This window comes from Schistocerca piceifrons, chromosome 7, assembly GCF_021461385.2.
Source record: "Schistocerca piceifrons isolate TAMUIC-IGC-003096 chromosome 7, iqSchPice1.1, whole genome shotgun sequence".
Lineage (NCBI taxonomy): Eukaryota > Metazoa > Arthropoda > Insecta > Orthoptera > Acrididae > Schistocerca > Schistocerca piceifrons.
In genome coordinates this window covers 283,830,243-284,118,600 of record NC_060144.1, presented here as the reverse complement: position 1 = coordinate 284,118,600, position 288,358 = coordinate 283,830,243, and the positions used below count along the sequence as shown (strand labels likewise).

The following is a 288,358-nucleotide window of genomic DNA, read 5'->3' as shown; positions in this document are numbered from 1 at the left end:
TGGAAACTTTCTTTTCTTTTTCTGTTACTATTATATTACAGTTTTAATGCATTTCTTCATTGTGTGGTATACTTGTTGTTGGGGTTGTGTGGTAATTCTGTAATGCCATTGTCTTTGAAGAAGGTTATAACTTTGTTAATATATCTGTTGTAATGTACATATAATATCTATACTGCTACATCTATCAGATTTTTCTGTTATGCATTTTCTGTTTTTAATACCTGATTTATGTTGTTGAAAGCATTTCATTCAATTTTTGTTTGTTTCTTGTACGTTTTTCTGTTTTGTAATTCTCTTTCAGAAATTTTTGCGACTTTTACTGTCTTTCTTTACTGATTTTCATTTACTTTGCTTCTCAGAATTTTTGCCGTATCGATGACGTCTTTTGTCGTTGTTGTGACATATTGGAACTTCTTTATTAAGATTTTAATTAAGCTTAAATAACTGGGAAGGTGATACTTTTATGTTTTTACTTAAATTGCTAAATGCAACTGGACCTTCTATAACTGCAGAGTGAAATTGCTTCATGCAAGAGGACCTGCTTAAACTGCTGAGCGAAACTGAATGTACTGTCACTCTGCTTGTCTTTATCATTTCGTATTTGACCTACAGAATCATTACTGACAAATACAACTCAAACTTATTCATTTATTGCCCACAATATACAAGCGCAACGAAATCTGACTATTACCTAACACAAAAGCATGGCCCTGAATTAGAAGAAATCCTAGCAGTAGCCCATATATTTCATAAGTCGCTTACCTTACAGAAAATCTTCATTACACGAACTACAGTGATACTGGAAGCACCAATACAGCCAGCTAAATAAAAGATTCTAACTACTGTAGGCTCTAACTGCTAATGGACATGTGGTTAGCAAAGGAAAGATTTTGTTGCAAAGCAAACAATGTATTTAGCAAATTTTACCTTAATAATGTGACATCCAGTTCAAAAAAATTATATAATAATCTGTGACATCCAGTTCCAAAAAAAATATGTAATCATCAACAATCTTACATTTCCATGACAGACACACGTTGAGACCATCCACTCGTGCTAAAACTTCAAACCTCTAACCTCCATCATTGCTAACTGTTAACTTCCAACCTTCATCACTGCTGCCTATACAATCCCAACTGCAAGTCTGACCTGCCACAGAGTCTCTTACAGAGGGCGCACAGCGCTGTCAGTGATATTAATGCAAAGCGCTGCATAGTGCTGCCAATGTACGAACACATAAACAGGCTACATACAATATTTCATGGCTGTGTTGTGAAGTTTTGGTTCCATGTTATACTTAACACCTTCGTTGTGCAGATTTAATTCTTCACCACTAAATTTCATATTTGCTTCATTCTTTATGTGCAAATAGAATTGGAAAGGTGACATAATTTCTTGAGGTTGTTCCTCTTTGTGAGGATGGGGATGCTTTCACTTAATAAATTTCTTTTATAAGATGTATGAATATATTGGCTGGTATACTATATATCTATCTATATATTTAGCTATATAATAGTGTATCAATGGTGTTACAGTATTACTTAGACAGAAATGCTCTAATACAGTTCTTGGTCCAATTCTTTTTATGATGTAATTTGCTCTTAATTTCTTGTTTTATCCATATTGCAACTCCAATAATCTTGATGTGTGTCACTAAATCAGTTTCGTATTGCCCTATTTACGGTGGGGCATCAACACTATAATGCATTATTTTCTCGTTAGAGATCAATCCGTTCGAGATTTTGTGATGATGAATAAAAACTCAACAAATATGAACAAGTATGAACTCAGAATAAATTATGTTCTGAATTTCACATGGCGAAATTCGAATCCCTACTCGTTTTGCACTTTGATATTTGCTGGAGAGACTATTAACAGGAAAGTTCTTTAATAGTGGAATATCTGTGAAAAACCGTTTCTGCTCGACATAAGATAAATGTTTAATAAGTAAATGTATAAGACCAATTCACAGAACAAATGAATTGCAACTGTCAGCAAGTTAACTGATGGTTTGTTGTCAGAATCATTCGCTCTTAAAGAGCCACAGAGACCTTCCAGTTCTCAATTCTATCCTTCTGGCACTGATGCAGTGAATAAGAAGGAGGTTGAAAGATGTGAAGGAAATGGTTGAATATACATCACAGTATCTCTTAAGATTGTATGAAAATCTATTTCAGTGGTCTAGTACCAATACATAGGACAATAGTACTACAGATGATGTTGTTATCGTAACTTATCACACTCATAAAATCTTTTTTTTATAATTTGTTTTTTGATCAGTTCAGATCTCGAAGTACACACACATAAACAGAGCAAAAACGAGAAACCAACAAGGAACATTATTTTTCTTCTGCAGTGTGCGAAATAGTTAACCTAAAAATGAAAATGAACCGAATGAATATTGTTGTATTAGGAATTTCAGAAATGAGAAGACCGAGCTATAATGACTTCTGGACAGATTATCCTCGTGTCACGCAGAGTGTAACAGCACAATACAGGCTGGACTGTAGGAGTGTGACTTATTCTCAACAAATAACTATGAAAGAGAGTGAAAAAATACATTCAGTTCAATGAGAGACTCACTCGTGTTAAGCTGGAGACAAAATCAAAGGACGCAGTTATAATCCAGGTATACAGTACATTCCAGTGACTCGATACGACGAATTCTGACGAAATATGATGAATTAGGGAATATTATTAGAAGAATTCTGAAGAAGAGAAACCTGTTAATATCGAGCACAGCTAAGTGTCAGGAAGCCTTTTCTGAAAGTATTTGTATGGAGTGTAGCTACGTATGGAAGTGAAACATGGATGATAAACAGTTTAGACTAGAAGAGAATGGAAGCCTTTGAAATGTGGTTGCAATAGTTAGTCGGAGATATAAAGGCTTGCACGGTATAGAGTAGTATGGAGAGCTGTATCAAATCAGTCTTTGGACTGAAGGCCACAACAACAACATTACAAAAATCAAGGGAGCTGGAAACCTTATCTTATTCGGTGACATGAATGTCACAGTCGGGAATGGAGAGGAAGAAGAGGTGGTTGGAAAATTTGTACTGGGATCAACGAATAGGAGTGGAGACAATCTTGTGGAATTTTGGCAAAAAAACAAATCCTGCATCATAAAAACATATCACAATCATTAACCATAGAGGAAACTTGTCTGGGAAATATCTATAGATGGTAACAGACATCATACTGAATACTTAATTGATAAACGAGCAAAGGTTACAGATAGAAGATCCTATGCAGCATGTGACGTGGGAAGTGACCATATACTGGTAATGATAAGTATGCTTAAACTTGAAAAAATCATGAGTGGAAAGATATATATATAAATAGAGTTTATATAAATATATATATATATATAAATAGAGTTTAAATAAACTTGAAAACAAGTACACACTGGAACTGCATTGGCTGTAACAGTCCAGAGGGTTGGAGTTCAGTCAAGCTGATATCTTAGAAACGGCAAATGAAACGGTAGTCAAGAAATAGAAAAAATACTAAATTATAGGTTTTCACTGAACTTTTAAGTATGATGGAACGCTGAAGGAAATTAAAGATGTAGGATAAAGAGTAAGACAAAAAGCAGAACAAAAACCCAAGAAAGAGGAATAATAGAGCGGCTAGAGAAGCAAGAGAACAACGTTCTTGATGTCTGCATTATAGTGGACGATAATTTAGAAAACAGAGTCTTAGACGAAGCTCGTGAACTTGTAAAATCCTTTATGTAGACAAAAGAAGCAGAAGTACAGCAACACGATGTTATGTTGGATGAAAATGCAAGAATATGGAAACAGTACGCAGAGAACACGAACAATGAAGGAAAATTACCTGAAAGTATCACTAAAACAGGATCTGATGAGGACGCGGATTGTATGGATGAATTTATCTTAGGAGATTCGAGCTAACTCTAAAAACGATGAAAAATAACAAAGAACCTAGTGTCGACAGCGTTCCCGTCGAACTTTTTAAACGAACAAACGACTATGTAGTCTTGTATGAAACATAAATGAACAATAAAAGCTACTATCTTATAATTCTCATCTCTAAAATTAATAATGTCTTACAATAGTAAAAATTACCGAAATCATAGCATAATTGTAAATGCACCAAAAATAACAACCACAATCGTCCTTAACTGAATGCGACAAAAACTTGACGCTGCATTCTCAAAAGACATTTTCGGCTTCTTCAGACATTAAACAAGGGCTAGAGATAGAATTTTAACTTATAGATTATTTATAGCGAAAAGGGTGAAAATAAATTAACAGCACAAACAGCTTCTGTAGATAAGCAGGAATCGTTTCATAATGTAAAAATACTACTGGAGATAGGAAGAGCCTGCAAAAACCGACAACTGGTATGGGACCTTTACAAAAGCGAGATGGCTGTTATTGGTGGACGAACGACACAAGAAGAGGCATAGACTCGTAAGGAGTCCGGAAAGGATGTGCACTATTGCCAATTACTTTAATCTATACAAGGTGAAGGCACTTTAAAAATCAAATACTAGACAAAGATAGATATAATAAGAAATGGCAAAACAATGGACAGCTGATATATGCTGATGAAATAACTGTTTTAGCTAAGTTGGCCGATGTATTTGTTTAAGATTCATGGTTACTAAAGGTGGAAGTTAGAAGCGTAAATGCCCATATAAACGAGTCTGCACTATAAAGAAGAAGATATTAGCCTCAAAATACAGACTGAATGACATTTTGAATTCCATCTACTGCAATGATGAAATATCTGCTTTGTCTGATTGTCTGAATAATACGATTATGTATTTCTTCTCTGAGAGCGTTATTCATTTATTGTTGAGACAACGTAAGTTCTTTCGAATTTTTGTTCTGGAAAAAAGTCATTGAAACCTAGTTAAGAAGTTAATCACACCAATGTGTTTTTCTCGTATCTTTCTTGTCCCTAACATTTACCCGTCTAATAATGGGTCCGCTTTTTCAAGATCTTGCACATTTCATTTTATTTTCTATCTCTATTGCCAGATGCCGTTTCTGACTCCACAGTCAAGAAGCCGACATAAGAGAGGGTATTAGTGTCCTCCATTTTTCTGTGAACTGTGTAAACTTTGTTCCATGTGTTACCTATGTCAACTGTTTGTGTATGGAATGTTCTGAAGAAGTTGGGAACAGCCCAGTATTTGCCTAAACAAGCATGAAGGGAAACCGCCTAAAAACCACATTCAAGCTGACCAGTGCACCAGCGCATGGACATTAATCCGCTGCATGGAACCGATGGGGTTCAGGCCCACTTACCTGTCTCGCAAGATAGCGGGCCGCGATTGACACCATTCGAGCTTGTACATTGTGTTGCTATATATAAGCATGTGGTTATACTTAAAAGGAAAGGGTTGGATTTTGTTCTCGATTTCGCTCTCCTGTAAAGCATATAGAAAGAGACTTCCGTCATTTCCGCAATCATGTACTCAATTATTGGTCTGATACGTTCGAAACATCTTCAGTTTCAAATATCAGGAACAGAAAATCTCCGTGCTGCATGTAGTATCTGCGAGGCTTGACGGCGCTGGGGACTGTGTGACACTGTGGAGCCATCTGGTGACTACTGCTAGCAATATTAAAGACAGAAACGGCCGCGCGGAGCGCTGCTGTCACCGCCCAGCAGTAAATAGCTCTCGCAAACAACACTTCCACGTTATCCATCGCCTATGATGCTTGTGTCTTAACCACTCCCTTATTTCCTCGTTTTTTTAATAACGAATCCAATCACTGAATATGAAGCACAGCTGAAGACGCTACATTAACTAAGACTAACATGTCAGACTATACTATTTATTTTCTTGTTTGAGCAGAGCGGAAATGCGGCTTCCTAGATATTACACAATGGATTTTTGTTCAAACATTCATAGCTAAAAGAAGAATGGGAAATGGACAAACGAAATAGCATATTGATCAGCGTGAGGTCTAGTCGTGCAAACACAAAAATTTAATTACTTAGAAGTATTATGGGTGATTAAGAAAAATTTGTTATTTGTGGTAAAATTATACAATGGATTATTGTCTGAAGGTTCATAGACGTAGGAAGACAGAGCAACGGAGAAATAGGGTATTAAATTGATCAGAGTGAGGTCTGGTTTTGTAAAATTGGTTTAATTGCTTGAAAGTAATCAAGGAAATTAAGAAAAAATAATTAGATATTTAAGGAAAAACTATTGTCAGAATTTACATAGTCAAACGAAGAGTGGGAAGTGGAAAATTACGTTTACATCTAGCAGATTTCAATTTCATTTCCATCTATTTTACTGCTGAATCAGTTTTAAATCGCCTCCTATTGCGCACACAGCTGCATGTGAAATAAAATGAACATTTGGAATTATTGACTAGACGACCCCATCTAGGGCTGTTCGGCCTGATCAGTAATGTATTCTCTACAGTGACCTACCATTACAGTACTCACCTTGTCATGGAATTTGAAACATTAATTTATACTCCTTTATTTCAGAAACTGTGTATGGCATGGATCGAATTATATACTGAACAGTCAATTTATCAGCATCATTTAACACACATTCTCGGTAACCATCAGTGCTCAGTTTGGTAGCTGATAAGAGTTTCACGCCTTTCACTCTACACGTTTCTGAATCGAGAGCGTTTTTGCTCTCAGTCCTATGAATTTTGTAAAATGTCCCCTGATACTTTGACTTTGATTAAACTCACTTTCTCTTTGTTAATGCACGGTATATTGTAGCTGTCATTACCTGATAATCCGAAGTGTTAGATCACCTAAGCATGTCAGTTTTAATAACGTATTAAATATTTTAATTAGTTACATGATGTATTCAGCCATCTGTATCTGTGTAATATATTTGGCTTCTCTTGGCTAGGAATGCCCCTTTTGCCATTAGTCGTATGCTTCTTTATGTCCTCCTTGTTCTGTCCGTCATTGGTAGCAGAATTCTTTAGCTTCATCTACCGTCTTCGGAACTGTGTGGATGATATTTTTCCGAAAGTCAGATAATATGTCGCCGGACTCATATATTCTACATACCGACGCGAATAGTCGTTTTGTTGCCAAGTCCCCTAATGATTTTAGAAACTGCGATGGAATGTTATCTATCCCTTGAGCCTTATTTGATCTTAAGCCCTCCAAAGCTCTCTTAAATTCTGATTCTAATACTGGATCCCCTATCTCTTTTAAATCGACTCCTGTTCCTTCTTCTATCACATCAGGCAAACCTTCCCCCTCATAGAGGTTTTCATTACATTCTTTCCACCTATACGCTCTCTCCTCTGCATTTAACAGTGGAATTCCCGTTGCACTCTTAATGTTACCACCCCTGCTTTTAATGTCACCGAAGGCTGTTTTGACTTTCCTATATGCTGAGTCTATCCTTCCGACAATCGTTTTTATTTTTTTCAATTTCATCACATTTTTCATGCAGCTATTTCGTTTTAGCTTCCCTGCACTTCCTATTTATTTCATTCCTCAGCGACTTGTATTTCTGTATTCCAATCCTCCTTTCATCGATCAATTTATGTGTTTCTTTTGTTACCCATGGTTTCTTCGCAGTCGTCCATTCCTCTTCATTGCCTACTGAGCTATTCCTTATTGCTATAGCTATGACCGTAGAGAATTTCAAGCGTATGTCGTCATTGCTTAGTACTTCCAATCCCAATTCTTTGCGTAGTGATTGTTCCTGACTAATGTCTTAAACTTCAGCCTACTCTTCATCACTACTATATTGTGATCTGATTCTATACACGCTCCTGCGTGCACATACAATCCAATGAGTATTCGATATTTCTAGCTGAAATTTAGTACAGAACTCAATTAGTCTTTCTCCTCTCTCATTCCATGTCCCAAGCCCATATTATCCTGTAACCTTTTCTTCTACTCCTTCCCCTACAACTGCATTCCAGTCTCCAACGACTAATAGATTTTCATCTCCCTTTATGCTTTATTACCCTTTCAATATCCTCATATACTTTCTGTATCTCTTCATCTTCAGCTTGCGACGTCGGCATGTATACCTGAACTACCGTGGTTGGTGTTGGTTTGCTGTGAATTCTGATAAGAACAACCCTGTATCTGAACTGCTCACAGTAACACACTTCTGCCCTACCTTCCTATTCATAACGAATCCTGTTCTGGTTATACCAGTTTCTCCTCCTGTTGATATTACCCTATACACATATGTCTACTTTCTATTTCACTTCACTGACCCCTACTGTATCCAGATTCAGGCATTTCCTTTCCCTTCTTAGATTTTCCAGTTTCTCTGCCATGTTCACGCTTCTGACATCCCACGCCCCAACTCATAGGACGCTATCCTTTCGTTGATTATTGAATCTTTTTCACATGGTCACCTCCCCTTTGACAGTTCCCTCCCAAAGATCCGAAGGGGGACTATTCCGGAATCTTTTGCCAATGGAGAGATTATCGTGACACTTTTTTTCAATTACAGGCCGCATGTCCTGTGGATGCACGTCACGTGTCTTTAATACAGTGGTTTCCCTTGCCTTCTGCATCTTCATGCCGTTGCTGATTCTTCCGTCTTTAGGGGCAGTTTCCCAGCGCTAGGACAAGAGAGTGCCCTGAACCTCAATCACTCCTCCGCCCTCTTTGACAAAGCCGTTGGTAGAATGAGAGTGACTTCAATGCTGATTATTAATCAAAATTTGAATGGAGGCAGGAATCGAACTCGGGATCGAAAATAGCAAGTAGCGCATTTACATTCATGAATCATGCCTAGTGTGTGCTGTGAGTATGTCTACGGTACTTCATCAAACTTGAGGTAATTTTATTTCCATAACAAAGCCATTTTCAAGTCACAGAATCCTTAATCATCAATATACAGCGTAGGTCTAAAGTCTCTGTAGATTTATCAATATTTGTGTTCCAAATTTGTGGTTTGTGACAAATGAAATAAAAATCACCAAATCTGTGTGCAGGTAGAGAGCATTAAAATTGTCTTCGTACAGTGGTGCAGTGTGTGTTCCATGGTATCACGAGACAATACGGAAGAGAAACAGCGTTCTGAGGCTTGGCACATGAAGTTCAAGCAGACTGGCAGTACGTCGGATCATCGGTCAGTGAAGAAAGTGTCAGAGCTGTGTAACAAGTGTCCTTCCAAATCTACTCAACCTACAGCGCCACAGTGTGAACAATTCTACTTGTAAGGTCCAGATGATGGAACGTGTCGAGCTGGGGTATTGGTACCAGCAATGAGTACCCTTAACTACTTTGCTTTTTTAGGTGAGCCTACATTCTGTAACTTGTCATATAATTCAGCTAACCTGGTGGCATCTATGTTAATCTGTTGCAAGTTGTTTTCGTCGAACAAGAGTATCTCTCATCTATGGGAGAACGTAAATCCGATCATGTAAAATGTAATATATGATCAAAACATTAATATGACCTCCGTCGACAGAAAAGCGTTTCTCGGACATTCGAACATTTAATGTAATGCTTAGGGGACCACATGTGAGTAGATAGGGATCAACTTTATGAGGTCTTCCACTCATCCGTCATTCGACGGGATTTTCCTCATTTAAATTCTATAACGCAGATAATATCAGTGATTTATATTACAATAGCAAAAAATATGCATGTTTTGATATTTCATGGAAGAAATTAAAAGTCATTTTCGCAATAACTCTTCCCTAAACATCATGTATCTCACAGGAACACTACTCCACTGCCACATATATTGCACAATACACTATACACAGAAAGATCTGCAGCACTTGACGTACAATATTTTGACAACAGATCCGTGGAGGAAAGTCCTAAATCCAAACAAAAACCTCTTAGGCTGCTGTTCTGCCTTCTTCTAGACAACCGAGAATCTATGAATCAAATATCGATGGTAGATACAATGCACACACACACACACACACACACACACACACACACACACACACACGCTATACTAATTTGGAGTTACAGCTCTTACTACAATATTAATTTTTTATTTAATTTCGTATACAGAAAACATTCACGAAGAACGATCTTACGTGTGTACATACTCGTATCAGCCTGCCTAGTTGTTAGCGTGATGCTGCTCGTGAGAATGCTGCATTTGACCGAGTGCAATTAGCAACTTGTCAATGTCGGCATCTCAATTATCATTAAGTTTAGCAGGTGGTAGCTGAAATAGAGGATGTGGTGCGTCATAGGAAGGTTCAGCTCACGCAGATATAACGGCATTGCTTGTATAATATACTACTATACACTGAGAATCAATTAACCGACGAGCTCTAGCCAGACAACATCGATATCAACATCAATCTTTTCACGTGCAGTGGTTATCTTAGTGCCTCAGGAGTAAGTGTCTTTAACGGCTCAGAGAGGAAAGTAATGTGTCGTGTGACGATGTACACTGTATTATTAAAACGGCAAAGTGCTGCAAACTTCTGAGGGTTAAGTAAAGCAATAAGTCTCGGTGTCGATCAGATATATTCATTAAGTGACGATGTGATGTCATCGTACGATGTATTCTGGGTGCTGATTCCAAGGTGAGCGATACTGTAGCAACGCGCACGTTGGAGTACATGTACAGGGTGTATCAACAAGAATAATCCGATTTTTAAAAATATCATAACTATTGTGTTATTTGATATATGTGCGTAAACAGCATACAGCAAACTCTCGAGTTTTACATGGTTCCTGTTAGGTAGCAGCAGTGTGCGCTACTTCAGTTCTAGTAAAAATGTGGTCAGGACAACAGATAGTGGTTTGTGTTCTATGTTTAGCGCAGTGTGGCTCAGTAACAACAGTTCAGCGTGACTTTCGTACTAGGTATGGTGTGGATCCTCTTACAGCACAGACAATTAGACCATGGCATGAACAGTTCCAAGAAACAGGTTGTTTGTGTAAAGGCAAATCGTCGGGCCGTCCCCCAGTGTCTGACACAGACGTCCAACGCATCCTCCTTAATTTCACAAGGAGTCGACAGAAATCCGTTGGTCGTGCAGTTCGATAGCTCAACATGCCCACGATGAGCGTCTGGCGTGCGTTGCGTCGACGTTTACACATGAAACCAAACAAAATTCAGCTACTGCAAGTTCTTCGTGAAGGTGACAAACAACAACGTATGGAGTCCTATAATTTCGTTATTGGCAAGTTGGAGGATGACAATTTTCTTCCATGCTTAGTGTTCAGTGACGAGGCAACATTCCATTTAAATTGAAAGGTAAACCGTCATAATGTTAGAATATGGAGTACGGAACAACCACATGAAGTTGTACAACATAAGAGGAACTCGCCAAAATGTAATGTGTTTTGTGCAGTTTCACAGGAGAATGTGTGTGGTCCATTTTTCTTTGCCGAGAACACTGTTACAGGAAGCATATATCTTGATAAGCTCGAGAACTTTCTTCTCCAACAGTTGTAGATTTTTTCGAACGACTTCATTTACCAACAGGATGGGGCACCGCCACCCTGGCTTCTGGAAGTGTGAGAATTTTTAAATCAAAGGATTCCTGAACGATGGATCGGTCGCACTGGAGCAGATGATTCAGCCTTACATTACTAGCTTCCAAGGTCCCCAGACCTGATTGTATGTGATTATTTCTTGTGGAAGTTTATGAAAAACTCTATGTGCCTCCGTTACGAACGACAATGAATGAACTGAGACAGCGCACAACAGCAGCTATGGAAGCTATAACGCAAAACGTGCTCGCTGCGGTGTGGGAGCAGTTTAAATATCGCATTGGCATATGCCGTGCATCTCAAGGGGGGTACTGAACTCCTATGAAAAGATATGAAAAACTTTTTAGTTTCTCGTTAATCAAAAAACAAAATTCATTGTATACGTTTATTAGGTTCATAAATATAGACGTGCCAAATCGGATGATTCTTTTCGATACATCCTGTATCATGAATTTGGCGTGAAAAATAATATCTGGCAAAAACTGTTGTATGGCAGGTGGTTTTGACGGAGCAGAAATGGTATGTATGGATGATTGTGTATATGAAATGAAGCTTTTTTGTACCACTTTTTCTAATCGTGTTTAATTCCTCTATACATTTAATAGTCACAATACATGAATAATTTCCTTCGCTAAAAAAGAACATGGTTCTAGCTGTGATTTATAACTACGGAATGGATGCCGCGCGGGATTAGCCGAGCGGTCTTAAGGCGCTGCAGTCATGGACTGTGCAGCTGGTCCGGCGGAGGTTCGAGTCCTCCCTCGGGCATGGGTGTGTGTGTTTGTTCTTAGGATAATTTAGGTTAAGTAGTGTGTAAGCTTAGGGACTGATGACCTTAGAAGCTAAGTCCCATAAGATTTCATACACATTTGAACATTTTTTTTAAGCTGTAATAAATCAATATTTGTAGGGTTCCGTGCCTCAGTGTGTACAAACAGAACTCTTATAGGATCGCTTTGTTGTCGGTCTGTCTCTCTGTAAAACTGTTGATTATAACTACGGAATGGATTTTCAAAGTTTGAGAGTGGACGGATCAAGTTAAAATTTATGACAACGTCTACGGTCCGTTCGTGGTGAAAAGCTCTTAAGATTCTACATGAAGTTTCCTTTAATTTACGTCTATGGTCACAAACTTTTTGTTCACAAATTAACGGTTTCATCCTATAATGACCATCATCAGATCTGTTTTATAAAAACAAAGTTCTAATGTACTGCAGCCATAGTGGCATCGTCAAATTTTAACAAATTTAAAAAAAATTGTTTCCCTCGTAACTTTTTGGAAACTAATATTCCATTCAAGCATCTGCTTTCTCTTGCTCGCATGAATATTTCTTCACACAATAAATTGCATTGAGATATTACTTAGCGATTGAAAAAATTATAATGTACTCACTTCTTCTTGTATTGTCGTTATTGCTTCGTTGATGTATGGATTGCGAAAGACTGTCTCACACCAAGCACTTAGTTCTTGGCCTTCCACCCTTACTGTATATCCTCAAGCTTACTTCTTTTTCTTCTAAACCAAAAAAAAAATCTACGAGCATATACTATTCCCACACCCATCTCTTCCACGGTTCCTTTTAAATGTCATCTTCCGCACTACTATTTATTTCATTCAAAAATAAATCATACTTTCTGTATAGTCAACATATATTCCAGGAATATTAGTAATACTCACGCATATTACAGGTATTTCAGTCAATGAATTGCTGGCAATTATGGATGAGAATATAGATGAGTTGATGGAAGTGCTTAAGGAGGGTGGGGCATCATGCCCTCCTGTGGTTAGGGACATCTTCTATTGACCATACAGCCATAGAGTACCTAAAAGTCGAAGTCAGTGACATTTGTAATTTCTGATCATGAACCCTTATTTGATTTAAAACCAACAAGTTTGTCATTATCATTATTACCATCATTATACGAGGTTTGTTCAAAATATTCCGGAACTTTGTCCACAAAATTTTTCAGCGCTTGCCTTTTACTTGTTGTGCATGGTCTCTTTCGAAATACGATCGTCCAGAATTCATATACACCTCCCAAACGCCGTTTCTACTTCCGGAAGCAGATTTGGTTCGCCTTTTGCTGGATCGCGAGAAGTGCCGTCTACGAATTTAATTTTATCTCGCCTATAGTTGCAAATCTTCGTCCTTTCAATTGGGTTTTCAACTTTGGAGATGAAAAGAAGTCCGCATGGGCCACGTCTGGAGACTACGAAGGATGAGGCAGCACAGTGATTTCGTTCTTTGTGCAGTAGCCACGCACCAATAGGGATGAATGTGCGGGTGCATTATCATGATGCAAGAGTCATGAATTGTGTAGCTAAATTGTAGTCCGTTTCTTTCTCACATTTTCTCGCAGGCGTCGCAGCACGTCCCTATAGTACCACTCACTAATAGTTTGTCACTGTGGCACGAATTCATGATGAACTAACCCTTCAAAGTCAAAGAAAACTATCAGCATAACTTTTTTTTTTGGTCTTGAAGAACCTTCCACAACCCACTGTGAAGACTGAACCTCGGTCTCAACATCATAACCGAAGACCCACGTCTCATCACCAGTTCTGATTCTCTTAAGGAACATCTCGTTCTCAATTGCGTGATCAAAAAGCACTTTGCAGACTGCGAGTCGAAGGTCTTTCTTCTCTTGACTAATGAGCCGTGGGACGAACTTGGCGGCAACGCTGTGCATTGCAAGATGCCGTGTCAGGATTTCATGACAGTCGGTCTTTGATTGGCATGCACAATTTCGTTGACGTTCCTGACTTGAGTGTTGTAGGTAGACGTCGGAGGACGTCCTGAACGAGGGGCATATTTAATTTCCGTCCTGCTATTTTTAAACTGAGTAAAACTTTCGTAACACAGAGTACGCCTTAATCACTCGTCACCGCTGGCTTCCTACATCATTTTGTGTGCCTCTATAAAGGTTTCCTTGAGTTTCAGGCGAAATTTGTTGCACACATGATGCTCCTCTAACTCTGCAATCACGAAACTCGTGAACTGTACGCCGCAACGTTCTACTCAATATAGCACTGAACAATAACTAGCAGACATACAATAATGGAACTTCTGGCAGTTACAGACTAAACACATGCGTGTGCGAGGATGCCAACCGCGTTTCGCCCCAACTCACCATTGCCGCAAAATTATGAATGTTCCGGAATTTTTTGAACCGACTTCGTATTACAGATATAGGAAAAAGAGAAAGTACAATGGCTTTTTCCTAATTTCTCTTCCCTCCACATAGAGCTGTATATTCAGTAGAGGATATAACCAGCGTAGATGTCCACACTGAATTTGACGTACACGTGTAGAGATTTTTTTTCTGCAAACATATGGTCATGCAATGGCTCTCTGAAACGCCACCGTGTCATATGAGCGCTCGCTGAAATGACGTCTGACAGCAGGCAGCGTCGTATCATGCATTTTCTGACAAAACGGCTAGTTTAAAAAAAAATCCTCCCATGTGGAGGATTTATGAGACGTGTGTAGTACTTCTGAACATGGATGACAACTAAAAAAAATATAGAATACTTCCAGTGATGCCTTTCTCCATCGTAGAGCATCACACACAAACTGATAAGGGCAGAGAACGTTATGGAAAACAGGTATACGTAAACAGCATTTCAGGCTTACATCTGTTACATATTGTAAGTACTGATTATTGAGCTAGGCGAGTCAAGCTCTCCTCCCCCCTCTCCACCTCCCTCCATGGTATATATGTTCTACCTAATAAAGGTTAAAAAATAATGTATGGATAGATATAAATATATAAACTGTCCCTGCATTAATTACTTTAATTACAAGTATATTATGAGAAAAGGAAGTGTCATACTGTGATACCACACATGAGCTCAGGGAGAAATATAAAAGAAGTTGATGTGAGAGCTAGCTGCACTACATACTTTTTCACATGTATCATGGCTGACGCATTACCGGTATCTAGTGATGTCCACATTCATCCCCTCAGTCAGTAGCGCAGTGTAGTGACGTGCAACGTATGTAGTGCACCCTAAGTATGATATATGATGCTAGGTTGTCATCTTTTGATGGTTGGCCGTTAGTTATTAAGTAACGCCCTTGAAAACTAAGTCAGAGTGAGTTCTTATGCTTGATCTCCAACAGAGATCAAGTTCCATGCTTCCACTGTGGAGTAGGATTAAGATGTTGGAAAGAAACATACGATCCGTATGTTGAACAGGTTGTATGGTTTTCCATGTACATGTTCGTTATTGCTCCAAAGGGTATAGATTTTGTGCATAATATTTGTCGGAACAGAGATGCGAAAGTTACCGCAAGTAATGAGGCTAATATTAAACTTTATCTGTTCGTAAATGCTGCAAAGGGTATAGATTTTGTAGGTAACAGTTGTCGGAGCAGAGATGCGAACATTAACACATGAGGCTAATATCAAACGTCCATCATATCCTTCAAGTCCTCTAAAGCAGCATCCGAATTTCATGTGACTACTAGAGCCTTCAGCACTATTCACCTGCGCAAGATATGCTTCCAGGAAGAAGTGGAAACTATGTTCATCCCGTGCGGGAATATCATTGTTTGTGTTAAAAGCGGACTTCGCTTTCGTCGTGTGCTATTTGCCAGAGACCTGTTTCAGCTACAATAACAGCATGTCTGAAGGAATTACTGTTATTTTATTACATGTATTATGAAGAAACCTGCATCTATTCCCACAGAAACATAGTTATAAACATATCAATGTTAGACAATAAGCTCACATTGACGCGCTGCAAACCGCAGTCGGTCAAATACAGCAATCTTGCAAGCAGCGGCGCGATAACGACTAGTTGGTTTTATATGTATGCACGTAACCTCTTTCTCCATGAATGTTTTTTATATCAAACTAAATAAAAACAATTAGTATGAATGTGATCCAACGTTGTTACTACAGTGTGTGTATGTGTGTGGTCCTCCCCAACATTAATTAAATATTTGAATGTCTTAAGTGAAGCTTTCTGTTCGAAAACAGCTTCTCTTAATTGATATGGCATTGCTAGGGAACTAGTACATCATCTCTTTTTGTGATAAGTGTTAATATTTAATGCGTTCTCACAAGTTCACACTGCTGTCGTTAATCGAATGGGTACTTTTCTTCTAGCATTCAAATCAGTTAGTCGTAAGACATTGTGAACTAACGTAGCACAACTACAAAAATCTGTAGTTAGAAGACTCTAAAGTTTTTTACTTCAAGACAACTGTGTATCACATCTTAATTTAATTAGCATGCATAGATCAATTGCCACAACAACAATAACAACATCAACAGTGACAACGAAGCACGGATTTTTTTTCTATCCGTTTTACCTCAGAAAGTTATTGAGGGATCGAAACAAACTCTCATGTCTAGCTGTGCGTGGAATATACAGGGTGAAGCGAAAGTCGCGCACTCGGGCTTCGCTACGCGACTTCTCACATGCCAGAGAGAAAAAAATATCTCTCACAAAATTTTGTCCTGCAAGTACATATGACAGAAAAAGCCCGTTGAAGAGTGGCACTCTGGCAACACTGTATGGCAACTACCTCTTTTAGAAACCAGAAGTTGCGCTGTGCATTCGGTGCAGTGAATAGAGTTTTGGGTTAGCATGCAGGAGGTCGAGGGTTAGATCCTGGCTTGCGCCGCATTTTTTTTATTTGGTAATTTAATTCTCACATTTCACACTGTAATTTATACCCTTTCTTAGGTCACATGTATCGTATATTTACAACATTTTGTAACGCTGAACGTAACAAATGCGTGGTTAGGCAAATAAGAAATAGACCTGTCATAGGACAGAACAACTACAAAAACATTCTGGTAACTACAAAAACGGTACCAGTTTCGAGATGCTTAAGATTATAACACCGTAAAATAACACAACATCAACTTGTCATTTATACTACGTGTAAAATGAGCGCTCAGATGTCGCATATTAGCAACCAGTGACAAGAATAATGTCCATATTAATGACCGCATGATCTTCGCAACAGTATACGTTGTCCTCAGAACAACAGCGCAATCCACCGGATCATACAGCTCTGGACCCTACGCAGCAAAGCTGCGTCCATAGTAACAAGAGCAGCGTGGACACGCGCTACCAATTCTTCCACACTTGTCGGCAGAGTAGAGTAGACGTGCTCATTCAGGTGTCCCCACAGGAAGAAATCCAGGAGATTTAGGTCAGGTGAACGCTTGGCCATACAACAGGATCTCAACATCCGAGCCATTTCCCTGGAAATGTTCTGTCCAAATACTGTCGCGCATTAATTCCAGAGTGTGGAGGTGCACCATCATGTTGGAACCATATCCTCTGCCGAACATGTAGTGGAACATCTTCCAGCGCATCAGGCAGGTAGTTTGAGAGAAATGCATGGTACCTTTGTGCAGTCAAGCCGTCAGGCAACATATGGGCCCAAACACGTCTCGCCCAATATTCCGGCCCAGACGTTGATACCACAGCGAACTTGACATCCACGGTCGCGGGTGACGTTCGGGTTAACCTCACACCAATAGTGGGCACTGTGCATGTTGAAGATACCCTCACGAATGAATGTTGCTTCATCCGACCATATTACGGTGTTGACGAAGTCATCGTTTGCTTCTTGTTGTTGTTGGAACCATTCACAGAATTGCATCCGCTGATGGCGGTCTGCAGGATGCATGTGTTGCGTGAAATCATAATGATAGGGGTGCAGCCCATGCTCGTGCAGCACGTTGACAACCGTACGTTCGGAGACACGTAGCTGCCTTGCTACGCTACGTGTAATTCGCTGAGGTTCTTGGTATATGACTTCTGGAATAGCTTCCTCAGTATCTGGAGTATGGCGGGTCCGTGGACGACCTCTGTCACGCGATGGTGGAAGAAGAGATCCTGACTCACGAAGGCGCAGCTCCAAATGACGAAGCACGTTTTTATCTGGATGGCGTTGATGATGATATCTAACAGCATATTCACGAGCGGCAGCACCAGCCCGGTTATCAGATGCACCAAGGACCAGAAGCATATCCACATATTCATCGTTTAATGTATGCCATACGTCTGCCACACTGGTTTAGAGATTTACAATGAGAAAATTTGATACGTGTACGCATGTACACTGGAGTCTATCACGTGCGCGTGACTCCGCTCGCAACTAGTTCCTGTCTGGTGGACGGTGCATACCGTATAAACACGCCGTCAGTCCTGCACGCTGTTCCATCTGACGCGAATTACCTCGCTGACAGATATTGTTCTGCATGATTCATCCCGACACCGCTAGTTGTGAAACGTTCAGTTTCGAATTACACTGTTCCCCAAAAGGTAAAACACGTGATGTTTCCACAATCCCATCAATAGAACAACAATGATAATAATAATAATAATAATAATAATAATAATAATAATGCATTGAGATACATGCTAAACAGCATGCAATTACCAGACTCATGCTGATGACACATACAAATAGTAACAGATTTTGGACATCATTAACAAAGCACATTGCTAGTCCTACTGGTAATGTAAGACCCAAATGAAATGTAATGGACCTGAACGAGGCAAGAATAATAATACTAATCTATGGGACCACTGGAGGAGGGTACAAAGAAAACAGGTTTCGCATCTAGTAGATGAAGTGGTGCGAATAAATTCACGCACACGACGTGGAAACGGCTTCTTTCAAAGCTGCCCAATCTTCCATTCCTACGATTGTAGTATGTAAGTGTAAATGTTTTCTAGAGGACCAGCTGCAATCGCTGTTGACGATTAAAATGCCAGATACCGTACCACCTGGACTACCTTTATCATACAACAAAACATATGCCTCTACCTGAAATCGAACCATCGATCTCCTACATGCTAACCCAAAACTCTATCCACTGTACCAACTATGCAGCACTTCTAATACGCACTGATAGATGTAGTTACCATACATTTGGTTACAGTGTTGCCAGATTGCCTCTCTTTAACGTCCTTTTCCTGCCGGATGTACTCGCCGGACAAAATTTTGTTAAAGACATTTTTTTATTGCTGGAATGAGAGGAGTCGCGCTGCGAAGACCGAGTGCGCGAATTTCGCTTCATCCTGTAAAATAACAACAATAATGAGAGAGATGAGCGGATATTTTACCAAAAGATATTGCAACACATTAACTTTGAGGACTAACTCCCCATCTAGACTCATTTGGTTGATACATGTAAAACCATCGTTAATAAAGCATTAGTTATTATACCTCACCCGCAGAGCTATTGTCTACAGGATAGGGTTGAGTGGAATAAGTCACTTGTATAAGAAACTATTATTTGTTATTACTATTGTTTATACATCGGTAAAGCCATACATCAGGCGCAGTAATTCATCATCTTTACAAAAAAGGCAGTGATGGTGGGAACAGTCGTTGTGAACGTCGTAAGTTCACTGTGGGTAGGAGCAGTTGTCAGGGCTGCACCCCCACAAACATACTTCTGTCGATTTCAAAGTAATCCAAGTAAACTATCACTCTCATGTCTTTCCGTTCTCTATGTGCTTACTACTCCATCTTGCATTGCGGGAGAGGAAAAGTGGGTAGCGTCTTCAAAAGAGCTGTGCAATTCCAGCAAACGCAGTCTATTCACTCGGGAACCTAAGTGGTAATGCGTCTTCATACCTTGCTGCTGCATTGCGGTTACTTGCTGAAGAAGATTCCTGTGTATCCGTATTATGATAGTCATACATTCGTCCGTTATCATGTCTTTCAAGTCCTGATGACGACGGCTGTGTGTATATTCTTCTACTGGATACTTGTGTAAAATACACTTGTTAAAATCTTCCCTACTCGAGATAAGTTCTTCATCAATGGAACGCATGAGATTTTGACACGTGTACAAACAATGAACGAATGATGAACTTATTTTCATTGTTGTATATATAAACCCTCTTTCTATAATCAAAAACTATGTACAGACACTATGCGATCAAAGGTATCCGGACGCCTGGCTGAAAATGACTTACTAGTTCCTGGCGCCCTCCATGGGTAATGCTAGAATTTAATGTGGTGTTGGCCCACCTTAGCCTGCCACTCTCGCATGCATACATTCAGTCAGGTGCTGGAAGGTTTCTTGGTGAATGCCAGCCCATTCTTCACGGAGTGCTGCTCTGAGGAGAGGTATCGATGTCGGTCGGTGCGGCCTGGCACGAAGTAGGCGTTCCAGAATATCCCAAAGGTGTCCTGAAGGATTCAGGTCAGGACTCTGTGCAGACCAGTCCATTAAAGGGATGTTACCGTCGTGTAACGACTCCGCCACGAGTCGTGCATTATGAACAGGTGCTCGATCGTGTTGAAAGATGCAGTCGCCACCCCGAATTACTCTTCAACAGTGGGAAGCTAGAAGGTGCTTATAACATCAATGTAGGCCCTTTCTGTAATAGACCCATGTAAAACAACAATGGGTGCAAGCCACCTCCATGAAAAACACGACCACACCATAACACCACAGCCTCCGAATTTTACTATTGGCACTACACACGCTGGCAGCTGGCGTTCGCCGGGCATTCGCCATACCCACACGCTGCCATCGGATCGCCACATTGAGTACCGTGATTCATCACCCCACACAACGTTTTCCCACTGTTTAGTCGTCCTGTGTTTACTCTCCTTACATCAAGCGAGGCGTCGTTTGACATTTACCAGCGCTATTTGTGGCTTATGAGCAGCCGCTCGAGCGTCAAATCCAAGTTTTCTCAACTCCCGCCTAACTGTAATAGTACTTGCAGTGGATCCTGATGCAGATTGGAGTTCCTGTGTGATGGTCTGGATAGATGTCTGCCTATTACACATTACGACTCTCCTCAACTGCCGTCGGGCTCTGTCAGTCAACAGACGTGGTCGTCCTGTACGCTTTTGTGCAGTACGTGTCCCTTCAAGTTTCCACTTGACTATCACATCGGAAACAGTGGACCTAGGGATGTTTAGGGGTGTGGAAATCTCGCGTACAGACGTATGTCACAAGTGACACCCAGTTACCTGACCACATTCTAAGTCAGTGAGTTCCGCAGAGCGCCCAATTCTGCTCTCTGATGGTGTCTAATGGCTACTGAGGTCGCTGACATGAAGTACCTGGCAGAAGGTGGTAGCACAATGCACCTAATATGAAGAACGTATGTTTTTCGGTGTGTCCAGATATTTTTGATCACATAGTGTACCTGGAATCTGAGGAAACTTTCGAACGCCAAGATTGCTGGTAAAGCAATTATTAGATTTAGATAACCGGTTTTGGCTAGGCTATGTTGCCACCTTCGGATCCTATGCTTTATAACGTTATATCGTCTTTTTGATCAGTGTTGTAGGTGCTGTTACACACATGCACATGCCCGTGTCGTGAAATTCACTAGAAACTGTCACTACTTACAGCACTCACAAAATTAATAATGTAACGTTATAAAGCATAAGATCCGAAGATGACTACGAAGCCTTGCCGAAACCAGATATCAAAATCTAACAAATGCTTTACCAATGATCTTGGTGTTTCAAAGATCTTCAGAGTAGACGCTATTGCAGATCATCCCCACTACAATACAAAGTCAGGAACGTATGTGTACATACATCTTTCAACTGCTGAAACGTCCCCTTAGAAAAATTATACATGACTGTGTTTAAACTGACACACAATGTTTTTAGCGCAACGGAATCAGACTTTCAATAATCCCTACAAAAGAATGGCCCTGACTAACATTAACCTATACCTTTCACAAATCACTTACCTCACAAAAATCTTCGTTACTCGAACTACTGCAATACAGCGAGCGCCACTACTGCCAGCTAAATAAAAGATTCAAACTACTGAAGGCACTAACTACTGATAGGCATAGTTAGCAAATGAAAAACTTTGATAGAGAACAAACAATGTATTTACCTTACTAGTGTTCAAAAGTCATAATATATATAGCCGTTCATGACATCCATTCTTACAAATGTACTGTTTCTGATGGACACACGTCCAGATCATCCGCTCTCAAAAATCCGCCATCTCACTTCCACACATCCACCACTGCTGGCGGCTCGCCTCCAACTGCGCAACGCTACAGCCAACAGCCCAACACTACAATAGCAAACAACAATGCAACCCAGCCACAGACTGCACACAGCACAGCCAGTGATTTTCATACAGAGCGCTACTTGGCGTTACCAATACAAAAACCTAAACAGCCTACTTACACTGCATAAATAAAGAAAAATTATTGTCAATGAAAAACAATTAGTTTCATCCCTGTTATTATTTGCAAAAGAAGGTAGTAATTGCAATTATTCACAGTATGTGTTTTACGACTGTACATCGCCGCCATTAGAACGCAAAGAGTGGTGGAGGGGGCTCCTTACCCGTCAGCCCAACTGATAGCTATTCTCCGCCTCTGTGAGTTATTTGTCCACCTCCCAATCACTCAGTGCAGGTTGCCGTTTCATATGCGTTTGAATCATAGGGTGGAGAACACGGGCAATTTATTTTCGTCTTATTCTTTCTTTATTCTCATACACACACACATACAATCATTCAGATACTTTTTTCTTTCTTTTGTTTTTAATATTGTCCAAATCCTTTCAGGATTCATGGCACGTCTGAGGAATCATGGACCCACGCTTTCTGCTTACCTGGAGAGTCGTTAGTTGCAACATTTATTCCTAGAAAAGGAATGTTCGGTTCACTTGATGCTACATATCTAATCTGAACCGTTAACCATTAAACTGAGGACCACAGTCCACCAAAAGTGCCATAAATACAGCAGACTGCGATGCTGCACATGCAGGGAGAGATTAATAAGGTAAGTACTCACACCACAGTTAACCAGTTCTGTTAGTTACGTTTGTTCCAACACACTCTGGCTTCTTAGGCTGGATCTTCCATACTTATCGATTAATCCTGTACTCCCTGTGTCCCCCGATCCCTCTGTATCACTGCCTGAATCAACGTTCTTGCTATTCAGCGGACTAAACCAGTCGTGAGACCCAGTTTCACGAAGTTGCAGCTCGCATTCGTCACGCTCATCGGTAGAGCTTTCCTTGCTATCACCCATGTTCTCCCGAGTAACAATCTCATTATATTCTGCCGTTGTCTTGGCTGTTCCCTTCGTTATCATTTGCACTTTTATGTTACACGAAAACTCAAAACACAGGTACCTCTTACACTCAATAATTAGATAACTCAAGACATATATCGGGACACAAATTGATACACTAGGTGTGTGTAATCGGATGCACTCCCATTGATTTTCCTGTTTAATGGATTCTACTTCCAATGCGTTGGCATGCGCTATTCTCCGCACGCGCACAGTCCCACTATACGCGCCGAAGAATTTGTGGCACAACTGCCTTTGCTTGTTTGACAGCCGGCGTGTCTTAATGAGTACCTTTTCCCCAACCATAAATTGTCGTACTCGCGCCCCTTTATCCGCTCGTGTTTGCGCTTCTCGCGCCCCTTTATCCGCTCGTGCTTTGCGCTTCTCGCCTGCACGTCGGATATTTTGTACGGCTTACTCCACGACGGTCCCATGTCGCTGACGTGTTCTTGGAGGAAACTCCACTAACTGACGGAGCCTGTCCGGCGGGTCCCGGTTCTTTAGTACCGTAATTGGAGCTAACAGTGTGTTGCTGTGGAGTATCTCATTAATTACTTCCTGGAAATCTTTGATGAAGATGTCCCATGTGGCGTGCTTCTTACTGCAGTACAATCTGCAAAGGTTTCGTAAATCCTTCATTGTTCTTTCAAAGGGGTTAGAACTGGGGTGGAAGCGGGATATGAAAACTGGTTTAATTCTATGACTTTCAAGTGTTCTCTTCCATACCTCCGACCTGTTCTGTGGCCAATTGTCTGACAAAATATACCCTACTGGCCCTAACTGTTCCAGGAAATCTCTGCGTAGCGCCCTGCTCACCGTTGTCCCGATTGCTCTTTTCAATGGTGTCAGGGTGAGGTACTTAAACGTTAATTCTAAGACCACTATGATGTATCTATAACCCCTTTGTGTGGTTGGTAACGGACCCATCAAGTCCGTCGCCGCTGTTTGTCTTAATTTCTCCGGAATAATGGGGTACAAAGGCGGCTGCATGGCTACAGTACTTGTTTTAGCCTTCTGACACTTCTTACATACCGCGAGAACCTTGCGTATTCGTCTCTCCATGTTTTTGAAGTGACAGACGCTTATTAGTTTCAAGAAGCACTTCCTGGGTCCGAAGTGAGCATAACTGAGATGTGTATACCAGATGAGCTTGTTTATTACTTCCTCTGGCACACACACGACCCACAATGTCTCACCCGGATTTCTTCTGTAAAACAGGACCCCCTTTCTTAACAGATAAAGCTGCCTAAGCCTGGCTTGCGTTCCATCTTTCCACTTTCCTTTTATTCCTCTCAGCACAGGATCTTTGTCTTGTTCTCGCCCAATATCACGTATTGTCACTGTGATATAATTTTCAAATGCCACTTTTCGTGGATAGAACAAGGAGAAATGTTCTTGTTCCAGTTCTACAGCCTGATAATCGCTTATCCCCAGAGGGGAACGGGATAGTGCATCCGCTATTACACTTGTGGGTCCCGGTACGTAGACTATTGTGAAATTGAATTCCTGGAGGACAGCAACCCATCTCGCAAGCCTCCCATGCGTTAATTTGGCCGTAAGTAAGAACTCCAGAGCTCGATGGTCGGTATAGTTATGTGTCTTAAGTCCGAATAAAAAGTACTTGAACTTCTGGAACCCCCACACTATCGCGAGGGCCTCCAGTTCGATTACTGAGTAATTCCTTTGCTTTTACTCAGCACCCGACTCCCAAACGCGATCTTTTTGTGTATCTTTATTCCATCTTCTTCATATTCTTGGAAGACCATTACGCCTAGCCCGGTTTTCGCGCTATCCGTGGGCATACAGAAGTCATGCGCCAGATCAGGATGTGACAGAATCGGAGCCTTTACCAGAGCTGACTTTAGCATACTGAATTCGCTTTCTGCGTCATTGTCCCATACCCACGGCGCATTCTTTCCGATTAATTGACACAGTCGTGGTGTCGCCAATGCCTCTATATATATGAGTTTTTTGTAAAAATTCACGACACCGAGAAAGCCTCTCAGCTGTTTCCTTGTGGTAGGCGTTGCAAATTCTGCGATTGCCCTCATCTGCTCTGGGTATGGCATAATGCCTTCCCCTGAGATGACATGACCAAAAAATGTACTTGTCTTCCCTCAAAACAGAACTTTTTTATATTTACCCTCACCCCGTGTTTTCTTAATTCACTTCTCCTAGAAGATTGTTGTGAGATTCCCATGTCTTTTCTGCAATGATGATATCATCAACGTAACATGTTATGCTATCCCTTAACCCCTCATCCAAAATTGTTCTTAATCCTCTTATAAATTCTGCAGACGAAATATTCAGGCCAAAGGAGAGTCTCTTAAATTGATAGTATCTACCAAATGCGATGAACGCCGTGTATCTTCTACATTCTGGATCCAACTCGTTTTGCCAGAAGCTGGATTTCAAATCCAGAGAGGAAAACACCGAAACTCCATGGAATTTCTGCAGCAACTCATCGAGCGTCTCGGGTCTGTCCGTTTCCGGAATTATGATTGTATTGATCTGCCGGGAATCTAACACAAGTCGAATTTCCCCGTTCCTTTTGTCTAAGATCCTGAGGGGGCCGTTATATTGTGACTTTGCTGGCTCTATCACATCCTCCCACTGCATCCGCTGGAGTTCGATAAAAACACGATCTCGGTACGACCACGGAATCGGGTACGGCGGTACTCGAAACGGTTTGTGCCTCTTTACGTCAAATTTATATTGATAGCCCTTTATGGAGCCCGTCTTGAGGAGAAAAACTTCAATATTCCTTCTTAGCACATTGTCTAACCCTTCTTTGTCTGCGTCTCTTATGACCTTTATGCCGTGCAATTTCTCGCTTATTTCCTTATGTATTTCTGCTAACTGTGCTTCTTTCGAAGTACTATCTCGATTGTCCTGTCCGCCGTTGGTTTCACCTGTTGACTCCTCCTGGTTTGGAAACTATAGTCTGAGACAGCTCTTTTGTACCTGCCCCGGGATTGCCTGTTCATCGAAACGAAGATGGATTTTCTCACCCTCTCCTAATGTGACTTCTCCTCGACCCAAATCGATTATGGCTTTGTTCGTTGATAGGAAATCCATACCAATGATAATATCAGTGGACAGTTTCGGAATGACAAACAGATTAGCAGTCAACTGATTTCCATGTCATTCGAATTCTAAACGTGTCTGTTGAAATACTTCTATACTCTTTCCAAGTAATGCACCCCTGACCTTCGTCTTTTGTGTGGCAAGAATTGGTGGGTTCAGCACATTCTTACATGTCTTAAATACCTCTTCTGAGATAACTGAAAGCTGGCTTCTACTATCAATTATAGTGGCCACCGTTACGTCGCCTATTTTGATTTTGACTACTGGGTATATTTCTTTATTTTGTTGCCCTTCCTTTTTTCGAGGAGTAACTCGGTGACGTCCTCGTATTCGATAATGTTTATGTTACTGACTAGTTCCGAGGTTACGGACGTTTGGCAACTCCTGTCCGCGCTCTGGTCTAGTCATTCGTAATCCTGCCCGTTAAGGTGAGATGGACCAGGCTTCGGACGGCGGACTTCGACCTCTTCCTGGTTGTTATTTTGGTAACCATTATTCCTGTTCCTTCCCGACTGCTGATTACCGCCCCAGGTCCTTTGTGATTTACTATGTTGCACCGGAGAGTGTCGCTCTTCTTCCGTGTACCTTCTTTTCGAGTTGCCATTACTCTTATTTTGATTGTGGCCATTGTAGTTCGGTGCTGGCCTGCTATCTCACTGGGGCCCATTATTGCGACGGTTGTTATTTTGTTCACGCTGTCGACGTTTCTCCCGCGCCTTTTCCTTTTGAAATGCGAATTCCGGTTCGCGCAAAATGCCCTTAAATACCTCAGTATCGCTACCACAACGACCGGCAAGTGATTGTTGATACGAGATGGGAAGTTTCATGTAGCACAATCTGATGATTTCCGCACCGTTACATGGGTTGTCTAGGTACTGGCTCCTTTTTGTCATATTTTCAAAAAATTTGACCAGACTCCGGTACCCTGCCCCTTCCATATCTCTGGACATCATAATTTCTTGTTCGATCCTTCCTTGGGTTTCTTTAGACCATTACTTGCCCAATAAGGTATTTCTGAATTCTTCGAACGAGACGCTCGTCTTCGCTACATTTCTCATGTACTCTGCGGTAGCGCCCTCCATATGGGAGCACACAAAATCCAGCTGGTACATCAATGGCCAGTGTAGGGGCAAAGATAACTCGAATTGTCCCATAAAAGTTCTTGGATGCAAGCTATTACCTTCGTCCTTGTAGTGATGGAACTTTCGGACTGATACAAAATGCTTGTAGTCAAACCGACATCATACCAGTTATCATATCGGCCGTTCTTACGATTCGTATGAACTTCGGGACGTGGACTAATTCGTTCCGACACGCTATCATCATCTCTCCCCCTCTGTATGTTCGACAATTGTTCGATACATCTGATCAGCCGACAGCAATTGTGCTCACTGGACTGCTGCGCGCTGTCCGTGTTTACCTCGATCGTTGCCTCAGAGCTGTGAATGAAGGCGTGGCACCCGTTGCTTATAACGTCAACTCGGTCACACCGTGAATCGGTTATCTGTGTTCCGGCAAGTGACGGTTCAGTCGAAGCAGTAATTACACCCTTCTCCTTTCCTGATGCCTCTGTAATGAGACGTTTTACCTCGTCTTCTAAATATCTTTTTAATATCGCCACCTCCTCTTTCAACATCTCATTAGGCCCTATGTCCGGTTGCTCTTGTTGCTTTTCTTCGACACGTTTTATCCGGCTTTGTAGCCTTGATAACATGACCCTTCCTACTTTTGCCGTGCTTTGCGTGGAGTCCCGAGTTTCTCTCGCTATTTTCCTTGCACCTTTCGCAATTAATTTGGCTTCAATTGCCGTTCGTTTGATGATGACAGTCTCTTCCTGTATTTTGAAGCCAATATTATTTAGCTCCTCTTTTACTTGCTCTTTCAACTCCGAATTCGCCTTTTTAATTTCGGCATTAAGGTTGGCGCTCTGCTCTAAGTTCACCGTTTGCATCTGTTGCAACAGGTCCGTAATATTTTTGAGAGGTGCCGCATTTTGATCCTAGTTCTATTGTGGTTGAAAATATGACTCTTCTCCACTGTTCTGAGGAACCCTTCGATACCTATACAAGTACCATCTCCGCGCCCCCGTCAGATAACTTGTGAATGAATTGTTTGATAATGGTCGGACACCATTTTGTTCCAACACACTCCGGCTTCTTAGGCTGGATCTCCATACTTATGGATTAATCCTGTACTCCCTGCGTCCCCCGATCCCTCTGTATCACTGCCTGAATCAACGTCCTTGCTATTCAGCGGACTAAACCAGTCGTGAGACCCAGTTTCACGAAGTTGTAGCTCGCGTTCGTCAGGCTTATCGGAAGAGCTTTCCCTACAATCACCCATGTTCTCCCGAGTAACAATGTGATTATATTCTGCCGTTGTCTCGGCTTTTACCCTCATTATCATTTGCACTTTTATGTTTTTGTTGTTGTTGTTGTGGTCTTCAGTCCTGAGACTGGTTTGATGCAGCTCTCCACGCTACTCTATCCAGTGCAAGCTTCTTCATCTCCCAGTACCTACTGCAACCTACATACTTCTGAATCTGATTGGTGTATCCATCTCTTGGTCTGCCTCTACGATTTTTACCCTCCACGCTGCCCTCCAATATTAATTTGGTGATCCCTTGGTGCCTCAGAACATGTCCCACCAACCGATCCCTTCTTCTAGTCAAGTTGTGACACAAACTTCTCTTCTCCCCAATACTCTTCAACACCTCCTCATTAGTTATGTGATCTACCCACCTAATCTTCAGCATTCTTCTGCAGCACCACATTTCGAAAGCTTCTATTCTCTTCTCGTCTAAACTATTTATCGTCCATGTTTCACTTCCATACATGGCTACACTCCATACAAATACTTTCAGAAACGACTTCCTGACACTTAAATCTATACTCGATGTTAACAAATTTCTCTTCTTCAGAAACGCTTTCCTTCCCGTTGCCAGTCTACATTTTATATCCTCTCTACTTCGACCATCTTCAGTTATTTTGCTCCCCAAATAGCAAAACTCCTTTACTCCTTTAAGCGTCTCATTTCCTAATCTAATACCCTCAGCATCACCCGACTTAATTCTACTACATTCCATTATCCTCGTTTCGCTTTTGATGATATTCATCTTATATCCTCCTTTCAAGACACTATCCATTCCATTCAACTGCTCTTCCAAGTCCTTTGCTGTCTCTGACAGAATTACAATGTCATCGGCGAACCTCAAAGTTTTTATTACTTCTCCATGGATTTTAATGCCTACTCCGAATTTTTCTTTTGTTTCCTTCACTGCTTGCTCAATATACAGATTGAATAACATCGGGGAGAGGCTACAACCCTGTCTCACTCCCTTCCCGACCACTGCTTCCCTTTCATGCCCCTCGACTCTTATAACTGCCATTTGGTTTCTATACAAATTGTAAATAGCCTTTCGCTCCCTATATTTTACCCCTGCCACCTTCAGAATTTGAAAGAGAGTATTCCAGTCAACATTGTCAAAAGCTTTCTCTAAGTCTACAAATGCTGGAAACGTAGGTTCGCCTTTCCTTAGTCTAGTTTCTAAGATAAGTCGTAGGGTCGGTATTGCCTCAGGTGTTCCAATATTTCTACAGAATCCAAACTGATCTTCCCCTAGGTCGGCTTATAGTAGTTTTTCCATTCGTCTGTAAAGAATTCGCGTTAGTATTTTGCAGCCGTGACTTATTAAACTGATAGTTTGGTAATTTTCACACCTGTCAACACCTGCTTTCTTTGGGATTAGAATTATTATATTCTTCTTGAAGTCTGAGGGTATTTCGCCTGTCTCATACATCTTGCTCACCAGATGGTAGAGTTTTGTCAGGACTGGCTCTCCCAAGGCCGTCAGCAGTTTTAATGGAATGTTGTCTACCCCCGGGGCCTTGTTTCGACTCAGGTCTTTCAGTGCACTGTCAAACTCTTCACGCAGTATCATATCTCCCATTTCATCTTCATCTACCTCCTCTTCCATTTCCATAATATTGTCCTCAAGTACATCGCCCTTGTATAGACCCTCTATATACTCCCTCCACCTTTCTGCTTTCCCTTCTTTGCTTAGAACTGGGTTTCCATCTGAGCTCTTAATATTCATACAAGTGGTTCTCTTTTCTCCAAAGGTCTCTTTAATTTTCCTATAGGCAGTATCTATATTACCCCTAGTGAGATAAGCCTCTGCATCCTTATATTTATCCTCTAGCCATCCCTGCTTAGCCATTTTGCACTTCCTGTCGGTCTCATTTTTGAGACGTTTGTATTCCTTTTTGCCTGCTTCATTTACTACATTTTTATATTTTCTCCTTTCATCAATTAAATTCAATATTTCTTCTGTTACCCAAGGATTTCTACTAGCCCTCGTCTTTTTACCTACTTGACCCTCTGCTGCCTTCACTACTTCTTCCCTCAAAGCTACCCATTCTTCTTCTACTGTATTTCTTTTCCCCATTCCTGTCAATTGTTCTCTTATGCTCTCCCTGAAACTCTGTACAACCTCTGGTTTAGTCAGTTTATCCAGATCCCATCTTCTTAAATTCCCACCTTTTTCTTCAGTTTTAATCTACAGTTCATAACCAATAGATTGTGGTCAGAGTCCACATCTGCCCCTGGAAATGTCTTACAATTTAAAACCTGGTTCCTAAATCTCTGTCTTACCATTATATAATCTATCTGAAATCTGTCAGTATCTCCAGGCTTCTTCCATGTATTCTTGAACCGAGTGTTAGCTATGATTAAGTTGTGCTCTGTGCAAAATTCTACCAGGCGGCTTCCTCTTTCATTTCTTACCCCCAATCCATATTCACCTACTACGTTACCTTCTCTCTCTTTTCTTACTACCGAATTCCAGTCACCCATGACTATTTAATTTTCGTCTCCCTTCACTATCTGAATAATTTCTTTTATTTCGTCATACATTTCTTCAATTTCTTCGTCATCTGCAGAGCTAGTTGGCATATAAACTTGTACTACTGTAGTAGGAGTGGGCTTCGTGTCTATCTTGGCCACAATAATGCGTTCACTATGCTGTTTGTAGTAGCTTACCCGCATTCCTATATTTTATTCATTATTAAACCTACTCTTGCATTACCCCTACTTGACTTTGTATTTATAACCCTGTATTCGCCTGACCAAAAGTCTTGTTCCTCCTGCCACCGAACTTCACTAATTCCCACTATATCTAACTTTAACCTATCCATTTCCCTTTTTAAATTTCCTAACCTACCTGCCCGATTAAGGGATCTGACATTCCACGCTCCGATCTGTAGAACGCCAGGTTTCCTTCTCCTGATAACGACATCCTCTTGAGTAGTCCCCACCCGGAGATCCGAATGGTGGACTATTTTACCTCCAGAATATTTTACCCAAGAGGACGCCATCATCATTAACCATACAGTAAAGCTGCATGCCCTCGGGAAAAATTACGGCTGTAGTTTCCCCTTGCTTTCAACCGTTCGCAGTACCAGCACAGCAAGGCTGTTTTGGTTAGTGTTACAAGACCAGATCAGTCAATCATCCAGACTGTTGCCCCTGCAACTACTGAAAAAGCTGCTGCCCTCTTCAGGAACCACACATTTGTCTGGCCTCTCAACAGATACCCCTCTGTTGTGGTTGCACCTACGGTACGGCAATCTGTATCGCTGAGGCATGCAAGCCTCCCCACCAATGGCAAGGTCCATTGTTCATTGGGGGGTGGCACTTCTATATTACACGAAAACTCAAAACCCAGTTATCTCTTACACTCAATAATTAGATAACTCAAAACATATATCAGGACACAAATTGATACACTGGGTGTGAGCAGTGACCTGACAAACAGTTCGTGAAGAATTCCCCCAAAAAGGCTAGTACCAATGATTGTGTTCTGTGTGCTCAGCATAGGCTGATTACGGCACTGCACATCGTAAGTACTCCAACAAATCACAAATACAATGCATAGGCGCCTATAAATGTCAATTTGAAAGGACAGCACATGAAGAAGACAATGTAACTTATTGTAACTAATGCCACCCGTTTTTCAATTAAAATGGCTAAGCAATGGATCACGTGGAAAAATTTCCTTTTTCAAGACTACTTCCTAGTAAACCCCGAAGTAGCGTGTCCTGGCATGGGTCAGCCATATGTAACTCCCCACCTGTCACTTATATGGTTTTGGCGTGTGTTCACCCCAGATAATTGACTAACAAATCAACAGAGAGTGCAAAACTGCCGCAATGTCGGATAACGCAAAGAAAGTAATAACGCCCTGTGACTCCTGATTGAACTGCGGTGGCAGTGTTGACATTAATTGATTCAGAATTGATCCCTTTTAATTAAAAAGGGGTGCACATTGATGCTATAATTAGCTATTGAACACCGGATGCAAATGTAGAACATAAAATTTATTAAGAAAGTGACTTGGGATTTCAACTACTTGATTGAAAACAGATGGAGTCGATTAGCACAAATTTATTTTAACTCACGACCTTCAATCATCAGAAATGGCTCTGAGCACTATGGGACTTAACTTCTAAGGTCATCAGTCCCCTAGAACTTAGAATTACTTAAACCTAACTAACCTAAGAACATCACACACATCCATGCTCAAGGCAGGATTCGAACCTGCGACCGTAGCGGTCGCGCGGTTCCAGACTGTAGCGCCTAGAACCGCTCGGCCACCATGGCTGGCTTCAATCATCACTTTCTGTGACTCTCCTAACAGGCAGTGGTAATAAATTGCGTTGGCGTGGAGTAAAGCGTGATAAATCAAAAGTAATTCCTATCGACTGACCCAGGTGTAATGTGAAGTGCGAGAAGAATTCTACAATACACGGCCCATGAAACCCTCGTGGAAACTTTTCTGACATGATCCAACAAATTAATCAGTGGCCTAACTCAAGCTGGAGTGGGTGCAATATCACTGAATTCAGCGTGGCGGGGCGGCTTCGTTGTGCAAACGATGGCCGACCTCGTGGTGCTGCAAGGCTGTGCTCATCTATTCACTCCTAGCTATCTTGCTCGGTACATAGCTGAACGAAAACTTTCTATCTCTAAGCTCATTCGTTCCGTTTGCTAAGTCCTAAACTGCAGAGATGCTCACTCTCTCTCAGGCAAGCTAAGTAAAGAACGCCATGTCTGCACTCTAGGCAAGCTGGGAACAGAAGACCACTACGGAGACTTCTGCCAGTCCACTCTCCTCCTCGGTTTCTCCTCCAGCAAAATCACTTACGCCAATTGCAGTGCAAGTCGGGTTAATTATGCATCACTTCCCAATGCCGAAAAATGCATGCTCTGGGAAGTGAGCAAATTCCCACAAAATTTCCCGTCTTCTCAATTTCTGATATTTGTCTGCTCCCAGACCACACATCAAGGTTAGTGTCTGCACAAAACACCAATTTTTCCGGAATTCCGACTCCCAGGAGAGTACTTCAAATTCCTTGGTCCTATGTTCCCATCGGAGGATGGTGTATTTCATTCTGTCGCTCTTCACCTGATTTACTTCAGACTCTGTGGACCGTGAATTCAGCGTGAAGTTGCTATAGACACGAACACGCATATTTTGGCCCCTGTTGACCTCTCCACTGCAGCTTTGCGCGGCTTTCTCGCATGTTTCACTGAAAACGGGATGACGGACATTTATTAACAGGCATACAAGTTCTCCGTCTGCTTCCCAGTACACCAGCATGGGGTCAACCACCACCCCTCACTGTCACTCATCTTAAGGCAGCTGGAGGCCACGCCCCGTTACCGCTTTCTCAGAGTTTGAGCCATCCTAAGCTGCCTATTGTCGCTTCCGTTCGCCGCTCCCCAGCCCAGCTGCGGTCAACTCTGAATACTTCCTTGGGATAAACTAGCCTCCAGCAAACCGACACATTTCCACGAAGTTTTCATGTCACGTGAATTACTTTAAAACCATCACCCAACATGAATTATTCCAATATGTCCACATTATACCCTCTACAAGATGCATTGTGCCTTGTCAGTCATTTTTGTTCAGCCCTACTATTCACTCAACGTGAGTTCGGTGATCTTTAATGACTTCATGTAAGGGGCATAGTTCTTGCTATCTCACAACTTCAAGTAAACAGATGTCTGAAAATGCTTCATTGTGGAGTTATTAATGGATGTTTACATTAGGTGACTGGAGCTCATCATTGATTTAATTAACATGTACCTAATGCACACGTCGAAGACAGACGAATTACGCATATAAACAAGTCTCCCTTGTAACACAAAGCCCTCTAGAACACAACGAGTCAAACGAATGCATATATAAGCAAAGTTGTTGGGTTCTGCCTGAAAGCCGCTGGATGCCAACTGTCAGTAATAAACCGAAAGTGAAGGATTTTGAGACATATGATGACATGAACTTGTTTTCTTGTTTTGGTGTAAGGAACCAGTCCCCAAAGTTTGTAAGAGTATTTTTGCAACAAGTGGTATAATCTACCATGGCTGGTGTGACGCAGAGACTTCTTGAAGTCACACAATGCCCTGTACGCTGCCACATCGGATGTTGTATTGGACAGTTCCCAACACAAAGAAAGAATGCATAACAAAGTTAATTTATAATTCCAACCAAAGATTCGGGTTGCCTACAAAATTTAAAAGTAATTAATAATAATCTAAGACTAGACGGACCTATAATTAACAAGGGATGATTTTGTGCCGTTAGATTAGTTTTTCCCGCGAAAGAGTATCATCGAAGGATTTCTTACATGGAGAGGGCAGAACAATTTTCACAATATTCATTAGGTTAATGTACATTCAAACTAGCGAATTCCCTTAACAGTTACTGGCCGTTACGTTTGAATGTAAGGTGAAGCCATGTGGTGGCATAGGCATACCAGTTTTCCCTTGGTCGGAATATTCGCTCCCAAACAGGTATCCCAACTTGAGAGGCAAAGAGATCGAACAGCCCTCTGGGATAAAGATGCGCCAACGGTTCGTACCCTCCCGCTGTCATGCTGATCGCTTGGACCTATGTGTGAACTGCGGACGCACACTGCATTGCAATGCCCAAGCTTACAGACAGCACCGAGAGCCGCGCTCGATGGTCATTCGTTGCCGATCTCGAACAACTTCACTCTGCCAGACAGCAATACTGTAGAAGATACCGCTGTTTTGTTATTCAGCTGTTGTTACTTTGCATCTTGGGATCAGCCATGTGTTAGGCTCATCCGCGCAGATCAGCATGATTCACGTTTGGGAGGTTGCGGCAGCCATGTTAGTTGCTACTGAGCAATTACACAGCTCGCACAGCGAGTACTCGGTACAGAGGCCTCACAAATCCTAACAGGTAAGCTTTGTAGTTCGACCCCTGCTACTGTTTCCGTTGTACAAATCTCGTGGCTAGTGTCTTATCATTCTCTTGTTCAACTATTCCTCGCTCTTTAGGGACTTAACTTCAATGTGTTTTTATGCATTTTCTTGGATTAATTCTTTGTTCTACAGCGAGGTGGCTTTACGCCAAGTTCATCACATTTGTGAGTGCACGCTAGAAGGCATGTGACAGGACTACCTCAAATCCTTGTGTTTTGCAGTAATATACAGGGTGATGCAGCTGCCCTTCCTACCTACGGGTTTTATGCAACCCGCAACACTTTTAGATACCAAGTGAAAGATTTTCATATTCTCTCGCTCACTATGCGAAAGCTATTAGTCCTACAGAAAAAAATCAACAGAACCTTTTTTAGGAAATTTAATGTAGTTAATTTTGTACTAGGATACGTTTTCGTCAGAGGCCGTGATTTTCAAATTATTCATAAAAAACCTACAGAAGTGACCTCAAACGCGTTTTTCCCATAACTCGAAAACGTGACCTCCAGCGAAAATATATTGCAATATAAAATGTCACAATAATAAATTTCATAAAAAGGGTTCTGTTCATTTTTATGTAGAATTAATAGTTTGCTTGCAGCAAGCAAGAGACTATGAAAATCTTACTCATCGTTTTTAAAGGAATTGCAGTTTCCATAACTCCTTATATGCCAATTATTTTTACTGCTTATCACGTTCTGTAAGTTTCCGACTGTCCCTTTATCTTAAAATGAAGCTATCACTTAGGTAACGAGACAGCTGCTGAGATAAGGACCACAGACTAGGAGATAGGTGTAACTTCCTGTGCGAGAGAGGCGATAGGCAGAACAACAGCGTACTGCATCAGTCACCCAGCTCAAACAAAAGACCAGCATTTACGCTGTTAACGATACTAAATACCTACAACACTAATGCCCTCCAGTGGCCATTATACCCGTCACAGAGAACCACAGCTCTTATCATTTACATACCCACCAATGGTTTGTACCTGTATGCAGTGGCATTGATATCCAACTATGTGTTCCAGGTGCTTCATTTTTTTGTCTGACATTATACATTTGTTACCGTGTACTTCAGCAGGTGTCGCATATGATGGTCGAACCATCTACCGTATCTCTATGGAGCACTGAACTGTCCAGTTACATTAAAGTGAACACCCATCAAGAGCCTGAATAACCACGTTTTGCAGCGCGATCGCTGCGAGAAGTGCCGGAAGAGAGTCAGTGAGGATTTGCAAGATACCGACAGGCTGTGGAACCACGTCAACTACAGTACCATAGTCAGATGTGTCAGGTTTCTCGGTTTAGAATTCACGGCCCTTAAAATCAGATCTAGGTGGTCATAAGGATTCTTGGTTGGGTTTAAATCCGAGGAGCTTTGTGGCCAGGGGAATAGGGTAAACTCGTCCTGGTGCTCTTTGAACCACACATGTACCCTGAGAGCTGAGTGACGCGTTGTATTGCCCTGGTGGTAGATGTTATCGTGCCGAGGAAAACAAACTGCATCTAGGGGTGCACGTCGTGTAGATACATACTTGTGTTGATCCATTGTGCCTTTCAGAATGACAAGATCAGTCAAGGAATGGCAGGAAAACATTTACCCAGACCATAAAGCGCCAGCCTTCGGCATGGATTCTTCTGACGATTGTTAGAGAATATTTGCATTCAGACGTGGCATATACGTCAATGGCCATCTGTCCGATGGAACATTAAACGTGATTCATCTGAAAAGGTTACCTGAGCCATCTAGTGGACGCGCTGTTGTGGCACTGCCGTGCAAATTCCAGCCTTTGTCGCTGATGCACAAAACAGGCGTTTGCTGCAACATTTGATGAGCGGACGTTGAGGAGACACTGTTGGTAGTGCACTGGTTCACCTGAGCATTTGGGTGCTCCACAGTCGCAAGTCTATTCGCCCATACACATCTCTGCAGCTGTTATTCACCCTTATCATCTAAAGTCCTTGATGCAACATAGTTTTCTCGGTGCCGGTTTTGGATAGCGCCTTTTTGCCATGTACGATATGCAGGGTGGCTCACGAAATGTGTTACCATTTTGTTTTCGGATATAAACTTTATTGTCAATACAATCTGAAAGAAACATATACTACAATGAAGAGACGTCCATGGAGATTTGTTCTAATTCAGCACATGCTCAATATATCCACCATTTCGTTTCCTAACTTCCTTCAAACGAACACTGAAGTTAGTGATTACCCTACGGCATATGTCTACCGTAATTTCACTGCACGCTTGAAGAATAAGTCTTCTGAGCTCCATTAAATTCCACAGCTTCTTGCTACTGCCTTGCCCTTCAACACGCAGTGGTTCATGCGAGATGGAGCAAGGCCACATACTGCAAACACTTTGTTGGAGTTTTTACACGAGCATTTCGGCATGCTGATCATTTCACTCAGGTTTCCAAAAAAATGGCTCTGAGCACTATGGGACTTAACTTCTGAGGTCATCAGTCCCCTAGAACTTAGAACTACTTAAACCTATCACACACATCCATGCCCGAGGCAGGATTCGAACCTGCGACCGTAGCGGCAGGTTTCCAGGTCGCTTCAATGACGGACAAAATTGGCCCCCCAATAGTCCAGACGTGAATCCATGTGACTTTTTTCTTTGGGGGTACCTAAAGGAAAAAATTTTCCCGAAACGTCCATGTGATTTAATGGAGCTCAGAAGACTTATTCTTCAAGCTTGCAGTGAAATTACGGAAGACATGTGCCGTAGGGTAATCACTAACTTCAGTGTTCGATTGAAGGAAGTTAGGAAACGAAATGGTGGACGTATTGAGCATGTGTTGAGTTAGAACAAATCTCCATGGACGGCTCTTCATTGTAGTATATGTTCCTTTCAGATTGTACTGACAATAAAGTTTATATTCAAAAACAAAATGGTAACACATTTCGTGCGCCACCCTGCATTTTAAGCATAGCGACACGCCAACTGTTTAATAACATATCCGTTTCATAGGTGCTTCTATCTCTGGCCCGAAATTCAACGCTTATGTCCTTTTGAACGTTAGATAGATCGCTCCGTTTCGGCGTTACGACAATGACTGCACTGTTTTTCGAACCCCCTCCAGATACACGCTTTATGTATCACCACAGCTAGTGTGCTTATTGCACGGTGACGTCGAACGTGGGCGGTGGTCACATCAGTGTGACTGGACCATGTAGTAAAACGTGAAGAGAGTGGCGTAGCCCCTTCGGCCGCAGCACCGTAAGAGCGTTACGCAGGCTCGCTGGCTGGCAGAGGAGAAATGCTGACAAATCGCGGCCGGCTCAGGTCGACTCGCTGCCCGCACGGCTGCCTTTAAAATTCGCGGCGGGTGCGCGCTGCACTTAATATGCGGCACGAGCCAGCGGCGGCGGCTGTCTGGCGCGGCGTTTAGCACGTCTTCCCCACACCCGCCCCACCCCGCAGCAACCCTCCACTCGAATTCCCTCCCCCTACCCCCCACCCCCCGCCGTTCTCCCAGGCAATTTCCTGCGCCGTTCACCGTCTGGCGAGTACCGCCAAACTGGTTAACACTTCGCGCCGTACCTGCCGCGTGAGCACTTACTGTCTCCCGCGAGCGCAATTGGCTCACATTCCTGTTCTCCTTGTCCTCATTTTCCACTTATTCTTTGCTCAGTCTTCCCTCTGCCAGTTGTAAAATCGCTCTAGCAACGTCGCACCCGAATACTGAGAAGATCAAAATCGTAGTCTACTCGTTGCTGGAGACGACTGCCGATCGTTTCATATTTCCCTGCTACTCGTAAGTATTTAGTCGTCTGTTCCCCAACTTTTCATGAAAATCAGCTCTCTAGCTCCCTTAATGTGACAAGAACGTTTCGTTGCGTTCTTGGAATACGGCGAAATAGTCAGTGCTCTGTATTAAATTTCACTATGCACGGTGTCAATGACTGGTGAGTGCTTGTGCAATTTAATGTTATCTGTCTGTAGTTGGGGAATAGCATGGGGTGAAACAAACTGAGCAGGTGATGCAAATGCTAGAACATTTGTGAGACTACCCAACATCTGTGATCGACATAGTGTAACTTCTGGTAGGTTTGTCGTATTTCTGAGATACCAGCCAACAAATACGCGTGTGATTGGTGTTTCGCTTCTGCTCATACCACAAAGAGATTACCTATTTCGACCTTAGACAGATGGACTTGCTATATTTTATTCGTATTTAACTACTAAAGGGCTAGCGCCCAAATTAGTGCTTCTCTAGTAATTTGAAATTCAATTTCACCACCTTATATTATCTGAATATTCAGAGAATTTTTCTTTCATATGGGACCTTTTTTCTACTAATGAAAAACTGTCTGACTGCAATCCACAGTAAAGTGAGCTGATAACTCAGAGGTATCTGCTTAGGAAACGTACATTAATTTCCTGACGGATTTTCTTTAAAATTTTTACCCTCCCCGACAGGTGAGATTTGGTGAGATGTGGTGGGACCTCTTCTCACCCTCACGCGAGATTTAACCCGTAGTCGGTTAAAAATTTAATTTTTTTTAAATTTTGTCTATAATACTTTAATAAAACCATGTTTCATTTATGAAGTGTATTAAACAGTGTTTCTAACAATACTTTATTTTAAGCATCCCAACATCGGGTAGTATTTGGACAGACAGAGAGACAGACACACAGAGACAGACGTACAAAAAGGCTTCATGTATATTCTATTAAGCTTTTTGGTGGATCCCTAAAAAATTGACCTTTCATTCATAAATTATACAGGTCCGGAAATGCATACTTTCTGCAATTAAAACGTGCTTACATTCTCTTCCCTCCGGCCTAAGGAATGACGCACCGTTTTGAAGTATACCCATTAGTTTTTGTACCTGCTGATACGCATTGAAGACGTGACCCTGTTGTGTCCACACATCGTCGATTGGCGTGGCGTAGACCAGTTCCCTCAAGCGTCCCCATAACCAAACGTCTAGGGGATTGAGGTGTGTGGGGAACGAGCAAGCCAAGGTGTACCCCCTCTCCCCCCCCCCCCCTCCTTCCCCTCCCCCCGACCAATTCAGCGGTCCTGGAATGTCTGCATCAGATGTTTGCGAACATTATCACGAAAGTGTGCTGGTGCACCATAATGCATGAGCCACATTTACATTCGTTTCTGCAATTGCACAGCCTCCGGCAATGTAGGAAATACATTGATGAGAAAGTCCAGATAACACACTTTGTGGTAGCACATATGGCCCTATTAATCTACTGCCATCTGCCCATACCTTGGCTGAGAATCGGTGTTGATGCTCTCTTTCCTGAATTGTTTGAGGAATTACATCTGCCCATACATTATGTAAATTCACACCATGTCTTGTGAACCCTGCTTCATCGGTAAACAAAATCTTGGATGTCAACAGCGGATCTGCGACATACTTCTGCAACGGCTATTGACAGAACCACCATCTGCCATGATAACCCTGTGGCCTTAGGGCCTGAACGCGCTGTAGTTGATATGGGTACCGACATGGTTCACGAAGCACCCCCATCCCACGCCCACCCCCAGATAAGAGAAGGAGACACGCCTTCTGCTGATGCTAATCATCGCATACTGGTGCCAGGGGTTTCTTCCACCGAACATTGCGCTCGCTCCTCCATGTCAGGCTTGCGAAAGTGCGGGGTCTTCCACTGACAATCTTCCGAGGTGCAGGGTATCTGTGTCCCTCAGACGCTACAAAGTCTGCTGAACAGTTTATCAGAGGCCACTCTACGCTATGGATATTTTCAGCGTAATGGGCACGGGCTCGCGGACTATATCCATTTGCTAAACCAAAGCAGAATATCAAATCCGCCATTTAACTTGTCGAGTAGTAGGCTTCCACTGCTACTAAGTGGCTATTAGTGGGATAATAGGTATGTAGAGAGTGAGTTGCAAAAATAAACGAGGGGAAACTAGCCAATGTGGAATTCTGCAGTCTGCTGTAAGTTTAGTGTGCTACAAAATGTTTCTGGGTTACCACATAATTTGATTAAAATTGGGAAAATTTAATATAAGTACTGAATTAATTACTGATTTGGTAAGCATAACTGACATGTTAATACTTATAAAATGAGCCATGTTAATACATGGAATGAGCATATGAATCAATTTAAGTACAAATGGTACATCAAATAATTGGGAACAAGCAGGAGCTTAAGCCTCAACAAAAAGAATAAGATAATCAGACAAAAGTCTGCAAGTACAAGGTCTGCCTTATACGATTCAGAAACGGCATGTGGCATGTATTATAAATAATCTTACAAATAGGGACGGATTTGTGTGAGAAACAGTCATCACAGTTTAACATGGTTTGTTAAAATTAAACTTCATATTAAAAATTCACAAAGTAATTCTAACCTATGATCTGTCGTTTCCTGTAATTTAATTAACTCATTTATATTATTATTATATTGGGTGCTGAGGTATATTGCGGTGATAAATGAAATATTAGGCGCGCATGAGGAAAGTTCGTACAAACATACGTGACTCACACATACAAGAATGGAGATAAACAGAATTTTGCCCATCACAATGAGTCAAAGTCTCAGAGGTTCATCCCTATAGCTGTGATTCAATTACTGTGAATAATAATACTACGGAAACTTTCCGACAAAGACATTTACCTGCATCACCTTGCACAGGAGACTAAGATTCTCTGGCGTGAGACACCTGCAAATGCCGTGAATACTTATGAACAAAGCAAAATTACTAAGACTCGCGAAAACTTCAAGAACACATATGAAAACCCTATAGACAGAAGAACCAATAAAATATCACCGCGGAATTAAGAACAAAACTTATTGAAGGTGGTATTGAAATTACACACAGTGAAATCACCACCATGTGGTATAAAAAAAAGCTATGTAAAAATTGAAACGAAATTAAAAGTAGAAGAAATGAAACACATACACGCGAGAAAAGTTTTCACACACGTACCGGTTAAAAGGGAAGTCAGACAACAGAATTTTAAACCTGTGCTGGAGTAACGAACTTCCTATACCACGTGTTCTGCTTACACAAAAAGAGGACCTGAAAAACGTACTACTTACAGAAAAATATGGGCTGAAAAATGTAAGAATTCGACTTCCTAACTTGAAAATGAAATTGCAGATCAAACGTGAACATCAGTTGCAATAGCTACACATAATCACGCATTAACACCCTCTATAATCAGGTTTCGCAGGATAGAGCGAGTCAGGTTATGGTTGTGGAAAGGGGCCAAAATGAGTTACTGTTAGTTACTCAAACACACAAACTTTATTTTCCTAAAAACACTTAATCACACATACCCTTAAAGGGATTCAAACTATACGGCTAAAAGCCCGAACACAAGTTATCACAATTGCTTTCAGAAATACCTTCGGCTGAAGGCCTTACTTAAAATATTTCACGTAAAAGTTCGGCTGAAGGTCACATACTGAACATAGAACAACTCAAGACTTAAGACCGCGATAATAAGGATTTCCAATAGAGCAAAAACCCTCTTTATTAAAAAAAATTAATTTAAGCAAGAATCTTCAAAGTTTTAATTTAAACTGGCTGAAGGCTTTATTTTAAAATTGAAACAAAGTAAATTAATAGAGATCTGAAGGCCTCGCACAGTACTTGGGACTAAAATGAAAATCACAATCTAAAACCTACAGAACAGTGGTGCTCAGAAGTGTTCCAAGGGTCGGCCTGAGAAGGTAGCTCTAATGTAAGGAGAGGTGAGACAGGCAACCAAGAACTGAAGTTAAATAATCGAATGGCACCCAAACTGGGGACGGCCCAAGGACCGACCAACAATTTAACCAATTCCCTTCCGTCCGACCAACGGCACAACGAAGGAAAATATCGGCTGACAGCACTACGTCTTCAGAAATTGGCGTCTAAAAACAGCCCATGAAGCAATAACCCGCAAATGAACCAAGAGATGTCACAATAGTCGGGGTTTCATAACTCAACTTCAGCGTCCAGGTTCGGTGGGCAACGAACTTTGTCACTCTCGCAGCTATCGCCCCACGATCCGACAGTGCGTGCACGCCGCCAGCGGTCCGGGCCTGGGCCCGCACCGCGGAGACTTTCTCGCTGCTCCGTCCCAACCGACTGACCGCCTGCAGCACGCAGACAGCATTAAAATAGCTGCTCAGTCAAACCACACAAGCTACACACGGTTCCACGAAACACTTCCACAAACAACTCGAACAATACTAAAACGGTCACTTTGGAACAACAAGGACGAATCACAAGTCGACACAGAAAGAACCCAGAAGCAGTCGGCGACCAAATACACGTCGTCCGATGAGACGAGCGACCGAACGACCAACCAATGTCGTCCCAACTAAAGTCATGTGTGTCGGCAACGATTGGCCAAGTCATGGCTTTCCGGACCTCACTGCTTCTCCGTCCCCGACTCTCTGGATGTCCGTTCGCAACTCGGACACACGACCCGGAGACACTGTCTCGGGCCCAACCATGCAGAGGGAACACCGGCCCATTAGCCACACGACATCTCTGCACAAGGAAGGAACCGACCCACGTCCCGCAAGATGACCAATTCAAGGGACCTAGAAGCTGTCAGAAGACCAAATACACGTCGTCCGATGAGACGACCGACCGAACGACCAACCAACGGTCGTCCCCGCTCAAGTCTCCTTCCGCCGGACAGTGCATGTGTGTCGCCAGCGGTCGGCGAGTACTGGCTGTGCAGACCTTACTGGAGCTCCATCCCGACTCAACACCCGATACACGACGACCCGGAAATACTAGCGGTCGCTCCAAAGAGAGTACGGAAGTGTTCTTATCGATAAATGCTGCTGCTGCCACTCACGGGCAGGCAAGCGAGCAACTTAGTGGCGCCAGTAAATCGAATAAGAAACGAGGCGGCAGTACCGTAAACATAAGATGACGCCATGAACACGAGCCGCGCGAGGCTCACCCTAATCAGCCACAAGTCGCTCTTTAGAGTACCTCACCGAAGGTCCAGTTGCGAGTGCCGAGAGCACGCTCTCACTGCAACGAACTTCCCCAGGTAGTCAGGTAGCCGAAATTGAGGAGAGGGGTCCTTTCCGCCATCAACCAACTACTGTCAAATGACTGCCGAAAGCCGTCCGTGGTGGCCGAGCGGTTCTAGGAGCTACAGTCTGCAACCGCAAAGACCGCTACGGTCGCAGGTTCGAATCCTGCCTCGGGCATGGATGTGTGTGATGTCCTTAGATTAGTTAGGTTTAAGTAGTTCTAAGTTCTAGGGGACTGATGACCTCAGAAGTTAAGTCCCATAGTGCTCAGAGCCATTTGAACCATTTTTGACTGCCGAAAGGGTACAAATTTCTTTGCTTTGATTGAGAAAGCTACGTTGGCTGCACTGTTGCTACCACAGCAGGCAGCCTGATGCTGTATTATTACCATAAATAAGGCAAATTCAACATACACACTCACTGACTCATTCAATTAAAATGGTTCAAATGGCTCTGAGCACTAAGGGACTTAACATCTGAGGTCATCTGTCCCCTAGAACTTAGAACTACTTAAACCTAACTAACCTAAGGACATTACACACATCCATGCCCGAGGCAGGATTCGAGCCTGTGACCGTAGCGGTCTTTGCGGTTTCAGACTGAAGCGCCTAGAGCCGCTCGGCCACAACGGCCGGCCTCGTTCAATCGTTGATGTGGTTTTCCCCATACTGATGACCGAATGTGCTCTGGTTTTCTGAGCTTGTCAGCGCTCTTGGATAGTCTAATGTTTGACTTTAGGGCTTCAGAGTATTCCTTTACGTAAATTTTGCAGCCTGTGAGGCGTTCTTGCGTGATCGCTAGTTGAAGTTACAACATGTAGTCCCGTTACAGAAGAGCATAGTGTCTGCTTTGCACTGTAATGTAAGTGCTGAATCAGATGTTTCTGACGCTCTCTCTTGTCCACTCTGTAGATATGAGCTCACTGCTTGTTTGTACTTCAGTTCTTCCGAGTGCTGATATCGGTTACGCCGTCAGTGCATATCCGATGAGCATGCTTTACTTAAAATTGTCCTTGTCGGGCTCCAACAAAATTTTATTTCATTCACTTAATATAATAAAATAATATTATATATACTTAAATAATAAAAAATAATGTAATGATACATTGGTACGGGAAATTGAAGCAAACTGGAATTCAAGCCGACAACTGGAAAACGTACTGACAACATGTTCTCACGCTCCATCTTCCCTTTGACTAACGGCATGTGGTAAAACAATCCCAAACTGCCCTCAGTTGGTCTGGTATATTCCGCAACGCATTTATAAGATCCTACTGTGCTTCTCGTCGTCCAACTAAGAACTCCTGCAGTCACAATAGCGTAGGATTTAGGTGTTAGATGCCGATGAGTGGCATGGAACCCTGGTTCCTGTAATGTTAACGTTTCCAGTCTTGCACCGGTGTTGCTGTCTGTCAAAATCTGTAACAGTCTAGGTGCAGCTGTCTGCCCATCTATCACATTTCATCGATTCTGCACCCTTTTAAGATCATCATTATGGTTCACTTAGTGCTTTGCATATTCTGCATCAATCTCGTCGCTAATTCTCGTACCGTCCTTGTGTTAATCAATACAGCCTGCTACAAGTTCACCAATTGCGTGATATACCATTCTACATTAGCCTGTGTAGCTGCTTGTACCTGGCCTATGGTGCTGTTTAAATTCTGAAATCTTCATCTGCTGTCCCTAACACTGTCTTCAAAAGTTTTCTGCCTTCGTTTATCCATCCTCTCTTTCTCCGAAACAGTTTTCTTCTATGCTCCCTTCTGTAACTATACTTTCACAAAATATTAAAGTTCAATAACAATGCATTATTTATAAATTTGGGCAAAATCACATCTTTATGTATTCACTGTTTCACGCTACAATTCAGTGGTGTGCTTCTTCGTTCACAAAGCATCCTAAGCCTCAGTAGCTCCAGGGAGATTCAGTTTGTCACCAACAATACAAACGATTACTGAAGGACAATTAATCACAGCTGTAGTCGCCGCTCAGTGTGGTTAGTTTCAAAGTAAGCTGTTTTATTTATCCTTTACGTGACGATAAATTCTCGTAATCACTGTTAGACAGCACCGCACTAATTCAGTGCAGGTCTATTTCTCTACTTCAAAAATAGCAACTGGTCCTTCTCTTCAGTCTTTCGATGTGTGTCTACAAGCCACTGTTTTGCGCCAAGCTCTAATTAACCGATTTTAAATACGATTGTAAACATTTTAGAAATTCTGCAATGAATCATCCTAACAAGGACCGGACCGTTTACTGGGGATGGGACGAATGCTATCTACTAATGACACTCCATTTTTTGCAGTTGCACATTTGGGAGATCACATCTTTTCGAACTGTAGCGCTAACACTGTTTGCTGAATGAGTACTCGTATCAAAGTGGCATATGCAAACATCAGTAATAATAGTCTACGCCAACATGTCGTTCCCTTTGCCAGATTAATTCTGGCTATTAAACTTTCTCCCTCTTCATCCACACTACACAGGACATCTCACGGTGTATTAGGAAAGGTATCTCGGGCATTGCGCATGTTTCTCGAATTTTTCGCGAATTGTGTGTGGGAAGAACAACTGTACCGTGGACTTACATGGTCTCTAATTTCTCTGATTTTTCTTGTTACGTTCGTCTCGCAAGATACATGCTGAGATTTAATATGGTCCAACATGTCACTAAACATATGCTCTGAGAATAGCGACAGTAAATATTCCAGTGTTGCACATCACCTCTCTTGTAGGGAACGTCACTAGCATATAATGTGCATATTCATCACATGCCAGTGCTTAGAACACGAACCTATGGAAAGCGTGCTGCTCTTCTTTGGATCTTCTCTGTCATCTCTATTAATACTGCCTGCTAGGGTCCTAATCCGATGAAAAATATTTAAGGCTCAGTCGAACGAGATATCTGTAAGCCAGCTGTTTTGTGACTGATCTACGTTTCCTTCGGATTTTGCTTGGCTCTCTTTTGACGACAAACGCTCCAGACGTAGACTATTCGACATTTTATGGTTGTAATTGTTTTCCAATAACAGCCTGCCAATTATGTGATTGAAGAATAGTGATTATTATTGACTGTTCTATGCAATACACTAACTTTATTTATGCCTTGAGGTCAACTCCCAGTAGCGACACCCAGTATCAATGTTCTATAAGTTCGTTACTTATTCCTGTTGTTCCGATCTTCCTATATACAACATCAAACGTGAACAACATTACAGACACTCCGACGCTACTCACGAGATCATTCAGCTATCTTGATGTAAAGGGCACACTACACACTACACTTCACTGTGGCACGAACAGCGTTTCATTCAACTCTGTATCTGAAAGACGAACATAGTGACCTGCGTCTCATAAGACCGTTTGTATTTGAAATCTATGCTGTTTCCTACAAAAAAAGATTTTCGTTCTTAAGTAAGGTCACAACTGATGTGACTCCGAAGGCTTTCCCGGCCTAATAATTGATAATATTCTTCTCGGGTGTGCAGCCATTTCATAACGTCAGCTTGATACAATATTTCAGTGGTCCAACTGGCCGTCATCTTCAGATCTCGCCGGAGATTGTGTACCAGCACTCTCACCTGAAGATAGCGGCCAGTTGGACCACTGAAATATTGTATCAAGCTGACGTTATGAAATGGCTGCACACCCGAGAAGAATATTATCAAGGTCACAACTGACGGTCATGATACGTGTTTCATTTTATTTAGCAAACCATATCGGCATATATTTATGCACATCTGCCTGATAACCTCTCTTAAAAATAAGAATGGCCCCCACCTGCACCTTTTTCATGTAGCTTGGATCGCTTTGTTGTTCCAGCGAGTTCTAATAAACTAGTATCAATATGACAGCACACACTTTCGAGTGAGCTATGCAGAATCGTACGGATATCCCATAATGTTTAGTTGCCTTTCCTTTCTCAAGCAATTTTAGTTCATCTTCTGTTTCACGTTGATGTAATTCACTGTCTGTAACTCGTGCTATGACCTGAAAGGAGATGATGTATTACGACCTTCTGTAGAGTAAGATTTCTAAATCATTTCTGTGTCATCATCCGCTATCGATGCCATTCCTGACTAACTTTATAAATGATTTTGATCAATTTATCGTTTTTGTCTGAAACTAAAAACTCTTAGCATTTTCAGTTAGGTCTGTAGGATAATTCTATGTTAGAATCCATGAAATGCTTCTCGCTTTGTTACCTTGACTCTCATTTTGGCTTGGTGTTACTTTAGTTTTTCAACAATGCTTTGCATCTGTTTCAGTCTGTGACGAACCTCTTTATGCATTCATGCAACTCCCCACCATGGCTATTGATCAGGGAGAGTCTTTTCCATTCCCTGTAAGCTCTCTCAGCAAATACATGTCTAAGTCGGATTTTACAATCCCCTTGTACACTGATAATTTACAGTTTTGTCTCCAGAGATGAATGTGTGATTTTTGACTGGCTAACAACAAATAATTGCACCATACTGCACGTGAAAAAGGTAGTAGAGATTTAAAATACCAGTTCAGTTGTAAGAGTTGCTTTTTTTTTATACTTAGACCGCGACCGGATTCAGGATTTACATGCTATCATCATGTGTTAAACTGAAGATAAACAAGAGACAGAAGCTAATAATAATTTTTGCATGCAGTATACGCGTGAAAAAAACAGAAAAGAAGATTTTTAGAAAACAGCGGTCAAGCTAGGTTCGGTAAAACATAAATACAGAATGGAATGAACACCAGGGCACTTACACTTTATACCGCGAGTCTGAGTGCCGCAATAGACGAATATATGATGCGGTGTACCACCAGCGAGCGTAGAGCACGAAGTGGCGCACACGAAGGAAGAAGCAAACTGATAAACTAGATTGGCAAAAGTGCTGCCACCAGTTACATGGAAGAATAAAGCGGGACCAACCAGCCTGGGCGTTCACAATGTGAATTAGTGATTTACATGCAAAAAGGGAAAAACACTGAAAAAAGTTACACGAAAAGCGTTAAGAGTACAGTATGATTGGTAAAGGAACACAGTGAAACAGGGACAGTACAGAACGGTGGTGGAGATCCTAACTGGAAATCGGTGACTTAAAGCTTATGAAAAAAACCGTAAAACACAGCGAATTTTTTTCTTTTCCAAGAGTGGCATGCAAATTTCAATTTAGTGTGGACGTATATGATGACCTGGAATAACGTACAGTAGTCATGAGTTAAGGAACTTACGCATGCGCAATTTCTATTAAAAAAACATTTTGCTGCTATACAAAATACCTCAGTCCTCACTGTCAAAATCCCCTATCAAAATCCCCTATACGGTTTAATACACAGCAGCAAATGCAATAAAGGGACACATTGAAAATAGGAGCAATACAACACCATGATAAAACTGCTAACTAAAAGCCGGCCGCGGTGGTCTAGCGGTTCTAGGCGCTCAGTCCGGAACCGCGCGACTGCTACGGTCGCAGGTTCGAATCCTGCCTCGGGCATGAATGTGTGTGATGTCCTTAGGTTAGTTAGGTTCAAGTAGTTCTAGGTTCTAGGGGACTGATGACCACAGATGTTAAGTCCCATAGTGCTCAGAGCCATTTTTTGCTAGCTAAAAGCCGGCGACTCAATAATATTTATGTAAAATAAGATGTGAGAAAACTTCCAATGTTTTCCTTTAGTGCTATTGCTGCTAGCTTTAAATTTTACACGGGTTTTTGACAGTGGGGACTTCAAGGTTTAGCTACCTTCCATCTTTTTTTGTAGCAAGATGTTTTTTAGTAGACATGGCACATGGCAGATGCCAGACAGGGCGATTACAAGAAACCTCAGTAAGTGAAGTCCACTCACTAAGATATCTCGCGACTCAATCGTTCGACAAATACTTCAGCGTCGCACCTTAATAAAGGATCCTTACCAGGTATACTGACAGTAAGGTGGATCGTATGAAGAGCATGGGCTATTTTAGTAAGAGCGAGGATGTAGGGGAAATACCCTCCAACTTTGATAGTAGACGCTACAAAAGACGTGTGCATCGGGATGTAGTTTACCGTTAAAATTTCAGGAGCATTCCTAGCAGAGTACACGAGTCTACCATTATGTATATACATAATTTTACATGTTGTTAATTGGAAACTGTGTGTGCCAAACCCCCTCTCTAGTAGTGTGAAAGCAAGTACTTTTACATTCCGATTACAGTATCGCCCACGTATTTCGATCTATAATAGCCTTTGCCACGCTATTTTTGAATACGAACTCTATTTTGGAATACGAACATTGACTGTGTAAATTCCATTCTATGAGCGTAATAACAATTAATCTAAACTGAAACTGACTATTTGTAAATAAAATTAAATATAAAGAACGATCGTCAATAATCTAAACTGAAACTATTTGTAAATAAAATTAAATATAAAGAATGATCGTCAATAATACGCACAAATGAAGTTAAAATTAGAATTATTTGAGTTATTGCGGTGGCGTCTTACTTCACGTGCACCATTCATTTAGGTGGAAGTACACTCCCTCACACACAGGTAGGTGGGTTCTGGATTATAGAGGTAGGTGTAGAAGATAATCTGCTGTCAGGTCGGCCTTGGGAGCAGAAATATGTTCCAACACCACTAGCCACTGAATAACGTTTCCTTTTCAGATTCTTCACGTTTCAATGAGAAGAAACTGAAAAGAAATTAGTCGTCAGAAGGACATAGTCAGCATATCGAGAAAACAAATTATGTTTAACCGAAATTAAAAATACAGCCGTCAAGTTTAGTAGCGCAAGATCAATTCGACTGTTAGTCGGAGAAGATAGAGAGTACAGATATAAGTAGAAAGAGTCCATTAAAGGTCTGAATGATGGAGAGGAACTGTCTGTTGACGTGATTGTAAAAAGTAGAGATCCATTTAGAAGACAAAGAAAGTACGGTACTATAGACAGAGTTTGACAGAACTTTGGAAGTCTACGTTCATATAAGGCAAAAGGCATAGATAACATTTATTCGTAATTTCTAAAATCATTATAAGAAGTGAGAACGAAATTAGTACTCATGTTTGTTTGAGGAATTCATGACTCTGGAGACATATCAGCAAACTTTCAGCTGAGAGTGGAACAGAAATATTCCAGGTGCATCATAAAGAACTTCAAGTGGTGACACATCCGGTGCTACTGGTGATAAAAGAATTCTGTACAGTTTTAATATAACTTTCTGTGTTAAGCGAACTTCGCACACAAGTCGATGCTCATACTGTTGCTTGAAAGTGGTACTGAACACTCATTGTAGATATTTTAGAAATACATTGTAGTGAGTATAGTTGGTGATGATACTGATGATGGCATCAGTCGTAGTCTATTTGACCGGAGCTTTTGAAAACTTTTCCTAACCCTCTCCCTTCTTGCAGTTAGTAGATACCTACTGTCACCCAAGGTTGTGCGGTTGTTCTGTGAACTTGTACAAAGATGATGTGAGAATATCGTCTCCTGGCGCCGCTACCGCTGTTATTCTCGGGGCTCTTTTCGTAAACGTGGAGCTGCTGTTGCAGACCTGCAGCAAGAAGCAGCCATACTAAGAGCGGTAGTTTGTGGATGGCTTTTCATTCGAGCAAGTTAGTTCAAGAACTTGAAGAAAGAGCCATTTGGCTGTTTAGTATCTTACTGAGAGATGTTACTGAAGGATACTAATGATTAGATTGGTAGAACAGAAAACTAACGAAGAGGTTCCCCGTGGGCAGAAATGACCTGTATGACACAACCTCACTAAAAGATGAGCTGGTTGATAAAGCGTATACTGAAGCATCATTGAATAGTTAATTTCGTAATCGAGGGAGCTGTCTGAGAAAATAATACAGATAATTGAATAGAGTAAGCAGGTTAAAGGTGACGTAGATTGCAGTAACAAAACAGAGATGAGGAGACTTATACGGGGTAGACAAAAATATGGAAACACGAACAACAAAGCTTATTACCATACCTCAAACGGTGTAGAAAAATCACATGGTCACTAAAATACCTTCAAGTCGTCTCATAATGGATAAATTCGGGTCGTGTATAGTTTTCAAGGGAATATATACCATTCTTGCTGCAAAATAATTGCAAGTTCAGGTAACCATGAGGTGGACAGCGATCACGCAGTGTTCTAAGTAGATCGTGTAAGCTCAGTAATATTATCTGGTGAGTGATGGCCATAGGAGATGCGGCAATTCATCCTCGTGTTCACAAAACCCGTCCTTGACGATGCAAGCTGTGTGAACAGGGATTCTGTCGCCCTGGAACACAGCATGACCATTGGGGATGAAATACTGTACCATGCGATGGACGTCTCAGCCAAAATGGTCACACAATACTTGACAGCCCTGAGATCTTATACAATAACAGTGAAGCGTATTTGATAACCCCCTCCCTTCTTGCAGTTCAAGAATCACATACTTGTAAAAGGTTCGGTGATACCTGAAGATTACGTCGTGGTCAACAATGGATTCCTAAATCAGGTACTGAATTGTAAGACGTACCCAGGAGCAGATACAGACTCAGATCACAATGTAATAGTGATGAAGAGTAGGCTGAGGAAGAATCAAAATGCAAGTAAGTGGGTTACGGAACTTCTAACAAATGACAAGGTACGATTGCAGTTCTCTAAGCCTATAAATATAGCAATAAGAAATAGCTCAGTAGAGAGCACAGTTTAAGAGGAATGGACATCTTTAAAAAGGGCATTCACAAAAGTTGGAAAGGAAAACATAGGAACAAAGAACGCAAATGCCAAGAAAATATGAAAACAGATGGACCGAGGAAGTACACAAAAGTTCAGGGAAAATCAGGAATACAAAAACACAATTCACTGAGGAATGAAACAAATAGGAAGTGCAGGGGAGCTAAAACGAAATGGCTGCATGAAAACTGTGAAGAAATCGAAAATGAAGTGATTGTCGGAAGGATTGACTCAGTATATAAGAAATTCAAAACAACTTTCTGTGAAATCAAAAGCAAAATTGGTAACATTAAGGTGGCAACTGGAATTCCAATGTTAAATGCATAGGAGACAGCAGATTGGTAGAAAGAGTATAATGAAATCTTATATGAGGGGGAAGATTTGTCTGATGTGATAGAAGAAGAAACAGGAGTCGATTTAGAAGAGATAGGGGATCCAGTATTGGAAACAAAATTTAAGAGAGCTTTGGAGGACTTAAGATCAAATAAGGCAGAAGGGATAGATAACATTCCATCAGAATTTCTGAAGTCATAGGGGAAAGTGGCAACGAAACGACTATTCACTTTGGTGTGTAAAATGTATTTGTCTAGTGATACACTATCTGATTCTCGGAAAAATATCATCCGTACAACTTCGAAGACTGCAAGAGCTAACCTGTGCGAGAATTATCGCACAATCAGTTTAACAACTCACGCATCCAAGCTGCTGACAAGGGTAATATACAGAGGAATGGAGTAGAAAATTAAGCATGTGTTAGATGACGATCAGTTTAGCTTCACGAACAAGAAAGGCATCAGAGAGGCAATTCTGACATTGCGGTTGATAATGGAAGCAAAACTAAAAAAAAATCAAAACACCTTCACAGGATTTTTCGATCTGTAAAAGCGTTCAACAACGTAAAATGGAGCAAGATGTTCGAAATTCTGAGAAGAATAGGGGTAAACCATAGAGAGAGACGGGTAAGCCGGGTACTATGCAATACGTACAAGAGCCAGGAAGGAATAATAAAAGTGGACGACCAAGAGCAAACTGCTCGGATTAAAAAGGGTGTAAAACAGGTATGTAGTCTTTCACACCTACTGTTCAATCTGTACATCGAAGAAGCAATGATGGAAACAAAAGTAAGCTGGAGTGGAATTAATATTCAAGGTGAAAGGATATCAGTGACACGATTCGCTGATGACATTGCTATCTTGAGCGAAAGTGAAAAAGAATTACTTGATCTGCTGAATGGAATGAACAGTTTAATGAGGACAGAATATGGATTGAGAGTAAATCGAAGAAAGACTCAAGTAACGAGGAGTAGCAGTAATGAGAACAGCAAGAAACTTAACATCAGCATTGATGGTCACGAAGTGGATGAAGTTAAGGAATTCTCATACCTAGGCAGTCAAATAACCAACGACGGACGAAGCAAGGAGGACATTAGACCAGACTAGCACTAGCAAAAAGCACATTCCTGGCCAACAGAAGTCTACTAGTATCAAACATGGACCTTAATTTGAGGAGGGAATTTCTGAGAATATCAGTTTGGAGCACAGCACTGTGTGGTAGTGAAACATGGGTTGTAGGAAGACTGGAAAACAAGAGAAGCATTTGAGATGTGGTGCTATAGACGAATATTGGAAAATTAGGTGGACTGATTCGGTAAGAAATGGAAAGGTTCTAGGCAGAATAGGAGAGGAAAAGAACATGTGGAAAACACTGACAAGGAGAAGGGATCGGATGAGAGGACATCTGTTAAGACATCAAGGAATGAATTCGTGATAACAGAGGGAGCTGCAGAGGGCAAAAACTGTAAAGGAGGACAGATATTGGAATACATCCAGCAAATACTTGAGGATGTTGGTTCCAAGTGCTACTCTGAGATGAAGAGGCTGACACAGGAGAGGAATTCGAGGCTGGCCGCATCAAACCAGTCAGAAAAATGATGAGTCAAAAAAAAAAAAAAAAAAAAAGGAAAAGAAAAGAAAAGAAAAAAGAAAAAGACGGGAGAAGGAGGGGAAGGGGAGGGGCTGCCGCAACCCTTCCCCCTCTCCAAACTGTCTACATCTACGTCTATATGGACACTCTGCAAATCACCTTTAAGTGCCTGGCAGAGGGTTCATCGAACCACCTTCACAATTCTCTATTATTCCAATCTCGTACAGAGCATGGAAAGAACGAACACCTACATCCTTCCGTACGTGCTCTGATTTCACTTATTTTATCGTGGTGATCGCTTCTCTTTATGTAGGTCGGTGTCAACAAAATATTTTCGCATTCGGAGGAGAAAGTTGATGATTGGAATTTTGTCAGGAGATTCCGTCGCAACGAAAAACGCCTTTCTTTTAATGATGTCCAGCCGAAATGCTGTATCATTTCAGTGACACTCTCTCCCATATTTCGTGATAATACAAAGCGCGCTGCCCTTCTTTGAACTTTTTCGATGTACTCCGTCAGTCCTATCTGGTAAGGATCCAACACCGCGCAGTGGTGTTCTAAAAGAAGACTGACAAGCGTAGTGTAGGCAGTCTCCTTAGTAGATCTGTTACATTTTCTAAGTATCCTGCCAATAAAACGCAGTCTTTGGTTAGCCTTCCCCACATTTTCTGTGTGTTCCTTCCAATTTAATTTGTTCTTAATTGTAATTCCTAGGTATTTAGTTGAATGTACGGCATTTAGATTTGACTGATTTATCGTGTAACCCAAGATTAAGGAATTCCTTTTAGCACTCACATGGATGACTTCACACTTTTCGTTATTTAGGGTCAACTGCCAATTTTCACACCATTCAGACATCTTTTCTAAATTATTTTGCAATTTGTTTTGATCTTCTGATGACTTTATTAGTCAATAAACGACAGGTCATCTGCAAAAAACCTAAGTCGGCTGCTCAGATTGTCTCCCAAATCGTTTATTAGACTAGGAACAGCAAAGAGCCTGTAACACTACCTTGGGGAATGCCATAAATCACTTCTGTTTTACTCGATGACTTTCCTTCAGTTACTATGAACTGTGACCTCTCTGACAGGAAATCAGAAATCCAGTCACATAACTGAGATGATATTCCATAAGCAAGCAGTTTCACTACGAGCCGCTTGTGTGGTACAGTGTCAAAAGCCTTCCGGATATCCAGAAATACGGAGTCGATCTGAAATCCGGGTATCCGTGTATTTGCTTTTTGAGAACTAAATAAGGATCATCGCAGTATACTTCGTCCATGGCCACCTCTAACACAGGCAATCATGGGCTGCTCTGTCGATTTGTGAGCCCCATGGATAAGCTCGATAGATATCGAGAGAAGTCAATTGTGTGCGTGATTTCGACTGCTGCCAACTGCAGCAACCTAACATTAATTGTGTTACACCAGGTTTAATTGAATTTCATACACTGTACCAAATTACGACTAGTCACTGAGTTTAATGCTTCACTTACGATACTTTCTTTATTTCAAATATCCGTGTACACTTTCGTTTAAAAGTTCGCTGAGCAGCTGCTAGTACTGACAATGAGTTGTCTAATTTAACTTAATTGCTGGAAATAAACATCAACTTTGGCACCTGTGCTGAAATGTCCATGTGAATTATATTTACGACCTGCAGTGTAGTTTGTTAACGCACGTTTCGTTGAAGTGACTAATCACGAAAACATATCGAAATATGGGACAACAGTTAGCAATGAACGGATTGGAGACATATTGGAAGTGGAACAAATAATGGAAGCACTACTTTAGACTTGGCAGCTCATATTACGGAATACGCATCAACTAATATGAATGGTTGTTCTGATATGCATTATTTTAAGTGTTATTAAAACGGCTAATTTCATGTAACCTCTATCAGAAAGTGTATAGATCAGTATTTTAAATGTTCAGATATTTCGAGTAGTCAGTGCTCGTTCCTTGAGCCTTAAAAAGGACAGATTTTTGGTGTGTAGTTCCCTTTAGTTTTAAATGTCAAAAATGATTAGTTTTTACTATAGAGATGTAGGTTATTTTGCAATACAACGGTCGCGAATTGTAGCTCAAAACATGCGCGTGTCATAGTATTTTCATTTCAAGGAAAAAAAGAAAAAGACAGTAAAATGCTGCACAGAATTGTTAGAACGAAAACAGTGTGAGAAACAAATTTGAATTTTGATTGTTTGATACATATATTACACAGTACAGCTCCGTTCATTGTATAATAGTTGGCACATATTCCGTAAGTGGGGCTACAAGGTGTAACACGGTTCCATCATTAGCTCCACGTTCACGGCTCAGTTGGTTACAAATTGCTGTATCACATTTCATTATACTAATTTTACTTTTTCTAATATCTAGCTAAATTCAGTTTTTAATGTCACAGTATTCTGCTGTAATGCCACTGTATTTTGCTGTCTGATACCATATTTTGTTGTAACACTCAAACATTTCGTACAGATTTCAAAATCTATCTTCCAGTCTTTCAAACCTCATTTGGATTTTTTCACTTGCCTTAAGCACTTTCGATAACGGATGAACCTTCTGAATGTCAGGTAACTATCACGAGCCCACCGCCCACTTGCTGATTTCTTGGTATGCTGTTTATCTCATTTACGTTTTAAAATCTGCCACTACGTAGTGTGAGCATGCTGAGTAGTTATACTCAATACTTCAATCTGCTTGTACGTGGGTAGTGATTGAATTTTCAGTGTCATTCCAGTGAAATATTGACGATCGAGAATTTAGCTGCTACGTTTACGTGTGCTGTCCTCGAGCTCCGTAATATTTGTTTAAATGCTGTTGTTTCATATTTTTCTGTGGTGTTGCTATTTAACATTGTTTTCGTTTATTTTTTCTTTAAGTTAGTGTTTGCAATGTGTTTATTTTTTAAAAAATGAGTCCAACTTAGACGATAAAATTCATGAGCTATTGAAAAATAGAAGTAATAATTTTAAACATGTAGCAACAGCCCAGGAAGTTACAACGATATTCTTGCCGATATTTTAAATGAGTCAAGGTGTTCTTAAGCACAAACGTTATGGAACACCGAAGTACATACTTGGGACAGTCTGTAATCCTGTCTCCACACATGTTTATTATCTTTATAAAAAGTAATAATAATTATATTTCTCTTACGTCATTTTAATCAGACATTTATGTAGATTTTATGGACTTTAGTGATATTCCTTAAAATTAAATATAATGTTAGGTAAAGAGAAAAAAATCCACTTCATATTTTTTAAAAGAAAGTTTTTACTTGGTATGACATAAACGATTTAAAGTGAAAAAGTACTAAGATCTGCTGAGACTATATAATAAACTAGATACTTTTGCGTGTAAGTTGTATTTTTTCAGATTTTTTAACTGCATACAGTCTGATATACAGAGTGTTCGGAAATTCCTGTTAAAAGGTGAGTATATGATATATCCAACAAGAATCCATGTCCGGAAACGTACCGTTTCTGTTCTACGATGGTTTCAATTCAGATCTTTAACGTTTTCACGTCTGCTGAGGGAAATAGAAAAGTCTCAGAGGTGCTTCTCCCGGTATACAGTAGGGTAGACAAGATGGCTGTCACCAGACGCCACTTAACATCTGTATTGCAAAGTTTAATTTACGAGACTGCTGTAGAGATAGAGGAAGACCTGCTTGCACCAGTTGTGGCAGCTGCACTAGAAATTGAACAGACACCAGGTGGGATGGTACCAGGACATGCATCAGCACTGTTGTGTACGTACTGTGTGCTGGGTTCTTTTTTATTTTGAAGTAACGTAAATATGTAATGTTTTAGGTGTGCTTAAGTGGGTACTGGATGTTTAGTTATGTTTCCTTTTGAATTTTTACCTAATAACTGTACTGCATTACGCCAAATTCAGTTCCTCAAGCAGAAGTGGATGAGCTGAACATCTGAACTGAAATGTCGTAGAACGGAGACGGGACCTTTCCAGACATGGTTTCCTATTCTAAATGTTTTGTACTCACTCCCCTCTACAAGTCCTAGAAGTTTGTGACGGGAGTTTCGGAATAATTTGTACAGAATTTTAGAGAGAATGATGCATGGCGGTATAAAAATATGTTACTTTTAGCACTCACCATTAGAAAATGACAGACAGTAAGAGGGTTAAGAAAATAACGTTTTTCACTCAAGAAAATTTTGATGGTGTTCTATGATACAGTGTTTTTATGACTTAACCTCCTTTGCCCTCCAGGCCAAAACCCTGCATTCACCCCTGCCTTTTATTGCTGCTCAACCCTTGATTACCACTAAGCACGAATCTGTTTCTGCCATCATTATCCTGTTACGACCTGATGCAGCACAGTAACACACACATTATTGGAGAAAGAACCTCAATTTCTGCAGCCCTGCTCAGTGGCCCAATCATCCATCTCTACTGAAATCTAGTTAATAGCTTTCAAAGCATAAACTGAATCATGGACGTTTGGCTCCAGGTGAATTCATTAAGACAGGCGCAGCAAAGCAGGTGGAGCGAAAGCGTTTCCTTGCTCGGACGTAAAGAGGGTTGGAGCCTCAGAGTCCACTAGAGGAGGGAGCCTGCCTGTCACAGCAAATGGGATTACCGCCGCGGGCTCCTTCGCTCTCCTCCACCTCCCCCCCTACCCTGTCTGTCCCCCTTCCACTGCACCCTTGCAGCCAGATTTGCTAACGAGCGCCAGCTAGCCTGCGGCGCCGGCAAACGTCCCTTTGCTCATAACTAGGGTACTCAAAGAGCGGCCTTCTGCCGTGGAACCATCACTCTGTCCTCCCACTGCGAGGTCACTCATCGGCGCTGTGTAACGGGCGCTCCGTTCTCTGCCGGAAACACCCTGCTTGCATGTACCGAGCGCTTGTTTCCGAATAACACATTCATTGTTCGTATTGTATCACAAGCTACATGTGACTGGTCTTTAATAGACGCTAATGTTTCTGACATTGGCTCTAATTATTTTTTGTTCACTGTAGTCCACTTTTGCTTGTTACGTCATTTTGAAGCGGTTCTTGCAGCGAACAGACCGTAATGACTCAGAACGTTGGCAAAAAACTGATAAAATTACAAGTTTACCGATACATTGAACATGTAAAAAGCTTCACTGAGCAGCCAGCCTATAATCGATATAAATCCGTCCTGGCGATAGAGCGTCACTTGGCGAGGAATGACTGCTTGTCAGACACACGCATGTAGCGTGCTGCCCGTGTGTGGAAGGGCGATCTATCGGAGCTTGACCAGAGGCAGATTGTGATGGCCCGGAGGCTCGACACGAGCATTTCAGAAACTGCACGACTTGTCGAGCGTTTGAGGAGTGCTGTGGTGAGTGTCTTCAACACGTGGCGAAACCAAGGTGAAACCATGTCCAGCCGCCGTGGTGCTGGGCGGCCACCCTTCGTTACAGACGTCAGACGTCGTAGGCTGGACAGACTGGTAAAACAGGACAGGCGATGAACTGTGGCGGAATTTACAGCACACTTTAATGCTGGGCAGAGTACAAGCGTGTCTCAACACAGAATGCCGCGAACACTGCTAACGATGGGCCACCACAGCTGACGACCCATGCATATGCCAATGTTAACACCACGACACCAGTAACTACGGCTGAATTAGGCATGTGACAACTGGACGTTGGCGCAGTGTTGGAGCTTTGCATGGTCTGATGAATCCCGATACCTTCTTCATCAAGCCGATGGGACGGCGCGAATCCATCGACTTCCAGGGAACAGGTCCTTTACACCTGTAGTGTGGGACGGAGACAAGCTGGCGGCGGCTCCATAATGCTCATTCACGTGGGCATCCAGAGATCAAGTGGAACTCGTTCAAGGCAAGAAGACGGTCAAGGAGTATTAATCAGGGTGGCAGTCCACGTACACCCCTTCATGACGGTCATGTTTGCCGACGACAGTGACATTTTTCAACAAGATAATGAGCCATGTCATAAGGCCAGGAGTGTGATGAAGTGGTTCGAGAAACAAAATGGCTTGTTTCAATCGTGTTTCTGGCCCTCCAGCTCATCATATATGAACCCGATCGAACACTTTTGGGATGTAATTGATCGTGACGTCAGATCTCATCGGCCCCCTCCCCTGATTTTGCGGAAAGAAGGTGACTTGTGTATGCAGGTCGTGGAGCCAGCTCCCTCTAGTGACCTACCAAACCCTCATTGCTTCCACGCCAGGACGCGTCGCTGCTGTTATCCATGCCAAAGGTGGACATACTGGCTGTTAGGTAGCTGATCATAATGTTCTGGCTGGTCAGTAATTTTACGCGCTTGAGGACAAGCCGTCGACCGTTGCGGAGGCAAACAGGCGCTGAAAGGCCGATGAAGCGCAGATTTTTCCTCGGCGCACGGCCAAGGTCGAGACAACAGAGGGTACCGATTGACATTTTTAGACATCAGGGGGTACCAGTTTTTGCTTCGTGCCAACCGAGAAATGTGAGAAGCGCAAGTAATAATTTTTCGTGGAAGTCTTAAGGTTATGGACATATTGAGGTTGAGGACCCCCATAAAAACAAGAAAAATTTAAATTGTTTCAAGACATTTTTAGAGTCGCAGGCAGTAATAGAGACTCACCATTTGCGTGACTGTTCCTTCTTTTGCAGTTCTAAAACTCGCCTTCGTAAAGTTACCATTAGTGTTAACAAAATTTGTCATGTATTTCGATTCCTTTTTAAAAAACGCAGATTTCTTTTGAGAAAAGTCAGTAGGTTTACTAACATATTTATTTCAGTACGTGTTTTCTTTACTTGTACGCCTACCACCTGAAATGTTCATGTGTATCACTGTCTCGGGACTCCTGGCCTATCTTATGCCTTGAGCCGCTAACAAACAGAGTGCACAATATACTTATGTAAAATTAAACGTTTAAATATTGTTTCAAGGGAATGAAAACATGGCCCAGGTAGGCTGTATTCTTTTTATTATGTGTACGATTGATCAGTTTCAACCGAGAGTCATTTTCAAGCACATATCTTAAGCTTCCACATTCGTTTTACATTGTAATTCACCGCTGGTACATGCGGACAGGAATACATACGCCACATATGCACAGAAAGAAGATGTATTCCTGTCCACATGAAATATTGATATATTATAATGCGAAATGAAGTTGGAAGCTTAAGATATCAGCTTGAAAATAGCCCACGGTTGAAATTGGCCGATTGTACAGATAATGAAAAGAATACATGTCTCGAATGAAAAACACCCCACAGTTGCACTAAATTCTGTTTATTTTAAACCCTGACCATGGTTTCTGCTATAATAATACAGCCTTCTTCAGAAGGCTGTAAAGAATACAGCCTACTTGAACCAACTTTTCGTTCTCAGAACACGTTAGGGCTATGGATCGCCACAAAAACTAAAAAAATTGAAATTGTTTCAAGACTGGGTCACATTATTTAAGAGGTTAAATGAGGTTAAATGTTGTGAATTATGATTCAGTAATTAGTTACTTCAAAAATCTACCTTTTGTAAAATTTTTAAGAGCCGTGAAATATTAAAGCTAGAATGTTCTGCTTTTGGAATTAGATGCAGTTTACCATTAAAAAATCCCATTGGAAGTTTTCAGGAAGATACCTCAGTTACTTTGTGAATTATTGCGTAAGAACCAATTTTTGTATCCAAAATCTATAGAAACGAATTAGATTAACCTACTTTATTACAAAGTTAAAATGAGAGAGATATATTTGATGTAAGTAATAATGGAACTGTAGAAAGTTTCAAGATAATACTATCGCTTAACAAAGGTAGGGAAATAGAAACAGTCAGTTCAGAGGCCTTTGTCTCTCATCGGTTCCGCGTGGAAAATTCTGAAAATTATAGTTTAAAATTTATCGGGCTGAGAATCTTATACAATATAAACCAATCATAGATTTCTTTAGAGAAAACTTAAAATCGATGTAGGTCTTCCACGACCAACGACGTAAATAATTTTGCAGGGCGCTGCTGCCAAACCTGTAAGTGATTTTGGAGCGAGTGCTTCGCTCGCCATCCGCAGCGAGTACACAGGGTGTAAATTTTAAGATGACAAATCAGAACAACTCGAAAAATAAGCTCCACGCGAAAAAATGTGTAAAATCCAAAGTTGATTATTTTCGAGGGGGACATCTACTAGTGCTAAAATTAGCCCGCTACCCCAGTCCCCTGGGGTGGGGCCGGTGGCAACTTTAAATGCAAATGGGAGCCCCCATTTTTTTATTGCAGAATCAGATACTACATAAAAAACTACGTACATTTTGTCTTAAACATTTGTGTTGATTCTTGGTAGTTGGCGCTGTAATTCAGGAAAATCCATGTTCTCATTTTTTCGTGGAAATGGTTACGGATAAGCAGAAAATACTTATGTACTCGTAAATTTTGATTCAATAAAACTAATATTCGTCCTCTCTCCCAATAGAGTGGGGTTTGAGAGAGAGGAATTTGAGTTTTACAGATGTTGACCCAAATATTAATTTTTTCAGCAGATTCGGATAAGTTTTGTTTGTTTCGTGGTCAACATTGGTAAAACTCTTAATTCCTCTCTCTCATACCCAACCCTGTGGGGAGAGAGGGAGAGTTTTAGTTTTACCGACTCAAAATTTGCGAAGTAAAAAAGTATTTGTTATTTATCCGTAACCATTTTCACGCAAAAATGAGAACATGAATTTTCTTGAATTACAGCACCAACTACCAAGAATCAAAACAAATATTTAATACAAAATGTACGTAGTTTTTTATGTAGAATCTGATTCTGCAATAGGAAATGGGGGTTCCCATTTGAAATTTTAAAGTTACCTCCAGCCCTACCGCAGGGGTCTGGGGTGAAGGGCTAATTTTAGCACCAGCAGATGTCCCCCTCGAAAATAATCAACTTTGGATTCCACACATTTTTTCGTGTGAAGCCTTTTTTCGAGTTATTCTGGTTTGTCAACCTAAAATTTACACTCTGTACATAAAGAACGAGGTGTCCACCCCTGGGAATACGATCGCTGTCAGTCGTACAGGTAGGTGCTACACCCATAACAGAATTCGCCGTGATTTTGTCCGTTTAACCCTCGAATAGCTTTTATGATGACTCATATAAGTGTGTTTCGATCGAATGGTGTATTGCTTATAGCTTGTGAAATAGTGTAATAGTGAACTTACTTGGATTAATAATCTATCTCGGAAGTCCGTGTTTCGTTCTCGGTGTTCTGTCTTATGTGCAACCCTCTATATTACAGAAAACTGTGTGACAAGTGTCCGAGATTATTCTGCACTTTTAAGGCGATCAGTTAACCTTTCATGAATGACGCAAATAGTAGAAACTGTCTCTGAACTGTATTGAATGCTGAGTACGATGAGACAAACCTTAATGCTTTTCAAAACTAGTACGTGTGCATGTGAAATTTTTGATACATAACGCTGATTAGTTAAACGACAGTAGAATTTTATGTTTCGCCATGGTTCCTGACTCCTTTGCGTTATTCACAGAGTACTAAGACATTTTACTTCACTTTCGGCGAACTGAGTAGTGCACCTATGGACTGAAGACAATCAACAGCACTTTCTCCAATGTTTTTCTGATTAATAGCACAAGTAGCTTTTAGGCTGTTGTAAAAGGCCAAGGTATCCAAAACTCGCATAAGACTATCAAACATTTCAACTTATAAAATAAATAACAAAGGGCATAATTATACCCGCTGCACACAAATCCACCGGCATACAGCGGAAATATGTAAAATTTATTGTGCAAATAACTTGCGTGAATGCACCTGGGTGATGCCTTCGCCAACAGCGGATATTTCGATAGGTGCATACCCTGTCATTTTAAAGGCACAAATGTCGCAAGAAAGTGCCGTGAAACGGAATTTAAAACCTCAGTATGCAGAGCAGGCTGACAGTTCTCACCACACGGCTCAGCATGGAGGAACACTTCGTATTTTGGTTCACAGGGTCTACAACATTCTGGAAGGTTATCAGCTGGGTTAGCCCATCTCCAAGTCACCTATTGTCAGAATGGTTGTATGGGAAGGCAGATCAGATGAATGTTGCACTATCGACCAACCGTGCGTTGGGTGGTTGGTGATAACATAGAGGTAGCACGAAAGTCTACGGCAGGGCTGGCCAAGATTTCGGCTTGCTGGCCACGCCCAGGCGGGAGCGCCAAAGCGCTCAGCCTTGCACCACCGTGCGGTTCTAAGCGCTACAGTCTGGAACCGCGAGACCGCTACAGTCGCAGGTTCGAATCCTGCCTCGGGCATGGATGCGTGTGATGTCCTTAGGTTAGTTACGTTTAAGTAGTTCTAAGTTCTAGGGACTGATGACCTCAGAAGTTGGGTCCCATAGTGCTCAGAGCCATTTGATCCATTGGAACCTTGCATCACATTTCCCCCAGCTCCACTGCACTCTGAGCACGAGGAGGGGGAAGGAGACAAAACTGCAAATGCGACGCATTTTATATTTCACATTTCTCAATAACACAGATCACAAACGAAACAAGTTTACAATATTAATTAATTATATCAGGGCAATTAAAAACCGATTTTTCCCAACCGATGTGATATGAAGTTGCCGTGTTGGATGGGCTCACGTAACTAACACTATCACACCTGTACACCGACGCACACTCAGTAGTAGAGTTTGTTTAACGTCAAACGTACACCATTGGCATTGTTGTATGATTCATTTGTAATTTGTAGTCGACCAATATTAAATTATAATGCTTACAGCGGCATCTATTGCTACATTTTGTAACTATTTATTTTTCTTCTGCCAAACGTTTTCCCCCTTCTCCAATAATATTCCGTTGCAATTTGACGTCATTCTGACCAGTGGTGTTATTTCTAAAGCGGTTTTAAAGTTTAACATTAATTATAGTTACCCTGTATATTCACAGTGGCTCCTCTTTCTGCTAAAAGTAATCTTTTCAGATTGCTTTCAATGTTTGTCACTGAATGCTTTGCTTCTGCAGTGCGGGCTACAAATGTAGATTTATTAAAGTTTCCGGTCCTTAAGGCATCGAGCTGTTCTCTGTACCTAATGTCAATAGTTCTGCCTCTGTGACCAGTGTAGAATTTTTTGTATGAAACACATTGGAGCTGGTATATTCCTGATTTACTGTACACGGACCTTAGAAAGATTTACATTGTGGATAACCTTTTGCTGTAATGTATTGTTAGTAGAGAAACTGATATTAATATTCTTCTTTATAAATAAGTCTGCAATTTGGTATGAGATTGGGTCTCTTTATGGAATAACAGTATATTTAGGTAATAGTCAGTGTTATTTATGACACTAAATACTTACAAATTCCAACGTATTATCATCATCGTTGTTCAAATAGCACATATGGATTTCATACACTTCTTGCCCACACCTGTATCTCTGTCGTTGTATCAAATTAGGTTGTAGTGCTAAACTTCAAAAAATCCCGTGTATTTATCGTTTCTGTCTGCATTTAATGCTCTACAGCTAATCGGTCATATATTGTTTTATGGTTGCACTAGTGTGTGTGTGTGTGTGTGTGTGTGTGTGTGTGTGGTGGGTGGGTGGGTGGGTGGGTGTGGGTGTGTGGTGTATGTTAAACTCTTTTGCACAATACTTCTTCGCTGCATTTGTGTCTTCAACCCTAGATTACTTAACGCTCATAAAATTTACGGTTGCAGTCGGTACGAATTCGCGATTCCAGCTAACTTGGCACTGTCAGTACAGGGTGCAAAACAGGACATTTTGTATGTGATATACCGTTGGAGATCTTATAATTGTAATTAACTAGTGCATAAATTATAAATTATGACTTACTTTGAATAAATACGGAGCAGAAAAATTTACGACGGTTTATACTGTATTTAAAATTAGTGGCGACTTTTGATAGCGTGGTTGCCAGTGTGTGCTGAAAGCGGAATCTATCAAGCTCGCTTGACTGCCTGAACAGCAAGCCGTGCAAGCTGACCTATTTGTGATTTTTCTCAAATGATTTTAAAGAAACTATTCGGGAATAAACTATGATTCCTGCACACCTTGTAGCTTTATTCGTCAGCTTCATGGTGAACTGCCTATCATTTCGTTAATGGTCACAGGTAATGCGATATTTGGGTATTATGGAAACTACTGCGCGAAATTCTTAGAGATTGTAGTAAAAATGGGTAGCGATGAATTTGCGTTTGGTGCATGTTAATATGTATCTGAGTATGAAATTTAGATAACATATTGAATTAATCTTTAAACTACGAAGGATATCGCTACCTGTCTCCAGTGTCGAGAAAATAGAATTTATGTAAAGGGCTGTGTCACGAACACACGCGCCACTGAAAAAGCCAGAATAAAATATTAATAAATCCGTTATATCTCGTAAAGGGTCTGAGATACCTAAAAAGGTTTTTGCCAAATGATACAACGCAAAGAGGAGAGTGTTTTGCCATATGAGTGGTACGCGGAACTTCCATATCTAACGCGATATTCGATATTCAAGCAACTACAGTTCTTTAGATGAAATACTGTAACATTTAAGAACCATCAATAGCTAGTGAAACGAGATTTGCTGTGGACTTGGCCACAATACAAGTGAAGAAATTAGAAGTTTATTTTATTACTGAGAATGGGCTTTGTCATAACTATTGACCTGTCTTGTCGTCAGTAGTTAGTTTACTAACACACTATTTTAGGATTCAGTCAGAATTTCAACTGCATTACAATGGTAGTGAGTTGAAAATTTGGCACAAGAGAAGTTACGTATTACTCAACACTTGCCATAATCCTTCATTAATACATGTCACCTCAGCCACATTACTTTTCAACTAGGCTCATATAGTCTCAGTCGGATTTAAATGAGCATGATATGGAGGAATCCTTATTAAACTAGACCCTTTGGCGTCAGCCAGTTCGTCGACCTGGCAGCGTAGAATTTTTAGCTTGTACAAAAGTTCCTTTAACTCCGCTTTACACAAGTTACGTTCATCGAGCGGAACATTTCTTTGTACCCAGAGCAATATATTCGCTTTCCTCCATGCATTGTTGAAGCTTTATCCATCACATCGGAGTGGTATGGCGCGTTGTCCATTACTATTGTCGAATTCGGAGGAATATTATTCAGCACAACATTATCTTCACACCCGGTGAACGTGTTCTTGGACGACCACTTTCATTGCGAATATCGTGATCAGATGTGCTGCACTGTTTTTGTTAATGCGACACCAACACAAAACACTAGTTCAATAAGTGAGTACAGCAGAACACTTCACCACCAGAAAATATCACTTTACAACGAGAGCTAATGCAAACAGGTGCACTTAATGCACAGCACTACGTTGTAGTGTTCATCCACGCTTTACTAACCAACGTCTGGCGACGTGGTAGGGAAAGCCGGCTCGCCATTGGTATTACCTGGACAACAGCGTCATGTGCCCTCCGGTGTGCCAAACGTCAAAAGTCGCAACTAATTTTAATCGCACTATAGTAACTTTTTCCTACTGTTGCATTTTACCGTTAAAGTGACGGTGTTGGCCCATCGAAATAACGGCTGTTGTTGAAGATGGTCACCCGGCTGCACTCCCGTAAGTTATTCGAACATTTTATACGCCGGAAGAAATTCAGGCCCCACATGAAACTTAGTCGTCCTCTGCAGCATGTCTTTGGCTTAGCAACTTGGTGGCTTGTCCTCAAGCGCATTAAGTACGTTTTTATTTATTCACTGTACTGGTAAACCCTCATTTCTTATAATTTTGTCATCTTTTGTTAACGCTGTATGTAAATACTGTCCGTTTGCTACAGCTACCGCTTCACTATGGCGTAACAAGAGAAATTGGACTACAGTATGAAACAAATAATAATAAGAAATATTAACATTACGTGTTCTTTTAGGACTCTGCTACATTCCAGAGGGAATGTAAATAACGAGATGAATTTTTTCGATACGCGACAGGCCAGACTGAAAATGCCTCATCACGACTATAGACCCCAAGCTTTGTTTTAAAAATATTATAATCAAGGCTATAGACAATAATATCAAGTAACTGAGTAAAATTAAAGAACTTTAGGCATCCAATTTAAATTAAGGTATGTTAATTAATTTAGATACAATTAAAGTTTGTAGTTGAATCTAACCTATTTAATCTCTTTCAATTGAGCAAGGAGGACTGCCAATAACACCCCCAGGAACAGGACTTGGTGTACCCAAAGTTTCGGATCGCGCCGTTGGTCGTTGATTAATTAATTAATATCCGCTAGATATACGCAAGTTGGAGACTAATTAGAAACAACCGTTCACAGTTTAAACACGGCTGCATCGTTGAACTTCTCTCCCCCAGTCACAAAGTGTGTCCACAGGAGGCGGCTACAACGGTTCCCCGCCGGTCCAGGTTTTAACTGGAGGGATGGACGCTGTCGGCGTTGCAGGATTGCTAACGTGTAGACTTTGGCAGTCTCTCGCTTTTTTAGAGAGCGGACTTACAAACTGCGGGCCCACCTTGCCTCGTGCTCCATCAAGACTGACCGTGGTGGAGTCGAGACGTCGTGGACCAGCAGTAGAGTAACCTTCAGCTCAGGACGTCCATCTTCGTCTGTTTGGTGATACAGACAGGTGCGCAGGTGTAGTAAGTGTTTACCAGCACAGACAATCGTGCAATCCTCTGCACGTTTGGCCTCTAATTTCGGAACTTTAACTGTAACAAACGCGTCGCTGAAGCTACCGCAGCTGGACGGATAGTACCATCTGCATTCTGGACACTGCGGCCAATCCAGATGATGACCTGATAACAGGAGTTCTCTCTTCATGCAAATTCTCTTCCTTGTTACGTTCACCCCTGCTATTTTCACAACTTCGAAGATTTTCCGCTTTTGTGAAAGCAGAACCCAGTGTATCCAAGTTTCTTTCTCCTTTTTTAGGTTGTCAATGATAAAAAATGATAACTCTACAACTGGTTATATTGCTTGCTGTGCGGACAAATTCTAATGTGTTTCGGGATTATTTTATTTTTGGTTAGTGGTCCGCAGGCACCAGTAGACTGGAAAACCTTTTTGCTCAGTGAACTGTCTGTAATATTTCCCTTGCATATTTTCAAATGCTTGTTACTAAAGAACATACCAGTATGTATACCATATGTCTCGCTAATTATTACGCTGGTTTGTAAAACCTCCTAACCATGTGCTCCCTTTTTTCCGCTGGAAATTGTTCGCCAGCCACTATAAAATTTTTTGGGAAGGAAAACCCCATGCCTGATACTACGTAAATATATTGCCAGTTACAAGCATTTTGGTTCCTATTGCCGAGTTTCAGTCCGCGAGAAGAAACGAATCTGTAGAAAGAAAGTACTACGGCAAGCTGTGACAATAAGAGAGGCTGCCTGCTTGTATTTAGTACGATCAGCCCCGGTGGATGTGGAGATAAGGTCTATTCACATCACCACCCTACCACGCCAGACATACACGTTCACGGAGTATCCATTTTTACAAGACGTTTCTAAGAAGTCTTCCACTCTGTTATTCTCATTATTCTACATTACCTGTGATTATGCAAGACGGTGAATAACTTGTTTAGCATTACCTTTGCGAGATACATAGCTTTGTCTGCGTCATTAACAGACAGTGGTCTATATTAATTCGAAATGTCATAATAACAATTAGAAGTCAATAAACCTAATGGAGGGGTAACCAAATGTTTTCTATATATCCTGACTTTAAAAACGATTCCGATTCCATTCTTTCGAAAGCATACTTTTTTTTATCTGATCTGATTCTGGATGCAGCAAACATGCTTTGTCTGACTACATTCTTTCTATGATCGGTCTGTGGATATGTGTCAGATTACGTATCCAAAGCTCAGGGGTTCTGCCAAGTATCAATTCTTTCACATCCAGCAACGATTTGTATTACTACATCTGTATTTGTAATCCACAAACAACTATGACGGGTATTGCAGAAGGTACCTCCCATTTTACCAATTGTCAGGGCTTTTCCCAATCCATCCGGGTGTGAAGTGCGAGAAAAATAAATGCTTAAATCACTCGGTGCGTGCTGTATTTAGTCTAACCTTGCCTTCGGCATCACTATGGGGACAATACGTAGAGGGTTGCAGTATAACCCTAGATTCATCGTTTAAAGTTGGTTCTTGAAACTATGCTAAGTAGGGTTTCATGGGATCTTTTCCATTTATTTTCTTCAGCTTCTTCGTGGCACTCTATCATGTGCCAAAGAAATCTGTGGCCTTCGTCCTGACCTTAGTAGGATGGTAATGACAACTCCGGACACAAAATAACCTTGAATGCGATCAGTGATCTTGAAGGTGGTCACATGATCATCTAGCTTCGCCCCCTTTTCCTCTCTCTGTTTCCAGCCATTCACAGTGTAGTACTGAAAACGAATCAGCCAATCAAAATCCAAGACGGCAGAATTAACTAAACTGCTCTTTATACCCCACCTGCACTTCAACCCGTATCCAGCTAGTAACAATGAAGCACTGAAGCGATCTATAAAAACGGCCTCAAGCTGTATTATTTCCGTAACATTTACGTAAAATTTTGCTTACGTAATATTTAAATGATGTGTAAAAATGACTTCAAAAAACTGTGTCATGTGTTTGATGTTTACGTAAAACTGCATAGTCATACATACCTCTGGCGTAATATGAAAATGATGCGAAAACTGGCGGCTCATTCAATGATATGTATTATTTATGCTAAATAGTGTACACAAACACACACACACACACACACACACACACACATACACACACACACACGTATCTGCATTTCATACGTCAAATATTGCACTCCTAACAGATGCCACCTCTCTCCCTCCCTCTCTCTCTCTCCCTCTCTCTCTCTCTCTCTCTCTCTCTCTCTCTCTCTCTCTCTCTCTCTCTCAATCTCTCTCTCTGTACCCAATAATAAAGGGGAAAAAATTAAAAAAGTATTATAATATATTTTCTTACTGAACTTTGGCAATTTATACTGTCACACGCTGTAAGAATTACGAACTTAACGTCCATTGTATAAATAATATTTCCTTAAAGTAACAGTCAAACAGTTTGTTATACTAATACAGAAACAGTTCAGTGCATAAATACAATCATACCTACCGTAAACTTCAAAAGCAGCAAAGTGTTCAGAATCTGTAAAGCACTCTTTCTGAAGCAAGTGTATTATTTTCTCATTCACTTCTCAGAAAGCTTTTAGATCGCCAATGACTTCATATGTGAGGACTAAGCACACTTGCGAATTAGACAAGGAGCCACATCAGATGTCTTTTAGTGATCTAATATTAATATGTCTCATGGAACCACTGCGTGATAGTTTGTGAAGGAAACTAGCATTTTTCACAAAAAATCTGTTATCAATAATTTCGAAATCAACTGAGCCCATATTACTCACTCTTCAGCGATATATCACGCACCAGCTGCCGCTGTTAAGAAAATCAAGTTAAACTGGACTGGTGGTCGATAATATTTGCAGTACATACATCCTTCACTAATAATTCAAATGAATCAGCACTGCCACTCCAAATTTGTTTTTGACGTGACTCGCGCTCAATATCGGACGACGCTACCCCTTCACCGATAGCTACAGTCTCACAATGCATACTGTGTTCCCAGATTCTTCCAGTTTTGTAACACTGAATCCCAAATTTCATATACTGCAGCAAGTAATTGATAAGCAAAATATATATAATCCTAGTAATAGTACTACGCTACTGTATCGAGTCTTCTAGCTCTTATAGTACACCACCATGATGAGTCAGCAGGCAAAATATCATTACTAATAATTAGTCAGCAAATTTTCTATCTTTTTGTTTCCCACATTTGAAAGGAATACGAGCTCCGAAGTCTGAGCTATACCCTGGAAATTCAATATCGCAGATTTGTGTGTTGAATCTCTTGCAATAGGGAGAATAGATAAATAGACCTCGCGTCTCTGCCCCACAATTTTTCTGTTATTTTTTTTAAATTCCTTATTGCAAGTGTAATAACGTTATACGTGTCTTACAAAGGTACAACACTAGGCCGACAGTCGCCTGCTGCCTCTTGCAATAGGGTAGCGTGGTCCACCTGGTCGCTACCTTGAGACGCTGATCCTGCAGTATACACCCAGACGATGCCGTTTCGTGAAGTGCTTCCACACATTTTGCGAGATGTCTCCTTCAACCAGTAGAATGTTCTGCAATTGAGTGATTATGCAGTAACTGAATCTAACTCTTCTAAATGCTTAGCCGCAATGAACAAGCGGACAGTTCACTGCCATTTGCTTGTAAAAAGAAGAGAAAAGAACAAGATCGTAGCTTATAAAAACTGTATTACTGGTTTCTTTTATGCAAATAATTGGAGCACTATCTAGTGAGACCCACGATACAAAACTTTGATAGATTATTTTACGTGGCACCCTTGAACGAAGTAAATAAAACAACGAAGAATTTAGGTGTCTCAATTTGTACGTAGACGTGAAATGCGTAGAAAAAACTCAGTTAACAGTGAATCGCAGTACAAGTTTTTCTAAGTATTAGTCCAAAGCTTTGAACGTACATCTGTTGAGGCATCTCACTACAATTTAGTGTTAGACCTTACACTATGGTAGGGTTCATTTACGTAATTTTCAAGGATTTTACCGTAAAGGAAGATAATGTTGACAAAATGAAATGTGAAATAATACATACGACCTGTCACATTTGCTACTTGAAAAAAATCTGTTGTATAGTTCATTTATCCCAAAAAATCTCAGCCGCGTAATTACATCTGGTATGAACATAAGAATGTTCATGTAGAAAAGACAACATATGGAAGTATTTTGTACTGGTAGCGACGTGAAATTACACTCGACTTATCTAGCCTGCATTTCAGGGTCGAATATATGCTGGCGTAATAGAAAATAGACTTGGATTTGAGGAGCCTAGAGATTTATTGAATGCCTATTTTCGCATTTTCGCGAATCGAATTTGTCCAATCAAGCAACCACTTACAAACAGATCTTCGTCAGCTTGCAACTTTCCCTTGCCGCAGTAAGGCAAGGTAAAACACATGTACCTCAATACAAACACTTCAAATTTAATGCTGCCTGAAACTGATGATTGGTACTGGACTAATGTCACACACTGACTGTTCAAATATAGGGAAATTTACCAGTTTCGCAATTCCAGATGGTCTTTAAAATAAATCATGATAATTAAGGGTAATATAAATAAAAGACGGGACGCACAGAAAGTTACCAAAATTGACTGAAGACAAACAGCTGCCATAAATTTTAATTCACACAACGATAATTATTGCTTCAAGTGATCAATTCCAGCAGGTTTGTAACCAGAAAACAACAGTGTGAGCCACATCTGTAAATATTTTCTTATTCAGATGTATTAAACTACGCAAATGTATCATTCCGTACTAAACTGAATTATAAATCATTGTTTGAGAATTTTTTTTTAATTTATCTGTTAACGTGTGTGACGTTCACGGAAGTTCTGTGAAGTTTGGAAGATATGAAATGAGGTACTGGTGGAATTAAAGATGCGAGGAAGGATCCAGAAGGGAACTCAGTCGGTAGAACACTTCCCCGAAAAAGGCAAACGTCCCGGGTTCGAGTCCCAATGCGGCAAACACTTTTCATCTGCCCGAAAGTTCCATATTAGCACACACTCGCTGCAGAGCGAAAAATTCATTTCGGAAACATACCCCACGCTGTGGCTAATCCATGTCTCCTCAATGTCCATTATTCTATGACTGTTAGTCCAGTAAGTTTCGTGGGAGAAGCTCTGTGAAATCTGGAAGGTAGAAGATGAAGTTCTGGCGGAATTACTGCTCTGAGGACAGATCGTAAGTCGTGCTTGGGTAGCTCAGGCGGTAGAGCACTTGCCTGCAAAAGGCAAACGTCCTGTATGCAAGTCCCACTCCGGCACTCAACTTTAATCTGCCAGTAAGTTTCATTTCAGCTGTGTCCGCCGTGAAAAAATGGAAATGACACTGAATTGTATTTCTTTGGCAAACAGTATACAGTATGAATTGTAGGAGGGCTATTCGTTTATTAAGGTTAGACTGGTTGTGAAATGGAAACGGCAGTGAAAATCAAAAACGTGTTATTTGCAACAATTAGCTACGCTTCCCAGCTACTTTTCTTCATAGTCGCTGCTCCGACATAGAAATTTGTCGCAGCGTTGCACCAAATTTCCAACACCCTCTTCATAGAACGAAGCCGCCTGTACTTTCCGCCAACTCTCTGTGTTGGTCTGTGCTAGAATGTTGTCTTCATAGTCAGCGAACCGTGTGAACAAAGGTGAAAAGCAGAGAGGGACGAGTGTGTATGATGCATAATCAAACATTTCCCACCGAAAATGCTAGAGGAGCGTCTTCATAGCCCCTGCAGTGATTAGCCGCGAATTGTGAAGAATGAAATATGACAGTTACTGCATGAAATCAGGCGAAATCTCTTAGAAGTCAGTCATACTTGGCGAGGGACATTATTTCTAGGCAACTTTATGTGCTTACTGTGTGCTCAGAACTGAAAAAAGCGAAGTGAATGTGCATACTAGACACACTGCCTACAAATCTGTGCAAACCTTCCTCGGATTCGCACTGTGGTTTCCACTTCGTGACCGATCGGACCTCAGTTAACGAATATCCTTCATATCCCCTTAATGTAAGTACGGAACAGTTTATTTCCCTGTAGCAGACACAGGACGAAATCTCCAGAGAAGTGGAAGTGAAGAAGGGACTAAGACAGGGTGACAATATGTCCTCGCTGCTATTCAACCTCTACGTAGAAAAAGTCATAAGTCAAATAGAGATAAATAGAGGAGGAACCATTTTTAATCGTTCACAGCAGTACATAGCCTACGCAGACGATGTGGGATTACTCGCACGAAACCCTGCTGTACTGCCACATGCTTATCAACAACTAGAGAGGGGTGCAAGGGAACTTGGCCTGGTAGACAATGTCGAAGAGACCAAATATATGGCAATGACCAACCAGCGAAACCTACCAAATCTCAGGATAGCCGACAAGGAGTTTGAAAGCGTGAGAGACTTCAAGTACCTCGGATCGACTATCACAGAGACAAATGACGTCAGCAGCGAGATGAAAGCTAGAATAGCAGCAGGCAACAGATGCTACTTTGCCACACTACCCATACTTAGGAGCTCACTTCTATCACGAAAATCTAAAATCCTCATTTACAAAAGAATTATAAGACCAGTTGTTATGTATGGTGCCGAGACATTGGCCATGACAGCAAATGAGGAAAGGACCCATAGCGCTTGCGAGAGAAAGGTTCTGCGTAAAGTATACGGCCCAGTATACGATCAAGAAGATTGGGGAGTCCGTAAGAATGCAGAATTAGGACAACTTTTTGAAGAACCTGCGATTGTCACTACCATTAAAATAAGAATATTGCGATGGGCGGGACACATGATCAGAATGGAGGAAGACAGAACATGTAAGAAGATTTTTGATGGCAAATCTGGAGGCAGATGACGGAAGGGACGTCCCAGAAAGAGATGGGTGGACGGAATTGAAGAAGACATGAAGAAGCTGAGTGTCAGAGGATGGAGACGGAAAGCCATGGACCGGACAGAATGGCGTGTAGAAGGGCTGTAGAGCCGAGTAGTAGTAGTAGTAGAAGCAGACACAGTTCAGTGTAATAAGTACATTTATATTCATCATAAATTTGAAAGGCAACCAAAATTTCGGAATGTGTAAAGTACACTTTCTTATGTAACAATATTATTTCACATTTACTTCTGAAAAGACCTTTAGATTATGACTTTGTACGTGAGAACTAAACTCTCTTGCGAATTAACAGAACCACTAAAGTCGTACTTCATAGGGTAACATTTTCTCCTAATGTACCATTGTTGGATACTCTATGAACAATAATTGACTTTTATATGATTATAATGTGATCTAGCATGTTCACAGTTATCATTAGACACATGTATGAAAAGAAAATGTGACAATTTATATGACTATTCTCGACATTATTTGTGCCATGCTATTTATTATATCGAGATAAATCAAACTGCCGCTGTTGGAAAAGTCAAGTTCCTCATCACTAACAGATGAGAATTTTTATGGTGGATGTATTTTATAGTTCTTCCAATAAAACAGCACTGCCACTCTAAATATCGTATTGTGTCCTGCAGTCAAGTACATTTGGCTTCTTACCTTTTGTACAGCTGGCAGTCTGTTGGTGCACTTTTCGTTGCCTCTACCGCCCAGATGCTTAAAAACGTGCGACATGGAAGCAGAAGAATCCCTATTTTCTTGAATTACAAAAAATAATAGATAGGTAAAGTACAAAATTTTATTAGTGATTGTAGTATGTAGTACATATTATACTCACAGTTTTCTAATTCAGTGGCACATGTGAAGAGGACAGCAGCAGTAGCTGCAATGACTTACTTCTGCTAGCAACTGTCTCGCTTTTATAACTATTTTACGTGCTGAGTCAGAAAGTCAGTAGCCGGCCGAAGTGGCCGTGCGGTTAAAGGCGCTGCAGTCTGGAACCGCAAGACCGCTACGGTCGCAGGTTCGAATCCTGCCTCGGGCATGGATTTTTGTGATGTCCTTAGGTTAGTTAGGTTTAACTAGTTCTAAGTTCTAGGGGACTAATGACCTCAGCAGTTGAGTCCCATAGTGCTCAGAGCCAACCAGAAAATCAGTACTTTTGCAATCTGCTGGCATGTCATATTTCGCAGACTCGAAAAATACACATGGGTGGTATTGCATCGGCTACTGTGGGAGTCAGTGCAGACACAAACAAGGAAGGAGAGAAGTTGCGATGGAAGGTGGCAGGAATCCAAAATGATCTGTACATAACACTTGAAGATTAATTGAACACTTTATTTCTAAAAAGAAAAGAAACATAACTTCTTGTGTCTCCTATGTTTAATTACTTTTCTCTATTATTACTACTTGCAGAACGAAGGCTAAGTAACGTCTTACTAGTACTCACTGCTGATCCTCTAGAGGTCTGCGACCGAACTGAGGCCGACGAGCGATGGGCGACTGGTTAAGTCAGCGTTGACAGGGGGCGCTGAACTCTGATGACATTTCGCGGCGCTGCGCTGGTCGGTACGCAGTCGATACTTTAGGACTGCGCAGTTGGTATCGCGTACAAGTCAGGACTAGAACATGACCATAAGACAGAAGGCAGCCCGCTACAGGTTCCTCTTCGATTTTCCCTCCACCTCTTTCGGTTTATAAATCTTGCCATAACTCTCTTTGGCGCGTTCGAGGTTCTCATGGATTTGCTGATGTTGTGGCCTGAAGGTCCTCCTTGCCCTCAACCTGGCTTTTGTGTTTCATATTCAAACAGTGGGTGTATTAGATAGATTTCTTGTTTCTTCTTCTCCATTTCTGCGAATGATCTCCAGACATCAGGTGGCGCTAAACATTTTTACGTCGTTGGTCTGTGAAGTGATACATTAAATCAAAAATGTAGGTGTGTAAAGATGTTGACAATACTGCACTATTTCCGTGTCTAAAACGCACGTCAAAATATGTAGAAATATTGACAATAGTGTATGTCTGTGTCTCTATTATACACGACTGTTTAACATGAACGGTTTACAGTAAAGATTTATATACCATGAGTGAATCGATATTATGAGAAGGCCTCGAGAATTGTTTTTTTTTTTTTTGTCTCTCAATATGTCGACAGCACACATGCTGTACGTGAAAAACTGTAGAAGATACATGTCCCAACTGTTGCAAATGGAGCCAACAGGGTCAATTCAAATGATGTGCACCCTGAGGTGAGTTAAAGACTCAAAAGGCGACCACCGTAGGGAAGCCTACAAGGAGTAACTCAGTCTAAATCAAAAACTGTACAAACCCGCACTACTTATGGTGCAGGTTATGCAAGTCACGATGCTTGATGAACTGTAATTAAATCAAATCTTTAACAGTTTTGATAGACGTTTTCAAGTGGAACATTTTCGTCTGACAATGATGATCATTGCAGTTCGATGTTTTAATAACACCATATTATGCATCATAATTAATAATTATGCTGCTTAATTATGGATGTAGGTTATGTGTATCACTAATGTTTAATGAACAGCAATTACATTCAGCTGAGAATCAAATAATGTTTATAAACGTAGTGGAACATTTCGGCAGTCAGATATTATGTTTTAAGAACGCTACGTTATTTATCATAATCAACAATAATACTACAAACAGTATGTTGTGAATGTAGCTTAGTGATATGACTGATGCTTGATGAAATAATACTTGATCTTTTCGTTACAGAGTAGTTGATACAGAAGTCACACACCTCCCCAGTGGAATTGAGTTATCTCAGTGAAATATAACAGTTTCCTGGCAGACATCACAAGTCTGAACTTAGCGACTGTGCATTTTTCTTGTTGGTACAGATCTTGACTTGTTGGCATTGGCAAGTCTGCACTCGCCTAATAATCTCTTTTTGATTGCTGGAAAAAGTCGCAACTTGCCAGAACAAGTGCTGGCTGTCAGAGACACGTGCTTGGAGATTTCATCACGACCAGATAATAAAAGCGGGATAGTCGTTTCGTGTACCATGTGCCATCACAGTCCTCATCATTCAATGTTTTCTTCAGACACACGCACACAACACTCCAAAAATGTAAGTCTGGCTTATTTTATTGGTAATAACTTTGTGTCGTTCGCCTCCTGATAGCTTGCTGTAACTCGGAGATGTTTGTCATTCACTGTTGCAAAATCATAAGCAGCTCCAGGAAAAAAATTCTGATTGTAATGAAATTCAAAGCAGCTATCGAACTGCAAAAGACCAAAGACCAACTAGAGTTTTTCTGAAATCTGGACGAGTCTCGGAAGGCTGAACAATGTGAACATCGTAAGTCTTAATGCAAACATAGCAACATGTATTGTTGCGCCCCAGAATGATATGTGAAAAGTTTTTAAAGTTCTCCCTGGCCGGCATCATCGCTGAAGCCAGAACAGGGTAGCACAGAATATCTAGATTAGAATGCCAACGATGAAGAACAGCCGATTTAGCGTGTACCATGGGCACACCACCGAATTCATTACCACACACCATCTGAGCTGAATGACCAAGTTGTCGATGCAGCACATTCACCTATGGAGAAGGGAGCATAACGTCATTCTGTTCACCAAGAACAGTGAAGTAACAATGAGTAAGTTGTACGCAAAAATAGCTTTACATCAAACAGATGCTGCAGGAATAATCAAACAGAGAGGGGAGAGTTGCGACATCACGCTGCAATACAGAGCACTAACGGGTTCTGAAAACTAAGTTTATCATTCTTGAGGTATGATAGCATCATTGACATAGACCAAACAGTTCAAATACTCAGATTTCGAGAGCCTAGTTCTCAGTTTGCAGCTAACTAGTCGCAGGGTGCGGTCTGTGATGATACATCGACAGTCTGACTAGGTGGCTTCAGTCTACGATGTAACAGCCATCGCCGGCCGCTGTGGCTGCGCGGTTCTAGGTGCTTCAAGTTGGAATCGCGCTGCTGCTACGGTCGCAGGTTCGAAAAAAAAAATGGTTCAAATGGCTCTGAGCACTATGCGACTTAACTTCTGAGGTCATCAGTCGCCTAGAACTTAGAACTAATTAAACCTAACTAATCTAAGGACATCACACGCATCCATGCCCGAGGAAGGATTCGAACCTGCGACCGTAGCGGAAGCTCGGTTCCGGATTGTAGCGCCTAGAACCGCACGGCCACTCCGGCCGGCGCAGGTTCGAATCCTGCTTCGGGCGTAGACGTATGTGATGTCCTTAGGTTACTTAGGTTTAAGTAGTTCTAAGACTAGAGGACTGATGACATCAGATGTTAAGTCACATAGTGGTGAGAGCCATTTGAACCATTTAACAGCCAGCGCAAGCTGGAAGACCTCAACGCTATGGGCTGCTGCCGCCTCGTCTTCGCCTCCACTGATGAGAACAGTTGGGTCCTCCTACCACTAGGCCCTCTGGAGGCAAAACTGATGATAACTCGTGATCTGCCAAACTACCATCATCCCAGGAGGACTGCCACCTCCTGACCTGCGTCTACAAGACTCATCGGCGTCCCTCGCTAAGAGGCCATGACGTAACTCTCCACGATTACAGCCACATCATGCAAAGCTGTTGGGTCCCTTTATGGGGCGCCGTCTACGACATCAATGAGGGAGCCCTCACACCCAGCTGGATGCACTGCTAGCCTGTGGAGGAAGTGGGCAATGTCCACAGCGCGTCCGGCCAGCAACGTTCTGTGACGCAGCAGCCCCATCACTTTGGAGACTGTGACTGTGAGACATGTACGCATCAGCACATACCAGTCTCGCACGAGCTCTACGTGTGTACCCGTGAATAATAAATGTGTGTTCCGTTAACAATGTCTTACGAGCGCCTGCAGGGATTCAACGGATCCTCACCACCACACTCAACTCCACGTCCCCTTTGCAGTTGTAGTGGCCACAGCTCCACAGTTTAGGCTCCCTGTCTATCGTGTCAGAAGTCTAAATTTGGTAGCTGGGGTGGCCGCCATCTGTGGAGACATTTACACCTGTTACCAAATACACACATCTGCAGCACCAGGAGCCAGTGTCGCCTGTCCTGCTTCTCCTCTAGCTGTTACAGTTTGCTGTTGGCCACTATGTGTCGTGGCAAGCGTCTTTTGTCCACTTTTCTTTCTCTTTTGCTTGTAGTCATGATGGGTCATAGGGACACCCATAGGAATTTGATAGTTACATTTGTTTATCTGCAATAGCCTGTGGATCTCTCCCAGTGTAGTGGCAATTGTAGAGAAGTCTACCTACGGCAAGTGAGGCGTCACTTTTGTAATTTGTGTGGGTACCTGTTGCCACATACTAAGGCAGTAGCAGTTACTTGTGATACTTGAAGAAGGTTTGGCCTTGAGGAACAGTAGTGCATGGAATCTCATTGGGCCATGATGCAGGGCAAGCATTAATGTATGAGTTTGTTACTTGTTTGAGCGCTGTGGGTACAGCTTCCTGATTTTTAGGATTCCGTACCTCAATCTGTAAAAAAATAACCCTTATGCTGCTGGTCATCGATACCCGCGGGCAACGTCCGCAGTGCATCCAGTCAGCAACCTATTGTAATGTAACTGCCCACTACGTGTGCAGCCACTGCAGCAGCCAAGACTGGGAGGTGCGTAGATGGCAGTGAATACTGGCATTACGTGAGCTATATCTGCTTCCTTAGCTATTGGCAGCCGTGAAAGAGGACTACCGTTTATCCATGAATAATAAATGAGAGTGTGGCCTGAGCTCCCAGTTGGTGCACATCGAAAGCGCAGAAGGATACGTATATAGCTTCTTTTCTGTGTTTACTTCGTAGATTCTCATTTACATGGCGTCTGAGTTTCGTATAGGAGGTGTAATTTCGAGTTTTAGTTACTGTAATCTTAAATTCAGGCAGATTGTAGCGCAGTCGTTAGGCATTTGTGCAGGTTACTTCATACATTCTTTGCGTGTTTCCCTTGCGTTATCTAGGCACGGACTCGTCTTTCAGTAACTGTTGTTCAACATCGATTAGAATGGACAGGGACTGTGATTGCTCTGTTCGGCTGAGGGCTGAGTTGGCAACCCTTCGCTCACAGCTACAGGCGGCGCTGACTTCGGTCGCACAGCTTGAGTCTGTTGCCAATGGGCACCACTGTGGGGAGCCGGACTTCGGTATCACGGGGATGTCAACCTCGCCCCGTCTGTCCCCAGATCGGTCTGCCGCTGTGGTTGCCCCGGTTGCTGCCCGCAGTGGGGCTGAGCCCTCGCCTGTGGTTGATTGGGAGGTCGTTCCAAGGCGTGGCAAGGCAACAAAAGACGTCCCCGGAGGCTGATCAGAAAGCCTCCCCGGTGCGTCTGACAAACAGGTTTCAGGTACTGTCTCTGGCTGAGCCAGATGCAGCTGTCTGCCCTGTTTCAGAGGATGATTCTCAGCCTTCAAGGTCCGGGCAATCGCAGAGAGTGGGCTTATTGGTAGTTGGGAGCTCCAATGTTAGGCGCGTAATGGGGAACCTTAGAGATATGGCGGCTAAGGAGGGGAAGAAATCCAGTGTGCACTCCGTGTGCATTCTGGGTGGAATCATTCCTGATGTGGAAAGGGTCCTTCCGGATGCCATGAAGAGCACAAGGTGCAGCCAGCTGCAGGTGGTGGCACATGTCGGCACTAATGACGTGTGTCGCTTTCGATCTGAAGAAATTCTTTCTGGATTCCAGTGGCTACCTGATTTGGTGAAGGCTGCCGGTCTTGCTTACGAGATGAAGGCAGAGCTCACCATCTGCAGCATCGTTGACAGAACCAACTGCGGACCTTTGGGACAGAGCCGGGTGGAGGGTCTGAATCAGAGGATCAGACGGTTTTGCGATCGTGTTGGCTGCAGATTCCTTGACTTGCGCCACAGGAGTTCACTACACTCAGCTGGCGGCTACACAGGTAGCGGAGGCTGTGTGGCGTGGACTGGGCGGTTTTTTAGATTAGAAGGCCTCGGGAAAGTACTAGGTGGGCTGCAATCTCAAAAGGTGCATGGCAAATACTGGACGTGCTTGGATCAAGGAACAGTCGGAATTGTAGTTGTAAATTGTTGTAGTTGTGCTGGGAAAGTCCCTGAGCTTCAAGCGCTAACAGAAAGCACAGAAGCTGAAATCGTTATAGGTACAGAAAGCTGGCTACAGCCTGAAATAAGTTCTGCAGAAATTTTTACGAAGTCTCAGACGGTGTTCAGTAAAGATAGGGTAGGCAGAATTGGTGGTGGAGTGTTTGTGCCTGTCAGTAGTGGTTTATCTTGTTGTGGAGTCGAAGTAGATACTCCGTGCAAATTGGTATGGGTGGAGGTTATACTTAACAGCCGAACTAAGTTAATAATTGGCTCCTTCTACCGACCCCCAGACTCCGATTATATAGTTGCTGAACAGAAAATTTGAGTTTCGTAACAAATAAATACCCCACTCATACGGTTATAGTTGGTGGGGACTTCAACCTTCCCTCGATATGTTGGCAAAAATACTTGTTCAAAACCGGTGGTAGGCAGAAAACGTCTTCCGAGATTGTGCTAAATGCTTTCTCCGAAAATTATTTGGAGCAGTTAGTCCACGAACCCACGCGAATTGTAAATGGTTGCGAAAACACACTTCACCTCTTAGCCACAAACAATCCAGAGCTAATAGAGAGCATCGTGACTGATACAGGGATTAGTGGTCACAAGGTCAATACCGTTTCTTCCTAATCCACCAGTAACAAACGCAAAATAATTTTATTTAAAAAATCGGATAAAGTGTCACTATAGGCCTTCCTAAGAGACAATCTCCATTCCTTCCGAACTGACTATGCAAATGTAGACGAGATGTGGCTCAAATTCAAAGATATAGTAGCAACAGCAATTGAGAGATTCATACCTCATAAATTGGTAAGAGATGGAACTGATCTCCCAGAATTTGAAACACGAACAACTGCTAGCATGAGTTTCTTAGAAGTAGATACCTTAGGGGTTGCCGGCCGCGGTGGTCTAGCGGTTCAGGCACTCAGTCCGGAACTGCGGGACTGCTACGGTCGCAGGTTCGAATCCTGCCTAGGGCATGGATGTGTGTGATGTCCTTAGGTTAGTTAGGTTTAAGTAGTTCTAAGTTCTAGGGGACTGATGACCACAGATGTTAAGTCCCATAGTGCTCAGAGCCAATTGAACCATTGAATTGAACCTTAGGGGTTTCGAAGCAACTCAAATCGCTTGATACGGGCAAGTCTTCAGGTCCAGATTGTATACCGATTAGGTTCCTTTCAGATTACTGTGATACAATAGCTCCCTACTTAGCAATCATATACAACCTCTCGCTCACTGATAGATCTGTACCTACAGATTGGAAAATTGCGCAGATCGCACCAGTGTTTAAGAAGGGTAGTAGGAGTAATCCATCGAACAACAGACCTATATCATTGACGTCGGTTTGCAGTAGGGTTTTGGGGCATATACTGTATTCAAACATTATGAATCACCTCGAAGGGAACGATCTATTGATACGTAATCAGCATAGTTTCAGAAAATATCGTTCTTGTGCAACGCAGCTAGCTCTTTATTCGCCCGAAGTAATGGCCGCCATCGACAGGTGATCTCAAGTTGATTCCGTATTTCTAGATTTCCGGAAATCTTTTGACACCGTTCCTCACAAGCGACTTCTAATCAAGCTGCGGGCCTATGGGGTATCATCTCAGTTGTGCGACTGGATTCGTGATTTCCTGTCAGGAAGGTCGCAGTTCGTAGTAATAGACGGCAAATCATCGAGTAAAACTGAAGTGATATCAGGTGTTCCCCAGCGAAGCGTCCTGGGACCTCTGCTGTTCCTGATCTATATAAATGACCTGGGTGACAATCTGAGTATTTCTCGTAGGTTGTTCGCAGATGATGCTGTAATTTACCGTCTAGTAAGTTCATCCGAAGACCAGTATCAGTTGCAAAGCGATTTAGAAAAGATTGCTGTATGGTGTGGCAGGTGGCAGTTGACGCTAAATAACGAAAAGTGTGAGGTGAGCCACATGAGTTCCAAAAGAAATCCGTTGGAATTCGATTACTCGATAAATAGTACAATCCTCAAGGCTGTCAATTCAACTAAGTACCTGGGTGCTAAAATTACAAACAACTTCAGTTGGAAAGACCACATAGATAATATTGTGGGGAAGGCGAGCCAAAGGTTGCGTTTCATTGGCAGGACACTTAGAAGATGCAACAAGTCCACTAAAGAGACAGCTTACACTAGACTCGTTCGTCCTCTGTTAGACTATCGCTGCGCGGTGTGGGATCCTTACCAGGTGGGACTGACGGAGGACATCGAAAGGGTGCAAAAAAGGGCAGCTCGTTTTGTATTATCACGTAATAGGGGAGAGAGTGTGGCAGATATGATACGAGAATTGGGATGGAATTCATTAAAGCAAACACGCTTTTCGTCGCTGTGAGATCTATTTACGAAATTTCAGTCACCAACTTTCTCTTCCGAATGCGAAAATATTTTGTTGAGCCCAACCTACATAGGTAGGAATGATCATCAAAATAAAATAAGAGAAATCAGAGCTCGAACAGAAAGGTTTAGGTGTTCGTTTTTCCCGCGCGCTGTTCGGAAGTGGAATGGTAGAGAGATAGTATCATTGTGGTTCGATGAACCCTGTGCTAAGCACTTAAATGTGAATTGCAGAGTAATCACGTAGATGTAGATGTTTTGTTAACAGTGTGTTACTAGCATTTCCGGGCATTCAACAGATGTTTATCGCCATACTCTGCTACATGCCATACTGGCAACCGTAGAGGCCACACTTTCAGTCCTCTATAGTATACAGCTCAGAACTTTACTAGCGGAATGTCTTTCAAAAACAGTGAAATGGCACTGAATTTGTATTAGCGATGTCTCTTGTAAAAGTACTTGGAGAATATTTTAAGAGTAAGTTTAATTGTTCTGTTTGTACTCTACATTTTGTCAGTTTTTAGAAGTAATGAGCCAAAAACGATCTTCAAAAAGCATTGGGAATGTATTTCTGCTGAATGTACCTTTAGAAATAGAATGTGTATAGCGACACCAGATATAACTGTAGCAAAAAGCGTTCGCTCATAGGACAATGCCTGTCTCAGCTGGTCAAATCTAGCTTGTTTGTATCCTGTAAATCAGAATGCTCAACATTTGTCTGCATATTGGCCATATGAAAACAAATTAAACTTTGCTAACATACGGTTTCCTACTTAACTGAAACATGTACTCATTTAGACTGTTAACGTCTTTAGATCCAATATTTTGATTACGAGTGGATGGCGATGGAAGACAAGGAGGGTCAGAAAGAGTTTCTAGTTATATGCCAAAAAGCACCATCGAGAGAAATATGTAAATCTATTAATTTTACAAGTTCCTGATACAGATGATAACCATTTCTATTGCATAGAAAACTTTTCAAGACTAGCGCTTGGTAGCATAGCTGTTTATCAACATCCGCTTGAAGTATGTGAAAACTCTTTGTATTATTTTTTAATTCCAAAGAAAAATTAGTTCTTCACTTAGTTCACTTCACTGTGCACAGTTTAAGCCACTCAACGTGCCTAGTGTTAGGAATGAGTATATAAAATTTACCAAGTTTAGCAACATGTTAATGTGGTACTTTATACTTTACACTGCAGTTGATTGGATGCTAGAAACAGTTACTACTTGTAGTCATAGTACCAGCTGTGGTTCATATTCTGATCAACAGCATTCACATACATCATTCAAATTAGTCTATTAAATACCCTGAAGCTGTGACAAAGGATTTGCTTTGTACAGAGGCCGCAGTGTCATGAAATGGTTCACTGAACAGTTGCATGTAACTGCTGAGAGTGTGAATGGGTTTTTATTGCAAAATGAAGAGGTTGACGCAAACTTCGAAGAAGAATTAGCGTTTCACTCAGCAGAAGCATGTCATAGTCGCTTAGAAACATTTAAGGAAAACGGTGTTAAACGTACAGATCACTGACATTTTACTGGTACATATCAGGGTGCTGCATAGACCAGATGTAAGTTGAAATACAGGCCTCACATTTGCGTCTGAGGCGTAAAATTTACGATGGCCTTGTCTTGATCACGAACACTGTGAACAGTTGATACAGATGACGATGAAGTTAAAATTAATATGACCACCTTTCTCTGTTACCGTCGAATATGGAGAAATATAAATCATTTACGAAGAATATTGCGGTAATGCACTGCGAGAGGAGAGGCAACATAAATTTTCGATTTGTAGGGTCGCTAATTTTTTTGAGATATCCCCTCGAAAAGTTTTCATTAAACTTGATATCAGACAAACTCAAGATAATGAGCAAACATTTTTCTGATGACTGTGAATTTAATTTACTAAGTTAGAAGGGTATGTTTCGGTATGAGGATGTGAGTAATGAACCGCTTTTAATAGAAGACCATTTGCCACCAATTGAGAAATTTAGAATGTTATTAAGAGATGAAACTATAGCTGAAGGTGAGTACCAAAGAATTTGCAGCGTCTGGAATTTATTCAAGTGTAAAACAGTAGCAGAGTATTCTGATCTATATTTGAAAATTGACATGTTAATGTTTTCAGATGTTGCCTGTGAACAAAATATAAGAACTGGGTACTATTCATTACATTACTTCACATAGCTTGACATGTGATGCTCTACTCAAAATTACTAGCACAGAATTGCAGCTTACTACTGACGCTGAACAACTTCAGTTTAGTGAAAGAGCCGTTAGTAGCAATATTGTTCATTGCTCATGCAGACATGCCATTGCAAACTATAGAGCCTTACATTGTAATGTCTTGCTATGAATAGTCGTTGTGGCTGTGCAATAATACAATAGCTCCTAGTGTCGCGTTATGTATGGATCTCTCCAGAGACTGTTGGAAATTTTGATGTGAGAAATATACCAGATGATTCTGACATACTAATGATTAATGAAAGCTGCCACAGATTGTATTATGTACGGTTTCTTTTCTTAGAACATCTTCTGGTTGTCAAGTTGCGATGAAGTCAACACATAGATTGTCTGGTTGCCATGTGTAATGTTAAAGACAATAGAAAAGAACACTGACTGTAAACATTCTGCCAACCCCTTGGCTGAAGTATGGCAACTGGATGTTTGTGATCAGTTTTCTTGGGCATTGTCTTTAACATTACATACGACAACGAGACCATTTACATCTTGACTTCAGCACGACATGGTAATCTGAAATGTTCAAAGAAACGAAACCAGTCGTAACGCAATAAATATGTAATAGTGCAGTTGAGGTTGTTCTCACTAATCATTAACATTAATGTCAGCTGTGGGCTCGATATTCTCAAGATTCTGACACGGGGTACATTTCAGGAATACATCAAGAATATCCTGAACGATTCACTGTTTTCATTAAATGTTTTCGTTACTGCCTGTGGAACCGTTATCTGATAGAAACAAACTAAAGAATTTAATTTCGAATTTGTATGATATGAAAAGCAACGTTTACTCACTACAAAAACCTAAAACTATTTTATCATGATTTGGTACTAAAAATATGAAGAGAATTTTAGCAGTTAGACAACCTAACTGAAGGCTTACATTGAGATAATGCACGGAAACGCACGAGCGCAAGGAATGATTCTGAAAAAAAATTCAAAATTTTGATTAATAAAGTGTCTAAGGAAAAACTGTGATAAATGAGCTAAAGATGAAAACCAGCGACATTTTGTGAATGTAGATACAGAGCAGCTGCATTCATTATATGAATTAATTTTCAAAGGAACGTTATTTCTAACGATAATTTCGTTGCTATTGTATTAAACAGACCTAATGCAGTGTTTGACAACCCTGTAGCAGTGGAAATGTCTGTTTTAGATATTTCACACCCCCATGTTGCAGACTTACATTATGATTACACAGGTACAATAAGCAAGTGTTCAGAAAAACACGAAAAACTGTGTTACACAAATACTGGTAGCTTAATTTATCATATTACAACTTCAAATATTTATGAGGATATTAGGAATGATGTCTACAAATGGTCTGATAGATCAGCTTTCGTTGTAAATGACATTTAGACCCTTCTACCTGAAAATAAAAGGTAGGTTGGATTAATAAATTTAAATCCTGAAAATATTACTCAATTTGTCAGTCTTTAACCTAAAATAAATGCACTTGACACTGGATCAGGAGACATAATGTGTAGAGTAAAGGGTATGAAACAGTCTTCTGCTAGAGAGTTAACCATTGATTATTACCAGCAACACATGTTGAACTCTAAAGCTAAAACAACTGTACAACATGTAATTTACTCAAAGTGCCAAGTACTACTGTTAAACAGCACAAACTAGAATTGTCAGCACAAGGTGTTAAACACTTTATACTTCCAGGTATACTGTATACTTTACCTCAGATCACTGCTGTCTGAAAAATTATGGTGGTGATCAATTTAATTGTGTGTGTCTGAAAATGTAAAACATGATTTGCAAATGATTTTAGTGTATCTGTGAACAATGGTGGCGGTGACGATGATGATGAGGATCATCATCACAGTAAATTTTATTGTGAGTGTATAAAAGTCTAAACATAAAATTAAATGTGATTTGTAACTGTATCACTACCGCCTGAGAGATGGCTGATTTTATTGTGAACATGTGAAAATGTAAGAAGTACATTAAATGTGACTTAAAAATGATTTAATGTATGTGCGAAAATATGAAATGTGATTTGTATCTGATTTCAGTGTATGTCCGAAAATGTGAAAACATTAAATCAGATTTGTAACTGTTTTACTGTGTGAAAATAGAATTCCATAATACATTGTGTCTATTATACCATATTAAAGTTCCTTCTGCTTAAGAGGAGACAGACCATTAATCTGGCACTTTATAAGGTTTGTAACGCTTGAGCTGTGAAATGATATTATATGCACTTAACAGTTACTTATGTTATGGCATTATCTGATAAGGCTGTCAATGTCTGTTTCTTGTACATGGAACTGTAGGTGTGTGATTCCATTTTCATAAATTAAACTGTTCATTACAAAGAGAGATTAAATTTACTAATAAAGCAGTGTAGTATTTGACATAAACAATTTTAGTATAAAACAGAGAAAGAAGTCATTTATTGACGACATAGTACTGTATTTCTGCAGTTTAAATATGTTGTTGATGTAGAACCACCAAACCCTCTTATCTCGTGAATATTTTGTTACACGTCTGTCGCAGTTGCAGTACGTACATTTTGGCAACTAGTTTCAAACCTACTAGTTCATTCTCAAGCTTAATGTAGTGAGACTGAAGTAAAATTGCTGATTTTGTTAACAACCATCTGAAATTGGCAACACATGCAACATATAATGACAGTAGATAAATGGCACAATATACATATGATCTCTATACAAGTCAGAATGAAATTATTCTGACTTGTATAGTGGAAATGTATATTGTTACATTTATCTACAGTCACTATGTGATGCATGTAATGCCAATTGCAGGTCGTTGTCATTAAGATCAGCCACTTTCAATGTAGGTAGGTTTGAGAATGAACAGTCGGTTCAAAACTAGTCACCAAAATATATCTACTGCAACTGTAATATATTTGTAATAAACTCTTCACAAAGCTTCATTATTTGAAATAAACATTTTTTAGTGATGTGTGAAACAGAGAGAGAGAAAGACGAAATGTACTGATGAGACAGAATTTTAATGGTTATGCATTCTTGATGACTAACAAAGATAAGGAAACCCTGTAAGTTACACCCATTAGATATTTTATGGGGCTGTGTGCACATATATAAGAAGGAATTTACTGGCGAGACAGTATAGTATTGGCAATGAATATCTTCTTAAACAAGTAAAAAACATAAAGAGAGGCTGAGGAGAAATTTACTGACAGAGCAATGCAGCACCTGACATAAACGTTTTTAGTGAGTGAGTGAGTGAGTATGTGTGTGTGTGTGTGTGTGTGTGTGTGTGTGTCTGTGAGTGTGTGTGTGTGTGTGTGTGTGTGTGTGTGTGTGTGTGTTTGTGTGTGTGTGTGTGTGTTCGTGGCAGCGGCTACATGGGCGTGGATGGGTTGGTGAGACAGGTGTGTATGATGCTGTATGCCCACATTTTAGATGAAATTTACTGATTTGGACAGAATTTTTGCTGATAGTGAGCCAGAATTTTCTTACGAAACAGTGTATCAGGTTGTTGCAGACACAGCATCTCACCCATGCATCTAGCCTACCTGCACGTGTGATGTCATGTGTACAGTTCAGAGGTGTGTATGTTTGTGTGTACTGCCACCAGGGTTGAAGGTCAGCCTAAATGTGCTGGAGTCGTCTTAGGCATTCTACTCACCTCCATTACAACGGTGTCTCCCAAAACACTATAGTGCTCAAATCAACCTTCGGATTGACGACAACATTACTTTCTTTGTAATCAGTATCTTTAGATGTTTCTCTGTGGAGAGTTTATGTGGCGGCTCAGTGCCTTTATTGTGCCATGTAATGTCATATGTGTGCAAACAGGGATAACACAAAGCAGTGTCATTATTTATTTCGTTTTGCAAGGTATTTCAGAAGGAAAGTAAGTTATTAGAAGACGGTAGTACAGACTAACAGACTAATTCGAATAAAGCATTCCATATAACAAGTGTCCAATTTTTACTGTTTACAGATGGTTGTTAAATGTAACCCAAAGTGCTCAGTAAAGACAAATGATTAAGTTCTGAGTTTATTTTCATAAATTCCACCTCCAACTTCATGTCACTTGATACCACTATATGTAGCTCATCTGTGCTCATATCAATGTTCTTGTATGAGGGCAGCAATAACCATAATTGGAATGATGAATTTGTCACTTTTGTTTTGGGGTATCACATATCAATACCACCCCATAGGCGTTCCACAGTTGGTTCTGTTCAACACCGATAACGGCCATGTTGGATGCAGCAGACCCAATGGAACATACCCACTGAGCCACACCTCCAGTAGCTTTGTACTACAAGTGTCCTCTGCCACAGCAGTATAGGATGGCCGGCGGCAGCTCAGCCTACTCGTGCTTGGAGCCTCCTCCTTATAACACGAAGGAAGTGGGACTCTGTTTCTTGCCGCATTATTTGTAATGAGACTTGCGGAAATATAAGTAAATCTTTCGTCTGTTGTTTAACAAGGTAATGACAAGCTTTCTGTTTTATTTGCCATGTTGGGAGTGATTGTTAATCAACTGTGTGCAAAATTGTTTTCCACGTCATTCCCTACAGCAGGCACTTACTAATTATTATGGGGATAAGGTTCATGTGGTGGTTGCCCGTTAGAAATTCTTTAGGTTGCAAAAGCAACAAGGACAGACATACCATCAATGGGTGACAATTGCAAGGCTTTACTAGTGTAGGTTCAGATGAAACTTTGGCAAGTAGTGAAGTAATGATTTAGTTCATGAGGCCATCATGTACAGTGTACCTCAGGTCCCTCTGTACTCATTGCGATGCCTCCACCTTCATCTGCTGCTCCACCTCTGTATGTGGGTGCACACCCGCTGCCCAGTTTTTCGGTTGATGTTCCCAGGTAGGCTCTAGGCGCATACCAGGGCGCAGGCAGGAGCTCAGCATCAGCCTCAGTTTCGGCTCCCTCCTCCTCATTACCACCTGCATTCAGCCCTCCCCTCCCATCAACGTTCGCTTATTTGCCCTACAAGAAGATGTTGAGGAGGTTTGAAGGGGGATTGGGAAGGTATGTGTGTTAATCATATATCGACGCCACCCTGTGTGCGTTCAACAGTTAGTAATGGAATGGCAAGATTCCATCCAACAGGATGTGCAGGATCCGGCTGAACCAGTGGAGCAACGCCACTCGGCAACACCTCCAGCAGCATTGTAATATGATCCCTCTCTCCCGACGTCATGTAGGACAACTGGCTGCAGACACTCACACCACTCGCACTTGGAGCTTCTTTCTTGTAACATTGAGATAGCTGGACCTGTTTCTTCCTGCATTATTTGTACGCTTGGAGGAATACAAGTAAATCTTTGTTGTGTTACCTTCTTCGCTAATCATTTCTGCTGCTGTCCAGCTTTCCTACGATGACAGTTGCCGCATCGCTCTGTAGCCCATCTCTCCTAACTGTTATGTCGGAAACTTCACACAAGGGTGTGTATATGTTGTCCATGGAGACTTCGCCAATCAATCATCTTCACAGTCAAAAATTTGAAAGAGTATGGCCTGGTAATCATGGTGGCCAAGGAATATTATCATTCCTGTCAATACTTCTTCCAGGGAACGTTAGGTTTAGATGGTTTGTCATCTCATGACTAGAATATGCAGAGGGCTTTTCATGCTGATAGAACGTACCCATCTCTGTCATCAGATAAACTTCTTCTAGTAATGCTGAAACTTCGTGTCTTCAGTCTAATGTAAATGATGGAGATACGGGCCATACATACCTAATGTCAGCGATATTGTTCTTTGTGGAACAGCAGTATGGATAGAAATTGTGCATGTGCTTCTTGAAGTATTATGTTCTACCACTAAGTAATTTTTTTCAGATATGCGCTCTGTTCAATTGCAAATTCATATGACATTTGACTGTTGGACACTGCAAAAAATGGCTCTGAGCACTATGGGACTTAACTTCTGAGGTCATCAGTCCTCTAAAACTCAGAGCTACTTAAACCTAACGACCCTAGGGACATCACACACATCCATGCCCGTGGCAGGATTCGAACCTGCGACCGTAGCGGACGCGCGCTTCCAGACTGTAGCGCCTAGAACCACTCGGCCACCCCGGCCGGCTGGGCACTGCACCAGGGTCACATGCTTTAGAGGAAACATGAGAAAACCCTCTTGAAACTGATGCCATGCAATATGGAAGTCTTCTGCCGTATTCTCTAGAGGTAGTAGTAGCAGTTACATTACAAAACACTTTACACAAATACCACATCGACATACACAGCATCTGTAAATATGATTGCTGTGCTTGAACGATAGGTCGATAATAGAACTGGCCAAAAAATTACAATAATAATCACAGTTTGAAAATGGAATGATGTAAATTCAAGCAAAACTTCACAACATGAGCTTAAAACAAAAACAACCTTTGATAAATAAATCCATGGCGAGATGAGTATCAACATGATGAAATGAAACTACATAACTGCAACGAATAAAAAATGGATATGTGTTACATAAAGTGGTTTTTTTTTTTAGAATTTGTCTATTTTACCATCTCCCAAACACTTACTGTTCATCCTTATATACCCATTCTGGCCTGTAGCACAGTCCAAGGTCTAAGTTTCGTTGGTGGGTGACAATTTTGTTTTGCGTTGGTGACGCCAAAAACTGTGAATACGAATTGTTTGTTGTACTGGCATACTCTCTACACAGCACGAGGTCTACATTACATTAAAGGTGACTGTATGATGGTGCCCAAAGAATGTTACGTTCTGAAAAACTCTAATAAACTAGAATAATTGTAATAAATAAATGTCATAAAATAAATCAGTTGGAAGAATTGGAGTGACATCTAATTTTTAAAAAAACATGAAAACAAAATAGTAAATAAAAAACAGGAAAGTGTTTCAGACAATTTCTCCAGATGCTTTGATGATATCCTTAAACAAGCAAATAAAATTGTGATATATTATAGATACTGTAATATAGAAACAAATAATTATTCACGTTACAAAACAAAAATACCCTCTATATGAATGAATAGTATATCATGCTTCCTGGACGGTCAATAATGTTTTTCTCTATTGACTAATATGTAAAAATGTATTTGTGTCTTTTTTGGTTGCTGTTTTTGTCGTACTTCTCTTGTTTTTAAAGGGGACTGTGCACTGTCAGTTGTATGATTGATGTGTAATATATGTCAGTTTCTGCATTACTGTACGACAGAAAAACTTTAAGTATTTTTTTTCTAAATTCGTCATTAACTCTGCAAGTACACAAAGATATATCACCGATTACAAAATTGTGCGTGTCTGTATATTGTATTCCAGTACAATGTAGCACCATATATATAAAAAAAATCACGCATAAACGACATAACACACGAAATACGTACATGAAAGTTTGAAAATGTGGCTCATTTCCCAAAATGCATCATGGCAGACATAAATAAACAAGAAAAACGTGCTCAGAAGCAGAAAACTTTATTTTGTATTTAAATCATTGTTTCTAGAGTCACTACCTTTGACTTCACGTTCCCAACAGATAAAATTTTTAAAAATCTGAAATATTCGATTAAATGTTTTGAGAATGATTTGTCGAAAAGTAAGAAATAAAACAGATAAGAGAAACGCAAGACCCACCTCATTTGGATTACATGAATTCGAGCATCTTTCAAAGGTGCTTCAAATGTTTACCACAAATACTTTGATTCTTACTTTTAGGCAAATCAGTGCACAAAATATCTGACCGATTATTTTTAATTTTATTAACTTGCAAATTTTTCTCAGAAACCATGATCTTAATGACACTTCATTTGCTTTCCTAACGCCTTCTAATCTTTAAATGAACTGAATTTAGTAACTGACTCAAAGGGAACGATATTAAAGTTAAAAATCACACCATTGTAAGTTTTTATGAGAAAAATAGCTAGGCCTTGACAAGACAAATTTTTTGACACCACATTTGACTTCGTAGTGTCTGCTGTTCTCCAGATGTGCTAAATTTATCACCGTTTCTAAGGAAAGCATTTAAAAATAGAAATATCACCTCAATGCCACATTTTTTACACAAAACAGCTACGACTTGGAGAGATGAACCTTGTGACTCCTCATTTGACTCCCTAGCGTCTTCTTTTCTAGAAAAGTTATAAATTTAGAATTTGATGAGAATGAAGTCCTTTTGGCAGCTAAATATCATACCAACATACCATTTATGTGTTAAATAGCTAGGCCCTGAACAGATGAACCTTTTGATACGTCATTTACATAGCTAGCAGTAGCTATTCGTGAAATATTTCACTTTTCCCTCAAATCAGAAATTAAGTTTTCCTAATTACCTGACAAGTCTTAAGAATTTTTTTTTCAGAACTAGTCCTCATGTTAGACGATTTGGTACTCTGTCCATTTTCTATTCTTCGTTTACCTATGAAAAATCGGACAAAACTTATTGTGTAGTTTATAGGGAGTTTTGCTTTCCCTTTGCTCAAACATTTGGCGAGTAAAAATGTAACTCTGGTTACAGCGCTTATTGTACGCACATTGTATTTATGACAGCCAGTTGGCTCACTTACTAATAAAGGAAATGAATTTCCTATATGAGTCTACGATCATTGTGGCGATCTTCTTCTGTACCTGCACTAATGATGAAACTGTAAACTCTCGTGTCCGAAGACACTTCTCGAAAACTACAGACGATTTTTCATGGGGTATTCGCAGGTAACTTGAGCGTAGGTTGGTCACCGTATAGGATTTATTTCACCAAATCGGAAAAAACGATAAACATGCATATTATATAAATATATGTTTGTATGTTCCACGTCTCCCAAGAAACCACTAGACTGATTTCAACGGAACTGGGTACACGTATCACGTACTGTGTGGAAAGGAACCCTATGAAAGGGTTAACTGCGGTGGTGAGGAAGAAGTGTAGCCCACGACGCGTGAATACTCAGATTTAATTCAACCAGTATTGGAGGATGTAGTTTGCAGTAGGTACTGGGAGATGAAGAAGCTTGCACACAGGATAGAGAAGCATGGAGAACTGCATCAAACCAGTCTCAGGACTGAAGACCACAACAACAACATTTGAGAATGAGAGCACGTATTTTCAAACCTTTGCGAAACCTTTTCTCACACTTGAAAGGAGAAAAGTTCATAGCTTACTACGTTTTCATTGTTTATGTCGTAAAACTGTCGCATCAGGCATGACTTTTTAATTTAATTTATTGCCGGCTGAAGTGGCCGAGCGGTTCTAGGCGCTACAGTCTGGAACCGCGCGACCGCTACGGTCGCAGGTTCGAATCCTGCCTCGCGGCATGGATGTGTGTGTTGTCCTTAGGTTAGTTAGGTTTAAGTAGTTCTAAGTTACTTTGGTAATACCATGATTCAATGCAGACGGATGGTGTCAACAGCCGTTATGCAGGGTGTAATTAATGGTGTAAAAGGGTACAGCTGAAAGTGCACGATACTACAAACGAAAAAGTCTCAGCAATCATCGGCCTTAAAACGCGTATCTTAAGAGCTATGAGCACTAGTTCAGTAGAAGAGATATGGTTCACAGTAGCTCAGATGAAGAAGTGCTAATAGCTCTTAAAGTATGCACTTTACAGGCCACATGTACTGGACGTTATTTTCTTTTTTATCGATACTGCTTCGTTCCACAAAATGGAAAGCGAAGAGTTTGCGGCAGAAGAAATTTGTTTCGCAGTATCGGAGATGAACAAGTGCTCATACGTTTTAGAGCCCGTGTTTGCTTATACTTATCTGCTTTTAGTATCATGGAGTATGATGGGTCTTAAACGGTACCCGTTTACGCCATTATGACACACACGGCAATTGGGTTACTAAATGAAACACCTTGCTTCACCATTCATTTATTTGTTCCACTTTTTTGCTTCTATTAGCAGCCCAGGGCCCAGGCGAAGACCGGAACTGTATTTCTGCCCTCCGAAGGCTTCCAGCGCACGTAGCAGAGCAAGACGACCAGTTGACGGCTGGCCCTGCAGCCGAAAGACACAGACGGTCCGAGCGAGCCTGCAGCGGGGGCAGCTCCTCCTCGGCGCTCGCCGTCTTCGTGTTCATTAGCAGGCGACGTGCCGCCGACCGGGTTACTCGGATCCCGCTGCCAACTTCGCTAAGCCCTCCAATTTGTAGCGAGTGCCGCTTTCTTGAGCGAACTTGTGTTTGGCTTCGGCCTACGTAAGCCCCGCCGAAACGCCGACAGCTTACCAACTGTAATGCTCTTATGAATATGAAACGGGCGCGCAGGTAGCCGCGATCTGCGCACCCAGCACCCGGCGCGACTCCGCGGGCTCACACGGCCGCGGAATTACAGCGAAGCGAGGCGATAAATAAGCCGGGGGCGTCGCACGGACCAGCCAGTCACGTAAAGTCTACTCCACACGTAGCGATGGATCTGCAGACAAGCTGTCCCTGTTCAAAGTTTCTGGCTCCCCTTCAACTGGGATTTTTCACATATTGTCAGCAGGATATGTCTGCTAGCAGTAGCTACGGTTCATGTGAATGGAAACGTGTGATAATCATGCGTACAGACGCACGGATTTGCAAGGATTTTGGGAAGCGCTATATCTGCATTTATGTCTACATTTGTACTCCGCAATAGCAGGTGTGACCTGAAGTCACATAAAGGATACGCACCCACTTTTATATACTCGAGGGTTGTTCAGTGCTATTATGGATCCTGTAAAAATACAGGGAAGTCACAGATTCTGTGGTGACTACTTTCTTTACTTACGCGTTTCGGTTAATACATCATTATCAGATTAACCTGAAAAATCCATAAAGAATCTCAATAATAAATGGTGCATAATAGTAGTTACTGAATACTAAAAGCGAACAGGAAATACACTGAAGGGCCAAGGAAGATGGTATAGGCATGCGTATTCAAATACAAAGATACGTAAACAGGCAGAATACGGCACTGCGGTCGGTAACACCTACATAAGACAAGTGTCTGGCGCAATTGTTAGAGCAGTTACTGCTGCTACAATGGCATATTAGCAAGATTTGGCCGGCCAGTGTGGCCGAGCGGTTCTAGGCGCTACAGTCTGGAACCTCGCGACCGCTACGGTCGCAGGTTCGAATCCTGCCTCGGGCATGGATGTGTGTGATGTCCTTAGGTTAGTTAGGTTTAAGTAGTTCTAAGTTCTAGGGGACTAATGACCTCAGCAGTTAAGTCCCATAGTGCTCAGAGCCATTTTTGAACCAAGATTTGAGTGAGTATGAATGTGGTGCTATAGTCGGCGCACGAGGAATAGGACACAGCATCTCCGAGGTAGCGATAAAGTGGGGAATTTTCACGTACGACTATTTCACGAGTGAATATCAGGAATCCGCTGAAACATCAGATCTCTGACATCGCTTCGGCTGGAAAAAGGTCCTGTACGAACGGGACCAACGGCGGCTGAAGAGAATCGATCAACGTGACAGAACTGCAACCCTTCCGAAAATTGCTGCAGATTTCAATACTGGGCCATGAACAAGTTTCAGCATGCCAACCTTTCAAAGAAACATCTTCGATATGGGCTTTGGAGCCGAAGGCCCACTCATATACCCTTGATTACTGCACGACACAAAGCTTGACGCCTCGCCTGGGCCCGTCAACACCGACATTGGGCAGTTGATGACTGGGATCATGTTGCCCGGTCGGACGAGTCTCATTTCAAATTGTATCGAGCGGATGGGCGTGTACGGGTATGGAGACAACCACATGACTCCATGGACCCTGCATGTCAGCAGGGCACTGTTCAAGCTGGTGGAGGCTCTGTAAGGGTGTGGGGTGTGTGCAGCTGGAGTGGTATGAGACCCCTGATACGTCTAGATACGACTCTCACAGGTGACACGTACGTAAGCATTCTGTCTGATAACCTGCATCCATTCATGTCCATTGTGCATTCCGGCGGACTTGGGCAATTCAAGCAGGACAATGCGACGCTCCAGGATCACTCTTCTGAATTTAAACACGTCCGCTGGCCACCAAATTTCCCAGACGTGAACATAAGTCAGCATATCTGGCATGCCTTGCAAGGCGCTGTTCAGAAGAGAGCTCCACCCCTTCGTACCGTTACGTACTTATGCACAGCCCTGCAGGATTCATGGTGTCAGTTCCCTCTAGCACTTCAGACATTGGTCGAGTTCATGCCACGTCTCTGTTGCGGCACTTACGCCTGCTCGCGGGGGCCTTGCACGATATTAGGCAGGTGTACCAGTTTCTTTAGCTCTTCGGTGTATATAACAGTCCAGTGTGAAAAAATACCAAGGTTTGGGTGATAGAGTTATACAAAGATATGAAGTCATCTATGTTATCCGTAAGAGAATGTGAAAGTGAATCATTAAGGCAGTTGCATCGTTCAGGAAGATTATTAGGCCGCCAGGTGGCAGTAGTGTTAAACATTAAAACTTACGACTTAAATACACTTATTATAATCCCATGAAAGTAACGAAGATATGTCCTTGAGGTCATGTGTAATTACAAAACAGATATGCATCATATTAAAAACCATAAAATGACGGCTGCATTAGACACAAAATCAAATCTCATGTTGTACGTGAGAGAAGCCACTAGTGGAGACCCAGGTAAATGCGGAAGATACCAATCCATAGTTCGGCTGGGTGAAAACATATGTTGTTATTATTATTATTATTATTTATTCTTCCCGCCCACCCATCGATTGGTTCTTTCTGGCTTTACCTGGCGGCCACCTGTTAACTTCCCTCACTAATGACATGATACTTGATTTTATGTCTAATATAGTAATCAGTTTATGGGATTGATATGACGTATATTTGTTTTGTAATTATGCCCGACCTCCAGGTCGTATCTTCCTTTCTTTCATGGGATTACGATAATCGTATTTAAGTGTTAAGCATTAATGCTCACCAGTCGTGCCACATGGTGGCCTAATTGTTTTCCTGAACGCCCCAACTGCCGTAATGATTCATTATCACATTGTCTTAAGGAATACACAGATGATTCTATACCTACATGTCACGTGTTCTCTCAAACGTTGGTATGTTTTTACATTATATTGTTATATACCTTCTATTTGCTTTTAATGCCCAGTAACTACTATTATGCACTATGTCTTTCTTGAGATTTCTCACGGATTTTTTCATGTTAATGTAATGATGATGTATAAACCGAAACGCGTAATTAAGGAAAGTAGTCACCACACAATCTTTGACTTCCATGTATTTTGTTCAGCGTCCACAAAAGCACTGATCACAACCTTCAAATATGCTCCGCAAGTCACTTTACTTTGTCTGACGCTGTGCAATAGTGTAGCCTACGCAAAGCAGACGAGCCGTGTGACCTAAACGACATTTCCTTGCCGTGGTAGTTTGGTCTTTCCTTCTAGTTTAGAGGAGCGTCACACGTCATCTGACTGGTTTGATGCAGCCTTCAAAGACTTCCTCTACTGTGCAAACCCCCTCATCTCAGAATAGCACTTACAACCAATGTCCTTAATTATTTATTGGATGTATTCCAATCTCGGTCTTCCGCTAAAGGTCTTAGCCCATGCAGTTCTCTCTAGTACCATGGAAGCTATTTCGTGATGTTTACACGTGTGTCTTATCATCCTATCCATTTTTCTTGTCAATATTTTCCGCACATTTCTGTCTTCGCCGATTCCACAGAAAACCTCTCCTCATTTCTCATGTTACCAGCTCACCTAATTTTCAGCACCTTGTGTAACACCACATCTCATGCCCGGCTGGTATGATGGCTCGAGTCTCGCAAGTTACTAACCACTGCACAGTGTCGATTTCGAGTGCGCCGTTCTGCAGATGACCATCACGTCACATTGTCCACCCATGCCATGAATGGTTTTTTTGCGGAAGTCCCAGGCTATGGCCCTGTTTCGCGATTTGGAAAAAGCCTACGACACCTGCTGGAGGATTGGTATCCTCCGTACCAATCCGTGGGCCTCCGTGGCCGCCTGCCCCGTTTCCTTGAGCAATTCTGAAAATACCGGGTTTTCAAGGTACGTGTGGGTTCTGCCTTGTCCGATACCTTTATCCAGGAAAACGGTGTGCCTCAGTATTCGGTCCCGAGTGTCGTCTTCTTTTCTATCGTAAAGGGCATAGGGCATCTCTGGCTCCCTTTTGTTGACGATTTTGCTATCTATTGCAGTTCTCCACAGACCTGTCTTATTGAGCGGCGTCTTGAACCATGTCTCGATCGTCTTTATTCATGGAGCATCGATAATGGCTTTCGTTTTTCCGCTGACAATACCGATTGTATGAATTTCTGGCGGCGCAGTTGGTTTCTCCCACCATCTTTACGTCTTGGGCCTGTTGCTCTTCCGTTCGTTGAAACTACGAAATTCCCGCGGCTCCTGCTCTGTAGGAAACTCTCTTGGTCCTCCCACGTGCCTTACCTGCCAGCCCGCTGTACGCGGTCCCTCATTATCCTATGTGCCCTCAATGATACTTCCTGTAAACTATGGGTGTTTCGTATATGCATCTGCACGTCTGTCCCTCTTACGCCGATTCAGTACTATCCACCATCGTGGTGTTAGTTTGGCCACTGGCACTTTTACGCCAGCCTGGTTGAGAGTCTGTGTGCAGAAGCTGCCGAACTAGCTCTGTCCTACCGCCGTGACTTTCTCCTCAGCAGATATGCATGTTATTTGTTTGTCATGCGTGGTCATCCATCCTATGCCTGCTTTTTCGATGCCTCCTTTGATCACCAGTATGGGGCACGCACCTCAAGGAGTTCGCTTTCGGCTTTTTCTCCGGCAGATTAACTTGACGCTCACTGCAACTTTCCCGAAGGGTGTGGACCGTTCGTCAATTTGGCTTCACCCGGCGACCCGTGTACACCTTGGCCTTTATTCGCTTCCAAAGGACACTACTCCACCCTCGCCTACAGTTTCAGGAGCTTCGCATGGAACTTCGCGATAGTACCTTCGAGTACAGTGATGGCTCTCGGACTGACCGTGGTGTCGGGTGTGCCTTCGTCATTGTCGCCGCTGTCTTTCAATAACGGCTTCGGACACACTGTTCAGTATTTACAGCAGAGCTCTTCGCCCAGTACCAGGCCAATAAATACGTGTGGCTGCACAGGCTTTTCAATTGTCCCGTCTAGTCAGACTCTTTCAGCGCCCTTCAAAGCCTATGTGCGCTGTACACCATCCATCCCTTAGTGCAAAGGATCCAGTAAAACTGTCATTTGCTCACTCTTGATGGAGCCACTGTGATGTTTATGTGGATTCCTGGTCACGTTCGTCTGACACTAAATAAGGCTGCTGACACTGCTGCCAAGGCTGCAGTCCTCATACCTCAGCCCATTAGTTCTTACATTCCCTCCGATGATCTCTGTGTTGCCGTCTGTCAAGAGGGGGCGCCACTTTGGTATCGCCACTGGACCTCCCTTCATGGGAATAAGCTGCGGTTTATAGAGGCCTCTCCCACCGGCTTGGACGACCTCCTCTCGGCCCTCCCGCCGCGAGGAGGTCATGTTAACTAGGTTGTGTATTGGACACTTCCTTTTTAGCCATCGCCATTTGTTAAGTGGTGCTTCCCTTCAACTTTGTGCACATTGCTCCCAACTTTTAACTGTCTGCCATTTCCTAACGGAATGCCCCTTTTTTAACCATTTAAGTCCTCGCTTGGGTTTGCGGTCAGAGTTATCGGTTGTTTTAGCGAACGACACGTGGGCTGTCAACCAAGTTTTACTAGTTTTACTAGTAATAAGGTGAAGGCCATTTAATTTTTAGTTCTGACAGTTGTTTGACAGTTTTGTCATGGGCGCGTATAACCCTAGTTGTTTTTGCGCCCTAAAATAAACAAACGCCGGCCGGAGTGGCCGAGCGGTTCTAGGCGCTACAGCCTGGAACCGCGCGACCGCTACGGTCGCAGGTTCGAATCCTGCCTCGGGCATGGATGTGTGTGATGTCCTTAGGTTAGTTAGGTTTAAGTAGTTCTAAGTTCTAGGCGACTGATGACCACTGCAGTTAAGTCCCATAGTGCTCAGAGCCATTTCATTTCAATAAACAAACAAACAAACAACATCTCAAATTATTCGATTCCCTTCTTCTCAGCTTGCCCCACAGTGCATCATTCACTTCAACACAATGCTGTGCTCCAGACGTACATTCGCCAAAAAATTTTCCTCATATTAAAGCCAATGTTTGATATTAACAGCCAACGGTCTTGCCGCAGTGATCACACCGGTTCCCGTCAGATCATGGAAGTTAAGCCTGTCGGGCTTGGCTAGCAGTTGGATGGTTCACCACCCGGGTCTGCTGTTGGCAAGCGGGGTGCACTCAGCCTTTCTGAGTCCAATTGAGGAGCTGCTTGATTGAGAAGTAGCGACACCGGTCACGGAAGCTGACAACGACCGGGAGAGCGGTGCACTGACAGCGACGTCTCTGGGTTGAGGATGACACGGTGGTCGGTAGGTACCGTTGTGCCTTCAAAGCCTGTTCGGACGGTCTTTCTTTGTTTGACATTAGCAGCCTTCTTTTGGCCGTGAATGTCCTCTTTGCTTTGTTAGTCTGTTTGTTATGTTGTTCCTTCTTCTTTCTTCATATGCTAGTTTGCTTTCAAGGTAGCAGAAGTCCTTCATATCATCTACTTCGTGGTCCCCAATTTTTATGTTAATAATATAACTATCTCATTTCTAGTACTTCTTATTACTTCCATAATTCTTTCATTAATTCTGAGTCCAAGTTCTGTTCTCAATAGATGGTTCAACTTGTTCATTATATTCTGTAGCTCTTTCTTGCTTTCGCTGAGGGTAAACAGTGTCGCCATCAAAGCTTATCGTTGACATTTTTTCATCTTGATTTTAATCCCACTCTTGAACCTCCCTTTTATTTTGGCCAGTGGTTGTTAGTAGAAGAGCAACCTACTTCCTGGAGCAAATCACTGTGCCTAGTTCCCGAAGAGCTAAGAATCACCATCTGATGTCACAGTCCAAGATGGCGGAAGAAGCACAGTTGTCCTAAATTTAAAATGGCGGGAAATTAACAAAACGCTTCTGGTAGGGGAACGGTATTTTACCAGCCATTAAAACAAAACAGCCAATCAGTGTATACACCATAACAATCTTCACGGGTCTACAGTCGGATCATGAAGTCATCTTGACACAGTATTTCCGCGATCCACCTGGCCGCCGTCTTCAGGTGAGTCAGCTGTTGCACCAGCTCACCGGCGACAGCCTACCCACCTGAACATGGCGGCCAGGTGGACCACGGAAATACTGTGTCAAGATGACTTCATGATCCGACTGTAGACCCGGGAAGAATATTATCAGTTATTACATCGGCAAAGTCTACGTAGTCAGTATAAGCCCATTTTTAAACTCCATCTTAAGCCACACTAATTGAACAATCGGAGAATTTCTGAGTCAACACACGTATTTAGATCTAGCAAGCATAGATCAGTTTCATGAGCCATTGCAACACAAATATCAATCGGCATATAGCCCTAGAACAATCATCTTGGTAATGTTTAAAATTACCCAAATGGGCTCCATTACATAACAAAACAGCCAATCAGTTCCTCACCCCAGAGCCACCGTCTTTTCAAAAGTATCAGAACGACCTGATTGCATAAATGAAACAACCAACCATTATATAGCCTCAGAGAAGCAATCCTGGACATGGACAAATCATAACGACCTGAACTGTGTAAACAAAGCAGCCAATTAGTACACACCTCATTATCAAAAGCTAATTGTGGCAAGTGAAGACGAGGAGGGCAGTGGCATGGTTTGTCTACAGAAGGACAGCTTTGTCGAGTCTCGACTTGTCTGACTTCACAGAAACCCAACAAATCTTCGCCAGCAGAACATCAGTTTCCCAAGTCTCGGTTTTCCTGAACTGCTAGGACACACACACACACACGCGCGCGCGCGCGCGCGCGCGCGCACACACACACACACACACACACACTTACACACATTTACGAGGGTTGGAACTTTAATAGTGGCACTATTTATTTACAGCTCGTATAAAATAGATACGTGTTTCAAATTTTTACTGACCTTCAGAGTAGTCACCAGCATTGTGTATAACCTGTAGCCAGCGATGTGGAAGTCGTAGGATACTCTTAGCAGTGCCACTTGTGCTGACAGTTTGAGCAGCGCGGTCTATTACATAACGAATTTTAGCAGTTCTGGAGCGAATGCCGTGAAGTGTTTCCTTCAGTATGGAAATCGAGTTGAACTCACGAGGACATAAGTCAGGAGAGTGCAGTAGGTGGTATGTCACTTACCAGCCCCATCAGTCAAACAAATCAGTAACAGCTTGCACTGTACGCGAGCCGTGTGGCTCGATCAGCGATATTCCCGCCGACGGTAAGGGTCATCTTTCCGGTGGTGTGCGCAGAGCGCGCGGCGGCGCCACCTACCGGACCGAACGGGGAGCAAGGGGAAGCTCCAGCAAGCAGCGAGGATTTTCCTTGGCGACGCCTAGCAGTAACGTCGTTTGGTAAGTCTGCCGGATAGCACAGGCGCCGTGCGAGGCAGCAGGAAGAGCACATCTGAAAGGGGATGTTTGCCCGGGTAACGGGGCCGTGGCAAATATCACCGGCGTGGAAGCAGTCACCTGACTGGGAAGCCGTTGGTGTATTTCGCTTCCTGCATGTCTCCTGGCACCAGGATCTGCGGCGGCTGGTTTCGTCGAACAAGCGAGAGGGTAAGAGGCCTTGCTTGTGCTGTAAATTGTGGCCGGAATCGACTACTGGGTTCAGTGCTGTTGACTTCATTTTCTTGGCCGGCCGTTGCTACTCATACTGAATCTGTCCTCGAATGTGTTGATTTCAACTCGCTTAGTATGCAAGATTCTAGTGAGAGCTGTATGTGATGTGATGATTAACATTCACTAGAGCCTGGAGTGCTGATACATTCTGTTGTGCCGGCCGGAGTGGCCGAGCGGTTCTAGGCGCTACAGTCTGGAACCGCGCGACCGCTACGGTCGCAGGTTCGAATCCTGCCTCGGGCATGGATGTGTGTGATGTTCTTAGGTTAGTTAGGTTTAAGTAGTTCTAAGTTCTAGGGGACTGATGACCTCAGAGCCATTCTGTTGTAGATTGCTACTGTCATTGTTAACCGCCACTGAAAACGGTTTGGCTGGTCTTTGTCTAAGTGCCGCCTGGTTATTGTATTTATATCACACGACGGAGTTAAGCTGGCAGTTGCTATATATACATCGATAAAGTTTTCACTAAATATAATTTGCTGCGAACTGCAATAACATTACTGTTACGTTTCTACATGATATTTTGTATTTTATATCCTACATTGTCGGGTGCTTACCATTCAAGTAAAGTGGTTGTGTGCCATGGTATCTGATTTGTTATTGCCTGTACTCTGAATTACCTTGGTAATACCAATCACTGCAGTAACCAAAGACTACATTTTCTCGTTAAATTTTAGCAAATTGTTCTTCAGGTTGTTCATAGTTTTTGAGTAAATAATTTTAACTCATTTCACTAAATCTGTAATAGGCCATAAGTGCCGTGGTTTATTAATGTTTAAATTTTGAAGTAAGTTGCTCTCATCTAAATGGTAAATTTAAAGATGTGTGGTAATTTTAAAAATGTGTTGGTGGTTTTATTTGTTATTTGTCTTGTTTAAATATGCCAAATAAATGTTCAGTGCAACTGTCGATGGTGATTGCCTGATGTGTCACTTGGTCCAGTCCTACCACCCCACAGCCTATTGTGCTGAGGTTGTGTCGTTGTGTAACAGGTTGAATTCCATGCTGTACTGACGCATCAGTACGTGCTTGAGCATTGTCCTGCAAAATGATGGTCAGGTCCTGCAGAAAGTGCCATCACTTCTGTCTCTAGGCTTGTCGTAGGTTGTGTTCCAAAAATGAACAGCATGGAGACGGAAGTGATGACACTTTCTGCAGGACCTGACCATCATTTTGCAGGACAATGCTCAAGCACGTACAGTTCAAGCTCATACTGATTTGTTTGACTGATTGGGCTGCTAAGTGCTATACCACCTACTGCACTCCCCTGACTTAAGTCTTCGTGAGTTCAACTCGATTTCTAAACTGAAGGAAAAACTTCACGGCATTCGCTTCAGAACTCCTACAAATTCGTCGGGCAATAGTCGGCGCCGCTCGAGCTGTCAAGACAACTGTCACTGCTAAGAGTATCCTACGACTTCCACATCTCTGGCAACGGGTTATACACAGTGCTGGTGACTACTTTGAAAGTCAGTAAATTTTGGAACACGTATCTATTTTCTATGAGCTGAAATAAATAGTTGCCACTATCAACGTTCGAACCCTCGTACATCTTCCATTCATAGCTCAGCACTTTATCAGGCATTAAAACGAAACAGACAGTCAAAACCCAGCATTTTACCAGTCATCAAAACAAGTTGATAATGGACCCGTAGTTGATAATGGACCCGTAGTCTAGGGGTAGCGTCTTTGGCTAGTAATCGAAGTATCCTACGGTCTGGTTCTGAATTTAGCCTCTGCTTAAAATTTGAGTAAAAATCATCTGCAGTGGCGGCCAAAGACTTACGTCCTAAGAGATCATCATCGCTCCGCCAACATCTTTGTCAAAGAAGATGGGGGATCTGACAGAGGTTCAGGGCACGCTTTTTCTCTTGTTGTGGTAAACTATACCCAAAAAGCGAATGAATCAGCAATTATCAAAGGTTTGAGGATGCAGAAAGCAATGAAAACTACTTCATTAAAAACACGTGGCGCAGGAGATGTTGTTTGACGTTGAACATGTGTCATGATCTCTCCCTCGGCAAATATCTGGATTAGTTCCCCATTCGGACCTCTGGGCCCAAGGGATAGGTGACCATGAGAAAAACATGCAATAAACGAAAGAGTAATATTCTAAAAGTCGGGACGTGGATTGTCAGAGAAGTGAACGTGGTAGAGACGATAATCCGAAAAGGGATATACTAAGGCTAAATCTAGATACAGTGGGGGTAACTGAAGTGAAATGGAAAGAATAGGATTTCTGGTCAGACAAATATAGGGTAATACCAACAGCAGTAGGAAATAGTGTAGCAGGAGTATGATTCGATATAAACAGAAATGCAGGGCAGAGAGTCAGTTACTGTGAACAGTTCAGTGATAGGGATGTTCTCATCAGAATCGATAGCACATCAACGCCGACAGTAACAGTTCGGGTGTACATGGCGACATCGCAAGCAGAAGAATAGATAGGGAAAGCATATGAGGATATTTAAGAGGTAATTAAGTACGGAAAGGGAGATGAAAATCTAATAATCATGGGAATTAGGAATGTGATTGTAGGGGAAGGTGTGGAAGAAGGGTTACGGGAGAATATGGACTTGGTAATAGGAATGGGAGAGGAGAAAGGTAACTCAGTTCTGCAATAAATTTCAGCTAGTAATAGCGAATAATCAGTTCAAAACGTGGAAAAGACCCGGAGACACTTAAGGTTCCAACTGGATTACATCGTGATCAGACGAAGACACCGAAATCAGGTATGTTATTGTCGGGCGTCCTCGGGAGAAAATCTAGACGCAGTCATAGTTTAGTAATGACAAAGAGTAGTATGAAATCTAAGAGAATCGTACGGAATAATCGGTGTGGAAGGAAATGGGATACGGAAGTACTCAGGGAGGACGTGATATGCTTTAAATTTGCTTCAGTTAAAGAGCAATGGGCATGTCGAAAAAAGAGCAATCACAGTTGCTCGACAGTCAAACATACGCACAAGCAAGATAACTACGAAGATATCTTAAAGAACAGAGGAAATACTTCAACTGAACGACGAAACAAGCAAGTGCAAAAATCTTCAGGGAAAGAAGGGAATGCGGTAACAGAAATCTGTTAGGAATGAAATAAATAGGAAGTGCAGGGCAGACAAGGCGAAATTACTGCAGGAAACATGTGAAGAAATCGAAAGAAAATTATCGTCGAAAGGACTGATTCAGAATGCAGAAACGTCATAACTACCTCTGATGAAAGTAAAAGCCAGGGCGGTAATATTAAGAGTGCAGTGGGAATCCCACTAGTAAATGAAGAGGAGAGAGAGCTTATAAGTGGAAAGAGTAATCTGAAGGCTTCTGTGAGGGAGAGGACTTGGCTGATGACAAGATGGAAGAAGAAACACGAGTCTACACCGAATAATATTAGAATCAGGATGTAAAAGAGCTTGCAAAGACTTAAGGTCAAATAAGACCAGGGGCAAGTTTCAACAAAACGACTTTCCGCTTTGGTGTGTAGAATGTATGATACTGGCGACAAACCAACAGTCTTTCGGTAAAAACGTCATCCATTCAAATAACAGATTGGAAGAGTCGATAAGTGTGATGATTATCGCACAATCAACTTAACAGCTCATGAATCCAAGTTGTGGCAAAACTAATATGCAGAATAATGGAATAAAATGGAGTAATTGTTAGGTAACTATCAGTTTGGCTTCAGGTAAGGTAAACGCGTGAGGGAGGCAGTTCAGACATTCCGTGATAATGGAAGCAGGACTGAAGAAAAATCTAAATACACTTGTACGATTTGTCAGCCTAAAAAGCTTTCAACAATGTAAGATGGTGCAAGATATTCGAAATTCCTAGATTAATAAGATTAAGCGGTAGGGAAGGACTGGTGACTCACAATACACACAAGAGCGAAGAGGGAAAAATAAGAACGAAGGGCATGGATTAAAAAAGTTGAAAGATAAAGCTGATGATTTTTTTCTCTCCTGTTGAATCTACACATCGAAGCGGCAATGACGAAAAAAAAAAAAGGTTCAAGAGTGGGATTAAAATTCAGGTTTAGTGGACATCAGTGATATCAATGATAACATTTGTTGATGACACTGATAATTTCACTGAAGGTCATGAAGAATTACAGGATCTGCTGAATGGAATGAACAGTGTAATGATTATGTTATGCGGACTGAGAGTAAACCGAAGATAGACGACAGCAATTAGAAACAGCAGAAATCAGAACAGCGAGAAACATAACATAAAAACTGGTGGTCACGAAGTAGATTAAGTTAAGTAATTCTGCAATACTGTAAGGAAAATTGCCCAGGACGGACTCAGCAAGGAGAACATAAAAAGCAGGGTAGCAGAGGCTAAAAGGGCGTATCTGGCTAAGAGAAGTCTACTAGCATCAAACCTAGGCCTTAATTTAAGGAAGGAATTTCTGAGAAAGTACGTTTGCAGCACAGCATCGTATGTTGGTAACTCTTGGATTGTGGGAAAACCGGCCGGCATCTGTGGACGAGCGGCTCTCGGCGCTTCAGTCTGGTACCGCGCGACTGCTACGGCCGCAGGTTCGAATCTTGCCTCGGGCATGGATGCGTGTGATGTCCTTAGGTTAGTTAGGTTTAAGTAGTTCTAAGTTCCAGGGGACTGATGACCTCAAAAGTTAAGTCCCATAGTGTTCAGTCGTTTGAACCATTATTTTGGGAAAACCGGAACAGAAGAGAATCGAAGCATTTGAAATGTTGTGCTACAGAAGAATGCCGAAAATTAGGTGGACTTACAAGGTAAGGAATGAGGGAGCTCCGCGGAGAATCGGCGAGGAAAGGAACATATGGATAACACTGACAAGAAGAAGGCACAGGATGGTGGGACGTATTAAGACATCACAGAGTAACTTCTACAGTGCTAGAGGGAGCTATAGAGAATGAAACCGTAGAGGAAGACAGAGATTGGAACACGTACAACAAATAGGTGAGGACGTAGGTTGCAAGTGCTATTCTGAGATGAAGAGCCACAGGAAAGGAGTTCCTGGCGACATACCTATGGTTATGTCAAGTGTCACAATGTTATTTCAGCGTCTAAAATGTCTGTCAAAAATACTGGTGTAACTTAATAGCGTTTTTTGTCAATCTAGAGAGTGTGGTCTGGCGTTACCGTGGAGTATCATCATTTCACGCAGTCTTCCTGGTCGTTGTTCGTGGACTTCGTCAGCGAGACCTCTCAGCTGTTGACAACAAATGTCAGCAGTGACGGTTACACGGCGGGCGAGCAATTCCTAGTACACCACACCGCCGCTGTTCCACCAGATGCGTAACAGGTCTTCCGTGGATGCACTTAGGTCTTTCTACGGGGAGTTTTAGCTTTGTTTGGCCTCAACTATGCTTTTCTTTTCATTATGTTGGCATAAAGACACCATTTCTTCTCACCAGTAACGGTACAGAATAGGAATGGTCGGTGTTGCTCACGAGCCAATTGATGACGAACAAAAATGGCTACCCGGTGATCTTTGGGATTTCGACTTAGAGCGTGCAGTACCCATACGTCTGATTTCTGAATCTTTCGCTTTCCATGAAAATGTCGCACGATCGTGGAATGATCACAGTTTATTACATTTGCCAGTTCTCGCGTACACTGACATGGAGGGTCTAGTGAAGCAGGGGATGCAACCCGTCGGCTTTGACCAATGACGTCATACCTTAGTCATAGATAGTAATGTCTTCACTTCGAGGCATAGATAATAAAACAGTTCTGTTTTCCAATAAGCGCTATCATTAAAATAATTGAATGTGAATCTAAAAGCGATCGCTTGGTATTCGTTAAATTATTCATCGTGTGATTTAATTAAGTTAATTGTTTGTTTCTTATTCAAACCATACTTAATATTTTTCGTAACGATGTTGAGGTAATTTGGAGTAGTAGTTTTTTATTGTAGAACAATTTTTAGAGTCTTATTTTCGCTTATAGGAATGGATTTGTCTATCCCAATGAATCTTGACGATTTAAGAGAAGCCATGAGCGAAGACATGTTGGCCACAATTTGCTTCTTGCAAATGTGTGGTCTCATTGCTGAATACGTCCGATGTCGTGAGTGCGGCGAACATATGCGCCTCACCAGTGTATCAAGTTGCCGTACTCATGACTTATTTGTATGGGGGTTGTAAGGAGTATGCTTCGCCGGCGATGGGCGAAGCATGACAGAATCTCTGACCAGAGAGTAGTTTATTGTTAGTTGTTGCTTGTCGCGAGTCTGCGCTAGTCTGCGCGAGTCGACTGTAGTAGTCGGTCGGATACAGTAGCGAGTGGACAGTAGTAGTCTGCGGCAGTCGGCATGCATCGGCTGTGTGCTCTGCTCGCGACTCTGGTCAGGATTCTGGACGATGAGTATTGTTGTAGAAGGTAAAGAAGCAGCCTTGCGCATAATTAATAATGTATGTTAATTGTAATTTAATTTGTTCAGAAAAATGCCCCAATAATATTTTTTATAATATAAAGTAACTCTTTTAAAGAAAAGCATTCATTTCAATCTCCAATGCATTATCATTACTTCCAAGAATCAAAAAATATATATACGCCAGCACTGTACGAAACTGTGTCGAAGAATGTATAATTAAGAGCAGATATATTTGCAGTCTTTTATTGAGGTAAGAATTTTTGCTTTTTTATTCAGAATACAGGGCCGAAGGTCAGCGCTGCTGTCATAAAATTTACCAGATATTATTATTTCTGTTAGGAGGTTACATTTGATTCATGGTTCATTATTTAATCAATATTATTGCGAGGTTTATGGTCAATTATCATTTTTTTTACATTTTTGTGGGGAGGTTACTCTTGGCTCCCTTTTTGATTATCATTCATTAATTTTTCTGTGGGGAGTTTACATTTGGCTCCATTCCCATTCCACATTTTTCATTTAATAATGTTTGCGGAGAGGTTACACTTGGCGACATCCGGCCAGGATCGTTTTTCTTTGTGAATTTTCTGAGACGTAGTCATATATCTGCTCTTAATTACTTAAATGTAGTTTGCATCTGGCGCAACGCATTTACTAATTTGTCACTCTTTCTTCCACAGATCATCGGCAATTTGTTGCTCTTTGTTGTATTTGTGTTTGTTGGATTTTGTATTGTCTTTGTTTTATTTGTGAATAATTTTGATTTGTGAGAAATGCCGCGAAAAACTGTTAACAGTACATCGCGATGTGTAATGAGTGAAATAGCCGATTCTGATAATTTGACCGATAGTACTTGCGACACGCAGTGTAATGATGACAATCCTTCATTTACAGACAATCAGTGCGTACCGACCACTAATAATGATTTTTATCCTAATGATGAACAAATGAATTCAATTGTGTCCTCTGTTAATTTGACGACAACTGATGACGCGGGACGTTCTATTACAATGAACGCTGCCCAGCTTGACACACCCGGTTTGCAAAATTTACGTAATGAACAGACAAATTTTTTAACGAAAATGAACAGTTTAATCAGAGTACGACAGATTTATTTGTTTCCGGTGTAGTGACTAACAGCGCACATCCGATTGGCAAACATTTTCAAAAATTACAGAATGACCAAATGGTTACAGAAAACGTGACAAATGCTTATACACCGTCACACAGCACAGAGAATGCAGCAGCTATTTTTGGCTTGGATCAAATTATGGCAGTATTGCTACAGTTTAAGAAGGAACAAAACGAGAATCTCAAACAACAATTTAGTGAAAATTTCAAACAACTTTGTGAACAGAACAAACAACTTAGTGAAAAACAAGACAACCTTAATGAAAAGCTAGACAGCAATTCCAAACAGTTGAATGAAAAATTAGACAACAATTCCAGACAGCTTAGTGAACAAATTACAGCTGTTGCCGCGCAATGTCATGATACTAAAGAACAATTACGTGAGGAAATTGAGGCTTGTGCTAGGAAAAGTAGCGAAGAAATTAATTTGTTGCGCAAGAATTAAGGGATATGCAAACAGCTGCAACAGAATCACTTAGAGACGAAATTAGTGCAGTCGGTAAACAATGCTCTGAAAAAGCAACACAGTTACGCGACGAGTTTAAATTAATGACAGCAGAACTTTCGCGCACACTGGATGCAAAAGCAGACGCGAAATTCGACCAACAGAACAGTCAAATTGACGAACATTTTAATCACCACCTACAAAACAGTGAAACGCGTTTTCGTAAATTTATACAGGAACAAAATAAAGTAAAACGACAAGTCATGGCAACAATTACTGCACAGAGACAGGAAGATAAACGTAAATTGTTTGCGAAAGCAAAAACATACGTAGACAACAATATTGCTACAGTATCGGACGAAATTAATACCATCAAACAGTTGAACACCGAATTGCGTGGTGAAATTTCCGATCTTAAATCAAAAACAGATACACACACAGTAGATTTTCAAACAGTGACCGACAGACTCGAACAATTAGAACTAACACAGGATTCCGATGTCATCAAAGCTGACGTTAAAAAATTGAACGAAACCACATGTAAAATACAAAAACAAATTAATGCTTCTGACACTAAAAACGATGATCAGGTAAAAATACTGACTGAAAAATATGATGAATTGGCCAGTCGTATTGACGTTATTGAATGTAATAATGACAGCAAATCAGACGATACTTCACCGATTTCGTTTAATCAAACACCTGAATTCCAAAATTTACAGCAGACGATCAGTGAGATAGATTCGTCTAATAATACATTACGTAGAAAATTGTCAACTTTATAGCAAGAGGTGACAGAGATAAAAAATATTTCAGTCAATAACACGCACAGCATACGGCATATTCCGAACATTTGTCACATTCACACAGCCAGTGTAACTTAGGCAATTTACAAAGACTACACGACTTAAAATCCGATAAGACACAGACAAACAGATTCTTATGCAATCGTGAACCTGTTCACACATTCAGAGACGATAACGTTGATTACGAGCAATTTTTATCTGTAAGAAAATCTAAGGAATTTAAAAATGACAGAGCACAGGTATACGCTTTGAACTGGATACGTCGATTTATTTTTGTACTTTCACCAGCTTGGCATGTAATGCAGAAACTAGAATTAGCATCGATACAGCGATTTGCTTTTGAGTTTTCACCGACATTGCCTGTAACGCAATAGCTGAAATTTATTTGCAGCGCGTAATAGACCTCAGGGGATTCATTACGCTTTAATGAATATGTGCCGTAGCGTGCACAGGGCCTCGAGCCGTAGTAGTGCTGTTTCATCTTCAGTTTTCTGCACTGCTGCCGTCTCTTCTACTATCCTTTATATCTATCAAAACAGCTCTTCAACTATCGCTCTATGTAGGATTAAGAAATGAGTAAAGAAAACCCGATATGACAAGTTTTACCGAAAGTGACAATTCTTCATTAGACACTCCAGAAATGACAACTATCGCCGTAATTTTAATAACAGATAAAATTGTAATCATCAGTATGTGTAAAATTATCAGCAACAGCAAACGCATTTTGGTAACAGCAGACGTTTTTCACCGCAATAGCAACAAAACCAGCCAGTTAGCATACCTAACCAACAATGCAGTCTACAAGGTCAACCAAGCTTTAATGTTTCGCCGCGTACGCATATAGCATCAGCCCCAACAAATAGTAACGCACAGCAACAAGGAAATAACTACGTACAGAAAACACGCTATTTCAATTCCTATCGCAATGCACCGTATAGAAATGACTATCATGACAGACGTAAAAATAATGAGCACAATTTTCAGCGTACATTTTAATAACAGTCGATCTCATCAGCAGCAAGAACATCAGCAACAACATATTATCATGAATGAACCAGACAGTAGGTATCATCCAGAACGTAAGACGTCAGGAAGAAATAACAGAACAGTACAAATAGTGGAAATGCCACAGAATCCTCCCGAAAATAATAACACGTCAGATAAAATTTGACCAGATACAGTACAGGTTGCATCTTCCAGTAACGCAAGCAATACTTTTGACACGCAGAATCTTGTTCACGAGAATGTTATTTGAAACATGCCTTGTTGAATGCACCACTTTTATCGCACCCAAATCTTACTAGAAATTTTTCTATTGCCACCGACAGTTCTAACACCACTTTAGGTGTACATATTTTTCAGGAAATTAAAGAAGATGGTTGTGCAGTAATTAAAAACATCGCTTTTGCAAGTCGCATTCTGTCACCTGCGGAACGAAATTATTCTGTTACAGAACTTGAAACATTATGTGTTGTATGGGCTTTTACCAGATTTAGGCATTTTCTTTATGGAAGACATACCACCGTTTACGCAGATCATAGAGCGATACAATTTTTACTTTCGGCTAAATTTACACACGACAGATTAAGTAGATGGAAACTTTATTTACAGGAATTTAATTTTACAATTGTTCACATTCCCGGTACACAAAATATTGTAGCAGACGCACTATCCCGTTCCCTTAACAACAATCAGCAAGACATCGCAACCAACTTCTGCAAAGCAAATTTCAGCGTCATGTACATTCAACAAGTTGCATTTGAAAACTTCATTTCGTCGTCATTACAAGACATAGCACAAGAGCAGAGTAAAGACAACGTGTAGAAAGAAGTTAAACACCTTTGGCAAGATAGGAATAATGTAACCATTAGAAACCATTACACCGTACGCAATAATATTCTGTTTCGCCGCTCTCACCCTGACAGCAACAATTGGTTATTATGCATTCCTGACGAACTAGTTAACAAATTAATCTGGTACACTCATTTAAGTTACGCACATTACGGAGCGAGAAAATGTTTTCTTATACTGAGACAGAACTGTTATTTTACCAACACGTATTCGACGAGTTTTAGCGTCATGTAAAATCTGCCAGAAAGCTAAATCAGATGCGACTTCACATATTCCTCCATTACATCCCATTGTACCCGTTAAAGTAAGACACATGGCCGCTGTAGACATTTTTGGTCCAATTCCCAGAACTAATAGAGGTTTTTGCTACATCTTTGTCGCTGTTGAACTCACTTCAAAATTTGTTACCTTCACTCCGTTACGCAAAGCTACTGCTAAAACTGTTTCGAAAGCACTTGTAAAACATTTTCTATTTCATGTAGGGCATGTGTTGAAAGTAATTTCCGACAATGGACCACAGTTTCGATCTGCTATATGGACACGTATGTTACGAGCTAGAAACATTTCTCCGGTCTGTATACCCAGGTACCATGCTTCTTCGAACCCCTGTGAACGATTAATGAAAGAAATTGGTAAACTGTGTAGAATTTACTGCCATAAAAAACATATTGATTGGGACACACACATACTCTCATTCCAAGATGTAATTAATTCCATACCAAATGAATCTACTATGCTATCTCCGTCTGTTATACTAAAAAATGTTGAACCACCTAACAAAATTAAAGAATTAGTAACATTTCCTACATCTCGTCGACTACGACACCATGAAATAATTGACATTGCGCTGAACAACATCAAACGTGCCGCAGAGCACCGGAGAAGACAGCAAAAACAGGTTTGTACACGCCGTGACTTTCACACTGGACAGAAGATATTAGTACGTACACACTATTTATCCAACAAAGGAAAGAGTAGATGCAGTAAATTTGAGCTTCTATACGCAGGTCCATATCGGATTCGCAGCATTCCTCACCCCAATGTAGTACACGTCGAAACTTTGAGAACCAGAAAAACCAAAGGGAACCACCACATATCCAACATCAAACCTTTTATTGAATGAAGATACTTTATGATTTATCACACTGTAATGCCATTTCCTAATTTTTTTTATGACGGCTTATGCAATTATATTCACATGAACACCTACTGATGATTATCGTAATTTTTTCGTGGCAAGTGCCCGGCAAGGAAAGGTTAGCAGGTCGCTCTTCTTGTCGTTACACATCAGACCGTGCATATTTTTGCAGATGAACTTATACATTTTATGACCACTTATGGAATTATATTTATGTGACTACTTACTGATGATTGTCGTATTTTTTCTTGGCAAGTGCCCGGCAAGGTAAGGTTAGCAGGTCGCTTTTCTTGTCGTTACACATCAGACAGTGCACATTTTCCTGATAAAATTACGGATCTTACGAATAATTATGCAATTCTATCTAGTGATATATTAATTTTATCAAATTTTCTCTCCATTAAAGTCTTCAATTCTCGCCTCTATTAACTACACAACATACAAGCTGTACATAAAGAAGATCACATTTATTGTCGTTATACACCCTAGACCGTGCATATTTTCCATTTTTTATGTATGTATGATTGTTTTCCTGTTTTGTTTGTATGCACTATGAAATATTTAAGATATAACAAATACTAGTTGACTTTAACATTTTGCCTTATGATATCTCAACATCGTGACTACTTTACGTTTTTTTTTTTTTTACACTGTGTACATTTTTGCATCTGAACACTGTCGATGTTTTTGACATATTACGTTTTCTGTCCTGCTATGCTGTATGCTCAATTATGTTACTATAAACCAGTTTTTATCTAATGGGTATATGAATTAAATGCAAGACATTAATCCTTGTTCATCATTTTCAGAAAGAAATAACGTGTAAACGAAATAAACTAAACAGAAATGGGAATTTCACCTTCGGAATGAACGAAAGAGGATGCAATACCTCGTGATGAAGAGTAAATGGATCAGAATTAACAAGCATTAACAAGAATATACTATACACATCGTATGATAGCAGTCTTAACTAATTTTTTCTTTCAGAATACGAGACGATTGATGCAGGCTGTCAGACAGAACTATACATCTTAGTTTTAGTGATGAAATATGCTAGAAATAAGGAATAGTTGTATAATGAATAATGAAGTGATTTTTTTTGCAGATGATAATAAATGGTGATGAATAATGATGAAGAATATGCAACTATGGATAATGAAGTTTTTCTTTACAGGTGATGATAATAATGGAGTTATGGTATTATGGATAATGAAGTTTTTTTCTTTGCAGATGAAAATAATGATGAAGTTTATATATTTGCTGTTAGTTAAGAGATGCTATGTAGTTATTTAAGTATTTGTTGCAGTTCGTTTTGACAGTACGTCTAATATCACATGGTATGAAGACTGAAGGTTTTGAAAAGGACAGCTAGAGAACATATATATTTTTAAACACATTTCACTACCTGTTAATTCGAAGTTCACTACTTTTCAGCATAATATGCGTTTCTTCTTTCAGTTTCATAATCCGTCTTGTATATGTTGCAGGAGAAATTATTCATGAAATTAATGTGGTATAAATAGTTGTTTATTAAACCTATGTCGTTTATGAATGTGATCACATATACTCTACTTGTTTCATAACCTTGCTACAGCTGACTCATGACGAATGACGTTACACATCTTCATTTGCAGCAATAACTCAAAAACAAACAAAGGAATTACCAGTCCCAAATAATGCTACTAGTTTAAGAGAGTTCTGAGTAATACTGATCAGCTCTGAATAGTATGTCATTCTGAATAATGACTTCTGAAGAATAAAAAAAATGCTTTGTAACTGGCCAATGAATGCCACTGTTTATTGTAATAAGATGACCTATAATGCCAATGATTACTATAATTAGATTAATTATGTATAAATGGTATGCCAATAATTAACTCATTTTGAATAATGACTTCCGAAGAATACAAAAAAAATGCTTTGTCACTGGCCAATGAATGTCACCAATTATTGTAATAAGATGACCTATGATGCCAATGATTACTATAAGTAGATTAATTATGTATAAATGGTATGCCAATAATTAACTCATTTTGAATACAAAAAAATGCTTTGTAACTGGCCAATGAATGCCACTGTTTATTGTAATAAGATGACCTATGATGCCAATGATTACTATAATTAGATTAATTATGTATAAATGGTATGCCAATAATTAACTCATTTTGAATAATGACTTCTGAATAATACAAAAAAAATGCTTTGTAGATGGCCAATGAATGCCACTGATTATTGTAATAAGATGAACTATGATGCCAATGATTACTATAATTAAGTGAATTATGTTAATACTATGCCATTCATTAGCTTCTGTTTTGAATGATGATGCTTTGTAGGTGGCCAATGAATGCCACTGATTACTGTAATAAGATGACTAATGATTACTATAATTAAGTGAATTATGTTAATACTATGCCATTCATTAGCTTCTGTTTTGAATGATGACTTCTGATGGTTTATAACTGGGCAATGAGTGCCAATAATTACTATATTCAGATAATTTATGAACATTATTCTGTAATACTATATACATGGTACAGAAATGTTCAGTAACTGCGCGATTAGTGCCACCAATTACTCAAATCAGTTGTTAGACTAGTGTAATTCTCAATGAAGACTACTATGTGACCTAATGTCCTTCACCTTCTGACCCAATTACCAGAAATTACTGCAACATCCATTTGTCCTGTCTATCCTCATGATCATGGAGCACTATATTTGGTTTTTGCACTAATTCTACGTTGGTCTACTTTACAAGAACATGGTGTTGACACGACATGCTGACCACCACCTTGAGCGATGGAGATGTTATTATGGTCCCACTGTTTGGTGTACCTAGTGTACTACCAAAATGATAGCATGGAATATTATTACGACATTTCAATGTCTTGGCTACACTGATTAATACTTCAAGGAAAAGAGCTTCAGATTGTCTTACTTGGTGTTGTGCTTCTGTAGAAAGATGTGGACTTTCAGTGCAGCTACGTGCAACCTTAAGTTCTACAACCATGACGCAATCCTTCCCATTCCTTTCCTAATTCTTGTAAAATGATAAAGACATATACAGTGCGTGTGCACTTCCTTTCATTTGTTAACAAGATCAGTTGTCCTAAAAATACTAAAGACTTCTATAGTGCATGTGCACATTATTTCACTCCTTGATATGTTTATTTGTTGTAAAAAAATGCTAGAGAGTTTTAGAGTGCGTGTGCACTCTATGCCATTTGTTAATATGATTTGTACTCATTACGTATACATTTGTGATTTCCTGATATGTTCTGTACCACAGTGCGTGTGCACTTTCGTCAGTTTTAGCATGATTTGTATTCATTGCATATACATTATTGTGATTTGCTGATATGTTCTAAACTTCAGTGCGTGTGCACTTTTGTCATTTGTCAATATGATTTGCACTCATGGCATATACATTTTGTGATTTGCGGATATGTTATGAACTACAGTGCGTGTGCACTTTATGCCATTTGTACTCATTATGTATACATTTTTTTTGTGATTCCCAGATACGTTCTGTATTACAGTGCGTGTGCACTTTCGTCATTTTGTTAACATGATTTGTATTCATTGCATTTTATGATTTGCTGATATGTTCTGAACTACAGTGCATGTGCACTTTTGCCATTTGTTAGTATGTTTTGTACTCATTGTGTATACATTTTATCATTGCCTGATATGTTCTGTACTCAGTGCGTGTGCACTATATTTTATTTCATGTTCTGCACTTATATATATGTATATATTCTGTGATTGTAAAGTTAATTAATTATGAAAAATTTGTTGCTCATGGCAAGTCCAATTGACTCACCATCGCTGCCAAATTTTTGTCCCCCCGCCCCTACCCCCAGTGGAGGGTTATGTAAGGAGTATTATGCTTCGCCGGCGATGGGCGAAGCATGACAGAATCTCTGACCAGAGAGTAGTTTATTGTTAGTTGTTGTTTGTCGCGAGTCTGCGCTAGTCTGCGCGAGTCGACTGTAGTAGTCGGTCGGATACAGTAGCGAGTGGACAGTAGTAGTCTGCGGCAGTCGGCATGCATCAGCTGTGTGCTCTGCTCGTGACTCAGGTCAGGATTCTGGAGGATGAGTATTGTTGTAGAAGGTAAAGAAGCAGCCTTGCGCATAATTAATAATGTATGTTAATTATAATTTAATTTGTTAAGAAAAAATGCCCCAATAATATTTTTTTATAATATAAAGTAACTCTTTTAAAGAAAAGCATTCATTTTAATCTCCAATGCATTATCATTACTTCCAAGAATCAAAAAATATATATACGCCAGCACTGCACGAAGCTGTGTCGAAGAATGTATAATTAAGAGCAGATATATTTGCAGTCTTTTATTGAGGTAAGAATTTTTGCTTTTTTATTCAGAATACAGGGCCGAAGGTCAGCGCTGCTGTCATAAAATTTACCAGATATTATTATTTCTGTTAGGAGGTTACATTTGATTCATGGTTCATTATTTAATCAATATTATTGCGAGTTTTATGGTCAATTATCATTTTTTTTAATTTTTGTGGGGAGGTTACGCTTGGCTCCCTTTTTGATTATCATTCATTAATTTTTGTGTGGGGAGTTTACATTTGGCTCCATTCCCATTCCACATTTTTCATTTAATAATTTTTGCGGAGTGGTTACAAGGTGCAGCAGACACCGGTTATGGCGATCTATTTGGGGGGGTGGGGGGGGGGGGGGGGGGGGAACGTGGTTCGAGAGATCTAAGCTCGCCCTGAGAGACATAATGAAAATCACATACTGTTGGTGTTAAAGATATCCTGTGTGGCTCTGTGTGCATGAATGTCGTGAGAGTAAGTGTACGGTAGTAGACTGGTACTCGTTTTGTAGGGAAGTTTGTGGGGAATATATGAAATATAGGGGGACGTTGGAGGGGGGGGGGGGTGTGTTATGGTCGAAATTGACGAATCGCATTTTGAGAAAAGGAATTACAATAGGGGGGAACCTCCGGTGGGATTATGGGTGTAGGGGGCAGTAGTTTCAGGTCAGCATTGTGACGATGCAGTGTTCAGAGTAGTACCAAATAGAAGTAAGGAAGTTTTGGTTAGGTTAATTGAAGATCAGGTTGCAGAGGGTTCTATTGTTATTTCAGACGGGTTATCTTTATATAGGGATTTAGGGGATGGGGTTATCAACACCTAGTAGTAAACCACAACATTGAATTTAGATCTCAATTTCATTGTTTTATTCCATCAATATGTGTATTTTCGTGTTGTGAAGTACGTAACAGAAATTTGACAGCTGTCGATCTTGTTTCGTTTTCCAGCTCTATGAATGTGTGCTTGCGAAAGCCCCGACACAACTAAAATTCGTATCCCGTGTTTCATTTAGGATTTACTGAAGCGGAGGATACATCGTTCAAGTAAAAGAACACAACAGTAATGATAGTGAAAACGAAGAAATCGACTTACGACACACTCGTATACCGTACTGTACTTAGGCAACACACTTCGTATTAGCTTTTAATTCGTATCGAGTGTTTCATTTACGGTTTAGTGAAACAGGCGATACATAGTTCAAGTGAACAACAGGACAGCAATGCTACTTAAAACTAAGAAATCGACGTACGCTAAACTTGTAACCCGTACTGCACTTAAGCAATATAGTTCGAAAGAGTTTCGAGATGCAACTGACATACATGTAACGTGATGTATTCTTTGCTAGTAATATATTTCATTCATTCCTTTCCATGTATTTTGTGAAGAAATACTAAGATATAAATACCCGATATCGTTAACGTGAAAATACTACTGGCCCTATATGTGAAGTACAGTTTTTCTCTCTCGCATTCCTTTGTTTCTGAACATTCTTCTCAGCTCTTTCATCTTTGTAATACATGCTCTCTGACGAATTCTGACGTCATTGGTCAAAGCCTATGGGTTGTATCTCCTGCTAAACTAGACCCGACATGGATCATTGTTCATTAATATGTTCAATCAATCGTCATCAAACCGCAAATGTCTTCCTGAACGTAGAGAGTCACTAATGTCAAAACGATCCTCCTTAAATGGAGAAAACCATTTTCTTGTCGTGCTCTGTCCAATGGCATATCCCATACACGGCTCAAATGTTCTTGGCTGCCTCCTCTGCTTTCAATCCTCTATTGAACTCAGACAGAAGTATATGGTGGAAATGTTCCGATTTCTCCACCTGGCACTCGATTTTCTAGCGTCCACTGCTCCACTTACTGTCTCCAAATGACAAAATGACAATATGTAAACTCAAATAGCAACAGTATACTACAAATAAAAATGGCAATCGTTAAATAAAGCCATAGTAACCGGAATACCAACAAACGAAACAAGAAAGCTGCGATCTTATACACCAACCTAATACTTTCTCTATCTCTTCTTCTTTTGCCTGTGGTGCTGGCAGGTATACTTGAACTGTTAATTTGTTTGTAACGGCTTTTCATTGAACGGTAATGAGTCAATGAAATTCGAATCGTGTTATAATTATAAGCAATCTGGCTCTGAACTGTGTGTTGTTTCGAATTGAGGTTTGTAACTTTTATTTCATCGTCAGTTTGTGTTGATTTCAATGTACGAATGAACAGGTGAGCCAGCGGCAAGGATTAAACAAAAACCTGGGAGGTATCGGCGGAAGGGAGGAGGAAGCAACGTCACAGTTTGCCCTGAGTGAACGTTGCCATAGTTACACCGCCGTGGCATTCACAGGTGGTACGCAGATTGAATGGCTTTATCAGAGTTCCTGTTGCTCTGATTTTAAGGTCAAGTTCATTTCTTGAGAAGTACGTTGGAGGAAGCAAGTTATTATGTTTACTTACGCTGCCTGCATCTTGTGTTCTGTTAACATTCCCTGTACACGTCTTCGTGATTCAGAATGCTTTTTATGCAGCTTCTGCTACTGCATCTCGCGACTCGGAAAAGTTAATTAAATGAAGAGAGTGTATGATTGAATACAATTTTTTCACGTGACTTTGAACAAAATGAAATAATTTTCTCCGAGTATGATAACACTGATCTTTTTACTTACGTTGCCGCTTAGCACCGTCTCCTGTGAACATGCAACTGAGGGAGAGTAGCATAGACAGGAAGACGCCATTTTCTTCACCTTGTGTTCTATTCTCAGCACTACGTTCAACGTTTGTCAGCGTGTGAGATGCCCCATCCCGATACCAGCTCTGATGCCGTCTTCCACCGGTTGCATACTCTCTTGCTTGATGTAACATGGATAATTTAATGCCTCTCTCGTCTTCGATAACCCACAGAGTCCAGCCGGTGTGTTCTGCATAAAGACGTTGTAGTCTTTCTTCAAATGTATTAAAAAGTAATTAATATTCTTCAAAGACGTCTTTCGTTAATGTAAATGACCCTGTTAATCGGAGATACCAAGCCTCATACGAAAATTTCTTCATAATTAATTTATATCTCCCTTAACCGGAAATGGGGTCCAATTTCTGTTATTTGTTTCGCTTTAAAATTCCTATATCTACTTTCCTCTCAAGATACCTCTAATCTGAAACTGTTAGTAAGTAAGGTTCACAAGTTCGCGTAGGCGTATTGTTCAGTGATTACATTTGATTGACCATCAGGATCAAATTTACACTTAATAAATAAAATGAAACTAATTAGCTGTATTGCTCAAAGTTTGTCACTTTAAAAGAAATTAAGTTTTTCTTTTCTCTAATTTTCCAAAACTTTAATTCTGATGCTTCACAAATCGATTAGACTTTAAATATAGATTCCTCTGTACATAATATTTTAAAATTTTCTTGCTCACTAACAATTTCGGAATAGTGTTCATTCTGGGCTAAAGATTAAAATAGAGGATCCATTCTTTCATCAATGCATGAGTTCTTGACTTCTAAATGTTATCTCAAATTAGGTCCAGTTTTAATCATTTCTGTATAGATCGTTGGTACAATTACTACGCTACTTAGTTAACACACATTCATATAAAACTCTTTTTTTATTGACAAGATGTTGACATGATGTACAGTGGTCATACAGGCTCGAGAAGAATCAACTTTACAGTAATACACAGAGCGGATGCTGATAATGATGACGCCGGCCGGAGTGGCCGAGCGGTTAAAGGCGATACAGTCTGGAACCGCACGACCGCTACGGTCGCAGGTTCGAATCCTGCCTCAGGCATGGATGTGTGTGATGTCCTTAGGTTAGTTAGGTTTAAGTAGTTCTAAGTTCTAGGGGACTTATGACCACAGCAGTTGAGTCCCATAGTGCTCAGAGCCATTTGAACCATTTGATAATGATGACTCATTGCTCTCCCGTTGCGGACCGTCAGCGCTCTTATGTTCAGTGACCTGCACTGCCTATTTGCTGCTTCGATGGAACACCGATTAATCGCCTGCTAGGACCTCCTCCGTGCGACGTGAAGCAGACAGAAAAACAACCACTTTTTATTAAACACATCACATTAAAAAAGTACACTACTAAACCATATAGTTTTGTGGCCTACCTGACGCGCTCAAGTGTAATGTAAGGATAGTGCTGCTCACTGAAATCGGGAGCAGCATGCATCCTTTCAATAACCTTCTAAATATGCTTGAACTGCCTTTTAATCTGCAGTAACAATATGTTGAATTATACTTTTTTTAAATGGTAGCTAATGAGACGAAGCTTTACTGAGAGGCGTCTATATTAATGACTCGATAAACGAAAACCGATTTTTGGCAATATCCAGACCTCCGCAGAGAGGCAAAGAACTGAAACTCCAGAGAGTAAAAAAGATATAGCGCTGTCTTGTTACAGTTTGCAGAGGATAACTTTTTAATTTACTTCATTAGGAGAAGAATTTTCTATATTGGAGGCGCAAAAAACGAAACAGAGATGCCCCCTAAGCGGGTCGAAATTATACCACACAGTCAGAACAGTACAATACACTAGATAATCAGTGTTTCCACGTCGCTAACGACTGTTGCTGGACATAACTTAAAATGTTTTTCAACGTGTTTTTCTGGATACACTAGTACAATCTTATTTTTCAAGGTACGCAGCAGTAACTACGGTTACTGCTCCCGACTTGCTCTTCTAAACAGCATCCTATACGACCAAACTAGTTGTGTGTTCACCTACTCTTTCTGATACATTAGACGCTTGGAATGTGCACGGCACTGTTGAAAAAGAATTCTTCATTGGAATTATGGGGTCGCGCCAAGAACGTCAGCTTTCATGTCCCACAGCTAATTTGCTGCAAATGGTAACCTGTAGCTGTGATCCTGTAGTCAAATAGTCTATGCCTTGGCAAGAATTGCGAGTTATTTACAGAAATACAAAATAAAAGTTAAATGAATAATTTAATAACAAGGGCTCTAATCTAACGTCTGGAATTGATGTAGAGAACAAAAAAATTCGTTAAATAATGTTTCACAAAGAAAGGGCAATTCAAATGAAATGGAAAGTGATACTACGGTATTCACTTAAAATACAGAAAAAAATGCCGCTATCAAATGCAGTAAAGTTACGTTGAGAGCGTTATGAGAAAGGTAGCAAAATTCCAAAGCTAAATATTCATCAAAGATACACGAAAACCTAGTCCATTCCGTCATCACAATACGCGAAGTATTCACCAGCACAAAACAGTTCAGAGTTCAACATGGTGATTTACAAATTAACACACACGATACAAAGAACAGTAACTCATATTCTGTCTATCCTTAGCTCCGTAATAAAAGCGGAAAAATTAGAATCCTACTTTGGAGCATGTTCAGACCTCAAGAAATATAAAGTACCTCCAAAAGCTAGAGTAATCTAGCGGTCGTTCACCGCCCAGAGTCTATCATTGACATACTGAATATCACACGTTGTCACAGGCGTGTCTGCCTTTTCCCAAAACCGGCCGGAGTGGCCGTGCGGTTCTAGGCGCTACAGTCTGGAACCGCGAGACCACTACAGTCGCAGGTTCGAATCCTGCCTCGGGCATGGATGTGTGTGATGTCCTTAGGTTAGTTAGGTTTAAGTAGTTCTAAGTTCTAGGGGACTGATGACCTCAGAAGTTGAGTCCCACAGTGCTCAAAGCCATTTAAACCATTTGAACCTTTTCCCAAAACAAACATCCAAGTGTCCTTCTTCGAGATGTAATGTAAAAGTTAACGTCTCGTAGTGGCCGTTCACGCATAAAATCTATCAGCATCATGACCGAATAAAGCACTATCTCACAAGCAGATCTGCCTTCTTCGAGAACACACGTAGAAGTGCCCAGGATCCCTCCCTTGAGATCTTCACTCGAAAAAGTTCCAGTCTACACTTCACTCCCATATTTTTCTGCTACTGTCAGCTTTTCCAATGGTTGAAGGCTGTCAATACCAACAAAATACGTCGTTCTTTAGCTCTAAAGACATTACTTGACTTAACTTGAGCACTTCCTGACCAAACAATTATATTACAACAATATTTAAATAAAGAAATGTTATAAACATTCAGTCACATTCCGACCATTCACAACAAATATGAATATAGCTTTGTTCATATATAAATAGGCCAGTATTCTTGAGCATGTGCGCTTACGGTAAATGACAACAGATTGTCGTTAAATACTGTTTAAGCAACTATTTAGTCCTGCTGGTCAGAGGTGCTTTTTCACACACTTTTACAAAGGCGGTGTCAGCTAATACTTGCGACTGACCACTTCTTAAATTGCTATGATTTTGTATTATCAGTTGTGATTGATATTTAAAAAATAGTTACTGGCAAAATAGTAAAGTGTTAATTAAAAAGCCACACAATTACATTAAGATACGAGGCATCCACGCTGTATTCATTCACTGTGTAACTGTGCCGAATGCCATGTTCTGATAAACAGTTTCTGACACTCCACTCCTTTTCTCTTTCGTCAGACATCAGCAGAAACGCCTGTGAGTGCGTAAGCGTCTATAGAATAAATGACTGGGGTGAGGAGTGAACCCTTGCTCTACGTCAGAGCACAACGCTGTTTAAGCTGTACATAAATTAGTTTTAATCCAGAATTATTGCCAAGGAAATACATGAATTTACGTAGGATGTAATGTGAGAATGTTAGTACAGTTGTTAAGATAACGCATTTCGACCTTTGTAATCGAAATAACTCTAAACACAACAATATCAAATTTCTTAACAGACGTTTCTTTACAAAATTATTCTTACTACTACATCGTGAAGTTGGCCAACATTACGATAAATGATCCGATTCTGGTTCTAAGTTCGGTACTATTTAGGATGACAATCAAGTCTATGGAGGATGGTTAGTTTTTTGTGACAAGCTGAGCAAAAGATTACTCAAGGTTGCTCGAGTTCACAGTGGACACAAACTGGAGAACCAACAAGTTTACATCTCTGCTCGCAGTATTTACCTTACTGCAATGAGCTGTCGGCTGCATGTCTGCTCTCGTCCTCTGAAATTCCTATGAAAACTAATCGAAACCTTTGCTGATTTTATCAGCAGAAACTCTCCTATGTTTCTCCTTAGGCCAGAAAAAAGGCACTCATCCCTAGTCTTGAAATATGGCGATACGCACGTGCATGGCTGCAGCAGCATGCATATTACAATGCCTTCTGAGTTATTGCAAGAACAATTAACTATGTGGCTGGTTTGTTTCTCTGCTGTTGGAGCTCAATGATGATACACCTAAAATCTAGCTGAGTGTCAGCTGCAGCGAACACAGTGTTCACAAAAAATTCCTCCTCTGTGTCATACAGAGCGTTATGCACCCCGTTCTGCACTTGACGCCAGTTCGGAGGAGAGTCCCTGAAATTATCGGTCTTGTTTCTCTCGTAGCAAAACTCTCCCCTACCTGGGTGCTTTCGTGCTCCACGTCACAGCTTTTTTCTGACCAATAGGAGCATTCCCCTTATTTTGTGCAAACTCTTTCTGCCAGTCGCAAAGGGTCCACATTAAACTGCATCAAAATTTCAGCACTTTACTCCTTCCTAGTTTGTGTCAGCCAGTCGGACATTTTGTGCCTGCTCCAGATGTCTAAAAGTTACTTGATTACATCACAAGCGTACCATGCACAGTTCACGTGATCGACTGCATCACTGGTTTGTTCATATCCATCTGGAAATTCCCCAACACAGTTTTGTAAAGCTTCTTTCCGTACCACTTCAGTGGCCCGCTACTTGCCCTTCTGGAAGAGTCACCTGGCCCATTCGTTGTCTCTCGCCGCAGGTCGCTTTTAATAGCTTTCCGTTGTACTCCGCCCGTGACGCACTCAGGACGTCACCTCTCAAATTTGCTTCCCAAACGAAATGTTTCCTCCAGCAGCTTGTTTCACCTGTTGCTCATTGCTAAGCAGGATATGGGTTCGGTGTGTTAATACTGTTAATCTCTTTGCATTGCATACTGTACATTTTTATAGGAAAATCTGTTCACTTTCGCCGAAGTGTGTCAGGTGACATACTCACCTTCCAGTTACAATGTATAAAAACTCTCATGCAAGGTACGGAATTGACCTTCATTTAATCTGCCACCTTACAAGTTGTGTAATAAAACAGATATAAAAGACATCTTAAATCAATAAATCAAACAGATACAGATGAATGGCTTTCAGGGATGATAGCAATTGTGCAATGCTACCATACGAGATATCGGATGTTGAAACTGTGTGAAGCATTTAATTCTGATGTTCATTGTGAAAATGTTTATTCTCGGTCACATATTAAGTTTCGTAATTTCAAAGATACTGAAATATTATGTGTCTATAGATGTGTGTCGTTTTTGTGAGATAGCAAATATATTCAGACTGCCTTTAATACTTGACTGTCAATTAATACAGATTCTTGATGAGCTCAAGAAGCCATCTGCCAGATTGTCTGACAATCCGCCACTTCTGGTGCATCTCTTGCAGAAAAGCCATGCTAGTAACAGCCACCCAAATTCCCAGCTTTGGGATTTACCCATTTCTGGCGACTCTGCACGTATTTGTACCTGGACCCACCGATACCGGTCACTTAGCTGAACCTGCTGCAGTACGTCCTTAGGCCTTGGTCCACTAGTGTCCAGCCATACAACAAAATACATGTTACCCCGTTCCAATACTGAGCGGCCGATTATTTCACCTAAATAGGCGTAACATTACCGGTAGCATAGTGTTTCTTAATAACAAAATTTTCAAAATGACATATAGAATAATATACATGTTACATGAGAGTATAGATATATTGGCATTGGAATGGATGCTCGTTTGGAGAGGCATTCAGCTACTACTTTTTTATGTTTTCTTGGTACAAATTTAGCTTTACATTGCTATCACTTACAGATGCTTTTGTTTTGCACTACAGGAATATCAATCAATGTGTTTGTTTTGACAATAGCTTTTTTCTCTACAGCAGGTACATTTCGGCTCAAGTAACTTTTTGTGGAGGGACTGGATGTTCTTTGCCCTGGTATTAGCCCTGGCAGTTGTGAGAAAACTAACCTCGAAAACCCACAAAAAAGCAGGTTCTGGCATCGTAATATCATCTGGATACATAGCTTGCCATATACAGTTTGACATTTCGAAGGCCACTTAGGTCGCCAACGGCAATGTGGAGTGGCAGGAAGCGTTTTCGGCAGCAAAATGAGTCTTCTTTAACAGATTGGTCTCACTGTGATGCACATGCAAAAGATCGTACAGTAAAACATTACCATTTACATCATAATAAATACATTAGAACACTTTATGGAAGTTTATGGAACGCATCTGCTTGTCTGCCATATTTACATAAAAAACAATGGCACAAAAGATAGCGGTACAAATAAAATTATAACGGCATAAAAACATGACTAGCCTAAAGGTGCAGTTCATACTTTTAACTTCGGAGTAACATGGATAAGTATCGACAAGGCTTATCTAGTTCATTAACAAATGAGTCTCTTCCATACTGCTAACAGGCTGATATTATATAGAGATTTGACTGTCGCCAGTAACACACACAGTTCAAGGCATCTCAATGACAGTTTATTTTTACAGCATGGGACGTGAATCAACAGTTCAATTCTCGAATCATTATCTGCTTAATTTCAACAATGACTGGGCAGTCACAGCGTAGCCAGTTCGCCGAAACAGCGAACACTCAGCGCTTTTATTTACATCGTTATAGTTTAAGCGCCTCTGCGGAAGCTGTAACGACTCGCAGAAATTACGTAGCAACTGCTTAAAAACGTCTCATTTGAGAGCGTTCGCAATTTCACAGCCAAGTATGTTTTCAATCCACAAACTTTACGCGGCAAACCAATTCGAACAAATAAGGTAATCTTCATTCACTTTAAACTGGTAGTGCAGTTAAATATGTACGTTTGTAACGTGAGACGCAATGAGTGAGTAATTCAGAGTAAACGCTACGACCCACACACACACATCTATCTATAGAAAGGTTCTGCTCGTAATAACTATCCTGTTACATGTTTGCAAGGTGGGCCCAGACAACCATGGCTTTCTCAGTATTAATGCTATCAGTCCTTCACAGGCAAACTCTGAGTTCATTCTCAATAATTCGAGAAGAAACACAGGGGAGAAGCACGTCCGATCAGGGCAAGATAGCGTACCATCGAGAAATAGACTATAACTGCATCAGAACGCACAGCACGCACATAAAACGTACAAATTATGAAAATATCTTGTCCCCCAGCATCCTAATTTTACAAGACAGGTTACCTACGGAATATACAGTACAGCTAAATAATACATCCATAAAACGGTTCTTACGCTAACAAGAACAAAAATAAAAAATATCTTACTTGCTAACACGCATATGAACTGTAAGGCTAAACCATACAACAAATCACTCAATTTCATGTTGGAAAAACTATATACAAATGAAAGACACAACTACTGTCCTATGTGTTTGTTTATTTATAAAGCAGTTTTAGACCCTGATACAGACATAAATCTCATACTCTTCCTGCAGCAGTAACGCTCAGTAGATATGACCCAGGATAATGGATTCATAATAATCTCGATGATCCTATCACTAAAAATTCCCACTTCTTTATCATTTTTGCAATAAGAAACGTGGACTAGGTCATCAACATTATCGTCATAAATTTGCCAGTATTGGATTTCCTCTGGTTCACTCTAACGGATAAGTTTATTAAATTTTGTTGGACTTCATCTGCACGAGATTGTCTACTCCTTACTATCTTAGAAATCGGTTTACACCGTTCATCATTCTCTGAGTAGTCAAACAATAACTCAAGGGATGTGTATCCCACAGTCGAGTTAGGAAAATCACTCACTATCCACTCGCAGCGCTCCAGATAATCTATGCATTATGCATTTAGGTTTTATGGATTGTTGCACCATGTAGGTGTGCATGAACTGTGACAGCTCACGTAAACATCGTTCCGTGGCATTTCCTTCGGGTTGGTACCTCGAAATAAGTATCTCTCTAACTCCATTGTTCTGGAGAAATTCTCTCCACTTTTTAGTTTTAAAAATTATGCCATTATTAGAGAATACTGTCTCAAGTTTGGCAGCTCCCACAAAGCAGTCAGTCTGTGTGCTTCGAGTAACTGACGTGCTAGTTGCTTTCCGGACAACATACAGCCAAAAATATTCATTGAAGGTGTACGTCACTACCATGTAGCGTACAACGGCTTTTGGACGTGGAATAAATCTGTAAACGTTGGTGGCGATGAGTTGCGCAAGGTGGTCCGCAACAATAGGTTTGTCAAGTGAACAATTTATTCCCCAAAATAATATCTAGTGCAACTTTTTGGAGACGCAGGTCGTTTTGCCCAGGGGATGGAATAATACAACAGATTAAGCTGTTTGTGAGGTATGATACCAAATCTACACTCATAAAAATAAACTACGATAGGCTTTTCTTTACAAATGTCGCTGTTCTCACTCAAAACACTTTGTAGATCTGCTCGCTAATGATCGTCAATTTGGTTTGACTCAGCTACGTTTCCCTCGTGGGTTCTTTTTGCATCATCAGACATGCAAAGTTTTAAAGCATCGTGGTGAGCGGGTCTGGTTTTGGTACGCATGATCTGCATGCATACTTGTGAACAGAGCCGGTCCTAACGTTCAGCTGAAGCTAACAAATTAACGACACGTAAAACAAAAGTTCCGGCAGAGAAGTCTATGATAGCGTTCCTTTTCAAAAGGAAACTAACGCCAGTGATACAGTCATGAGGCTATCGACAATGAGGAATGTGTGAAATACTGCCTGTTCCTCCAGTTTCACTCTATGGTGGGCTTGTAGCTTAAAAGCTTTACTACATGTGCCAGTGGCACTTAGGATTTGGCGTGCGTTAACTGCCAACATTGGCACCTCCTTGTGATCACAGAATGGTCTGAACAATGTAGTTAATATTAGTATCATCTCGGCATCCAAATCAATAATGTCTACAGTATCAATTGTATCTCTTTTCTGTGTGCTCGACTCTAGGCCAGGTTTCATGGATAGCTTGCAAGCCATCTTGCATCAACTCCATCGTTATAATGCAACACGCTGACAGCAATATCTGCGATCCTCACATCCTCCTCAGCCGGAATATTGGGGCCAATTTGTCTGGTCAGAACTAGTTTTCCGGCGGTTGACGAAGAGAGCGTTCATTCGGTCCTTAATTCTGATCGCGATTCCCGTTCTACATCTACATCTACATCTATACTCCGCGAGCCACCTTACGGTGTGTGGCGGAGGGTACTTATTGTACCACTATCTGATCCCCCCTTCCCTGTTCCATTCACGAATTGTGCGTGGGAAGAACGACTGCTTGTAAGTCTCCGTATTTGCTCTAATTTCTCGGATCTTTTCGTTGTGATCATTACGCGAGATATATGTGGGCGGTAGTAATATGTTGCCCATCTCTTCCCGGAATGTGCTCTCTCGTAATTTCGATAATAAACCTCTCCGTATTGCGTAACGCCTTTCTTGAAGTGTCCGCCACTGGAGCTTGTTCAGCATCTCCGTAACGCTCTCGCGCTGACTAAATGTCCCCATGACGAATCGCGCTGCTTTTCGCTGTATCATGTCTATCTCTTCTATTAATCCAACCTGGTAAGGGTCCCATACTGATGAGCAATACTCAAGAATCGGACGAACAAGCGTTTTGTAAGCTACTTCTTTCGTCGATGAGTCACATTTTCTTAGAATTCTTCCTATGAATCTCAACCTGGCGCCTGCTTTTCCCACTATTTGTTTTATGTGATCATTCCACTTCAGATCGCTCCGGATAGTAACTCCTAAGTATTTTACGGTCGTTACCGCTTCCAATGATTTACCACCTATGGCATAATCGTACTGGAATGGATTTCTGCCCCTATGTATGCGCATTATATTACATTTATCTACGTTTAGGGAAAGCTGCCAGCTGTCGCACCATGCATTAATCCTCTGCAGGTCCTCCTGGAGTACGTACGAGTCTTCTGATGTTGCTACTTTCTTGTAGACAACCGTGTCATCTGCAAATAGCCTCACGGAGCTACCGATGTTGTCAACTAAGTCATTTATGTATATTGTAAACAATAAAGGTCCTATCACGCTTCCCTGCGGTACTCCCGAAATTACCTCTACATCTGCAGATTTTGAACCGTTAAGAATGACATGTTGTGTTCTTTCTTCTAGGAAATCCTGTTAATATAGCCAGGGGGTAACGCCCATTGCGTTTATTGTTTCACAAACTCCCATTGTTTTATGTACTGGAGTTCTGTTCATGTTTATGGCCATCTCGGCGCTCACCGCTCGAGTTTTCTGGCGGCGGTAGTGTTTATCGAACCCCAAATTATCATGCGAGCGTCCATCATTGTGCCTGTCATGCGCCCATGATTTGTATTGTGTGACTAACAATTATTGCTTTTGGCTTTGCACTGATCATCTTCCAGCAAACTGATTATGTCGATTACTGACAGATTTTCGTGAAATCGTGATTGGGAATGCTGACTAGCTTTTTCCTGTTTCGAACGGTAGTTTGCCCTTCAGAATTTTTGAGACTTTGGTGGGTTCAATTTCCTGTTCCCAATATTTGATCTTATTTTGGTAATTTTCAAAATAAACACGAAGAATGTCTCGCTTACTTTGATAAGTGGCAGAATTAAACAGTTCTTTCTTAATCGTCCTTGAAGGCCCTTCAACCATCATTTGGTCAAGAAGTCATCAGAGGTTAAATACTTTTCCAATGCTTCAGTTGCCCATCAAGCAGATCTCCATGCATAAGTACTACAATGAATTTGAATTTTTGCGTTTCATTCTCTAAATAACTTTGTGAATACAGCTACATGTGTATCACGACTTACTACTGAAAATGTTGATTGAGTCGGAGTACGTTTTCCTCCATAACATAACATGAAAACGGGTTTATCAGACTTGAGTGTGTTCAGTACCAGCGCAGGCACTGACGTTGTTATTGTGTGTGACGTGGCTACCTATGCAAAGGTCGTCACCTATATCAAACATGGACCCGTCAGCTTCCAGTGTTTTAAGTATTTTTTGTTTGCTTTGGTGAGCGGTCCAATTGAAGATCTGTTTCTGCGTTAAAGGAACTTGCCACCCAAGCTTCCCTTTGATATGTTGGTCGACCCAAAAACCATTTCAGTGAGCTGAAGCTTTAACAGTTTCGTTGATTTTGATCTGTGGGTTAGTTAAGTGGTTCTTATCAGCTATGAGCTGATAATTCTTTTGTTTTCATCTTCGGGTCTTATCATGTTCACCCTTCCAGCGACAGACTCTATTGAAGGAATCTTCGTAATGAAGTGAGTCTGTTCTTATGCAACAGAATCTATTGGATTGACTTTATCCGTTACTTTCAGTGGCAGAATCTACTGCGTTCACTTTTTCCGTTATGCAGGCGTCTTCTTGACTATTATGAATTACAACACCCTAATTTTACTATGATATCGGTCATCTTTTATTCAGTAACTTCTATAGTTGCGCTTTCTGGTGCAGCTTCAGGTCCGGAAGCCGGTGCACCCACATCATACTACCTAGGCCCAGAGCTACTACGTAAATCCAAAACAAAAATTGATATATTTCTTAAATCAATAATTATTTTCGGTTAAATCAAGCACTTAATGAGCCTAAATGCAGCAAGACTAGTTCTCAACTCTAGCTGCATTTAACAATGGATAATCATTTCAATTAAACAATGTCATAGCGCCACTGGCAACACTGCAGTAAATAGCCTACCTAAGCTTACAAAAAGATGAAAGTTACTACTGATGCAGAAATACTGCACGCTGCAGCTGTTTCTATATGTTAACATACTTAAAGGAAAATTTCTATTGTTAGTAGTTAAATACGTTTTGCTACCGTAAAGTTTATAATAGAGGTAAAAATTCTGTCAACTTTCATGTCGAATTGTGAATTTGGTTATTTCATTTTAGGTTTTTGTATCCCAAGTCCTCATTCAGACCGTCGTCGCACATGTAACAAAATTCACAAAACAGGTTAGTTATTTCCTGCACTATAAAATATATGAGTCGCCCTGCTAAACCCACAGCTCAGGACAGGCAGTTTAAGTTGTGGAAAGGGACCAAAATAAGCGGCTGTCAGTTACACTCGAACATACAACCTTTTATTTTATCAAACATTACAAGAGCCGAGAAAAGTTTTTTTTTAAAAAAAAAAGAAAGGACAGCTTTAGTTTTGGAACTTAACTAACTGCTGAATGCGCCGTACAATCTCATGCCTTAAGGGCAAGATCACTTTAATTTAAAAACGGCTGAAAGCAAATAACTTAAAGCTCAACCAAAGTCAGAAATTTAAAAGGTAAAGCCTTATCTTAAAACAGTTTCTTAATTAGGCTGAAGACCCAAAGAATCTGACACTTTAAGAGCAAAACAACTTAAATTCAAAATCGGCTGAAGGCCCAACATTTAAGACTCAATAACATTAATTTTAAAAATGCCAGAGTTTTTATGTAAAACAGTTCTTTAAGAACTGAAGGCCCAAACCATCTGACGCCTTAAGGGCAAAACAACCATAATCTAAAAATCGGCTAGAAGCCATACAAGTACAAACAACAAGAACAAACAAGAAAAGGCAGTCCACCCAAGGGCTCTCAGAAGTTCCGAGGGTCGGCCTGGAATTCAAACACTAACGCTCGCTTAGGTGAGACAGGCAGTTGGTCCAACCATTGTCGATCCGACGACAACCCAACCGACAGACAGTCAATGGACTCACCGACAAGATAATCTCCACTTCACCCGACCAAGCCGGCCGCGGTGGCCGTGCGGTTCTAGGCGCTGCAGTCCGGAACCGCGGGACTGCTACGGTCGCAGGTTCGAATCCTGCCTCGGGCGTGGATGTGTGTGATGTCCTTAGGTTAGTTAGGTTTAAGTAGTTCTAAGTTCAAGGGGACTGATGATCTAAGATGTTAAGTCCCATAGTGCTCAGAGCCATTTGAACCATTTTTTTACCCGACCAGCACACAGCAGGGAGGTCAATGGAAAAACGTAGAAGGTATTGGCGCGAACAACCAATTATACATTGAGCTGTCAAACTACACACCATGCTGGACAGCGACAACACAATGAGGAAAATTCACTTGCTGAATTTACGTCAACGGCCAGGGCAGGTAACCGGAACGTTAACGGGCACAAGGCAAAAGATTCGCTGGTGCACTTCAACTCAAATAACCAAGTACAGTTAAACTCCACTGGAAGGTGGCTAAAATTTACCATCTTTAAAACACACGTTGATGCTCGCGGGAATACCCCAACAGCCAACAACGAACTCCAAACGACACAATGTCAACAGTCTTGTCTTGCTGGTAGATTAAGTCAAAACTCAACTTTCATGTCCTGGATCGGTGACCCACGAACCTCGTAGCAATGGAAACAGCACCACACACTCCGACACCGCATAGAGCCTGCCAGTGGACCCTGCCAAACTACGCGCTGTGGAGATTTACTCGCTGTTCCTAGCCAACCAACCAACTGCCTAGTCCCGGAAACAGTGAAAGGACCAAGCATACGTCGGCCGATGAGACGACCAACCGAACGACCAACCAACCGTCGTCCCGCTCCAATCTCCCTCTGCTGGACAGTTCATGTGTGTGTCGCCAGCGGTCGGTGAGCACTGGCTGTCCGCGCCTCACCGGCGCTCCGTCCGCGGCTCCACTGCTGCTGCGTCCCGACTGCACTGCTGGTCCGTCTCCAACTGACTGGCAGACAAACGACGACCCGGAAATACTGTCGGTCGCTCCAGAGATGGTACGACAGTGCACTTATTGATATGCGCTGCTGCTGCCGCTCACGGGCAAGTAAGGCAAGAAGTTATTGACGCCAGTAAATGGAATAAGAAAACGAGGCGGCAGTACCGTAATGGAAGGTTGCAAACAATAAATGGGATAAACGGCTCAATATACGTAATAAACATAACTAAATTTTAAAATAACGTTTTAATTTTAGATTCTGGGCCCTTTGGAAACGGTGTTCCGGTGTCCTTTGCATGACGTCCCACTTCTTAAGACTCAGAGAAGGTTAATTAAATAAGGAGGACGTATGAATGTATATTATTTTTGCATCTGATTTAATAAAATTAAATATTGTTTCCGAGCGTGATAGCATCGATCTATTTTAACTTCCGTTGCTGCATAGCAGTGTCTTCTGTGAACACACAACTGAGGGAGATTGGCTGGGCGCATAAGAATAAATCATTTCTACCTTGTGTTTTATTCTGATTAATCCATTTATCGTTCGTCCAGCATGCGCTCAACAAAATTCTGGATATGTTTTGTAAACCTTCCCTGCCAATTTTGTAAAGGCTTCGTCGCTACTGCTGTGGAGGCCGAGTTGCCAATGTTGTTACGATAGGCCGAGTTTGTGAGTTCGTGAAACGGCTTCTGGTACAGTACACCTCTAAGACAATTGCTCTCTCCACTATTACACAGCTATGCCTCAGAGTCAGGTAACAGGAAAGGAGAGCGAAGGTTCTAAACAATCCAACAAATTAGTAAAGAAGTCACACAAATGATTCAAAAGGTTTACTTATCTTTGTGAGTAGTTGAATATTGAAGTCTGCAACACTGCTTGTAATATAACACAAAAAAGGCCCTCAATGGCTATGTGCAAATAATCGTAGGCAAACTTCACAGTATATAGCAAATACAATTACAAAAACTGTTCACTTCTAAGAGTTCACTAAACGACGTTCCCTGTCTAAGTCAGCCGTGGACGATTATCTATAACCAAGTGAGCTAAAGTTGCTCTTCTGTCTTCCGAGTACGCTTCTGAGCGTTGTCGTCCGGTCATTGGTGGATTGTACTCTTCCGGCAGTTGGTCAAGGCGAAGTCGATATCTTCATCCTCAGCGCCGCCCGTGGCGCTGCTAGAACTCGAGCAAGTAGCTAGTCTCTATGGCACTGTCACCAGCTCACAGCTTTGCGCCTCTGGTGCTTTTGCCTGGCTGTGTTTTGTTCGGACGACGCAGCAATAGGTTTTCATTTTCTTTTACCAGCAGTAATAATACATTAAAAGACACTTCTTCAAAATGCCGGCTAAATACATGAGACGGAGCTTCAATAAGAAGCATGCTGATTAATGACTCGATGATCCAAAACTGATCTTGGGTTATGTCCCCATAGGGAAGAAAACAACTAAAAGTCCAGAGGGTAAAGCAATGTACGGTATATCGCTATCATGCTATAAATTTTTCTATACTGTACTAGCAAAAAATTAAACCGAGATACCACACGGAATTTTTACTGTTTCTCCTAGGTGGACATGAATGTGAAATGTATAGATTACATGTTTTTACGATAAGTATGGTATGAGTAACTTGCGAGTTTTACCAAGGAACAATATATTATGCTACAATGTATGCCTATTCCATGGAATTGAGATTCTGTGTTTGAGCTCTGACCTCTTGCGTCATTACTATTCTTTTTCTTGCTTTATGATCTGGACGCGAACCGTAAGGAGCGTTTAACGAAGGTTCATCTTGCTGTAACAGCCAATGTAAGTTATTAACAAAACTGAAAATAGAGTTGTTTGTGACGTAAAAATTGTGTCCGTGTTGAAGTCATATGTAACCTAAATCTTGCTTGTTTATAGTAGACATGGGCCTTAGGAGAAATTCTTCATTGTTAGGCGCCATCTTAAAAAAATTATTAAGAACTTTCTTTTAGCTCATCGTCGAGACGTGCCGCCGGTTAGAAAACTAAACCTTTCTTTCAGATTCTACGAGCCTGGCGGTCGCTGCAAATAATTTAATAAGATTCACTTTCAGATTTTCTCAAAGTTGCGAGAAACATCCCAAGCAGGAAGGCCTTGTCACAGGAATCTAGTTCTGGTATAAGATTTTATTTGCAAAAGCTACGCTTGTTATCTTATATTGGGAATCGAGACGAAACCACGATTTTGAGTTACGGAATTTATTGTTTTACAGTGAACGGACTGGTGAAATATTCTCTGGTGCCAGAAGCACACGAATTTTAATTTGACGTCGACTAGACATATATTGAGGAATATCCGTGATGTTACAATAGCTAAACAAATGAGTATTTACAATTCCGTAGCCCCTGAGAACTGTGCTAGTTTACTGAGTGCTTATACACGTCGGGCTAAATCAAATAATATATTACACCGTTAATAATATTCCTACATTAGTTATTTATCTTTCATGCTTAGCCATTGCATTAATGTGTGTTTCTTTTTTATGTAAGTCACGGTTCATATTCATTCTATTACATTACACTGATAGTAAAGTAAAAGAGTCACAACTACTTTTATTTTATTACATTACAATTTGGGTGAGCGACACCTTGATAATTTCATGCTAATGTGCGACAAAACGTCCCACCCTCATTTGGGTATTCTCTATTAACCCTCCTCGGTAAGGATACTTGAACGACGATCAGTACTCAGTAATTGGTTGAACGAGGGCCTTAGTCACATGAAACTTAACTTCAAAGAGAAAAACAAAAAAGAAGAATAATGAACAATGTATTAAATATTTACTTCATAAAATCATCGCTGGGAATAACAATCTCATCCTCACAATTTGGTTCTGTCTTTATCGTATAGATGGAAACAAAACTTTAAAACTTATCCATTTTTGCAGATAGCGCAGCCTCCCATAAACTGTGTTTCTGAATATTAATAAAAAAGAAGTTTAGCAACCAAGTTAGTTTCCTTTAGCGTAACTTCCTGCTTCAGCATGCGCAAAGTTGAACTGGAAAATGCGTTGTGTGGCTCGGCCTTTGAGCTACGATTGGCGGACAGTAACATAACAATATTTCCCTTCCTCCTGCCTGGACGCTTTAATGCCCTTCCATCGAAGCTGATAATCGTCGCAAACTATGGAAGAACACGGAGCCGATAGGGGATTATCAAACAAACAGCGATGCCATTGTCTTTGTGGGTCTGTGCAAAGTCCTGTAATACTCCCCATCCCCCAATTATTCCCGCGCTGTTAATCGTATTTTCTATTGAATTCAGTTTTTCATTATTCCTGCTCTGATCATGTCATTTCGAGAGACAACGGTCGTTCACGATATCAGATTTTAATTTTTGCGAATGAGATTTGCTTTAAATATTTCAGCGGATTAGTATCCAGTTTTTTACTGGCAAAAGAACTGCGAGTTATCATCTGGACAACACTCCTGTGTTTCTTTTTTTCACTCTTTATTTAGTGCGTGATATTCCAAATTTCAGGCAGTTATTTGTGAAGCCTATTCATCGCCATTTATAGCAGAAAAAATTATAGTATTTCCAGATTGTGAGTGATTAAGCGAACTGAGCGTCCCAATAGCACATTATTTAGACCATAGAAAAATTCTGTAATGCAACTGACAGGATGAACTATCATACCGATCGGCTTAAAAATAATGACCACCCATGTTACTATAAGCAAGTCCAGGTCATACGATAACACGCGCTGCACTGGAAGAGTGTTATTACCGACGTCTGTAGCTACATCTACACCTAGAAACATATAAATATACTCCGCAAGCCACCATTTAGTGCGTGACGGAGGGAGTTCGTAGCTACATTGTCGATTTTCTGTCCGACTGCATTCGCGCGTAACCGAGCGAAAAATGATTATCTACGTTCATGTGTACGCAAACATTACTTTTCGCTGTTCCTTTGAGTGACACACTATTACAGCACATTTTAGTACACGATCTGATAATGTAATACTACAAATCTGACAGGATGGTGACACTGCTCTAATGGATAACGAATTCCGGAACTGATTTAAGAACCGTTTTAGTTCTTATATTATCATGAACCAACTGGCCTCATAATCAGGTCCTAGCTGCACTGATCTGAGCACAACTTCCGTCCTAAATAGGCACTCATTGAGTCTCTTGTCCGTATGAAAATAGAATATTAATTAGGGGTTAGACAGGAGTTCTGATTTAAAGTTCCACCGCAAATGGACTGAAAGGTACAGGGTGCGGCAGCGTTCATAGTAGGATATTAAAAACACACCCTCAGGCAGTAGCTGTAATTTATTAATTGCCTCTTGTGTCAATTAATAATTAAAGGTATGCCATTTACTAATGTGTAAGTCGTTGTCCATTGCGTAGATTACTTTTTGAATATGACTACTGTCAAATAATGCGCCCTGTGCACAACACATTAATCTAAGCGGCTTTGGAAGCTTTCCATAACTCGGCGTAACGTATTCCCTGGGACATTGCCGACGGCAGTTCTGAGGCGATCCTTCAACTCAGGAATGGTGGCACAAAGTGTTCGGAACACTTCTTGCTTCAGGTAGCCCCAAAGGAAAAAGTCTGCACATGAAAGGTCAGGTGAGCTAGGCGGCCAGAAAATGTCACCAAAACGGGAAATTACTCTACCTGGAAATGTCTGTCGCAAGAAATCCATGCAAATTCTGGCTGTATGCGACGTCGCTCCGTCTTGTTAAAACCATAATTGTTCCACAGCCACATCGACGATACCTAACTGGGGAAGAACGAAGTCTTGCAGCATCTTTAGGTAGCGTTCACTGGTGACAGTTACAGCCACACCGCTGTCATCCTCAAAGAAGTAAGGGCCAATAATCCCAAAGGAAGCATCTCCACACTGCACTGTGGCACGAGAACTGCTCAAGGGCTTTATGTGCAGTTCATGCGGGTTTGCATCACTCTAATAACGCAAATTCTGTTTATTCATTGAACCAAAAACTCGAAATGAGCCTCATCTGACATCAGGATGGCGAGCAACCTTTGTGGATTTTGGTGAAGGAGACCACGCATGGCTAAGCACAATGTTTCGCGTGAAACCCAATCGCGAGGCCTAATTTCCTGAACAATTTGCAGCTTATATGGGTGAAAATGGAGATCTTCGTGCAATATTCTCCTGAATGAGCGATCGGACATAAACATAGTTTGCACATGACGACGAGCAGATCTTTTTGCGCTACGCAATAGTGCAGCGCGAACGTTTCCCACGGCTTCAGGTGTCCGCACAGTTCTTTCACTTCTTCCCGTTTTGCCATTGCAAACAGAACCTGTTCTTCAAAGTAAACGTACCTACCTCACAATTGTCCGTCCATCTGGAACTTTCCCACGACGTCCCTAGTTGAAATGTTGCCGAAATAGATGCTGAGTAGCAATAACAGAGTCGTTACTCTTAAGATAACTTTCAACAGCAAAGGCACGATGCTGTGCACTCCACCGCTCCATATCACTGTCACACTCGAAATTACAGCACATTAGTTGACGAATGCGGAACGAGCTGGCGCGCATTCCTGCAATACGTCATTCTCAAATTACACTATGAACGCTGCCGCACCCTGTATATGCAAATGAAAGCAGCAGTTTGCGGAGAGATGGTGCAATATTACCTAATTCCACATTGATCTCCAGAAACCAGCTCTCATCAACTCCACGGGAGCGAGACGAGTGCCCCTCCATGCCACTCTTCGTAACGGAAATTAGGCCTCGCGATTGGGTTTCACGAAAGCGGATTGAACGAATACCATTCCATGAAAATTTCGGTTCAAATGGTTCTGAGCACTATGGGACTTAACATCTGAGGTCATCAGTCCGCTAGAACTTAGAACTACTTAAACGTAACTAACCCAAGGACATCACACACATCCATGCCCGAGGCAGGATTCGAACCTGCGACCGTAGCAGTCGCGCGGTTCCAGACTGAGCGCCTAGAACAGCTCGGCCACCGCGGCCGGAGAAAATTTCGGCCCAAAGGCGAGCTTGCTGAGGGTGGCAACTAAAGAGATGGTTACGTCGCTGGCCTCAGCTCACCGGATGTGCGAACATTGATTATATCGCTGATCATAGCGCACCAGCGCCATCTTGTTGAAATATAGCGGTCTGGCATGCGAAATTAAAATACTGAGTTAATAGGGCAAACAAATCTCAATACATTCCAGTAAAATACGATGAGACGTCCCCTTCGGACGCCTCTCAGTCATTTCGCGAGGTATTTTGTGGTATTACCGGCACCTCTCACAGTCTCTCTATAGCTCCGATTTTGTTTCACAACAACGACGTCTTCTATCTTCCAGTGATTCCCATGTAAGTTCCTTGCGCATTTATGTTACATTTCTGTATGGGCTATACCGAGCTATAACGATACCAGTAGTAAGACTGAATTCGCTCGATTTCTACCATCAAACTCACATGGAAGGAACTCCAAACGATGGTTCAGTGCCCCAAAATTGATGGTACAGGTACTAGTGCCTTGTATGTGAGTTCTTTTACGGACGCACTGCATTGTCCACAAACCATTCTAACATATCTATGTCTTGCGTTTGCCTTTCCTACTTGTGTGTTGTAACCTTTCATGCCGCTTCTTCTCATAATAGAGAGCAGGAAAAAGGATTAATACACCTGAAAGACGATGTCGATTTTGATCCGATGAGGGCATACGCCACCTGGGGGATAGTAGATCTACTGGTAATGGTTTCAACGTCGTTCGCTAACAGATACAGCAGCGGTATAGCTACCAGAGCGCTATCTGCGTCTGCCCTTTAATAGGGGCTGCTCACTGCCAGAAGTCTCAATGTCGTGCAAAAGTATGAAACAAGTAGGCAACCATGCCACAGGGACTCACTCGTGCTTCGTACAGCCAACTGAACGAGTTTGAAAGGGATCAGACTGAGGTCTTCCGAATGACGGAATGGTCCCTTCGGAGAAATACCACACAAGCAGGACGAGCTGCGTCAGTTGTGCAGCGATGCTGGTAACTGTGGTCACGTGAACATTCTCACACCCGTCGACGAGGTCCTGGACGTCCACATAGCACAGAGCCCGCCAGGATCGCAGTATTGTACGGGCAGCAGCGGCAGATCGTACAGCTTCCTCAGCGCAGATGAGAGAGCTTGTGAGCCCAGACGTGTCATCATGAACTGTTACAAACCGGTTATTAGCACTGGAACTCCGGGCACACACACTCTTAGCCCGTCTTCCACTCATGCCACAGTATCGACGTGCACGGCTATACTGGTGCCAGCAGAGGACCACTTCGAAGATGGAATGATGCGCTGTAATCTTCAGCGATGAAAGCAGATTCAGCCTGCGCGCAAGTGATGGTTGTGTGCGCGTACGACGTAGACCTGCTAAGTGCTGTCTCGTAGAGTGCATTTGCCGAAGACACAGTGGCCCCCCTCATTTCTTATGGTCTATGGTGCGATAGACTACAACTCTCGTTCACCTTTGGTGTTTCTGAGGGGGGCACTAACCAGTGATCGGTACATGCAGAATGTTGTTAGACCTGTTCTTTTTAAATGTGTTCTTCCAACAGGATAATGCTCAGCCGCACACTGCTTGTGAAGTTCAACGTGCTGAGCAAGACGTGCAGCAACTTCCCTGCTCAGCACTTGTCTCCAATCTAGCACTTGTGGAATATATGCGACTCTTAAAGAACTACGTGAACACGTCGAGGAGGCCTGATATAACGTATCCCAGGACAATATTCGCCATCTGTACGATCAGCTGTATGCCGGAGTCAGCGCTTGCATTGCTGCCCATGGAGGCTTCATAACGTACTGGTATGGTTGTCTCAGCCCTGGTCGGTACAGGGTACCTCAGAACCGCTTATACTATTGATCTGTAAATGTAATCATTTCATGTACTCCATATGCTCTGTTGAAACACTCAGTCTTGAGCGATTTTTAAACCTCTAAAAGCGTGTATTAATCTTTTTCCGGCTGTGTACCTATATCTAATGGGCATTCAAAAACTTTCCTTTTGAATGCGTTGCTCCAGCCTATCTGCAACCCAGTGTGACACCGTCCTAATATCGTGTAGGGTCCCCGCGAGCACGCAGAAGTCCCGCAACACAACGTGGCATGGACTCGACTAATGTCTGAAGTAGTGCTGGAGGGAACTCACACCCAACCCTGCAGGGCTGTCCATATATCCGTAGGAGTAGGAAGGGGTGGAGATCTCTTCTGAACAGAACCTTGCAAGGCATCCCAGATATGCTCAGTAATGTTCATGTCTGGGGAGTTTGGTGGCCAACGGAAGCGTTTAATCTGAGAAGAGTGTACCTGAAGCCACTCTGTAGCAATTATGAACATCTCGGGTGTCGCATTGTCCTGCTGGAATTGCCCAAATCCGTCGGAATGCACAATGGACATGAGTCTATGCAGGTGATCGGACGGGATGCTTACGTATATGTTACTGCTCAGAGTCGTATCTAGACGTATCAGGGTCCCTTATCACTGCAACTGCACATGCCCCACATCATTATATAGCCTCCGCCAGCTTGAACACTCCCTTGCTGACGTGAAGGGTCCACGGATTCACGAGGTTGTCTCCGTACATCCGCTCGATACAATTTGAAGCGAGACTTGTGTGACCAGGTAACACATTACCAGTCATCAACCGTCCAATGTCGGTGTTGGCGGGTCCAGGCGAGGCATAAAACTTTGTGTTGTGTAGTCGTCAAGGGTACACGAGTGGGCCTTGGTCTCCGAAAGCCCATATCGATAATGCTTCGTTGAATGGTTCGCAAGCTGATGCTTGTTGATGGCCCAGCATTGAAATCTGCAACAGTTTACGGAAGGGTTGCACTTCTGTCACGCTGAACGATTCTCTTCAATCGCTGCTGGTCCCGTTCTTGCAGGATCTTCTTCCAGCCGCAGCGATGTCGGAGATTTGAGGTTTTACCGGATTCCTGATATTCACGGTACACTCGTTAAATGGTCGTACGGGGAAATCTCCACTTCATCGCTACCTTGGAGATGCTGTGTCCCATCCCTCGTAGTCCGACTATAGCGTCTCGTTCAAACTCACTTAGATCTTGATAACCTGCCATTGTAGCAGCAGTAACGGATCTAACAATTGCGACAGACGCTTGTTGTGTTATATAGGCGTTGCCGACCGCAGCACCGCATTCAGCCTCTTTACACATCTCTGTATTTGAATACGCATGTCTATACAAGTTTCTTTGGAGCTTCAGTGTACGTAGGCAAGAGGCCTTCGAAAGGAAAATTTTTGATCGCCTCTTGTATTTATATTTCATCCACATTTAAAAAGAACTGCCATTCTTTACACGAATTAGAAAGTATATTCAAGTGTTTCTGCATTTTTATGACACTTTAACTCTCCCTTTTTGTCACTCAATTGCCAGCTACGTGGGTTGTTCAATAAGTAATGCCCCACTTTCTTTTTAAAGCCATTAACATACATAGAGCAACGTGCTTGTTGGTGCTTCACATTTGATGTTTTTTCTGTGCGCCGGTGAAGTTTCGAAACGTTCTGACAGATGGCAGAGCCGTAGTGAAGAGTCAAAATGGTGTCTACATGAGACTCACGTTACAAGAATTGTGCTGTTATTGCATTCTTATGTGCAGACAAAGAAACCGTGGTGAACATTCATAAACGTTTGTGTGCAGTGTACGGCGATGCTGCAACTGATAGGAATACAGATGGACGATGAGCAAAAAAAGTTACAGCCTCAGGACATGCAGAAACAGAGCTCCATGATCAGCCACGCTCAGGACGTCCTGTCACAGCCACTGCACCAACCACATGCTGAATCGTGCGGGTGCCATTATTCGTGACGACTGGCGCATCACAACCTGACAATTGGCTCTACAGTTGTCGGTCAGCATTGAAAGTGCGTCTGCAATGATCGCGACTCTCGGATATTCAAAGAGGTGCTCACGATGGGTTCCACGAATGCTCACAGCGGACCACAAGGTTCCAAGAAATGCCATTTCATCTGAATTGTTGGAACGGTTTGAGATCGACGGAGAGGCCTTTGTGTCATGAAACGTTACGGTGGACGAAAGCTGGGTGCACCACTTAGCACCGGAAACGTGGCTACGCCTACAGGACAAGAGCTTTTAGCAGCAGTAGAATGTGATGGAGACTACGTAGAAAAATAGGACGTGGACAAGACATGTTGATGTATGTTGTCACCATATTCTGACTCTTAACAATAAACATGTTCTGAGAAAGAAAAACGAGGGGCATTACTTATTGAACGACCCTCGTAGTATAACGTGATGAAATGTGTTATTCGTCGCCGTTGAGCTCTTACAAACCACAAAGGACACACACACACACACACACACACACACACACACACACACACACACACACACACACACATACATACAAACTTCTCTTATTCAGACATTCTTCTACGCAATCGCACATACCATAAGAAACTACATGCGATATTATCTTGTTTACAAATGTGTCGAACACATTTAGTAAATCTAGAAAGATGGGATCAACTTGCTCACTTGCATCCAGCCATTTGTAAGATATCGTGAGTAAATAAAGCAAGCTGTATTTTTACAAAAATGGCTCTCCCTACATCCGCGGTGATTCTGGTGCGTGTGACAGTTTCCATTTTGTTTTATTTTGTGGATTTCGATTTTAATTAATCCTCATACACCACCCTTCAGCGGGATACAGTGTGTCGAAGTTTACATGATTTCCTGGATAAAATATGCAGAAACCCCAGCACGTTAAAAGACACTGGCTGAATTGATGCCTAAAGGAAGAGCTGTTATTAGTAATGGAAGATAAGCTGCTACTTAGACCAGCTACGGACTATCAAGAATACAGGCCTTTCGATCAAACCATATCTGAGGCTAATAACCTCTTGATGCCGTTATCTCTGACACTAACTTACATGACAAAGTAGATTTTTTCATGGGTATTTGTAGCAACAACGCTTCTGCTTGCAAAATAGAATTTACGTACAGGAGATTAAAGAAGAGGCATTCGTGAAAGAGCACCAAGGGCACAATGAATCTGCTTAAAAACGAACGCCTTTCACAGTTATTCAATAGACGTTCCTAATATTTAGCCGCTAGTAACGCGACATGAATATAATAGAAAAACTGTGCGTGCAAGTGTGTGTGTGTGTGTGTGTGTGTGTGTGTGTGTGTGTGTGTGTGTTTGCGAACACACTAAGCGGATTTGTATATATTAAACAATTAATATCTGACGAAGATCAGCGACGGATCCCGTATGGTACAAACTGAGGACAGATATAGTAAATAATAACAGGTGTTGTGAGTGCAGTAAATGTCATGTTACTCGGATTTAACTTTTATCCTTCAGTAACGTCAGGGCAGTAAAACAGATATTTGGTCGCTGACCGAAGGGCAGCTTTGTTGACGCAATGCTATTTGGTCATTGACCGAAGGGCAGCTTTGTTGACGCCATGCAATTATTAAAGTCCTCTGTTGGTTTAGAGCTTCACTATGCAAGTCTCAGAGCATTTTTACGTAGTTTCGTAGATCTAGCGCTCACTCAGTGGATCATTCCGTATTTTCAGTCGTACACTGGCAGTAGCAAGATGAGACCAGGTCACCACAAACAGTTTCAATGAGATAAATTGCATAGGGCATTTTGTCGCCTCGCTGGGGGCTGATGACTGTTGCAAGGAAATAAAAAATAGTATTCACTTTCACAGTAGGTAACATATTCCAATATAATCCATGACAAACTTTTCGCTTTTCGTCAAGAGCGTACAAACCTGATCAGCAAAGACAGAATGAGGTGGCGCAGCAGTAAGACACTGGACCCATATTCGGCATTACGGTGGTCCAAATCCTCGCCCAGTCATCTATATTTAGGATTTCCGTAATTTTTCTAAATCATGAAAACCGGAATGGTTTTCTGCCATATCCTCCATCAGTTTAAATGAAATGTAATGTTGTTCATTTTTGTACTAATTTTTTTAATTATGGACATCGTTGTCCGTACTGAGCGCCAGTGGAATCGTAGAGTACTATTTAATGAGAGTATGTATGTGATGCTGACAAAGTACTTAACAATTTAGTCAGCTATCTACAAGATGAATGAACGTTATACAGTCGACAATTTAGTGGCACATCATGAAAATTTTTTTAACAATGACTTACCCAAAATATCACACAGTATGGCATTACTGGATGAATGTACATTAACTGATTAATTTCTCTATAATTATAGCAATGAAATGAAGTTCATAACTGGCTAAACTGACTTGACAATTATTGTTGTTGTTTCATTCTCTGATTTGGTGATTTTAATATACTGTGTTGTTTGCAACTAGTAGAGCCACAAAGTTTTTGATTTTCTGCAGATAATCTCCAGTTGTTGATAGTGCTGAATAATTCAATTTCTTCTCAAAAATGGTTACTGGTAATGAACTTCAAGTGGCCTAATTCCCGTTACGAAGTGGCACAAAAAGTGGTTCAAATGGCTCTGAGCACTAGGGGACTCAACTTCTGAGGTCATTAGTCCCCTAGAACTTAGAACTAGTTAAACCTAAATAACCCAAGGACATCACACAGATCCATGCCCGAGGCAGGATTCGAACCTGCGACCGTAGCGGTCTCGCGGTCCCAGACTGCAGCGCCTAGAACCGCACGGTCACTTCGGCCGGCCAAGTGGCACACCCTGTCTAATAACAGCCATCAACAACTGATACACAGACAAATGCGACCTTTATAAGTAGGCAGGTATGTACAGCTCAAGGACAGGGTACTCAGTGTAGCCGGGATAAGAAGCAAATCTTCGATATATATATATTTTTTTTTCTTACAAATACATTCGTAGCACACGCATTTGTATTTTACATTGGGAACCAAATATGTACTACTATATGCCTGCAGGCATGTGTTATGAACTCTTAAAAATGTTTTTTCGACCACAGAAAAATTAAATACATTTATACATATTACAAAATATGCTACATTTTTTGGACAGCTCTACAGATCGTTCACTAAAAGAAATAATAACAGGGTTAACCATATCAGTAATACAATTCATCTGTGGAGGAAATTATGTAGCTTTCATAGACTTTAACTTGGTTCTTCATATACTGTATCAAAAACTTAAAACACAACACGCTGCCAACCACAAAAAATATTGAGACGGCATGGCAAACCAAGTGTAAACCATATTAATAAATTTTGATAACACTGAGAAATGAGACATGGAAATAACTATCATTATCGGATAGTAGAACAGTTATGCAAAAGAAGATTGAATCCACAAAAGAAATAAATTACGATACAGGATTCTCAGTCTCAGCTTATTCGTAAAAGAAGCATACTGACAAAACGATCGATTCGATTACATTACGTTTATGTCAAAAAAGAGTATTTATATCGATTTTCATACGTTTCTTCCTATGTTGTCGAAAATATTTTTTGACCGTGAGAAACGTTGTGGACGTAGAAAATAATTTACAAAATTTCCGAATTTACAAATCATGTCGCGGTATTTATAAAACTGTCCAGCATGTAGAACAGTTCTATAACACGCCTTATTGTAAGTCCATTTTAAATTCCATGTAGTAACACACAAAATACAAGTTGTATTCCTATTCCGTTCTCGAGGAAAATGTCCCATTGTAAATATTCCTTTATACTGAAAACGTAATTTCCTCTTATGGCACATCAAATACCACAATGCTGGCATTAAGATGAATGTGGAGCATATTTATAGAACGCAAACTTTCGTAGTAACAGATTAATACAGAAAGACTTCTCCTCTATTAATAGCAGTTCTTACAGAAGAGAACAGAATATAATGTTATTGATATAACCAGTTTATTTCCTTCATTTTTATCATAAATAGTTGCTACTACTAACGTTATTCACGAAAATCTTGTATTTTGTACCACAGGTTCCTCACAAATAACACGATCCTTGAAGATCGTATCGACTGCCAAGAATATTTGGTATATGTGATCTTTTTCTATTGATGTCGATGTCAGCACATCAGAGAATTTACAAATGTAATCGCACAACTGAAGCAGTAATATATTCATCTCACTTTCACGTACTTTTCCGGTTGATTACCATTACTGAGTATTACGTCTTCCAATAAGCTGAAGATAAAATTCGTGTTTCTGGAAAAGCCATTTGACTCAAATATTCGTTCCCAAGACATGTGTCTTGTCGCTATTTCATTGGATTTACACATTTTATAGAGGAACTATGTTCTAGCTTGGGAACTTAATGTGTAAGACACCCGGTTAGACTGGCTGAGAGGGATGGAAAAGTGTTTGGGGTCCCAAAAAACGAAGACTCTGATTCTGCTGAATAAATTTTCTTCAGATACTCTCTCGGATGAAGCTTACGCTGCTGCTAGTACTCGCATTGCTAAGAACAGGTCATATGCCCTTTGATCACTAACAGTTGTAACACAGAGAGAGTGCTTATTAAAGTTTTTGGAGTTTAGCGTTGTAGTACTGTTGTTGCACATTCAATCTTCATACGCTACTGTAACTTCTGGGTCTCCTTGCAGGCTAACAAAGTTTTGGTGTCGCTGTAGAAGAGGAGAATACTGAAATGCCTACAGTCGTGGGAAACTAGCATTAGCATAAGCAAGTTGCTGTAATATCGAATAGAACTACGACAAATAAGCAACCTGTTACCAAAACTTTTAGCTTGGATGCGGCGTGCATTGTCCATCCTTCCAAGAAGGTTAAAGGTACAGTAATAATTATCGGAACACGAAGGTAGAATGACGAGTCGTATGAAATTCACAACTTGGAAATTTTTCCTGATATCAAACATACCTCTAGCAATAAAGACTCACGAGAATCGTCAGGCACTGTTAGCTATGAGTCCGAGAAGCTATGTCCACCCGTCTCGTTGAATGATGTTTACTTTTGCTCATACCGGCACCTTTCTCACACGGTGTAAGAGAACTGTATCTGAGGCTTTGTTATAGAGTTTTCATTCACGCCAAACACTTGCGCATGACTTACGTGTACCATTCGGCGCCCATGAGGCATAAGGACAGACTGTCGGTATTTGTAAATTTACTAACAGCGCGCCATCCGTACTAGCAGACCCCAATTGTTTTCTCCAACAGACCAAGAAGTCGGTTTTGTAAATCAATATTAACATATGGCAATGGCACTAGTCTTGGGAGTCATTTGTCACCAAACCTCTGAACAACATGTTAATGATTCTGTATTTGGATGTTGCAGAGCCCGATATGCCATTGATTAAACTGAACCAGTACTGAATACAGCTTGCTATGTAGCACTTCTTATGGAGTACTAAGCGAGGGAATTTGCCGTGATGACAACGCATGTTGTCAGGTCTTCAGACAGCGACTGAAGAATATAGTCGAATGTCTCGATCAAAGATCAGTCATTTCGAAATACACTGTCACCCTAGATGATATATGTTTCTGCATGTATCTACGCAACCATACAACTTCTCGCGTCGAGAAGGAGCGAGAGGAAAGAGGAGGGTGATGAATGCTACAGCTCCTCTGTTGGGGGAAGGATAGCAAAGAGCGAGATGAGGAGGAGGGCGGGGGGGGGGGGAGTGGAACTCCTGTAAAGTGACACTGCGAAGTGGAGTATTTAAGGGCAGAACAAAGCCATCAGAGTGGTAAATCCTTCAGATTGTAATCTTGAATAATCGAGAAGTTTGAATGTTACATACCACCAGATTTCAAAACATAGTTTACAAATAATGATATTTATTGTTGTTATTGACATTCAGATTACTTGCTATATGTGAGATGAATGGGAAGTTGTACGAAGTAGTTCAGCATCCAACAATGGGTTAACAGAAGCAGTGGGACTAACGTGGCTAATTGTTTAATTAATGTTGCACTAAATGTCTATCAATGACTCTCAGACATTACTTTGTGAATCCAGTGAAGAGCCACAACGCGATTACGGCAGAAAACCTTGGACGAGTTGTGCAGTGATCAACAGAGGCCTGCAGTTGACGGCTTACAGATGGCAAAAACAGCATCTTTGCCCTACGATTCATGGACTTCTCTATACTATAGATGGAGTCATGTAGAGTAGAATATTCTAATGTGATCATTGCTCATAAAACTCCAAGCAAACATTATCCATGCCCAAAACCCTCCATCTGCAACACCAATGCTGTTTCGGGCTGCTGAGGAAGGAAGGAAGGATGATTAGAGTTTAACGTCCCATTGACAGTGTGGTTACTAGAGACAGTGGCTGCCTAGGAGACATCTGTTGACTAGATCCCATATGTCATAGATATTATGAATGTATGTGGAGTGAGGAATGTCCCAAGTATATTCGATAGATTCCCACAACTTTAGGCACTTCAGTGTACACTGAAACACTAAATCAGAATTAGCAATGATGTGAAATGCTGACATACTTGCTGGTGGTTGAAGCGTAAAGCATATGAAATAAAACTGAGATAGTAATTGTGAGCAATTAATGTGGGAACTGAAAAACGCACACTCAAGTATTTCAGTCTTTCAACAAGCCTTCCTGTTACATCACTAGTCGAAGCACATCGAGGGAAAGCTGTTCCATACTCAAAAAGCTGTTGAAATCTGGTGATGGTTGCCGCCACTGGAACGTACCGAAGCCCAGTGTAGACGAGTATTGCTGGAAGCACTGCCAGCGAGGATGGAGGCAGGCCTGGCGCAGATGGGTAGCCCGCTATCTGCGGGTGCGCTACCTGCTCTTGCGGGCGGACAGGGGAGGCACATCCTTGCCGTAACGGGCCAGCACCTCGCGCTTGAACGCCTCGAACTGGCGGCCGTTGTGCGAGTTTTGTCGCTCGCGCCACGAGGGACGCCCCTTCTTGGTCTGCAGGCCCCAGTGGATCGTGAACACCGGCGACAGCACCTTGAACTGGTAGCCGGCCACGTACATCTCGTAGACCTGTTGAGCAGAGAGTTTGGTCTAAATCAAAGAGCACTTGGTACTTTTCTGTGTACATAGACGAAGGAAGCTCGCAGGACAAAGAATTAGTCATTCCCTCAAAATAGCACACTGGTCTGGTCTCTCTGGAGCACGGCAGATAATGTAGAACTATCCTTCTACTGCAGATGAGGGTTATGACAGTCAAGTGATGAGCATATGGCAGTCGTTGTTGGAAGAATGGTCGATGTGGAGATGTGACAGAATTAAAGACAGTAGCTATAGTGTTTGGACGTATCCTGACCACACTAGGAATGAAGTTCTCCAGTTTGTTAGTGTACAAATGCCTACTGTCTCTACAAGAAAAGGTGTATTGCATGTACCCATGTAGCACCATGTAAGAAGAGTGCTCATAAAAATATCCTAGCTGAAACCGACTGCAGATGAATGGCACGTCTTGTCAATGACAACTGGTTTCAAACCCGATAGCAGCTGATGCTGTCAGTGAATGCAACTCCATCTCAACCAGCTACCCAGCGAACATTATAAGGGGAACCGTTTGCAATAGGCGTTTGAAGCCGTGTACGTCGTACGTAGTAGGCATAAAGCTGCACCAAATAGCCTGTTAAATCTCCCGATCGTTATCCCACAGAAAATGAGTGAGACTATTTGGAACAGTGGGTCAAACGTGGCACTCAAATTCCATGCAGTTTTGTTGCTCTCAACTATCTAATCATCAATGTTTGGCTTCAGCTGGGTATGGAATACCTAAAGGAACTTGTTGTCTCACTACCTCGCCGAACTGGTTCCATTATCATGGCTGAGGCAGAGTTACACGGTATTAGTGGGATCTCTCCAGGGAGTGATTAATTTTTAGCGAGATGTGCTTGTTTGGAAATTGGAAATGAAGCTCATCTTAACTTTTTATTATTAATTATTTAGCACACTTTAAATCTCTATTTCCTGTGTTGAAAAACCATTAACCTGACAGAAAAATGAGCAAAACTGTTACAGTAGTACATTGGTGAAACTCCCCTGCAGATGGTATATCCGTCCAATCAGTTGTATCCAGAAGTGATTAGTATCAGTTTCGAATTACGTAACTCAACTATTCCGAATATATAATTTAGAAGTGTGTAGCTGGAGCCCGCCTCCCCATCCCCTTCGCCCTGGCACGGCAGTTCCGTAGGGTAACGTGAAATTGCACAGCAAGACAACGAGCGAGGTGGCGCAGTTGTTAGGACACTGGACATGCATTCGGCAGGACTACGGTTCAATTCCGCGTCCGGCCATCCTGATTAAAGTTTTCCGTGATTTCTCTAAATCGCTTCAGGCAAATACTGGGATGGTTCCTTTGAAAGGGCACAGCCGATTTCCTACCCCATCCTTCCCCAATCTGATGGGACCGATGACCTAGCTGTTTGGTCCCCTATCCCAAATCACTCACTCACATTAAGACAGCAATCGGTTTCATTTTCAGAACACACGGGTCATAACTCTAAATATTGTATTTTCTCCACATCTTTAGAATTTCCCTTTGAGACCTGTTATATTCAGAGCAGTAATTGTACATTTTATTCGAAAAAGCGATATTGATATCGATACGTCTATAATTGTAGTTTATAGTCATGACGGGAGGTTACACATCCTTTTGTGAGAACGTTCTTTCAGCTCATTAACGTAGACGCAAAATTACGATACCTTAGGAGTGTTACGAAAATATCTTATGTACAGTGTTGTCATAGTCTGAAAAACTGATTTGTTGAAGGATATGTTTTGCTGATAGATAATAGTTAAGAAAAAAATCGATATGTGGCGCCATCTCCGAGTTAATTAGCATTGAGGTTAGCCAATCAGGCCGTTGCACCTGAAAATTCAAGCGGCCCACCAGATTCGGTGTCGCCAAATGTTTTCGCCGTTTGGACATCGGATGGTAATAATGGTGGAACCAGAGCCAAAGGCTGAGCAGTCTCGTGCACTATCATCTGCGCTAAGGGAACATCTGACACTAAAAGTATCTGGCGGGTCGAGTGAATTGCAGCGCAACGGCCTGATTGGCTATTTCGATGCTAATTGACTCGGAAAAGGAGCAAAATACAGAATTATTTTTCTTCACATTTAAATGGCTAACACATCGACTTTTTTTTCTTCAGTAATTTCTCAGCACACTCTATCCTGCAACACACATACAAGCTTTCAAGCTTTTTCAGACAGTTTCTAGTCACCCCCTATATACATATAAATCTACGTGATTACTCTGCTATTCAAAATAAAGTGCCTGGCAGAGGGTTCAATGAACCACCTTGAAGCTCTCTCTCTACCGTTCCACTTTCGAACGGAGCGCGGGAAAAACGAGCACCTAATTTTTTTCTGTGGGAGCCCTTATTTCTCTTATTTCATCGTGATGATAATTTCTCCCTATGTAGGTGGGTGGCAACAGAATGTTTTCGCAATCGGAGGAGAAAATTGGTGAGTGAAATTTCATGAGAAGATCCCGTCGCAACGAAAAACGCCTTTGTTTCAATAATTGCCACTCCAATTCACGTATCATGTCCGTGGTACTATCTCCCCTATTTCGCGATAAAACAAAACGAGTTGCCCTTCTTTGTACTTTTTCGATTTCATCCGTCAGTCCCACCTGATGCAGATCCGACACTGCGCAGCAATACTCCAGAATAGGGCGGATAAGCTTGGTGTAAGCGGTCTCTTTAGTGGACCTGTTACACCTTCTAAGTGTTCTGCCAATGAATCGCATTCTTTGGTTTGCTCTACCCACAATATTATTTATGTGATCGTTCCAATTTAGGTTATTTGTAATTGTAATCCCTAAGTATTTGGTTGAATTTACAGCCATCAGATTTGTGTGACTTACCGCGTAATCGAAATTTAGCTGATTTCTTTCAGTACTCATGTGAATAACTTCACACTTTTCTTTATTCAGGGTCAATTGCCACTTTTCGCACCATACAGATATCTTACCTAAATCATTTTGCAAGTCGTTTTGATCAACTGATGACTTTACTAGGCGGTAAATGACAGCATCATCTGCAAATAATCTAAGACGGCTACTCAGATTGTCTCCTATGTTGTTAATATAGAGCAGGAACAATAGAGGGCCTATAACACTTTCTTGGGGAACGCCGGATATTACTTCTGTTTTACTGGATGACTTTCCGTCTATTACTACGAACTGTGACCTTTATGACAGGAACTCATGAATCAAGTCGCACAACTGAGGCGATACTCCATAGGCACGCTGTTTGGTTAGAAGACGCTTGTGAGGAACGGTGTCGAAAGCTTTCTGGAAATCTAAAAATGTGGAATCAATTTGACATCCCCTGTCGATATCACTCATTACTTCACGGGTGTTTCACAAGAGCGATATTTTCTGAATCCGTGCTATGTGTCAATAAATCGTTTTCTTCGAGGTACTTCATAATGTTCGAGTACAGTATACGTTCCAAAACCCTACTGCAAATCGACGTTATAGATTACTCCTATTTCCCTTTTTGAGAATTGGTGTGACTTGAGAATATATATATATATATATATATATATATATATATATATATATATATATATATATATAGGTTTAGGTTTGTGTGTGTGTGTGTATGTGTGTGTGTGTGTGTGTGTGTGCACGCCAGAGCTTATAAACACTGGTAAGGCAAGATATTACGGGCACCTGCTTAATAGTTTATTTGTCCACCTTTGGAGAGCAACACAACGGCAGTTTTGCGTGGCACGAATTCTACAAGTTCTTAGTAGCTTTCTGGCGTTACATAGCACCACAAGATTACGCACAGGCCATGCAGTTAATTATGAGCCGGTGGTTTGCAGCTGCGGAGCTGGCGACCGGTATCATTCGAGGTATGATCGCTCGGGTTCACATAAGGCGAATTCGGGGCCAAGTCGTTTACGTGAGTTCACTACCCGTTCCTCAAACCACTGCATCATGATTATGGCTTTCTGACACGAATTGTCATCCTCATGGAAGATACAATGCCTTCCGGGGTGGCCGAGCGGTTCTAGGCGCTATAGTCTGGAGCCGCGCGACCGCTACGGTCGCAGGTTCGAATCCTGCCACGCGCATGGATGTGTGTGATGTCCTTAGGTTAGTTAGGTTTAAGTAGTTCTAAGTTCTAGGGGACTGATGGCCTCAGAAGTTAAGTCCAATTGCGCTCAGAGCCATTTTTTTTTAAGATACAATCGTTTTTTGGGAAGAAATCGGCCATGAAGGGATGCAGGTGACCCACAATAATATTCACATTGTCCACAGCTGTCATGATCACTTCAGTTATTACCGCATGTCCCATGGAAGCCCAGGTGAATATCCTCTACAAGCACAATATTACACCCACCGGCCTGCGACCGTACATTCATTCTTTGCAGCGGGAGGCCGAAGGATTGCTTGAGTTTCTTCCCCTTGCGCAACGTTCGCGAAGATGCTGCATGCACATTTCGCTACTGATACAAGACCTCCAAAGAACCCCTGACTGCATTCCCCTGGATTTTTCTGGTTATGGTCTTTTCGAAAATGAAATGCACAACACGTTCGTCAATAAAGTTGAAGAACTGGGGTATGAAACTGAAAGTTATAGTTTATATACGATTATCTTGTAACCTCTAGATATTTCCTTTAAGAAGAAAAAGTTGGCTAGTGTTATGTCCTAGCCAGTAATGCCACCCGAGCCCGCTGCCAAAAGGTTGGCAGCATCAAAGTCCGGACGCCGTCCGCGTAAGCAGCGCCAGCGAGACAGCAAATCGCCGCAAGTCTGCGCGCACCACCGCTGGCTTCTGGCTTCTTAAGCGCTGGAGTCGCGAGCGCTAGGACAGTTCTGTATTCGCCGCTCAGTTGTATACTCGCCACCGAATTGTGTACTTGCTATTCAGTTGTGTGTTCATCGCAGCAGAGTTGTTGTTTGTCGTCAGCCGACGCTGACCTAGCCGCTCCGACTCAAACTAGACAGATCTCTGTAGACACGGAGTTCACTATTGTGTTTCTGTATCTTCATCAATAAAGATAAGTACCGACTTTTATTTAATCCGAGTGTTTGGGTTTTCATCTTTCCGTTCACTGTTCCAGCGGACCGGTCGGCCCGCTAATAAAAGTGTGGCGGTGACTTCGTAAGCCGATTCTACAGCGAATTGTTTTGTCGCTACGAACACCGCCACAAAACTGGCGACGAGGTCTTCCGAACTCGTGTGCAGGGCTGGTTCAACTTGTTCTTGTTATACTAATTATAGCGATAAAATTTTGGGGGCTGGTTTAATTTGTGTTCACTATGTCTGCCGAATTACAACAGTTGATCTTGTTACAGAGTCAGCAAATACAAAGTCTGGTGGAAGCAATCGCCAAACAAGCGGCTAATCCTCCAACACAAAAGGAACAAGCACAGGCAGCACCACAGTTCCGGGCTTTTGATGCATCAAGAGAAGAATGGCGAGAATATTTCGCGCAGTTGCAGGCGCACATGACAGTCTACAAAATCACAGGTACTGAGCGGCAGCTTTATTTCATTTCCACTGCAGGCGTGGAAGTCTATCGACTACTTTGTAAGTTGTTCCCGGAATCCAAGCCAGAAGCTTTAGACTATGACTTTGTTGTTAACAAGCTTGCTGAGTATTTTGAGTCGCGTGTTCATGTGGCAGCAGCCAGATTCAAGTTCTTCAGATTAAAGAAACTGCCACATCAATCTAATAAATAGTGGTTAACAGATTTACGGGGCGTCACCCGTCAGTGCCGATTTCATTGTGTGTGTGGAGCTTCCTACAGTGATGTCATGTTACGAGACGCTATTACTCAAAACATTGCAGATTCTCGTATTCGTGCTGCTATCTTAAAGTTGCCTGACCCGTCATTAGAGACTGTGATGAACATCATTGAAGCCCAAGATACTTTTGACTATGCTGAGTGTGAGTTAGATCAGCCATGTATTTCTCAAATTGCCTGTGCTAAGCAAGTTATGTCACGCCCGCGGCCCCACCGGCGGAGTCAGACTGTAAACACTAGCCGGCCGCGTCATGTTAAACACATTCGTCAGCCGCGTGTGCAAAATGATAGAGTTAAGTCTTGCCCTAAGTGTGTTCTTGCTCATCCTCGTGAACGTTGCCCGTTAAGAAACGCGGTTTGTCACTTTTGTCAAAGGAAAGGACACATCCAGACTGTTTGTTTGCGTAAACGCAAGAACAATTCTAGTGCTGCCCAGCCCATGGATATTCATGTTCTTCAAAGCCAGCCCGCCCAGAAGGTCGCGTTTAAAGACTCTTCCACGGTTCGTGTGGGTAATAAACTTGTTCGCAATAAGCCACCCACCCAGCCCTCTGCCATGCGACCCAGGCGTAATTCAAACGCTGTAAAAAGTAATGTACAGACTGCACGTGAAGCGGGAGTTGTTGTTCCACCCGCCCAACCCACGAGTTGTCGTAAGCAGCGAACACGCGCTAAACGCGCTGATTTGGTGTCTTCCGCCTCCACTGCACCGATCCAGAGACAGTGTAATAAACTATTTGTGAAGCTACGCATCCAGGATAAGACCTTCAATTTTCAATTAGACACTGGTGCGTCTGTGACTCTCATAAATAGTGCTACGTATGCGGCTATCGGCCGCCCTAAACTTTCAGCGGCAAAACATTCTTTGGCTACTTATAGTGGAGAACAAATTCCTGTGTTAGGTGTATGTAGCGTGCCAGACACATTCCGTGGCAATACAAAAACAGTTTCATTCACAGTGCTCCGCGCTACAGACAGTGTAAACATTTTCGGATTAGACTGTTTTGACTTGTTTGGCCTGTCTATCCAAGACAATGTGTTGCAAATTAATTCTGTTGTTGTTCCTCAAGACAGCATAACCGATTTGTGTAAACAATACAGTGACATATTTAAAGACGAACTAGGTTGTGCTGCGAACTTTGCCGCTCATATTACGTTAAAAGATAATGCTCAGCCTCGATTTGTTCGTGCTCGTCCAGTGCCTCACGCCCTCCGGGCACCTGTAGAAGATGAACTTCGTCGTTGGCAAAACAACGGTGTTATTCAACCCGTTTCAGCGAGCCAGTGGGCTTCTCCCTTAGTTATTATAAAGAAACCGTCTGGCAAGTTACGTTTGTGTGCTGATTTTAAGTCGACAGTTAATCCTCAGACTGTCATTGATTCTTTTCCTTTGCCTAGACCGGACGAGCTGATGGACAAGTTAGGGGAAGCTCGTTTCTTTTCCAAAATTGATCTCCGTGAAGCATATTTGCAATTGCCCCTCGACGAGCAATCACAACAGTATTTTGTCATAAACACGTCGTTGGGGTTGTTCCGTTTTCTGCGTTTGCCTTTTGGTTGTGCGTCAGCTCCAGCTGTTTTTCAGCGTTTTTTGTCACAACTTCTGGCTAATGTGCCATCGTGTTGCAACTATTTAGACGATATTGTTGTGTCCGGTCGGACGCCTGCTGAACATTTCCGTAATTTGGAGTGTTTGTTTAAAGTGTTGTCTCAGGCAGGCCTACGTTGCAACATCGATAAATGTTCATTTTTCCTTACGGAGATGGAGTATCTGGGACATGTTATTAATGCTCAAGGCATTCATCCCTCCCAGTCACATTTAGCAGCTATTCGTGATTTGCCCGCCCCTCGCAATCTGAATGAATTGCAAGCAGTTCTTGGCAAATTGACATATTATATTAGGTTTATACCTAATGCATCACAGATTGCTGCACCGTTGCATCGTCTCCGCCGTAAGAATGTTCCGTTTGTGTGGTCAGCTGATTGCCAATCAGCCTTTCAGCAGCTTAAAGAGGCTTTATTGAATGATCGTTGTCTGGTCCATTACGACCCTAACAAGCCTCTGGTATTAGCTTGTGATGCCTCTTCTTACGGCCTCGGTGCTGTGTTGTCTCACCGCGTCGGTAACACCGAACGTCCTATTGCGTTCGCATCTAAATTGCTAAACAAAGCTCAGTGTAATTATAGCCAATTGGACAAGGAAGCGTTGGCTATTGTGTTCGGTGTCACAAAATTCCATCACTACCTCTATGGTAGACCATTCTATTTAGTGACAGATCACAAGCCCCTGACGTCACTGTTTCATCCGTCTAAACCAGTTCCTCAGCGGACAGCTCAGAGACTACAACGTTGGGCTCTTTTGTTATCACAATACCAGTATGAGATACTGTATCGCCCTACAGCTCAGCATCCAAACGCTGACGCGCTTTCTAGATTGCCGATTGCTGCGGATGATGTCTTCGATTCCTCTGACGACTCTTGCCATCAGATTGACGCCGATGAGCATCAATCCCTCCGGGATTTTCCGATTGATTATCGTCAGGTGGCACGTGAGACAGCTACGGATCCTCATCTGAGTTTACTATTACGTTTTGTTCAACGTGGTTGGCCGTCCAAGGCAAAGGACATATCGGATCCTGTGGTTCGTCGCTATTATCCGCAACGTCATCTGTTGTCTGTTTAGCACGGAGTTTTGCTGTTACGCACCGAGAATGACCAGCTTCGTGTAGTGGTTCCCCAAGTGCTCCAATCCAAGGTCCTCGACTTGTTGCATCAAGGTCATTGGGGAGTGGTCCGCACCAAGCAGCTTGCCCGCCGTCATTGTACATGGATCGGCATTGATAAGCAGATTACGCAGATGTCTACAGATTGTTCGACGTGTGCCGAACACCAAGCTGCTCCGCTTCAACGCTATTTTGAGTGGGCACGCCCTGCCGGTCCCTGGCAGCGAGTACATATTGATTTCGCTGGTCCATATTGGAATTCTCGTTGGCTCATCGTGATAGATGCATTTAGTAATTTTCCGTTTGTTGTGCCCATGCAGTCTACAACGTCTGCACAAACTATACAGGCGTTGACTTCAATTTTTTGTATTGAGGGTCTTCCAGAAGTTTTAGTGTCTGACAATGGTCCACAATTTACCTCTGCTGAATTTGAAAGTTTTTGTTCTGCCAATGGCATTCGCCGTGTTCTTATTCCGCCGTTCCACCCTCAATCGAATGGTGCAGCGGAACGTTTTGTACGCACATTCAAGGATCATATGGACCGCCTTCGTGCTACGCACTCTCGTCAGCAGGCCCTCATCACGTTCCTGTCGTCGTACCGGACCACGCCACGCGACGGCCCTTCGCCTGCGGAGCTTCTCCACGGCCGTCGTCATCGCACCCTACTACGGTTGTTGCACCCCCCGGATCGACCCGCCGCTTCTGAGCATCGCACGCGTTTTCAGTGCGACGACGCCGTTTTTTTCAGAGTTTATCACGGTCGCCGTCGTTGGGAACGTGGTACCGTGATAAGTGTCCAGGGTCACGGTTTTTATACTGTTCAGGGTGCTACTGGGGTGCACAGGCGGCATCAGAACCAGTTGCGCCGCGCTGGCCGCCCGGATTCTGCCGCTCGTTCTTTGTCCACAGATTTGGTCCGCGGCGGGTTCCAGCCGCGCCTTCCGACTTCGCTGCCGCCCCCGGGGCAGCAGCAGCAGCCGTCGCCGCTACCACGTCGATAGCCCGTCCCGTTGATGCCTCCCACGCAGCTTCCTCCGGGAGCGCCCCAGGTGGTCGCTCCGGCGCCTGCGGTCCCTCTTCAGTCGCCACCGCCTTCGGAGCTGATGGACGTCGACCCCTCAGCCGGGCCGCCTTCCCAAGCGGTGGCTGTGCAACCTGTCCTGCAGCCGCTTTCCTTGGGCACCCCCAAGGAGTCTGACACCGCAGCGCCTTGTCCGGCGCCCACTCAGCAGCCGTCGACGCAGCGTCAGGAGCCGCTGCCTCTCTTTGTGGGTCCCGACGCCCCGTCGCGTCCAGTACCAGAAGCTGCGCCCGTGGTCACAGGCGTGCACCCTGTCCTCGGTTTTCAGTCGGTGTTTCCCGAGGCCCCGCGCAGCCAATGCTGGGGTGCGGACCGGGGACTGCCACCGACAACAGTCTCCGCCCCGGTCTCTTCTGCTACGCCTGCGGCCAGACCCCTCCCCCGCCGTCGACGCTCGCCACGTCATTCTTCAACGACGGTGCGGCGATTTGGGGGGGAAGAGTGTTATGTCCTAGCCAGTAATGCCACCCGAGCCCGCTGCCAAAAGGTTGGCAGCATCAAAGTCCGGACGCCGTCCGCATAAGCAGCGCCAGCGAGACAGCAAATCGCCGCAAGTCTGCGCGCACCACCGCTGGCTTCTGGCTTCTTAAGCGCTGGAGTCGCGAGCGCTAGGACAGTTGTATACTCGCCACCGAATTGTGTACTTGCTATTCAGTTGTGTGTTCATCGCGACGCTGACCTAGCCGCTCCGACTCAAACTAGACAGATCTCTGTAGACACGGAGTTCACTATTGTGTTTCTGTATCTTCATCAATAAAGATAAGTACCGACTTTTATTTAATCCGAGTGTTTGGGTTTTCATCTTTCTGTTCACTGTTCCAGCGGACCGGTCGGCCCGCTAATAAAAGTGTGGCGGTGACTTCGTAAGCCGATTCTACAGCGAATTGTTTGTCGCTACGAACACCGCCACAAAAGCTAGTAAACAGCATAAGACCTGACCTTTCGCAGACAGATGTTTATCTATTTAACAACGTGAAGGTTTGTTCACTACACGTCCAGTGAAATCGCTGAACATGCAACGCAGCAAAGTTCTGTGGAATACAATATCTACATCGTTTAACGTGCTGAATTACCAAATAAGCCACTACAACTGTATCTGAATGTGAAACCAATCAGACACGACAATAAAATGTTAAAAGCAATAAAACTGCTTCATAGCTCAGAAGAAACTAATTAAACAATTATTGCTCCAGCTGAGCCACAAACGGCAAGAATCTTCAATACATTCTGGTTTGAAGGCAAAAGTAATTACATTTGCAAAAATATTCATGTATTAAAAAGTTGAATGAAGTGTAAGAACGGGAGAATCAGACTCCATAGTAAATTTTTTAGTCCCAAGAATATTGATTATCATAACAAGAGTAGACAACAGAAATACATGCTTCTCACGCATGAAATATGTGTTTATATTCTCTTGCTTTCAGCAGAGTAAGCTGCAATTATAGAAAAATTCGAACGTATTTCTTCCTGAATGAGGTGTAGCTTATGTCACTGAATCAGCGAGATTCGGCTGTTTGTATATTTATTTCACAATATCTCATGTCTCTTGGTAATTTATTAATGCAAGTAACGGCAAATATAATAACTATTTCGTTAATAAACTAGAAAAATAATTAAAAATAAGCATTATCCTGACGAGACATCTGACTGCTTTCTCATCGCTTGGAGCGCTAGTCTCTCTCCAGCTGTCAAACGACAATAACCTTCGCAGCAGATACTGGAACCACTGTGTATATTAGACTACTTACTATCGTGTAAGTAGAAGTTCGTGTTCTTCGACGGTAGTAATCTCTGCTCTCTGTAACAAAAGAATCCAAAGGTGCTCTCTCGCACTTCTTTTCTCGTCTGCTACATTATGGCAATTACATAATCTTACGCGACCATTTTACAAGTCCCATTCTACTGTTTTCTGTACAAAGAAAAACTTGTAGAGGTGCTTGTACTTTGGTACAATACTAGATCACAAATAATTACTGTGCTTGTTAGAGCTAAACATAATGTTCTCATTTCAAAGTCCCGAGTCAATTAATGAAGTACTCAGTTTTTTTTCCTTGCATCAAAGACTACACAGAATTACTGTAATGTGTAATGTGTTTGTTTATCTATTTTACGCTGCAAATAACCGAGATTACTAATTTATCGCTCGTTTTCTTTTGCTATATTCTCGAACCGGCGTCTTCGCAAAATCCTTCCAAAGATATTTTTTATGGCTTACACTTAAATTGACATGCCTTAATGCGACAGGTCGTCAGGTAGTATGAACAAATAATTAAATCTCTTTACATTACACATTACACCACACATTCGCAACTACGTGGTCTGGTCACATTAACGTGACCACCTGTCAGAAGCCTGAATAACCACAGTTTGCATGGCGGACCACTTTGAGACGTGCTGGAGGAGAATCAATGACGTTCTGGAAGGTACCGACAGGAACGTGGAGTCATGGCGACACCAGCCAGCCGGGGCCAGCTGCTCTAGGTTTCTCAGTTGAGGTTCCACTGCACGAACAGCCCTATCAAGTGGTCCCACAGATTCTCGATTCGGTTTACGTCCGATTTGGTGACCAGGAGAGTACGGTAAAGTCATCCTGGTACTATTAACCACTCACATACACTGCCATCTGCGTGACATGTTCCTTGATCCTGCTGTAAGATGCCATCATGCCGCGGTAAAACAAACATCGTGTAGGGTGGACATTGTGCCTTCCAGAATGATGACCGAGAGGCTTGGCGCAGCGGCTAGCACACTGCACTCGAATTCGGGAGGACGACGGTTCAATCCCGGGTCCGGCCATCCTGATTTAGGTTTTCCGTGATTTCCCTAAATCGCTCCAGGCAAATGTCGGGATGGTTCTTTAGAAAGGGCTCGGCCGACTTCCTTCCCCTTCCTTCCCTAATCCGATGAGACCGATGACCTCGTTGTCTGGTCTCCTACCCAGAACGATGACATCACCCAGTGAATGTCACATAGACATTCCCCAGACCATAGCGACCCGTCCTCTGGCTTGACCCTTTCCAACGACTGTTAAAGGGTGTTCGCTATTAGACCTTTCACGCCGATGGACATAAAACGTGTCGGCCGTTGTGGCCGAGCGGTTCTAGGCGCTTCAGTCCAGAACCGCGCGACTGCTACGGTCGCAGGTTCGAATCCTGCCTCAGGCATGGATGTGTGTGATCTCCTTAGGTTAGTTAGGTTTAAGCAGTTCTAAGTCTACCGGACTGATGACCTCAGATGTTAAGTCCCATAGTGCTCAGAGCCATTTTTGAACATAAAACGTAATTCATCTAATAAAGCCACCTGTGGTCACTTAGTGGACGTCCAGTTGCGGTAATGGCGTGCCATTTCCCACATTCGTCGCTACGATCAGCAGTCAGCATGGGAGGATGATCAGGCGCCTGCTCCAGAGGCTCATAACGCACCAACATTGGTTTATTTGGGCAGGCAGTTACTCAATAGTTGCCCGTCTATGCGCTCGTACACATCTCCACAGCCATCATTCGCTCCCGTCGTCTATGCCATGTGGTGCACCCAGTTGCCTTGGTACCAGGTTTGGATAGCGCCACTTTGCCTTTCACGGTCGGTTCACCATAACCACGTCGGCATGCGAAAAGTGAACAAACATAGCCGTTTCGGAAATAATTGCATCCTAGGTGTGAAACTCAATGATCAAGCCCTTTCGGACATCAGATGTCAGATAAATTGCTCCGTTCCCGCATTACGCTAACGCTGCACTGCTTTCCGCATACCTCTGACCGCTTTACATACCCTCCATTGCTAGTGCTGCCACCTGCCGTCAGTGAATGGTTACTGCACGTTGACGTCGAACACATGTGGTGGTCACGTTAATGTGACAGGACAGTGTATCTTATGAACTGCTGGTTTGCGAGTTAGTGTTTACTACTTGCAGTACGTTTTCGCCTCTGTAACCGTATACCCAGTCCAAAAATAGCTCTAAGCACTATGGGACTTAACATCTCAGGTCAAAAAGTCCCCTTAACTTAGAACTACTTAAACCTAACTTCGCCTAAGGACATCATACACATCCATGCCCCAGGCAGGATTCGAACCTGCGACTGTAGCAGCAGCGCGGTTCCGGACTGAGGTGCCTAGAGCTCGGCCACATCGGCCGGCTATACTCAGTCTCGTGTCAGTTTTGGCTGTTACTTGTGTTTTATACATTTCCTGAACTGTACATGCCTGTTCAGTGTCCCGATGTTCTGTCGTCGCTTTTCAAACACAGTTTTAATGATGATGCGCCCTTGTTGCTAACAAGGGAACCTCCCCATCGCACCCCCTTCAGATTTAGTTATAAGTTGGCACAGTGGATAGGCCTTGAAAAACTGAACACGGGTCAATCGAGAAAACAGGAAGAAGTTGTGTGGAACTATGAAAACAATAAGCAAAATATACAAACTTAGTTGTCCATTCATAAGATAGGCAAAATCAAGGACAACCTGAGCTCAGCAGTGCCATGGTCCCGTGGTTAGCGAGAGCAGCTGCGGAACGAGAGGTCCTTGGTTCAAGCATTCCCTCGAGTGAAAAGTTTAATTTTTTATTTTCAGACAATTATTATCTGTCCGTCCGTCTGCCCGATGCGAGGTAACTGCGCCGTAGTATGGGGACGCTACACCTAAACAAACATCGAAACACACTTTTTGGGAGTGGTTATCACATCCACAAGAAGACCTAAATCGGGCAAGGTAGATGAAGCTTTTTAACCATTCGCCAAGTGAACAAGTTAGGTGGGTCGACAACATATTCCTGTCATGTGACGCACATGCCGATACTAGTGTCGTATAGATTATATCAGACGTTTTTTCCTGTGGAGGAATGGGTTGACCTATGACCTTGCGATCAAATGTTTTCGGTTCCCATTGGAGAGGCACGTCCTTTCGTCTACTAATCGCACGGTTTTCCGGTGCGGTCGCAAAACACAGACACTAAACTTATTACAGTGAACAGAGACGTCAATGAACGAACGGACAGATCATAACTTTGCGAGGGAAGACTTGAACCAAGGACCCCTCGTACCGCAGCTACTCACTCTAACCACGGGACCACGGCGCTCCTTAGCTCACCCTCTCCTTGATGTTGCCTATCTTGCTAATGGACTACTAAGTTTGTATATTTTGCTTATTTTTTTCATAGTTCCACACAACTTCTTCCTGTTTTCTCGATTGATCTGTGTTCAGTTTTTCAAGGCCTATCCACTGTGCCAACTTATAACTAAATCTGAAGGGGGTGCGATGGGGAGGTTCCCTTGTAAGAGTTACCTATCAAGGCCTCGAACTGCTTCGATGTCGAACGACATTACAGATGTGGTCTAAAGGACTGTAAATCCGCTGATGGAGTGAGCGGAAGCGGCCGTGAATCAGTGCCTGGTGATCAGCGATATCGGATGACAGCGCGGTGTGGCGTGGGAACGCGTGGCCGCAGGCGGAACCACACAAAGGGCGCGCCCGGCCGTGAAATACGCACAGCTGGCGATTAGCCGCGCCGCTGGCCGCAGGCTGGCCGCGCTTCCTGCCGCTGGAGGGAATCCATCGTCGCGCAGACAATATCACACACACTCCGTCGTTGTTTCAGCCACAAGCTGATGTGGGCAGACACCAGTTTCTTCAGTCCTGCTGGCAGACAGCGTAGCAACTAACAGGATAGAGAAAACTGTACAAGCATTCCAGTTTTTTTTTTTTTTTTTACGTTTCTGTAGTTCACAATTTCACTTAGAAACGTGGATAGTTAATCATTAAATAATTTCAGTCCTTAAATTGTGACAAGCGAAGTGGCAAAACCATCGATGCTAAGACGCAAAGGGACGTGCCAGGTGATAATGGTGCCTTAGTGAAAGCCGGCCGGAGTGGCCGAGCGGTTCTAGGCGATACAGTCTGGAACCGTGCGACCGCTACGGTCACAGGTTCGAATCCTGCCTCGGGCATGGATGCGTGTGATGTCCATAGGTTAGTTAGGTTAAGTAGTTCTAAGTTCTAGGGGACTGATCACCTCAGAAGTTAAGTCCCATAGTGCTCAGAACCATTTAGCCTTAGTGGAAAATATTAAAGCCAAATTAATAGCAAAACAACCGGAAAAATTGTTCACAGCGTGTCTGCGGAGGACGTTTATTATGTGAAACGTGAGACAATGTTGTGGTTATTCAAGTTCGCTGCCAACTGCCTTGCTAACACCGGTTCCCGTCAGATCACCGAAGTTAAGCACTGTCGGGCTGGGCTAGCACTTGGATGGGTGGCCATCCGGTCGGCCGAGCGCTGTTGGCGAGTGGGGTGCACTCAGCCATTGTGAGGCAAACTGAGGAGCTACTTCAGAATGAGATTTTCACTCTGCAGCGGACTGTGCGCTGATATGAAACTTCCTGGTAGATTAAAACTGTGTGCCGGACCGAGACTCGAAATCGGGACGTACTTGACTGAGAATGAAACTGACATATGACCGGGAGAGCGGTGTGCTCACCACATACCCCTCCATCTCCGCATCCAGTGACGCCTGTTGTCTGAGGATGACACGGCGGCCGGTCGGTACCGTTGGGCATTCATGGCCTGTTCGGGAGAAGTTTAGTTTAGTTTTTTATTCAACTTCACTATAGAGGAAGCAAACTGTATATACAGGTCTATGTTCATTAATACACTGCCAATTCACATTAATGTGACCATCTGTCAAAAGCCTGAATAACCACATTCTGCAACATGAACCAATGGGAGACGTACAGGAAGAGAGTCAATGAGGTACCGACAGGGACATGGCGTCATGCCGACTCCAGTACTGTGGCCGGCTGCGCTATGTTTCTCGGCTGAGGATCCATGGAGCGAACAGTCCGATCGAGGTAGTCCACGTATTCACCATTCGGTTTAAATCCGGGCAGTTTCGTCGCCGGGGAAGTGAGGTAAACTCATGCTGGTGCTCTTCGAACCACGTACATGCACTGCGAACTGTGTTACATGCATTGTCCAGCTGGTAGATGCCATTGCACTAAGGAAAAAACATTGCATATAGGGGTAGACATGGTCCCCAACGATAGATGCACATACTTCTGTTTATCCACTGGGCCTTCCAGAATGACAAGATCACTCGGAGATTGCCACGAAAACATTCCCCCCACACCACAGTGTCCTCTCCTCCGACCTGGATCCTTCCGAAGACTGTTGCAAGGTATTTGCTTTCAGTCCGATGGAGCATAAAACGTGACTCATCTGAAAAGTTCCCCTGCCGCCAATCAGCTGATGTCCAGTTGCGATACTGGCGTGCGAATTTGAGCCTTCACTATCGATGAACAGCAGTCAAGGGTGCATGAACCAGGCGCCTGCTGTGAAGGCCCATACGTAACAACATTCGGTGAACGATCGTTGAGCAGACACTGTTGATAGCCCCTTGGTTCATCTGTGTGGTGAATTGCTCAATAGCTGTACGTCTATTCGCCCGTACACACCTCCGCAGCCGTCGTTCAACTCATGTCAGCCATGGACCGAGGTGCACCACAGTTGCCTTGGCGCCGGGTTTTAATATCACAGTTTTGCCATGCACAGCATACATCAGTAACACCTGCACGCGAACAGTTTACTAACTTAGCCGTTTCGGAAATGCTTCCACTTATAGCCCAAAAGGCATGATGTTTTAAATGTCAGATAAATTGCCCTGTTTCCGCAGTACGACAACGACTGCACTGTTTCCTGCGTCCTTCCCCCCCCCCCCCCCCCCCCCCCCCCCCCTACACGCTTTATTAACTCTCCAGTGCAAGTGATGCCACCTGCAGTCTGTGAGTGGTATTTCGCGGTCAATGGGCGACCAAAAAGTTTCCGTTCGAAGGCCTTACAATCCAGAATCAGTATGCCAATCAGGTAAAATCACCGTTACCACTGAGACAATCATCCCATCGACGCACCAGGGTGCATATATCCGTTTTGTAGAACATCATGTCCTAAGGTGTGCAGAAACCCGTAACTACCTGCTGCACATCCTCGTCAGACAAGAATCATCGACCCTTCAAAGCTCTTTTTAAGGTGCTGAAGGCTTGGTAACCGCATGAGGAGAGATCAGTACTGTAGTTTGCGGAAGACTTGATGTCGCATACACATCCTTCATTCTGCCCTTCAACAGCCAAGAAAATAAGAACAGAATGTTGGTCCTATTTGGACGCATTTGGTAATAACATCGCCATAGTTCACGTTTCTGCTTTCATCACATGCGCATTGGGAAGATACGAATGCCACACTTATCATTTGCCTACATGTCGGTGCTTATATACCCGCATCGTAGACGCGCTACGTTGTATATACGCTGCAGTAACGCCCTTAGAAGGAAACTTTTTGATCACCCCTTATAAATAAAGACACGAATCAACCAAATGAACAATCTGCCTTAAGGAAAGAATATAGGAGAATAGATTACACCGGGCAGCAATGAAAAAACCGCCCAAGTTCTATTTATTGCTTTTGTATAATTATAATGTACTGATTTCGATGCTGAAGCTGGTTTTGGTCAAACAGGTAAACTTTCTGAGTTATCGAATTTTTGTGTGCAGGAAATACCTGAGTTAAATTATTCCATAATTAACATTCTTTCACGTTAAAACTTGTTTTTTATGAGCAAATATAATGGTTTCAGCTAGAAGACGGTGCAAAAATGATGGTGATATACTCTGCTACATATATGGTATCAGAGAGGCTGGGGTGGAGTCATGATGGCAGACTACAGACAGGCTTTGATGAGAGACATTTGCGAGCGTTCTAGCTGTTCCGGGAAATATAAAGTGAAACCTTGAATTTTAAACAAAGATGGCTTCACAAGCAATTGATGTGTATCAACTTCTGCTATACAGTGTAACTGTTTTCATAAACAGTATTTATAAAAAGATTTTTTTCTTCCGAAAAATCGAATTTGGACAAGAGATGTTAACAAAATACGCAGGTCATGTCACAAAAATTCAGTACATTTCATTCAAAGCTTACAAGTTTTTAAAATCGAATTAGCCCAAGAACATGACTTGATGAAGAAAAGTGCATGTCATTTTTGGAAACAAAGGTGCAAAAAATATTCAGAATATGGCTGAAAAATGTAAACAATTTTTATAAACTTTTTTTTATAATCCTGTGTTATCTATAGACTTGACTGGAGTAATAGTACAGACCAATGGTTATGATTACTGCTTTAGCCAAAATTTATTTCATTCAGTTTCAACAAAATTTGTATCAATATTTCTCAAGAAACAACAGTTTGACTTGACCTATTTTAACATAACATAGATTATGTACATCAATACTACAGGTTCTATTAAAGTTTATGTGGATAATAAGTAACTCAAAATCGAAAAACAAAACAAGAAAGGAAATTTTTCATTACTGAAACTAGAAAAAGCGTTCAGATCCATAAACACAGAAAACAAAGAAACAATACAATTAAACTGAACATATATGAATTACATTCCTATTCCTGAATACTTTGTACTGCTTTCCTTGACAGCAGTTAAACATTAAAAAATTTTGAGAAAGAACTTAACTGAGTAACTTTGTAGGTAACATTGAAAATCAGTTAGGCCAAAACAATGCCTTTATTCATAGCTCTTATTTTCTCAGCAATTTTGGTATTTCAGAACAAAATTCAGCTGCACAATTAGGAAATTTATTTCACTTCAGTCATTTCAGTAGATTAATTTGCTGTCTTCAGAAGACTACAAAATTTGGGATATTATAAATCATTAGAACTTGTGCATACATTTATGTGCAGTATAAGAAGTGTATAATAAACCTTGGTTTAGCAGATGTCAGTATCTTCTTCACAGAAGCATAATGCTAAGACATGTCGAAAAAAATATATTATATGTGATAGTTATAAGAGCAGATTGATAATTTAAAAGATGTGAACTATACTTATATACATAGTTTAGTTGTATTAGCAACAAGGAAGGTATATAAAAGAATATAAAAAGCATAACTTAAATATATAAAGGAAGTTATATTAGAATACATTGGAAAAACATGGCCTTTGGTTCCACATAAGCTATTGCTGAAATTAATTTCTAAACCAAATGCGTTAATTTTCACAATTTTAGATAAGAGATGCTATGCTATCGAAATAGTATCTATTTTTAACTGCAGTCTGATATTCAACAAATCTTTGGAATGTAGGTAGGAATAAATACAAATTCTGAACTTTTCTAACAGGTTCTTTTCGTATCCTTTGTCAACTATGTGGAAAATTTCCATAGTAAGCAAAAATGGAGTGTTTCTCGATATCACATAGTGAATGTGTTTAAAAAATATGACATCACTATACCTTTTACTACCTGTTCTTTACACATAATAAGAAGCCTACAGCTGAAAAATTTCTCAAACCCGGTATACATAAAATTCAATGTAATATATGCCCTAGTTTTTTATAGAACAGATATAGAGGGTGTTTGATGTCTGTTTTCATGGTAAAAATTCATATGTCATATTCTATAGAATAACTCAAATTTAGAAAACGCACTCTTTCACCTTCATCTTTGCTTAATATGGAAATTTTGCATATAGTTGACAAGGGCTACGAAATAAACCTCTTAGATGAGTTTGAAATATACATATATTCCAAAAATCTGTTGAATGATTGGCTTGCACTGAAAAATAGACATTAGTTTGATTGTATAAGAATTCCTATAAAATGGTGAAACTTAGCTCATTTTCTTTGAGTCTTAATATCATAAAGAGCTCATATGGATCTATGGACTATGTAATATCTTTTCACTCCCTTTATATATCTTAGTATGCTTGTTCTATGCCTTGTATCTGTTTCTTGCTGCAAATACAATTTTATTATGTTTAATAAATGTAATTCATTTAGTGTAAATTATCTGTTATATTTCTCATACACAATATATACATTTTTCTTCATGTTGTAGCATTATGCTTATGTGAAGAAGATTTCGACATTTACTAAACAAATATTAACAAAGTTTTGTAATACACTTCTTATTCTTTATATACATGAATGGAAAAATTTTGATGATTCTGTAGGCTTCTGAAGATGAGAGATTAGTCTGAAGAAACCGAAAAAGCGGAATAAATTTCCTAATTATGAAACTAAAGACTGAATTTTATACTGAAAAGTGTGTTCATCATATCGCAAAAATAGTGAAAATTAACAATGTAGTCATAGAACCAGTTAATGTCAGTTTATATTTCTGGTAGTTGAAGACAACAATTCGTAGACAACAAATAAACAGCAGAGTTCAAATGGTTTGATGTGCTTGTGATAAACCAAATAGAGTTTACAACACCGGTAATATGACTGAAAAGCAATGATTACAATCAGGGTGTATGACTTTTTTGACATATTAAATGAGACATCTTAATGTGACAAATTTGCTAACAGCCACGGATTAATAGTGTATAATGGACAGATTATTGTGGGCAATTACAAGAAGAGATTGTAATTTAAATAACTGGATTTCTGAGCAGACTCGATTGGAAAATGTATTTATGTCCATAATGTAAAGAGAAAGAGCTGGGAGATGCAACAAGATGAATAGACAGTAGACAGACTAAAGAAGTTGAATCAGGCTGCCAATATGCACTGACTTGTTTCACAAGTGAGCAAGTGCCCTCCTCGCCAGTCTACTATTTTTTCCTGTATTTCTAACAGGCTACACAGATTCGCTTGTTGTCACATTACCTCTATGTAATGGTGCATCATGTGTGTCATGGAGTATTTGTGAGAGCCTGTCAGAAGCTTGAAGGAAATTTCAGTTAGGGAGAATGTGGTCTACTGAAAGGAATACCACAAAGGGGTACAATTAGGTATCGTATGGACGGTGGTCTATCATTTTGTCATGGTGTTGCACTTATTTCAATGAGACCACTACATGCACTTGGTTAAAATCGGGTTTTATGCGCCTCTTTCACTTGTGTTTCTTGCAGGACATATTTTTCAACTATGTTTCTCACAGATTAATTTCTCGCATTGTGTATTCATTTCAGTTGTAATGGAAAACAGTCTTCCTTTGTATGAGATTCAGAAACATGGTCCCATAGATAAGGATATTCAACTGTGCCTCTCACATCTGTGAATCCTCGTGCAAATCAGTTTCTGAGTCTCAAAAATATTAGTAATAAAGTTATGTTGATATTGTATTTCAATGGTTCTGTAGTAAAATTGGGAATTTGATGGATATTTGTAGCATCTAAGATGGTTTGCAGTAGTTCATTTACGATTACCTATCATGTAACCAAAGTATTTTAATATCATACCACATCCACAAAAATATCAGCATTCATCTTTTTACTATATTGAAAAATTCTTCATGTGAGAACGAAACTACATGTCTTTGCTTATTCACAAGCATACTAGCTTTCTCGTGACTCTTTGTCCCATTTAATGGACATTTTGCTGCAAATAATAAGGCACTTCCAAAGGTAGCCACTAGTCAGATCAGTCCTGTATTTAACATTATCTATGATGTTAGCAATTAAAAACTTCATTTTCTTGGATACTTATGTCCAGGTCATGCGAATTGCAAAGCCATCTGCACTCCATGAGTCTTTGTCTGTAAAATAGGAATCATTCACGAAGCCTTCATTAGCCTTGCAGAATTGTGTGCTAAGATTAATTATCCACTGTCCTTCAGGAGCACATTATTAAATCTACATTGCACCTGTGAAAGTTTAACCTTTTGTAGATAATCTTTACCATCAAATAGCATTATGACAGGGTTATACCTAAAAAATTACCATAAATCGGTTTAAAAATTGCTTCAAAATTCCTATTGGGCATTTCAGAAAAGTTATAAGACTGTCAAATAGAATGCTACACCTACTCTGGATCAAAATTAAAAATCAAAAACAGTCTGCCCTTCTTAGTACATGATATCATCGCCCTTCTCAATTTCAACAACATCACATTACAAGCCATGCCCTCTACTACGCTCCTCCTGCCCCCCTCATCTCTATCCCATTTCAGCCTGGTAGTTTAGCAGCCACTAAAACGAAGCAGCCAATCACAAAATCCTATTTTAACAGATATCATAATGTTGCTGTGAAATTATGCAAGCTTCATTTGAATTGTGTAAGCTATGTTCAAAAAAAATATGTGAGCTTCACTTATACTGAATAAAACTGGCACCATGTTCAAAAAAAATTACGTTAACTTCACTTGAATTGCATAAAAATTATTTCATGTCTCCCCCCCCCCCCACACACACACACACACCACACATTCCACCTCTATATTTCCTATATTTCACCTTTCCATTTATGTAAAATACGGTACTGGCTTATAAATGATCTTCATCTCACATGTGTGCACCTAAAAGAATAAATTACATACTATATTTAAACACCTGCCTCACCATGCCAAATCCTATACTGTGTCAGTAAATTTCCTCTCTCTCTCTCTCTCTCTCTCTCTCTCTCTCTCTCTCTCTTTTTCTTTTTCTGTCTCCCTGTAATACTTCAATAAGGCAACATGCAATACACTACATAGCGAAATGAAAGAAAAACAAAACCTGAACATATGTAATATAAATGTATATTATATTATTATTATTTTAAATTTTCATACAATGTTCGCATTTTCATACATGCCCTAAAATCACAGTTAACTTTCACTTGCAACACAAATCGTTTGCCAACTTCCACTTCAGATATCTGCATCAGCTAACCAGGCTTCGACAGCTGCATATTCCTTAACAAAATCGAAATGACACTGTATTGCATTGGTGGACAAACTGAATACAAAACGAGTAATATATAGTTCATGTAATAATCAACCAGTTTGCTGTATTGAAACAGAAACACTTCAGAGTAATAAATACACCCATATTTATCACACATTTGAAAAAGCAACTAAATGTTCAGAATCTGTAAAGCATTCCTTCCTGAATAACTACATTATTTTCCCATTCGCTTCTAAAGCACTATTAGATAGTAACCAGAACCTATGGTTTCATGTGCGAGAACTACATAGAAATTGAACACAGAACTACAATAATACTGTTTTCGACAGTGAACATCGTTTCCTCTTATAGTTCCACTGCATAGTACTTTGTCTGTAATGAGTCTTTGTCTGTAAAATAGGAATCATTCACGAGGCCTTCATTAGCCTTGCAGAATTGTGTGCTAAGATTAATTATCCACTGTCCTTCAGGAGCACATTATTAAATCTACATTGCACCTGTGAAAGTTTAACCTTTTGTAGATAATCTTTACCATCAAATAGCATTATGACAGGGTTATACCTAAAAAATTACCATAAATCGGTTTAAAAATTGCTTCAAAATTCCTATAGGGCATTTCAGAAAAGTTATAAGACTGTCAAATGGAATGCTACACCTACTCTGGATCAAAATTAAAAATCAAAAACAGTCTGCCCTTCTTAGTACATGATATCATCGCCCTTCTCAATTTCAACAACATCACATTACAAGCCATGCCCTCTACTACGCTCCTCCTGCCCCCCTCGTCTCTATCCCATTTCAGCCTGGTAGTTTAGCAGCCACTAAAACGAAGCAGCCAATCACAAAATCCTATTTTAACAGATATCATAATGTTGCTATGAAATTATGCAAGCTTCATTTGAATTGTGTAAGCTATGTTCAAAAAAAATATGTGAGCTTCACTTATACTGAATAAAACTGGCACCATGTTCAAAAAAAATTATGTTAACTTCACTTGAATTGCATAAAAATTATTTCATGTCTCCCCCCCCCCCCACACACACACACACACACACCACACATTCCACCTCTATATTTCCTATATTTCACCTTTCCATTTATGTAAAATACGGTACTGGCTTATAAATGATCTTCATCTCACATGTGTGCACCTAAAAGAATAAATTACATACTATATTTAAACACCTGCCTCACCATGCCAAATCCTATACTGTGTCAGTAAATTTCCTCTCTCTCTCTCTCTCTCTCTCTCTCTCTCTCTCTCTTTCTCTTTCTGTCTCCCTGTAATACTTCAATAAGGCAACATGCAATACACTACATAGGGAAATGAAAGAAAAACAAAACCTGAACAAATGTAATATAAATGTATATTATATTATTATTATTTTAAATTTTCATACAATGTTCGCATTTTCATACATGCCCTAAAATCACAGTTAACTTTCACTTGCAACACAAATCGTTTGCCAACTTCCACTTCAGATATCTGCATCAGCTAACCAGGCTTCGACAGCTGCATATTCCTTAACAAAATCGAAATGACACTGTATTGCATTGGTGGACAAACTGAATACAAAACGAGTAATATATAGTTCATGTAATAATCAACCAGTTTGCTGTATTGAAACAGAAACACTTCAGAGTAATAAATACACCCATATTTATCACACATTTGAAAAAGCAACTAAATGTTCAGAATCTGTAAAGCATTCCTTCCTGAATAACTACATTATTTTCACATTCGCTTCTAAAGCACTATTAGATAGTAACCAGAACCTATGGTTTTATGTGTGAGAACTACATACAAATTGAACACAGAACTACAATAATACTGTTTTCGACAGTGAACATCGTTTCCTCTTATAGTTCCACTGCATAGTACTTTGTTAATAAGAACTGACTTTTTTTATGAATACTTTTTCTACTAGGCACATAAAAACTATATGTTAGCTCGTATCACTACTTTCGTAGTCAATTGTGTGTATGCTGTTCACTCTTTCATGATAAATTGTCCACACAGTAAGCTGTCGAGAAAGTCAAGTTCACCACCACTGATAGCCAAGACTCGTACTAATAGAGTATTTTGCAGTTCTTCAGATAAACCAGCACCACAGCTACAAATATGGTATTGATGCATATTGCACTCCATATCGGATGCTGCTGTCCCATCTCCAATGCTATAGTTTTTCAGTGAGATATTATACTCCCACCCTAGCCCAAATGCTTCAAGTTCTGCAACATGCAAGCAGAAACTCTGTTTTCTTGAATTACAAGTAACTGATCAGTAAAATACACATTTAATTAGTAAAAGTCGTATGCATTGCATGCCAGACTTACGTTTGTGTCCCAAAAGAAGAAAGCATTGGATGATGAAGGACCAGCAAGAATGATGGGCTAATCACAATGGGTCTTCTGCTCTTACAACACAGCATCATGCTGAGTGATTAAGTTCAAACCAGTTCTGCCAAGCAGAAAATGCAAATAGTTAGCGTTAATTAGAAAGTCCTGTCTTGTCGACACACATGCACAGTGCATCGTATTTCGTTTTCCACATTTCAAGACAGATGATCTTGAAGGTACATGTGCTTCAATATACACACAACCGAGGAAATTCTATCTCAAATGTACAAGTTATATTTCCTTATTTCATGCTACAGGAAACAGATATGCACATTCAAGAGGACCAAAGCACAGGTGTTGCTACACCATACCTCTGTGGTGCATTGTTACACTCTCTGATTTTTAGCAATAATTATAATTTTGCAATCAAGTTACCTCTGCTGTCCCTCTCTTACGAGCACACTGTGATATGTAAATCTTGCGAGCTCTGGTAACAAGCACTTATCATGACCCAGCTGCTCGTCAGTCTGCTACCACCAATTGGCCTCCACTGCCCATCAGATCAAGCAGTTGTTGCTATGCGTCTTTTCCACAGATGCTCACAGGCTTTCATTACCTTATCACCACTACTATTGTATGAATTGTTTTCTTACTTATAGTTTCGTTGTAGGTATTGGCCATTCAAAAGTGTAAATGTCTGTCCATCATTAGTCATTATGTGTTGTTTTGGATTCATTTCAGTGCTTTACATAATTTCCTGATAGTGTCTATTTAATACTGTTGTTGGATAAGATCGCGCTTTGTAGTTTTCATTCATATCGAGACTTTTGCTGTGTGTTGTTTACACTTTCGTGTTTTTAAGTCCACTTACTGCCTAGAATTAAGCTGCGAAACTCACTGAAAGATACAATTTTGCTGATTATTACTTCATTACGGTCTAAGTGTGTTGTCGTACTTTTTAGTTTACTGTAAAAGTAGCATCGTTTGTGAGAAATGTTGATGTTGCTGTAGGTTAGTTAACATGGGATAATCATGTCAAGCCTGTGGGCTGATATTTCGCTGGAGTGGTTGTAGTGGGACGACATCAAAGTGTCAATGAGGTTCTCCCATGGAGTTGCAGATTATGCATTCGAGACAAGAAAATCGTAGAACAGGGAAGAAAGATTCGCGTCCTTCAGGCAGAATTAGAAGTCGCTTATCTGGAATTAGACAGGCTGAAGGGGGAAAGAGACATTGGGAGATGGGGAAAAAGCGACAAGTAATAGGCAAAAACCTCAGAAATCGGATTTAAATCTGCAGTTAGCAATCAGTTTGACTTGTCAGCTGAAAGAGGAAAAGACCCTTAATCAGTGTTTTAGCAAAGAAGAGTGTAGCTTTCTCGTAAGAAGCGCTTTACGACTAGTTTGCTAGAAACGTCAGGTAGAAAGTCTTGCTGCTAGGTAAAAATCACTGGAGTTGTGTATGCCAAATGGTACTAGAAAAGCTAAGTGTAGCATACCAGATCAAAAGTATCATGAAACCCTATGTCAAGCTTAGCCAGGTGACTAGCAACAGAGGGGGCCTTGTACACATGTGTTTTTGGAGAGAATCAGGTACTTATAACAGGAGAAGCAGAAACGCCTTGCTAGCAACTGAGAGTACAGTATTGAAGGCGAGCTGGAGGAAAAAGGAGCAGCAACAGCACATACTTGTGTGGATTTTGTGGAAGTTTCACCACACTGTGGCCGGCCATGGGTTAACATGGCTGTTAGTCATTTAAACAAAGAGCTGAGTGGACTGATTTTCCCTGAAATAGTCTCACGCCTGTGCCATGCCTATTGCTGCAGTTAGGAGACAGGGACGTTCCTGAATAGGAGATGGAATGAATTATTAACTGAGCAAATGGCAGAAAGTGTGCCCAAGACAAAATACCTACGATAACTTAGGTCATAGGAGCACATTTCATAGGCTAGAGTCAAGTTTCAAATAGTATTGAATGAAATAACGGCAGAATAGGACAATAATATATGTAATGTCAAGAAAAATAAAAATAATTGTTTCATTAGAACTGGAGGCTAAAAAACAAGATAAATGCTGTCCTTGTGTGCCTAGAAGATATGAAAAATTCTGAAGTGACAGAAGTTCTCTATCTCTCTGAACACCTTGTTAACCAAAGAGATAAAGAAGGTAACTTTCGGGGATTATAGACTAGCATTATTTTCGTGCAGAGTCAACATTGAAAATTGAGGAATTGCAATGTACGCATAAGTTGGGCACAAAGTCAAACAGCATTCTGGATAAACACTCAAACTTCACTCCACTTATACATTCTATTTCTGTTGGTAAATTGATACTGAAGATCCTTTCTTACAAACTGACATTATCGGGAGGGACGCTTTCGATATTCCTCCACAGACTCTGACCAAGAGGCTGTTTAAGACAGTTCAGTCTCATCTTAATAGCTTAGCACCACCAAGGGAACGTGTGCATAGTAACACAGAGGTAATATATGAGGGAAGATGTGAAACATTGCTGCAGCAATGAGGATGGAAATCATCCCCTGAATGTGACTATGTGAAAGAGCAGTAAGCAGTACATCACAGAACATTTGAATGTTCACTCGGAGCATTCAAGTGGTCAATGGAAGACCTTCATTACTTGCCTGCAGAAGCTTCTGAATGGGTTTCAAGTCTGGATGTTATGACCCATTACTAACTTGAAATTGCATTTGTTGTAAATAACTATCTAGTATTTCTCCTGTCATATAACAATAAGTAAATAAAGAATAAAGTGAAAAATATTGGAACAAACATGTTTTGTTTGTATCAGACCCAAAAAACAGCTACTTGTGAGTTGTTAATGCTCAACACTTATATAGCAGTTGTAGCGCACTGCACATCCCCTCTAGGAAATTTTCAGCTAGTTATAGCAAATTTGGATGTAGTATTGAGCTACCTGGCAGAGAAGAGGAAAGAGTTAGTAGTCTGTGGAGATTTCAGTGCAGATTTCTTAAAAGATACTGGCAAGAAAAATGATCTGCAATTATAGTTTCAGAATCAGTTTTCCAATTTGTGTGCAGCAAGATAGCAGAACACTGACTGATACATTTTTATCGACAGTGCTAAGTCTGAAATAGTTAATGTGTACCTACTGGTAATGAACTATCTGACCACAGTGCACATTTCATGAAATTAGACAATACAGAATTTTACAACCCTGAGGCATGTTCAAAGCAGGGAGGGTAATTAATGAGAACAAGATACAGTGCTTTAAGATTAAATTAAAAGACGTGGTTTCAGATGAAGTATATATAGAAAGAGATGCTGTGTCAGATTTAGTTTATTACATAGCAGATCTATGTCAATATTTTAAAATATCTTCTCTTGAATGGTATCCACAACACTAAAAACCCAAGTAAGCCATGGATAACTAAGGGAATTGAAATTTATTGCAAGAGAAAGATGGAAAAACATATAGAGGCCAAAATAAGATTCAGTATCATGTACTTGCATTATATAAAAATTATGTAATATTTTATCGAAAGACATTATCATGTTAAGAGGTATGTGTGCCCAACAGAAATTAAAATATAGATAATAATATTAAAAATAAATGGGATAATATCAAATGGGAGACAGGACAGCCAATCAGTGAACAATATAGAATGTTGGGACTGACAATTCACAAGCTGTTTCTTTAGAAACAGGACTAAACCATTTGGTTGAAGAAGCAAGAAAATATGTTGAAAATGTCACTCAACAAAACTTGAAGCAATTAGATGTAGCACCAACATCTTTCACTGAAATTAATAGAATTATAAAAATTCTACACAACAAACGATCATATGTTGTTGATGCAGTTCCAAACAGAATTTTGAAATTTTTTTATAATTAACTTAGTGATATATGTAATGTTTCACTGGCACAGGGAATTTTTCCAGACAGCTTAAAAGATGCAACTGTTAAACCCCTTTATAAAAAAAAGGTCACAAGAAATATTTAATTAAGTATTGTCCAGTTTCCTTACTGGCATCTTTTTCCTAAATATTATAAAAAATTGTGTACTCAAGAGTAGTCTCACATTTAAGAAGAAACAATTTATTCTGTGAATCACAGTTTTGATTCCATAAGCGTTTTTTGATTAAGAATGCTATTTTGCAGTCACTCAAACATTACGAACCTTAAATAATAAAATATCACCACCTTGTATTTTTGTGGCCTTTCCAAGGCGTTTGATTGTGTAGATTATGTTATGCTCTCAAGAAAATTCAAGTTTTATAGAATTGTTGATCTTACACACAGCTGGTCTTCATCATACTTAACAAACAGAATGCAAGGGGTTATACTGATAATTCAAACAACATTGGAAGGGTAGAAAATTTTAGTGACTGAGGAGAAATTACAAAGGGAGTCCCACAGGGTTCAGTGTTTGGTTCACATCTAATCTTCATATATTATGTGAGTATGCTTCCATTTAACACTCAACAAGCAGAATTTGTATTTTTTACTGTTGATACAAATTTTGTAATAAATTGTATTAGAAAGAAAGTCACAGAGGATATTGTTAACCATGTTTTTCATAGAATGACTAAGTTTTCCTCCAAAAAGGTCCCTCCCTCTTAATTTTGAAATAACACACTATTATCAGGTGTGCACAGCAAATAGAGTCATACTAGCAATTCTCATACCATACGAACAAACGTCAGTGAGTAAGGAAGAATACTTGAAATTTTTGATTGCACATACCAATGAAAAGCTGGACTGGCAGAAACATATTACTGAGCTCCTCAAACAGTTAAGTTCACCTACTTTTGCTCTTCATGTAATTGTTAGTCTTGGAAATATACAAATGTCGTATGTAATGATTTTTTGGGGAAACTGACCACATAGAAAGAAAATATTTTGCACAGGTCGAGAAGTATGAATACTATGTGGCGTTCATCTGCTGTCGCCATGTAAATAGCTCTCTAAGGAGTTAAACATTTCAACTCCACTGTTGCAACACCTAAATAATCCACCACAATTTGAGAGGAACAGTTATGAGCTATCCTAGTCCACTTGAGGGAAGAACAGCCTTTATTATTCACTGTTAAAGCTGTCAGTGGCTCAGGAATGTGTCCAATACACATCAGCAAAAATTTGATCATTTCGCCTTAAAATGTCTAACAGGTAGCAAAGCAAGTTTTAAATTCAGCCTAAAATCATTTTTTCTTGACAAATCCTTCTACTATATGGGCGAATTTCTGCTTAAGATCTAGTAGATAGTAAATAAAAATACAAAAATTCTTTTTTTTAAATTGTAGTTGCATAAGTCTCACTCAAAAATAATATGTTCATTAATATCAGCACTTATCATGTACACATAACTCATAAAGTGACTCGTTCCTCATCATTTCGATAAAATAATCATGCAAATTAATCTATGGAACATATAACTGACAGTTTCATTTCTAAGTAATGATCCACCACTTCTTTAATGATGCTTGATGATTTGTGTATATTTCTACCTTATACTTGAATTTGGTGATCTGTAGGAGAGGTTGCTATTCGTATCAGCGTTGGTACCCCTGAGAATTTTCTTTCATGGCCGTCTTTAACACCATCATATTCATCACCTTTTTATTATTATACTTCTCTGTTGCCTTCTGCCGTATATTTGTCTTTGTCATCTTCATGGTCTTTCTTTCAGATTTTCTCCTCTGAGAAAAACTGTCAGATGTTTTGCACCCAAAATTAGACACTGTTTGATTAGGGTCGAAAATTCAGAAAAATTAAACTCTCATTAACTATTTCACTTCGGGATTGTTACTGTTCACAAACCATTGCAGCACAGTTGCTGCTTTATTAAAGGCTGCAATGTCATCGTTTTAGAACTATTCCTTTAGTGTACTCAGTACACAGTAGAGTAGAATATGTTCATATCTTTACACATATAGCCTTTTCTTAAGTGTAATACGCAGACCACAACGTGAACCATGAGAGACACCCCACATTGTAACACTGTCTCCACCATACATCACTGTTGGTGCTACATATGATGCCCATATAATGCAGTTCAATGTCAGTTCAATTTTATTATGGCAGAGACAGCCTTTAGGTGCTGTGGTACATGCTGGGGATGTTTCACGTAATTACTTGAGTTGTAACAACCTATTGTTTGTAATAGACGATATTGTAAAGTGTTCAAGGTAAATAAGAATTCTTACAGAAATTCATATGTTTACATTCTGAGCAAACGAATTATGCCACAGGAATGAGTTAAATGTTATTTTAACATGAGTGTAAAGAAATTGCGATTTGTGACTAGTTTACTGTGTGAATAAAAGTCTACAGTATTTTGTTTGTTTTTTACCATTCCCTATGTAAGATGTTATTGATGTTTCATTTAAGAAGCCATTATAGAGAAAGGGAGGTAGAGAGTGAGACATGGAATTTGGTATAACATTAGTGGAGGTGACATGTGTCACATCCTAGCAGCTGCTTGAACCCCTCATCACACACCTTCACTGCTGACATGAGGAGCTCTCTCGCTCTCCTAAACACACACAAGCCCAAGGCCCCTCTCTCTTGATCATGCATCTCTTCTGATCCATAATATGTTAAATATGTTTCTCAGGTGGTTGTAATTAGATCAGATTAAATTACATGTACTTTAAATTTCAGTTGATCGATAGTGAGAAGATCCTCTGGGATGTAGAAAATGACAGAAAACAAGAACACACAATAAATATTAACATACATGAAGAGAGATGCTAATGCACCTTCTGCAGATCCCAAATGCGATTTACCCTTGTTGGAGTGGAACTGGTAAAAAAACTGTTAAGCATGTTTTCATTTAAAAGGATATAAAATTTGTTACCAAATATCTGACACACTTAAACACATATGATAATTCTTAGGCTATTGTACCCATGCATCATCAAATAAAAAAAAATTAACATTTTTCTGCACAAGTTTACAATGATCACATTAGTGCACAAAATTTGTATGGATGTCAGATTGTATGCAACATTCATGTTATGTGATATTATTCATAACGTAAATGCATGAGTCTGTTCTGCTAAGAATGGAATAGAAGGAGGTGGCCACCAATAAATCCTTTAGACTCTTCTCGAACTGAACTTTATTGTTAGTCAAACTTTTTATAGCTACTGGCATGTTTGGAAAATGTATTGCTGAACAGTGAACATCTTTCTGAACTAAAGTAAGTGACTTTAAATATTTGTGAAAGTTATTCTTATTGCCAGTAGTGATTCCATGAACTGGTTATTGGTCTGAAAAAATATATGTTTTTAATAACAAATTTCGCTAAGAAATAATTATATTGGGAAGAAGTAGTTAGTATACCCAGTTCCTTAAACAGCCCTCTTCAGGACATTCTTGAGGTCATCATATTTTAGGTATTTGATGGCAGGAAACCTTCCACAAGTTCTGAACTACATATAGTAGGTTTCAAGGTTTAGTGATGGATAATTGCCCAGGAAATATTTATTAATGTCCATGAAAATTTCATTAGCCGACCTTTCTAAGGCTATAATTGATTTAGTATTAACTGGAATATATGTTTCATCTGCAAACAAAGCAAACTTGGCATCTGGTGATGTTACTGATGAAAAGTCATTCATGTATACAACAAAAATTAAAGGCCCTGTGATGGAACTTTGAGGGGCACCAGATGTTATTGGTTCTCAGTTAGATGTTACCTGATAGCTTAATTCATGTCTCTTTCCTATTGATACCATTTGTTTTTTGTCAGAGATATAGGATTTGAACCATTTTGCAGCATTTCCTCCTTCATCTCATCTCTCATACAAAGCCTTAATTTCAGCACATTTCAACTATTCAGAAATTGTTCCACTGATGAAAGACTGGTTAAACAAATAACTTAAAATGTCACTCAACTCAGAGGTACACTATTTAATCAACTTCCTTGATACATTTTCGTAGCCACTAGAATTTTTTTGATTTTAGGGATTTTATGGAGGAAAGTAGTTCTTACTGGTGTTGTGAGTGTCACATTCATATTATTTTAGTTATTTGCAGTGACTGGTCTGAGATATTCAATGGCTGCATCTACTGACCTGCCAACCACATATTTTCAATGATAGTTAAGAAGTGCTTACTGAAAAATTTAGCAACGCTGTACACATTATTACCTATGTATCATTTACTCTTAATGCTATGTGCTTCTCTTCATCTCTATTTCTACCAGTCTCTTCCTTCACAGTACACCATATTGTCTTTGTTTTGTTATCTAATATGACTATCCTTTTCTGATAATGCATTTGCTTCGATGTCTGTATTATTGTCTTCAAATTTTGCAACAAATTTTTATAATGTTCTATAGCATTTACATCAGAGCTGCTTTTGACTGACAGATATAGTTTCCTTTTTGTCTTACAAGATACCTTTATTTCTTGAGTAATCCAGAGGTTTTTTATAGACTTTGAGGGGAAATAGTTTCAGCTGTTGATAACTCCACTCTAGATGTTGACTTCTGTGAAGACACGTCAGAGGTATACATACAACAGGTCTCTGACAATTAAGGCCCCTCTGCCGAAGCCTTCTGCACACCATTTGTCTCGATACAATACGTCCAGCGGACGCTCTGAGCCAAATAACGGTCCTCTCTTCTGAACTCAAAAGTGGTCGGCCTGCCCTGGTCTCTATAAACCGTCGTTACATACGAGAAACAACAGAACGATTCACATTAACCCGTTGGGCCACGACAGTTTGCGACTGTCCTGCTTCCTTTCTTTCTATGGCTCTCCACCTCAGAGAGTGTTGTAAGCATCTTCTCTGTACCTTAGTGCACCGTCCGTGACTGTGTACACAGCGTCTGTGAATGTGGGGTTACGTGGCAAACACTATCTCGTTTCTTACGTGCCCTGACGTCATCGTTTGTATGGTTGTTAGTTGACCACAATGCTATTTTCCGTGCAGAACACAATCGTACTGATATCTGTTTGGCAGTTTGTATGATTACATCGTGAATGAGACACAGGGCGCAGAAACAGCGGTTTGTTGCTTTAATTTAGGACACTAACGTACTTCTGTTGCACATGGTTCCATATGCCGTTCTAAAGAAAATTTATTAATGTCTGTGTCATTAAATTTATGGGAATTCCTGATGAATGTGGCAACTCCTCCATCCCCCATTTACACCCTACAAAACTGAGAAGCTAACCTAAACCCTGCAACACTTAACACATATATACCAATGGACAAATGATGTTCAGAGAGGCACATTATGTCCGCTGGGTTGGATTACTCTGATTCATCGATGCAGATAAGTAGTTCGTTAATTTTACTTCTTAGATGTCGAATATTTTGATGCACTAAAGGTATTTCGTTGGTATTTAATACCGACTGAGATAAAACTGGGTGGAAATAAAATTTCTGCTGATCGGTGAAAATTTTTAACTAATAGCTGCGTTTGCTGATCACGTGTGCCACATTTATGATGTTTGGTTTCTTTCTCAAACTGACCTCCCATAGAACTTGAGCTCTTTCTGTTCTACCTATTCTAAAACAAGTGCTGCTCCAATACTTGTAACTACCGGTATTTTTACCATACATGGTAGTGCCTCCTCCCCTTATATGTCCACTGTCAGCCCAGACAGTTTACCCTTCCCTTTCCTGTTGAGGTGTAGGCCATACCTCATATAATCCCACGTATTGAGAGAACCAACTGAAATCACACAAATATATGACGCAACGCCTGATCAAAGCAGAACTTCCAACTTCAAATTAACTCTCCTGACAGAAGAGTTCAAATGAGGTCAGTCATGGCGTCTCAGAACAGACACATGCTCCACACTAGTGTGTTTCGAAGTTGATGAATTCTTTACCAGCTCACACTCTGTTTGCCCGGCCTACCCACAGTAACCACTGTGCCTTCCTTGGTAAAGTCTTTACAGAGTGAACCTAAATTCTCCATCACTTGATCCAAACCAGCACTAGGTTTAAAGCAACTGGTGACGTGCTATTCTGATCCTAGTTCATCCTGCAGAAGTTGACCTACACCTCTGGCATGAAAACTATCTAACAACAAAACTTTCTTTCTCTTTGCTGATTTCCCTACATTCTTACTCAGTTTTTTTACTGAAAGTTTGTTGTGCCCTGTCTACACCTGTCTCTGCCTGAGGCTCATCAGGTTATGACTGAAGCAACAGATCAAACCTATTTTTATATTCGCAACAAATATATCGAACGAAGTTATAAGCCTGTTCCTCCGGTTACCTGTTCCCACTTGCCACCTCTCTTTATCCTGCTGTCTCCTTAACCTTTCCAGATTTTTTCTAGCCTGATGTAAATCAGCCAGAAGAGTAGCAGTTTTCCCCTCCTGTCCCATTACCTTCCTATCTTTATTAGATATCTTACAGCCTGGTTCACTTCCCCAATTCCCACGCCTGTACAGTCACCCCAGTGGAAAAACTACTGCATCCATCACACGTAAACCAGGAACTAACAATTCTTCGGTAAGTCAGGCACTTTTCTCTAACAGTGAAAATAATACGTTACAGAGAATAAGTCTATTTAATTACCGAAAAACAAACATGGTTAAGAAAATTAGGCTACTACTCGCTACCATATGTAAACAAAACTACTATGTGCAAAGTTTCTAGATCCAGCAAACTAGATTTATGCTGCATTTTGCAAAAAGAGAATTAGAACGCTCTAAGGGCTGCTGTATCTAACTTACTGGAAAGAAAAAAGAACAATTAATGAGATTCTTGAAGTTCGTTGCTCCAAAACCCAAACAAAAACACAACTGTAATCCTACTTTATGAAATTTTCGCGTTTTCTGGAATAATACATAAAGAAAAGTGAAACGTTTAACGGTAAGCTTAAAAAAAACACTAATACACGTATTTAACCAACTATCAGTATTAAACTAAGTGTTATTTCAGTCTAACTCACCCATCTGTACACAGCACAAAACTCTCGCATCTCGCCTGACAGCGTGTGTGTGCATGTGGGTGATGGTGCCTATTTACCAATTTGTATGAGACTTAAGTCATTTTTTTGGAAATACTATGTCCATAGAACAGTTCTCACATGTGTGTGTGTGTGAGTGTGTGTGTGTGTGTGTGTGTGTGTGTGTGTGTATGTGTGTGTGTGTGTGTGAATATGACGCCATTTTTATATGATTCAAGTGAACCTTGCTTAATTTTTTAACATAACGGCTTTTCTACTCTGTTCAAATATTTCATAACTACATTGTGATTAGTTACCTCATTTTAATACCCACTAAAATTCTATGCTGTGATTGGCTGCTTCATTTTAATGACCGCTTACACGCTACACTGAGATTGGCTGGAGATGGGAGCAGAGGGCGCATGATGATGATTATGACGATAATGTCACTAATAAGTGTGATGAAATCATCGACAACCACGCTGGTATCACGTGCAAAGACGTCCAGTAATGGTATCATGTGCAAAGACGTACAGTAAACACTACACAGTCATTCTTTTTGGTCATGAGTCACCATACCATTCTGACTTAAGTTCTTGGCACTATTGCCATAGAAACAACATATTGGTAAAACCACAACTTCACAGCCAAAACATACACGGACATATTTTGAAACAGAAAAAGAAGTAACTGGGCTTTTCTTGCTGAATCTATAATTTCGATTTTGCTAGAAGGTAGATTTGTTAGTCATTATTATTTGTAAATATGAGAGAAGTTATATTAAATCAACAATGAAAGACTATGCTAGTTCTAAAGTTGCAAGAGGATTAAATAAGACATTTCAGCAGGAAACCAGATACACCACTCAATATTTTCTGAACTTTTTAAACATGAAATATACACAACTAAAACCACAAAGTAGATAAGAAAATAATTAATATGAGAAGAACTTTGCTAGTTTAAAAATATAATTCATGAAAACTTAAATATAGTAACTGTTCAGATAAATAAAAGTCACAAATCATTCCTAAAGTAAAAATTACTATGTCTGCAATATTACACAAACAAATATGCCTATTGTTATTAAATTAGTAATCACAAACAGTCATAGCAACAATGCTGTATACACAAACGTTTGGAAAATGCTGTGTATCATTACATAATCAGTACTAGCTGAAGGTATAATTCTGCTGTGCTCTGGAAAAATACAGTGGAGGGGTCTACAATAAAATAACAACCAAATTCATCACAATGCAAACATAGGCATTTGCAGGAAATCATGAATATTTTTTAGACTAGAACTCCACACAAGTTAATGACCCAAATGAATTACTGTCAGCTCAGAAAATGAGTATATGAAAGTAATAGATGATGTAAAATAATTATGAGAAGTTTCTTGTAATTACAGGACCATTTCCAGCTACTTATGATTCCTTTGTAAGCCAAAATCAGAAACCAAATGTTGTGAATACATAAAATTTTCACAAGAAATGATAGCATTTACTCACTAAATTATTATACACACAACAGAGGATCAGAACTACACAAATAAAAACTCCTTTCTATTTTATTACAGTTTCATGTAGCTTAGAAGCTGTGATTACTGGAAACTATCAATCAATTTAATTTCAGTAAAAGATAAGTGTCAATGTACACAATAGGTCAATGAATTATAGAATGACTTACTTACGTGTCCCATGACCATATTCATGAAAAAGCATTTTGCTGAGAAGTATGTCATTTGAATAAATATTGACCTAGTAAGAACTGCTGAGAAAAACAAAACTTGACAATTCAAAACACTTTTAGTGACAGACATATCATTTTTGAGAGTAAATTGTCAAAGAGTTTTGTAACTTTCTATTTTTACTCCTTCCAGAGCCAGCATATTCACTTGAGGGGTTTCCATGTAGTATTGTGTTGCTGATTATTGTTATTGACCCCATCCTCAAATATATTGTTTGTAACAAATTTCACCAATTAGTAAATGTTCTGTGCAATGGTGATTAATATTCTCAACTACTCAAGATGTAATGTGTACATGTGTGAACTCCATGCACATTACTTTTTTTAATTAATTTTTTTTATATCTTTCCAACATCAGATCTCATAAATAGTATCATCACCAGTTTTGAATTCTTAGAAAGACATCATGAGATGATTTAAATACATTAGGCAGTATCTTGGGACAAGCATAGCTAGGGCATACTACTTCAGTAAAAATATTTTTACCGAATTTCTGTAAGTGTCCATGTAAACAGTGTCATCTACAACTCCTTTCCCTGCCTCTCTTTTATCAACATTCCAAGATGATTTATGCACTGTATGAGCTGTCAGTTTCAGACAAGGTGAATACCTCTTGTTGTTTTCGCTGTTTTTTCTTCTTGTGTTAAATTACTTCTCTGAAATACAACACTATTTCCAGGTTATTACTTATTCTGGGTTCTTTGTAAACATCCCTTTTCGTTCTTAAGGCATTATGATTACTGAGTTGAACCATAGTTTCTTTGAATACTTCCAAGTATTACATCCAATACCTTTTTTGGGAAAATATTTTGAATACTGTGTGTTATCTTATTAACAAATGTCCCTTATTTTAAGCAAGAATTTTCAACGCTGTAAACTTCATATCTGGCCACATTTTTATACTTTTCTTGTTGCTGCTGATATGAACAGCACTCTCTGCAGCACTCTGTGTCGCCCTGCACCATTGGTCAAAGACTAGAAGAAGCCGCATTTGGGAATTACCGTCCCATGCACAGGCCGCCATTAAAACTATAAGACAGATGGTTGCTTTTGGAGTGGTACCGCGACTGGGAAGTAAGTACTGCTCACGAATAGCGTCACATTTTGTTCAACGAAGTATCGCGGTTCTGCACTACCCCAGTTGACCACCGTCGCCGAGTGTGGCGGCGACCGGGGAAGACGCCCCATTCTTCCAGTGCTTTGGAGACGCACAGCGTTGCTATTCCTAGCATGATGGCTTGGGGAGCCATCGGGTACCACTTCAGGTCTGAGTTCGTAATGACAGTAGGAACTCTGGCACCACAACGGTACGTCACTGAATGTAACCTGTAATACGAGAGCCCTGTTGTGCCATTTTTCAACAGGACAATATTCGTCAACACGTGGCACTTGTCTCTATGAACTTTTTGCGTGATGCTGAGTTACTCCCGTGGCCACCATGATGCTCGAATCTGTCCCCGATACAAAATGTTGTGAGACCGTCCTTGGACTCATCTCTGTCTCAGATTCAGTACCCAGGATATCAAGAACCAGTTACAACAGCTGTGGGCCAGCTCGCCTCAGGAGAAGATACAACTGATTTCTGACCCCCCCCCCCCCCCAACCGAATCACTGCATGCATCCTGGTGAGAGATGATGCAATGTCGTACTGGTCAGTGTGCTCATACTGCCAAGTTCTTTGTGATTTTGTAATCCCTGAAATAACATCACATATCCTCTTAACGTCGGAAGTTTCATTTCGTTTCCTTCTCCCATCTGTCGCAATGCAGTGTAATATTTTATATGAATGTTGAAACACTAATTATAAAATTACAGTAAAGCAGTATTCCCCTTCTTTAAAATGTATGTGCGCTGAAATTTGTCGGGGGTTTAGAAATGTAAAATAAAACTTGTTGGGAGTAGATGGTCTCCTAAAGTTCCGTGGAAACAGAACAAAAGGGCTGCAGCAGATCTATTCCAACACCCTTCTGTTGCCCATATAGAAACAAATGGGCTATAAATACGTAATAATAGCCGCAGTATGATGCGTGAGAGCATAATTTCCAATCGGTCAGTATTTGAGATAGCGTGCAGAGCCAGGTGCTGCCTGCCAAAAGTACAAGGCAGGAATACTGTTCGCCCCATCCGTCTCGTGAATCAGTAACACCGTACAACAGTAGAAGAGGCCCTACAAATGCAAGGAAAATCGGTCATACTGTTACATGTGCAAAAGCTGTACCACTTCATCTTTTTGTATTCTAATAACAATTACACAGTGGTGTTAATATAATTGTGTTCTGTAGTTAGTGTCTCTCACTATCCTCTTGTCGTCGTTCTGTGACACTCTAATTACAGCCGTGCACCCAGTAAGTGTATCACCTCGATTTTTCATTAAAATATTTTCTTGTTTTGTCCAAGTATAAGTCATTGTCGCTTGTGTACCGCGTGAGATCGAAGCTTCAGCAGCGGTTCTTTGTTCCCCTTGAAGCGTATGCTGCTGTCGGTCTTCCCTTTGTGTAGTCGTTGTCAGTAGCCAGTAGGGAAAGTGGGTGAGGTGTCACGTGGTAACTGCTGATCGCCACCGAAAAGGATTGGTCCAAGACACAAGCACTATCTCTGGATTAATGAAATACAGCGTGCTTAAAAGCATTGTACGAAGCTCGTAAGGTTGTTGCAGGGTAAGCTGTGCTGAGAGATAACTGATAAGAAAAAAAAATTCGATGCGTTGCTCCGTTTCAGAATTAACTAGCATTTAAGTTAGCCAATCAGTCCGCTGCGCGCGAAAATTCAAGCGACACGCCACAGACAGTGCCACCAATTGTGTTCGTCGTTTTGTTTCCTAAAACCGAACAAGAGAGCGATACTAAATTGCAAATGGTACAGCAGTAAGGATCAAACGCAAAGGCTGAGCGGTCACGTGCGCTACCATCAAACTTTATGGGAACAACTAACACTAATTGTATCTGGCGGGAAGATTGAATTTGTGCACGCAACAGCCTGTTTGGCTGCCTTCAATGTTAATTAGATCGAATTTTTTCTGAACAGTTATTTCTCAGCACAACATATCCTGCAACCGTGTTACAATCTTACCAGGCTGTTTCTAACCAACCTGTACATACGAGCGACTGAATTTGTTTTCAATAGTGATTTAAAAGTAACTTTCTTGCTCACTGAACTGGTATACAAACAAAATATTTACTTTAATTCAGTCTTAAAGTCGAAAAGTATTTAGTACAATTACAATTTAAACTGAACAAAGTAACTTTCTGGCATTTAATCTATTGACAATTATCTTACATTTTCTACTTACTTCATATGTCAGTGATTTGCCTGACGCGATCTCGGCATAGAGTGTTTCGGCGTCCTACTACCATTTTCAGAGCAATTTAATAGTTTCCATCAAATTATACAGTGGATACCTGTACCGGTAAGCGTTATCATGTAGCGACGCACTTTATATTATCTTTTACGTGTTATTAGACTCACGGGTAATTACTAGGCTATTCAAAAATTTTACGAGAAGTGTGTCAGTCTAAATATAGTAATTTAATGAATAGAACTTTCGCTCTGCACTTGCAACAAGTTCACGTAATAGGAAGAGCACGTGTTTGCTTTAGTTTCTAAAATCACTATGTTGTTGTTGTGGTCTTCACTCCTGAGACTGGCTTGATACAGCTCTCCATGCTACTCTATCCTGTGCAAGCTGCTTCATCTCCCAGTACCTACTGCAACCTACATCCTTCTGAATCTGCTTAGTGTATTCATCTCTTGGTCTCCCTCTGCGATTTTTGCCCTACACGCTGCCATCCAATACTAAATTGGTGATCCCTTGATGCCTCAGAACATGTCCTACCAACAGATCACTTCTTCTAGTCAAGTTGTGCCACAAACTCCTCTTCTCCCCAATTCTATTCAATACCTCCTCATTAGTTATGTGATCTACCCATCTAATCTTCAGCATTCTTCTGTAGTACCACATTTCGAAAGCTTCTATTCTCTTCTTGTCCAAACTATTTATCGTCCATGTTTCACTTCCATACAAGGCTACACTCCATACAAACACTTTAAGAAACGACTTCCTGACATTTAAATCTATACTCGATGTTAACAAATTTTTCTTCTTCAGAAACGCTTTCCTTGCCATTGCCAGTCTACATTTTATATCCTCTCTACTTCGACCATCATCAGTTATTTTGCTCCCCAAATAGCAAAACTCCTTTACTACTTTAAGTGTCTCATTTCCTAATCTAATTCCCTCAACATCACCTGATTTAATTCGACTACATTCCATTATCCTCGTTTTGCTTTTGTTAATGTTCATCTTCTATCCCTCTTTCAAGACACTGTTCATTCCGTTCAACTGCTCTTCCAAGTCCTTTGCTGTCTCTGACAGAATTACAATGTCATCGGCGAACTTCAAAGTTTTTATTTCTTCTCCATGGATTTTAATACCTATTCTGAATTTTTCTTTTTTTTTTTTCCTTTACTGCTTGCTCTATATACAGAGTGAATAACATCGGGTAGAGGCTACAACCCTGTCTCACTCCCTTCCCAACCACTGCTTCCCTTTCATGTCCCTCGACTCTTGTAACTGCCATCTCGTTTCTGAACAAATTGTAAATAGTCTTTCGCTCTCTGTATTTTACCCCTGCCATCTTCAGAATTTGAAAGAGAGTATTCCAGTCAACTTTGTGAAAAGCTTTCTGTAAGTCTACAAATGCTAGAAACGTAGGTTTGCCTTGCCTTAATCTTTCTTCTAACATAAGTCGTACGATCAGTATTGCCTCACGTGTTCCAGTATTTCTACGGAATCCAAACTGATCTTCCCTGAGGTCGGCTTCGACTAGTTTTTCCATTCGTCTGTAAAGAATTCGCGTTAGTATTTTGCAGCCGTGCTTATTAAACTGATAGTTCGGTAATTTTCACATCTGTCAACACCTGCTTTCTTTGGGATTGGAATTATTATATTCTTCATGAAGGCTAAGGTTATTTCGCCTTTTTCATACATTTTGCTCACCAGATGGCAGAGTTTTGTCAGGACTGGCTGTCCCAAGGCTGTCAGTAGTTCTAATGGAATGTTGTCTACTCCCGGGGACTTGTTTCGACTCAGGTCTTTCAGTGCTCTGTCAATCTCTTCACGCAAATATCACTATCAGAATAATTAATTAGTTGCGCGATGTCGCTGACCACAGTGTACTGCAGACCGCACCGTGTTTTGTAATTATTTGTTTCGGGCCATAATTGAGCACATCTACCTATTCAGACTCGTAGTGATTTGCAATATACATCGAAATTACGACGCATTTTTCCTTTAATAAGAGAGTAGACTGTCAGTTTCGTCAGTAGATTGATGTACATTTCCAAATCTCGTTTCGGTTGTGTATTACGAACTGATTGCCTTATTTTGGAACTGTTCGGTTTACCATCACACAGTCACTGTGATTAACCGATCGGACTGTCAAGGGTGTTGCACGGATAGGGCTGAGTACATTCACGGTCGCCATGGCTCTTGCAGTCTCCAAATAAGGCACCTACAAAGCGCAATTTGTAGTTATTGGTCACCAGCTCTGTAGCGTGATAGAGGCCGAATATTCGAATGACGTCGCTGTGGTGTACGCCAAATTGGTGTCAAATTCATATGATGGCAACCCGAGGTAAAGTTATGACTGAAGAGGTTGGGAGAAGAAACTGCTAGCTGCAAGAACCTATTTTGAGACACTTCACGTTTTTAAGTTAAATTAAATATCTTTCTAATGCAGTGGCCACAAAATGTGGCCCGCTGGTCGCATGCGGCCCGAATCAAGTATTCGTGCAGCCTGAGGTTCTTGGCCGTGTTTCATAATAGTACGCATCTAATAACTAAAAGCCGAATCAAAAAACTTCAGCTACTGTTAAGAGCTTCTTAAGAGTGTAGTTTTCCTGCTCACAGTTAGTAGAAAATAAAAATAATTACAGAGATAATAGTATCGTAAAATTTGCTTAATTTTAATTGACGTTGGTGAATTTGGCCGTGATATTAGTAATGTTGGTACCACATGTGAAGGGCAGAAGGGTACGTAGCGCGTTCACTGTGAGGCTAGAGGATATGAGAAGGGTATGTTTTGTTGTTTATCCTCCACTGCTGGCAACCAATAGCTATGTGTGCCTCGTACCAATCAGCTTCTATGAAATAATTTCAAACGGAAGAGATATCGGATCATGAATCCGCATTATAGAGACGGTCATTTCCAAATGCGGTACACATTTTTGTACCATGGAATAATAAATTAAACTAACGCTGTTGTAATACAACGCAGTGAGTAGAAGAGAAACGACATTCAAAATATTTAGTAAATATTGGTGATCGTGTTATATATCGTATAATGCATTTAAATGTAAGTGCAATTACTGCCCTCCTCACCATGCAATTAAAGCGTCACAATTTAGGGATCTTCGAGGGTGGCAGCATTTTGAAAAAGAGAACAGTCGACATGAAGTGTTCTGAATGGTGCCGACTTCTGACAATCACTAACTTGGCGCAAGCAGCCAGCTAATCAGGCCGTTACTATAACTGGTCTATTAAGGGTTCACAACATACTAATTTGTGTACTTTACCAGTCAATCATTGGGGGAAGTGGCAACAAAACGACTATTCACGTTGGTGTGTAGAATATATGAGTCTGGCGACATACCATCTGACTTTCGGAAAAGCATCATCCACACAATTCCGAAGACGGCAAGAGATGACAAGTGCGAGAATTATCGCACAATCAGCTTAACAGCTCATGCATCGAAGCTGCTTACAAGAATTATATACAGAAGAATGGAAAAGAAAATTGAGAATGCGCTAGGTGACGATCAGTTTGGCTTTAGGAAAAGTAAAGGGACGAGAGAGGCAATTCTGACATTGCGGCTAATAATGGAAGCAAGGCTAAAGAAAAATCAAGACACTTTCATAGGATTTGTCGACCTGGAAAAAGCGTTCGACAATATAAAATGGTGCAAGCTGTTCGAGATTCTGAAAAAAGTAGGGGTAAGCTATAGGGAGAGACGGGTCATATACAATACGTACAACAACCAAGAGGGAATAACAAGAGTGGACGATCAAGAACAAAGTGCTCGTATTAAGAAGGGTGTAAGACAAGGCTGTAGCCTTTCGCCCCTACTCTTCAATCTGTACATCGAGGAAGCAATGATGGAAATAAAAGAAAGGTTCAGGAGTGGAATTAAAATACAAGGTGAAAGGATATCAATTATACCATTTGCTGATGACATTGCTGAGTGAAAGTGAAGAAGAATTAAATGATCTGCTGAACGGAATGAACAGTCTAAAGAGTACACAGTATGGTTTGAGAGTAAACCGGCGAAAGACGAAGGTAATGAGAAGTAGTAGAAATGAGAACAGCGAGAAACTTAACATCAGGATTAATGGTCACAAAGTCAATGAAGTTAAGGAATTCTGCTACCTAGGCAGTAAAATAACCAATGATGGACGGAGCAAGGAGGACATCAAAAGCAGACTCGCTACGGCAAGAAAGGCATTTCTGGCCAAGAGAAGTCTACTAATATCAAATACCGGCCTTAATTTGAGGAAGAAATTTCTGAGGATGTACGTCTGGAGTACAGAATTGAATGGTAGTGAAACATGGACTGTGGGAAAACCGGAACAGAAGAGAATCGAAGCATTTGAGATGTGGTGCTATAGATGAATGTTGAAAATTAGGTGGACTGATAAGGTAAGGAATGAGGAGGTTCTACGCAGAATCGGAGAGGAAAGGAATATGTGGAAAACACTGATGAGGAGAATGGACAGGATGATAGGACATCTGCTAAGACATGAGGGAATGACTTCCATGGTACTAGAGGGAGCTGTAGAGGGTAAAAACTGTAGAGGAAGACAGAGATTGGAATACGTCAAGCAAATAATTGAGGACGTAGGTTGCAAGTGCTACTCTGAGATGAAGAGGTTAGCACAGGAAAGGAATTCGTGGCGGGTCGCATCAAACCAGTCAGTAGACTGATGACCAAAAAAAAAAAAAAAAAACAGTCAATAATAAATGCAACCCAACAATGTCAGTGTTGGCTCTTGAACAAAACAGTTTGCAACCACTGTTTGAGTTATATAGGGAACTACTTGTAATCAACATATGGTTCATTGGAAAACACAACAGACAAAGTGATGATACTAAACCTTTCTCAATTGTGGGACCCCTTCAATTTACAGACTGTCCTAGCTTGAAATGACACTTCGAGGCATCATGGCAGACTGAAGAGAAACCATATTTACCTACGCTGCACAGGTATCTACGCTTAGTTGGTTTACTATTGTCAAAAGAATACTGAGAAAGAGGTTTATGATTTTTAAAAAATACTCATGCGAATTTTGATGCTATTTGAAACTTAATAGCACATTTGTCATTAGATTTCGAAGTTAATTTGGATCGCTTAATTAACTGTTACGTTTCCAGAATGAGATTTTCACTCTGCAGCGGAGTGTGCGCTGATATGAAACTTCCTGGCAGATTAAAACTGTGTGCCCGACCGAGACTCGAACTCGGGACCCTTGCCTTTCGCGGGCAAGTGCTCCACCAGCTGAGCTACCGAATATCGACTCACGCCCGGTACTCACAGCTTTACTTCTGCCAGTACCTCGTCTCCTACCTTCCAAACTTTACAGAAGCTCTCCTGCGAACCTTGCAGAACTAGCACTCCCGAAAGAAAGGATATTGTGGAGACATGGCTTAGCCACAGCCTGGGGGATGTTTCCAGAATGAGATTTTCACTCTGCAGCGGAGTGTGCGCTGATATGAAACTTCCTGGCAGATTAAAACTGTGTGCCCGACCGAGACTCGAACTCGGGACCCTTGCCTTTCGCGGGCAAGTGCTCCAAACTGAGCTACCGAAGCACGACTCACGCCCTGTACTCACAGCTTTACTTCTGCCAGTACCTCGTCTCCTACCTTCCAAACTTTACGAGTTCGAGTCTCGGTCGGGCACACAGTTTTAATCTGCCAGGAAGTTTCATATCAGCGCACACTCCGCTGCAGAGTGAAAATCTCATTCTGGAAACATCCCCCAGGCTGTGGCTAAGCCAGGTCTCCGCAATAGCCTTTCTTTCGGGAGTGCTAGTTCTGCAAGGTTCGCAAGAGAGCTTCTGTAAAGTTTGGAAGGTAGGAGACGAGGTACTGGCAGAAGTAAAGCTGTGAGTACCGGGCGTGAGTCGATATTCGGTAGCTCAGTTGGTGGAGCACTTGCCCGCGAAAGGCAAGGGTCCCGAGTTCGAGTCTCGGTCGGGCACACAGTTTTAATCTGCCAGGAAGTTTCAACTGTTATGTTATTAGGTAGGAATCATATACGTAATTACACCTTTAGAAAAGGTGAACTCTGCAGTGTGATTTTCAACAACTGCATGTCGAAGTCTTCGCTAGCAGTTCGCCCATCCAGTGGCAGGAACATGTATCGTCGACTCCTTTCGTTGCAATTAGCACTATTCGTTTACAAACAATTGTCTACCAAAAAGCACCAAATACAGTGTATTTTACAGTGTTGAAAACCTGTAACAACTCTGTTTGTCATACTGTCAGTTTGCTATGCTATTGTGCAACATAACTACACCTAATTACTTCGTAATTACTGTAACTCACAATACGAAAACAAACTGAGAATGTAAACAAAGCCTTTATTTAGGCCACTGGACCAAATATTGGAATTCCTTATACACAAAAAATAATTTATTCATATTTGAAGCAGGATACGTGTTAGGAATACCTTGGACAATGTAGTTTCAGTGCAATTAACAAAAATGTAATGAGCATTATTTATTTTAACCATTTCACTTATTTTTCCAAGAAAACGACAGATACGTATTTGACCTTGTACCCTATTTCGCGTGTTTCAATTGTTACCACCGAATTATAGCATTCTCTGTAATTTTAAACAACTTCTGTGATATATGTGACTGTAGGCTTTCCTGGCGTAAACTGTTGATGAAGGTTTCTCGGGTCTCCAGCCGATTGATAGCGTTGATATCTCGCGACGTTTCGGGAAGTGTCATACTACCAATCTTCCGGCAAAGATGGGCAGTAAGACACTTCCCGAAACGTCGCGAAATATCAACGCTACCACCGGCTGGAGACCCGAGAAACCTTCATCTACTTCTATGATTGTAATTAACGAAATTACTGTACGGAACAATGTTCAGATTGTCAGCCAATGTATACACCGTGAACATTCATAAAACCGACAAACTGCAGGGACGGCTTCCTGTCTGGAAATGGAGGACAAAAGGTCCGATCAACAAGTGTCCGGAAACGCATCGGTGCCACGATAGCTGGCGCTGACAAATGAATGTTCCTCTGGCCGCGTGCCGTGTGTTCCTCGTGTGTTGCGGGTTGTGTGAGCGACGCAGCGTACTATACGCATGAGGATGGTCCTGTATTCCTGATCGGGAACAAGCAAAGATGGTGTTTGAGTACGGGCAAGCAGATAGAAACAACGGACAGGCAGCATGACTGTACCAAAACAAGTATCCTCACAGACACCAACCACATCAAACAACATTTCAAGCTCTTTTTTGGGCGTCCATGTGATCACGGGTCCTTTCAGACAGATGAACGTACAGGGAGGCGGCGGACTGTGCGTACACCAGATTTGCAGGGCCGGGTTCTGCAGGGTATTGAGACGACCCGTAGTAAAAGCTCCAGGCAAGTGGCTTGCCAATATGATATAAGAAAAACTACGATTTTTTTTTCTTTATTGGGTTTCGATTCCCGTCGGAGGGGGCAAGCTGGCAGCAGCTTAGTATGCCGCTCTTCAGCCTACAGAAGTTTTAAAAAATAATAGGAAGATAATAAACGACAAAAACAGACGATAAAGACGGTGAGTTTTTGAATTGTAAAATGGCGGAAATTAGTGGGAGTTAAAATATAAAAACAAAGAGTTGGTGATGCTAACTAAGACACACAGTTAGCAGACACGTACATAGTAGACAGACAATTAAAAAAAACATGGCAACAGTCTGGTTTCTGTTCGTAACGGATAAAAAAACCACTCCTAGCGACAGTATGGATTGTGTTCGCAACACTTCAAAAAAGACGCAAAACACTGAGCACTCACTTACACGCTGCTCTAAAGAGTAGACACACCACAGCCTAAGGCAGATTGGGGGGGGGAAAGACCCGGACAGATGAATGTACGATTATGTGTACAACTGCTACTATCCTTATCACTTGCTACGAGTGCAAGGATTATCAACAGCGGATTTCCCTGTACGGGTAGGATTTTGTCGAGGGTTTTTATATCAGACCATCACAATCATGGGATTTGTGTCATTGTTTCTCTTTACCGACAGAGCAACCTTTACCATAACAGCATCATCAATGTACATAATCGTCTGTAAGCTTCAGACACGGCACGTGGTCAGAGGAACTTTCATTCCTCAGCGCCATCAACTGTGGCAACGATGTACTTGCGTACACATGTTCGTAGGATCTTTTTTCCTCTATTACCAATCAGGACTCCGTTCCTGCGGTTTGTCGGTTTTATTAATTTCACCCAGTACAAAACCCAGCGCCAGTACAGCGTGAGATTTTGACCTCCACCGTGTGACGTAATATCGAGACAAGAAATAAACAAATGAAACTTCCTGGCAGATAAAAACTGTGTGCCGGACCGAGACTGGAACTGGGGACCTTTGCCTTTCGCGGGCGAAGCACGACTCACGCCCGCTCCTCACAGCTTCACTTCTGCCAGTCTCTCGTCTCCTACCATCCAAACTTGCTTTGAGGACGAGGCGTGAGTCGTGCTTGAGTAGCTCAGATGGTAGAGCACTTGCCCGCGAAAGGCAAAGGTCCCGAGTTCGAGCATCGGTCCGGCACACAGTTTTAATCTGCCAGGAAGTTTCATATCAGCGCACACTCCGCTGCAGAGTGAAAATCTCAGTCTGAAGAAATAAACAACATTCAGAATTCTAAATCTGAGTACACCTAAATCACTTCCTGACCTTTCACCTTATTAGATCACCATGGTGTTCTCTGGCCAATCATCGCTTAAAAAATTTACAAGAAGAATCGACGGTAGCGGAGCAACGAAAAGAACTTACGTTCATGCCAACGTGTTTTTATTATTATTAACAGTCTGAATTACGCCCGTCCATCTTCAAGAACTTTTATTTCAGGTGACTTCTTCAATATTAATATTCGTAAAGATTTTCACTTTGATTGATTTATTTTTTCGACAATTAGTATCCCCAACAAGGCGGTTGCACCGCATATTGCAAAATTGTTTCTGAGCAGTTACCATCAAAATTTCTATATGTAACACTGTTCCGTTTATCAGCGAATGAATGTAAGACTCGCGTTCAAGGCTTCGTGAATAAACCCGAGCATGAGCCGCAGTTTTCTAGGCGGCTATGAAATGGAGAACACCGCTCAGTAGGACTACCGGACGTAAGTACCTGCGTGTTCCGCGTGTAGCCGTAGCCCATGAAGCGCTCGTCGTGCGGGGGCGCCGTGGCGGGCGCCACGTAGAAGGGCTCGTACAGGAACTCGAAGTTGGTGACGTTGTGGCTGACGTGCACCTCCTGGGGCTCCCCCACGCCGCCGCTCTCCTGCCACCTGTTGGCGAGAGCAGGCGAGGTCAGCACGCGTTCTGGGCTCCGCACTGCCGTGCTGGGAACATCAGGCAGCAACGAGAAAGAAATAGCGTGTGAGTAGCTCATGCGGCGCCTTAAGTTCACAGGAACGCGATTAAAATTCACGGTAAAAGGCTACTGCAGACGGGGTGCTAAGGCGCAGAAGGGAGACGTGTGCCACCACACGCAAGACAGATCTGCGGGAATAGTGGCAGGTACGCGTCTGGAAGGGAAAAGAAAATGTTGAGGATCTCGTAGATGACAGCGTTTGGCTTTATGAAAGGTAAAGACATCAGAGAGGCAGTTCTGACGTTGCAGCTGATAATGGAAGCAAGACTGATGATAACTCAAGACAACGTCCCTAACATTTCTCGACCCGAAGAAAGCGTTCGACAATGTAAAATGGCGCAACATGTTCGAAAATTGAGAAAACTAGGAGTAAACTGTAGGGAAAGACGGGTAATACACAAAATTTTAAAGAACCAAGAGGGAACAATGATAGAGAGCTGTAGATAATTTCATGCGGATTTCTGCTGTATTTGGATATCATGAACGCGTAAGCTCCTTCATACTGTTTGAAATTAGAAGTGCGCAATGTCATTAGAGATGCTTTGTCGCATGCAGACTTGCTTGGGCCATCTCTTCCTTGCAAGGTGCACAGGAGATGATGCGCACTGTTAATCGTGAGAGGTGGAGAGACAGTAGTTGCCAGTGGTGAGTCATGAGTTGTAGTACGGTATAGGCCCAGGGATACGGCTGCAGCTATATTCTAAAGTAGTGGAACATATCAATTATTTGTGTTGTGTACATAGTTCGGCGTAGTCAGCGCATAGACAACTTTCCCACTAGAGCGCGCCCCGCTAAGCACAACAGTGCAGGCGCAGCACTCGTCCGTCTCCGCACTATGAGATGGCGCTGTCTTAGAGACGGACCAAATTCTGCTTCCGCCAATCCGCGTATTAATATATAATGCAGCCAATGAGATTGCTGCTAATGTAGAACCTTTTCTCCTCGCAGATCACACTCGCGCAGTGATACCTGAACGCACGAGGTATTATAACGAGTGTACAGACCTCCGATTAGTCAGTCTGCATTAGTCTGCATTTGTCTCTACCAGTCTGCATTAGTCTGTACCAGTCTATAGTCAAGTTTCAGTCTGCACCTAAGAAGATTATCATATTCCTGTACATAGCCATGAAGATAAATGTATAGACACTTTGTCAAGTATCAGAGATATGTGAGAATAAGATGAACATACCAAGACCAAAGGAACTTCAGATTTTCAATTGTAAATAGCATCCAGAATCAAGTTACGTAATGTTTATGCTTCTTTTTATTTTAATTAATGTGTGCGAAAATTAATCAAGTTCTGTTTAAAGTTGGTCACCGTCAATCTGCTACTCTAAGCGTGCAAGTGGCATTTCTATCATCTGACCTAATGGCAGAAGATAAACACGTCACGATAAGACCATGAGACATATTGCTGACACCCGTCTACTTTGTTAGAGCGACAAGTCAAATAATCTTATGGTGTGTGTACCAAAGCTCTTACAGTATGCACACCACAATTTGAGACAAGGAGAGAGACTGAAGCGTTTTGGGAAGTATATTTTATTATGATTATTTTGATGAGTAATAGAAGAGGATTTAATTTAAGATTGAATTTCACACATTATGCATCATGCCATTTATTTTTAGAGATTTTACCAGGAGAATAAAATTAAACAAAATTGGATGTGAAACAAATGATGAACATATAAAAACAATGGTTTCACAGGCACGAGAACAAGCGCTAATATTTCTTACAGGGAGACAGTGCTATACAGTGGAATTTACAAGCAAAGGTAAATGAGGTTGGACGCTTGTGCAGTTCAGGTAACATTTCATTGAAGGAGTTGTTAAGGGGCTCCAGAAAGGCTCAAAATCATGAAAAGATCAATTTTTACTTTTTTGCGTTTTCTGAATCTGCAGACTATTACCTTTTAATAGATATATAATTTATTCAATTCCGAAGACTACAACTATTTTTAAATTTTTTTTGAAATGTGTTCTACATGGTCGTGACCCACTGTGGCGCTGTTAAACTGCTGTCAAATGGTGTTATAATTTTCGTCCGTGTTCATCAAGTACATTTTAGTGATGTGAGATAAAGTATGTGTTGTGGCTAACCTGTGATGGTTCAATATATATCGCTGGTGTGATTGTCGATTGTTTCATGTTTATTTACTCTGTCGTTATCTCGAAAATATTCGTAATTAATTCTGTTTCTTGAGTCTCTGTTTTGTTGGAGTATAATAATGAGTAAAAGTAAAGTTATTAGAAATCCTCTGAATGCTTTTAAGAAAAGGAGAAATGTTGGAAAGCCAAAGGTATGTGTTATTACTGTAAACAATAAAGACGATAACCAAGTGAGTGAACCTAACCTCTCAAGTACACCTGCCCACAGCAGTCAAAGTGGGAAAGAAAATACTTCACAGAAGAAGCTTGGTTCAATGAGTGAAAACTATGAATGTTTTATGGGCGAATCGGATGTGAATGAAATATTTGATATGTCGGTTCTCAAAGGAATTTTTTCAAACTGTGTAAGATGTATTCATTGTAGTGAAGTTGGTCTGGAACTCTCCATAATAACGCACGTAGGACTTGCTAGTGAAATACAACTGAAATGTGATAAATGTTCATACATGACCACCTTTTGGAACAGTGTTGCAGTAACTGCAACTGAAGAAAATGGTAGCAAAATCTATGAACACAACAACGAGCGATGCTTGCTTTAGACAAGGAACGCCTTCGGGCTGCAGACAGGGCTGTAAAGAGTCTAGAAATACAAGCAAGAGTAAACGGGAGGAGGAACAAGAGGAAGCTGGAGGAGGAGTTTGCAGAGGATGAAGATAATCCATCCTATGGACCTGGAATGCACTAAAAAGTTAATCCAATCTTTGTCGCTCGATTCCCAAAACTTTTATTTTCTCATACTAATTACATGTTTTCTAAGGATCTTCCAAACATATTTGTTTCAAACTTTCAGTAAATGTTACACAGTACCTTCTGCATAATTTAACACAGCCTTTTTCCAAAAAAACTGTGTATTTTTGAATATATAAATAAAAAATTGCAAAAAAATGTAGTGAATTTTCATTACAATTGAAAAAAAATCATCTTTAATAACTGAACTAAAATATTGTAAAATACCTGTGTTAAGTTGTAGCCCACATTCCAGTGAACAATCTGTAAAAAGTTCAACTTCCTACCTCAAATACTTTGTGAGAAAAGATGTAATTTATAAGCGTTATTTTAACATTGCAAGTATAGGGCGTTCCGGAGCCCCTTAAAATGTTGGTACAATTCGTCATTTTCAGCAAGGACTGCTGCGTCGAATTATGGCGAAGGTAGAATTTCTGAGCAAAGGTACTTTTATATTGATTTGTAAATGAATGATGACGCATTGGAGGAATTTTCATACATTTATATCCATTTGAAGATGAATGATGACGTATTAGAGGAATTTTCGTCCACTTATATTGATCTGAAGATTAATCAAGACTTATTGGAGGCTTTTAGCAGTGGATATGACATGATGTTATGGAGATTTTACTATAATACAGCTAAGTGGCTTTCTGTGATACACTCCTGGAAACTGAAATAAGAACACCGTGAATTCATTGTCCCAGGAAGGGGAAACTTTATTGACACATTCCTGGGGTCAGATACATCACATGATCACACTGACAGAACCACAGGCACATAGACACAGGCAACAGAGCATGCACAATGTCGGCACTAGTACAGTGTATATCCACCTTTCGCAGCAATGCAGGCTGCTATTCTCCCATGGAGACGATCGTAGAGATGCTGGATGTAGTCCTGTGGAACGGCTTGCCATTCCATTTCCACCTGGCGCCTCAGTTGGACCAGCGTTCGTGCTGGACGTGCAGACCGCGTGAGACGACGCTTCATCCAGTCCCAAACACGCTCAACGGGGGGCAGATCCGGAGATCTTGCTGGCCAGGGTAGTTGACTTACACCTTCTAGAGCACGTTGGGTGGCACGGGATACATGCGGACGTGCATTGTCCTATTGGAACAGCAAGTTCCCTTGCCGGTCTAGGAATGGTAGAACGATGGGTTCGATGACGGTTTGGATGTACCGTGCACTATTCAGTGTCCCCTCGACGATCACCAGTGGTGTACGGCCAGTGTAGGAGATCGCTCCCCACACCATGATGCCGGGTGTTGGCCCTGTGTGCCTCGGTCGTATGCAGTCCTGATTGTGGCGCTCACCTGCACGGCGCCAAACACGCATACGACCATCATTGGCACCAAGGCAGAAGCGACTCTCATCGCTGAAGACGACACGTCTCCATTCGTCCCTCTATTCACGCCTGTCGCGACACCACTGGAGGCGGGCTGCACGATGTTGGGGCGTGAGCGGAAGACGGCCTAACGGTGTGCGGGACCGTAGCCCAGCTTCATGGAGACGGTTGCGAATGGTCCTCGCCGATACCCCAGGAGCAACAGTGTCCCTAATTTGCTGGGAAGTGGCGGTGCGGTCCCCTACGGCACTGCGTAGGATCCTACGGTCTTGGCGTGCATCCGTGCGTCGCTGCGGTCCGGTCCCAGGTCGACGGGCACTTGCACCTTCCGCCGACCACTGGCGACAACATCGATGTACTGTGGAGACCTCACGCCCCACGTGTTGAGCAATTCGGCGGTACGTCCACCCGGCCTCCCGTATGCCCACTATACTCCCTCGCTCAAAGTCCGTCATCTGCACATACGGTTCACGTCCACGCTGTCGCGGCATGCTACCAGTGTTAAAGACTGCGATGGAGCTCCGTATGCCACGGCAAACTGGCTGACACTGACGGCGGCGGTGCACAAATGCTGCGCAGCTAGCGCCATTCGACGGCCAACACCGCGGTTCCTGGTGTGTCCGCTGTGCCGTGCGTGTGATCATTGCTTGTACAGCCCTCTCGCAGTGTCCGGAGCAATTCGGCGGTACGTCCACCCGGCCTCCCGTATGCCCACTATACTCCCTCGCTCAAAGTCCGTCATCTGCACATAGGGTTCACGTCCACGCTGTCGCGGCATGCTACCAGTGTTAAAGACTGCGATGGAGCTCCGTATGCCACGGCAAACTGGCTGACACCGACGGCGGCGGTGCACAAATGCTGCGCAGCTAGCGCCATTCGACGACCAACACCGCGGTTCCTGGTGTGTCCGCTGTGCCGTGCGTGTGATCATTGCTTGTACAGCCCTCTCGCAGTGTCCGGAGCAAGTATGGTGGGTCTGACACACCGGTGTCAATGTGTTCTTTTTTCCATTTCCAGGAGTGTATACACTACTGGCCATTAAAATTGCTACACCACAAAGATGACGTGCTACAGACGAGAAATTTAACCGACAGGAAGAAGATGCTGTGATATGCAAATGATTAGCTTTTCAGAGCATTCACACAACGTTGGCGCTGCTGGCGACACCTACAACGTGCTGACATGAGGAAAGTTTCCAACCGATTTCTCATACACAAACAGCAGTTGACCGGCGTTGCCTGGCGAAACGTTATTGTGATGCCTCGTGTCAGGATGAGAAATGCGTACCATCACGTATACGACTTTGATAAAGGTCGGATCGTAGCCCATCGCGATTGCAGCCTATCGCGATTGCTGCTCGCGTTGGTCGACATCCAATGACTGGTAGTAGAATATGGAATCGATGGGTTTAGGAGAGTAATACGGAACGCCGTGCTGGATCCCAACGGCCTCGTATCACTAGCAGTCGAGATGACAGGCATCTTATCTGCATGGCTGTAACGGATCGTGCAGCCACGTCTCGATCCCTGAGTCAACAGATGGGGACGTTTGCAAGACAACAACCATCTGCACGAACAAGTCGACGATGTTTGCAGCAGCATGGACTATAAGCTCGGAGACCATGGCAGCGGTTACCCTTAGCTGCATCACAGACAGGAGCGCCTGCGATGGTGTACTCAATGACGAACCTGGGTGCGCGAATGGCAAAACGTCATTTTTTCGGATGGATTCAAGTTCTGTTTACAGCATCATGATGGTCGCATCCGTGTTTGGTGAACGCACACTGGAAGCGTGCATTTGTCATCGCCATACTGGCGTATCACCCGGCGTGATTGTATGGGGTGCCATTGGTTACGCGTCTCGGTCACCTGTTGTTCGCATTGACGGCACTTTGAACAGTGGACGTTACATTTCAGATGTGTTACGACCCGTGGCTTTAACCTTCATTCGATCCCTGCGAAACCCTACATTTCAGCAGGATAATGCACGACCGCATGTTGCAGGTCCTGTACGGGCCTTTCTGGATACAGAAAATGTTCGACTGCTGCCCTGGCCAGCATATTCTCTTGATCTCTCACCAATTGAAAACGTCTGGTCAAGGATGACCGAGCAACTGGCTCGTCACAATACGCCAGTCACTACTCTTGATGAAATGTGGTATGGTGTCGAAGGTGCATGGGCAGCTGAACCTCTACACGCCATGCAAGTTCTGTTATTACGGCCAGAGGTGGTTGTTCTGGGTACTGATTTCTCAGGATCTATGCACCCAAATTGCGTGAAAAGGTAATAACATGTCAGTTCTAGTATTATATATTTGTCCAATGAATACCCGTTTGTCATCTGCATTTCTCCTTGGTGTAGCAATTTTAATGGCCAGTAGTGTATTTTCAAGCAATGTATTGATGGAGTATTGGAAGATGTCAATATGGTTAGGTAACTTGTGATTTACTTACCATGCAAACTTTGTAGTTTTTCAGATTTAGTAATCTTTTTGACTGAGAAAGAGATTTTGTATGCATTTAGAAAGGAAGTTTTTGATAAGGTTGTGGAGACTATGCTACATTTGATTTGTCACGATGTTCTGACGATTTTTTTGCCTGTATATAACTGTTTGTTCATTCTGGCTATGAGAGATTCCATCTGTGTCCATGTTCCTAATTTTACAGTTGTTTTTCTCAACAGCTCAACACTACTTTGTTTCACATGATTTCTGTTTATTCCATGATCTTTAGCACTAATCTTTGTACACCGATTCTTTACTGTTTCCTCTCTACCTGACATATATTTGGAGCACATTAAGCAGATACCTATTACATGGGATTTCTTAGTCAGTACTTTCGTACATTAGATACCCTTGTACCACACATTTTACTTGTGTATGTTTGACATAGGGACGTAATAACATATTTCTTTCAGCAGGAACAAACAGCATGCTGTTCACAACAAAATGAACTCTTTTTCTCTTTTGTCGTGTACCGTCATTACCAGTAGTTAGACGAACTCGTAAAATTTTGCAGAAAGTAGCATTTCTAAAGTAAAGTTATTGTAGATGTGTTTCACAGTATGTAAGATAGTTTTAAGCAGAAAAAACATTAATTCATGATTGCATAAGGCAGATGCATTCTTTTGTAACTGAGATTCGTCGCATGGTTTTTCACTCATGATGTCATTGTATTGCAATGCTTATTTACTGAAATTATTTTGTTTTACTGATAAGGAATGAACTTACATTTTTATTGCGTATTGCATATGGGGTTAGTCATTTGTTTAGCATTAGGATTTGTAAAATTCTTACTAAGCACTATTGACTGATTCTTTAACTTTTATGATTGTCCACGTATGTAATATGTTACAACGTTTATCTCTATGTAATTCTATGATTTCGCATATGATTAAGATTTATGCTTGGACACCTGCACTGTGGTAGGACTAAGCAAAAAAATGTACGATTTCACAACAGCCTAGTCTGTGGTTGCACCGAAAAAATACTTTTGTGTCAAATATGGACCTTCACGCTCAGCAGCGTGGTTGTGAGATATCTTTGGCTTTGAGTTGTTAGAGTTTCTCCTCTGAGTCTACTCCTAGCCTACTGACACATGAACTAATCTGCTTGTGTTACGGTTGTAGATGTCAGTGGAATCAATTTATGTCTTACTCTGAGTCCTCGACAACGAGCACTTCGAAAAACGTGGTGCTGCAGTGTGTGCAGTCATGTTATTGTCGAAATCTATTGCATATATTTTACCGACGACAGTGTTCTTTACTTAAGACACTACAAAAACTACTGCATTGCGAATCTAACATTTGTGACGAAACTACGTTTTTAGCAAGAAATTCACAGACTATGTGCAATGTGTTTTTCTCGCAGCATCTAATGTTATGAAAACAGACTAGATAGAACATATATCAAGAAGAGCTAAAAGAATAACTCTGGAATTTCTATGTCATAAAGACTTCCACATTTATTAATTTGTATCTCATGGACTCCTACTCTTACCACTATGTTAGTACGCCTGTGCACAACGATTTATTCCTTTTGCAATCACTATTGTTGCTGTATTATTTGGACTTGTGTACTTTTTTATCGTGCTTGTAGTACTTAGTCACAAAATTTTACTTCGTTAACGAATTTCGCAGATTAACCTTTGTCAATTACAAATCTCACTCCGCAAAATTCTGGCCGGTGAGGCCGAGGGGTTGTGATAGGAGGCTGCAAATTATTTCATGGCAATTTCTCTACTGTTTGGATGTCAAAACCGCGTAAGCGCCATTGTACTGTTTGAAATTATGTGCGGGCAGTGTCATCAGAGATGCTGCGTCCCCTGCAGACTTGCTTGGACCATCTCTGCTTTGCAAGATATCCGAAAAATGATGCGCATTCTTAATCGTTGCATGAGGAGACGCAGTAGTCGGTATTGGTGTGTCATGAGTAATGGTACGGCACAGGCTGAGTGGTTCGTTTGCAGCTACATTCTGAGGATGTGGAACACTTTGATTTACTGATTAATTATCTGAGACGAGAAAAGAGAGTGAAGCATTTCGAGAAGAATATTTTATTATGATTATTTTGATGAACAATATAAAACGATTTAATTCAAGGCAATTTATTTCAGATTTTGTACTTTATTGTGGCAGCTTGTAGTTATGCATTCTTGGTACAGAGACTTGAGTATAGGGATTCTTGGTTCAGAGACTTGAGTATAGGGAAAGATAAAGAGCCATGCATAATTTCCAATTTGAATTTGGGGGTAGGAAAAACTGTTCAATATTTTATGTCATTTTTACGTGTTGCTTTTTGAAAAGATCTTATTTTATGTTAAATACTGTTTACGTCCGTGCCCTTTAGAACTGTAATTTTTTGTTTATTAATGATTGTAAAGCAAAGAAAAACATAAATTTTCATTACAGAACTTTTCTAATCAGAAAACGAATTACATTTGATTTTATAGTTTATCCCAACTCATTATCCACATCCCAAGTTCATGGCAAAATATGAGTTATCACTTTTACTTATTCAGGTTTGTTATGAACCAAGTGTGCTTTGCTTTTTTTAAAAAAAGAGAGCGCATTGCACCAGGTGCATCTCAGTGAGTTAGTAGTAGCTCAGCAAATGCGACGCGCTTTCAAGTCAAGAGCAGCGTCAAGGTGTTTCCATTGTACAATAGGTAGCCAAAATTAAATAATTAAAAAAAGGAAACATTGAGTTTTCTAGGGCAGATTTGTCAGTTTAACAGTTTCTTGATTCACTGTGTTGAATTCAGATAGTATTCTTGTCATTACGAATGTTTAAACAGACAGCTAACCAGATAGCACTTTCAAGTTACTTTCTCGTTGTCAGATTTTGCAAAAGACTCGCGATCGAATTCTTACGTTCAAAGTTTATTAACTCTTATGAAGTGCTCGGATCAGTAGTATGTGTACGATGAATATGTAGTTCTCTACCAATACTGCTTAATCTGTAAATCGAAGAATCAATGACGGAAATTAAACTTAAGTTTACAATGGATAAGTAGTCTATTACCACTAGTGCTCAATCTGTAAATCGAAGAATCAATGACGGAAATAAAAGGTATGTTCAAGAACGTCACTAAAATTCAAGTTGACAGGTTAGTAACAGTTCGGTTGGCTGATGACATTGCTGTTCAAAAATTCAGAGTGAAAGGCTAGTAATGATATAATTCGCTGATGACAATTATCCTCTGCGAAGATGGAGAAGAATTACAAGATATGATGAATGGAATGAACAGTTTGATGAGTTACACAACACATATTGAGAGTAGACAGAAGAAAGACGAATGTGGTAAGATATAGCAGAAATGAGAATAGCGAGACACTTAACATCAAAATTCGTGGTCACGAAGTAGATGAATTTAAGGAATACTACTAGCTTCGGTAAAAAGCAGGCTATTAAAGGCAAAGTAAGCTTTCCTAATCAAAAGATGTCTACCAGTGTCACACATGTGCCTTAATTTGAGGAAGAAATTTATGACAAAGTACATTCGGAGCACAGCATTGTATGGCAGTGAATGATGGACCGTGAGAAAACGGAAGGAAACAGAATCAAAGCATTGATATTGAAAATTAAGAGGACTGATAAAGTAAGGAATGAGGAGGTTCTCCACAGAATGACGAAAAAAACAAGTATGGAAAACATTGAAAAGAAAAAGGAACAGGGTGATGGCACATATGTTAAGACATAAGACATCCGCGGTACTAGTTTGAGCTGTAGAAGGTAAAAGCTGTAGAGGAGGACAGACCAGACAGCGGAATACACCCAACAAATAATTGAGGACTTAGGATGGAAGTGCTACTCTGAGATGAAAATGTTCGCACACAAGAGGTATTCGTGGCGGGCCGCATGAAACCAGTCGTCAGAAGACCGTTGCCTAAAAAAAATAAATGCATATATATATATACAACCAATTTAAATATATTACGCTATTGAGACATGGTTGTGTGTAAGTGTGTAACTGAATATGTTTTTCAACTTGTAACATATAATGTGTTGGAGGCTGGTTGAGTTGATCATATCAGTTGGGAAAACAACAAAGAAGAAAAGGACTAGCGCCAAGGCAATCTCTCAGTTTCGATAAGTAAGTTACAGCTTACCCACGTTTCTATCTTCTGCCATGTTGGAGATATAGTCGGCTGAAATCGGATGAATATTTTCGAAACATCCTGCGTGATTGCACCAGGAAAAAAATTAATCACCCCGCAGGAGATATCACATCAGTACTACGTAACACCGCTTCTGTACTTGATAACGCCTCAGTTCAGTGAGGAAGAGAATGCGCAAGTTGCTTTGGGTACGCCATATTCAGCTGAGGACACTGATTGACGATTAGACCCGATAGAGCCACCAAATTGCAAGGACGTTGATTGCCACTTTTCACCCGTTCTTCAGGTAGTCCCAATCACTTTTGTAGAACTAAGATCGCGTGATTTAGCTGGCAAGTCAAGATGCAATATGGTGCCTGAGTTCTCTGAACACAACTGTTGTCATCTCGGAAGGCACGAATGCCCACGGCATACATATCGTGAGCATGAACAATTAGTCTCGGAGAATGTTGAAATAAACATCATGGTTCATGTACGCGGGAATCTGAATAAGTGTGCCCAAGTATGGTATGAAAACGGCCTCAACTACACGAGCCACACTCGGCGGGTTAAACGTCTTACTTGGCCATCGGTGCACTCGACGCCTTTTATTATTTAAAATGTGAAAAATATGAGTTGAGTCAGACCACAGTAATCGCCTCCCGGACACTGTTATCCTGTCTCTATGTCGATTGTCCCGCTGGGAAGATGTTGTTGTGGCCAATAGCCTTTCCGAGGTACTTGAGTTCAAAATTAGGGATGAGCGATGATGGTAAATAATTGATGATGCTTCGATTATATCATCAACGTATAAACATCTATGATCAATAATAATCGACCACAGAACATCAATGTTTTTAGAGTGAAAGGTAAAATTATAGAATGATGTAAGAAACAACATAGAAAAAATCTAATACCACATTTGTTAATCTATAAATACACCAATAATTAACATTGTGTATCTGACAACTTTTTTCCACATACAGTAAAATTAACAGTTTTGAGAGAAGTTTCTGTGATGTCGTCAGTCATACCATCACACCGCCGCCTGAGAGATCGATCCGCCGGATGCAATTCTCTCGATAAACGGAACAGAAGAACGGCTGTGTTAGCCAAAGAGTACACAGCCAGTTGCAGTACTTATGCTCGCCGCGACGCGCCGCTAGGCCACTTCATGTGCACCAGGAGAGTAGGGCAGTTGTGCCAGTCTACAGTTCGTAGCCGCGCTCAGTGGTCAGTCAGCGCCGATGTTTGTCATCGTCTGCAACTCAGTCATTGCCGCCATCAAGTCTTTGTAGCTCCGTTCCGAGTTAGTCTTCAAATTCACCGGCTTCGACATTCAAGATTACGAGAGATTAATTCGTCACTGCAAGATTTGTGACTTCTAAATTATGTCATTCTACAAACGCTTAGTCTAGTCGCGTCTTCTATAATTGTCAACCAACTGATCATGGGCTACAGCAAAGTTAAGTAATAAATACTTTCTTATTTTGTACTCTTGCTAATTAATTGTGTTTTCCTGTTGTAGCTACCAAGCAGTCTTGGCATAGTAGAACCCACGTTTCCACCTCCTAGGCTACCTCATTTTGCCACCTCATGTTGATGAACTCGATTATGGTGGAAGATCGAGAGCCATCAGTTTCCCCTTCTTGAAATCGAAGGAATGGATCACTCGTGGGTTTCAGAGTCCTACCAGCAGTCTAGGTTGTGCAATGACTGTGCTTAAAAGGTTAAAAATAATGGTTAACCATGATCTAGCAGCTCCTCGTAAGGCACACGTTTCTGGAGTCAGTGCTAAGCGACATTTGAAGTGATGTAACGAGTGACGCCGCTGGACAGTGGATGACTGGAAATGAGTGATCTGGACTGATCTGTCACACTAAATCCTGTGCAAATCATAAGGAAGGGATTGGGTTTGACTAATGCCTCAGGGGCGTTACAGGCCATCATATACAGAGCCAACAGCGAAGTACGGTTAGTCTGTGGTCTTATGCTACTTAAGAAAACTTAAACTGCAGTAGGATATGAACACATCTTACAGCAAAGTGGACTATGTACCGTAGAGGAACAGTTCAAAGACGATGATCGTATCATTACGGCAATGCAACCTGTCATAAATCAGCATCTGTGATGGTTTGTGGACAGTAACATTCCTGAAATGTACCTGTCCGCACAGAGTAGCGACCTGAACCCAATAGAGCATTTTTGGGATGGGTTACAACGTAAACTTCACTCTAGACCCCAGAGATCAACATCACCACCTTCTCTGGTTTCGCCTCCACACATTCAGTCATCTCATTGAAAATGCCCCCAGCAGAGGTCAGTCCGACATTAAGGCCACGGTTGGACACAACCCGTAGCGGGGTCCACTTATAGGTGTTCGGTTACTTTGACATCTACTGGCTGCTTCCGCGCTGACTTTTGTCTGGCCTTGTCGGAGTAACGTCACCTGGAGAAGTTGGTGGCGAACTGGTTGAAGACGAAGACCTTCTGGTGGAAGGGGCGGGCGAGGCCCTTCCGCGCGAGCCGCACCAGCTCCGACTTGTTGGGCGGGAAGCGCACGCGCTCGTCCAGCTCGTACGTGGGCACCACGAAGGCGCACAGCCGGCCGCCCTGGCAGTCGGGCGGCCGCGGCCGGCGCAGGAAGGCGGCCACGCCCTCCGCCAGCCCCGAGCTGGGCACGATGTCCACGTCCGTGAGGAAGACGTGCGACGCCTGGCAGTTGGCGCGCGCCACGTTGCGCATGTGGTTCTGCGGGTACGGCGCGCGCGTCCGCCACCTGCGCAAACCAGCAGCGTACCAGCTTCAGCTGTTTTATACTACAGAACCAAATTAAGGGATCACTTTTTCGAACCCCCATAATTTTCTCCCACAGAGACGCAGTACTTTTGAAATCTACATTATTGACCATTAAAATTGCTACACCAAGAAGAAATGCAGATGCTAAACGGGTATTCATTGGACAATACTAGAACTGACATGTGATTACATTTTCACGCCATTTGGGTGCATAGATGCTGAGAAATCAGTACCCAGAACAACCACCTCTGGCCGTAATAACGGCCTTGATACGCCAGGGCATTGAGTCAAACAGAGCTTGGATGGCGTGTACAGGTACAGCTAAACATGTAGCTTCAACACGATACCACAGCTCATCGAGAGTAGTGACTGGCGTATTGTGACGAGACAGTTGCTCGGCCACCATTGACCAGACGTTTTCAGTTGGTGAGAGATATGAAGAATGTGCTCGCGAAGGCAGCAGTCGAAAATTTTCTACATCCAGAAAGGCCCGAACAGGACCCGCAACATGCGGTAGTGCATTGTCCTGCCGAAATGTAGGGTTTCGCAGGGATCTGAAATGTAACGTCCACTGTTCAAAGTGCCGACAATGCGAACAACAGTTGACCGAGACGTGTAACCAATGGCACCCCATACAATCACGCCGGGTGATATGACAGTATGGCGATGCCGAATACATACTTCCAATGTGCGTTCACCGCGATGTCGCCAAACACGGATGCGACCATCATAATGCTGTAAACAGAACCTGGATTCACCCGAAAAAATGACGTTTTGCCATTCATGCACTCAGGTTCGTCGTTGAGTACACCATCGCAGGCGCTCCTGTCTGTGATGCAGCATCAAGGGTAACCACAGCCATGGTCTCCGAGCTGATAGTCCATGCTGCTGCAAACGTAGTCGGACTGTTCGTGCAGATGGTAGTTGTTTTGCAGACGTCCCCATCTGTTGACTCAGGGATCGAGACGTGGCTGCACGATCCGTTACAGCCATGCAGATAAGATGCCTGTCATCTCGACTGCTAGTGATACGAGGCCGTTGGGATCCAGCACGGCGTTCCGTATTACCCTCCTGAACCCACCGATCCATATTCTGCTAACAGTCAATGGATCTCGACCAACGCGAGCAGCGATGTCGCAATATGCTAAACCGCAATCGCGATAGGCTACAATCCGACCTTTATCAGAGTCGGAAACGTGATGGTACTTCTTTCTCCTCCATACACGAGGCATCACAACAACGTTTCACCAGGCAACGCCGGTCAACTGCTGTTTGTGTATGAGAAATCGGTTGGAAACTTTCCTAATTTCAGCACGTTGTGGGTGTCGCTACAGGCGCCAACGTTGTGTGAATGCTCTGAAAAGCTAATCATTTGCATATCACAGCATCTTCTTCCTGTCTGTAGCACGTCATCTTCTTGGTGTAGCAATTTTAATGGCCAGTAGTGTAGTTCAAAGGTGCCAGCAAGCCTCCCTCTGTAAGGGTGCGAAAGCGCATCGCTGCGCGACGTCACCCTCGAGCTCGACAACGCTTCAAACAGAATGCGTTGACACATGCGAGAAAGAAGCTAATGTCAACTGTAAGTTGGGCTAATAATGTCACGTTGTTACAAATTTCACGACAATTCTGACAAGCACCACACGATAGAACGGTCGCCTCACAGCCTCGCTTAAGCATATTTCACACCTTATTTTGATATCTCTCTGATAGGGGTCAAACCGCGAGGCCCGGCTTCGAAATCACGCTGTTTCCTTTTCTGTGGCCAAGGAAAATACTTCGGACACACCATCTCTCAGAATCGACACGGCCTCAGAGAGTGGCGTAAAGGTCCTCAATGAAACCATCCCTTTCAATGAGGCGTTGATTCCCACATGCTTCGCGGTCCATTACAACAGTTTTTATTAAAAATGAAACTCCTCCAGCTGCACTTAAGATTTCATATTTATTTGGGTACTAGTTTCGACTTTGCGTCAATGCCATCTTCAGGCCCGTACACTTTGGTGATATCAATTGTGTGTACGGGCCTGAAAATGGCGTTGACGCAACGTCGAAACTAGTAGCCAAATAAAAATTAAATCTCAAGTACAGCTGGAGGAGTTTCATTTTTAATAATAATTACACCAGCTGATGTCCCACCATCATCCAATTTAAATATGTATGTACGAAGGTTACAACAATTGGTACTGCGATGAGCAACAGGAAGATGTTCTTGATAACGTTGTCACTGCTGATACCCTCCCACGCTAAAACCTTTCCCTAAGGACATCGTGATGCTGCACCCCCACTAAACCTTATCACACCCCTTCGGAGTGCAGCGGGGCGGCAGTTTTTGCCCTCGTGCACATGCTGGAATCACTAGTGACCGCTCAAAACCATCTGACGGAATTTCGACGTGATCTGTGTCCGAACTGGGGGGGGGGGGGGGGGGGGGAGGGGGGGAGTCTTAGAGGGATTCTTTGCCGTATTCAAGCACATCTTAATGTTGCGCTATACGGTGATCACGTCACAGCAGGGCGCAAAACGGGAGGGCTGAAAAAGCAAACAGTATCCTTTGCCGCTTCGTATCATGTTCAGATTTCGTCCAATGGTTTTGAACGGTTCCTATCGGTTACTTCCTGTACAGCAGAGCAAAAATTGAGGCTGCATTGCACTCAAAAAGGGTGCGATCACTTTCAATGGCGTTGCTGGCCTACCATGTCCTCAGAAAAGAGCTGAATGGTCCGAGGGGGTCTCAATTGTGTCTAAGGTTGTCAGTAACGCCTTTCTGCCGTTCACCGAACAGTGAATTGTCGTCTTAGATCGCAAAATATGTGGAAATCATCGCCCCACGGAAACGAGTGGTTTCGTTGACGCACTTTATGCTACGTCTGGAGCCTTTTCCTGTCGATTCTGAGCGGCGGTGCGTCTGAAATGTTATTCTCGGCAACTCAAGAGAAAACTGCAAGATTTCAACGGTGGGAGTTGCTGTTCTGACCTCCGTTGCAGAGAAAAGTTGTACGCACATTAAAAATTTCACACTTATGCGTCACAATGGGAGGCAATCAAAGGGTTTCGAAAAAGTGACTCTTTAATCCTGTTGCGCAGTGCACATTCCATTCTTCAGCAATAAGGTTTAAAATTACGTAAGTGTCAAATAATACAATCAAAAGTCGAAACATCTACGTGTCAGAAATTTGTAATTACAAAGTCAACCAAAAACTAAAAAACGGTACCCCCAAAAACGGAGGACAAAGCGAAAGGAGACTTCATGGGTTCAGAGGGTATGTGATGTTACTTCAGCGATAGAAAAATCAAGTGAAATTCACAAAGAACTTGATAGTATGAGTCCACTCATCAGAATGACATTGCACCGCCATTGACCTGGATGCTAGCACTGATTCGACTGGGAAAGTGATTGTAAAACCATTACACCCTTTTCTGAGACAGTATGGCCCACAACTGATTCAACTGGTTCTTTGTATCCTGGATACTGGAACTGGGACCGGATTGATGTCCGAACTAGTCTCATATACACTGATGAGCCACAACATTACAACCACTGACTTACTATCGATATCAAACCGTCTAGGCAATAGCAGCGTTACCTGGCGTGGAATAACGGCTGGTCAGTTATACGGATGGTGCATGTAGTATCAGTGAGCATGCTGTCCGTGTGTAGAATGGGGAAGGCGCGCGATTTATCTGAGTTTGACCGAAGGCATACTGTGATAGCCCAGAGGCTCAGCACGAGAATTTCGGAAATCGTTCGGTTTGTCGGATGTTCGAGGGGTGCTGCGTGTGGTGTGTGTCTTCAAACGTGTCTTCAACCAAGGTGAAATCACGTCCATGTGTCGTGAGGATGGGCGTCACTCATCATTACAGATGACGGACGTCGTAGGCTGGACAGGCTGGTAAAACAGTCAGGCGGCGAACTGTAGCGGAACTAATATCAGACTTTAAGGCAGGACAGAGCAGAAGTGTGCCCGAACTCACAGTGCACTAAATACTCCTAACGACGAGCCTCCACAACTATGACTGAACTGGCTATGTGACCATCGGCACTTGACGTTGGAGCAGTGGCAGAGCGTCGCATAGTCTCATGAATCCCAGTACCTTCTGCATCATGCTGACGGGAGGGTGCCAATCCGTCACCTTCCAGGGGAACAGCTCCTTGACTCCTGTACTACGGGACTGGCGGCGGCTTCTTTGTCCTCTGGCGTACATTCACGTGGGCATCCGTGAGTCCAATGGAGCTCGTGCACGGCACTATGATTGCCAAGGGGTATCGTATACTGGTTGCAGACCACATACACCCCTTCGTGACGATCATGTGTTCCGACGACAGAGGCATTTTTCACCAAGACAGCGCCATGTCACAAAGCCAAGAATATGATGGAGTGGTTCGAGGAACACAGTGGCGACTTCCAGTTGATTTGCTGGCCACCCCAACTCGCCACATCTGAACCCCATCGAACCCATCTGGGATTTGATTGAATGTGGACTCAAAACTCATCGCGCCGCTCACCGGAATTTAAGGGACTTAGGTGACTTGTGCGTACAGATGTGGTGCCAATTTCCTTCAGTGAACTACCAAGGTCCCACTGCTGCCATGCCACGACGCGTCGCCGCTGTTATCTGGGCCAAAGTTGGAAATACCGGCTATTAGGTGGGTGAACATAATGTTCTGGCTGATCAGTATACATATGTTCTATCAGGGACAGATCTTGAGCTCTTTCTGCTCTGTCGGGCAAAAGGAGGTCCGTCACGTACTTAGGAGATACTTCTGTCAAGTCACTGTAAGGATCAGAAGGTCGACGCTGGTTCTTCACAGAGTACTAACACAATTACGATTTATCCTGTTTTTACCCTAATTAGCATTGTATCTTGGAAATTTCGTTCACTACAGCCTTAAATATACAATCACCAAAATGTACGATAGCAAAACACAGAGGTATGCCACAACCCTCAGATACAAGGGTACTATGATGTCGTTGTTGTCCTTCAATGAACAGTTCACCATGGCGTCGTTATGCCTCTCTGCCACTGCATTCAGTGAACCCACACATGAGAAGCATAGCGGCCAAACTATAAACACTGCTGTGTATCACTCCTAACGTACAACTAACGCTGCCAGAAAAGCAAGCACTAGACAAATCGGAGCAGTAATGAATGCAAGTTTTAGAGTGAAGAGTAAAATGGTCACTCCTGTTGTGAAAAGTACGATGAGTGAATGGAACAAGTTCGTTTTATAACAAGACACACAGCAAATACCGTCGACATTTACACTGTTGCGCAGATATTTACAATGAAATACAGGCACAAAGGTAACTGAGTATTGCCGTTATTGTTGTTGTGGTGGTGGTGGTGCTGGTTTAATGCAGCCCTCCATGCCACTCTATCCTGTGCAAGCTGCTTCATCTCAGAATAACTACTGCAACCTCCATCCTTCTGAATCTGCTTACTATATTCATCTCTTGGTCTCTCTCCACTATTTTACCCCCCCCCCCCCGCCTTCCCCCCACCCCCACGCTTCCATGCAGAACTAAATTGGTGATCCCTTGATATCTCAGAATGTGTCCTATCGGTCTGTCCCTTCTTTTAGTCACGTTGCGCCACAAATTTCTTTTCTCCCCAATTCTATTCAGTACCTCCTCGTTAGTTACATGATCTACCCATCTAATCTTCAGCATTCTTCTCTAGCACCACTTTTCTTGTCTAAACTGTTTATCATCCGTGTTTCACTCCAGACTTGGCTAATCTATGTACAAATATTTTCAGAAAAGACTTATTGACACTTACATCGGTATTCGATGTTAACAAGCTTCTCTTCCTCAGAAACGCTTTTCTTGCCATTGCTAGTTCACATTTTATATTGTCTCTACTTCGGCTGTCATTAGTTATTTTGCTGCTCAAAATTCATCTACTACTTTAAGTGTCTCGTTTCTTGATCTAATTTCCTCAGCATCACCTGATTTAATTTGACTACATGCTTTTGTTCATGTTCATCTTATATCCACCTTTCAAGACACTGTCCATTCTTTTCAACTGCTCTTCCAAGTTCTTTGCTCCCTCTGACAGAATTACAATGTCTTTGGCAAACCTCGAAGTTTTTATTTCTTCTCTCTTCTACTCCTTTTTTTTTTTTTTTTTTTTTTTGCTTCCTTTACTGCTTGCTCAATTTACACATTGAAGAACATCAAGGATAAGCTAAAACACCGTCTCACTCCCCTCTTAACCACTGCTTCCCTTCCATGCCCCTTGAATCCCATCTGGTTTCTGTACAAGCTGTAAATAGCCTTTCGCCCCCTGTCTTCTACAACTGTTACCTTTAGAATTTCAAAGGGAGTCTTCAAGTCAGGACTGTCAAAAGTTTACTCTAAGTCTACAAATGCTAGAAACGTAGATTTGCCATTTCTTAACATATATTCTAAGAGAAGTCGTAGGGTCAGTATTGCCTCACGTGTTTCTAAATTTCTCCGAAATCCAAGCTGATCTTTCCTAAGGTAAGCTCCTAGCAGTTCTTCCATTCTACTGCAAAGAATTTACATTTGTATTTTGCAACCATGACTTATTAAACTGATAACTCGGTAATATTCATACCTGTCAGGACCTTCTTGGAATTATTATATTCTCCATGAAGTCTGAGTGTATTTCGCCTGTCTAACACATCTTGCGCACCAGATGTAAGAGTTTTGTCATGACTGATCCTCTCAAGACTGCTAGTAGTTCTGACGAAGTGTTATCTACTCCTGGGGCATTTTTTCGACTTAGGTCTTTCAGTGCTCTGTCAAATTCTTCACACAACATCACGACTCCCATCTCATCTTCGTCCTCACTGTTTCAATAATGTTACCTGCAAATTCATTTCCTTTACACTGATCGTCTATACAGGGTGGTCCATTGATTGTGACCGGGACAAATATCTCACGAAATAAGCGTCAAACGAAGAACTACAAAGAACGAAACCTGTCTAGCTTGAAGGGGGAAACCAGATGGCGCTATGGTGGGCCCGCTAGATGGCGCTGCCATAGGTCAAACGGATATCAACTGCGTTTTTTTTAAAATAGGAACCCCCATTTTTTATTACATATGCGTATAGTACGTAAAGAAATATGAATGTTTCAGTTGGACCACTTTTTTCGCTTTGTAATAGATGGCGCTGTAATAGTCACAAACATATGGCTCACAATTTTAGACGAACAGTTGGTAACAGGTAGGTTTTTTAAATTAAAATACCGAAGTAGGTACGTTTGAACATTTTATTTCGGTTGTTCCAACGTGATACATGTACCTTTGTGAACTTATTATTTCTGAGAACACATGCTGTTACAGCGTGATTACCTCTAAATACCACATTAATGCAATAAATTCTCAAAATGAAGTCCGTCAACCTCAATACATTTGGCAATACGTGTAACGACATTCCTCTCAACAGCGAGTAGTTCGCCTTCCAAAATGTTCGTCGCACATGCATTGACAATACGCTGGCGCATGTTGTCAGGTGTTGTCGGTGGATCACGATTGCAAATATCTTTCAACTTTGAAATGAAACATGCTATTCAATACCGCTTCAACCGCACGCGAGCTATGTGCCGGACATCCATCATGTTGGAAGTACATCGCCATTCTGTCATGCAGTGAAACATCTTGTGGTAACATCGGTGGTACACTACGTAGGAAATCAGCATACATTACACCATTTAGATTGCCATCGATCAAATGAGGGCCACTTATCCTTCCTCCCATATTGCGGCACCATACATTAAACCGCCAATGTCGCTGATGTTCCACTTGTCGCAGCCATCGTGGGTTTTCCGTTGCCCAATATTGCATATTATGCCAGTTTACGTTACCGCTGTTGGTGAATGACGCTTCGTCGCTAAATAGAACGCGTGAAAAAAATCTGTCATCGTCCAGTAATTTCTCCCGTGCCCAGTGGCAGAACTGTACACGACGTTCAAAGTCGTCGCCATGCAATTCCTGGTGCATAGAAATATGATACTGCTGCAATCAATGTTAATGTAGGCTTGTCAACACCGACGTTTTTGAGATTCCCGATTATCGCGCAATTTGTCTGCTACTGATGTGCGGATTAGCCACGACAGCAGCTAACCTACTTGGGCATCATCATTTGTTGCAGGTCGTGGTTGACGTTTCACATGTGGCTCAACACTTCCTGTTTCCTTAAATAACGTAGCTCTCCGACGAACGGTCCCGACACTTGGATGATGTGCAGGATACCGAGCAGCATACATAGCACACGTCCGTTGGGCATTTTGATCACAATAGCCATACATCAACACGATATCGACCTTTTCCGCAATTGGTAAACGGTCCATTTTAACTCGGGTAATGTATCACGAAGAAAATACCGTCCGCACTGGCGGAATGTTACGTGATACCACGTACTTATACGTTTGTGACTATTACAGCGCCATCTATCACAAAGCGAAAAAAGTGGTACAACTAGAACATTCATATTTCTTTAAGTACTACACAAATATGTAACAAAAAATGGGGGTTCCTATTTCAAAAAACGCAGTTGATATCCGTGTGACCTCTGGCAGTGCCATCTAGCGGGCCAACCACAGCGCCGTCTGGTTTCCCCCTTCAAGCAAGACGAGTTTGGTTTTGTAGGCTTTTCGTTTGATGCTTTTTCGTGAGATAATTCGACTGGTCACGATCAATGGACCACCCTGGATAGTCCTTCCACCTTACAGCTCTCCCTTCTTTGTTTACGACTGGTTTTACATCTTAGTTCTTCATATTCATAGAGCTGATTCTAATTTCTCTGCTTTAATTTCCTGTGGGTGGTATTTACCTTTCCCCTAGTGAAATATGGTTCTAAATCGTTATATTTGTTGTTTTTTTTAATCTAAAAATTCAAATAGTATGATAAATTTTTATTTAGCATATTGGATTTACCCACTGAATAGCAAGACACGTTATGAAACAAATTTTCAGTCCCCTTTGCGATTCGGATTGAAATTTCTTCGGTACCTCCACTTCAAAAAAAAAAAATAATAATAATAATTTATTGATGGAAACACAATCGAACTCTTTGTTTTCGCCCCTCAGGGGGTAATTAATTACCTCCAGGTTGGAAACCACTGCGGTAGAGGCTGCACGTACTAAGCTCGACCTCACCTGATGGTGTCGGCGGTGCGCATGCGCACGAGGTCGCCGAGCATGGCGCCCGGCGTGTGGCAGTCGTTGCCGAGCAGCGCGGCGCGGCGTGGCTCGTCGGCGGACGGCGGCCGCTCCCTGGGGAAGACCAGGTGGAAGGAGACGCGCTCGCGCACCGCCGCGTAGCAGCGGCGCAGGAAGCGCACGTAGCGCAGCACCAGCGGCAGCTCCTCGCCCGCCGCGAACAGCGACACCGACATCGGGCCCGTCCACTGGTGCGCCACCTCGACACGCGCAAACACACGTACCGTGCAGTGTCTACAACTGCCCTCTGCATCCCTACACTAGAAGTAGTGATATAAGGCTGCCTTCACTGATCACTCAACAGAAAACGAGCCATACATTACTACCTCTTGCTCCAAAGGGCGTTGGCCCATCATTGCAGTGGAACACTGTGCCGATTCTGTGCGGCAACAGCACAGCAGTTCTGTGTGGGAATGAATCTGAAAGGTCGTCGGCAGGTTTCCGGAGGTGCATATCACTAGCCGTCTGCACACAGGTCACACATTTTCCACTAATTACGGGCCGCTGGCTTATGGACACAACTTTGAATCCTGTAGCATACGAGATGGATTCTACCGGGCTCACATCGGACAAATGTGTTGCCAACAGGGCAAAGTGAGTTCGCTACCATACACCTCAAATCACTGTAGTATGTTTCTGGCGACGAGACACGGACAATCATGCTGATGGACGATGAGTCGCTGTCGGGGAAGACACCAAGCACGAAGGGACGCAGGTGTTTTGCAATAATGTCACATAGTCAACAGCTGCCATGGTGTCTTCGATCACTACCAAAGACCCCGCGGAAGCCAAGGTGAATGTCACCCATAGCATAATACGCACTGCCCACACCAACCTGTTTCAGAAGCGTTGTGTATGCTTTGAGCAGCCATTGGCTTGGATTTTGGCGAATCCAGAAGCAACCGTCGACCTGGTGAAACAAGAAACGTGAGTAGCCCGACCAGACGGCCTCTTTTTTCCCACGGTCCAGTCTCCATTATCCTACGCTCACTGCGGTTCCAATCGACGATGTTGTTGGATCACGAAGGGAACTTGTAAATGTTGTCTACTGTGGAGCTCCATGTACAAGAATTTGCGCTGAATTTCGCCTTCCCCATCACTGTTTTTTGTCGTCAGATGTGCCACATGTCGCAGTTTATTTACGCGTCAAGTTCCGTAGGACCAAATTGAGGAGCAAATCTCCAAAGTCATGGAACGTGTCAGTACATGAAATTACAACATAAAAGTAATAACAGTTAACAACAAATGTTCCTGAACCTGAAAAAAGTCAGTCCATAAGTTTAAGTAAACGCAATCAACAATACAAAAAGAATCAGTTTAATTTTTCAAGGAACTCCTCAACAGATTAGAAGGAGTGACCCATGAGGAAATTCTTCAGCTTCGAATTGAAAGCACATGGATTACTCCTAATATTTTTGAATTCGAGTGGTAGCTTATTCAAAATGGTTGCATCAGTATACTGCACACCTTTTTGTACAAGAGTTAAGGAAGTCCGATCCAAATGCTGGTTTGATTTCTGCCGAGTATTAACCGAGTGAAAGCTGCTTATTCTTGGGAATTAACTAATATTGGTAACAAGAAATGACAGTAAGGAATAATCTATTGAGAGGCCAATGTCAAAATATCCAGACTCATGAACAGGGGTCGACAAGAGGTTCGTGAACTTAGACCACTTATTGCCCGAACCGCCCGTTTCGGAGCCAAAAATATCCTTTTAGACTGGGAAGTGCTACCCCAAAGCATCGCCTACTCCTGGTTTCACCTTCCTTCAACAATTTTCCGTCCATGCACAAGATAGCAGCACGCAAACAGCCAACCAGTTTCGCTCGTTCCGAGCTCTCGTGGAGTTGAGGTGGCAAGTAGCGGAGGTTGTGTTTGAAAGTGGTTATTATTCATGAGTTAGTGGTCGTTCGCTACTGAAAGCCTACACAGCATTCGAAAGTGAACTCCTGTACGCATGCTAGTACTGCTTAGGTAATTCATTGTTTTTCACAACAATCTGTCCTTATTCAGAGTCTGTCTACGTCGATTTCACGATTTTTGGACCCTAACGCCACTGGAATAATGTCCTATTCGTCACTCATCCGCCCGTAAATTTTCCCTGCTGCGTCACGTGCCTGCAGTGTCACCAGGCGGCATTCAGCCTCCTGGTTGGCAAAGATTATAATGTTTTAGTAGATCTCTCTGTGGTACGAGTCTTCATATGAATGTCAAACAAACGAACACCGAATTGAACGCTTAACTCTATACATTGGCCCTCTCTCCTATGAGTCGTCAGATGCATTTTCTCTGATGTTTCGATAGGTATTTGCAATTTAGTTTTTGCGATGTGCAGCTTGAGCCAGACCTAACAAATACTGCTCATCACGTCAGTAGTGGATCACTGGCCACACGACGCCAGCTTCAGCACTATCGTATCACCCAGATAATTCTAGGAATACTACAATGCTCAGGCATGTGTGCTTGTTATATTTCACTGAAATTGGCATTTCCTTATCTCTCCAGGAATGCTACCATGCTCATCCAGTTGTGCTTATCAAATTTTGCTGACGTCAGCATCATCGCATCCAGCCACATGCCAAGGCCATGCTGGGGTAATGGTTCAAATGGCTCTGAGCACTATGGGACTTAACATCTTAGGTCATCAGTCCCCTATAACTTAGAACTAGTTAAACCTAACTAACCTAAGGACATCACACACATCCATGCCCGAGGCAGGATTCGAACCTGCGACCGTATCAGTCGCGCGGTTCCGGACTGCAGCGCCTAGAACCGCACGGCCACCACGGCCGGCCGTGCTGGGGAAAGGGGGGCCGCTCCCACACCTCACATCTCCCCATGCTCAGCACGCAATGGCATACAGTTTACCTCCGTCTTGTCAGCATGAAGCACCCCCATCCCCATGCGCCCCCACTCGACAGCCAATGGCGTACAGTTCGTATGTGTTGTCATATGCTGTCCAGAATGAAGCGCAGCACTGGCTTAACTGCTGCGTTCATGCTTTTCATGGGAGGAACAGTCAGCTATATCTCACACGTACATGCAATGCACATACTAAAGTTGACGTGCCCGTGTGTTCATCTCGATGTACTGCTACATGCGTCATGTGCCTGCATGTGCAGCTGCATGTACTGCAGAGTAGGTAATCCAAGACACCTGCTGGGTATCCAGGACCCCATCCAATTGCATATCCCCGCACCCATGCTCAGTAGAGAATCTGTGACGTCACGATATTATAACTAATGTGAATGAACAAATTAATTATTGAGAACATAACATAATTATTTTTCGAAAGATCTGTCAATGCATAATGCCGTCTGTACATCACGTGTTCAATTGGCGATATGGCTGTGTTGAGTAAAGAAGAATTTGAGGAGTCTATTTGTTGTAAAAGTATATCAGAGCAATGTACTGACAGTTTGCTGCATCGAGAGTAGAGGGCCATATAACTGTGGCTGGAGGGAATATTGTCCAAAAAATTACAGGTATGTATCAGAATGGCAGAAAGATACATTACGTGACTGGGTTCACCAACACACGGTCCTGCTTGTATTGGAATTGCTTATGCTCCTTGCGTGGTCAGAGACAGGATGGGCATTTTAAGAAGAGTAAACAATTCCAAAATGTGCAGCACAGAGTGTGTGTAAGTCCAACCATTTAATGTGTCTTCTTGCCATTCTTCTGCATAGCCATTGTTTGTTGAACTGCCATATGGTCTTCTATTATCAAATTTCTTCAGTCTTGATGCAGGAAGCTATGAATACATTTCCCTGGTAGATGTTTACAACAAATAGACTTGCCAATTCTTCTTTGCTAAGTGCAAGCGTTCATCAACTGAAAATACGACTACAGACGGCGTTATGCGTGTGATATCGTCGGATCGTTCGAAAAATAAGTAATTTGTTCATACGTATTGGTTATAATATCGTAATACCACAGATTCTCTATGGAGCGTGGGCTCGAGGGTGTTCTGGCGCGTCGTGTTCCGGATACTCAGCAGGCGCGTTGGATTATGTATCCTGTAGTGCATGTAGACGATAGGCAGACGCATCGTATTACGAGCACAAGTACGTGGTAGTGTTCCAGGCGAGCTCACGGGCGCGTTGGATTTCGAGTACGTAACAGTACATGCGTTGAACGCACGAGTGACCTGCAGCTGATTCTCGCTCCCTCGAAAAGCCAGAACGAAGCGTGCTGCGCATCAACCATCTGGACATCGTATGACAACGTGCATGAAAATTCCATGCCATTACCTGCCGAGCGCGCTGGGGTGGGACGGTATGGATGTTGGCGTTGGGGGCGGTAGGCAGGGGACGGCAGTCGTGGGGGTGGGCCCTGCCCTCCCTCTCCATGGCCTTGGTACGTGGCCTAATGCAACAATGCTGACGTCAGTGAAGTATCATAAGCTCAACTGCATGAGCATGGTAGCATTCCCAGAAGCATAAGGAATTGATGATGCTACGTCAGCGAAGTCTTACAGGTACACTTGCCTGAGCGTCTTAGGATACCTGGAATGAGCTTGGTGATAAGATAGTACTGACGCTTACGTCAGCAAAAGTGATTCATCGCACATTGCTTGGTATGGCTCGTGTGCCCAGTGACCCACAACATGCAATATCAAAGGCGGAAGAGGCGGTACAGTGCAGACACCATATTTTAAGTCGAAGTGTGTTTTTTGGTGGTTTTGTATTTTAATTTTAAATTAATAAATAAAAATATGTTTTAGAAAAAATACAACCAAGAGATGAGACTGTGGAGTTTAGTTTTTTTTTTATTGCTCCCGTTATTGTTATAGTATACTATACGGAAGACCCCAACAAATCCTAACTTCTTGACTTGAACCACAGGAGGAGGACTAATGTTTTCTTTGATGTCCATTTTTTAACAACATTTTCTTAAAACATCTACATGTAAATTTAACTGATTACTGAGTCATTTAAAGTGAAAAAGCTTCATTTAATTCTTCTGTGTAATTTCATCTAATGGACCGTCACCTGTCTAGTTACAAGCAGAAATTTTTGAGGAAACCATATTACTTTTGGAGCTTTTCAGTGCCGTGGTTCGTGTAACTGTTGGTAGATTTTTTTGTAGTGAAGCTATTGCAAACTGAACATATAAGTTCTCCATATAGGCAAGCGAAGCTGAATCTGGAGTCACGCTCTCTTTCTTGGCGATGCGCGAAACATATAACGTGAAGTACGGTTTAGAGGATTTCATCAGAAACGTATATTACCGGAGCCGGATTATTTGTCTACGCTGATACACCATAAAGTCAGACACTTGCAAGTGTTGCTCTCGTTTACTGTCTCGTAAAGGCGTCAGATAATCAAAACCAAATGCAAAATGACTTAGAAAATACAACTGCATGGCACAAAAATTGGCAATTGACTCTCAACAACGCAAAGTGTGAAGTCATCCATATGAAAACAAAAAGAATTCGGTTACACGATATACGAGGTAGGGAATTTCACTAAATACTTAGGAATGACAGTTACGAATTACTTAAATTGAAATGATCACATATATAGCATTGTGGGGAAATCTAACCGTAGATTGCAATTTACCGACAGAATGTTTGGAAGATGCAACATGTCCACTAAAGAGACGTCCTACGCTATGATTGTCGTCCTCTTCTGGAATACTGCTGAGCGGTGAGATTTCCACATTAGGTAGGACTGACGGAGGATATCAAAAAAGTTCAAAGAAGGGCTGCTCGTTTCGTATTACCGCTACGCAGGTGAGAGAGTGCCACGGATATGTTACGCGAATTGGAGTGGCAGTCATTAAAACAAAGGCGTTTTTCTTTGCGGCAGGACCTTTGGACGAAATTTTAATCAGCAACTTTCTCCTCCGAAAGTGAAAATATTTTACTGGTGCTCACCTACAAAGGGAGAAATGACGAGTATAATAAAACCGGAGAAATGAGAGTTCGTATGGAAAGCTTTAGATGTTTGTTTTTCCAGCGCACTATTCGAGAGTGGAATGGTAGCGAAATAGCTTTATGATGGTTCGATGAACCCTCTGTCAGGCACTTAATTGTGAATTGCAGAGTAGTCATGTATATGCAGATGTTAATGCTTCACAGCCAAAGTCAGCAATTTGAAGTCCTGCAGCTGTCTAACTACTTTTAGGAAAAATTCCGAAATTCGACCATTGGAATGAAACATGTTCACTGCAGATAGCTCGTGCACCGCCACCACCCGGCCCCTAACAATTCCCGTCGGTAATTTCTAAACAACAAGTCAGCAATATAGTTCAAAGTCAATAGGGAAGGGTCACGACAAAATATTATTTCTGCCGGCTGGTGTGGCCGTGCGGTTCTAGGCGCTTCAGTCTGGAACCGCGTGACCACTACGGTTGCAGTTTCGAATCCTGCCTCGGGCAAGGATGTGTGTGATGTCCTTAGGTTAGTTAGGTTTAAGTAGTTCTAAGTTCTAGGGGACTGATGACCATAGATGTTAAGTCCCGTACTGCTCAGAGCCATTTGAACCATTTTATCATCTCTGATTTCCAAAGAAACAAATGAACTTTAAACCCTAGACAAGTCCGTCACTTTTACCCAACACCACCTCCGGCTAGCTAAGGTCTCCATACTCTGCTCTGAGGACTCTTCCTACAGAACTAAGTCCACGCTCACTAAGCCGCAAGGCTCACCGTGAAAATCAATAAGTTGCCTAAGCAGAACGAGCACGCGCGCAGAACACACTTTCGCATGCTGCGTAGGGAGAAGTAACCTCGTCGGAAGGATCACTAACTCCAGACTTCATAAATAATATCCACTTTAAAACACAGCCTCCGGATCAGAGAGCGCACTACTTGCCACATCAAAAAATGGCTCTGAGCACTATGGGTCTTAACATCTATGGTCATCAGTCCCCTAGAACTGAGAACTACTTAAACCTAACTAACCTAAGGACAGCACACAACACCCAACCATCACGAGGCAGAGAAAATCCCTGACCCCGCCGGGAATCGAACCCGGGAACCCGGGCGTGGGAAGCGAGAACGCTACCGCACGACCACGAGATGCGGGCTTGCCATCAACTCCACGAGAGATGATGGCCGACTCCACACCATTCCACTACATTATTTAACATTTACGCCTTTCATCTGATCAGAATCAGGAACAGAGGACACACATTTCATTGGTCGTTTCCTACTTCTACTTATAGCACTTCCGTAAAGTTATATCTTCTGAAAGTACTTTAAGAACATATTCTACAATAGATATAGGAAACATCGGCCATTATGGGGAAATTAGTTCCCATAAAATCAGCCTAGTCAGCTCCAATCTTCACCCATTTAGGACGGTTACTGAAAGACTGGCTCATTTTCTTCAGGCCGAACAAAGCCCACTTCCCTCTTCAGCTGGAAACTGGCTGAGGTGACTGCAATAGCGGACGGGATACCTCTTACGGGTGGCCAGAAAAAGACGTATTACATGCGTTGCTACACACTGTCAGCAAGCGGCTTTGTCATCAAGAAAGGCAAGAAAGCATGTTCCACCGACTGTTACGCAAAGTCATTTCCCCTCTCTCTCTCGTGCACCACAACAGAATGAACACCACATGGACCAGCTATGCAGACTGAAAGTTACCTGTTCATTTGCAATTGAACCTTTTCCTCGCAGTATTTTTCCTTTTCTTAATTCACAAAATTGTGTTTGCAACTCTATCTGCTTCGATCAATCGGAGTATGCTCTTTAAGCAATCTCTATATTTAGACCGTTAACTACATTGTCGATGCCATGGACAGTACGTAGTTCGCTGGGTTTAAAAGCTGTAGTCGTGATGTTCGGTACACTATAAACAATAGCACATAGCCACGCCATTAACAGCCGAGTAGCACTAAACTGTTCACAGCTACCAGGTAGTAATACATGGCATAGTTACGTGCTACCGTTTATGACACAAGAATAGTGTCGTAGGCGATAACAGGCGGCAGCCAGAAGATTTTACAACGCCAAAACGATAGAAAGTTTCCTCTTAGAACTGAACGCATGGATGATCGGGTTGCTGCAGTTGCCGCTCCCAGTGGTTCAGAGGCGTGTGAACAGTATTTCTTCACGCTTGTGAAATAGTAAAGAAATTGCTCTTCATAGGTTGTCAGATGAAAAACAGGTTTGTGAGCATTGGTGTGATTTGTACGTAGGTAGCCAGTAACGTATTTTTCCGCAGGATATGCACTACCTGACAAAAGAAGTGAAGCATCCAAAAGGGCAGGAGGGTACGAGAGGGTATCTGATATTTCGGTGATTTCAATATCGAGTGAAATTTACAAAAAACTAGGCAGTAGGATCCCACTTATCAGTATGACGTTGCACCTCCACTGGCCTGGATAAATGTACTGAGTCGTTTAAAGGCCTGTCGTATCCTGAGGCAAGCTCACAAGCAAGTGTTGTAACCTGTCCCCGATAACCTGGATACTGGCTCTAGGACATAGTTGACGTCCAAACTAGCCTCACACATGTTCTGTTTGGTACAGATCGAGTATCTTCCTGACCACAGCAGTACCTCAGCACCGCGCGAACATATATAGAGACATGTCGCATGTGTGGACGAACATTTTCCTGTTGAAAAATGGCAGAATGATGCTATCACATGAGAGATAACACATGAGGGTCCAGGATGTCAGTGATGTGTTACTGTGCCATCAATTTCCCTCAGTCAACCAACCGTGACCTGAAGTCGCCAGGAGTAACAGCTCTGTACCTCTCCAAAACACTGGAAGGATGAGGGCACTTACAAAGTCGCCGCCATAGGCACCGACGATTTTCATCTGTGGTATCGCAGAACCGCGATCCATCGCTGAACACAATGCTACACTATTCAACCGCAATCTATGCTTCCTGGTTACAGCAGCAGTCCAAATACAGCCGTTTTTCGTAATATTTAAGAATCTTCAAAACCGTTTTTTACTAAAAAAAAAAAGAAGACCTTACGTATTACTAGGCTGTTTGTGTTGCGGTGTTAATAGCAGACTATGCATTGGATGCCTGCTGCTAGTCTCCGACCAATGGTACAGGACGACACTGAATATTGCAGGAAGTCTATTACTTTCTCTCATATGGCAGGTATCGATGTGTAAGACGTTAAGACGTGCTTCATACACAATACAGTGATCCTCCTTTCTGATGGTCAGAAGTAGTCGATCGGAAGCTGGCCTCATGTTCCAATGCGGTCCAACATCAAGTCATTGTCATATCAAAATGCCCTAATATCTGGATATCGCACGATTCAACCGGCCAAATGCAGATCCACAACGAGGTCCATTTCAAACTCTGTCAGGTGCTGATAACACTGCCTCACAAGTACTCGGTATCTCTGTGTTTTTCATCACAAAACATCTGACGCTCTTCATGCCCTTGTACATTCCACCAGGCCTGGTAACAGCACTGAACACAAGCAATAGTAATGCACTCTAGAGGCCGTTTTACTCATCACTGAGAATTCCAACCCTAATCATTTACGTACCCACCAGTAATTTTTACATGTACGAAGTTACGTTAACATCCAGCAAGGTCTTCTGGGTGCTTCACGTTTTTGTCAGGCAGTGTGTTTACCTTCCACACAAATAAGTGGCTGAATAAGTGTTTAAGGGTTAGATTCAAATCATTTTTAATTAGTTGACATCGTATCATTATTTCCGTAAAAATAATGTAATAGGCGCTAAAATCCCAACATGTTCCTTTCTCCCTCAAGTATCCTCCTTTCTTCCTCAAGTATCCGTAAGGGAACTTTTATACTCAATTTTGTACCCTCAATGATACATCAGCTTTGTTATGTGTTAATTGCATTCGGAACAACTCAAACCAAGGCAATATATTAATCAGTTTTTAATTATGTAAAGAGCAATTAGTGTATTAACTAATAATTAAATGAACATATATAATCCTTATTTTAAATCTGTTGTACCCACGAAATGTCCCTGCATACCCCTTGGGTTAAGGGTAACTCTGGTGGTATACATACCCCAGTTACATATCAGTACGGTTATAGTTCAAACAGCCAACGGCCTTGCCGCAGTGGTAACACCGGTTCCCGTTAGATCACAGAAGTTAAGCGCTGTCGGGCTGGGCTAGCACTTAGATTGGTGACCATCCGGTCTGCCGAGTGCTGTTGGCAGTCCTTGTTAGGCAAACTGAGGAGCTACTCGATCGAGAAGTAGCGGCTCCGGTCTCGTAAACTGACATACGACCAGGAGAGCGGTGTGCCGACCACATGCATATCTGCATTTAGTGCCGCCAGTAGGCTGAGGATGACACGGCGGCCGGTCGGTACCGTTGGGCCTCCAAGGCCTGTTCGGACTGAGTTTAGTTTAGTTTGGTATAGTTCAAACAATGAAAGTACTTGCCCCCCTTCTTGGAGCGGTGTACCGTAGGTCTCTAGAAAAGTGTAGCGTTCCAAAAGTTTGGAAAAGGCACAGGTCATCCCCGTTTTCAAGAAGGGATGTCGAACAGATGTGCAGAACTATAGACCTATATCTCTAACGTAGATCAGTTGTAAAATTTTGAAACATGTATTGTGTTCGAGTATAATGACTTTTATGGAGACTAGTAATCTATTCTGTAGGAATCAGCATGGGTTTCGAAAAAGACGATAGTGTGAAACCCAGCTCGCGCTATTCGTCCACAAGACTCAGAGGGCCATAGACACGGGTTCACAGGTAGATGTCGTGTTTCTTGACTTCCGCAAGGTGTTTGATACAGTTCCCCACAGTCGTTTAATGAACAGAGTAAGAGTATATGGACTATCAAGCCAATTGTGTGATTGGATTGAAGAGTTCCTAGATAACGGAACGCAGCATGTCATTCTCAATGGAGAGAAGTCTTCCGAAGTGAGAGTGAATTCAGGTGTGCCGCAGGGGAGTGTCGTAGGACCGTTGCTATTCACAATATATATAAATGACCTTGTGGATAACATCGGAAGTTCACTGAGGCTTTCTGCGGATGATGCTGTAGTATATCGAGAGGTTGCAACAATGGAAAATTGCACTGAAATGCAGGAGGATCTGCAACGAATTGACGCATGGTGCAGGGAACAGCAATTGAATCTCAATGTAGACAAGTGTAATGTGCTGCGAATACACAGAAAGAAATATCCTTTATCATTTAGCTACAATACAGCAGGTCAGCAACTGGAAGCAGTTAATTCCATACATTATCTGGGAGTAGGCATTAGGAGTGATTTAAAATGGAATGACCATATAAAATTAATCGTCGATAAAGCAGATGCCAGACTGAGATTCATCGGAAGAATTCTATGGAAATGCAATCCGAAAACAAAGGAAGTAGGTTACAGTACACTTGTTCGCCCACTGCTTGAATACTGTTCACCGGTGTGGGATCCGTACCAGATGCGTTTGATAGAGGACATAGAGAAGATCCAACGGAGAGCAGCGAGCTTCGTTAGAGGATCATTTAGTAATCGCGAAAGCGTTACGGAGATAACAGATAAACTCCAGTGGAAGACTCTGCAAGAGAGACGCTCAGTAGCTCGGTACGGGCTTTGGATTAAGTTTCGAGAACATTCCTTCATCGAGGAGTCAAGCAGTATATTGCTCCCTCCTACGTATATCTCGCGAAGAGACCATGAGGATAAAATCAGAGAGATTAGAGCCCACACAGACGTATACCGAAAACCTTTCTTTCCACGAACAATACAAGACTGTAATGGAAGGGAGAACCGATGAGGTACTCAAGGTACCCTCCACCACATACCGTCAGGTAGCTTGCGGAGTATGGATGTAGATGTAATGTAGATGTAGACTGATTTCACTCAGAGGAGTGAATGCATAGCTCGTCAACTAAAGCATGAGAGAGTGTTTTCACTTGAGAGAACGAATAAATGGTTCAGCTGACATACTACAGATTGGTTCACCTGAAAAGAAACGATGAATCATTCAGTCAATATGAAAAACTAAAACGGACTTCATCGACTGTCTTCAACCGAAACATAAAAGTACACCTGAATGAGCCGATCTTTTTCCAACAACCGACTGAGCCATCTGTTTGCGTTCAGTTATTCCCATCACTAAGTGATGGACTTCGGCTATAGTCCAGTTAGTTTGAAGCGCAGTACTTCTATGTTGAAGTTGAGTTTTGATGAATATGCGTTTAAGAAGAAGAGTTCAAACCACTGTCTTAATTTTCTCACCAGATCTTATTTGTCTTTTGGTCGAAAACAGAAGAATAAAAGATTAGATTTTAAAGTCCTGTCGACATCAGTCATTAGAGACTAAACACAGACTCGTATTACGAAAGGAGGGGGAAGGGAATCGGCAGTGCGCGTTGCAGGGGAACCATCCTGGCATTTGCCTGGAGCGGTTTAGGAAGATCATGGAAAAACTAAATCTGGAAGACTTGATGGAGATTTGAACTGTCATCTTTCCCAATGCTAGTCTCGTTCGTTAACCCCTGACCACCTCGCTCGGTCTTTTCAGTCAAAGCTTGTTGTGAGTGAGGGTAGTGCTCGTGCAAATAAATTTCCAATGAGATTGTTATACTTCAGAAGCAATATGGAACCAGGTTGAATGCACTGAGGAGACAGACAAGATAGTGACAGTAAATTTACTTTGTTTGCTGTGACATTATTCTTTACATGTTCCTGAAATCTTTTCACAGTTAAGGATTTTCACACCAATTCAAGATTAAGGAGCAAAAAAGGTTTTTTATCAGACCGTATCCCATACCACTGTTTCATAGAGAGTGAGATTCAGAAAATGTTACTGAAATATGTGATCGAGCCTGCTGCCAGCTCATATAACAACCCATTTTGATGGTTCTTAAGAAAGTAGATCGTAGTAGGTTGGCGTTGAATTCTAAGTAAATGAAAAAGAAACAGATAGATCATCGAGTTAAATGAGCTTTTTCGAAGATTTCGCGGTGTTAGAGTCCTGTTTCTCATTGATTTAGACAAGGTATCGGCAAACAGAGTTGCACCCCTCATGTCGAAAACTAGGAAGCATTTGTTTGTTATGGCTTTTGTTATCTATTTCGCAAGTAGCCCTTTGGATCGAGAGTTCCATTTTAATAGTCTTCTTCCAGCGGATTTGAGAATGTGTTGACAATGTGTTGATTGCCAAGCAGAGCTGAATAAAACACGCTGAGGTTTTAGACAGATTGTTGAGTGTCTTCAGAGAGTATGGTGTCACTGTGAACCTCGAATAGTCAGAGTTTCGTAGAAGTCAGGCGAAATTTCTTGGACACATTGTGACTGCATCGAAGATTCCATCTAATCCAGATCAAATTGAGGCGATTCACTATTCTCCTGCTCCAGAAACGAGAAAACAGATTCGTGTATTCTTGGATTTAATTAACTTTCATAAAGTATTTATGAATAATAACATTTTGGCTACACCATGACTGTATGCTCTGATGGCTAAAACGCTTCTTCGGATTGCACAGGCAGTGTTTGAGGATGTGAAATAGATTCTTCTGAAGCCTCCTCACCTGTCACATTCTGTTTTGAATATAGATTTTTGTCTAAGATCAAACAGTTCTAAGATCAATCTTGATGCTGAGCTCTTCCAATAATATGCATTACATGGAGTTATGAAGTGCAATACTGTTGCTTTTACGAGCCAGCTGCTAATTAAGTGTGAACACAACTATTCAGTCTCTGAGCTTAAAGCCCTGGCTGTTGTGTGGGCATTTGCGAAGTTCAGACGTTATTTATTTGGTCGGGTACCAAGGTCTATACAGTCTAGAAGTTTTGATGAGTGCAAAGTTGACTTCCGTTGTTTAGCCAGGTGGGTGTTTATTTACAAGGGTTCAGCTTCTCGCTGATTTACACTTCTGGTAAAGATAATGTCATTGCTGATGCTCTTTCATGATCTCCTCTAGGGTTGAGTAATAAGACCGAGGATGCACATAAGGAAAACAATTTCAGTGTCAAATGTAGCATCTGATTATTTCCGTGTGTGTTCACTTCAGCGTAATGCACAAAAAATCCAGATAAAGATCCATCATTGAGAGAGGTGCCTATGAAGTTGAGGGAAAAAGATAATGTTACAATTAAATACATTTACTTGGTTATAGATGGTATTTTGTTTTGGACAGAAATGAAAATAATTGACACTGGGTTATTTGTACTCCTAACAAATTAATCAAATTGATTTGGCACATGCATTTGAGTTAGGCACACTTTCGGTGAAGGAAATGTATTCACAAACTGTATGAGACATGTTGGTTTCTGAACATGGACAACTGTATCCATAAAGATTCGGCTTCATGCAGACCTTATTAAAAAGTGAAACTGTCGACAATGCCTTTACTTCCTATCATTCCACCGAGATTCAGAGAGTTTGCTGCCATACATTTTTTTTATTCTCTTCCAAGAAAAAGGCAACGTCAGTCTTTGTTGTTGCTGAGTTGGTTTCCAAATATGTGTCACTCAAGCTATTGAGGAGAGTCAGTCTGTTTTACAAGTATTTCTGAATCGCTTTCTTTATAAAACTGCTCATGCTCAAAAAGTTATCTTAGATAGTGGTCCACAATTCAGATCAGTAGCTTGTAGCTTGCTTTGCGCAGTATAAGAATAAAGTCAATTTACATTTCATTATACCATGGAACATCTACTCCATCTGAGTGTGTCATGAACGAGCTTGGTAAATTATGTAGACTTTATTGCCAGAGGCGTCACAAATCGTGGAATTCATACATACACCCATTTCAAAAAATCATAAATGAATTGTCAAACGATTCTACATCCTCAGCACCTGTATTAGTTCTGAGAAATCGGCTTCCACCGGACGAGATGTGGAAGAATGTACCACTACCCGCTTCTGACAGACAGAGATGTGGTGTTGAAGCAAAATTAGGTTTGGAAAACATCACGAAGGGTTTATGGGGGGCAAGACAAATGACATAGGAAAGAGGGGTCCATGAAGTCATTCAGAGTAGAGGAGACGGTGCTAAAAATGTCATGTCGCATATACGATACAGCAAACGGGCACTCACTTATACATATGTTCTTTCCAGTACACTTAGGACCATATATGGTGAAACATGTATTTCACCCAAGCTCAGTTGCAACCGAGATTCTTAGGCGTAAGAGATCTCACGGAAATCATCACATCTGCAACATCAAGAGATTCACGGAAAAAAGCTGTACAGATCTACATCTTACATTATGTGAGAGTTTTGAATTACAAAATGAGATGGAAGAACAAGAAGATAAATGGAGAAAGTGTTAAAATCACGAAAAATAAAGCAGTATGAACAGAAAATTAAAGATGATGCTCATGAAGAAACTAATCAGTGTAGTATAAGAGTAGAATGACTGAATGATATATCTGGTGTTAAGGGACATAAGTGCAGATATTGTGACGATTAGTACCTTAATATGTACCCACTTCAGTGTTTTAGCTGTTTTTTTCTCTGTGTCTTGGATACTTGTACCAAGTACTTGTAGTACTTATTTACTACCTGATGTTGTCTGCATGGTTGTATCTACACATCTAAGTGGACTGAGAATCTCAATATATGCTACCATATTTTTTATATGTTTGTGATGATGTATTGTATACTTTATTTTTTTAAGTTATTCTACAGATAAAGTTGAAATTGTAAAAGAGATGCCTAAAAATTGAAGTAAAAGTGTTGTAGATAATGTCATAAACAGATACGAGTAATGAAACTTGGTACTTATGTTGAACTGAGCTAGGAGTTGTGGGTTAACGTAGATTTTATGTGGCGCTAATAATCATGTGCAGTGGAGAGAAAGATAACTAATGAGTTCATGGACCCTTGATTGGATACTTGTACCATGAATTTTATTTGTTGTTAATACAAATATAATAGGTCTTATGATCCAATTTGCACTTAAATGACCTTAAAAGTAAAAGTGTTAGTGCACTCCATGGGCATGATGCCAACACTGACCTTGAATACATAACATCATTAAATTGGCACATACTTCGAAATTTAAAAATCAAAGATGGTATTGATGGGAAATCCAAAAACAAGATGCAGGATAAGTCAGAAAATTTTTCAAAAAATCAAAAATATCCAAGACAAGTTGCAGCCCCTCTTGTCTGCCTGCCCTCCCCTCCTCTCTCCACCAATCAGAGCCTGGTACCTAACAGGTCATTAAACTGACACAGCTAATCACATTGTAAGCCCATAGCAGCCATCTTGGCCGTGCTCAAAAGTACTGGCCATGCCAAGTATGAAAACATTTTGAAATTTCCGCGCCATGTATGAAAACATTTTCAAATTTTTGTGCCATGTTCATAAGCATTGATCCAAAACAATTTGTGAAAGGTGTATATTGCTTTATTTCCACATCGAAAAGTACTTTACATGTCAGTAAAATAACACAGCCAATCAGAACATAGTCATCTTGTCAATGATCAAAATTATTGACCATGCTCAAAAGTATGGAGACACTGTAAACCTTTTTTGTGCCATATTCATAAGTATTTATCGTAAAAATTACGTATAACGTCACTTGAGTATGTGGTTAGTTCTGTTTCTGTACCATAGACGATGTAAGATACAAATGTGCCTTAAATTAATTTATTCTCAAGTCTAAATTGTTCTATGACGCTTGTTAAATGTCACAGTGTTCTTTCCAGGTCTAAAACATCTGCAAAAAATCCCCAGCAACACAAAAAATCATTGTTTACATCAAGTATCACAATAATTTTTACACACACACACACACAGACACACGTACACACAAACCCACATCGTCAAGCTGAAGCATGACTGTGGTCTCTCTAATAAAGTGCTGCAATGCTATTACCCTGAACAGCCTTAAACTACTACCTTTGAACAACAAACCATACTAAAAACGATGTGCTTTTTAGACAACAGTAATGTATTACATAACATAAAATACAAATTTTCGTAATACCCAAGAGCAACTTTATAATCCATTAACTGCGAAATATTTGCTTTCAACACAACAAGACCAAGGACGGTGGTGATACAAGACAGAGATGAAACATGGCCTAAGAAAAAGATCAGTATCTCGAAGATACAATTTTTGACACCAAAATAAAATTACAAAATGCCATCACCTTGCACGTTTTGAATTATATATATTAATTTTCTGACACATTACGTTTTTTAATTTCCTGCTAGTGTCATCTTTGAGTTTTAAATTTCCTGCTGCCCACCGTATTGGATTTTTTGATTTCCCACAACTTTCATACTGACCATGTGTTCAACATCGTTGATGATGATTATGATGATGATGATGATGATGATGATGATGTCATTGCCCTGGCATTTAGGCAAACTGCTCTAACACTTTCACCTTTCAAAGTTATTTAAGTTCAAAGTAGATCTGAAGCTCTACACGATTCCTACTATTGTATTTACGTAATATGATACCTCTGCGCCACGCAATCATGGATACTGTTTAGTTTTATTTTGACTATGATGTGAGGTATATTTTATACTGCCATGTGGCTAGGTTATTATTTAAGGTTTCATACACCAAACCTTTTGTTTTATTGTTATGAATTTAAAGTGCTTGATAAATCTGAAACAAAATGGAATAACTAATTGTGTCTATAATAGGAGATCAAACTTTTGCAAGAAGACATACATTAATGAAACTCATGTATACGTGGGAAGCATCTCCAGAAAGTAAGTACCGTTTTGAAGAAGAAAGGAAAAAAACCCCTCATAAACACATTTTTAAACCGAAATTTTACGTTTACAGGAAAGAGCATTTCTTACATTATTTTTCTACAATGTTGCAACTTTTCTTCAGACAGCTATCACAGCCGGAAACCAACTTTCAGTTCCTCTAAGACAGCCACTGTTGAACACCATTTCTTTGCCTCGTGATCTCTGTCAAAGTGCCTTCTTTTAAAATTACGCTTCAAGTTCAGGAACATGTGATAGTCATAAGGTGTGAGATCGGGCTGTGCGGCAGGCAAACGAACTGCTGCCAAACGAATTAACGAATTGTTGGATAAAGGTTTGGGTGACACTAGCAGAACGAGGACGTGCGTTGTCATGAAGCAACAAAATGCCCTGACTGAGCGCTCCACGCCTTTTGTTTTGCATTGTGCACCGAAGTTTTCTCAGTGTTTCACAATAACGTACTGCACTGACTGTTTCACGTCTGGGTAGGAACTCAACAAGCAGACTGCCATATCTGTCCAAGAAAACAGTGCATACTTTTTTTTTATGCTGACGAAGTTATTTTGAATTTTTAGACTGGGGGAAGGGGAGTGAGTGCCTCCATTTCAGTGTCTGTTGTTTCGATTCTGGATTGAAATGATAAACCGAAGTTTCATCACCAGTCACAGTTCTGTTTAAGAATTCGTCACCCTCATCACTGTATCAGGTAAGAAACCTCAAATCACTGCCAAGTCCCTTAGTTTTGTGGGGTTCGTAAGCATTTTCAGAAACCAACAGCAACACAATTTATGAAAATTTAAGCGATTTGTGTCAATCTCAAGCAAAACAGTTTTTTAAATTTTTGGAAACTCATCACAACCGTCTGTTTATACGAATTTTCTCATTCACTTTCTCAATCCAAAAATCACTGTCAGTAGAAGGCCACCCATTCCGTGCTTCGTCATGAACGTCATATCACCCATCACTGAGCTGTCTCACCTACTTTCTCACCATTCCATCCCCTCATCAGTCTCTTCAAGTGGACGATGTATTTCAGCTGGCCTAACATTCTTTGCATTCAAAAGCCATATTACAGAATGCGCTTCACAATTGGCGGAATCAGTGATTGGCTTAAACATTTTGGACGATCAATAACAAATGTAAACATAACACAATCCAGTTATAATGGCGTCAGTGGAAATATAATGAACCAGAGAGGTGAATGCGAATGCGTGTAACTTCGACACTAGTGCTACAGAGGCAGCAGAACGAAATGGCACTAACTTTCTGTAAACGTCTTGTATGTTTTGACGTGTCATGCGCGGCCAGTAGATTAAATTTTCTTGTAAATTTCCATGTAACAATCCATTGGGTGGACGGCATGATCAAGGCTGAGACTCACTGCACGAAGCATTGGCTGGAGTCACAAATGACCGACTTTCATCGAGTGCACAGAGAACATTGATGTTGCCGAGCAGAATGACACCCACCCCATACTAGTGATGGAAGCATTCTACTATCAGGATGAGGTGCTAGCTGTATGATTGGCGCAAACTGAGGAGGTGAGGTCTTGGATCCCTCCAATAGACTCAGTAAGTTTGCTGTACCTGGAGCATATTACGAAATGTCCATCAAAAATCGGTATGGGTAATCAGTACTGTGCATCAACCATTAACATCCGAAAGGTTCCACGTTCCACTCTGTACCACAGCGGCCAAATGAAATATTTTATTATGCATTTCACATTAATTTTAGGGAAAACTCATGTGTGATTTGTAAACATAACTTGACATTAACAGAATAAATATGAAATAATTATAAAAAATTAATCAAATCTTATTTATATGTACTACTTATCACAAACTTCCAACAATAAAAGAAACAAAGTAATTTGATGTATCTTGTAATAAATGTCTTCTAATAAAGTTATATGTCCCGTTATTAATTTTATCGTGTTTCCAGATGAATTTGGAAAAAAGTATTTCGTTCAAAAGAAGTGTTTTCATTTGCTGCCTTTACCTTGCGCCGCTACATGCTGTCAGATCGTTGTATTGTGCACACTTTTGGACGCTGACTGTGGCACATAAATTTTCTGAGAGCGTAAACATATAACTGAATGAATTACTTTCTGCAGTTGCAAACCATTGCCAATAAATACTACTTCTTTGTATGAAAGTAGGTTACAAATGGGGAAGGCAATTCGCTGCATTTCGGAAAATTGCTGCCCTCCGAGTCCGATTTGAAATGATCTGACAGATCAACGAAATATGCTGTGGAATACATGATAGCAAGGGGCTTTCCAAATACCATATTAGTAGGGAAATCTGAACTTCTGTTCTGATTTTAATGGCTCAAGAAACTATTGATTTAGGTATTTTTTTCAAATCTAAAACCAATGTTTATACACGATGGTCCATTGACCCTGACCGGGCCAAATATCTGACGAAATAAGTGTCAAACGAAAAAACCGCAAAGAACAGAACTTGTCTAGCTTGAAGGGGGAAACCAGATGGCGCTATGGTTGCCCTGCTACATGGCGCTACCTTAGGTCAAACGGATATCAACTGCGTTTTTTTTAAATAGGAACCACCATTTTTATTATATATTCGTGTAGTACGTAATGAAATATGAATGTTTTAGTTGGACCGCTTTTTTCGCTTTGTGATAGATAGCGCTGTAATAGTCACAAACATATGGCTCACAATTTTAGACGAACAATTGGTAACAGGTAGGTTTTTTAATTAAAATACAGAACATAGGTACATTTGAACATTTTATTTCGGTTGTTCCAATGTGATACATGTACCTCTGTGAACTTATCATATCTGAGAACGCATGCTGTTACAGCGTGATTACCTGTAAATACCACATTAATGCAATAAATGCTCAAAATGATGTCCGTCAATCTCATTGTATTTGGCAATATCTGTAACAACATTCCTCTCAACAGCGAGTAGTTCGCCTTCCGTAATGATCGCACATGCATTGACAATGCGCTGACGCATATTGTCAGGCGTTCCCGGTGGATCACGATAGCAAATATTCTTCAACTTTCCCCACAGAAAGAAATGCGGAGGCGTCAGATCCGGTGAACTTGCGGGTCATGGTACGGTGCTTCGACGACCAATCCACCTGTCATGAAATATGCTATTTAATACCGCTTCAACCGCACGCGAACTATGTGTCGGACATCCATCATGTTGGAAGTACATCGCCGTCTGACATGCAGTGAAACATCTTGTAGTAGCATCGGTAGAACATTACGTAGGAAATCGGCATACATTGCACCATTTAGATTGCCATCGATAAAATGCGGGCCAATTACCCTTCCTCCCATAATGCCGCACCATACATTAACCCGCCAAGGTCGCTGATGTTCCACTTGTCACACCCATCGTGGATTTTCCGTTGCCCAGTTGTGCATATTATGCCGGTTTCCGTTACCGCTGTTGGTGAATGACGCTTCGTCGCTAAATAGAACACGTGCAAAAAATCTGTCATCGTCCCGTCATTTTTCCTGTGCCCAGTGGCACAACTGTACGCGACGTTCAAAGTCGTCGTCATGCAAATCCTGGTGCATAGAAATATGGTACGGGTGCAATCGATGTTGATGTAGCATTCTCAAAACCGACGTTGTAGAGATTCGCGATTCTCGCGCAGTTTGTCTGCTACTGATGTGCGGATTAGCCGCGACAGTAGTTGAAACACCTACTAAGCATCATCATTTGTTGCAGGTCGTGGTTGACGTTTCACAAGTGGCTGAGTACTTCCTGTTTCCTTAAATAACGTAACTATCCGGCGAACGGCCCGGACACTTGGATGATGTCGTCCATGATACCGAGCAGCATACATAGCACACGCCCGTTGGGCATTTTGGTCACAATAGCCATACAGCTACGGTCGCAGGCTCGAATCCTGCCTCGGGCATGGATGTGTGTGATGTCCTTAGGTTAGTTAGGTTTAAGTAGTTCCAAGTTCTATGGGACTGATGACCTCAGATGTTAAGCCCCTTAGTGCTCAGAGCCATTTGAACCACAGCCATACATCAACACGATATCGACCTTTTCCGCAATTGGTAAACGGTCCATTTTAACACGGGTAATGTATCACGAAGCAAATACCGTCCGCACTGGCGGAATGTTACGTGGTACCGCGTACTTATACGTTTGTGACTATTACAGCGCCATCTATCACAAAGTGAAAAAAGTGGTCCAACTAAAACATTCAAATTTCTTTACGTACTACACGAATATGTAATAAAAATGGGGGTTCCTATTATAAAAAAAAACGCAGTTGATCTCCGTTTGACCTTTGTCAGCGCCATCTAGCGGGCCAACCATACCGCCATATGGTTTCCCCCTTCAAGCTAGGCGAGTTTCGTTCTTAGTAGTTTTTTCCTTTGATGCATATTTCGAGAGATATTTGGCCCGGTCACTATCAATGGACCAACCTGTATGTCTGAGAAAAATCCTTAATTGCACTGCTTGAAGCTAAAAGCCGAAAGCAAACACACTGTTCAATTTTCTGACGGTTTCTTGATCAATCATTACGGAATTATTTAATGTTTGAACAGTTAGCTATGCAAAATTCATTTCAGTTGCCCTTAGACTGTGTATTCATGAGTGTCTGTGACGATATCGTTAAACATTCGTGGTGGGATTGCGTTTACAATTCGTTTTCCTGGACATAAAGGTTTCGTATATTAGTGCGTAGCTTAGTAGTTCAGGGTTTTATTTGATTGCCTAAGGTATTAGGCATGAACCATGGACCTTGTGGTTGGTGGGGAGGCTTGCGTCCCTCAACGATACAGATAGCCGTACCGTAGGTGCAACCTCAACGGAGGGGTATCTACATGTGGTTCCTGAAGATGAGCAGCAGCCTTTTCAGAAGTTGCAGGGGCAACAGTCTGAATGATTGACTGATCTGGCCTTGTAACACTAACCAAAATGGCCTTGCCGTTCTGGTACTGCGAACGGCTGAAAGCAAGGGGAAACTACAGCCATAATTTTTCCCGAGGGCATGCAGCTTTACTGTATGATTAAATGACGATGGCATCCTCTTGGGTAAAATATTCTGGATGTAAAATAGTCCCCCCTCGGATCTCCGGGGGGGGGGGGGGGGGGGGAGGGGGGGCGTCTACTGAAGAGGGTGTCGCTCTACGGATCGGAGCGTGGAATGTCAGATCCCTTAATCTGGCAGGTAGGTTAGAAAATTTAAAAAGGGAAATGGATAGGTTGAAGTTAGATATAGTGGGAATTAGTGAAGTTCGGTGGCAGGAGGAACAAGACCTTTGGTCAGGTGAATACAGGGTCATAAATACAAAATCCAATAGGGGTAATGCAGGAGTAGGTTTAAGAATGAATAAAAAAATAGGAGTACGGGTAAGCTACTACAAACAGCATAGTGAAGGCATTATTGTGGCCAAGATGGACACGAAGCCCACGCCTACTACAGTAGTACAAGTTTATATGCCAACTAGCTCTGCAGGTGACGAAGATTATTGTGGCCAAGATGGACACGAAGCCCACGCCTACTACGGTAGTACAAGTTTATATGCCAACTAGCTCTGCAGATGACGAAGAAATTGAAGAAATGTATGATGAGATAAAAGAAATTATTCAGGTAGTGAAGGCAGACGAAAATTTAATAGTCATGGCTGACTGGAATGCGAGAGTAGGAAAAGGGACAGAAGGAAACGTAGTATGTGAATATGGATTGGGCTATGAAATGAAAGAGGAAGCCGCCTGGTGGAATTTTGCGCAGAGCATAACTTGATCATAGCTAACACTTGGTTCAAGAGTCATGAAACAAGGTTATATACGTGGAAGAACCCTGGAGGTACTAAAAGGTATCAGATAGATTATATAATGGTAAGACAGAGATTTAGGAACCAGGTTTTAAATTGTAAGTCATTTCCAGGGGCAGATGTAGACTCTGACCACAATCTATCTATTGGTTATGAACTGTAGATTAAAATTGAAGAAACTGCAAAAAGGTGGGAATTTAAGGAGATGGGACCTGGATAAACTGAAAGATCCAGAGGTTGTACAGAGTTTCAGGGAGAGCATAAGGGAACAATTGACAGGAATGGAGGAAAGAAATACAGTAGAAGAAGAATGGGTAGCTTTGAGGGATGAAGCAGAGGGTCAAGTAGGTAAAAAGACGAGGGCTAGTAGAAACCTTTGCGCAACAGAAGAAATATTGAATCAAATTGATGAAAGGAGAAAATATAAAAATGCAGTAAACGAAGCAGGCAAAAAGGAATACAAACGTCTCATAAATTATATCTTCAGGAAGTGCAAAATGGCTAAGAAGGGATGGCTAGAGGACAAATGTAAGGATGTAGAGGCTTATCTCACTAGGGGTAAGATAGAATCTGCCTACAGGAAAATTAAAGAGACATTTGGAGAAAGGAGAACCACTTGCATGAATATCAAGTGCATTGATGGAAACCCAGTTCTACGCAAAGAAGGGAAAGCAGAAAGGTGGAAGGATTATATAGAGGGTCTATACAAGGGCGATGTAATTGAGGACAATATTATGGAAATGGAAGAGGATGTAGATGAAGATTAAATGGGAGATATGATACTGCGTGAAGAGTTTGACAGAGCAGTGAAAGACCTAGGTCGAAACAAGGCCCTGGGAGTAGACAACATTCCTATAGAACTACTGACAGCCTTGAGAGAGCCAGCCCTGACAAAACTCTAGCATCTGGTGAGCAAAATGTATGAGACAGGCGAAATACCCTCAGACTTCGAGAAGAATATAATAATTCCAATTCCAATGAAAGCAGGTGTTGAGAGATGAGAAAATTACCGAACTATCAGTTTAACAAGTCACGGCTGCAAAATACTAACGCGAATTCTTTACAGAAGAATGGAAAAACTGGTAGAAGCCGACCTCGGGGAAGATCAGTTTGGATTCCGTAGAAATAATGGAACACGTGAGGCAATACTGGCTCTACGATTTATCTTAGAAAATAGATTAAGGAAAGGTAAACCTACGTTTATAGCATTTGTAGACTTAGAGAAAGCTTCTGACAAAGTTGACTGGAATACTCTCTTTCAAATTCTGAAGGTGGCAGGGGTAAAATACAGGGAGCGAAAGGCTATTTACAATTTGTACAGAAACCAGATTACAGTTATAAGAGTCGAGGGACGTGAAAGGGAAGCAGTGGTTGGGAAGGGAGTGAGACATGGTTGTAGCCTCTCCCCAATGTTATTCGATCTGTATATTGAGCAAGCAGTAAATGAAACAAAAGAAAAATTCGGAGTAGGTATTAAAATCCATGGAGAAGAAGTAAAAACTTTGAGGTTCGCCGAGACAGCAAAGGACTTGGAAGAGCAGTTGAACGGAATGGACAGTGTCTTGAAAAGAGGATATAAGATGAACTCCAACAAAAGCAAAACGAGGATAATGGAATGTAATGGAATTAAGTCGGGTGATGCTGAGGGAATTAGATTAGGAAATGAGACACTTAAAGTAGTAAGAGAGTTTTGCTATCTGTGGAGGAAAATAACTGATGATGGTTGAAGTAGAGAAGTTATAAAATGTAGACTGCCAATGGCAAGGAAAGCGTTTCTGAAGAAGAGAAATTTGTTAACATCGAGTATAGATTTAACTGTCAGGAAGTCGTTTCTGAAAGTATTTGTATGGAGTGTAGCCATGTGTGGAAGTGAAACATTGACGATAGATAGTTTGGACAAGAAGAGAATAGAAGCCTTCGAAATGTGGTGCTACAGAAGAATGATGTAGATTAGATAGGTAGATCACATAACTAATGAGAAGGTATTGAATAGAATTGGGGAGAAGAGGAGTTTGTGGCACAACTTGACTACAAGAAGGGATCGGTTGGTAGGACATGTTCTGAGGCATCAAGGGATTGCCAATTTAGTATTGGAGGGCAGCGTGGTGGGTAAAAATCGTAGAGGGAGACCAAGAGATGAATAAACTAATCAGATTCAGAAGGATGTAGGGTGCAGTAGCTACAGCGAGATGAAGAAGCTTGCACAGGATAGAGTAGCATGGAGAGTTGCATCAGACCAGTCTCTGGACTGAAGACCACAACAACAACAACAAGGTATTAGTTCCGATTTCAACACATACACACACACACACACACACACACACACACACACACACACACCTTACAACCTACAATGCTCATTTGTGCAATTCCTGACTGAGTAGATCAGTGTAGCTCAAAGTCCTTCGCTGAACCACAGTGTAGCTTGCCATTTTATAAATACATCTATATCATTTGCAGAGGTGAAAAGATCGATTTGACAGTAAGAATTATACGTCCTACTGAGGATAGAAGACGGGGCATTTAGACCCGCTGTTTGACGATTACACACTCAGCCACCTAGTCTGACTACTGTTGACTTGTCGTTACCGCTTTGCGACATAATCCTGCCGGCTTGCTGCGGTCGCGGTCCAGTGATTACCTGCACGAGCGAGCTGAGCCTCTCGAGGGAGCTCTGCGTGGCGAGGCAGACGGGCCAGGTCGCGGACAGCTCGGCGAAGCGGTCCCCGGGCACCAGCGAGTCCACCACCTGGTAGAGGCGGCGCGCGTCCCAGCGGGCCAGCCGCAGGTCCCGGAACGGCGACGCCGCGGGAGTGGGCGGGCACGACGCCTCCGCCACCGCCGCCGCCTCCTCCGCCACCCTGCGCGGTAAACAGCAGCGCTGCAGTCCTCCTGGACTGAGAATGTGCTCCGCAGGGCGCAGCGAGCCTGACCACCAATGTCCATAATACCTTTATATATCACACGATCTTACAGACTATTCTAAGAACTGTATATTTCTGAAGGAACACACCTTATTCCCCAAGAATTCACCAAACAGCACTTGTCTGAAATATAATTCTCTGTTGAACAGAAGATAACTTGTACATCCACACATATTATGAAAATGGTTTTGTGTGTATGTATAGGTACATACATTCGACATCTTATGAACCACGAGACCGACTGCAACCACACTTCGTACACATTTCACTCAAGGTCTGGAAAGAATATCCGTGGAGGTAAGAACCACCTACCTATCAAAGAGTTGGGGCTGGGAGAAGAAAAGCGAATGTCTATACTTTAATCATCTATCATTTGAGGATGACAGCACTTACCGACTTGCAACAAACTTTACACATAATTTCAAACCTTTAAGAAAACTTTTTCTCTGTGGTGCCCCCCATATAATAATCAGAGGAAAAAAGTTAATCGCTTACTATCTTTTCGCTGACCATCCAGTAAAATTATCACATGAAACATGATGTTTTAGTTTATTACTACTTTACTAGCGACTGTATTCGCGACATATTTTGCAGACAATATTGATATACAAAACTGAATGTTCAAGAAAAATTCTATCATTGTACGACACATAGTACAGAAGATACGACGACATAAACACGGAGCAGACTATTGGAGAAAGGAAAGAGGCGGAAGTGGAGAGTGGGGAGGAGAGGATGGACAGAGAGAGGGATAGGCCGAATGAACAGAGTGTGGGGAGAGAAAGAGATGCACAAAGAGAGGGGGAGCAGGAGATGGAGTTAGAGGGGAGAGGAGTGCACAGACAGAAGGGGAAGAAAGACGGATTGACAAAAAGTAGGGGAAGGAGATGGACAGGGAGAGGGACAGGAGGAGATGAACAGAGAAGAGGCGGTGGAGGATGTGGATGAGGTGGAGGAGATGGACAGAGAGGGGGTACACAAGGAGATGGACATGGAAAGGGGAAGGAGGAGATGGAATAATAGAAAACTGGAAAAAATACATACACGGGCAACACCGCATACTCAGCTAGTAGTAGATAAAGGGAACAGGTACATTTCGTCTTCCTCAACTTCCAAAAATAGATTGAAATACAGATTACACCGTCGGATATGTAGTATCCTTGGTCGCATTGTGATCTCGGTCAATTATTTCACGATCGGATCAATGGATTGAGTAACTGTGATCATAAAACAGCCAAAATGAATTGACTTTTAATAATACTATGATTTCTCAACAGCTCCATGGGAAGGAGGAGATGGACTAATAGAAAACTGGAAAAAATACATACACTGGCAACACCACATACTCAGCTAGTAGTAGATAAAGGGAACATGTACATTTCGTCTTCCCCAAATTCCAAACATAGACTGAAATTCAGATTACACCGTCAAATATGTAGCATCTTTGGTTGCATTATGATTGCAGTCAATTATTTCACGATCGCATGTATGGATTGAATGACTGTGATCATAAAACAGCCAAAATGAATTGGCTTTTAATAATACTATGATTCCCCAACAGCTCCAGATTCAGAAGAAATTATATGCTCATTAAATACAACAACGCAGCCGGTGAGAATGGAATTAACGCAGAATTACAGAATGCCCTAGACGATGATGACGTTCTTGAACTAAAAAAACATAATACACAGACGAAAAAAATCGCAGCACCAAAAAATAACTAATGTGGAGTAACGAAATTTTAAGAATACATTAGTCCAGTTATCATATTTAGGTGATTAACATTGCAAGATCAGAAGTTAATGTAAGCGCGAGATAAGCCACTGCAAATGTGAAATGCTGCTACATTAATAACCGGCTAACCGCTAGAATGTTGGAAAGCAAGCGTGCAGACGTGCGTGCATTGTGTTGTACAGGTGCCGGGTGTCAGTTTGTGGGCTGGAGTCGCATGTCTATTGCACTTGGTCGATTGGATGACGCTGGAATTGTCGTCCGATGAAGTCCCAATGTTCTCGATTGGAGACAGATTTGGTGAGCGATCAGGCCAAGGCAACATGTCGATACTCTGTATAGCATTTTCGGTTACAACTGCGGTATATGAGCGAGCCTTATCCTGTTGGAAAACACCTCTTGAAATGTTGTTCGTGAATGGCAACATAACAGGTCGAATCACCAGATTGACTTAAAAATTTGCAGTCATAGTGCGTGGAATAACCACGAAACTGTTCCCCCTGCCATATGAAATTGCAGCCCAGACCATAACTCCAGGTGTAGGGCCAGTATCTCTAGGTTGAACTGCAGGCCCACAACTGCCAGCCTTCTAACCAACAAACACCCATCACTCGGACCGAGGCAGAACCAGCTTTCAACAGAAAACGGAACAGATCTCACGTGCTCTACCATAAGCTATTGCTTGCAAATTGTGGTGGTCTGGGGTCAGTGGCATGCTCGCTACGAGGTGCCTGGCTCTGAACTGTGCTTGAAGTAAGCGATTTGTAATGGTTCGTTGTGTCAGTGTGGATCCAGCTGCTGCTGAAATCGCTGCTGCAGAGGCAGTGCGATGAGCCAAAGCCACGTGGCAGACCGGAGTCCGGGCTCCTTGCGACCGTAGATTCTCATGATCACCGCTGTTAGTACATTTACAGTCGGTAGCAATATCACAGAAGAAACATCCAGCTTCTCGTGCCCTATTACACGACCTTGTTCAAACTCAGTGAGGTGTTGATAATGGCGTCTTTGTCGCCTTAAAGGCATTCTTGATTGACATCATCTCACCACGTCCAACCTCAAAAGTAACTATCGCTCACGACCGTTACAACGTGTATTTGAAGCAAACTCATTTGCATCCTCAGAGAAGATCTACTAGCGCCATTCTTATGTGACTAGTTCGCAATCAGAAGACGTCATCTTTCATGAGTAACTTGCGTTTACGTCGCACAACTCCTTCTTGGTGTTTCGATTTTTTTCCATCAGTGCAGATAAACTCTGGGAGAAAGAAGAAATACAAGAACACAGGAAAACAACCAGTGTATACCCCGCCCATGTGTACGTGTCAGACTAAGACAAAACTCAATTGTACTTTATTATTTTCGCCATTTGCCCCTGTCGTCCATGAACCAAGGGGAAAACAGCTGCCTCGGTGCCGGTTTGGATAGCGTCATTTTGCCACGCGTGATATATCGTAAACACAACGGCATGCGAATAGTTTACAAACTTAGCCGTTTCGGAAATGCTTTCACCCTTGACCCGGAAGCCAAAAATTATGTCCATTTTGACGTCAGATAAATCGCTCCGTTTCCGCATTACAACGACTGCACTTTTTTACTTATCTGCCAACAAAATTTATATACTCTCCGCTGCTAGTGCTGCCACGTGCCACCTGTGTGTTGTTACTGCACATTCACGTCCGCTTACGCGGTGGTCTCATTAATGGGTCTGGACAGTGTAACTATAGAGGCATATTGTTTTTTCCAGCGGTTAAAAAAAATAATTATCCAAAGCATTGTTCAATCGCGCAAAATCCATCTAGAGTCATAATTGGGGGAATATCGAGGTTTATTTCGAAGTAATATATCATGCAGCTGCCAGATACGGAATCTAATAACTTTTCTACAAATGAGGTAACCAAGGAACAAAGATACAACATTAAAACTTAAATTACGTTTTCTGTAGTTGTAAATTGTCTTTGGATACACCGTATCATGGACATTACAAGCACTGTTTGCACAGTTCATTTAACCTGTGGCGCTGTCAGTGTCATCATTTACTACCGTAATTAAACAGGTTTTAAACGTAAGTACTATAGCACAGCCAGTTTAATCTTTAGTGGTGTCAGCCAGCTTTAAACGTAAGTCACCATACTGCAAATAGAATATGTACTTTACGTAACGTTAATTTAAGTTTTCTCTCTTATCTCAGTTTTTATCTTTTGTACTATACTTTCTGATAATACTCCTGTTCATGCGAAAAGTGAAACCGATAAATAATAATTACTAAGTGCAGCTGTTTTCAAAAACTCATTTGCCTTTTATTACTGTGAACACCAAAACGGAAGTACCTAGCTTAATGTTGACGATAGACAAAGAACGCTACGCTCACTCCAGAGATATTTCTAATCTGTGATGCTAAAAAGATACTACCTGACAGGAACTAGAAACGAGCGTCGCGCTTTGTCAGTGACCAGGAATTGTTGCAGTCAGTAAACGGAGTCAGTTTCCGAGCAAACATCGTGAAGGTAATCGTGTGTGTGAGACACTATAGCATAGTACGTAATACCATAACACAGCATTTCTATTGAAATATTTGATTCTATTCCTTTTCACGAATGTAGTTTTCATTTCATGTATGATCAGTTTCACTATAGTCTAAGAATTATAAAATAAACGTGGCAAATGGATATCTTATAAACGGAATACTGACTAAAATAGTTAACAACAATTTTATAACATCTGTATAGTAGACACACGGGCAATGTTTGGGGCTTTATAATACACTGATCCATTGAAAATGTATGAGTAGCTATAAGAAATCTTTGAAGTGCAAACGCTCTCTGACAACAGTAACAACAGTAATAAGAGGTGGAGTAGCTATGGGTGAGGAAGGGCGCAAGTTTTGTGGTTCTGGCGCAGCATACATATATGCAGCAATTTACTGCGTTTGCAAGAAACACTGCAAGTTCCAAGAACCGCAGTATACTGGTGACACAATGATGTTTCAAGAGGAATACTTGCCACAGCAAGTATAATGAATATCTTCATCTGGCGACGAGACACTGTAATTGTAACTGCAGCCAACGGTCTAATGCTTCGCTACCGCAGAATCTCCAAATATAAGAATGAATCACTTTATATTTTTAACTCTGTAAATGGTTTCCCAATGTTCTGAGTGATTTTTGATAATATTACATTCATGCATAATTTAATTTTAATCTCATAGTCGCCGTTACCCCAGGTCATTATTACCTGGAACACGATCCATGTCCTACTATCCTGTGTTCCTAGTGTCACATTATCAATGGAAAATTTTTATTAATTTTAAGGAGAATAACGTTGCCAAAATAATTAAAGTTCTTCTGGAGAAGAAAGTTTGTATGATCGCTAATTAACTTCAGACACTAAATAAGATATTCAGCTAAAACAATAATTTTAAAATGCGATAATGACTTATATCATATTTTTTTACAATTCATGGTAATCGCTGCTATGTTCAATATGTTCGTAAAGATTACCAACCCAAACTTAGTCCATGATAGCAAATATACAATGGAGACTGTACTGCATGAATCATTTTGTGAACTTCCTTATCAAACATGACTGCCTAAGAAAGAAGAGGTACAAGAGGAACTAGACAATATGGAAGAATGAGGAATCACTGAAACATGTAAAAGCTAATACGACAAAACAGTAATTACGAGACAAAAATGAGGACGGATTTAGAATGGTGATAGACGCACACATTCTAAACAAAGTAGATTGTCTTGCATTTGCAAATGACATGGCATATATTACAGAATCACTTGATAATGCACACAAACAAATCACAGGGCTACAACGTCAAGCAGCAAAAGTAGGTTTAAAAATATCAGTTGAAAAAACACAAGTTCTTGACAAAGATCAGTAATACACCTCAAAAGCTTAAAATGAATAACACTGTAATATCTAAAGTAAAGTGAATTAAAAATAACTTGGGGGACTGCTATCAGACAACTTGAAGGAAAAGACAGCAACAGCGAACAGCAATAGCGATTAGAGCCCATAAAATGTACAGTGTCTTTCAAATAACAAGAAACATCTACATTAGAAAATCTTTATCCTGGAACACAAAACTGGAACACGAAGGAATAGCGGAAAGATCAGAAATACTCTAACCAGCAGGAAAAATTAGAAAAAAATGAAAGAAGAACCCAAAGAAAAATAGTTGGACCCAAAATCAGCAGCGAATCAGAGTACAGATTACGACCTAATATATAGAACTATGTCTGTAAGTTGAAAACGTAACAGAGAAGTGGGAGATTAAAGTTCTATGGACACACTTTCAGGATGAATAATGACGTAATAACAAAACAAATATTTGACTTATTAAACAATTGCAAATCCCCAAAATCACGTGGCTGAGAGGAGTAGGAAGAGATATCGAAAATGAAGGAGTCGACATAGCTGCAATAAGTAAATGAACACTTTTTTAAAGAAGCAGTAGATAAGGCAGTTTTCAGGAAAGAAAAAATCAAGAACTGGAAGATAGTGGACACAAGAAGAGGAGGAACAACTTACTCAATGAAAGAAAAAAGTTTGGGCCCAAAGGAAACTATAGATAAAAACGAAGAAGAAGAAAAAAATGTTGATTTATCGTGCCCTCCAGAACGGTTATTCAGAATTTTAAAAATGACCATTCAACTCACATTGATAAATGAGGAATAATATTCTTTCACGATAACGCTAGTATCGTAATCAAGCCCAACAAAGAGGCAAAAACAGAGACAAAAATAAATAAATAATTGGTTCCCATTTAATCCTCTATAAATTACCTAAGAAGACACAGTTCTTTGAATTCTGTACAACGTATGTTGCATCATCAACAACAACAACAAAAACAAAAGGGTACTGGGTACAGAAAATGCAAAAAAAACTTATGTTCACAATTCCTGAGTGTGAACAAAACGTTACTCTTGCACAAGAATAACTACCTTATGGAGCCGAAAACTACTTAACCACATCATTTAAATCATTTCAGTTTGACTCCTTCTACTCTATATAGAATATTTAAATAGAAAATGTCAGTGTATGCTTGGGTCATATTTCTTTAAGTTTAATGTAGATTAATGTTAGAGTAAAAATACAAATTCTTGACTATCCAACTTCTCGCCATAATTTCATAGACAAAATGAGTTCTGCCTGTAAACATACCTAGACATTCTACATGCTAATGAGTTGCCGCAAGTGTGATTCAAAAGCCTGTTGGTTTTTGTTATCATAATCGTTTCATAGAGACATAACCTAACCTCAATCGTACATTTGGAAATTCCTCATTAGTGATTCTGGCCTATTTTTGTGATTGCGATTGAAGAGACTTAGAATCACAAGGTCTGAAAGTGTAGGAATGTATTGTGAAACAGTTCCACTGAATTCCCACTGTTTTCGTAAATGAAAGCTCATTTGCAAGCACTGAATCTATACCTAATCGACTGCTTCAGTGGGCCCTTTGTTCATCATTAAATTTTAGCGTTATGAAAGTTGGTTATGGTGTAATGTAACAGACGCTTTGGGCTACAACATAAATTTACTTGAAACTATTTTTATGTTTTTATATTGCCTACTTTACATGTATTTATTTTATAAGCTTTCTTCGCGTGATTTAAGTTTCACGTTTGGTTTTCCTTTTCGAAAGTATCCCCAGCATTACTAATATCAATGAAAGTTAGATTCACCTATTATTCGCAATGATATACGTCTGAGATTTTCTGTGGCATAACTTCCATGAACTAACGTTGCAAAAGCAGGTAAAAGAGCACTGCTTTTTACCTTCTGACGTCGTCTTTGTAAGTCATTCTGAAGTAACTGCGGCATCACAGTCGATACATTAGGTAGAAATATTTCTGCACAAATAATTTGTTTCAACTGAAAGGCGATATTTTAATTAATATTTATTAATTGAAGCTTCGGTACTGTAGTTTTTTAAACTGACTTGGCAAAATCTAAATCCATATTCTGACTATTACGTAGTTATTTTCATTTTTGGAGACTTTAGTCCTTCAGTTCCCTTCTCATCCTGGCTTAGCCAGTCTATAATAATATATAAAGTGGAAAGTTTTTAGCAAAACTCTCGAAAAGTTCTTGGCTTGTACTCTATGCTCTAATAAATATTCGGATGGACACAGGCTATATATATTTTTTAAACAACAATGTACGCGTTTTGTGCGAAAAACATTGGCGAAGATAATGGATAAATTGTTGGTAGGCTTACCTTGTACCTTTTTATACAGGCGATACTTGTGTCGCGTCTTCTTGGTAGGAAAGGTATCAGTCACGATATCTTTAGTTCTGATCCCTTGTAAGCTGCTTAACCAGGTTTCTATTCTATGGAAATTTTGCAGAGTGAGTTTAATCTACCATTTTTCAGTGAATTACGAAGGCAATTTTTTATTCCTTTAAGTGTGCTCTTACTTCTTTCAGAAGAAGATGTAGTAACAGCGAATTGCGTATTACGAATTTAAGAACGTCTCCAGCTTGTCAATATAAATGTTTCCTAACTAATTTTCCAGACCTTCTTTGTTAAAGATTGGGTAAGCTATGAGCGGGCCGTTCAGTTGCATTGTTGGGAAATTTGATTTATAATTTCCGAACTGATTCGGACTGATTCTTATAAAAAAAAACGGTATAAACTAAATATTAGGATCATTGCCAAAACACATTTCCATTTGCACCATCATGTTATCTAAGGCCTCATAAAACAACATCTTACAGGACTAGAAGTCACGTTCACTGACACTTACATCACTGTGAAATTTCTTGTTACAGCTTCCAATACATGAGATCACTATTTTATCTGATCTCTTATCTGTTAACAAACTTGTGGTCTTCCTGATTTCAGCATTGCGGATACTAGTATCACATGAGATTTTATGTTGAAGAAGTGCACAGATATCTGTTAACACACACAAATATTTCTTTGTAAATGCAGAGCAGGACAAGGTGAGTTTCATTACGAATGTTAAGCAAGCCAGAAGCACTCTTGAACGACTCTTCATCATCTGTGGTGATATCTTGAACAATTTCTTTTAACTCACGGTATTTAAGATATGTTTGAACAGCGCGTGAATTGCAATTCCAGCGTCTAGCACAGGTTTGAGGCAATCTGAATACTTCACTTTCTACGAGTTGTGTTATCTTTGAGGGACTGCTAAAAAATGATTGGAATGGTACAAGACCTACTGCTTTCATATTTTTACGACAATGTAAAAGCACCAGACTAAGTTTATGAACATAATTGTGAGAAAGTGTAGCTCGTGGGCATTTTTACTGACCAAAATTTTTGACATCTCCATGTTTACCTGCCATTACTGAGGCTCCATCATATGTTTGGCTCACTATTTTGCCAGTAACCAACAAAACACCATGTGTGTGTTGAATACAATTTCTGATCAATCTTGACCAATTTTGTCAACATTGCAGAAACCCATAAATCTTTCTATGGGAACGTATAGTGTACAAATCTTGAGAACAATTCCAAGGTTACCTCTGCTTGCACTCCAACAAATTCACTTGACGGCAACTCTTCACTAATGCAATCATTGACATCGGTTGCCGATTCAATTAATTTGTTTTGAATTGTGTTTGATGTTCCTTTGGACCCATATGTGTTCTGCAAGTGATCACAAATAAACGGTTACTGGGAAGGAAAGAGTTCAAGCAATTCAAGATAATTCCCTTTGTTAGCGGAACATTCATCTTCAAAGTTTCCTGTGAATGCAAGCTCTTGCTCGCCCAAGATACAAACAGCTTCCACAAGTCTCTCACTTACGAATCTGTTTTGTTTCACAACTGCATCATGTTTTATGGCTAGAAGCTTGGCTCCTTCAGAAACTAGATGTTCAGCTCGTCCACGACCCAACAATTAAAAGCTCTCTTGGGTCTGAAGGTGTCATCCTGGTTTTTGGTGTTTCTCGGTTTTTCTGTAAAAGTTTTTGTCACAGATGCACGACACATACCCCAAAAGAAGCTGATGTCCTTTTTCAACCCCAGATCCACCAAACAAAATGTGTAATAATACAATTTAATTCTTACAGAGCAACCTATAAGCGAAACATACTTTTCTGCTTCGTTTCCCAGCACCTATCTCAATGTCTAAGTGCGGTGTGAATCGCTTGTCTTTATGCGCGCACTTCGTTTCGTAAGTCGAACTTGACAATCGTTTGTCATCTAATCCACGAAATAAAGGCATAAGTGTTCCCTCTTCACAAGCCATAATACACTGAAGCGCCAAAGAAACTGGTATAGGCGTGAGTATTCAAATACAGAGGTATGTAAACAGGCAGAATACGGCGCTGCGGTCGGCAACGCCCGTATAAGACAAGTGCCTGGCGCAGTTGTTAGATCGGTTACTGCTGCTACGATGGCAGGTTATCAAGATTTAAGTGAATTTGAACGTGGTGTTATAGTCGGCGCACGAGCGATGGGCACAGCATCTCCGAGGTAGCGATGAAGTGGGGATTTCCCCGTACGGCCATTTCACGAGTGTACAGTGAATACCAGGAACCCGGTAAAACATCAAATCTCCGACATCGCTGCGGCCGGAAAATGTTCCTGCAAGAACGGGACCAATGACGACTGAAGAAAATTGTTCAACGTGACAGAAGTGTAACCTGGAAATTGCTACAGATTTAATTGCTGGGCCATCAGCGTGCGACCCATTTAACGGAACATCATCGATATGGGCTTTCGGAGCCGAAGGCCCACTCGTATGCCCTTGATGATTGTGCGACACAAAGCTTTACGCCTCGCCTGGGTCCGTCAACACCGACATTGGACTGTTGATGACTGGAAACATGTTGCCTGGTCGGATGAGTCTCGTTTCAAGTTGTATCGAGCGGATGAATGTGTACGGGTATGGAGACAACCTCAAGAATCCATGGACCCTGCAAATTATCAGGGGGACTATTCAAGCTGGTGGAGGCTCTGTATGGTGTGGTGGTGTGCTGTTGGAGTGATATGGGACTCATGACAGGTGCTGTTCAGAAGAGGTCTCCATCCCCTCGTACTCTTATGGATTTATGGACAGCCCTGCAGGATTCACGGTGTCAGTTCCCTCCAGTACTACTTCAGACATTAGTCGAATATGTGCCACGTCCTGTTGCAGCACTTCTGCGTGCTCGCGGGAGCCCTACAATATAATATATTTGGAAAGTGTAGACGTTTCTTTGGCTCTTTAGTTTGTAAATAGTTAACACGAACTCACAAATTATAAAGCTAAAGCAAGTTTTGTTAAACTAGGACTAAATAGCACGCGAAATAGCGCGAAATTGGACATCTTAGGCGAGCCTCACTGCCACACTCCTACGACACACCTGACTGCCTGTCGCCCTGCCGGCTGTAGCGTGGCAACTAGAGGCTGTTTCTAAAAGTCTTCAGAGAATTGTTAACTGGTAGCGGGCATAAAGCAGTAAACTCTCAATTCATGGACAGAGCGAATGAAACTGTAGTAACATACAAAACAAACTTACACTGTTTTGGGAGAGGAGGAGATTATTGCTAAACGTCCGGTAGACAACGAGGTCATTAGAGACAGAGAAGTTGCAGCACTAAAAAATTGCAGCGAAATGCAGGAAGATCTGCAGCGGATAGGCACTTGGTGCAGGGAGTGGCAACTGACCCTTAACATAGACAAATGTAATGCATTGCGAATACATAGAAAGAAGGATCCTTTATTGTATGATTATATGATAGCGGAACAAACACTGGTAGCAGTTACTTCTGTAAAATATCTGGGAGTATGCGTACGGAACAATTTGAATTGCAATGATCAAATAAAATTAATTGTTGGTAAGGCGGGTGCCAGGTTGAGATTCATTGGGAGAGTCCTTAGAAAATGTAGTCCGTCAACAAAGGAGGTGGCTTACAAAACACTCGTTCGACCTATACTTGAGTATTGCTCATCAGTGTGGGATTCGTACCAGGTCGGGTTGACAGAGGAGATAGAGAAGATCCAAAGAAGAGCGGCCCGTTTCGTCACAGGGTTATTTGGTAAGTGTGATAGCGTTACGGAGATGTTTAGCAAACTCAAGTGGCAGATTCTGCAAGAGAGCCGCTCTGTATCGCGGTGTAGTTTGCTGTCCTGGTGTCGAGAGGGTGCGTTTCTGGATGAGGTATCGAATATATTGCTTCCCCCTACTTATACCTCCAGAGGAGATCACGAATGTAAAATTAGAGAGATTCAAGCGCGCACGGAGGCTTTCCGGCAGTCGTTCTTCCCGCGAACCATAAGCGAGTGGAACAGGAAAGGGAGGTAATGACAGTGGCACGTAAAGTCTCCTCCGCCACACACCGTTGGGTGGCTTGCGGCGTATAAATGTAGATGTAGATGTAGATTAACCTCTGGTTATGGACGGATGGAGAACGAAAGGAGTTGTGCCCTTTCAAAGGAACCATCCCGGCATTTGTCATAAGCGAGTTAAGGAAATCACGGAAAACCTAAATCAGGTTTACCGGATGCGGGTTTGAGCCGCCGTCCCCCTGAATACGAGTCGTCCAGTGCGCTAACCACTCTCGGTTACTCTGTTTTCAATGGATCCTTATAGTCTAATTCTAATTGCAAGTTCTCTCCAAATATTTGGATAAGCTAACACTCAAAAGCTCTGAAGAGCTTCGTTACTGTAAAAACCGACTGCAAGAAAGAAATTTCTTTGCTGTGGTGTGAAAATGTGCTGATCAGTTTTCTTTCTCACTGTCGTTTTTAACTACGGCAGATTAAAGTGAGCCCACATCTCGTGGTCGTGCGGTAGCGTTCTCGCTTCCCACGTCCGCGTTCCCGGGTTCGATTCCCGGCGGGGTCAGGGATTTTCTCTGCCTCGTGATGGCTGGGTGTTGTGTGTTGTCCTTAGGTTAGTTAGGTTTAAGTAGTTCTAAGTTCTAGGGGACTGATGACCATAGATGTTAAGTCCCATAGTGCTCAGAGCCATTTGAACCATTTTTGAAGATTAAAGTGAACTGGTAGATCGGTTGCGATAATTCGTATATGGGGTATGAGAGAGAAACGTCTGCAGCTTTTGTTGTAATGTTTTTATTTCGAATAGTTTTAACCGGCGAACGTGTAGCATTACAGAGATGGGAAGATTCACATTGCGCAGTGCTATTCTTATAATCCGATAACCCATATGTACAGCTTTCACAATGAACATTTTTTTATTAAAACCGACAGTGAATAAGAAAGCTAAACAGCACACCGTGGTGTACACAACTTTTGTTTAAAATTATATAAACTGTGAAACAGTGTGTGAATAGGAGAAACAATTTGTGTTATTGTGTCAATGTCCTGCTATTTCAGTTTAAGCCAACTGCAAGAAAGAAAACGAAACCGAACACTTTCACAGCTACACAAAGTACTTTCTATTTTGCTGTCGTTTTTTACAGAAAATGTGTACATCGTCCAAATGTATAGTATAGTATCGAGTAAAAATTTAAAGTAACTCTGTCAAGAACTTTTCCTGATCATTTTATTCATATTCCAAATGGTTTACTACAATTTCGGCTTCCATACCTCCGAAGTGGGCGAAGTCGCAACGAGGAACCGAAATTTGCGTACAGACACAGTTCCCAGGGATTACCCAGATAAGGACGAATATCCAGTTCCCAACCACATTTAGCAAAAATTATTCCATTCCATGGTAGGGTGGTACAACCAGTTTTGAATATATTTTAGAATAAAAACAGTCTTCGTTGCGAAATTACTTAACGTCAATGACGCGTTTCACCCTTTTGAGGCGTCATCAGATCGTATAAAAGCAGCTGGATGTGAAATCCATCTGTCATATAGCCACAAATGTGTGTGAATTCCTAAGGGACCAAACTGCTGAGGTCATAGGTCCCTAGAGTTACAAACTACTTAAAGTAACTTATGCTAAGAACAACACACACACTCGTACCCGAGGGAGGACTCGAAGCTCCGACAGGAGGGGCCACGCAATCCGTGGCATGGCGGCTCTAACAACGTGGCCACTCCACGCGGCCATGTAGCCACATAAAATGGAAAATGGACGCAACGTCGACTGTATGTATCATATAATTTCCCGTTAAAAACGGGTAGATGACAGATGTGTTCCACACCCAGCTACTTTTACACAAATCTGATGATGCCACAAGAGGGTGAAACGCGTTATTGACGTTAAATAATTTCGAAACCAAGACTGATTTCATTCTGAAATGCATGTTTAGCAATTGCAAAGCATTGCTGGGTTCGTTAGTACATTATAAACCAGATTTTGCATACAAACATATCTGTGGGTCAAGCTGTGCAGCTACTTGAATGAATCGTACTGAAAACTGGCCTTCAATGTAACACAGCAAATTGTATAAATGATAGTTTACTGCCTAAGCAACTTCATAATTCTACCAAAGGAGTCACAGGCACTATAAGAATGACGTCAGGAGCCACCATGAAGAAACAAGCTGCCTGAGAGAAAAGTGGGCGGTTGTGGACAGTTCTGTTGAGTTTTCGGTACTGTACATATACCAGTTACTAGCAGAGTGATGGGAGTTTCGGGTGATTCGGTCGTATTGAAGAGGAGCTATAAATTTTTATTTTATGTTGAATACGAACATCTCTAAGTTTTTATTTGTTTTGCTTATAATTTTGAATTCACTTCGTACATTATGGGAAGCCATGAACATGCAACCTTGGGCAAATCAATGAGCACAAGATAGTATTCGCGAGGAAGTCGTGGATTTGACAATCTACTGGCGTATTCCAAACCAGCGCTCACACGTATGTCTGATACCGACCTTCGCGGGTGTGGGCCAGGGCCGCCCTCATCGTTGACGAGCTCGAGCACGGGCGGCGGCGGCGGCGGCGGGGGCGGCGCGTCGCGGGGACGGCAGTCTCCGCCGGCGAGCAGCCGCGCGGCGAGCAGCAGGTTGCAGCCGGCCAGGGCGGCCACGCACAGCGCGCTCAGCGCCCACAGCCGCCGCGGGCGCGCCTGCCACCAGTGCCGCCAACACCGGCAAGCCGCCGCCTGCAACATCGCACCGCACCACTGCTACCAACTGTGTGCCAGTTGTTGCATTTATCTCCACAAGCCTAGCAGTGAGCAGTATGGCGCAGCCGGCCCAGAGCAGCTACACGGAGCAAATCGGCGCCAACGAGATTAGCAGGAGACAACGAGAGGTCCCCAGCGGTGGTATCGACTTCTGCGAGTAAAAAAAATTCAGAATTTTACTTGACACTCAACCACGTTAAAAACACAGTATCATGTTGATTGGTTGCATGATGTAAAGGATAGCTTAAGACCTTCATATACAGAAGGTCACGCATTTGAATCTCGCCAGGTACTTCAATTTCTTTTATTTTTTAAATTTTCATTGAGATGATTTGGTCATTATTTTCATTCAGTTAATTTGTTTAAATGTAAATTTTTATTCCTTCGTCACCTTATTTTAATCATCATATCAAATTCTTCATTTCCTCTCATTTTTCTTCCTATCATTCTTTTTCCACTTGAAATGTTCATTCATGTTATTTTAATTAATTTTTTATATTAATTTCGATTTAATTTATCTCGTTTTATCATCGTATTTTTTCGTCCATGTTATTGTATTTATCGTTTCTATTCCTCCCGTGGCGTGAATTTCATTTTCCTTGTAATTCCTTCTTTCATTTAAATCTTCACGTGTGTTACTTTGACCATACTGCAATAGGAATTCAGGCTATGTTTTAAATGTTAATACAACGATCATTAACCAAAAAAAGCAATATCTTGCAACCAAAGATCAATTTTTGACACCTCTGCGCAGTCAATATAAATAAATTACTTAGCCTTTTGTTTTTTAACAAATAGATCGACATTTTCAAATATTTAAGTATTATAATAGATAAACATAAGTAAATTCACATTCACAAATAACATAAAGACAAAACGAGAACAAATGAAAAAAAATTCATATGATGACTAAAATGATGTGACAAAGGAAAAGAAATAAAAAATTGCATTTAACCAATTAAATGAATAAAAATAATGATCAAAGTCATTTCGATAAGGATTTAAAAATTTAAAAATTTGAAGCTCCTGATGAGAAACCCTCGACTTTCTCCACGTGAAGGCCTTACCATCTAAATTTCACCATGGAATCATTTAACATGGTAATACTTTTTTAATGCTGTTGAGCATTACATAAACTTCTGAACTTTTTTCGTCGATTACTTGTAAACGAGGGCCCACCAAGGTCAACGGCTGCAGGGTGTGATACCTGTTATCTTAACCTACATCACTGAATAGCTAGTTTCGAAAAGTCGATCTCACCACTAGGGACCACTCCATGTGAGAATGGTCATTTGCTGAAGCCAAAACAAGGGTTTCTCCATTAAAATCCTGTATGACACTCGCCCTCTTTACTTAAGGGTCTATTCTCCTCAGTCAGCCAATAAAATAAGTGATTTTTACGATAATGTTGGTAAAACTAATGAATAGTAAACGTAAACATGGTCCGTAGTAGGCTGTAATGTGATTTTCATTCAATCGTGCGATTAGCTAATTTCGAAAACCTGTCATTGTCAAGCACCTGTAAAGCCTTGGTGCTTGACAATGACAAGTAGTCGAAATTAGCTAATCGCATGATTAAATAAAAATCGCATTACAGCCTACTACGGACCATGTTTACGTTTATTAAACATCTGCAGGCTGTGAATCCCCACAAATATTAAAAATTTTAAAAACTAATAAAGTAATGAACATAAATTTTTTGCTTAGTGTTTATTGATTCTTGGGCAATATTTTCTCATCTTTTTTATGAAATTCACTCGTTATTAAACTCCCCATCCGATGAATTACAGTTACTCTGTGCAAAATAAGGCGTGTCTATGACGGAGGTCCTGCTGTTTGCAAATATTATCTGAAATCAGAAATGCATTATATCTAAAACTGACGGAACGGATTGCGGTCACACTAATAAAGATACCTTTCTCAAATTTGGCTGAATTACTCCTCGGGCATGTCTGCAAGATGTAATAGCCAATTTTTCATTTTGATTTATTCATTAGCTATTGCGAAAAACGTGACCAAAACCACACGACAAAACAAAATCTCTGTTTTAAACATTGACCATTTTTTGCGAATTTCAAAGAACTGTGCTATTATTCCGTTGCGCAATATCCTATAAAATAAGAAAATCTTATGTTTTTTTTTTAATTCCAGATAAGATTTGCCGACTGTAGTACTTCCGTCATAGATCTGTTTTTAGACAGTGGAACTTTTAGGTCCTTGGATGAGGGGGGAGGGGGGGAGGCGCTTACTTATGACTGAATTTCTTTCAATAAATCAGAAAATGTTGTTCAAGAATCAATAAATAATATTCAAAAAGGTTCATGTTGATTGCGTCATTAGCTTTTCCAAAAAAATCATGAACATCGCTCACTTTATAGGTTGACTTGAGGGGAATGGACCCTTAAAGTAGTATCTGAATATGTGCTTAGATAAGACATATGCAATTTCGTGGAGGAATACTCGTAATGAGACAGTTGATAACTTAATTTCTCGGTGCAACATTTCATTCGCTACGCGTATACTACATCACCCGCACGGACAGCCGTGCACGTTAAAGCCCTATTTCGGGGAAGAGATACGCCGGCCCCGGATCGAATTCGCCCGCAGGCTTAACGGCGAGGGTCGGTGTGAGGCTAGTGTGGATATGGTTTTTAGGAGGTTTCCCAGATTTCACTAGTTGAATATCGAGCTGCTATCCAAGCCCCGCCACAGTTACACGATTCGCAAAACATTTAGAAAACTTCCATTTCCACGTGAATAACATTATACGCAGACAGTTGGGGTACATATAGTCGGTCCCTGGGAGTAACAGGCTGGCTACATGTCGGACATCCAGCTATCCTTAAGTTAATCATGCCCAGTCAGTTAAAAAAAACGCTGACCTTGTGGTGATGCTGGACAAGGATACAAGAAAAAGAATAAGCATGACCTGGATCATAGTAAAATAGCAGATCGCTTTAATTTAAGCCAAACTGATAGCTGTAATAGTTGACAGTACAAACAGCACAAGATCCTTATGATCATTTCACTACCAAAATGTGCGATTTTCAGAAAGTAAGCACTTAAAGGACACTTTGTACCAGAGGAACACGACAACTTCGTATCAAAATTATTGATAGACCTTAGGTGCAGGTAAGCATTACCGCTAACTTGGAATGCTTGCACTTGATGTTAGTTAAACCTCATCCTTGTCTCTCTGCAATTTATTCTCTAATTCGTTCTACACATTATTAATTCTGTGTGACAATTTTGCACAATCAGGAATATATATTTCAATCATGATTTTAACTTATCGTTATGATCACTAGAACACATATATTCAGTTATCATGTTTGTAAAAAGGAATTTCCACAACTCAAATGATAATTTTATACCCTACGAAACAATACTCCACTGCTTTTTTTCTCTTTTTCAGTGAATGTTTCAGCTCACTTTCACAAACAAAACAAACTTTCAACTTATTAACCAGAGTATTTTATCACATACCTATTACATCTAAATATTCATAACTTCAGTATCAATATCGTCCAGTTGCCTTAATTGTAATTTCTGCATACATATCTCGCTCCCTCTCCTACAAACACAATTAGATTATTGCATTTGAACCTAGGTACCTGTCCTATAAAGACAATTAGACTCTTGTATTTGCATTTTTAAGTGTCTGTGAGAAAAGACTTTTAGCAATGTTACTGGCAGATCATACTAGACTGTAATATCAAGTAATTATCGGGTGACCATTTATTTCTCATATGAGCACTCAAGTTCAGAAATCAATGGACTTGTGTAGACATACCTATTGCATTACTTATCAAAGTAGGAGCTCCACTTTGCTACTACTCATTTATTGTTCTAGAATGTGGCAAGCAAGTACCAACTATAACCTTGACATAATCATATGCTGTTGTAGAATAAAAGTTACGTCTTGATGCGAAGAGCAAAAAGGCTCAGTCACATTCTGTAAGAACGACAGAACATGTCTTGGCGAACTGATGTGACAGTCTTCATTTACACTGGACACACTGTTAAGCACAGAAATACTCTCTTCACCAATGTAGTTCTTCATCTGCAAGGCCTTATCAAAAGAATCAAATTACTCATACGACGCTTGAGGCGACATTTTGGCTGCTGAGGGAGCTTTATGTTCGTCCTGTATTGCACGTTTACTTCACACATTGTGTACAACTTTGTCTTGATACGAATGACAGTGAAAGGAGTTTGAGCGCCTGGATTGAGGGCAACGTCGACACTGAAAATAACCAGATGCATAAAATCAGCATTACATGTCAAACTTGTAGACACACAACAATTATTATCACATTGTGGAACAGCGGTTCCTAAAATAAGAAGAAATCTCCCAACATTACAATTCGTACAGAGCAAGATAACCACATATGCACAAAAAATAATTAATATGCTGAAAACTTTAAGTGAATAACTTGTTGCCTATTCTCAACAGTCACTTCCTGGATTACCTCAGACGTAAACACTAAAGTGAAATACACAATTTATGGTCAGCTACTGTTACACCAGTTGCCAATAACAAAGTAAAACGAGTTTAACATCAAATTGTCAAATTAATAGCTCTTATAAACTGGAACATTATAACCATTTATGAAAAATCTAGCCCAGCTTACATTCTACATGTTTGAGAGAAACAAAGGAAAAAATGTAAGGCTCCGTCTTTCCTGGTCACTTCGGGCTCAGTTCGAACCGAGATTCATCCGTGAGAGAATTCTACTTCAGTCAACGAGATTCCAGGCCGAAGACATGTCCAGAGACGGCCCAGACAACAGTGGGATACCAACTTGACTCTCGGCCGCTATACGGCCTGACAATCAGCAGTGATGGTCTGGGTTGTCATTTGTTTTCATAGCAGCGCCCCTTTTGGTTGTCATCCGCGGCACCCTTGCAGTACAGTGGTACGCCTACGATATTCCACGCCCCGTTTTGCTGCCCTTCTTGACAACCCATGCTGGGCTTACATTTCAGCAAGATAATGCCCGCCCACACTCAACGAAAGTTTCTACTTCTTGTCTTCGTGCTTGCCAAATCCTACCTTGTCCAGGAAGGTCATCAGATTTCATCCCAATTTGGAGCATTGTGGGTAGGGCCCTCCAACCAGCTCGGGATTTTGACGATCTAATGCGCCAATAGGACAGAATTTGGCACGATATCCCTCATGAGGACATTCAACAAATCTGACAGTCACTGCCAAGCCGAAAAACTGCCTGCATAAGGGCCAGACGTGAACCAATGCATTACTGACTTACTCAATTTGTAAGGCTCTTTTTCTTGGATAAATTATCCATTGTTTTCTAAAATTATAATCGTATGTTTGCCTGTACACATACTTCACATCTACCGATTGCCATCCCATTCGGATAATTTCTTTGTGGTGCGTCCTATTTTTTGGCTTAGGATGTATTTCTAAGACCATTTTATTTACAAGCTTTTTTGATGTAATACTATTACTATTCTTATAAAATAATTTATTTATTCAGTTCTAATTTTTTTTCTTATTCTGATTCATTTCTTGTGCTCATAAATCAGATCTGGGACTTGGAAACGCAACTTGCAGCAGGGAGTTATGCTTACAGACTTAATAATGATGAAAACGTATTTTACAAACCTTAGTAATTATTTTTGTAAATGTTTCAGACTCCTGTCTTCCTACTGCAGACGGAGGATACTTTCTTATCTGCAGCTTTAATATTTCTTTTGCCTGTTACATCTTCTACAAAGACAAAGCGTCATACAATCTGATCACTGAACATAGCGCAAAGCAGCTCGGAAGCACTGTTTGCAGTATCACTAAAAACATCAGCCAATAAAACTATACCAAAAACACAAGGACAGTAAACATTACTATTTATGTCTTTATTAGCACAGGAACACGCGTTATTCTAACTTACCTCTTCTTTTTCTAAATGGTTTTCATTTTGAAAACTGTTATCTGAACACACTTGTTCTTCGCGACTAAAGAATACTAATGAAACTGTCTAAGCCTCTCCACTCTATCTTGCACCACCTCTGCAAGCGAGTTCGAGTCACTACGGGCAAGTTAATGTGTGAACAGCTTGTTTTCGACGAAGTAAATATATTCCAGTATATTCTGAACAAGAGAACATAGCACGCTTTTTATCAGCTGATCAAGATGTTCAATGTTCATACCACAATCAAGAACAAAATTAACCAACATATTTGTGCAGTCAAGCAAATCAAAAGAACGCTACATGATGAAACTACAGAAACTGTGGTACGGAAATAAACAATGTGACGGCACCAATAATAATGCAGTTACTATAAAGAGCTTTGGCACACACAACCAATGCTACATATGAACAAAATACGTACCAAACAAACAGCCCAAGATACTTTAAGCTTTGTTCTACATATATACAAGCAGATGTTATGGAGCGACCACCACATTCAATATAGGCATAACATTTTTGCATAAAATTCAAGTGCATTCTACCAATTACACCAGGCATCACATGAAGCTCAGCAGACGCTGCAAGTGTCTTGGCGAGAAGGGTTTCTTTGTCAACAACTCGTCTCAAGTAACGAGGCTTTCGTGTGTCCTAAAATTAAATCCGAAGGCTTCAGGCCCGGGGAGCGAATTGGCAGTGGAACTGCACCTACACTTCCTATCCAGTACCTGACATATGGTATTTAGTATATCACTATCTTGGACAGAAAAGTGTGCAGGTACCCGATCTAGTTGCATCCAACCGTACGTACACAGAAACAGTACATTTCCTTTGCTGACCTTAAGGCGCGTGTGCATTGATTATTCCCGATATTTCAAAACTTTCACTAGCCCGAGATTACTTTGAAGACGACAAGGTCATATTCCAAAGCTATACAGCAACTACCCTATCTTCAATTTGTAAGCAACCTTTCGAATCAACCCGTGTGTGTGTGTGTGTGTGTGTGTGTGTGTGTGTGTGTGTGTGTGTGTGTGTTACAGGGATTTCTGAAACAGTTACTAACTGAATTAGTACCGTGTGTGACACACGCCATCACATCAAATGGCTCTGAGCACTATGGGACTTAACTTCTAAGGTCATCAGTCCCCTAGAACTTAGAACTACTTAAACCTAACTAACCTTAGGACATCACACACATCCATGCCCGAGGCAGGATTCGAACCTGCGACCGTAGCGGTCGCGCGGTTCCAGACTGCAGCGCCTAGAACCGCTCGGCCACCCTGGCCGGCGCCATCGCATCCTCTTCAATGAGTTCAAGTCCACGTTATTTCAAAGCTCCCCATACACGTCATAATAAACGGTCGCTTAACTAAGCTGCACGCCAGAAAGAGCTTATTTACTCGAATAAAAGCATTTACTGCGACGACGGGCAAAAACTTCAGTAGCTATATACATGAGACAGTGTTTCCGTTAACGAAGGTTAACTGTTGGGATCGCTACTTGTCGTCAAATTTAAATGAAAGCATCCACAGCGTACCCGCTGGAGTGCAGAAGACCACTGCCCATTCCCTCGAACTCCACGCAACAAAATAACATCCAATCGTCGTACTACATGTCAACGACCAACGCTCTTACGTCCAATACAACCAGTTTCAATCGCGTGAGATCATCATTCTAGTCACCAAAATATACAGACATGTGTTAATACATAAAAAGGAACTCATCAAAATAGACTATGTAAACGTAAGTCAGTATTTACCATTACCACATTTTAGCATGTGTGCATTACCGTCATGAAGTTCGAGTCTGAGCAAATATAATGAAGCCATTTGAAATACGTGTTGTACATGAATGACCCAACAGCATAATTTCACAAAACATCACGTAAGCTTAACACGAATATCTCGTCAACATCCGCTTGTCGTATTTGACAGATCGGATATTGAGAATGGTTCAAATTGCCGCTTAACTTCCAAAATAGAATTGATATACAATACTCGCATCTTTTCAATTTCAGTACATCATTACTCGTCAGTAGAAGACTAATGATGATGTTTGTGATTGAAACCGGTTGCAAATTGTGTATTTGAAGTAGCAGTTTCGTCTGATAATACGATTCTCATAAAATATGTCAAGTCCAGTGGCACTCTATAATAAATGTTAAATGTCACTTCACATTGGTCAGAGATTACGTAACGTTTTTGTCATATATTTCGAGTGAACTGAAAGAAGTGTAATGTACCATAGATTGTGGCATCATTCACGATGTCAACTGAAATAAAAACAGTAGATCAGCAAAAATAACAAAAAATAAATTAGAGAAGTTGCATAGCAGTATGTCTGAGAGATTCTCAGGCCACCTGAAATGATATATTTGCTTACTTGCTTTTCGCGCATTGACATCTTCCTTTCATTAAGTTTTGGTGGTTGTGTCTTCAGTGAACTGCTAAACACGGATGACTGACACAGATGTGTGTATGATGAGTGCGTTCCTGTGTTATTGAAGGTGAGCGAGGTGGGAGAAGATGAAAAATAGAGTTGACACGGAATCTACTGAAATCGAGTAGCCGCAAGGCGGCCTACTACTTGAACATGAGCATACCTACCGGACGGATCACCACCAACAGCGTTGCATGTCGTCAGCCCATGAGATATTGCAAGATAGCTAAGAATTAAAGGTCTAAAATGACGCATAATTTCCTGAGCTGGATTTTTCCATCAATCGCCTTACAATTACGATGATGAAAATTTCTTCCACGATCTGAATTCGAACTAATCACTCCTTCGGCAACCGTCATCGCACAAGCCAAAGTCGAGCGACCTCTACTAAGGTGGTGGCACCATGGAAAAACTACAGGGTCCTAGCTACACCCTGCTAGTCAACATACGAAAAGGCAGTAACACAGATTCTAAAGAAAACATATTATCGTTTTCTTCACGGCTGTTACTCACCTGCCGAAAATGACATTCTTTTGGCAGCTAGCCAACGGGAACCGACCATGCTGAGCATTTACCACACACAACAGCGGCACCGCTGATTGTAGCCGAAATATACGCTTACATTCTTCAAGTAATATATTCTTCAATTAACAGTTGCTAATTGTGTGGGTATCAGACCATCACACATTTTTCACCCGAGAGAGTTCTGTATTCGATGTTGTGTACAGTTGAATCACTTTCTACTGAACGCAGGATTTCTAGAAACACGTCAGTTTATGCCTTACATAGAGATTCCAATATGTTTCAATTTGTACTGGGTGGCCTAATATTACTAAACCGTAGCTCTATACAAAATGCTTTACTCTTCTCACTGTCTTTAGCAAATGGGAAACAGCTAATATATGAATGCCGCATGAAATACGGAAGGACCAGTTTCACATTCCTTCACTTTTCGACTTGTATATCGTAGACTCCGATGACAACGTACACATGCCATCCGACTCATGCTGAGAAGTTTTTTTTTTATGACGGAGGGGACAATTCTTAGCATGAAATACGTGTCAGAAAAATTAGTCCCAAAACTGAGAAATTTCGGCAGAAAAGAGTGCGCCAAGGAAGTGTGGCAGAACCCCTATTATTATCTAAACACATAAATAATTTGGCGGACAGGGTGGGCAACAATGTGCCTTTGTTTGCTGATGATACTGTAGGTATCGAAGTTGAGTGACTGTAGCAGGATAGTTGATGTGATGAATGGCAGCTTGGTTGAAATGTAGAGCAATGTAAGATAATGCGGATGAGTGGGAAAACAAACGCATAACGTTAGAATACAATATTATGAGTGTACTGCCTAAGCAGTCATGTCGTTTAAATGTCTGGGCGTAATGTTTCAACGCGATATGAATTGAAAGTAGCCTGTGAGGATTTTGATAGGGAAGGGGAATGGTCGGGTTCGATTTAAGGAGAATTTCTGGAAATTGTCACTCTTCTGTAAAGGAGGCCGCATATATGACATTATTGGAGCCTTGAGTACTGCTCAGATGTTTGGGATCCGTAGCAGGTCGGATTGAAGGAAGACATCGAAGCAGTTCACAGTCGTGCTTATAAATATGCTACCTTTAGGTTCGAACAACACGGAAGCATTACGGAAATGTTTCGGGTACTCAGATGAGATTCCACGGAGGGAAGGCGACGGTCTTTTAGAGGAGCACTATTGAGAAAGTTTACAGGATCGGCATTTGAAGCTGACTCCAGAACGATAATACTGACGCTAACATAAATTTCGCTTAAGGATCACGAAGGAGAGATACGAAAGGTTAGCGATCATACTCCCGCATACAGACAGTCGTTCTTCCCTCGCACTACTTGCGAGTGGAACAGGAAAGGAAATGAGTTTTAATGGTACAGGGCAGCCTCCGCCACACAATCACGCACCGTAAGGTGGCTTCCATGAGGAAGTTTGTAGATGCAGATGCAGAATGAACTTCGTTCACAAGTTTCTGAATTATTTACGCAACGATCCAGAGGTAAATAGTTATGAAAAATCTGGCCGGAATTGCAGGGTCTCGGTGTTCGGTTCCTATTTGAGCTAGGAACATGGGTTGATAAGTTTTTGGCTTAGACCGGACCAGCGGAAATTTGTACAGCCATCCGAACATCGGTCTTACTGTAGCCCCGCTACAGTATATCAAAAAAGGTTTGAACGACGAATTGGAGCTGGCGCCCATGCACATTGTTTGAATCGATTATTCCATTTCCTAAAATTTCAACTGGGTTGAAATTAAGTGGTATCATTTGTATGTGCACCCGTCGGATTTGATATGCGAAAACAGTCACCCTCGTCGGGTTTACGTCCAAAAACAGCCATTCTCAAATAACTCCAGACTGGAGTGAGACTTATGCTTCAAATTTGGTCCATCGGTGTATCGAACCTTTAAACTTTTAAAGAAACCTTTCTTCACTTGGATTTTACGTGCAAAAATTTACGTTTTTCTGAGAAGTTTTTGAAGGGCGCCAATTCTATACTTTAAAGTTGTATGAATAGGTTCAAACTTTGCACGGATGTGGATAAAAGAATAATGTGAAAACGAGATGTTTTATCCAATAATTTTATCCGTGGTCGAGATACGATGGTATCAAATCGCGCTAAGTGTAGTACGTAACATTCGTTCTTATGCGAATTGAATGCTCGGAAACTTCTGATTACGATGCAGAGTTCCTTTGAACATGCAGATACCGGACAAGCGACTTTCAAGTACAACGTCTGACCTGTATGGAAAATACACAATGGATGTACGAGTACGCGTCGCAGACGCATGGTTGACGACATATGTAGGATTCGGTCCGGCTGTGACTCGCGCACAGATAGTTAAATGGCAAAGCGACGACTCGCGATAAGCGGGAAATCCAGGTTCGAGTTCCGGTCCGGAACTAATTTTCACTGTCGTCATTCCATTCTCCAGCTGACAGTTGTCCTTATTCGGAATTGCGAATTCATTTAATGTATTTCATAAAGGCTGTAGTCGCCGCAATCCGTGTTCCTTTGGACATGCATGCATGTCCAAAGGAACTTTGCATCGCAATCAGAAGTTTCCGAGCACAGGCAGTGCAATATCATAACGTGAATAGTCGTTTTGTTACCGCTTCCCCCACCGATTTTGGAAATTCTGATAATGTTATCTATCCCTTCTGCCTTGTTATATCTTAGTCCTCCAAAGCTCTCTTAAATTATGGTTCAAATACTGGATCCCCTATCTCTCCTAAATCGACTCCTGCTTCTTCTTCTATCACATCAGACAAGTCTTTTCCCTCATAGAGACCTTCAATGTACTCTTTCCAACTATCTGCTCTCTCCTTCGCATTTAACAGTGGAATTCACGTTTCATTCTTTACCACCCTTGCTTTCAATTTCACCGAAGGTTGTTTTGACTCTCCTGTATGCTGAGTCAGTCCTACCGACTATCATTTCTTTTCAATTTCTTTATATTTTTCATGTAGCCATTTCGTCTTAGCTTCCCTGCACTTCATGTATTTCATTCTTCAGCGACTTGTATTTCTGTACTCCTGAATTTCACTGAATGTTTTTATACTTTCTTCTTTCATCAGTCAGCTGAAGTATTTCTTCTGTTAGCCATGATTCCTTCGAAGTTGCCTTCTTTAAACCTGTGTTTTTGCTTCCAGCTTCTGTGATTACCCTCTTTAGAGATGTCCATTACTTTTCAACTATACTGCCTATTGAGTTATTCCTTATTGCTATATCTGTATCCTTGGAGAACTTCAGGCGTATCTCGTCATTCCTTAGTACTTCCGTATCCCACTTCTTTGTATACTGATTATTCGTGACTAATCTTTTAAACTTCAGCCTACTCTTCATCGCTACTACATTGTGATCTGAATTTAAATTTGCTCCCGGGTAATCCTGACAATCCAGTATCGGAATCTGCCTGGCCATGATGTAATCTAACTGAAATCTTCCAGTATCACTTGGTCTTTTTCAAGTGTAGCACCTCCTCTTGCGATTCTTGAACAGAGCATTCGCTATTACTAGCTGAAATTTGTTACAAAACTCCATTAGTCTTTCTCCTCTCTCACTCCTTGTCCCAAGCCCATTTTGTCCTGCAACCATTTCTTCTGCTCCTTTCCCTACAATTGCATTCCAGTCCCCCATAACTATTAGGTTTTCATCTCCATTTATATACTGTATTACCCTTTCAATATCTTCATATACTTTCTCTATCTCTTCATCTTCTGCTTGCGACGTCGGCATGTATACCTGAACTAACGTTGTCAGCGTCAATTGCTGTCGATTCTGATAAGGACAACCCTATCACTGAACTGTTCACAGTAAGACTTTATCTGCCCTACCTTCCTATTCATAACGAATCCTACTCCCGTTATACCGTTTTCTGCTGCTGTGCTATTACCCTATACTCATCTAACCAGAAATTCTTGTCTTCTTTCCATTTCACTTCACTGATCCTCACTATATCTAGATTGAGGTGCATTTCCCTTATCAGATTTTCTAGCTTCTCTACCACGACGTTCAAACTTCTTACTTTCCACACCCCGATTAGAAGAACGTTATCCTTTCGTTGGTTTTCAGTCTTTTTCTCATGGTCATCTCCCCCTTGGCAGTCTCCTCCCAGAGTTACGAATTGAGCTATTCTGGAGAGATCATCTTTTGTCAATGGAGAGATCATCATGACACTTTTTCAATTACAGGCCACTTGTCCTGTTGATACACGGTATGTGGTTTCCACTGCCTTCTGCATCCTCATGCCGTTGATCATTACTGAATCTTCCGCCTTTAGAGGCTGTTTACCACCCCAAGGACAAGAGACGACCGTGAACCTCTGTCCGCTCCTCCGCCCTCTTTTGGATGGCCTTTGGCAGAAAGAGGTGACCTTATGCCAGAAGTCTTCATCCGCAAATGCTCATTATTAATCAAAATTTAAGTGGTGGCGGGTTTCGAACCTGGGACCGAGGATGTTTTCGTTACTAATCCAAGAAGCTTTCCCTTGATGACAGGGTACAAACTTTTCTCAGTGATGATGAATTATGGTACAGTAAACATTGCGAAACAGCATAAAAAATGCTGCTCCCAGATCACAAAACAAGGAGAATCTCCCATCGGCGGAGTTAGGGATGTAAAAGAAGGGAACTAGCTTTACGACTTATCTGGCAGCTTCAAAGATTTTTAAATCAAAACATCTTGACATATTCGCGCTTTTTTATGAGTTAACACCATTTCCCCGGTGCAGCAAGCTCTGTTAGCCGCAAGGTGTTGGCACACCTGCATCTTGCAGTTTATTGACTTAAGTCCCTGATCCTGCACCAAAAATCCAGATGATTCGCCAGCCATAGTAAATGAGATGTAATATCGTATGGCTGGAGATCATAAAAATTTGTGGGGGTGGATTTGTTCGGGGAGGGGGGGGGCGCTTAAGAGAATTTTTTGATTTCTGATTGGGTGGGGGTGTAAGAACGAATAGATACAAATTAATGTTTTTCTAGAAACTGTGATGCACCTAAATAGGAAGTACCCGAGAGTGAGTGCCCATCTATAACAGATGTATGCATCTTGAACATTAATGTCACGTTGTGTCAGACTGCACGACATAACAAATATCATGATGGATGACAAGTTGGCATGTGTCATGTTATATGACATGATGTCGTGTTTCATGTTACTTTGCTTGACACTATGCAATATGGTACGTGCTAACAAGTAAAAAAAGCTCGAATATGTTTTGATTTAAATGCCTTTGAAGCTGCGGGATAAGTCGGAAAGCCAGTTCCCTTCTTTTAGATAGCGAACTCTGTCGAGGACATATTCGCCGTTTTAGTGCTAACATAGGGGCATTTTTCTTTCTGGTGTAGGTATGGACGATTCAAAAATGGAAAATGTGGCGCAATATCAAACTAACAGAAGCAATCATTAAAACTTTGAACATGTGCTCTAGACTTAACTGTTGTTGTTGTTGTTGTGGTCTTCAGTCCTGAGACTGGTTAGATGCAGCTCTCCATGTGGCTCTCCATGTGGCGCAATATCAAACTAACAGAAGCAATCATTAAAACTTTGAACATGTGCTCTAGACTTAACTGTTGTTGTTGTTGTTGTGGTCTTCAGTCCTGAGACTGGTTAGATGCAGCTCTCCATGCTACTCTATCCTGTGCAAGCTTCTTCATCTCCCAGTACTTACTGCAACCTACATCCTTCTGAATCTGCTTAGTGTATTCATCTCTTCGTCTCCATCTACGATTTTTACCCTCCACGCGGCCCTCCAATGCTAAATTTGTGATACCTTGATGCCTCAGAACATGTCCTACCAACCGGTCCCTTCTTCTTGTCAAGTTGTGCCACAAACTCCTCTTCTCCCCAATTCTATTCAATACCTCCCCATTAGTTATGTGATCCACCCATCTAATCTTCAGCATTCTTCTGTAGCACCACATTTCAAAAGCTTCTATTCTCTTCTTGTCCAAACTATTTACCGTCCATGTTTCACTTCCATACATGGCCACACTCCATACAAATACTTTCAGAAACGACTTCCTGACACTTAAATCTATACTCGATGTTAGCAAAATTCTCTTCTTCAGAAACGCTTTCCCTGCCATTGCCAGTCTACATTTTGTATCCTCTCTACTTCAACCATCATCAGTTATTTTGCTCCCCAAATAGCAAAACTCCTTTCCTACTTTAAGTGTCTCATTTCCTAATCTAATTCCCTCAGCATCACCTGACTTAATTCGACTACATTCCATTATCCTCGTTTTGCTTTTGTTGATGTTCATCTTATATCCTCCATTCAAGACACTGTCCACTGCTCTTCCAAGTCCTTTGCTGTCTTGACAGAATTACAATGTCATCGGCGCACCTCAAAGTTTTTATTTCTTCTCCATGGATTTTAATACCTACTCCGAACTTTTCTTTTGTTTCCTTTACTGCTTGTTCAATATACAGATTGAATAACATCGGGGAGAGGCTACAACCCTGTCTCACTCCCTTCCCAACCACTGCTTCCCTTTCATGTCCCTCGACTCTTATAACTGCCATCTGGTTTCTGTACAAATTGTAAATAGCCTTTCGCTCCCTGTATTTTACCCCTGCCACCTTTAGAATTTGAAAGAGAGTATTCCAGTCAACATTGTCAAAAGATTTCTCTAAGTCTACAAATGCTAGAAACGTAGCTTTTCCTTTTCTTAATCTATTTTCTAAGATAAGTCATAGGGTCAGTATTGCCTCACGTGTTCCAATATTTCTACGGAATCCAAACTGATCTTCCCCGAGGTCGGCCTCTACCAGTTTTTCCATTAGTCTGTAAAGAATTCGTGTTCGTATTTTGCAGCTGTGACTTATTAAACTTATAGTTCGGTAATTTTCACATCTGTCAACACCTGCCTTCTTTGGGATTGGAATTATTATATTCTTCTTGAAGTCTGAGGGTATTTCGCCTGTCTCATACATCTTGCTCACCAGATGGTAGAGTTTTGTCAGGATTGGCTCTCGCAAGGCCATCAGTAGTTCTAATGGAATGTTGTCTACCCCCGGGGCCTTGTTTCGACTCAGGTCTTTCAGTGCTCTGTCAAACTCTTCACGTAGTATCGTATCGCCCATTTCGTCTTCATCTACATTCTCTTCCATTTCCAGAATATTGTCCTCAAGTACATCGCCCTTGTATAGACCGTATATATACTCCTTCCACCTTTCTGCTTTCCCTTCTTTGCTTAGAACTGGGTTTCCATCTGAGCTCTTGATATTCATACAAGTGGTTCTCTTTTCTCCAAAGGTCTCTTTAATTTTCCCGTAGGCAGTATCTATCTTACCCCTAGTGAGATAAGCCTCTACATCCTTACATTTGTCCTCTAGCCATCCCTCCTTAGCCATTTTGCACTTCCTGTCGATCTCATTTTTGATACGTTTGTATTCCTTTTTGCCTGCTTCATTTACGGCATTTTTATATTTTCGCCTTTCATCAATTAAATTCAATATTTCTCCTGTTACCCAAGGATTTCTACTAGCCCTCGTCTTTTTACCTATTTGATCCTCTGCTGCCTTCACTACTTCATCCCTCAGAGCTACCCATTCTTCTTCTACTGTATTTCTTTCCCCCATTTGTGACAATTGTTCCCTTATGCTCTCCCTGAAACTCTGTACAACCTCTGGTTTAGTCAGTTTAACTATAGATAAATATACATCTACATACATACTCCGCAAGCCGCCATACGGTGCATGGCAGAGGATACCTTGTAACACGGTTGGTCATTCCCTTTACTGTTCCGCTCGCAAATGGAACAAGGGAAAAACAACTGTCTACA

General features: G+C 41.4%; 1 protein-coding gene and 1 pseudogene across 1 annotated transcript; one reads left to right on the top strand and one right to left on the bottom strand.

Moving 5' to 3' along the window:
* Positions 1-152,862: 152,862 nt before the first annotated feature.
* Positions 152,863-271,444, bottom strand: LOC124805634 (beta-1,4-glucuronyltransferase 1). Its single transcript, XM_047266202.1, has 6 exons — positions 271,414-271,444; positions 256,642-256,928; positions 230,551-230,813; positions 221,075-221,404; positions 207,540-207,699; positions 152,863-156,927 (listed from the first exon to the last, which is right to left on the bottom strand). The coding sequence occupies exons 1-6, from the start codon at positions 271,442-271,444 to the stop codon at positions 156,718-156,720; spliced, it is 1,281 nt and encodes a 426-aa protein (XP_047122158.1). The 3' UTR covers positions 152,863-156,717.
* LOC124709357 lies at positions 240,620-240,737 on the top strand (annotated as a pseudogene).
* Positions 271,445-288,358: the final 16,914 nt, after the last annotated feature.

Coding starts and splice junctions, on each gene's coding strand:
- LOC124805634 (XM_047266202.1), bottom strand. CDS start 271,444: ATGAGGGCGGCCCTGGCCCACACCCGCGAAG. Junction 256,929..271,413: donor CCTGGCCCACACCCGCGAAG/GTCGGTATCAGA, acceptor ATTGGTGGTCAG/GCTCGCTGCGCCCTGCGGAG. Junction 207,700..221,074: donor TTCGCCACCAACTTCTCCAG/GTGACGTTACTC, acceptor TCTCGCCAACAG/GTGGCAGGAGAGCGGCGGCG.